The 282,500-nt window shown below is 34.3% G+C and overlaps 2 protein-coding genes across 4 annotated transcripts in view; both read left to right on the forward strand.

The window, feature by feature from the left end:
* Positions 1-97,241: 97,241 nt before the first annotated feature.
* LOC145284971 (retinochrome-like) lies at positions 97,242-204,079 on the forward strand. Of its 3 annotated transcripts, XM_080134075.1 has the most exons (7): positions 97,304-97,800; positions 160,867-160,955; positions 180,828-180,987; positions 189,782-189,909; positions 193,640-193,736; positions 194,605-194,824; positions 203,681-203,942. In XM_080134075.1, the coding sequence occupies exons 2-7, from the start codon at positions 160,871-160,873 to the stop codon at positions 203,894-203,896; spliced, it is 906 nt and encodes a 301-aa protein (XP_079990201.1). In that variant the 5' UTR covers positions 97,304-97,800; positions 160,867-160,870; the 3' UTR covers positions 203,897-203,942. The 3 variants fall into 3 exon arrangements, with proteins under 3 accessions (XP_079990200.1, XP_079990201.1, XP_079990199.1); XM_080134074.1 differs by lacking the exon at positions 160,867-160,955 and having other exon boundaries at positions 97,242-97,800; positions 203,681-204,079; XM_080134073.1 differs by lacking the exons at positions 160,867-160,955; positions 180,828-180,987; positions 189,782-189,909; ... (1 more) ...; positions 194,605-194,824; positions 203,681-203,942 and adding an exon at positions 105,947-108,712 and having other exon boundaries at positions 97,340-97,800.
* A 49,933-nt stretch (positions 204,080-254,012) lies between these two features.
* The window catches only part of LOC145284972 (retinochrome-like), a 53,534-nt gene continuing 25,046 nt past the window's right edge, over positions 254,013-282,500 (forward strand). The window contains exons 1-2 of the mRNA XM_080134076.1: positions 254,013-254,295; positions 282,403-282,500. The exon at positions 282,403-282,500 is cut by the window's right edge and continues 62 nt beyond it. Coding sequence (XP_079990202.1) covers positions 254,199-254,295; positions 282,403-282,500 — 195 coding nt within the window. The 5' untranslated portion in view covers positions 254,013-254,198. The remainder of the gene's footprint in view (positions 254,296-282,402) is intronic.

Raw genomic sequence — 282,500 nt, forward strand, 5'->3', positions numbered from 1 at the left:
TATTACTATTATTATTGTTATTGTTACAATTATTATTATTATTTCTGTTATAGCTATTATTATTATTGTATTAACTATTATTATTTGTTGCTATTATTATAATTGATGTTATCATTTATAATATTGCTATTAATATTTTAATATTTTAAAAAGAATTAATAATAATAAAAGTTATTATTTTTATTATTATTATCTATAATAATAATAATAATAATAATAATAATAATAATAATAATAATAATACCATTTACTCACTATAAGTAATCACACGAGGCATCATAAACAATTTTTCCTATTGTTTTGTTTGAATCTGAGTGACAATAAGTCTCCTCAGATTTCCAGTACTCTCCATCACTTTTGATAACCTTTGAAAAGTGAAATTGTGTTATCGCAACAGCCACTTACAATTGATTACGTGTTGGCAGTGATCATTTGTCATCACTGGAATTTGAGTAGCAATGACCTCCCTAATATCCTAGTCTTTTTCCTCTCATCCAGCGGAGGCCTACCTAGTGCTTTTTCTACTCAGTCTTTCCATCCTCCTTGACCCTTCTCGCTTATTTCGTGTAGTGCTTGTTTATTGTGATATACACACACAAAAAATGTGGCGGGAAGCAGTGGCAAAGTGGTTAATTACAATTGTTATTATTATTGGCCCACAAGGAACTTTCGCAGAGTTCATAAAAAATCTCTCCTTGAAAACAACTTGTGGTGTTCTCTAGAAGCTGATTGACAACAAGTCTCCCTAGTCTTCCAATGCTCTTCACATCTTCTGATGGTATTTGCAAATGAATTTGCATTATCACAGCAGTCGCCCACCATCGATTTCTCGCTAGTAGCGGCCGTTGATCTCCACTGGAATTTGAGTAACAATAAACCTCCGCAAGGCCCCAGTTCTCTTCGTACTTGTCCAGCGGAGGTCTGGTCAGTGCTTTCTCTTCGGTGATGTTTTATTATCATTAATATTATTATCATACTTTGGGGTAATTGCGGCAACTAGCTAAAAGTGCTTTTTGGCAACTAAGAATAGAAAGGACACTTTTTTATAGTTGACGCAATAACCCCAGATTTGGAGCAATTACACTAAAGTTCGGTATTATTATTATTATTATTATTATTATTATTATTATTATTATTATTACTATTATTACTATTATTATTATTATTATTATTATTATTATTATTATTATTATCTTTAACTACAAAATGGAATAATTTTAAAATCTTCATTCCATAAAATACATTTTTTATAATTGTTTATATAATTCATTTAAAAACATTAAGTCTATTTATTCTTACATACATAGTTAATATTATGCATCTAAAATTGAAAAAAAGTACCCTTTATAGTCTCTATTTATTATTTTGATTTTCTTCATCTTCCATAATCCTTTCAGCTCTCTGGCTGTCTCTGTGTATTTGCTCCGTTTCTCCTTTTCTTTGGTGTTCACCCCGTGGTCGGCTGGAACAGCAAAGTCGACGATTTGACAGGACTTTTGTTTCTTGTAAATTATTCATCCAGTCTTCTTACTGGAATGGGCTTATCAGTTTGTATGTCCATGTCCCATAAGATTTTGTGATTCTCCTTTTTAAGTAATGTTGCCGGCTTATGTTTGTACCACTTGTCTGTGCGTTGGAGATGCAGTTGTTTGCATAATTCCCAGTGTACTGCCCTTCCCACTTGGTCGTGTCTGTTCTAGTATTTCTTTTTGGGCCAGTTTGATGCATTCACTTACTATATGCTTTATCGTTTCGTCTCTTTGTCCACAGAAGCTACATTTGCTGTTTTCTGCGTTTTGTCGATTTCTGCTTTGATATGGTTGGTTCTTATCAAGTTATCTTGTGCTGCGGTTATCAGGGATTCAGTTTCTCAACTTATGTGTCTTTTTCACATCCATGTTCAAGTGTTTTCGTTATTTTCATCTTTTGTCATTCTTATGAATCTTCTATGTAGTTGTTTTTCTTCCCATGTTTCTTTTCTCGTCTTATTCTTTATCTTTATCTTTTCTGTTTTGTCGATTTTTCAGTGTCTCTCACTTTCTGTGTTTTGCGTCATGTATTTTTCTAATTCATTTTTTGTGTCATGCACACAATCTTCTATACAAACTAGTCCTCTGCTGCCCCCTTTCTTTTTCACGTAGATTCGATCAACATCGTCCTTTGGGTGTAGTGCATTGCGCATGATCATGAGTTTCCTGGTCATCTGATCAAGCTGTCTCATTTCTTCTTTGGTTCACCCTATTAACGGTCCTGAGTATCTTATTATTGATACTGCCATGTGTTTAAAGCTTTTATTAGGTTTCTGCTATGCAATTTTGTTTCTAGACGTTTTCTTGTTCTCCTGGGGTATTCTTTTCCGATACTCTCTTTCATTTCTGTGGTTTTTATGGTGTTTGCTTCCAGAACACCCAAGTATTTATAGGCGTCTCATAGCGTTTGGTTGGGTAGTTTCATACCTTCTGTTGTCTACAGTTGCCCATTTCTTATAACAAGTAGTGCGCACTTCTCCATACCAAACCCCATTGGGATATTCTGGCTGAACATCCTGATAGTGTTTATTAGTGTCTCTATTTCATTTTCGGTCCTTGCAAATATTTTCAAGTCGTCCATGTACAGTGGTTCATTTTTTCCTCTGTATTCGAGAACTTGTATCCAGTTTGGCACTTTTTTTGTTCAGTGGCATCATGGCTATAATGAACAGCAATGGTGGTAGTGGATCTCGTTGGAAGATGTCTCTTTGTATGTTAATTTCTGTTATGTGTTGTCCATCAGCTGTCGATTCCAATCTCCATGTTCTCGTTGCATTTTCTATTTCGCTGATGGTCCTGCTTGGTATTTTATACATTTTTAAGCATTCTATTATCCATTTTTGCAGGGTCCTGTAGTATGCCTTTTTGTAGTCGATTCATGCCATGGCGAAATTCTTTCTCCTTTTTACCTCCTTTAGGATCTTTCTGGCATCCTTTCTGTTCCTCTGGGAGAAGTGCACGGTTGTTTAGGAAGTGATAGACTCGTTCCCTCAGTTGTGCTGACAGTATTTTTTTTCTTCCTTTGAAGATTGTAACGCTGGGGCAGCCAAACCAGCTGCCAACATTGCCCTGCTTTTATTGAAACCAACCGAGAGCTCTTTTTAGTATCCTCGTTGTTCCCTTAAGGGAAATTGTCTGGATATCTTTTGCACTTGGTTCACCAGGAATATTAGTTAGGTAGGTACGCACGTGATAGGTCTATAGTTGCTGAGGGGGGGTCTTTCCTCTGTGTCCTTCTGTATCAGCGTCGTTCTTCCGTTTGTCATCCAATCTGGCACGTTTGTTTCATGCATACATCTTCTGTAAATTATTATTATTATTATTATTATTATTATTATTATTATTATTATTATTATTTATATATTAATATGCTTGTCCGTACGGTGTTACGTCATCATCATCGCAAACATTAATTAATGAAACGCGTCATCATCATCGCAAACCTTAATTAATGTGAATTATCTCCCTTTATTGTTCAATCTTTATCAGTAAAAAAATCATTAAACCCTTTTATTTCCCAAAAGTTCCCGAACAAAAAAAAATAACTGTTTATTTATGGTTCCGGATTATGTTAAAGACAATTATGCATAGAAGGTATCGTTCCACAGTTTAAATAGTATAGTATTTTACTTACATTTTTAACGATGTCTTCTGTTTATTATTGTAGTGTAATACGGAACGCTTATTTTATTTTATTCAGTAATAAATATATTTTTTACATTTAACCTTACGAGTTCGTTTTTTTTTTTGTTTTTTTTACTGTGCCACTTTATCTTTTTTTTATTATTTACTTTTGAGTGAGCCTTACATAACAAAAATGTTTAGAAATACATGTTACAAAAGTCAAGAATGACTTTATTAAATAAATCACCAAAGTCACCATTCGCAAATACACTGAGTAACACAGAGTCAAAACATATTTTACGTCTTGTTCTGTTTTGTTTTCGTTTTACGGCATATCAATCCCTTTTCGTGTTATTTAATGCCGAATCGAGTAATTTTGTAACATTTATACAGCTTCACGTTGTTTACATAGTTATTACTTATGTTTTGTTCGTTTTATTTTGCTTCTTTTACAGGAAGTCATCATCTTCTAATGCCCACCGACAGGGCATACATATTTAAATACTATAAAAAATGGACACAACAATTTTTTTTAAAATATGAAATAAAACAGTGTTTCATTACTTACGATTTAATTTATTTAAAGAAATATTTATTTCCTATTTAAAGATTTTCAGTATATTTTATTTAACTGAAGAATGTTTCCATTATTTTTATTACATTGTTAGGTGAAGTTTCAGAATGGTTAACCCCCCCTCCCCATATTAAGAATGGCTTTCAGCATGATTCTTACAATAGCGGTATCAAAGGGTTTTTTTTCTTATTTTAAAACAAATTATAAAAAAAAGATACAAGACCATTAAATTTTTTTTCATTAAATCGCTATTAAGGTGAAGGTTCAAAATAGTTAACCTTTCTCCCCATAACCGTTTTTTTATGCAGTAAAATACTTTGTTTCAATAATTATGGTTTAAATAAATATTTATTCCTTAGTTAAAGATTTACAGTATATTTTATTTAACTGAAGAAATATTTATTGTTCATACATATATTTTCCCCTTTTTTTTTTACATTGTTAGGTGAAGTTTCAGAATAGTTAACTCCCCTCCCCATATTAAGAATGGCTTTCAGCATGATTCTTACAATAGCGCTATCAAAGTTTATTGATTTTTCTTATTTAACAAAAATTATAAAAAAGATACAAGAACATTTTAAACATTTTTTTCGTTAAATCGTTATTTAGGTGAAGGTTTAGAATAGTCAAACCCTCTCCCCTTATTAAGAATGGCATTTTATTATTTCAGCATGATGCTTACATTTTTCTTAATATAAATAAAAGATACAAGAAAATGTTAAGCTTTTTTTTTTTAATTAAAATGTTAGATCACAGTTCCGAATAACTTACTTTATAGCCAATTAGCCAGCTTACTTAACTATATAACATTGACATAAATTTGATAGGTATAACCTACCTCACATCATTTTGATTCGTAAGATTTACAGAAATACTTCATTTTCTATGCATGTAATACACAAGAATCTGAATATTATAACAGATTACAATGTTTTTATGGAAAAAACTTTTGTACAGAAAATTCAAAGTGTGCTATTTATATTATCAGGAAGTTGTGATGCATTAATTGAAATCTATATCAATAATTCGACTTAAAAAATATTTGTGAATTGCCAAATCTCCATTGAATAAAATTCAAAATAAATAGAAAAGTCTATCGCATATGTAAAGGATGACGGTTGTTTATTTAACTTCATTAAAAGCCATCAAAGTCAACTAAGAGCTGCTCAATATTCTGGCTTAATGGATCATTTAGCAAGGAATGAAGATGGTTATTCTGGTGTACCAGTTATTCTACCATCTACATTTACAGGAAGTCCTAGGAATCTACAACAGCTTTATCAAGATGCAATGGCAGTTTTCTGTGACCTATTCATTCAGTAAACTTCGAGTTGGATACTTTTTTGATCCATGCATTTTCATATTAGCTTTAGAATATTACTTTTCTCACATTCTGAAGTTTCCAACCAGCAAAATTTCACCAAGTCCATAAAAATGTCATTTTCCGAATTGTTTTTTTTTTTCGGAGAGTAAGAACCATTCTCTTAAACTCCATTACATGAATAAATAAATTATAATCATTTTTAATATGTATTGTTTTGAATAATAAATGTTGTAAATTTTAATGTGCAAAATATAAACGTCGTTCATATATATATGAAAATCTATATATATATATATATATATATATATATATATATATATATATATATATAGAGAGAGAGAGAGAGAGAGAGAGAGGGAGAGAGAGAGAGACGAGCTAACGAACATTAGCCTAGAAATAAAAAAAATAAAAAGCATACAATAAGTATATGGAGGCTAACAACAAACGATTGCGATCCTAAGCGTTTTAAATCGTATCAAATTAATTAAAGTAGATTGATAGAGTAAATTCAATAACTACATGAAAAATTCAGCATAAAAGGAATATACGCATATTAATAACATAGATATAATGTAATACATATTACTTAAAAGATGTATATGTATTTTTATAATGAAATTTTAATATAAAAACATTGTGTATCGCTTTATTGTAGGCAACATTTTTTTTCAATTGCTATGAAACGCAGACAACTGAAATTTGTTTCACGGGAAGAGTATAATATACTGCCTGATTTCCCTGATATTTGTGGAATTTGAACAAATATTTAAAAGTTATGCTACTTTGTCTATTTCATGGTAATTTTTAGTGTGTATCACTTTATTGCAAGTGTCTAAAAATTATTTTTCCGGTAATAAAACAATATTCTAACTTCATATTTCTATTTATATAAAATAAAGAAGATATATAGTAACACTATTAACGAAAAACAAGAAGAACTTTACATAATTTTGTTTAAAGAAATATTTACTTATCTACGTAACTTCCGTGCTTCAAAAATCACTTTGAATGGCATTTTGTCAACTGATGATGTAAATCAGCGGATTTGAAAACGACGAAAATCACATTCTTCATAAACTGTCATATAATTTACTAGAGCTGCTCAATTGGGTTTATATATGGAAACAAGGTTGCCATGTCATCAAATTCTCTCCATGAATGCCTAATGACGTAAAACAGGATGTCGTAGCCTTGGCTGAGTGGGAATGCGCATTGTTGTGCATAAAACTCAATTTGCGGTGACGCGCGCATGGAAGGTCATCAAGCCATGGTGACAAATGCTAATTTATAAATTAAATATGAGACTGGCTTATTAGTTTTACACCTTCCGGCACTCGAAATGATCTTATTAGTTCATCGAAGATTATTCCAGCCCACAACACCTCCCTGTTAACGACGGAATTGATTAGGCGTAGGGAATCCAAAGGACTCCAAATTTTGGCCCAACCCTCTGATCCATCAAGGGTTGCTTTTTGGTATGATCGGTGAAAATGTTCTGGTTTTCCTGTATTTCGGAGTCCAAACCAAACGTGTTTCCTTATGAGTTTGATTTTAAACCGGTCTTGCTATGGGCGTAATGCTTCTTGCATTCAGTTTAAGACATTGCAGCGTGTTTTTTCTTGATAAGGAAATGATTCCAGCCTTGTCAAATAAAGCAGTACTGTTGCTACCCGGCTGTTTGACAAGTTGATGGCGAACTTTTCGAACATAACGAGGTGAAACTGCCTTTCTTGTGTTTTTGTCTTTTGGTATATAGTTAGGATTTTCAACGAATCGATACAATGTCCTTCGATCACTTCCAAGCTCCTTGGCTAGATTTGCGAGGTATTAACCTTATGCAACGTCTGCAACATGTTCCTTTTCAATAGCTGTCAATCGACCCTTTCTAGGCATTTTGGGAGGCCTGCAATAAAATGATACACACTTAAAATTACCAGAAAATAGAAAAATTAGCATATTTTTTCAAAATATTTGTTCAAATTCTAAAGAAATCAAGGAAATAGATTAACTTTCTTATGCTTTTCCAGTCTATAAAATTTCACTTCTCTGCATTTCATAGCAATTTCAAATCTGAAAACAATATTGATCTGCAATGAAGCGATACACAGTGTTTATAAATATATTGTAACTTAACATACAAAATATATAAATAACCAAGGGGTGATATATAATATAATGCCGTTATGAAACAATTGAAAAGATAAAAGGGGTTGTAACGAAATACATTGGCATGCTGACAGAGGAGGATTTCCAAGGGGCCTTCCAGAAGTTGTTGCATCCGAAGGAGATTATTTGGAAGGTGACTCGTGTTTTATGTGTGTACTATCAGTAGAAACTTATTAAAGGAACCTCATATTTGTGATAGAAATATTCTGTAAAGAAAAGCATTAAGAAGTAGAAAATGTATATTTTTTAAGATTTTATTGAAATTTTTGTTATCTTTTTATTTTCATTAGTTCTCCATTATTAGCAATACAATTTGCAATACAAATAGCAATACAACTTGTAATACTAAGTTGCAATTTACGGAAAGCATTTGCTGATTTGCAGTAGACATGAAATCATTATTTTCGAATTTAAAATCCTCAAATTTTGTTGCATACACAATTGTTTTTACGTGTCTCCATAAAAACATGATATTTTTATCCAGTTTCAACAGAAGTTTACCTTTTTCTTAGTTGAAATCATGGATCAAATTAACTCTGAAAAATATCGTCTCAAATTTTATGCTGAAGATTTATTAAAAACCTAGTAGTTAACTCACTAGGATTAGTGAATCTCTCGACAAAGGCTTCCTTTCTAGGCCTTCTTATGTAGATAAATTGCTCTTGGCATATTAAAGGCCTTCGATAAGGTATGGCATAATGCCCTACTTCACTGGATTTCCAGCTTCGGTATAACTGGAAATGTTTTCTCAATTATTAAATCATTTCTCTCTGATAAGCTCATAAGAATAGCGGTTGATGGGCCGAAAAAAAGCACGCGGTATTAATGTTGGAGTCCTTCTTAGACCCAACTCTCTTCCTGATCTACATCAAAAACACATACTCGAGTAACAGTTACATTAAATTTAGCTTAAATTTGCAGTTTGTGAAAAAAAATTACAAGTGAGGACTTTCTTTTTGCCGCCTATATATATATATATATATATATATATATATATATACATATATGTATATGTATGTATATGTATATATATATTTGTATATATATATACATATATGTATATGTATATATATTTGTATATATATGTGTGTGTATATATATATATATATATATATATATATATATATATATATATATATGTATGTTCATTCGCCCTTTGGCGAATGAACTCTTTTTCTGGGTCAACGGCCAACTAGCACAGTGTATATTTGTGTGTGTGTGTGTGTGTATGTGTATTGGGGTGGAGAGGGCTCCCGTGAGCCGTGGTGAAGGCAGCCTTTCTAAGAGAAGCAAATCTCTGATTTAAAAAACAAAGCGGGAGACCAGTACCCGCATTAAGCTGGTCTGCAGTTTAATTTGTTGCTGGCTATCTTGCTCTTGCTTGTTGCTGGATCTCAACATTGTGAACCGAGAGAAAGACTTAGCTGTCGTACAAAGCTAAGGCTCTGTAACATCATCTTTGTATAGATGCTCCCTCAGGCATTTGGGCTCATGGATTTTAAATGTCTGAGGGAGTGGCACTCGTCTGATAAGACGTTGCAATCATCATCATATATATATATATTAAGATAGTTGATAATTTATAATTAAAATCAAAAATTAAAAATTGGTTTCAGTTGCGAAGGAATTTTTTCCCATGTACTGAAAACTGAATCAGAAAGTTCCTTTATCGAATCATACTGGGTTCCATCCTTGAACACTTCTTTTGCCATCCATCCCCAAAGATTTTCAATGTGATTGAGGTCTGAGTAACATGCTGGATGATCTAACAATTCTATATTATTTGATGAAAAGTATTCTCGTGCTTGTCGAGAAGTGTGTATCGAGCGTTGTCTTGCTGGAAAATCCAACTTCTCCCACACAGACGTGGACCTTCAGTCCTGATAGAAGCATTTTCAAGCATTGAAATGTACTTCAATAGTGTTTGCCGGCCTTTCACTACTTGCAACTTTGGGGTCCCAGCTGACGAGAAAGCACCCCCAGATCATTAAAGACCCTCCTCCACTATGCCGAGTTGAAAAAGTCTCTTTGGGCAAATTTTTATCATGCCAATAGTGTTGAAATCCATCTGAACCATCTAGACTAAACTTTTTCTCATCGGAGAAAATTATATTTTCGCACTTCTCTTCATCCCAAGTCTGGTATTTGGCGGCATATTTAAGTCAGTTAGTTTTGTGCTGTTAAAGAAGACGTGATTTTTGCAGTCGCTTTAAATGATTGAAACCCTTCCTTTTCAGATGCCTTCTGATGGTTTTAGGACTCCATCCTTCTGCTGTTTGGCTTTTCAATCAACTTGAGCTCATACTGGAGTTTTTTTTTAACTTCTTCTGATACGACGATCCAGTCATGGGGTTATTTTTTTATCTTTTTTTTTTTTTTGTCGACCTGGACTCTTTTTGTGCCCATATTGATCTGGATTTTTTTTTAAATTGTGATGACCGTTTTGATACAATTCACTTCGTTTGCAATTGATCTATGGGAAAAGTCCACCTCTATTAAACTGAAAGATCCTTCCACTCTCAAACTCTGATAATGGTTTCCCTTTTGCCATTTATAATTTAGTAAGATGTTTTTTATTCACTAACAAGTTGCTTTTAGTAACATAGAAAGCTTTTCGTATTCGTTATTTCAAAACTAGCCGATTTTATTAAATTGGTCTTATCATTTTGACCAGGTGAAAATGCTTGTTGTTTAAAAAATAATTATTAGATCAGGGTTAAGGTTTCGAATGAAGCAGATTTCATTTTGTCCATCATATTTTCCCTTTTGGCAATGGTTTCAATATTATGCCTAAACGCTTACTTTCTTAAGTGGTCTTATGATTTTGACCAGGACTGTATATATATATATATATATATATATATATATATATATATATATATATATATATATATATATATATATATGTGTGTGTGTGTGTGTGTGTGTGTATTAATATACAAATATTTCCGGTAAAATATGCATCCATATTTACAGAATGTTTATAAAATTGTGGCAAGAAATAATAGAGTTATTTACCGAAAATGAAGATTTTTCATTTATATATAATTTAGCTACATATTTAAAAAGATCTTATTTCAGTAAACTCTTCTTTTACAGTTAAGCCTTAATGGTTGGACTGAACTGTTAACTTTTTATGGCTGGATTGAACTGTTAACTTTTTATAGCTAGATTGAACTGTTAACTTTTTATGGCTGGATTGAACTGTTAACTTTTTATGGATGGATTGAACTGTTAACTTTTTATGGCTGGATTGAACTGTTAACTTTTTATGGATGGATGGAACTGTTAACTTTTTATGGATGGATTGAACTGTTAACTTTTTATGGCTGGATTGAACTGTTAACTTTTTATAGCTGGATTGAACTGTTAACTTTTTATGGCTGGATTGAACTGTTAACTTTTTATGGATGGATTGAACTGTTAACTTTTTATGGCTGGATTGAACCGTTAACTGTTTATGGCTGGATTGAAGTGTTAACTCTTCATGGCTGAATTGAACTGTTAAGTTTTTATGGATTGATTTAACTATTAACTTTTTATGGATGGATTGAACTGTTAACTTTTTATGGCTGGATTGAACTGTTAACTGTTTATGGCTGGATTGAACTGTTAACTGTTTATGGCTGGATTGAACTGTTAACTTTTTATGGCTGGATTGAACTGTTAACTTTTTATGGCTGGATTGATTTATTCTTTGCATTGCTTACGTTCAGTATGCAACAATTTAGAATTAACAATAAATATTTTTATCATCTACATCATTATTCAGCTTATAAAGGTTAAATAAAGATAATGCTTTCCAAAATAAATAATGGATTACGCTCGATTGTCGGTATTGTAAAAAAAAATATTTAAAAAATGATTACGTTCCTATGAATGCAATATAATTTTTCTACTGTAACTAGATGTTTCATTTGTCTTGCCGTTCTTTACATGTGTTTCATCCAGATTTACTTAATTTTGTGTGGAGCTGGGAGGAATGTTATCACGTTAAAAAATGAACAGATTTTCTTCTTTATATTAAAAGAAAAAAAAATCTCTGAATTGGGGTGATCTCCCTTACATATATGATTTTTTTAAATTTATATCATTCGGTTAATTTATAAAGACAGAGGCCATGAACAAAATTAGTCTAAGCATGAAAACTAATTTTATATTGTTCTTGTCGTTAAATATAATATGTTATTATTTATATTATTTATAATAAATATTGTAAAGTGAGGAATAATTTCGAGTTAAAATTAGAGTATTCCTATTAGATAAAAAACGATATCAGTTTAACCTCAGTTGCAAGATACCTTAGCTTGTTTTTTTTTTTTACATAAAGTTCATACTTTTCAAACATGTTTTTCGCAATATTAGATTCTTAACACTAATTGGAGTTTTATTAGAAATGATTTTTCATTTAATAAAATACTAACATTTGATAATATACTAACATTAAAATAATATACTAACATTTAATAATGTACTACCATTTAGTAATATACTAACATGTAATAATATAAAAACATTTAATAATATACTAACATGCAATAATATACTAACATTTTATAATATACTAACATGTAATAATAAACTAACATTTAATAATATACTAACATTTAATAATATAATAACATTTAATAATATACTAACATTAATAATATACTAACATGTAATAATATAATAACATTTAATAATATAATAACATTTAATAATATACTAACATTTAATTATATACTAGCATTAAATAATATACAAACATTTAATAATAAACTAACATTTAATAATATACTAACATGTAATAATATAATAACATTTAATAATATACTAACATTAATAATATACTAAAATGTAATAATATAATAACATTTAATAATATAATAACATTAAATAATATACTAACATTTAATCATATACTAGCATTAAATAATATACTAACATTTAATAATATACTAACATGTAATAATATAATAACATTTAATAATATAATAACATTTAATTATATACTAGCATTAAATAATATACTAACATTTAATAATATACTAACATTTAATAATATACTAACATTTAATAATATACTAACATTTTATAATATACTAGCATTAAATAATATATTAACATTTAATAATATAATAACATTTAATAATATACTAGCATTAAATAATATACTAACATTTAATAATATACTAACATGTAATAATATAATAACATTTAATAATATAATAACATTTAATAATATAATAACATTTAATTATATACTAACATTTAATTATATACTAACATTTAATAATATACTAACATTTAATTATATACTAACATTTAATAATATGCTAACATGTAATCATATATTAACACTTAATAACATACGAACATTCAATAATATACTAACATTTTATAATATACTAGCATTAAATAATATATTAACATTAACACTAGACTAACCGAGTCTTGCTATTTATGTGTAATATTATCCACATATGTAAATGAGTGGGTGCAACCACAACACCCCCCTCCCAAGATTTGAAATCACACAGATTTCAAATCTTTTCTCTTGGGATTTAACATTAATGGTTCATTAAACTTTGTTTTTCTACCAGATCTTCGGGGCTCAGGTGTATATTGAGGCGGTTATAAATTAAAGGATTCGTATATGAGTTCCATGGTTTCCTCCTCTTTGTCTGCGGTTGTGTAATCACAATCTTGAATGTGGCGTTTTTTTTTATTTTGTTCAGGTGCCTTTTATGTATATTTTGTGGACCTTTAATCATGTATGTACAATCACCAATGCGTTAATCCACTACTCCACATTCCCAGTAAGAGGTGTTATTTCTGTAACACTTGAAATATACTCGATCTCGATTTCTTTCTTATAATGTGTGTAGTGTTTCGGACAATTGCCTGTCTTGGCAATAGTTTATCAAACGCCGATTTCACCTTTCTGGCAAACATTAAACCAGCTGGTGATATGTTTGACGGTATATTAGGGTGCGGTGTTGTCCTTTATATTTGCAAAAATTGTTGCAAAGCTTTTTCCGTTGGTATCCCAATGGATTTTTTCAACGCTCGTTTTAACGTGTCTACGAACCTTTCCGGGAGGCCGTTCGACCTTAGATGGTACGGAAGAGTAGTGATATGCTTTACTTGGAACGTGTCACAAAATTCCTTAAAGTCTATGGATGTGAATTGAGTTCCATTGTCACTGACCAGTGTGTCTGGTACACCAAATCGTTCAAATCACTCGTGTATGAATCCCATTGAGCTGTTCGTTGTTGGATTCCTGCAACGCATTACCTCAGGCCATTTTGTATAACTATCTACTACAATTAAGTAGTAATTTTCTCCTACTGAACCAGCGAAGTCCATGTGGATTCTCGACCATGGGTGGTCGGTTTTCGGCCAAGGTTTGTGTACTATAGGTGGGCATACTTTACATCTATTTATTGTTGTAGCTATGTCGAAGTCCATGTTACGCCAGTATATGTAGCTTCTCATTAGAGACTTCATCCGATTTATCCCCGGGTGTCCTGTGTGGAAGTCTCTCAAAATCCTCTTCTGCAACGTTTAGGTATGACTACTCTCTCGCTATATAATAACACATCGTTACATATGGAAAAAATTTCCTGGACCTTTTTGTCATTTATAATTTTTTCTTTTATATCATTTATATATTCATCTTTATCGGCTTCTCTTTTAATGTCCGACAATGTTACCGGTAGTTCTTTAATGATGTTTGCTACCATATTTTTCACTTCGACGTTTGTTCGAATTGCTGCAATCACTGATTCTTCCAAATTATGTTTCTGTGGTATCAGTCTTGAAAGTCCATCCGCATGGCAAATCTTTTTCGATGCTAGATGTTGTAGTTGGAAATCGTAATTCAGTAGGATCGTACCCCAGCGCAGCAATCTATTTGCGGTGTATACAGACAATCCTTTTTTTGATCCGTAGATTGTGACTAATGGTTTAATGTCGGTTTCAAGTATAAAATGTCTAGCATATAAATACCGATGGAACTTAGTCACTTCAAAAATTATACTCAACGCTTCTTTTTCAATCTGTGAATACGCATTCTCTGTTGGAAGCAGCGTTGTCAAAGCGTGAGCTATCGGCTTTTTAGATCCATTAGGCATTATATGTTGAATGCATGCTCCTATGCCGTAGGAACTAGCGTCACTAGCAACGACTATATTTAATTTTGTGTCATAGTGAGTTAGAAATAATTCAGATGTTAGTGCGCTCTTTATTTTGTCAAAAGCGGTTTGACATTCTTGAGTCCAGTTCCAAGGTGTGTCCTTTTTTTAGCAGCTCATTTAAGGGAGCTCGCAAATGATGCATCCCTTCAATAAAAGATTTTTAATAATTTGCGAGTTCTAAAAAAGTCTCTAAGGCGGTTACGTTATTAGGTGCTGGCATGTTTTTTATTGCCGCAAATCTTTCTGGGTTTGGACGTCGCCGATGTTTATTAATATATATCCAAGATACTTAATTTCTCTCATACAAAAGTCGCATTTATTTTCTTTTACTTTAAACCCAAATTCTTGTATTCGAGTGAATACTTGTTTTAAATGCTCCTTATGTTCTTCTAGGGATTTGCTCCTGATAACAATGTCGTCCAGGTATGCACATGCGCACTCAATACCACTTAACATGGTGTCCATCGCTTGCTGAAAGATGGCAGGCGCTACTTTGATGCCGAAGGGCAACCGGTTGTATTTGTACAATCCCTTATGTGTGTTGATGCATAGTATTTTTGAGCAATTCTCCTCGACCGGTATTTGTAAACACGCGTGCGTCGCTCAAGTCTATCTTGGAGAAGATATTACCACCATTTAACTTTGTGAATATTTCCTCTGGGCTTGGTAGAGGATAATGGTAATCTTGTAATATGGAGTTTAGACCTGTCGAGAAGTCTGCGCACACTCTGATTTCATCATTCTTTTTCTTTACATATACGGTGGGGCTGCCCAGTCGCTGTGTTCTATTTTTGATAGTATGCCTGTCTGTTCCAATCTGTCTAATTTTTTATCAATCTTTTCCAACCCAGCGAACGGAACGTTCCGCTTCTACTAAAAATCGGGCTGGTGTTTTATTTAAGTTCAAACGAGGCCTTAAATTTATTGCAACGACCTAATTTAGTCATGAATATTTCAGGGAATAATAATAATTGTTTAAAGTCCTCTTTTATATTTCCTGTTGTTGGAGTAGTACATCCTATTTTTTTACAGAATGTATTGATTGGCTTATCCCACAGTCCAAATTTCTCAATTAAATCTATTCCAAACAGATTTTCGCTATTTTTCAATACGAACATTTTTAATTTCTTCGTAATCCCTTTTAATTTTATCGGAAGGATAACTTCTCCTTCAAATTTTATCTCACCACCAGTTACCGTCCGAGCTGATTTACTTGTTTTCATCATGGTTGGTTTACCCAGATTTTTCCATGTATTCAAGTTTATTATAGAAATATCGGATCCTGAATCAAGATGAAATTTTATTGGCGTTTTAAATATTTCCTCTTTTATGTATTTTCCCGATTTTTGTCGAATTGTTCATTTGATTTTGTTTGCTGTACTCCCTATCTGATGAAATCTTTATATCTGCAACAATCGTTTTTGTGTCCGACTTTCTTGCAAATGTAGTATTTTTTCTTCTTATAAGGGCAATCTGATTCCCAATGTCTTTCTGCGCATCTCTTACAGTTATATCTAGGGAGAGACTTGTTATATTCTTTACTATAATTATAATTATTATATTTGGAATATCTCGTTCCGTTTTGGCTGCTTTTATTTGTATAGTTCTTGGTTGGTGTGTATGGTTTTCTAACCTTTCTTACATATGCCACTCCGGATTCTTCTATCTTTTTTTAATCCTTTTTTAGTGTAATGGCCCTTTCACAATCCTCTGCTAATTTCTGAAGTGTTAAATCTTGCTCAGATTCCAGCTTAGACAACACCCGTCTGCGTATTTCTGCATTTTCGTGGAAACAAACCCTTGTGCGAAGATTAGGCATTTGAAATCTTCTACTGTTAGTTCCGCTAGCTTAAAATTATCACAGTTTTTATTGACAACTGATGCGTATGTCAAATAATATTGGTTGTCCATCTTCCTTAGATTCATACACAAACGTCTCTTATGAAAAAGAGATACATTCGGATTAAATCATTCTTTTAGTAATTTTACAGCTTCCATGAAATCTAATTCCGTAGGTTTTTTAGGTAATATGTAATCTACGAATTTACTGTGTTCTGCTACACCCAACTTTCGTAGTAAGAGGCTCATTTTCTGGCTATTTGCCCAACTTTTGCAGTCCAGTTGAAAGACATCATCGTATCTTGTATAGTATGCTTCAAAATTCTTTTCTTCCTCCGGCACATAGTTAAATTTGTCCATACTATTAAAAATAGTTGTATAGGAGAAATTAACACTGTCGGCATTTTCTCGATTGTTCTTTAGTAGATCCAGTGTTTTAGAAAAACGTTCCTTTTGCCTTTCTTCATGTTCAAATTGTAATTTCTTCTGCCTTTCTTCTTGTTCAAATTGTAATTTCTTCTGCCTTTCTTCTTGTTCCAGTTGCCATTTCAATAATTTCTCATCTCTTCGTTCATCTCGCTCGGCTTGTGCCTGTTGTTGCGCTGCAAAAATTGCATTAACATTCTAGATAAATCTTCCACTTTTTTTTTTAGTGTATTCTAAAATATAAAATGACTTGTGTTACAACAAAAATTGTTCAGAGTTCCTGTTTTCAATAATAATAATATCGCTGCTCGAATAATTTTTTCTCACTTCGCTAGGGAGTCAAGCTCATCCAACCACAAAATAAAAAAAGGAGGCTTTTACTGAAACCACCAATACGATTGACTTTTCCGTTTTAGGCACTTCCTAATAAGTAACAGCAGAACTTAAGTACAACTCTTTCCACAAAATAAACATTTTTTCAACTCGAGTCACAATTGTAAAAAATAAAATGTATGGACTACATTTAATTCTTTCTTTTGTTCTTTTCCTCTTACGTGATGTTTTAGTGTCTTATATCCGTTATCTAGTGACAACTTCAGTTAAAACAAATCGTTCCTTGATTTTAGTTTAACTGTGGTGTTTTTTAATACCGAAGAGAAAAAAATTGGTTTACTAAAAAGTCTTTAGTTGATGTGTTGCTAATGGAGAGCAGTAATTAGGAAATCCACTGGTGAACTTCTTTTTTCCGTATGTTACTTTCTTGTACGTTTGCTCTTCGTAATTTAGTAATACAAATCTGTTTGTCGTTTTACAACAAAACAAAAATTCACTTTTACAGTTTGTTTGTTTTTTCTCAAGATGGATTACAAGAGAAACGGCGTAAATTGTCGCTTTTGCCACGTTCGAGTTCATTGTTTTTCTTTTTTTTTCTTTGAGACTGTATTAGCGGTTTTGGTTTGTCTCTTTTTTTCCAACTAGTATTTAAGTAAATAAAATACTATTAATCGAGGTTACTTTTTTTTTAACTTGAATGCAGGTTTTGTTCTTGGAACTTGTTCTTGGAACTTGTTTCTTTCTTTTAGTGTTGTACTTCGCGAGGAAAATATTTTACCGCTTTCCAAAGTTCACTGAATTACTAATTTTTTCCGCTTAAGTCGACTTCTCTTTAGCGTGAAATCCGTTTTTATGACTATTTCGTTCGTCAAAACTTGTATTCCTTACCAAGGTCAACCGTTGCGTTGTACTTTTTTTTTTAGTGAGTTTTTTCCATTTCTTCGTCAAACTGTTATGTCATCCTCGTCTCCTACTGTTATGTTTGACATTCATCTTCGTCGCCAACGGTTATGTTTGCAGGTTGAACCAAATAACTTATAAGGCAATACAAATGAAGAATCAACAAAACAAAGGTGACCAATAAGAAGTGTATTAGGAAAAGTATATTAACAGTATATTTACATAATGGTTGTCAATTAAGAGAGTCTTGGCTGGAAAACATATCTGCTCTCGGCTCGGACTTCCGTGGCTTCTGGTTAACACACCCTCAGACTAACCGGGTCTTGCTATTAATGTGTTATATTATCCACATATGTAAATGACTGGGTGCCATCACAACACTAACATTTAATAATATATTAACATTTATTAATATATTAACATTTAATAATATATTAACATTTAATAATATACTAACATTTAATAATATATTAACATTCTATAATATAATAATATTTAATAATATATTAACATTTAATAATATATTAACATTTAATAATATAAGAACATTTAATAATATAATAGCATTTAATAATATAATAAAATGTAATAATATACTAACATGTAATAATATACTACCATGTAATAATATATTAACATTTAATAATGTACTAAAATTTAATAATATACTAACATTTAATAATATACTAAGATTTATTAATATACTAAAATGTAATAATATATTAATATTTAATAATGTACTAAAATTTAATAATATACTAACATTTAATAATATACTAACATTTAATAATATACTAAAATGTAATAATATATTAACATTTAATAATGTAGTAGCATTTAATAATATACTAACATTTAATAATATACTAACATTTAATGATATACTAACATTTAATAATATACTAACATATAATAATATATTAACATTTAATAATATACTAACATTAAATAATATACTAACATTAAATAATATACTAACATTTAATAATATACTAACATGTAATAATATATTAATATTAAATAATATACTAACATGTAATAATTTATTAACATTTAATAATATGCTAACATTTAATAATATATTGCATTTAATAATATACTAACATTTAATACTATACTAACATGTAATAATATACTAACATTTAATAATATACTAACATGTAATTATATACTAACATTTAATAATATATTAATATGTAATAATATACTAACATTTAATAATATTCTAACATTTAATAATATACTAACATTTAATAATATATTAACATTTAATAATATATTAAAATTTAATAATATACTAACATTTTATAATATAATAAAATTTTATAATATACTAACATTTAATAATACACTAACATGTAATAATATATTAACATTTAATAATGTACTAACATTTCATAATATACTAACATTTAATAACATACTAACATTTAATAATACACTAACATGTAATAATATAGAAAAATTTAATAATATACTAGCATTTAATAATATACTTACATTTTATAATAAACCAACATTTAATGATATATTAAAATTTAATAATATACAAACATTTATTAATATAATTGCATTTATTAATATACTAACATTTAATAATATACTAACATGCATTAATATATTAACATTTAATAATATACTAACATTTAATAATATACTAACATTTCATAATATACTAACATATAATAATATATAAACATTTAATAATATACTAACATGTAATAATATATTAACATTTAATAATATACTAACATTTTATAATATACTAGTATTTAATAATATACTAACATTTAATAGTATACTAACATTTAATAATATTCTAACATTTAATAATATACTAAAATGTAATAATATACTAACATTTAATAATATACTAACACTTAATAATATACTAACATTTAATAATATAATAACATTTTATAATATACTAACATTTAATAATATAATAACATTTAATAATATATTAAGATGTAATAATATACTAACATTTAATAATACGTTAACATTTAATAACATACTGACATTTAATTATATACTAACATTTAATAATATACTAACATTTAATAACATACTAACGTGTAATAATATATTAACATGTAATTATATACTAACATTTAATAATATACTAACATGTAATAATATACTAACATTTAATTATATACTAATATTTAATAATATACTAACATGTTATAATATAGTAACATTTAATAATGTACTAACATTTTATAATATACTCATATGTAATGATATACTATCATGCAATAATATACTAACATTTAATAATATACTAACAACGAGACCCAACGTTATCCGGTGATTTAGTGAGGGTCAACAAATGACGCCTCGTCCTCTAACTTGATGGTCATCACAATCGGTGAAATGACCAAGGTTATAATCAAATCGATTGATTGCCTTCTCTAGTTAAGGAGCCTTCTTCCCTGTAGTGTACAGGCAGGGAGTTCCACATACCTTTCAGTAGTTACATTAGTCTTCAATGTATTGTAGTCTACATTGTATTGTAGACAATCTAGTGTCGATTTTATAAAATTATCTGTAAATGATTTTCTTCACTTAAAGTTTAAAATGCAAAAGTCAAATATCATAATTCAATTGTGCTCTTAACACAGACATTTATTTCGAACGCGCTAATGTCTTATAAAAGAACCAATTATTGATCTTATTAAATTATTATTTTTTAATCACTTGAATTAAAATTAAAGTTACAAAGCCCAAGTGTTATGGTTTCAGAAACGCCCTTGTCTTAGAAAAGAACTTAGAGTTAATTTCATAGGCTGCGTCTTTATACTTGTGCGGAGATAAAACTTCTCAAATACACTTGTGATGTTAGGCTGCATAAAAGTGTAAACTTTCGTCGGAATTGGACTTCTTCTTTAAAAAAAATGTGATTATGAATTTTCGATAATTATTAAACGCAATCCGACACAAAACACACGTAAAAACATTCCCAGATACACTAGAACTTTCGGTTGATATTTTTAAAAATCGGCCCACCCGTTTTTGAGTTCATAGTTCATTTATACACACATACACACACATATATATATATATAATATAAAGCTGAACGTCTGTGTGTGTAGGTGGGTGTGTGTGTGTGTGTGTGTGTGTGTGTGTGTGTGTGTGTGTGTGTGTGTGTGTGGTCACGAATAGGCTCCTATATTGTTGACTATTTAAAAAAAACTGATTACATATAAGGATAGAAGATGTATCTAGTATCAGGAATGGGTATGTTTGATCAGACAGAACGATAGTTCATAAAAACGAAGTTGTTCTGCTTGAAAAGGGCGCATTCTTATTATTATTCATATTTATATCGATTCTTTGCTTTAAAAAACTAAAGTAATTACGTGTTTACTTTTTTAATATCCCATTTTGCTGTTTCGGATTATTTTACTAAATTAAGTAAATATTCACTATTTTTCAAAACTGTTTTTGTTTCTTTCCTTTTTGATATTTCGTCGATATTATTTACTAAGAGTGTTTAGCAGAAAAGTCAACAAACGACTACCCGAAAAAATAAATGTACAAGAAATAAATGTTACCATAGTCAATAAAAGTTCAGTTCATGTTTTTTTTTTGTTTTGAAAAAGTTCAGCGAACCGAAATTAAAACGAAATTTGAGGCGATAACTACTTAAATGAATTTTTATATAAACTACACATGCCATAATCGAATAGTCCTCAAGCATAAAATAACAGAAAACATTAAAATGTGTTTATAAATATTCCTTACGTTGACGGAACTCTCTTGAATTGTTAACACAGAATGCTCAGGTGCGCCTCATTCAAATTTATTTCAAAGTCGCTGTCATTTTGATATTTTTAAAAACAGTTCGTGAATCAAAAAAAAAAAATTTACAAACTACTTACAAATACAAACCAATGAACTTTTCTACCATAAAAGTAACTTTTATTGACTATGGTAATATTTAGTTCTTGTAAATGTATATTATTATATATATAACATTTTCTCTTTGTAAGGAAACATCACTTTCTTGGTCACTCTTGGCTACGAATGGAAACAAAGTTGTTAAAAATTATATATTTTCGTGAAAATTATCTTTACTTTCATCATATTTTGCTTATGGTAAAATTTTTGAGTGCCAAAACCTATCTCTTTACAACCCCCTCCTTTTCATAACCTATTATACTTTCATCAATCACAGGCCATTTTCTGTAGGCTTTTTCTGAACCCAGTCAACGACGGGTACTTCTGCTAGTATATATATATATATATATATATATATATATATATATATATATATATATATATATATATATATATAGCTGGCTTGATAGATAGATAGATAGATAGATAGATAGATAGATAGATAGATAGATAGATAGATAGATAGATAAAGAAAACAACACTATGGAATTATTTTCAATTCCAAAATAGATTTTTTTCTCGTGTTCTTTCATGGCTCCGATCTTTAAAATTGCAACATTCGAAATATTTACTGCGCATGTTTTTATTTTGTTTCGGTTTTATTAATGACTATTGGACATATTCTTCCATGATGAATATATAAATGTATACAAGACACCCTGTTCTATAGCTGGCGAGTTAAAAAAATTTAAAGTAAATAATAATAATAATAATAATAATAATAATAATAATAATAATAATAATAATAACACCACCACCACCAACAACAACAACAACAACAGCAGCAACAACCACAACCACAACAATAACAACTCGTTTTTGCAATGTTTTTAATAGTTCTTTTTATTCTCTCAAATCAACACGGTACAGGCAAAAATGGGCGGGCAAAAATAGGGGGACCGTCGGGTTTTGAAATTTAATTTATCATAATTTGTTTTAGGTTTCCGACAACTTTTTGATTGTATTTGCAAGATTAGAGACTAAAATTAATTTCCGAAAGGAAAATATTATTTGTACACGTGAAAAAATAAAAGTTATGAAAAATGTTTTCACGGCAAGCTACCCAATTTAGCTAAATTTTGAACTTAAATAAATTCATTGTAAAAATGCTTTAAAAGATAAATATTAGTTTTCTGGGTCTATTTCAAAGATTTAGTAAAGTCCTAACATACTGAATTAAATAAAAAAAAACACCTTGTTTATGAAAAAAACAATTAGCTCTAAAAAAGCAAGTAATTTACCGTTCGCCAAAAACGCAACAAACTAAAAAAAAATGTAAACACGATTATAAGTAGACCAAACACGATTATAAAGAGACGAAACGCTATTTCAAAATGAATTCATTATAGTGAAAGGAGGGAGGAGTGCCATATTTCTTTTTTTCCCCACCAGACGTGCATTCATACATTCCTATTCTAAACGTTTTTATCAATTTTTATCATTTTTTCATTTAATTATTTTTTATGTTCCTGTTTTTAAATTATTTTTTTTTAAATTATTGTTCGATATTATATAAAAAATTATGTTACGCCAAAAGTTTCACATTCTTGCGAGCAAGGAAATTATTGAAATCTTGCATTTAAAAATTATGAGAAATATGTAATTTAAAAAAAGAAGTAGAAATATTTTGGCTATTATAATTTTTTTTGTGTGAAAATATTAAATAAACAATGCGTAATTCAATGGTAATATCGGTAGTTCGAGAAATTAATTTTCTTCGAGTTATATAGAATTCATTAATACGGACTTTAGGGTCGTTTTTTTGTAATGTTCCTGTAAAAATTATTTTTTTATTGTTACAAATTACGATATTTTATTTATATGAAAAAAAAGCAAAAATAAATCCTTGCGTGTTTTTATTTACTATCGAAAACTATAACTTTAGTAAATGTATTTTTGTTTAAACAAAAGAATACATTTCCACTCAGATGTAAATAAAAATAATTAGTTCATTCTATTCCGCGATCATTATTTGATAAATACTGAAAATTTCAATTAAATTGATTAATTTCCTGATTTTTGGTGAATTTTTAAGTATCGGCATTCATTTTGTTCTTACCTATTAATTTCGTAATGAATACAAAATCATCCATTGACATTTATTAAATTAAAATATAATTCAATGTTTAAAGTATCAAACTGTACAAATGAATTAATATTCCAAATATCGCTTTCTCACACCCAACGTTTTAACCATTTTTGCAATTGTCGTCCTTGTACTCAGGGGAGATAACTCAATTTTACTAATGGATTAGTTCAGTTTTGACAGGAGAATTTAGAACGCTAATTGCAGGGGAAACGTTATTTTTTTCGACTCCTTATTATTATTATTATTATTATTATTATTATTATTATTATTATTATTATTATTATTATTTCTCTTTCCCTGCTAGGAATGTTACACGAAAGTCGGAAAGTGGGATTGGGAAGTCAGCGCCCCCGAACATGGGCACTTTGACTTGCAAAAAGTGCCGGGGCAGCCCCGCCAATATTCCCCCATAAGCGCGCTTTAGCAATAAACTAACCCCTTTGTCAAAGAGAGAAGACAGCCTGGGTGGGTGGACCTCTATGTGTATCAGAATCTGGGGGAATTTTTGACACCCCTAACACGAAACTGCGAATAAAATATATACAACTCGTAATTTCTCTTTTAAAAGTGGGTTGTTTATTTTCTTTATGCATTATAATTCCAAACTAAATTATTAAAGTTGTATAAAACGTAATAGAAATATTATTTTTCTATTTTTTAAAAACAATAATGAAATTAATTGAATTTTATGAGCTAAGTATTTTAAAATTTTTAAACTTTAAAAATCTATCAAAATTTTTCTATTGATTCAATTTTTACGATATTTTCAGAGTCAATGTGAAATTTTATGCTATTTCCAATAAATCGAATAACGTTTTTTTTTTAAATTTACGCCCCCATTTTGAGATGTTTATTAAAAAGTAAATAATTAATTTACTCACCAAAGTTTTATATATCACAAATCGAAGATAAAAGATCAATAATAATATATTCAAATTTAAAACAAAAAAAGTAGTGTTTTTTAAAAAACACTAATAAACCTAGAACCCCATCCTTCAACGTAGACCCCTACTACCAGGTTTCCTTCTCCAACATCAGGGGTCTACGTTCCAACCTTCCAGAGGTTGAAACACAATTACAGGAGACGAAACTGGACATATTCTTTCGAAGTGAAACTGGCATAGGACCAACCACTTCCTTAGACGAATTCATAATTAAAGGATACTCTAATTTAACATCTAAATCTGACCCCCAAGATCGCCATGGGCATGGAATATGTGCTTACATCAAAGATGGCTTTCCATGTGATAGGGATATCTCCAGAGAAGACCCTAATTTACCTTATATGTGCTTCCGGGTTGCACTAGCTTACACCACTGCATTTATATTTGCCCTCTATCGCCCCCACAACAGTGGGATTACTATCTTTAATAGCATATCTGAGAAAATTGACCACATCATGTCTGCTCATCCTTCGGCTAACATTATCATTTGCGGTGACCATAATGTGGAATGGCTGACCCACTCAAATAAGATTGATGACGAGGGGAGGTTCTGTCATGATTTTGCCACTGCCTATGACCTTACTCAGATTGTTCACGAACCCACCCGTGTGCCCGATACTACCGGTCAATATGCAAGCCTTCTAGACCTTTTCCTCATAACTTCCCCTGAGCTATGTTCATGTTCCGTTCTATCTCCTCTGGGATCCTCCGACAATTCTGTTGTAGCAGTTAAGATAAAAATGAAATGTAATAAGTCTTCAGACGTACCTCTCCACCGTACTGTATATCGATACTCTATGGCTGACTGGGATAGCTTCTGTACATTCCACAGAAGATACGTTGCGAGCCTGTCTTTTTTTTATCGTTATTTCCATGGCAGGTGCTCGTCTGAGCTCCAATCTCTCGTCCCCCCTCGCCAATCTTTCACGAGAAACACCCGTCTGGCTGAAACTATTGTCAATAATTTTCATCACTCTTTATCTGTGCCTAAATCCAAACGTAGATTCCATGAGCAAAGCTTCTTTCTTAGAACTGCACGCCAGTGGAACTCTCTGCCACTTGCCTGTTTCCCACCTGACTACAACTTGGATGTCTTCAAGTCCAACATAAACAAACTCCTGACAAACCGCCCCCTTAAGTAAGACACTATATCAAATCTCCAATACTAATGATTACTACAATACTATCTCATTGATTATTGTCACGCAATAACCGTTATCCCTGAGTGGCCTTCGGGCCTTGATAAGTGGTGACCCCCATGTAAAAAAAAAACTTACCTGTAAAGTCCGAAGTTTAAAAACTTTTTTTAAACCACGTTTTTTTTTAATTATTTTATTTATTTATTATTATTATTATTATTATTATTATTATTATTATTATTATTATTATTATTATTATTATTATTATTATTATTATTATTTAATGAAGCCTTGGTCCTTGCTCCTTTAATTGAACAAAAATTAGGGGTTGAATTACATTTTTCGAATAATTATAAGTTTGGAAACACAGGGGGTCGAATTATTCAATATATTTCACGCATGCGTAAGGTTATTTTCTGACAAACCTACTGGACCTCCTAGAGCTGCAAAGACCAGCATTATACTGCAATCAGCAAGGAATAGGCAATGGTGTAATTTATATTGGTTTTTGAGATCGAGGATAAAAATCTTTGGCCTCCTTTTTTTATGCGAAGAAAACTCAACTTTGAACAAGAGTACAAAAAAAAAAAAGGTGAGGTGCGACTAATTAAACATACTATGATAATATTTATCGGGCACGTGGTGCGACAATATATTAAAGATTAAAGAAGAACAACGTTCAGCAAATTGAATTCATTCAACGATATTGTAGTATTTTCATAAAACAAAACATTCGTGTAACTGTCAGAAATATGATTTCTTTTTCAATTACATTAAATAAATGTAACAAAGTTTTAACGTTACAAAAATCATTAATAACAAAGAAAAGAAAAGCAACGCCAATTACAAACTAATAATATTTGTTTCACTTTCTTTGTTTAATGCAACACAGTTTGATGACATTAATAACCAAAACAATATAAGCATTATAACATTACAAAAAAGCAACAAAAAAGCTGCAATTACATTTTTAATAGAACAATTTAAGTTAATGAACAAAAAGCTGCAACGACGTTTTTTTTTTTTAATATTTTACATAATACATGTACTTTATTTTTATTAATGTTTTCGTAATCTTAAATGTTTTAGCGTCCCAAATTATCATATTAAAAAGTACTCTTTTAGTAAAGTAGAGTTATCTCCCTTGACGACAATTGCAAACGCATCAAATTTTGAGGTAAGTTCCTTAAAGTTGTCGCCCTTGGACTGTTGTTACCGATTTAGCTCCCTTTTAAGAAAATATTACTTTAAGTTAAAAGGACAATAATGCTAAAACTTTTTAACTGTGTTGTTGAAATAATTGTATATAAATATAAACATGTATTAGTACGGAGACTTGACGTTGCCTGGGATTAAATAGTGTTCAGCAAACGTTCTATCGTCCCATAGTTTTATTATTATTATTATCGAAGTCAGCGGAACCGCCCATTTTTTTTTTATTAAATCGATTTATTGCCTGCTCTAGCAAGTGTACCGACAGGAAGCCTCACATGCCTCCACACAGTGACTTAGTTCAGAATACATTGTAGTCTACATTGCACTGTAAAGAATCTACTGTTGATTTTATAGAATGTTCCGTAATTAATGGCTTCATTTAAAAATTAAGATGCAAAAGGAAAGTATCATAGTTCAGTTGTATGCTAAACAGAAACATTCATTTCAAAGGCGCCCCTGCCTTATAAAAGAATTAACTGTTGATTTTTATGAAATTATTTTATATAATAACTTTTTTATGAAATTATTTTATATAATAACTTGAATTAAAGTTAAACGTACAAAAGTCAAGTGTCATGTTTCAATTGTGCTCTAAAATGAAATATTCATTTCGAACGCGCACCTGTCTTATAAAAAACCTACAGTTAATTTTATAGACTTGTCCCTTCTGCTTGTGCGATGATTAACTTCTGAAATCCACTCGTGATGTTAGGTTGTATAACAGTGTTAACTTTTGTCAAATTCGGACTGCATTCTTTAATCAGATTTTTTAATCATAGATTTTCGATACTTACCGAAGGCATTCCGATACAAAACATACATAAGAACACTCTTATACATATCAAGTATCTTCGTGTAAAATTTCACAAAAATTAGCTCAACCGTTTCCGAATACATAGGAAATGAACTCACACATAACATACACACACAAACAAAATTCTTTATCTATCTATCTATATATATGTATGTATATATATATATACATATATATATATATATATATATATATATAGATAGATAGATAGATATAGATATAGATAGATAGATAGATAGATAGATAGATAGATAGATAGATAGATATAGTATCACTACTAATCTTTGACGGTGCAGATGACTGCTACACGATAAAGCATAAAGCAGACCGCAGGTCTTTACATCAGTTTTCCTTCTCCCAGATGTGTGTGTGCGTGCATGCGTGCGTGTATGTGTGTATATGTACGTGTGTGTGTTTATGCATGTGTGTGTGTATAATATTGCAAGTTAACCTTCATTAACTGAATGCCGCGTCAGTTAAATGGTCAGAAGCCACGTTTGCCTTTTTTCGTAGACACGGGTTCGAATCTTCTATGAGTCATATCCTTTTATTTTTGGTAATCTTTTTGTCTGTAGCGACGTTTATTAAAAGTCGTTTATTAATTGTATAATGATGATTGCAACGTCTTGTCAGACGAGTGCCACTCCCTCAGACATTTAAAATCCATGAGCCCAAATGCCTGAGGAAGTATCCATACAAAGATGATGTTACAGAATCTTAGCTTTGTACGACAGCTAAGTCTCTCTCTCGGTTCAAAATGTTGAGATCCAGCAACAAGCAAGAGCAAGATAGCCAGCAACAAATTAAACTGCAGACCAGCTTAATGCGGGTACTGGTCTCCCGCTTTATGTTTTTTTAAATCAGAAATTTGCTTCTCCTAGAAAGGTTGCCTTCACCACGGCTTACGGGAGCCCTCTCCACCCCAATACACATATACACACACACAAATATACACGGTGCTAGTTGGCAGTTGACCCAGAAAAAAAGTTCATTCGCCCTTTGGAAGGTCTTGTTTTTAATCCTCCAGGGAGACTAGCCGCCCTCCTCACCAAACAAGTCTGGTGGGGGAACCAGTTTATTCGCCGGTGACCCGACCATGAGGCAGGTAGTACTGGGTTACATGGTACCAGTAGCATATGACATGACCTGACACAAATTGTATAATAAGCACATACATATACACACATACATATACACACATACATATATGATGAGAATAATAGAAAAAGTATTCCGACAAGATAGATAGATAAAAAAAAAAGTATTCCGACAAGATAGATAGATAAAAAAAAAGTATTCCGACAAGATAGATAGATAAAAAAAAAGTATTCCGACAAGATAGATAGATAAAAAAAAAAGTATTCCGACAAGATAGATAGATAAAAAAAAAAGTATTCCGACAAGATAGATAGATAAAAAAAAAGTATTCCGACAAGATAGATAGATAAAAAAAAAAGTATTCCGACAAGATAGATAGATAAAAAAAAAGTATTCCGACAAGATAGATAGAGAAAAAAAAAGTATTCCGACAAGATAGATAGATAAAAAAAAGTATTCCGACAAGATAGATAGATAAAAAAAAAGTATTCCGACAAGATAGATAGATAAAAAAAAAGTATTCCGACAAGATAGATAGATAAAAAAAAAAAATATTCCGACAAGATAGATAGATAAAAAAAAAAGTATTCCGACAAGATAGATAGATAAAAAAAAGTATTCCGACAAGATAGATAGATAAAAAAAAAGTATTCCGACAAGATAGATAGATAAAAAAAAAAATATTCCGACAAGATAGATAGATAAAAAAAAAGTATTCCGACAAGATAGATAGATAAAAAAAAGTATTCCGACAAGATAGATAGATAAAAAAAAAAGTATTCCGACAAGATAGATAGATAAAAAAAAAGTATTCCGACAAGATAGATAGATAAAAAAAAAAGTATTCCGACAAGATAGATAGATAAAAAAAAAGTATTCCGACAAGATAGATAGATAAAAAAAAAAAGTATTCCGACAAGATAGATAGATAAAAAAAAAGTATTCCGACAAGATAGATAGATAAAAAAAAAGTATTCCGACAAGATAGATAGATAAAAAAAAAAGTATTCCGACAAGATAGATAGATAAAAAAAAAAGTATTCCGACAAGATAGATAGATAAAAAAAAAAGTATTCCGACAAGATAGATAGATAAAAAAAAAAGTATTCCGACAAGATAGATAGATAAAAAAAAAGTATTCCGACAAGATAGATAGATAAAAAAAAAGTATTCCGACAAGATAGATAGATAAAAAAAAAGTATTCCGACAAGATAGATAGATAAAAAAAAAAGTATTCCGACAAGATAGATAGATAAAAAAAAAGTATTCCGACAAGATAGATAGATAAAAAAAAAAGTATTCCGACAAGATAGATAGATAAAAAAAAGTATTCCGACAAGATAGATCGATAAAAAAAAAGTATTCCGACAAGATAGATAGATAAAAAAAAAGTATTCCGACAAGATAGATAGATAAAAAAAAAAGTATTCCGACAAGATAGATAGATAAAAAAAAAAGTATTCCGACAAGATAGATAGATAAAAAAAAAAGTATTCCGACAAGATAGATAGATAAAAAAAAAGTATTCCGACAAGATAGATAGATAAAAAAAAAAGTATTCCGACAAGATAGATAGATAAAAAAAAAAGTATTCCGACAAGATAGATAGATAAAAAAAAAGTATTCCGACAAGATAGATAGATAAAAAAAAAGTATTCCGACAAGATAGATAGATAAAAAAAAAGTATTCCGACAAGATAGATAGATAAAAAAAAAGTATTCCGACAAGATAGATAGATAAAAAAAAAAGTATTCCGACAAGATAGATAGAGAAAAAAAAAGTATTCCGACAAGATAGATAGATAAAAAAAAAAGTATTCCGACAAGATAGATAGATAAAAAAAAAGTATTCCGACAAGATAGATAGATAAAAAAAAGTATTCCGACAAGATAGATAGATAAAAAAAAAGTATTCCGACAAGATAGATAGATAAAAAAAAAGTATTCCGACAAGATAGATAGATAAAAAAAAAGTATTCCGACAAGATAGATAGATAAAAAAAAAGTATTCCGACAAGATAGATAGATAAAAAAAAAAAGTATTCCGACAAGATAGATAGATAAAAAAAAAGTATTCCGACAAGATAGATAGATAAAAAAAAAAAAGTATTCCGACAAGATAGATAGATAAAAAAAAAGTATTCCGACAAGATAGATAGATAGATAGATAAGAAAAGAACAAACCAAGTTATATGTTCATCACTGTTTTGTCTTTACTGCATGTGTATGTATATGTTTTGGAGACACCCACTAATTAACATAGGTGGATGAGTGAGATATATAAAGGTATCAATCACCAATACCGGGGGAGTTCTGCAACGACCACCAAATAGGCAAGACACCTATGCTGCCTCCAGTAAGACATGCAACACGCCACCTGCTGGAATATCTCCAACTGAAGTATATATGTATATAACTTTTCTTCCTAATATATTATTGTTATACCTTTGCTTTCCGTGTTCTTGTTAATTATTTGTGCAGACACAACAGTGGCGTCGAGAATTCGAAAAAAGACTTACGCAGGATAAAATCCACTACTAAACACAACAGTGGTGTACGAAAAATACTTACTCGAGAAAGATTGAAAAAAAAACGTACTCGAAAAAAAATCTACTGTTGAACACAACAGTAACATCGAGGACTTTGAAAAAGATTTACTCGGGAATTCACTGTTAGACATAGCAACAGTATTCGAAAAAATAATTTACACGGAAAGTTATCATTGTCGAAAAAAAGAAGAAAAACAAACGAAAGTAACTACAAAATTGTCGAATGAGATATTCGAACACTGGATACTTGAAAGCAAAATACCAATAACCATTTCAAATTAACTACGAAAGTCAAAGAAAAAAAAGGTGTTTTCGCAAGTACACCGTGAACTAATCTATGCAAATTGTCTTGAAGGAGAGAAGTGACATTTTTTTCAGCTGTACCAAGAAAGGGTTTAAAAAAAAAAAGAATTCTTGTACGTAATCCAAACTTAACGGATTAAGAGAAAAAAATAAAATACATTTTTTCTCCCTCAATAGAAAAAAGGAAAAGGAAAGACTCAACGCAAAAAATAATATATCGATAGAATTCGGTTGACACAAAAAAAAGAAGCGAACCTAAAAACGGTTGTTCGTAGTTATTGTAAAAAGTGAATTAGTAAAATAGACTGATTTTTCTAATCTTTGAAAAAAAAAAAACAAGATGGATGCATTTGCTAAAATAATGACACAGTTCATGCAGAATCAGCAGATCCTACAAAAAGAACAGCAAACGCTATACGCAGAAAGAGACGAAAGACAAAATGAACGACTCATAAAATGCCTAGAAAGGCAGGAAGAAACGTTCCCGCAGATGCAACTTGAACAGAAAGAACTATTAGAAAGATTAACAGCTAATTCCATGCAAGAAAGTAATACAAACTTCTCCAACACAACAATTGTTAACAGCATAGATGTGTTCACATACGTACCAGAAGAGGATAAAACTGTTGATGCATATTTCAAGAGGTATGAAGATATTTTCGAAACAGACTGCGAAAACTGGCGAAATGGAAAGAAAGTAAGTTTATTACTTCGAAAGTTTGGTACCAGTGAACATTGCAAATTTGTTGATTTCATATTGCCAAGGAGAACGAATCAGTTAGATTTCGCTGAGACCCTAAAGCTTCTTAAGGAGTTATTCGGGCCGAACATGTCTCTTTTCCACCAGAGATGGTCATGTATGAATCTTAAGAAAACTGATGAGCAGGACTACCTGACATACGCGTCAGTAGTAAACAAAAATGCGACAACTTCAAATTATCGAAACTCACGGTGGACGATTTCAAATGCTTAATCCTTGCACAAGGTCTAGTATCCACAAAAAATTCAAAGATCCGAAGACGCGTTCTCTCAAAATTAGAGACAGAACAAGGCCTAACATTGCAGAAATTAGCTTGCCAAAGGGCAGTATCACTAAAAAAATATTCCAGGGATATAGAAGAAGCATGAGTGGCGTACATTAGGAAGATTAAAAAAAAGTATCAGAAACTCAGGACAAAGAAATGTTGAGACTAGTCAAAATTCAAAAAAATATTCGAATTATAAATATTCAAATTATAATAACTACAGAAAACGAAATTACGATAATAGTCAATATAATAACTACAGAAAACGAAATTACGATAATAATCAAAAGAAATATAAAAAGACAGTATCAGGTAATATTTGCAGAAGATGTGATGAAAAACATTTGGAAAAGGATTGTCCTTACAAAAAATATCAGGTGCTACAATTGCGATATAGTTGACATAAGAGTGTTTGATGCAGAACAAAAAATAGAGTACACCAAATGAGAACAAACGACAAAGGGAAAAATAATTTACGAAAATATGTATCAGTAAATATTTTCGACAAACAAGTGAAATTTCAGCTTGACTTGGAGAGGTCATCCTGCCCATTAATTTAAATGCACGACGAACAAATTGAAAATCTTCGTAATTAAAGAAAGCGAGAACTTACTGGGAATTGACTGGATTGAAAAATTCAATCTTTGGGATAAACCAATGAACGCTTTTTGTAGAAAAATAACCAGTTGCACACCAACATCAGAAAATATTAAAAGCGATCTAAAAAAGAAATTCCCAGATATATTTACTACTGGACTGGGAAAATGTAATAAATTTAAGGCTTCGTTCTAGCTAAAAAGGGGTGCAACACCGGTGTTTAAGAAAAAACGGAACGTACGGTTCGCCGGTTTAGACAAAATAAATAGCGAGCTAGATAGACTCGAAAAAACAGGCATCTTATCGAAAATCGAAACTAGCGTCTGGGCAGCCCCTACGGTATCGTAAAAAAAGTCGGAACAAATTGGAGTCTGTGCAGACTTTTCTATGGGCCTTAACGATGAATTAAAAGACCACCACTACCCTTTACCAAGCCCTGAGTAGATATTTGCCAAATTAAATGGTGGCAAATTTTTTTCAAAAATAGATTTGTCCGACGCCTATTTACAAAGTCTGATGGAAGAAGAATGCTCAAAGATATTATGCATTAACATGCACAAAGGGATGTTCAAATACAACCGTCTACCCTTCGGGATCAAAGTTGCGCCGGCGATTTTCCAACAAGCAATGGATACAATGCTGAACGGAATAGATTGTGCTTGTGCATACCTGGATGATGTAATCATCAGGAGCACGTCCATAAGTGAACACCCAGAACATCTAAAAGAAGTATTCACAAGAATAAATGAATACGAATTTAAGGTGAAAGAAAACAAATGCGAATTTTATTTAGACGAAATCAAATATTTAGGGCAAATAATGAATAAAGATGGTCGATGCCCAGACCAGGAAAGATCGACAGCAATTAAAAACATCCGGCACCACATAACGTGACGACTCTACAGAGATTTTTAGGTCTCGCAAACTACTACCAAGTATTTATCAAGCGAATGCACGACCTAAGAGCTCCGCTTAACGAGTTAATAAAGAAAGAAACACCATGGATATGGACAAAAGAATGTCAAGACGCATTTGAGGAAATTAAATAGATGCTGACGTCCGATCTACTTTTAACCTATTATGACCCAAAATTAGAAATAAGTGTTGCGAGCGATGGGAGCTCGCATGGTGTAGGAGCATGTATACAGCATATCCTGCCAGATGGATCGAAGAAACCTATAGCTCACGCCTTACTACTTCCGGCAGAAAAGGCTTACTCTCAAATAGAAAAAGAGGAGTTAAGCATTATTTTCGCGCTGACAAAATTTCACCGTTACCTGTACGGAAGACACTTTATACTGGAAACAGATCACAAGCCCATAGTGGCAATCTTCGGCTCAGAAAAGGGCTTGCCAGTATATACGGCAAATCGCCTACTCCGTCTTGTTTAATTATGATTTCAAATAAAACATCTGGGTTCGAAAAAAATAGGTCATGCGGATGGCCTGTCAATGCTTATAACGAAAATGGAGGAAACCCTTGAAGAGCCAGTAATTGCAGCTATACGTTACAAGTGTAAATGTTGTGCGTTAGCTGCAAAGGCACCACCATAAACCTTGGAAAAAAAACTGACCATCTATGGTCACGCATTCATATAGACTTTGCTGGACCGACCGAAGGACAATACTACCTAATCGTAGTAGATAGTTTTTCCAGATGGCCTGAAGTAAAGCGTTTCAAGAACCAGACGACAAATAACACAATAAGTTTTCGGCATGAAATATTTGCACGTTTTGGTGTGCCAGACATTATAGTCACAGACAACGGAACACAATTTACATCAAGTGATTTCAAGGAATTTTGTGACACTTTTCAGGTAAAACATATAACTACACCACCGTTCCATCCTTGCTCAAATGGATTAGCGGAAAGGTTCGTAGACACGATAAAGCGTGCACTTAGAAAATCAATAGGAACTCCGACGGATAAAGCATTACAACAATTCCTGCAAATATATAGGATAACTAAAAACCCAAATACACCGTCGAAATTATCGCCAGCAGAATTAATATTTACTAGAGAATAAAATCACCATTTGATAAATTAATACCAATGCAAACAATCGTCCATCAAACTACGCACACATCACGTAAAAGGTTTAAACCTGGTGATCGTGTATATTTTAAATGTATGAAAAATAATATTTCATATTGAGAGTTTGGTATGGTAGATAAACGTATCGGCAACTTGGACTGCATAATAAAAGGTCCAAAAAGGAATCACAAAAGACATCTAGATCAATTGAGAAAACGTCATATAAAAGACAACGAACATGAAAAACCTGATGAAAAAGAAGATCCAATTGATATACTATACAAAGTGTTTGATATCGAACCACCACAAACCATGCCCGAGCCGTGAAGATCGGGAAGGAAAAGAAAGTTTATAGAACCAATTATAATGAACCCCAAGAGAAAAAAGATATTGAAATCTACAGGACTTCAAATCTTGGGAGGGGGTGTTATGGAGACGCCCACTAATTAACATAGGTGGGTGAGTGCGATATATACAGGTATCAATCACCAATACCGAGGGAGTTCTGCAACGACCGCCAAATAGGCAAGACGCCTACGTTGCCTCCAGTAAGACATGCAACACGCCACCTGCCGGAATATCTCCAACTGAAGTATATCTGAAGACATGTAAATGTGTATATAACTTCACTTCCTAATATATTATTGTTATACCTTTAATGTACATTAATCTAAGACAATGGCAGAATTGTTAGAAAATGACCTCCAGACTATAGTGGAATGGGGTTTTAAATGGATGGTAACATTTCATGCCAGTAAAACTAAGTTTCTCTCCTTTAACAATTACAAGACGCCTCTTCAACCCCCTATATCCATGACAAAAAGCACCCTACCTGAGAATTCTACCTTCAAATCCCTCGGCTTAACATTTGCGGGCAATATGAACTGGAACAAATACATAGAGGATATTGCAAAGGCTGCTGCAAAGAAGGCGAGTTCCCTCTATCGAGCTAGAAGACTACTCACGCTTAAGAATATCCTTTACCTTTAAAAGGCCATCATTCGCATACCATGCATGAACTATTCTTGCCACATCTGGGCTGGTGCATTTACCACTAGTCTATCTCTCTTAGATGAAGTTCAAAAAAGAATTGTCAATCTAATCGGTCCCACTTTATCAAGTAAGCTCTAGCCCCTGTCTCATCACCGTAATGTTGCATCACTGTGCCTGTTTTACAAATATTTCAATGGAATGTGTTCTGATGAACTTGTTTCACTTGTACGCCCTTGATATACATATCCCCGACAAACCTGTTTAGCAAATAGATCTCACTCCTTCACTGCTGTTTTCCCTAAATGCAAGAAAGCTTCTAGTAGTTTCTCCCTTCGAACAGCTAGACTTTGGATTTCCCTTCCTGATGCCGGCTTCCCTGGCTGTACTGATATGCAAAAGTTTAAATATAACATAAATAGATATCTTGTTTATCTTTTCTAGACATGGTCTCAAATAGTAGCCACTTACGTCCAAGTGGCGATATGCTTTGTAATGGGTGAACATGAGTAAAAAAACAACAAAAAAAATAATGTTATCCTTACATTAATTCCACCCCCATCCCAAGATATATTTTCATTTCAGAACGAGTAATGAAGTTCCTTTTACCTTGCATATTTCCGCTGATCCATCATGAATTATTTATTTTCTTCGGTTTTCCATTTCTTGAAGGTTTGCTCTACCGTCGCTATACTTCTTTTACTTTTGGATTATATTCCTATACCGATCTTAGTGCAAGGTTTATTTCTTTACTAATTTCTGTGGAAGTGTATCCTCTCTTTTTTTCTTTCTCGCATATCTCTGGATAATTGTATAGAGTTTGCCATTTTAATCTTTGAATTGCAGAATCTACATGAAAGAGTCAAATGATGAGAAACAATTATGTGCATCTCTGATTCGTCTAAGATAATATTCCAATACTATAAGAAATTTGAATATTTAAAGTCGTGTCAAGCAAACTCCAACCTCAGTCCCATTGCCGCAATAATACATTTTCGTTGCTTATGTTACAAAGTTTCTAGTGGCATGTGATCTAACGAACTCGCAGCAAATACCGACGTAAATACCCTCGACTAATCCATAAGTCCATTCCTACACTTACACTTTAGAGATTTCTAGATGCCGGAAGTAATGTAATATTTACTATTTATGAACATTAGACTTTGTAATTATGTAATGTGTACAGACATTTCGCTTCTACACCACACTACGTAGTATCCTTTTAGATATAGTCCTAAATAGTAGTCCATTATAATCAAGTGGAATTATGTTTGGTTGTAGTAAAAATAAACAAAAAGATCTGTTAGACCTTTACGACCTCCATTTTCTTATACTAAAAGCTCACCAAGTTAAAAATATTAGAAATGGCATTCCTCCTTCACCATTGGTTGCATGGCACAATATGTCTAATCCAAAAAAAATTCGTTCTACAAAAATTATGAATGAACAGTTAAACGAAATTTCACAAAACACCTGTCTTATATCACATATCGCATCGCCAACACGCAGATACATCGTCTCGTTCACGTATAATATTCCCAAACTCCTCATATATAAATAGGGACCATCACTATAAAAACAAGCATAGCTTAATAGTTACGTCTGTACTCTCTCACAGATATATATATATATATGTACATATATATATATATATATAAATTCCCGTTCACATACACCTTACAGGATAAAGCTAGAACCCAGAACTAGATAGAATCGAGCAATTGCATCGACAACGGACAACGCCAGACCCAAAGTGGGTTTCGATGTACTGCATCTCATCAGTGACGTGCTCCGACATAGGCGCGAACCCAGGTCGTCGCACTCATGAAGTGTGCAATACTGACGACCTAACGATATGGGCCATGGCGCAATCTATTGACTATGCCTCGATTTTTTTTAAATTCTTATATTTTCATCCAGTTCTACATTCTACGATGTAACAAGCAACGCGTCATATACAACTAAGATAGTTACTGCTGGTATGCAGGCGGTAGATATCACATCTACAAACATTAACTGAAATTAGCCGACTCCCCAGACACGATTACGGAACAACCTTATTTGTTGAGGGACATCACGTCCCTACGAAGGATGACCCGCTTTTTCTACATATATTAGACATTAAGAGGAGATTATAGATAGATATATAAATTCCCGTTCACATACACCTTACAGGATAAAGCTAGAACCCTGAACTAGATAGAATCGAGCAATTGCATCGACAACGGACAACGCCAGACCCAAAGTGGGTTTCGATGTACTGCATCTCATCAGTGACGTGCTAATAATGTTTGTAGATGTGATATCTACCGCCTGCATACCAGCAGTAACTATCTTAGTCGTATATGACACGTTGCTTGTCACATCGTAGAATGTAGAACTGGATGAAAATATAAGAATCGTTAGGTCGTCAGTATTGCACACTTCATGAGTGCGACGACCTCGGTTCGCGCCTATGTCGGAGCACGTCACTGATGAGATGCAGTACATCGAAACCCACTTTGGGTCTGGCGTTGTCCGTTGTCGATGCAATTGCTCGATTCTATCTAGTTCTGGGTTCTAGCTTTATCCTGTAAGGTGTATGTGAACGGGAATTTATATATCTATCTATAATCTCCTCTTGGTGTCTAATATATATATATATATATATATATATATATATATATATATATATATATATATATATGTGCAGGAAGTAGTCCCTTATGACAGTTACTCTACACAGTCTTTGTCGTTTTATCTCTGAAGGGAATCGTAAGACTAAATTGTTGACTTTATCACAAAAAAACGGCTGCAATATTACAAAACTGCCTGTCTCTAGATGATAATATATATATATATATATATATATATATATATATATACATATATATATATATACACACTTTTAACTTGTTTTTACATAAGCACAATGTGTTGCTGCACAGTCATGAACATGTTTCGGTCTTTTAGTATTACTAGAGACCTCTTCAGGCAATCACGCGTACATTGAAAGGAATCAGTAATGAATCTTAAAGCCATTCTGCAGTCGTTACAGATTCTTTTCAATGTAAGCGTGATTGTATGAAGAGGTCTCTAGTTATTAAATACTAGAAAGCCGAAACTTTATCATAATTGTGTAACAATATATTGATGCTTATGTAAAAACGAATTAAACTATACCCTGCTCTATTTGGTATTGAGCATTTTTGTATTTACCTCGTTACACTTAACTATTTACCTTGCCTCTGGAAAATAACATCCCCAAATTATATATACATATATATATATATATATATATATATATATATATGTGTGTGTGTGTGTGTGTGTGTGTGTGTGTGCTGACCTATCTTACATTTCTTTTAACTTAACTAGAGTCACCATAATACCAGATTGACTCTACGATAACCTATTCCACAAACGAAAGAACAATATATACTTGATGTGGAGAATTGGGGAAGAATGTTTATACGTACAAAGAAACGAATGCGATATTTACAATGAATAAGTGTGTTTGTTAGTATATGATCACCCACTAGACAATTGTAGCATATAAACAGTGCTATCAGTCGAGAAAGGATTTAGGTTCCCACGAAAACTAACTTTCTTTAAACTCCTCAAGTGTTGACCTACACGTTTGACAAAGCAGCAAATTTGTCCGCTCGGGAATGGGGATTATAGAACCCAAATTGGAGTAAAAAACGGAGGAAGCCAAAACTAAAAAGAGGGTCCGCATGACGTTATGCATACTATAGCTGAGTTAAACATTGGATAAAAACCTTGCTCTAGCCTACTCCAACCTAAACGATTCGAACCATTGTGAACGTTCGTTCACTACCTAAGTTACGTCAAAATACTACTCGAGATTAGCTCTATTTTGAATAAACACGAAACTTTAGCCCACTTTTCGTTGAAATTTGCCGAGAAGAGTTTCGGCATCTCCAGCTAAATACGTATTTTCAGGCGGTATTTGAAAATAAAGAAAACTTTGGGAGCTGTTAAGGTATCATCCCTGTAAACTCCATTTGTTGTGTCGACCAAAGCACACTTCTCATAACTACTAGTAATCAATGAAAAACGAATGTTTCTCTTTCTTCGTGGTTGGTGCCCAATTGTAACATGGTGAAGTCGGATCCAGAGAGTAAGAGAGGTTTTCTTTCACCCGTAAAATAACTTCAAGGACTATTCACACCCGCGATAAAAAGAGCATTTGTTTCGGGTAAACTAGTTTTCCCACCCTCAATCAAGCGCACATTTTTCAAAGCACGGATGATGTTCTTGATATGTTCCTTCTAGAATTTATCGTTTTCCTTACAAGATTCGGGCCAAGAAACTCAGCTTTATCATATCTCGACGAAACTCAGCGCTTGGCATGCACTGACCGCCTTCAGATGGATGCAGATAACAGATCTACCGGATAACTTTCTTTCCACGCCATAGAATGCAAAAAAAGCGCACGAATTAGAAATACTAGTGAAGTCCCGGAAGTAGACGCACTTACAAGCGGTAAAGTATAATGGGGAATGTGCGAATTACACACTTCGACTCGACATTTTCAAAGCAAGGTTTGTGTCTTCGACCGCTTCAAATTCTTCCGACTATTTTCAGCCTAACATAAGATCAGGTCCAAACAAACGTCAAGTATTTTCCAAGGCCAATCTGTCCCGTCAAACTGTCCCTGAATTGGTACTCCTTTCCAGACACTAATCGTGATTCATCGCAGTTGATGTTGGCCTTGTCACCTATACAAACCGGTTATTTCCATGTTGGTGACTAGTCTTGGCAATGTTCGCAACAAGCACTACGTCACTTCGTCGTTATAGGCTCAATATTAAATCGGTGTACACCTACCGGACAAAGTTATTCCACGAATTTCCTGATTACCGTTAAGTATGTGAGGAAAGGTGTCAATGCAAGTACATACAATATCGGCGAAAGGATCGGCCCTTATCGAAAACCTTGGATTGATGTAGATTGATCAGCGCACCTCTGATGTCCATATTTTTATGATCAAGCGTTCCATTGTTAATAGCAGCTGTTCTCGTTAGTCCCCCAACGTGATGTACTTCCAGTAACTAACCATCCTAGGTTTAACTATCGAAGTTTACTCGAATCCAAAGAAACTATATTATGAAAACTAAAACTCCTAGGTCAACTCCACTAATTAGGAACCTATTGATGTCATTTGAGAGTTTCACTGTATCTGAGCCGTGTCTACCTGTCCAAGTACATACTACGTCCTCGTGTTTTTCATTCTGAAGTTTATCAAGATCAAACTTGTCGATAAAATATCGAAATGATTAACATATCTGTTCTGGTTAGAAGCCCTTAAAGAGTTACCTCCGCGACTTAAATCGGGATAAAGGATCGCGTTCCAGTCTCCCGCTAAAATTATTCGACGGGACGAAATTATGAAGGGTTCAATACGCCGAAATAAGAAACACTATTTAATGAGGTTATTAGTCGCATAAACCGCAATAACTCGAAATGCCGCATCCTTTACGGATCTAGCACTTACAGGCTTCCTCTCTGGATCTGCAAATACTGGGACACACGAAACATTTAGAGTTTGCTTAACAAGTCGAGATACCCTCGTGGAGTGGGCATCAACGTGTGCTGAATAGAGCTGGAAGTCTCTAAGGAGCACGCCCTGATAATCACTTAGAATAAAGGGTGTTTCCTGCAAACAGCATATATTCACCCCAAGACGTTGAAAGTCACGTGCAACTCGAAGTTTACGAGATGCATCCCTCAAGCTACAGGCATTCAAGATTGCTAATCTCAAGACATTCAGCAACTTTGGTAACTTAGGGTTGAGTATCCTAAACGAACATTGACGGTGTCATGACTCCGAAAGCGGTTTTCATGGAACCATTGTTCATCTCATTGGTGACGGTTCTGTCCGAGAAGAGATCGCCGATGTCTAAAGGAAAGGTATTTTTAAGACTCTATATAATGACGGATGCAGTTTAATAGGGACCCTTCCAACACAAAATTATTTTTATTCGTCTAGATCAGCGTCGTTGAAAAATGCTGCTGGTGGGAAAATATTAAAAGCAGAATTCGCTTCCACTAACACTGTCCAAAGCCCGTGACCATCCTCCCTGTTTCTTACTACAGTTAAAAGCCTTTTGGGATCCTTGAAATTTTTATAGTGTGTTACATCATTTTTGTAGGGATTTGAAAGCAAGGGAATTCTTTTGAGTGTTCATTACCTCCTCCGAATCTGGGATAACCTTAAACATTTTACTTCCAGCCAAATAAAAAAATTTCTGTTTTTTTTTTTTTTTGAAACATTAAAAATATGTCATTTAAGAAACAACGATGGAATTTTCATTTAGAAAAATATTTCCTGTAGATTGCGTCTTTTTATACAAGTGGTTCTTAGAAATCGGCTGTTGGGATTGCTCATCGATTGCTGCAACATCGTGAACTCTCTCTTTAATCTAGGGTTCTAAGTTTAGTTGTGTAAGCTTTACTCTTGAGTCCCACAAGAAATAAATTACAAACGGATAAATCTGGCGACATAGGAAGCCAGGAAAAATTACCAAATCTTGAGATCACGCGATTACCGAACTCTTCTCGGAGAGACTTTAATAGTTTCCCTGCACTGGTTTTGCTTCATCCTGTTGTAACAAGTAATCCATGATTTCTAAATTAGTAATAAGTTTACTTGTCCAAGTGATTATCTCGCAGTTTTCCTATTTGCTCATCTTTAGCAATACGTACATTAAAAATTCTCATTTTCTCATTTTTTTGATTCGGCTTGCTTCGCATTTATGGATAAGTAAAGCAAATTAAATATAAAAAGTGAGCGTAGTAATTTCCTAGGCTGCGACAAATGTGGGCATGTCTATATAGTAATTTTACAAGACAAAAATACGATAAAAATAACTCGATGTGTAAAATTCAGATACGTTAATTAAAAAAAATAAAAACCCATTATACGAAGAATTAACATTTCCTCAAATTCTTATATCAGTTGACGATAACGAAATCCACGCTGACACAGACAATAATAATAATAATAACAACAACAATAACAATAATAACAATAATAATAATAATAATAATAATAATAATAATAACAATAATAATAATAATAATGAAGATAATAATAATAATAATAATAATAATAATGAAGATAATAATAATAATAATAATAATAATAATGAAGATAATAATAATAATAATAATAATAATGAAGATAATAATAACAATGATAATAATAACAATAATAATGATAAGATAATAATAAAAATAATAATAATAATGATAATAATGGTAATAATACTAATGATAATAATAATAATAATAATGAAGATAATAATAACAATGATAATAATAACAATAATAATGATAAGATAATAATAAAAATAATAATAATAATGATAATAATGGTAATAATACTAATGATAATAATAATGGTAATAATAATGATAATAATAATGATGATAATAATAATGATAATAATAACAATAATAATGATAATAATAATGATGATAATAATAATGATAATAATAATGATAATGATAATAATAATATTGCTAATAATAATAACAATAATAATGATAATAATAATAATAATGATGATAATAATTATGATAATGATAATAATACTACTAATAATAATAACAACAACAACAACAACAACAATAATAATAATAATAATAATAATAATGACAACGATTATACTGATGCTGATGTTAAGGTCAAAAATACGTCTAAACGGTACCCGAAAAGAACTAAAACACGACCCCATTTTTATTGGTTGAAAATTGCGAAAAGTATCAAGTCGACTTTGCTCTTTCATGGAAAATGTGCTAAAGATCGTTATTGAAACTATCAATTCAGAAAATTGCCATGGGTGGAAAGCGGATATGAAAAATGAAATAGACGCGTTAATAGAAAATCAACCAAAGGATAAAATTGTAATTTTTTTTCGATGAGGTTTTACCAATAGGACTACAGCGTAAGGCGTCGAACAATAAAAGGCAAGATTTGTTGCTAAAGGATATTTTTTTAAGTCATGGGATAGTATACTTCCTGCCGTTTTCGCTGACCACAAATTAAACGACAATTAGACATTTTATTGCAAACCGCATCACAATATAACCTTACATCCATCAAATGGACGTAAGGAATGCTTATTTAAATGCCCCGATAGACGGTGAAATTATATCACCAATCCAGATGGATTCAAAATGAAAAATAAAAATCGGATGTAATTGCTTAAAAAATCACCATATGGTTTAGAACAGAGTGAAAAAAAAATGGAGAAGATAGAAATAATTGCAAGAAAGAAGTAGCTAAGAGTAAATATACTGAAACCACCAGGAAATGCATTGAAGCGCAAAAATTAGGAACTCGTGCTTTCTGGAAAATCTACAATAATGTAGTAAATAATGGGCGATCGACAATATCCCCACTATCAAACAATGATGAGGTTGTTTGCACAGCAACTGAGAAAGCTAATATGCGTGCCTGTCAGTTTGCCTCAAACTCTACCTTGGACCCAGCAAGACATTCCCTCCCTGATTTTCCTCTGCGGACAGAAACCACGCTAGATGATCTAAAGATCATGCCCTCCCAAGTACATGATATTTATAAAAAACCTAGACACCTCAAAAGCATATGGACCTGACCTCCTCCTAGCTATGCTATTAAAAAATGCTCCGCTGAGATCGCTCCTGTTCTCTCAAAACTTGTTAACAAATGCCTTAACAAATCTTGCTTTCCTTGCTGCTGAAAAACTGCTTCTGTGGAATCAGTTTACAAAAACTCTAGCAAAAGAACTGACTCATTAAATTATCGCCCAATTAGCATCCTTCCACTTTTCCTTAATTAATCAAGCTCTAGTCCACCACCCACCTTACAGCTGCTAAACTTCTGTCAGACCACCAATATGGATTTAGGCAAGCTTGTTCTACTGCAGATATTCTGTAATCGCTGAACGTTCATACCAAGCACTTGATAAGGCAGAGGAGAGGAGGGCAGTAGCCGTAGATATATCTAAAGCTTCTGATAGGGTTTGGCACGATGGTCTTCTGATGAAAATAAAATACTATGGCATTAATGTACGAATACTTAGCATAATTAGGTTGTCCTCGATGGGCGTGAGTCCAAAAGATTTGATATAAATGCGGGTGTACCTCAGGGATCGATCCTTGGACCTTTATTATTTCTGACATTCATAAATGGCTTACCTGATAAAATTATTGGTATATTTGCCGACAACACCACACTCTATAGCAACACGTGGGGCAAACTAATGAGCACATATCTAAGGTAATGGCCGAAACCCAAGAGGAAGACCTTCAATCTGTAGTGGAATGGGGTAAAAAATAGATGGTAACGTTCAACGCTGCCGAGACAAAGTTCTTTTCCTTTAATAATTACAGGAAACCTTACCAGCCACCAATAGCTATGGCTAGAAATACTTAACTTGAGAGCACTTCGTTAAAGCTCCTTGGCTTAACCTTCACAGAAAACATAAGTTGGAATAGATACATTGAGATTATTGCTAAGGCCGCTGCAAAGAAGGTGGGCTCTCTCTATCATGCTGGAAAGTTACTTACGGCTGAAAGTATCCTGTACCTCTACAAAGCCACTATTCACCCATGTATGGAGAACTGCTATCACTTTTGGGTTGGTGCATCTGCTACTAGTCTCTCACTCCTGGACAAGGTCCAAAAGAGAGTCACCAACCTAATAGGTCCTGAACTGTCATCTTAACTGCAGTCTCTGTCCCACCGACGAAATGTAGCATCCCTCTGCCTGTTCTACAAGTATTTTAATGGTGGATTCTCTGACGAACTACAAGGACTTCTACCCCCTCGGCGAAAATACCCCCGACAAAACCGACAAGCAGCAAAGTCCCACCACTACACAGTTAAGATCCCTAGATGTAAGAAAGTCTTTTACTCTAATAGATTATTCTCTAGAACTGCAGGACTTTTGAATTCTCTTCCGGTTCCTGCTTCCCAAACTGTACTGACTTGCAGAAGTTCAAGTGTAATGTAGACAGACATCTTCCTGCTAAATTCCCTACATAGTCCCTCTGTAACTTGCAACATCAACGTGGCAACCTTCCTTGTTTAGGGTGAAAATGTAATAAAAAAAATTCCTAATAATTTGATTGAACAACCATTCAAACAATGCTCAATGCACCCTTGTTTGTAGACCCAAACTATAATAGATTACTGATTTCAATATAATGGTTTGATGATATTAAACTAGCATCAACTTGTGACATAATGTAAATAAATGGTAAGAAAGGGACTTAATAAAATTTCAAAATGGCCGATCTTAATCAGATACAATTTTTTCTGAGCTTAACCTTTACTCATGAAAAATGAATTATTAAGATGAATCAATCACGGTACATCGAAAAAATCCTTTTAAAGTTTGGAATGCAAACCTGCAAATAACGCGCTACACTGGTTGAAAATTATTTAAATAAAAATAAGGGCGCAGAATCTGAAATAATGTACGATGAACTATACCGAGAGATAATAGGAAGTTTATATATTTACAGTTTTATATATTTAACTAGCGGGGGTACCCGGCGTTGCCCGGGTGTTTGTAGGTGTGTGTGGTGTTAAAGAACCCGGGGGTAGGATCGAACCGGAAGCCCTGAGGCGGAGTTTGAAAATAAAATCGGCTAGCCAGAATGAGTTAGTGAAAACGAAATTGACAGATGCGCGATCGGAAGTCGACGACGACGACGACGACGACGACGACGACGACGTAGATTTGTTTGTTATAAACGAAGTAAAAAAGAAAACAACGTTAACACTTAAGCGGGGAAAAACACAAAGTAAACTAACGTAAGGCAAACGAACGATGAAAACAGCGAAACGAACACGTGAAAAATGGCTTCAATAAGCCTGTTTCGATATTAAAATTTTAAAAATCGGTGGATACCCGGGTGTTTTTGGGTGTCGCTAATTATAAGCGAAGTAAAAAAAAGCAGAAAAACTGGTTCAATATTTAAATTTAAAAAATAAAAAAAAAACATATCACACCACGATTCGAACCCAAAACGTTTAGATAATGAACAAAGGCCTTAAACAACTGAGCTAACGCGACTTACATGAAATGTGTTTGGTTTTTCAACTATTCAGGTACGACGTCATCTGACGCATGCGTAGAATCGGTCATTGTCACGAGAGGACCGTTTTTGTTGACCCCCTCCCTGTCGTAAATTGTCGATTTCGGGGTGGAAAAGTTAACGTTTTGGGCCAATTTTTCGATATTTTTCGAGCAAAGGATGGAGCTTCGATATGATACCGAGTTTGTGAATTTTTGTCCCGTCTGTCGAAAGTTTTTAGCTGACATCCAAACATACACACAAACATACATACATAAATACATACATTTTCGCTTTTATATATATAGATGACAGCTAAGAGGCTCAATATATGCCACACAGTAAATAAACTATCAGAAAAAATATTAAGACCGACAATTTTCGTTTTAAACAGGGTAAACAAGAATACCACGCATTTCGTTATCTAAAAAGAAAAGATGGAACAACCTTTAGTATATAGGAAATCTACACATCCCAAATCAAAACGCAGATTCCATGAACAAAGCTTCTTTCTTAGAACTGCACGCCTGTGGAACTCTGTTCTGTCTGCCTGCTTCCCACCGGACTACAACTTGGATGTCTTCAAGTCCAATGTTAACAAATTCCTAATGAACCGCCCCCTTTAGTAGACACTTCATCAAATCTCCACACTAACGTAGTGTACTTGCAATAACCCTTATCCCTGAGTGGCTTCCGGGCCTTGATAAGTGGTGATCACTGTGAAAAAATAAATAAAATAAGATTAAAGGGAGTGAATGATTCAGATTGGGGAAATTATGAAAAAGTATAACTGGATACTGTTTAAGACTGTTAGATGATAAGCATATTATTTCAATAACCAATACGTTTGTATGCATCAGTGTATATTTTCCTGTTATCAATATATTTTCCTTATATATATATATACATATATATATATATATATATATATATATATATATATATATATGCGTGTGTGTGTGCGTGTCTGTGTGCGTATTAAATATCACTTTATAAGAAATAAAATAGATAAGGAATCCATTATTGGCAATCACATTGAATCAGAGACAATATAGCATATATTAACAATACCAGCGACAAAAATAAAATTAAAAAGTTTTATTTCCAAACTCGTGCGCATTTGACTTTAAATAATTTTATTTCAAGAAGTTCTTAATAAGAACTCTAATTCACAATAACTGGAAGCAAAAAATAAGTAATTTTGTTGTGAGTATGAAGTTTTTAGCAACAAAAGCAGTTTTTGTCATGAAGAATGCCTGCATTAACAACGATGAAAACGTTGCCCATAACGACGTAATGAAAGCTCAACTACGACAAAAACTGCCGGCCGATTATAATCGACGACGCCACCTAAACGACTTGGTAAAATGAAATGCGCCTATCGTTTGCTCGAGTCTAACATTCTGTGAGCTGGTCGTCATGGTCAGGACTGTTCAACAAGCGTCTCCACGACACGGATGCACCAAGAAACACTCCCCGACAACGATTGGATCGCACTTAGTATTAATAATTAATAATTAATAATTAGTCAATTTTCATTTCTAAACATAACGACCTTTCAAACTTTGCTATTTGGGGTTGTGAAAGATGGATGGGTCGTTGCGGTTCGTAACCTTTCTTGAGTGAACCTAGTTTTATGTTAGATGTCCAAAATTTAAATCTTTTCTTGAAATATGTTTAGGACAATACAATTAAATGTTCAAAACTACTGTCACATATGACAATTAAAACGTGTTCGTCAGCAGAAAATGTTTTCAACATAGAAGTGAATATAAAATATGTCAAAATTTTAATATACAGTACAGTATATAATACACATGTATATAATCAAAAAACATTATAGCGAACATCGTAAGGCGAGGCGACTACTGTAACCAAAGGCCGAAAAAACATCGTATTCCACATCGTAACCCAAGAAAACCGTATCCTAGGACCACCATATCCCGAGTTCTACTGTATTTAAGAGATTATGGGCAAAATGTTTTAACTCTCGAATTTATATTACTTTATATTAAGGATCTGGAGCGTAAATGTGTTTGAATTTTTGTTTTTTGTGAATATATTTTCGACGATGAACATATTGATATTAAGATGAAAGGTTTTTGTTATGTTATTGATTTGTTGTTGTTCGATTCGGTTTTAATGAGCTATATTAAGCAGATTATTAAGCCAATCTCTGTGTGGATATGTCAAAAATTAATACCATCATTTAAGTACTCTGTCATAATTACCATGTTAATAAAAAGCAGTTGTAAATGTTGGCCAATAGCGACACGGCAAAAAAATAAAAACGAAGTGATATTAAAGGAGAATTATTTCCATACTAAAAACCATAGTCAGCATTAATTGAAAGTAGAAAGACAGTGAAAGACTAACTTTTTTGTTTTTTTGACGTACATATACAAATACTATTGGTGGTACGGAATTCACACATGTAAAGTATTAAATTTAGACAACTCTGCTTTCGTAATGATTTTAGAATAACAGTTTTTGACCGAAACTAATTTAATGGATATAACTTTAGATTTGAAAACGTTTACAATCGACACTATTTGGAATAAACAAATCATATATTTGTGATTTTTTTTTTATTAGGATTGGTTATTCGTATTCTGTAGATTAATCGGACTACTGCTATCATCTTTCGTGTTATATTCATAATGTTTCGGTCGATGTAACCTCCGACCTTCTTTAGGTGTATCTTGTCGAACTCGGGAATTTGGACGGGATTTCTAACGGAAGCCTTTTTTACTTCACATGGGTAGCATGATCTTGTTCCGTCAGCCATGACAGGACAGAGGCCCTAAATAATTCGCAGTTATATTTTTTCGATCACCAACACTAGAAATTGAACCTTCAGAAGAATATTACTTTTTACAATTGATTTTTACAAGTTCTCTAACCACTACGCAACAAGCTTTTGCGGACCAAAATACTGATTCGACAGAAAAATAAGTATCGATAATCGATAATCGAAGTGTTATCTTCCGGGGGAGAAGAGTTTTATGTATTGATATCAGACTCGTATTATTACGTACGTGCCTTTATATGTGCGCAACCGTAATCGTCTGTCTATGTGTGTCTGCATATACATGTGTATGTCTATAGATGTGATCGTGTCAAATCTAGCGTTTGCATATGCATTGCGATAAAGTCACCATACCTTTTTTTCTGTTTCTTGTTTTTTTATCTTAGTCTTTTCTATGACTTAAACTTTCCTGCATTCTTCTTTTTTCTCCGCCGCATCTTCGTATCTAATCGAGACGTCTGTCAAAAATCACAAACCAGACTGCACTTGCATGCGAGCAAAAATATATATTTCTTTCTTTTTCATTCATCTTTTACACACATTGAATGACACTCCAGTTGTCACCGCTGACCCATCTTACCGCGTTTTACATACGTCAACCTTAACCTCTTAAACGTTTTTGCACTAACCAACTTGCCAATCCAACTCACAATTTCCAACATGTCGGCGTAACCATGGATATATTATATATCAGAAGGAACGGGCGATTTTGACCAAAAACAACACTTTTCACAACCTAACATCAGAAGTGCATTTCAGAATTTTTAATTCTACATAAGCCAGAAGGCTGAACATATAAAATAAACAATAGATTCCTTAATACAAAAGCGGGGCGTTCAAAATAAATGTTTCTCTTTAAAGCACAATTGAACCATGATATTTGACTTTTGAATTTTGAATTTTTATTGCAATTATAAAAATAATTTTATAAAACCAACAATAAGTTCGAAACAGTGGAATGTAGACTACAGTGTAGTGTGGAGCAATTCACTGCGAGAGGCATGTGAGCTTCCTTTCGGCACACCACGATGGGTACCTGACTGTGGAAGGATATCAATCGATTTGATTTTTTTACTTGAGAATCACCACTTATCAAAGCCCGAAAGTCACTCGAGAATAAGAGTTAATGAATGTAAGGTGATAGAATGTAAGGTCATAATGTAAATTGAATTTGATTATTTATGGGGATGGCTCAAAATGAACTTGTTTACATTGAATTTGAAGGCTACAGTGTTGTATTCAACTGGGAAGTAGTCCAGCAGAACAGTGCTCCACAGGTAGGCAGTTCTGGAAAGGAACCTTTGTTCATAGAACCTGCATTTATTTTTACGCACAGATACAGAGTGGGTGAAATCATACACAGTTGTTGCATCTTACCATGTATGTTTTGGTGTGAACATTTTTTTACCATCCATCCCCAAAGATTTTCAATGGGATTGAGGTCTGGATAACATGCTAGATGATCTAACAATTCTATATTATTTGAAGAAAAGTATTCTCGTGCTTGTCCAGAAGTGTGTATCGCAGCGTTTTCTTGCTGGAAAAACCAACTTCTTCCACACAGACATGGACCTTCAGTCCTGATAGAAGCATTTTCAAGTATTGAAATGTACTTCAATGATGGTTGCCGGCCTTTCACTACTTGCAACTTTAGGGTTCCAGCTGACGAGAAAGTACCCCAGATCATTAAAGACACTCTTCCACTATGCCGAGTTGAAAAGTCTCTTTGGGCAAATTTTTATCATGTCAATAGTGTTGAAATCCATCTGGACCATCTAGACTAAACTTTTTCTCATCGGAGAAAATGACATTTTCCCACTTCTCTTTATCCCAAGTCTGGTATTTGGCAGCATATTTAAGTCGGTTTGTGTTGTGCTGTTCAAGAAGACGTGGTTTCTGCAGTCGCTTTAAATGATTGAAAACCTTCATTTTCAGATGCCTTCTGACGGTTTTAGGACTACATTCTGCTGCTGTTTGACTTTTTATTCGACTTGAGCTTGTTTGTAAAACTTTTTCTGATACGGCGATCCAGTGATGGGGTTATTTTTATTGTTTTTTTTTTTTGTTTTTTTTTGTCGACCTGAACTCTTTTTGTGCCCATATTGATCTGGATTTCTTTAAAAATTGTGATGACTGTTTTGCTACGATTCACTTCGTTTGCAATGGATCTATGGGAGAGTTCACCCATATTAAGTTCAAAGATCCTTCCTCTCTCAAACTCTGATAATGGTTTCCCTTTTGCCATTTATAATTTAGTAAGATGTTTTTGATCCACTAACAAATTGCTTTTAGTAACATAGAAAGCTTTTCGTATTCATTTTTTCAAATCTAGCCGATTTTATTAAAGTGGTCTTATCATTTTGACCAGGTGAAAATGTTGGTTTTTAAAAAATAATTATTAAGTTTCAAATGAAGCATAATATGCGTAAACGCTTACTTTCTGAAGTGGTCTTATGATTTTGAACTGCACGTTTAAATTGCAGTTCAACAGAATGTCAAAAAACACACAAAATAAAAAAAAAATCTTATATGTTTCAGATTATTTTTTATGCTGATTTCATAATGTTTCAGACGATATAACCTCTAACATTCTTCAGGTGAGTCTCGTTAAACTCTGAAATCTCTAAATAATTCTGAATAAGGGGTAACTTGCTCTCTTTCCGTAAACCATATCCTAGTAAAATAAACTAGTTTGTAATTGTGTTATTTGTATTGTTTGGACTAATGTAACGTTACATTGGGTTACACTTAAGTAATTCATTTTTTTTTAATCCGGGTTGGCATTTTTTTCTTTTGAATCAAAAGCATTTATTGGTGTTAAAAGTCTCTCACCATCGTCCACCTCGCTCGGTTTCAATTCCCTTCTCCGACCTCTCGCCAGCCGTAGCTAGCCGTTTTTTACGCTCGACTTTACGCGTCGATTTTCTTCGACCCGATTTTTCTTCTCCGGAAACGTGTTCCATGTTTCTCCTTTTTTTCTTGTCACGCATACTTCCTATGCATATTTGATTTTTTTAGCTACTTCTGCTGCTTCTGCCTATCTCTTAGCTGCAGTTGATATTTTCCCACGCGCTCATATAGTATGTTACGTTGGGGATTGAACCTTAAACCGATTATTACTCAGCACTTGTATTTGAATATAACTTTATCCACGGACAATTCTATTACGAATTTTAAGAGTTTTAGTGTTACGTGTGTAGAACTACTACTTACGTAATATATATACTCATGTGTATATGTGCGCGTGTGTATATTATTATTATTATTATTATTATTATTATTATTATTATTATTATTATTATTATTATTATTATATAATATAAACTAGCGGGACCCGGTTCTTAACGTTGCCCGAGTAGTTATGAAAGAATGTTAAATCTAGAAAATCTTAAATAATCATTTTGAATTGTTAATATGCATGTATGTGTTGTGCCCACTGGTAATATGGCACAAGGCCTGAACAGAGAAGTTAAGTTAAACTTTTGTCTCGAGTGATCTAGCGTTTTTTTTCACATGCCCCTATTCCGAATGCGTTGCAGCCGTAATTATACTGATATAAGTCATTGAGCAATAAAAGTAAGTTATTACCACAAAAATCATGTAACCATGCAATCTTAGTTTCATATTAGTTATAAGAAAAATTTGGCACTAATTAGCATTAATTTTTTAAGCCCAGCAAAGTAAAAAAACACAGGCGAATTTACAAAATAAAGAAACCGAAAAAAACTATAAATACAATAAATTAAGAATAAAATCTAATCTAAACTTACTGAATATATATATATTTTTTTTTTCAGGAAAACTTTGTATTGTTTATGTACTTTTATTAATAACGTAGTGCCCAGCGTAATATAAACACCGCCAGCGTCCTTATGCTTAAAAGAGTTTTTTGAAAAAAAATCCCAACCTCAAAAGCAGTTCTTAATAATTGATATGCAAGGGGTGTTAATTCCGCAAGCAGTTCCAAACGTGGGGATGTTGAATGTTCTTACACCACGCTTCGTACTGTCGGAAAATATTGGGATGTTTTATGAATATTTTAGGACCCATCGTAGTAGAAACACCCCAACCTCCCCATGTTATAAAGGGATTTCAGAGTAAACACCTGCGAAAGCCGATACATGTGGAGGTTGGCAGTGTTTCTTCCGGAAGAGGTTTTTAACATGTGGATGTATCCTATATAATATTTTGGTTGCAGAAATTCCTCCTCTAGATAAAAGCACCGTAGGTTTGCAACAACATATATCTATATAAAAGCCAAGTACGTCCAAGGATGGAATACTGTTGCCATATCTGGGCAGGAGCTGCAAAAAACAGCCTATCCTGCCTTGACAGAGTACAAAATAGACTTCATGGCTTAGTGGGGGATGCCCTTTTCTCTATCCTGCAACCTCTCTCCCACAGAAGAGACGTTGCGAGCCTATCCTTGTTTTATCGTTATTTTCATGGCAGGTGCTCATCTGAACTCCAATCTCTGGTCCCACCTAGCCAATCTTTCACGAAAAACACCCGTCTAGCTGAATCCACTGTGAAAAATTTCCCCCACTCTATATCTGTGCCTAAATCAAAACGCGGATTCCATGAACAAAGCTTCTTTCTTAGAACTGCACGCCTGTGGAACTCTGTTCCGTCTGCCTGCTTACAACCGGACTACAACTTGGATGTCTTCAAGTCCAATGTTAAGAAATTCCTAATGAACCGCCCCCTTAAGTAAACACTTCATCAAATCTCCACACTAACGTAATGTACTTGCAATAACCCTTATCCCTGAGTGGCTTCCGGGCCTTGATAAGTGGTGATCACTGTGTAAAAAAACATATGACACATAACAATTTATTATGTCCAGACTATTAGTCACTATCTTTTGTAACTTTAAAACGCCATTATAGACACCTTTAGTCGTTATATTAAATTCCTACGTTACATCCTAGGAGCAACATCATTACAATAGCAACCATATTTAAAGGAAGCCAATCCAATTTTCTGTCTAAATAACAAGTACTCTTATCGTCCCCAGTAATCACCGGGAGATATTCTGCACTTGGAACATATATAGAGTTTCACCCTTTCGTAACTGGGTTATAAACTCATTGACATAACATAATATTTCCTTTCCGTTACACAAAAGAATAACATCTCCCCAGAAAAATTCCGTTACTTCTTATTGGATTACCTCTGACCATTCCTATATTCCAGAATAACTGTATTATCATATTAATAGAACGTTAATATACCATTCAAACATGGCGTAGCAATGATACCTAATCGTGCCCTATGAGTAAATTGTTCGCTTGCTCGATTTGTACTTTTGTTTCGATAATCAATTATACTCCTTACAAACATAGTCACGCTTTTGTAGGTAATTCATTTATATATACTTTATTTATACCTACACGATCTACTATTATCTCGCTGTATATTTTCTTCTCAACTCTCTCTTTCTCTATATCTCTTTCTCGTTTCGAAGACAAAAAAAACGCCTGCTCACCTAACAATTGATGATTTTCGTAAGCAAATTTTCCAGTTTTCCTAAAACAACAAAAAAAAACTGGTGGGTCGAAAAAGAATAATAATGATAAAAATCTTGAAAAAAATAAAAACTGTACTTACATCTAACAATTCGCAGTTAAAAATAAAACATTGAACGTTTCTTGAAAAATAAAATTTTTTGATAAATAATTTTAAAAAACAAATATTGAAAAGAAATTAAGCATATACATTTATATTCAATCATTATACCGTCGGTTTTTGTTGTTTTTATTTAGTGTATTTCTATTTTTCCGGTGTTTTTTGTTTGTTTTGAAATTAGTCTGCGTCTGTTACTGTACTCGGCTTCATCCGATGATTACCGGTCGCATCCGATCCATGATTGACTGGATATCTCGAGAATCCGGGTCAAATTCTGCATGATTGCCTGTTTCGATATTTCTCATTTTTATCTATTTCTCTCCTACAGAGCCTGCCATCTCTCTCTCACACACTCTCTCTCCCTCACACACACACTTTCTCTCTCTCTCTCTCTCTCTCTCTCTCTCTCTCTCTCTCTCTCTCTTTCGCTCTCACTCTCGCTCACGTAACAATTTCCGATTTATGTAAACATATTTTTAGCTTTTTTTTTTCTTAAAAGAACAACAAAAAATCTTACCTGGAGCAAAAATAAAAATACTAAAAATCGTGAAAAAAAATAAAAACTGTATTTTCATCTGACAATTTATAGTTAAAAATAAAACTTTCATCTTTTCTTGAGAAAAAAAATTGTTAATAAATAATTTGCAAAAGTGGAAAAAGTTAAAAATAGAGGACACAAAAATGGAATTTACTTTTATACTATTAGTGGCAGCGTTGAAAAGAAAAGGAAAACAACAACGAAGACAGCTATGACTGCTACTACTGATTTCGATCACTCTAAACAATTTATATTCAGTGAGAATCCATAATCCCTAAAACTACTGTTTTAACTTTCCATTATTATTCTAATGGAATACATTTCGTAATTTTATTAATTCATACTGATTTACGCATTCCCTTAATTGCTTTTTGTTCAAACAGTATCTGCATTTTATCGCCTCATACCTTTTTGCTACTTTTTTTATGAGGAGGTGCAGGCTTCCACTGGGTAACACCGGATACCAGGCCCTGCTAGTAGAAAATAAATATATACAGCGTCCCCATTAGTAATAGATGAGGTAAATGTTACATAATTGTTTTATTCTCTTTTTTATACATGCATTTTATAGGAATCAAATTATTCTATTGTAAGCATTCGTTTCGCCGATATCTTTCAATTAGATTTTTTTCTAGAAAGACACTATGTACATACAAAAGGGACCGCTAGACGGTTGCTAATATCCTAAACGAAAGTGTTACTGCGAAAGGAACTGGATTCGAACTTGTCACACCCAGATCATGAATACATATCGTTAACCAAATAGTGATCGTCACTTCTGTATTCGCATCGTATTAGTGTATTTCACCTCTGTATATTCTTATGGAGAGTAGACTACGCATTGCGGATGTGTTATCGGCAACTCTCGTTACTCTCGCTTCTCCTTATATGTCCCTTAGTCCTTATTTCGAATGAGTGATTTTTCTGACAAAGGGTGAAGAGAAAATTGCTTTCCAGGACAACCGTACTTCGTGAACAGTAGTTTGAGATGTCGGAAATCTACTGTTTCTATGTCTATCCTTGTGGCCATGTCACTAGTAAGGGTGCTGGAGATAAACGTTTCATCTGGGCTGACGTTATCCGCCTGATAGTCAGGGACCCGAACCTTGGATTAACCACTAAGGAGGCTGTCATATCAGCAGATGCAAAGTACTGGGGCTGCCGTCTTGCCATCTGGTGAATGGATACTGGATCATGCAGTAGTTTCTGGTGGGGTGTCTCGATGCCATACTAGTGGGTAATTGTTACGGCTTTACCTTACCATGTGCTACAAAAATATTCCTATCTTTTTCTCTCCTGCTTTCCCTCTCTGTCCTGCTCTAACCAAGTCTCTCGACCTGGTCCGCAAACCCCAAAACCTCAACATGAAATATCTCCAGAAAAAAATCCCGAATAAACCTAGAACCCGATCCTCCAACATAGAACCCTACTATCGTGTCTCCTTCTCCAACATCAGGGGTGTACATTCCAACCTTCAAGAGGTTGAAACTCAATTACAGGAGACAAAACCGGACATATTCTTTCTAAGTGAAGCTGGAATAGGCCCGACCACTTCCCTTGACGAATTCATAATTAAAGGATACTCTAACTTAACATCCAAATCTGACTCCCAAAATCGCCATGAGCATGGAATACGTTCCTACATTAAAGATGGCTTCCAATGTGGTAGGGATATCTCCGGTGAAGACCCTATTTTACCTTATATGTACTTCCGGTTGCACTTGCTAACACCACTGCATTTATATTTGCCCTCTATTGCCCTAACAACTATCTTTAAAAGCATATCTGAGAAAATTGACCACATACTGTCTGCTCATCCTTCGGCTAACATTCACATTTGTGGTGACTTCAACGTCCATAACGTCCATAACGTGAAATAGCTGACGCACTCGAACAAGACACATGACGAGGGGAGGTTCTGTCATGATTTCGCCATTGCCTATGATTGTTCACGAACCCACAGGTGTGGCCGATACCCTGAGTAAGGTTCATGTTCCGTTCTGTCCCATCTGGGATCTTCCGACAACTCGGTTGTATCAGTTAAAATAAAAAAAAAGAAATGCGACACGTCTTCAGACGTACCTCTCCACCACCGTACGATATATTGATACTCTACGGCTGACTGGCATACCATCCAAAAAATTCCAACAAAGACCTAACAGCCAGCCATGGTTCTCCCCTAAATGTGCTGCTGCCATCGCGCACAGAAATCTATTTTTCCATACCTACCAACGTAATAGATGTACTGAGAATAAAGCTGCTTTCAGGACTGCCAGCATCCACTGTAAAAGCATAATAAAAAATGCAAGAGAGCTATATGCTCAGTCCGTTAAATCCAAAGTTGCTGAGCAGGGGCTTGGTTCCCACCAGTTTTGGCAAGTAGCAAACAGGATCCTGAACAGAAGTGTGCGTTCTATCCCAACCATCATCAATGAACCTGAGGTCATCTCGTCAGCATCAAACAAGGCCAAACTATTTGCCAAGACCTTTGCAGCTAATTCTACCCTACACGACGAAGGCTATCAGCGCCCCGTATTTCCTCCTATAACAGACAACACGCTATGCAACATACAAATATCTTTGCGTGAGGTCGCTAAGGTAATCAAGAACCTTGATTCGCGTAAAGTAACTGGCCCTGACGGAATTCCAATTATAGTGCTGAAAAAGCTTCAACTAAAAGTTGCCCCCATACTTACAAATCTGTTTAAGCGTTGCTTTAAAAAGAAGTGTTTCCCAACACCCTGGAAAACCTCATCAGTATGCCATGTATTTAAGAATTCAGATGATAAGTCCTCCTCCTCTCAGTACAGACTAATAAGTCTCCTGTGTGTCATGAGTAAGTTGCTGGAATGTATATTAAATAGAGACGTAGGCAACCACCTCAGCAGAAATAACCTTCTTAGTGACATGTAATATTGTTTCCGTTCTGCTAGATCTACAGCAGATGTGCTAAAAGTTATATCTCATAGGATTAGTGAATCTCTTGACAAAGACTTCCTCCCTAGGGCAATTTCTTGACATATCAAAAGTCTTCGATAAAATATGGCACAAGGGCCTACTTCACAATATTTTCAGCTACTGTATAACAAGAAATGTTTTCTCGATCATTAAACCATTTCTCTCTCATAGGCTCATAAGAGCATTGGTTAATGGGCAGAAATCAGAGATTTCTCAGTATAACTGCTGGAGTCCCTCAGGGGTCCATCCTGGGCCCAACTCTCTTCCTGATCTACATCAATGATCTCCCAAAACAAATACTTAAATCATTCGTTGACATCTATGCTGATGACACAACCATCTATGGCAACACATCAAAGGCTGCCAATGACAAAGTTCTCTCCGATTCTCTCTCTCCTCTGATCTTGGGCGCGTGGTACAGTGGGGGAAGATGTGGCTGGTTACCTTTAATGCATCCAAAACCAAACTCCTATCCTTACATCATCAACGCTCTAATCCCCATCTGGCATCAATTGTGATGGATGGCTCTCGACTAGGGGAAGCTCCATGCTTTGATAAGCTTCTGGGATTAACCTTTTCTCCTGACCTGAAATAGAACATGTACATCAAGTCTATTGCCAAAGTCGCTGATAAAATGGTGGGATCCTTCTACCGCTCCAGAAGATATCTCACTGCTGATGCAATTCTCTACTTATATAAAAGCTAAGTACGTCCAAGGATGGAGTACTGTTGTCACATCTGGGCAGGAGCTGCTTTAAACACTCTATCCTGTCTTGACAGAGTACAAAATAGGCTTTGTGGCTTAGTGGGGGATGCCCTTTTCTCTTCCCTGCAACCTCTCTCCCACAGGAGAGACGTTGCGAGCCTGTGTTTTCTTTATCATTTCTTCCATGGCAGGTGCTCGTCTGGGCTCCAACCCCTGGTCCCCACTCGCCGATCTTTCACGAAAAACATCCGTCTAACTAAAACCACTCTAAAAAATTTCCCCACTCTTTATCTGTGCCAAAACCAAAACGTAGATTCCATGAACAAAGTTTCTTTCTTAAAAGTGCACGCCTGTGGAACTCTGTTCCGTCTGCCTGTTTCCCACCTGACTTCAACTCGGATGTCTTCAAATCCAATATAAAGAAATTCCTAATGAACCGCCCCCTTATCAAATCTCAACATTAACCTAGTGTACACGCAATAATCCTTATCCCCAAGTGGCTACTGGCCCTTGATAATTGATGACCACCTTGTAAAAAACTGTTTTTGTATATTTATTTTTCTATATTTATTAACCTTTGAAGACTGTAGGTCATTCACCAATGCGTTCTATAAATGTGCCCGATTATCAAAATCAAATCGATTATAAATCCTATCATTGGATGTTATAAGCGTTAAATAGTTTGTAATTACGATTAATCTTAACGCGTAACTCATGTCAATAAGAACATAGTGGGTGGCAGGTTTGAAATTTCTACAGCAAATTCGCAGGTTATTTATTACTAGTTGTCTTATAATTCGATGCCACATGTTTTTGCAGGGTTTTTCAAGACGTTATTTATGAAATCAGGGGATTCTGTCCATGTTCGTTTTCTGCCACGTAGATTATGCGTTTAGAAAGTGACACATTGCAAACCTTTTATGGGAGGTAAGTAAATATATTCAACTCAGCACTCTAGAGAGGGTGCGTTCTTGCCTGAAAAAATACCTGGGTCGCCTCGTCGGTATTCTCCAGTAGAAGTGTCTTATTTTATTAGCAATAAACTAACCAATACATTAAAGGACGTAAAGTCACAAAGAAAATCTTAACTTGAAGTAGATTTCCATCACCATCACTTTCACCTACTCTGCTGTCTGTTCTCGGAAAATAGGCTCAATTCTCTTCAGTTCGTCAGTTGGTACCCCACATGAAAATTTATTATTCCTCTATGCAAATTATTGTCAACTATAAAAGTCTACAAATGTGAAGCGATGTTTTATTGTTTTTAATCTGGCAAATGATCACGTGCAACAAACGAAGCATCTCATGCGTTTTTGAGCTGGTAAGTTTATTTTAACACTCTCTATCGTTTCTATGACAAAACAAGTGACTGCGGTATCTTCCGTATTCTTTCTGTTATTCCCTCGTCTCGGACTGCAGCCTTAGATGTAGCAAGATCTGAATTGATGGCTGAATGGTGCAGCTCAATCAAAGCAGGCCAACATCTTCCTGACTCATAGACTTGCATCACAATCTGATTCTCTCCACTCAGCACACTCTGATAATGTGTTCCCGTTGTTGTCCATTACAGGCAATGAATTGAGAGGTGGCCATACGCCCCTACCAAGTGTCGAGGAGTGCTATTAACAATTACCGGCAATGGACTAAGCATGCCGATGCTGGTCTGAATTATGATGTGCATCGGTCTTGTAGATTTTTTTTATAATATGTGCATAGTATTTTATTGTTCGAATGAAGCATAACAGTGACCCTTTTCACTAAAATCTGGTATGAATGCAGTAAATTGGGGAGTCTTGATAAAGCGAGCTGGGTACAGTTTTAACAGTAGCTAACCTCTATAATTGAATGAACGGTTTCTGCTCATTTTTTGGTACTTATGACTTATTGAACCATGCTGAAATAATAACGGTATTGTTTTGAAAGCTATTCTTTACATTTGGGGAGGGGGTGTATTGTAACTATTCTGTACTTTAACCTAACAATTTAATAAAAAAGATATCGTAATACTTTAATTTAACTTAAAAATACTATTTAAAAATAGCGTGGTTTAATGAGAGCATAAGCACCCATTTTTCTTTATATTACTGATTTTTAGATCGATTCATAGTTTTTCCTTTTATTTATTTCTCATTTTTTATGTAATGTTGCAGTTTAAAAATATTTTTATATAATATTCCAGTTTATAAATATTTTTATATAATGTTGCAGTCTACACATATTTTTATGTAATGCTGCAGTTTATAAATATTTCTATGTAATGTTGCAGTTTAGAAATATTTTTATATAATGTTGCAGTTTACAAATATTTTATATAATGTTGCAGTTTACAAATATTCTTTATATAATGTTGCAGTTTACAAATATTATTATATAATGTTGCAGTTTACAAATATTTTTATATAATGTTGCAGTTTATAAATATTTTATATAATGTTGCAGTTTACAAATATTTTTATATAATGTTGCAGTTTACAAATATTTTTATATAATGTTGCAGTTTACAAATGTTATTATATTATGTTGCAGTTTACAAATACTTTTTACATAATGTTGAAGTTTACACATATTTTTATGTAATGTTGCAGTTTACAAATATTTTTATATAGTGTTGCAGTTTACAAATATTCTTTATATAATGTTGCAGTTTACAAATGTTATTATATTATGTTGCAGTTTACAAATATTTTTATATAATGTTGCAGTTGACAAATATTCTTTATATAATGTCGCGATTTACAAATATTTTTATGTAATGTTGCAGTTTACAAATATTTTTATGTAATGTTGCAGTTTACAAATATTTTTATGTAATGTTGCAGTTTACAAATATTTTTCATATAATGTTGCAGTTTACAAATATTTTTATATAATGTTGCAGTTTACAAATATTCTTTATATAATGTTGCGATTTACAAATATTTTTATGTAATGTTGCAGTTTACAAATATTTTTATGTAATGTTGCAGTTTACACATATTTTTATGTAATGTTGCAGTTTACAAATATTTTTCATATAATGTTGCAGTTTACAAATACTTTTTATATAATGTTGCAGTTTACAAATATTTTTATATAATGTTGCAGTTTACAAATATTTTTATATAATGTTGCAGTTTACAAATACTCTTTATATAATGTTGCAGTTTACAAATATTCTTTATATAATGTTGCAGTTTACAAATATTTTTATATAATGTTGCAGTTTACAAATATTTTTATATAATCTTGCATTTTACAAATATTCTTTATATATAGTGTCAGTTTACCAATATTTTTATGTAATGTTGCAGTTTACAAATATTTTATATAATGTTGCAGTTTACAAATATTTTGTATATAATGTTGCAGTTTATAAATATTTTTATATAATTTTGCAGTTTACAAATACTCTTTGTATAATGTTGCAGTTTACAAATATTTTTATATAATCTTGCATTTTACAAATATTTTTATATAATGATGCAGTTTACAAATATGTTTTTATAATGTTGCAGTTTATAAATATTTTTTATATAATGTTGCAGTTTATACAAATATTCTTTATATAATGTTGCAGTTTACAAATATTTTTATATAATGCTGCAGTTTACACATATTTTTATATAATGTTGCAGTTTACAAATATTTTTATGTAATGCTGCAGTTTATAAATATTTCTATGTAATGTTGCAGTTTACAAATATTTTTATATAATGTTGCAGTTTACAAATATTTTATATAATGTTGCAGTTTACAAATATTCTTTATATAATGTTGCAGTTTACAAATATTTTTATATAATGTTGCAGTTTACAAATATTTTTATATAATGTTGCAGTTTATAAATATTTTTATATAATGTTGCAGTTTACAAATATTTTTATATAATATTGCAGTTTACAAATATTTTTATATAATGTTGCTGTTTACAAATATTTTTATGTAATGTTGAAGTTTACAAATATTTTTATATAATGTTGCAGTTTACAAATATTTTCATTTAATGTTGCATTTTACAAATATTTTTGTTCTTTTTTTTACACAGTGATCACCACTTATCAAGGCCCGGAAGCCACTCAGGAATAAGGGTTATTGCAAGTAAATTCCGTTAGTGTGGAGATTTCATGAAGTGTTTAATTAAGGGGGCGGTTCATTAGGAATTTGTTAATATTGGACTTGAAGACATCCAAGTAGTCCGGAAGGAAGCAGGCAGACGGAACAGAGTTCCACAGGCGTGCAGTTCTAAGAAAGAAGCTTTGTTCATGAAACCCGCGTTTTGATTTAGGCACAGATATAGAGTGGGGGAAATTTTTCACAGTGGATTCAGCTAGACGGGTGTTTTTCGTGAAAGATTAGCGAGGGGGGACCAGATATGAGTTCAGACGAGCACCTGCCATGGAAATAACGATAAAACAAGGATAGGCTCGCAACGTCTCTTCTGTGGGAGAGAGGTTGCAGGGTAGAGAAAAGGGCATCCCCCACTAAGCCACGAAGTCTATTTTGTCAAGGCAGGATAGGCTGTTTTTTGCAGCTCCTGCCCAGATATGGCAACAGTAGTCCATCCTTGGACGTACTTGGCTTTTATATAGATAGAGAATAGCATCAGTAGTGAGATATCTTCTGGGGCGGTAGAAGGATCCCACCATCTTTCCAGCGGCCTTGGCAACAGACTTGATGTACCTGTTCCATTTCAGATCAGGAGTAAAGGTCAAATCCAGAAGCTTGTCAAAACACGGGGCCTCACCCAGACGAGAGCCATCCATCACAATTGATGCCAGATGGGGATCAGAACGTTGATGATGTAAAGATAGGAGTTTGGTTTTGGATGCATTAAAGGTAACCAGCCACATCTTCCCCCACTGAACCACGCGCTCGAGATCAGAGGAGAGAGAATCAGAGAGAACTTTGTCATTTACAGCCTTTGATGTGTTGCCGTAGATGATCGTGTCATCAGCATAGATGTCAACGAATGATTTAAGTATGTGTTTAGGGAGGTCATTGATGTAGATCAGGAAGAGAGTGTGGCCCAGGATTGACCCCTGAGGGACTCCAGCATTTATATTGCAGGCCTCCGATTTTTGTCCATCTACCACTACTCTTATGAGCCTATCGGAGAGAAATGATTTAATGATTGAGAAAACATTTCCCGTTATACCGTAGCTGGAAATCTTGTGAAGTAGACCCTTATGCCATACCTTGTCGAAGGCCTTTGATATGTCAAGAGCAATTGCCCTAGAAAGGAAGCCTTTGTCAAGAGATTCACTAATCCTGTGGGATATAACCGTCAGCACATCTGTGGTACATCTTGCAGAGCGGAAACCATATTGTGTGTCACTAAGAAGGTTATTTCTGCTGAGATGGTTGACTATTTCTCCATTTAATATGGATTCCAACAACTTACTCATAACACACAGAAGACTTATTGGTCTGTACTGAGAGGGAGATGACTTATCACCTGAATTCTTAAATACAGGGCAAACTGATGAGGTCTTTCAGGGAGTCGGAAAGCACTTCTCCTAAAGGCAGCGCTTAAGTAATTTCGTAAGTATGGGAGCAAGTTCTGGTTGAAGCTTTTTTAACACTATAATTGTTACAACAGGAATCAGACAGAATAAAATTAGTAAGTGTGATGCTATTGTTTGGGCGGGGCTCTGAAGACCGCCAGATCACCAATATAGATACTCATCTAATCAATGTGAGTAGCACCATGAAATTCAACCCCTAGGTCAAGTGAAGTAAAGCTGGTTACCTGACAACTGATTATCATAACACTAGCCAACATATTATTTGATGCCCAAAGTTTTGATGTTGACTAATTTGAGGATGCTGATTCCGAAATTCATATTCATTTTTTCTCATCAGGTCGAGTTGTTGAGATAATTGCTATTTTATAACGCTTTACCATAAAATTAGGTGTCCCGCCTATCTGTTTTAAACCCATAGTCTCCCTTTAAGTTACATTTACCTACAATGTTACTTTCTTCCTAATTTCCTCTTCCGGTTGGTCTTTACTTGTTTTTAGCAACCACTGTCGACATAACACGCCTCTTTATTCTGTATCCGTTCCCATCTGCGACATCAACAGAATGCTTTACTCGTTTCTTCTTGTTTGTTTACTTTGTCATGCAACGTAACATGATGTCGTGTTCCATTCAGTTTTTCGATTTTTTTACCCTAACATTCATTTTACTACCATTGTTTGTTGTTATTGCTTTTACTTTCTCATACCTGTAATTTTTCTCTTTCCGTTTTTACTTTTTCTGTTCAAAGACGTATACCTGTGAAGTATGTACTAGTCTTCAGAGTAGTTATTTTTTTAGAATACTTCATCTGACTGTGAAGCATAGGTGCGTGCGACGACAGTACATTAAGCGCGTTTCTATATACATTCTTGCTTCATATAATTTTAGCTTGTTAGTGTGGGAATGGTTAATTGATTATTTCATCACAAACTTTAAAGTAAATGTCAAATTTGCTGTACAATGAGGTAGGTAGTTGGTAAGAAGTGAACACTGAGTAGTAAATAAGCCTACCTATTGTGGCATCTTTTGTTGATTTCTGGATCAAAGTAAGACTTATTCTCTTAATGTAAGGAATTCATTTATAAGTCAGACAAGAAATAATTAAACTGCATTATTTTACTTTCGTTGCAATTGTTTCGAACAAAAATTAAGCAGGTCTACATCATCTTCCTAGGCGACGTTGTTTAAAAATATATGAATCTCTATATATAAAAGGTATGCTTTATAGGGAAAGAAAGTGTAGTGTGGGTTTTATAATCTAGGTGGTATGTAGAGTGGGCTTTATGAGGAAATAAGGTCCAGAGTAGGTTTATAAGGAAACAAGGCGTATATTGCGCTTTATAAGGAAATGAAGTGTAGAGTGGGTTTTAAAAGGAAAGGTGTGCAATAGGCCTTAGAAATAAAAAGGGTGTAAAGTGTGATTTATAAGAAAAAAATGTAAAGAACACATTATAAAGAATAAAACGTTTAAAGTGATTTTTATAAAATAAGAGGTGTAGAAAAGAAGAGTAAGTCTAACTGTATAATGACAAGGATGTGTAAAGTAGACTTTCTAAGACAACTGGTTGTAGAGTGGGTTTAATAAGAAAAGGGAGAGTAGAGTGGGCTTTATAACGAAAGAAAAAATAGAATGGCAATTATAAAAAAGAGGAGTTATAGGCTAGCTTTATTGTAGAAAAGATTGTAGAATGGACTTCAGGAGAAGACATGTGGACTGGGATTTCTAAAATAAGACAGTGGAGAGTGGGCTTCATGAGAAATAATGGTTTATAGCTGTCTTTATAATTTAAATGGGGTGTAGAGTGTATATGTAATGAACGTTTAGAGTGGGCTTTATAAAGAAAAGAAGGTATGAAGTTGGCTTAAGAAGAAATGAGGCGTATAATGGTCTTTAAAAAATAAGAACTTGTAGAGTATCTTTTTTAGGAAAGAAAGTGTAAAGTGGGCTTTTTACGGAAAAAGACTTAGAATGTGCTTTATAAATAAAGGAGGTGTAGAAAGAACTCCATAAGGATAGAAGGGTTGGCATTGGCTTTATCAGGAAAGAAGGTGTAGAGTAGGAGTTATTAGGAAAGAATGTGTCGATTGGGGTTTTATAAGAAAAGGAAGTGTATAGTGGGATTTATAAGAAACAAAGGAAAGACAGAAAAGGGGTGGCTTTTTCTCGAACAAAGGTGTAGAGTAGGCTGTATATAATCCGAAGGTTTAGAATTTGCTTTATTACAGAACATGTATAGTTGGCGTTATAAAAAATGAAAGTGAAGAGTTAGCTTTATAAAGAAAGGAGTTGTAGAGTATAAAAAGAAAAAAATGTGGAATTGCCATATAAGGATATTAGGTGAAGAGAGGGCTTCATTTGGAAAATAGGGGTAATATAAAGAAAGAAGGTAATGAGTGTGCTGTGTAAGGACATGAAGTGTACAGTAAACTTTATGGAGAAATGTTTAGTGTAAGCTGTATTAGAGAAGAAAGTGATTACTGGACTTTATAAATAATAAGATAGGTAATGTGGGTTTTATAAGGAAAGACAGTATATAGAGGGCTTCACAAGGAAAGTTTTAGAGTGGGATTTGTAAGTATTAAAGGTATATAGTATGCTTTATAATGAAACAATGTGTATAGTGGGCTTTATTAAGAAAAGAAGGTCTAGAGATGGCTGTAAATAAAAGTTTTAGACTGGACTTTATAAGGAAATAATGTGCATGAAAAGAAGGTGTGTAGTAAGCTTCATAAAACAGGGTAGAGTAAGCTATATGAAAAAAGGTGCAGACTCGGCTTTATAATGAAAAGGACGTGTAGAGTGAGCTTTTATAAAATGAGAAGGTTTAGAGTGGGATTTGTGAGGTAAGAACGTTTAGGGGTGGTTTTATTACGAACAAATTTAAAAGTTGTATTATAAGGACATCTTGATTGGGATTTATAAGAAAATAAAAGTGCGGAGTCGACTTCATATAGGAAAGGTAAAGTAGGCTTTATAAAGTAAAAGTGTACGTTGGGTTTTATAAGTACAGATGGTATAGAGTAGACTATATAAAAAGTATAAAGTTTGTTTTGTAAAGAAAGGTTTAGAGTGGGGTTTATACAGAAATGAACATATTGTTTGGGCTTTAAAATGAAAGGCAATGTAGAATGGGCATTGCAAGGAAGGAAGTCTATCAGTGGGCTATATAAATAAACAGGGTATAGAGTAGGTTGTATAAGGATAAGATAGGTAGAGTAGGCTTTATAAGAAATTAGGCGCATAGTGGGTTTTATAAAGCAATGAGGTGTAGAATGCATTGTTCAAAAATCAAGGTTACAATGTGTTTGATAAGAAAAGGAGTTTAAAGTAGCATTTATAAGGTAATGGAGTGTAGAGTAGGAATTATAAAGAAAGGACGTGTAGTGCTGGATTTATAAGAAAAGAAGTTGTACTATGGCTTCATAGAGAAAAAGGTTTAGATTGGCCTTTAAAGTAAAAAGGTGTTGAGTAGGCGTTATATGAAAAATGTGTAGAGTGGGCAGTATAAAGAAATGGAAATATACAGTGGCATTTACAAGGTCAAAAACTGTAGTGAACTATATTCCGAAAAGAGGAGCGGAGTGGGCTATATAACAAAAGAAAAGGTACCATGGGCTTTATAATTAAATGAAGGTATTGAGTGGGCTTATTAAGGAAAAAAGAGCAGGAGGTGTAGACTGTTTTGTTTAAAGAAAGGTCTAAGTAAGGTTTTATAATCGAGATAAGGTATAGTGTGCTTAGAAAGAAAGTATTGCAGACTCGGGTTCTTAATGAAAAGGTAGTGAAGAGTGGGCTTCATATATAAATCATGTAGAGAGTGGTCTTTATAAGGAAAGAAGGTGTAGAGTTGGCTTTATTAAAAACTAAGCGTGCGTTGGTTTTATCAGGAAAGAACGTGTACTGTCGGCTTTAACAAGAAAGAAGCTGTAGAATAGGCTTCATACAGAAAAAAAATGGGCTTCATACAGAAAAAAAAGGCGAAGCCTACTTTACAGCTCAGTTCCTTATAACTCAACATATCCCTTCCTTACAAAGCTAACTTTACAAATTCTTTCATTATAGAGCCAACTGTACATTTTCGTTCCTTATGAAGCCAACTCTACATCTTCTTTTCTTATAAAGCCAATTCTACACCGCCTTTCCTCATAAATCCTACTATAAACTTTCTTTTCTTATGAAACACATTTAACACCTGCTTTCCTAATAAAGCCTACTCTACACCTTTTTTCCTTATAAAGCCAAATCTACTCCTTCTTTATAATGTATATTATGCTTTACAAAGAAAAGACGGTGTATAATGTGGCTGTATCAGAAAAGAAAGTGTAGTGAAGGCTGTATAAGGAAACAAGATATAGATAAGCCTTATAAGAAAAAATAGTGCAGAGTGGGTTTTTTATAAGAAAAGAAAGTTTACAGTAGGCTTTATAAGGAAAGTACTTGTCGTGTGAGCTATATAAATAGTGTAAAGATCGCCTTATAAGCAAAGAAAGTTTAGAGTGCGGTTGAATCGGATTTTTAAGGAAAGATTGAGTAAAATGGGCTTTGTAAGGAAAAAAAAGTCGCAGGAAAGCTTTAAAATGAAGAAAAGTGTAAAGTGGGTTTTATAAGTACAGAAGTTTTTTAGTGTGCATTTATAATGGAAATGAGTAGGCTTTGTGAGAAAAGAAGGTACAGAAAAGGTTTCATAAAGAAATAAGGTATAGTGTACTAGAGAACGAAAGGTTTAAACTGGTTTGTTTAATGGGAAAAATATGTAGAGTAATCTTAGTAAAAGAGAACGTGTAGGGTTGGCTTTAGAGGGAGAGTAAGTGTAGGGTTGGCTTTAGAGGGAGAGTAAGTGTAGGGTTGGCTTTAGAGGGAGAGTAAGTGTAGGGTTGGCTTTAGAGGGAGAGTAAGTGTAGGGTTGGCTTTAGAGGGAGAGTAAGTGTAGGGTTGGCTTTAGAGGGAGAGTAAGTGTAGGGTTGGCTTTAGAGGGAGAGTAAGTGTAGGGTTGGCTTTAGAGGGAGAGTAAGTGTAGGGTTGGCTTTAGAGGGAGAGTAAGTGTAGGGTTGGCTTTAGAGGGAGAGTAAGTGTAGGGTTGGCTTTAGAGGGAGAGTAAGTGTAGGGTTGGCTTTAGAGGGAGAGTAAGTGTAGGGTTGGCTTTAGAGGGAGAGTAAGTGTAGGGTTGGCTTTAGAGGGAGAGTAAGTGTAGGGTTGGCTTTAGAGGGAGAGTAAGTGTAGGGTTGGCTTTAGAGGGAGAGTAAGTGTAGGGTTGGCTTTAGAGGGAGAGTAAGTGTAGGGTTGGCTTTAGAGGGAGAGTAAGTGTAGGGTTGGCTTTAGAGGGAGAGTAAGTGTAGGGTTGGCTTTAGAGGGAGAGTAAGTGTAGGGTTGGCTTTAGAGGGAGAGTAAGTGTAGGGTTGGCTTTAGAGGGAGAGTAAGTGTAGGGTTGGCTTTAGAGGGAGAGTAAGTGTAGGGTTGGCTTTAGAGGGAGAGTAAGTGTAGGGTTGGCTTTAGAGGGAGAGTAAGTGTAGGGTTGGCTTTAGAGGGAGAGTAAGTGTAGGGTTGGCTTTAGAGGGAGAGTAAGTGTAGGGTTGGCTTTAGAGGGAGAGTAAGTGTAGGGTTGGCTTTAGAGGGAGAGTAAGTGTAGGGTTGGCTTTAGAGGGAGAGTAAGTGTAGGGTTGGCTTTAGAGGGAGAGTAAGTGTAGGGTTGGCTTTAGAGGGAGAGTAAGTGTAGGGTTGGCTTTAGAGGGAGAGTAAGTGTAGGGTTGGCTTTAGAGGGAGAGTAAGTGTAGGGTTGGCTTTAGAGGGAGAGTAAGTGTAGGGTTAGCTTTAGAGGGAGAGTAAGTGTAGGGTTGGCTTTAGAGGGAGAGTAAGTGTAGGGTTGGCTTTAGAGGGAGAGTAAGTGTAGGGTTGGCTTTAGAGGGAGAGTAAGTGTAGGGTTGGCTTTAGAGGGAGAGTAAGTGTAGGGTTGGCTTTAGAGGGAGAGTAAGTGTAGGGTTGGCTTTAGAGGGAGAGTAAGTGTAGGGTTGGCTTTAGAGGGAGAGTAAGTGTAGGGTTGGCTTTAGAGGGAGAGTAAGTGTAGGGTTGGCTTTAGAGGGAGAGTAAGTGTAGGGTTGGCTTTAGAGGGAGAGTAAGTGTAGGGTTGGCTTTAGAGGGAGAGTAAGTGTAGGGTTGGCTTTAGAGGGAGAGTAAGTGTAGGGTTGGCTTTAGAGGGAGAGTAAGTGTAGGGTTGGCTTTAGAGGGAGAGTAAGTGTAGGGTTGGCTTTAGAGGGAGAGTAAGTGTAGGGTTGGCTTTAGAGGGAGAGTAAGTGTAGGGTTGGCTTTAGAGGGAGAGTAAGTGTAGGGTTGGCTTTAGAGGGAGAGTAAGTGTAGGGTTGGCTTTAGAGGGAGAGTAAGTGTAGGGTTGGCTTTAGAGGGAGAGTAAGTGTAGGGTTGGCTTTAGAGGGAGAGTAAGTGTAGGGTTGGCTTTAGAGGGAGAGTAAGTGTAGGGTTGGCTTTAGAGGGAGAGTAAGTGTAGGGTTGGCTTTAGAGGGAGAGTAAGTGTAGGGTTGGCTTTAGAGGGAGAGTAAGTGTAGGGTTGGCTTTAGAGGGAGAGTAAGTGTAGGGTTGGCTTTAGAGGGAGAGTAAGTGTAGGGTTGGCTTTAGAGGGAGAGTAAGTGTAGGGTTAGCTTTAGAGGGAGAGTAAGTGTAGGGTTGGCTTTAGAGGGAGAGTAAGTGTAGGGTTGGCTTTAGAGGGAGAGTAAGTGTAGGGTTGGCTTTAGAGGGAGAGTAAGTGTAGGGTTGGCTTTAGAGGGAGAGTAAGTGTAGAGTTGGCTTTACTATAAGATATATAGGTGTAGTTGGCTTCATATAAATTGATGGTGTATTGTAGGTATTAAAATAAAGAACGTATAGAGTGGGTATAACAAGGAAAGAACTGGCACGGTATGCTTTATAAGGAAAGGTGTTGACTGGGCTTTATAATAGAAAAGAAACTGTAGATTTGGTTTTATTACGAATGAAGGTTGGAGTTGGTTTCATAAAGAAAAGTGTAGAACAGGATTTATAAAAAATATATAATATACTCTAATTTAACAGCTAAATCTGACACCCAAGATCGCCATGGGCATGGAATATGTGCCTACATTAAGGATGGCTTCCCGTGTGGACGGGATATCTCTAGAGAAGATCCTAATTTACCCTATATGTGCTTCAGGGTTGCACTTGCTAACACCACTACATTTATATTTGCCCTCTATAGGCCCCACAACAGCGGAGTTACTATCTTTAAGAGCATATCTGAGAAAATAGACCACATACTGTCTTCACATCCCTCGGCTAACATCCACATCTGTGGTGACTTCAACGTCCATAACGTGGAATGGCTGACCCATTCAAATAAGACAGATGATGAGGGGAGGTTTTGTCATGATTTTGCCATTGCTTATGACCTCTCTCAGATTGTTCGTGAACCCACCCGTGTGCCCGATACACCCGGTCAATATGCAAGCCTCCTAGACCTTTTTCTCTCAACTTCCCCTGAGCTATGTTCATGTTCCGTTCATTCTCCTCTAGGATCCTCCGACCACTCCGTCGTATCAGTTAAGATAAAAAACGAAATGTAAGAAGCCCCCAGACGTACCCCTCCACCGTACTGTATACCGATACTCTATGGCTGACTTGGATAGCTTCCGTACATTCATATCTGATTTACCTCTGCACTCCATGTTTAAAAAGGAAGTGTCCTCTATAGTATCAGATCTGACCGAATGGTTAATTGTAGGAATAGACCAATTCATACCATCTAAAAAATTTCAACAAAAACCTAACAGCCAGCCATGGTTCTCCCCAGAATGTGCTGCTGCTATCGCGCACAGAAATCACTTTTTCCATAGCCACCAACGTAATAGATGCACTGAGACTAAAGCTGCTTTCAGGACTGCCAGCAACCACTGTAAAAGAGTAATAAAAAATGCAAGAGAGCTATATGCCCAGTCTGTTAAATCCAAGGTAGCTGATCAGCGGCTTGGTTCCCACCAGTTTTGGCAAATAACAAATAGGATCCTGAACAGAAGTGTGCGTTCTATCCCAACCATTATCAATGGACCAGAGGTCATCTCGTCAGCGTCAGACAAGGCCAAACTATTTGCAAAGAACTTTGCAGCTAATTCTACCCTATGCGACGAAGGCCATCAACTCCCCATATTTCCTCCTATAACACAGAACAAGCTAGGTAACATACAAATATCCGTGCATGAGGTCGCCAAGCTAATCAAGAACCTAGATACAAGTAAAGCAACTGGCCCTAATGGCATCCCAATTATAGTGTTAAAAAAGCTTCAACCAGAACTTGCTCCCATACTTACGAAACTGTTTAAGCGCTGCCTTAAGGAGAAGTGCTTTCCGACTCCCTGGAAGACCTCATCAGTTTTCCCTGTATTTAAGAATTCAGGTAATAAGTCATCTCCCTCTCAGTACAGAACAATAAGTCTCCTGTGTGTTATGAGTAAGTTGCTGGAATCCATATTAAATAGAGAAATAGTCAACCACCTCAGCAGGAATAACCTTCTTAGTGACACACAATATGGTTTCCGCTCTGCAAGATCTACCGCAGATGTGCTGACGGTTATATCCCACAGGATTAGTGAATCTCTTGACAAAGGCTTTCTTTCTAGGGCAATTGCTCTTGACATATCAAAGGCCTTCGACAAGGTATGGCACAAGGGTCATCTTCACAAGATTTCCAGCTACGGTATAACTGGAAATGTTTTCTCAATCATTAAATCATTTCTCTCCGATAGGCTCATAAGAGTAGTGGTAGATGGACAAAAATCGGAGGCCTGCAATATAAATGCTGGAGTCCCTCAGGGGTCAATCCTGGGCCCAACTCTCTTCCTGATCTACATCAATGACCTCCCTAAACACATACTTAAATCATTCGTTGACATCCATGCTGATGACACGATCATCTACGGCAACACATCAAAGGCTGTAAATGAAAAAGTTCTCTCTGATTCTCTCTCCTCTGATCTCGAGCGCGTGGTTCAGTGGGGGAAGATGTGGCTGGTTACCTTTAATGCATCCAAAACCAAACTCCTATCCTTACATCATCAACGCTCTGATCCCCATCTGGCATCAATTGTGATGGATGGCTCTCGTCTGGGTGAGGCCCCGTGTTTTGACAAGCTTCTGGGTTTGACTTTACTCCTGATCTGAAATGGAACACGTACATGAAGTCTGTTGCCAAGGTCGCTGGAAAGATGGTGGGATCCTTCTACCGCTCCAGAAGATATCTCACTACTGATGCTATTCTCTATCTATATAAAAGCCAAGTACGTCCAAGGATGGAATAGTGTTGCCATATCTGGGCAGGAGCTGCAAAAAACAGCCTACCCTGCCTTAACAGAGTACAAAATAGACCGTGGCCTAGTGGAGGATGCCCTTTTCTCTACCCTGCAACCTCTCTCCCACAGAAGAGACGTTGCGAGCCTATCCTTGTTTTATCGTTATTTCCATGGCAGGTGCTCGTCTGAACTCATATCTGGTCCCCCCTCGCCAATCTTTCACGAAAAACACCTGTCTAGCCGAATCCACTGTGAAAAATTTCCCCACTCTTTATCTGTGCCTAGATCAAAACGTGGATTCCATGAACAAAGCTTCTTTCTTAGAACTGCATGCCTGTGGAACTCTGTTCCATCTGCCTGCTTCCCACCTGACTACAACTTGGATGTGTGCAAGTGCAATGTTAACAAATTCCTAATGAACCGCCCCCTTAAGTAAACACTTCATGAAATCTCCACACTAACGTAATGTACTTGCAATAACCCTTATCCCTGAGTGGCTTCCGGGCCTTGATAAGTGGTGATCACTGTGTAAAAAAAAAAATATATAGCTGTAGAGTAGGCTTTATATAGAAAGTGTAGAGTTTGAGTTATGATGAAAGATGTTATTAAATGGGTAGTAATTGTCTGTATTTTTATTGAATGGGCTTTTTTAATTAAGAAGTGAGTAGGTTTGACTTCATTAGAACAGAGCGATGTAGAGTGCGTTTTTAACGGAAATAATGTGTAGAGCGGTGTTTTTAAGGAAGAAGATGTAAAGATTGCTTCGTATATAAAGAAGGTATAGAGTGAGCTTCGGCTTTGTAAAGAATGTGTAGAATGAGCTTTATTAGGAAAGCAGGTGTAGAGTAGTCTTTAAATAGCAAAGGAGCGTTTGCTTTTTAAGAAAAGATGTTGAATTTGCTTGATTAGGAATGAAAGTATTAAGTGGGCTTCAAAAGAAAGGAAGGTCCAGAGTTTGTTTTATAAGGAAAGGAAATGTAGAGTGGGCTTCATAAGGAAAGTCGGTTTAGCGTAGGCTTTTAAAGAAAAAAGCGTAGAGTGAGATTTATAAGGAAAGACGGTGTAGAGTTGACTTTATAAGGAAAGGGGGTGTACAGTTGGCTTGATAAGGAAAATAATTTGGAGTTGGCTAGTGTTGGTTATTAAAATAAAGGAGGTGTTGAGTGGGTTTTATAATTAAAGAAAGTTTTTATTGAACTTTATATTGAAAGGGTGTAGAGTAGACTTAATAAGAAAAGGTGTAGAGTGGGCTTTATAAGGAAAGAAGTTGTTGAGTAAGCTTTATAAGGAAAGAAGTTGTTGAGTAAGCTTTATAAGGAAAGAAGTTGTTGAGTAAGCTTTATAAGGAAAGAAGTTGTGCAGTGGGCTTCATAAGGAAATTAGGTGAAGAGTGGGATTTATAGGGAAAAGGTGGGGAGTGGCTTTTATAAGGAGAAAGGTATAGTGTGGGCCTTATGAGCAAAGGAGGAAATACGGCCATGAGATTCAAGACTTGGAACACGTACAATGGGGAGATCTCTTCGAGAAATAATAATCAACCAGTCTTAATGTACAAGAGGCAAATAACGATCTACATTTATATAATTGCTATACATAGTAGAATTTACATTCGTCTCACAAAGACAAAATAATGCAAGGATATATAAGAAAAATAAAAGACTAAACATCAAGTGAGATTGAGCTGATGTTATTAAAAAAAGGAGATTAAAATTTTGGAATTGTAGAAAGCATTAAAAATTAGAAAAATTAAATGAAGATACAGGTCGAATTACTACAGAACAAATACTGCTTGGAAGAAACCTCGGCACCAACATTTAACCCCATCGACTCCAAGCAGGCTAGCTAGAAATAAGTCCTGGCATAGTCCAATAGAGAGGAGAGAGTTTACTAGATTAGTTTAAAAAATGACTAGTTCTAACTGATCAAAAACCGGTGCTTTTATCAGGACAGTATCACCCTGACATTCAATCCCATCGATTCAAAATAGGCTAGCAAGAGAAAATTCCTTTAATAATCCAATAGAGAGGGGAGAGTTTATTAGATTAGTCGGCAAAAACGACTACCTCTAAACTGACCAGAAACCAGTATTTTTATCCACTATCACTCTACTAACGGCGAAATACGGCTTAGTTTCCAATAGGTAAAATAACAGTCTTGCATTTTAGTGGAATTAGTGGAATGAGAGACACAAAAGGATGTTATCAAGACAATATTCTTTTTTATAACGATTTAAATAACCTTACATAACTACGATTTGTTTTACTACCGGCCACTACTTGGACATAACGAGTTACTATTTGAGACCAGAAGTAGGGAAGATTTAAACAGATGTTGTTTTACGTTATATTTAAACTTCTGCATATAAGTACAACCAGGGGAACAGATAGCAGGAAGCGAATTCCAAAGTCTGATTTTTCGAAGAAGGAAACTATTAGAGTAGAAAAATTTCTTACATTTAGGTACCTTAAAAGTGAATGGGTGTAATTTTGTTTCTAAGCGGGTTTGTCGGGGATATGCATTTCAAGAGGGCACAAGAGCAACGATTTCATTGGAGCACAGTCCATTAAAACACTTGGTTATATTATTCTTCCCAAGAATCTAACCTAAGCAGGTAAGGTAAATTGGAATAAATACATAAAAATATTTTCCGTGTCTTCAGCAAAGAAATAGAGATAAAAAAAAACTCCCGAAAAACAACTCCACACTCCTGCCAATATCCTGTGTGTATATAAAGGCACCATTCACCTGTGCATGGAGTCGTGCTGCCACATTCCTACACAAAACACCTGTCTCTCTCTCTCTCTCTCTTTTCTTGACTGGGTACAAAAGAGCCTCTAAGCCAATGAGAGCGGCATTATAATTGCAAAACTGATACTACACTACCCACTTCGAATTTAGCGTTGGATGTTTGTTTGCGATGAAAACCTGGTTTCTTTTTTGTTGCAGACCATTTACTAGTTGGCCAGTTGTGTACAAATCTCCGGAGAGATAGGAGCCTTCTATCATGTTTAAAAGTGACACAATATTCAATGATCGAAATCGTAGATGTGCCGCTGTACAACTCATGCTCTCTACCGATGCAAGTTATGACATTAGCAGAACCCTCAAAATGAGAATCCGGACGGTTCATCGTTTGAGGGCGCAGCTCAATGCATCGGACGATCCACAGTTATGGTTTTTAATGTAGTTTTAAGTTTAAAGTGAGCGCCAAATCATGCCACCTCACATCTTCGAAGTCGGCTTGAAAGCCAACACCAAAGAGCACCTGGACGTACTGAAGTGTGTGATGATCCCTTGGGCAATCAGATGGCCGTTGGAAGACCATGGGTGTGTCAGCAGAAATTGGTGGTGACCGACAAGTCAAAAGAGACCCAGGCTAGGCTTCAAAAGGACTGCTACGATTTTGTGCCCTTCTCTCAGTAGCACCCCAACTCCCCCCGACTTGAACCCACTCGAATACTTCGTTTAGTCATACGTCGAGAACATCACCGACATCACCTCCCATAATACCAAAGATAGCCTAATCGCCGACATCCGCCGAGTATTCCCCGAGCTCTCGCCGGCGCTTGTGATAAAAGATATGCTCCCAGTTCCTGACCCGTATCGAGGCGGTGATTGAAAGTGAAAGCGACTACATAGAATAGATATTAGCTTTATTACGTAATAAAGTTACCTTAATTTGTTTTGCAATAAAAGATTTAAAATAATGCAATGTTGTTTTCGTTGGGGGTGACAACTTTATTGTTCCACCCTGTATTCGGTAATTGTATAGTTTCGACAGCCGGATATAAAATTTTCACTTATAATAGATTTGATGAATAGCAGAATATCTCGTTCCGCTAATTTTACCCTGATTTCTTTATCCGCCTATCAATCTACTGTTCGCCATAAAACTGTAAAATTTCATGCTTTAATATCCATCGATAAGCTCAGTTTCTTTTTATCTTGGATTATCTTAATCCCACGATTAAATAGGAATTCGATACGGGTTTTATAAAGGCAATACATTTTTTTATTTTTTTACATTCGTGATAATCTAATAGATTCTTCAGAATAAGGAAAAACGGTACATTTTTATTGTGTGTTTCTATATTTGTATTTTTTCTCTTTCTCCTTTTCTCTTTTTTTTCTTTTATCTTTACGATAGATCAGCTCTGTCGAAATAATCCACTGTTGCAAATAGGCATAGGATCTGCATCCTAATGCAAACGAGATCTTTGTAAGACGCATCAAAACAAGAAGCGAATCCTGATTTTATGACGGTATTTCTAATTGATATATAATCCAATTGTAATCCTGGGCGGTGTCCTTCATCACAAGGTGACTTTTTTTGCTGATGCAGCATAGAAACTATTTTGAAATATATGCAAAACTATATATATATACATATATATATATATATATATATATATATATATATATATATATACATACACATATATATATATATATATATATTGCAGCATTAAGATTTTATTATATAATTTAATGAATTGAATTTTGAAAAATTACTAATGCTGCCATATTTGAAGCTATAAATTTATTATATTTTTTACTAGAGTAGCCTGTCCTTTTCTTTTCCTGTTTTAACAACTAGGTTTTTACTTTCCGTGTTTAAGCTAAAGCATATTACTCTTCATGCTCGCATTTTTCTATTGCAATCCACGATATTTCCAGGCTTCTAGTAAATTCACTTGTTCTTGTTTAATTTCAGTCTTATTTTGTTGTTGCTCCCATAAACATAACATACACATATGTAATAACAATGTACGGCACTCGTCTGCTTTCAATAAAATTCCCAATCATCTTCCTTTCATGTTTAATATACGGCACTCGTCTGCTTTCAGTAAAATTCCCAATCATCTTCCTTTAAGGTTTAATTCTCTCTGTTTTACTTGTTATTTATCTATTCGAGAGAGCGGTGAAGTGGTAGCAACAGTAGTCGCTGAAGCGGCAAGATTGCTATGAAAACCAGTCCTAAAAACGTCGCTTAATAATTAATAATTGTTTGAAATTTGGTCGGATGATGAGTGAGCGGTGAAGCTTTAAAGCAGTTCTAAATGACTAAAACTGCCACTTAAGCATATTCATTCAAAGGCGGTAGTGTTTGAATGAATATGTACATTTACATTCAAAATAATTATATGCAAACATTAATATAAACACTAGTATAAATAGTAATATAAAAATATGGATATTTACATATTTAATCTTATGCTTCAAAATAAAGAATCACTATACAAAGGAAATTACAAGATGCTAATTAAAATTTATAAAATTTATTCTACAAATTAAAGGATACATTTTTTTTTACTTATTTCCTGGAGTTTCCAACTATGGGCTATTTGGATTTATTCACGCTATAGTACGGATTTTTAACCTGTTATTATCAATTAATTTCATAAATCAAAGTAAAACGTTTTTTTTTTCTTTGTTCGACGTATATATTTGCAAACATAAAAAATCATCGTGTCAATAATAATATATAGAACTACACGCACATATTATTAAATTAGTATAAATAGTTATAAATAAATATTACTTGCTTTTTTAACTATTAAGAATTATTTAAAGTTTGTTTAGACTGAATTGAAGGTACTGATGGATAAACATTAAAATGGTATGTTTAATAAACTATTATTATGAATTGATATAATAATGACTCTTTGATTTATTGATCCATAGAATTACATTAGTATTAAAATGGCGAAAAATTAATTAATTTTTAACTGAATTTTAATTACTTCATTTTTTCATCATAGTAAAAAGATCGTCCACAGCTCTATCCTCTATTATTTAACAATGTATGTTTTTTAATTTTTATAAAATGAAATGTAAATAAAGAATTTTAGTGTTTTTTGTAATAATAAATGTTTTTCTAGCTATTTATCTCTCACTTTCTTTATTGTATACTAGTGGGTGGTACCCGGCGTTGCCCTGGTTTTTAGAGGCGTGTGTGGTTAAGCGAAGTCATAACCCTGTTTAAATTTTATAAAAACAAACAATCTTGATACTAAAAAAATCGTGTAAATTTTTTTTTTTAAATGAACGTGATGCAATACTAACATTCCGGCGGTGCCGCGTGTTTGAAAAATCCCCAAAATGTTTGAAAGGAGCGGGGCTCGAATTCGAATCATTAAGCGAAAGCATAAAAAAGAAAAAAAAACGTAATAAATTAACTAAAAAGTGATTTAGGTCAAATATCAATTCCGCAGTGAAGTTTGTTTTGGTTTAGTTTCAGTAGTTACATCACACTCGAATTCTAAATGAATGTTTTGTAATTTAAGTGTAATGGAAGTGAATTCACGATATCGTTGCATTGTAATCTTTGTGTAAATGTTGAGTTGAAAGTATTAATAAGTAAATGTCATAGTTAGATTTCACAGTTAGAGTCGTTAAAACCGGAAGTAAAAATCGGTTAGTTTTGCAGATTGCGTCTTACACTAACGAAAAAAACAAAACAAAAAGGAAACAATAATAGTACTCGCGTTTTCGCATTATCTTTAATTTTTTTTTATTTCCATTTTATTATTGAAAAAACAGAAAACATAAATCAGGCGAAAAAGGGGGAATAGATTAAAAAAAAAAACGGCATAAGTAACCTTGTACGATTCCAAACCGGTGTGTTTCCTCGTACTGTTCCTTGTGAACGCATCCGCTGCGGTCTAAATGGGGAGAGGGGAAGGGATAAATCTAATAGAGAGAAAAGATGTTACAACTTCCATTGAATCTAACCGATTTTGGCAGTGGACTCTCACCGGAAAAATTAGGAATTTAACATTGTCGAGGAAATGTAGAATAGGCCTATAGCAAACCTCAGATAATGTACTACAGTCTGTACGCATTACATTTGCATGTAATGTCATGATTTTAATCCTATTAAGGTCAAAGTCTGAGGGGGAAAAGGAGTTCATTTTATTTATATAGAGAAGATATGCTGAAGACCCGTGCTAGGGATCGCAAATGAAAGAAACGACAAGTAGTGTAAAGTGTATAAAATATAATATGTATTTATCATAAAGAATACATGAGCCACTAAAGTGGTATGAGAGGAAGGTGTTGGTAGCATGCGGTTAAACATGGCTTTAATATCTTCATCTAGTCTCTGAAACAAATGATATTCATAGGACTGGTTGATTCCACATAGTTCTCAAATAGGGGTGATTTATACTCCACAACAATATGCATATTTACATCGAGGTATGTATTATATATGTCTGTATCTTTCTCTCCCTCTCTCTCTCCCTCTCTCTATCTCTCTCTCTCTGTATATATATACATATATATATACAAGTATATATATATATATATATTATAAACCTTGCACTCCCATGTACACACAAGCATTGAGTAATATATATATATATATATATATATATATATATATATATATATATATATTAAATACTATATCGTTGTCTACATATTCTGGTTTTGATTCAGTCATGAACTGGCTGATGTTGCTGCCACGTTGATATTTTACCCAAGTACTTTCAAAGTCGTGCAGATCAATCGTGAATAATAATTAACAAAGCTGATTTTAGGACATTTATAGAAGTGTTTTTTTTCTTTCATAACACACGTGTTCTTAAATATATTAACTATACCATGTCATTTTAAACGCATTTTATAGTTGTAATGGATTTGTATTTTTTTAAATATTTATATTTGACTTAAGTTAGAAATGTTAGTCATATCTGAAGTTTATTCTTGTTAATGTTATGTTAAAAATAGATTTGTTTTCGAAATTGGTTGAAGGAACAACATTTGTTAATAATGTGTTAACTAATGCCGCTGTTGTCAGAAAGATGCATGGTTGCTTTCTTCGATAAAGATATGGTAGTGAAACATATGTCTATTTTCCCCATTCACTTTCAATAACATAATTATCAAATGGACATTTAAACTCATATAAAGTTTTTTTTTTATGTAAAAGTCGTAGGGGGGGGGCTATGATAACATTTTTCATCATTTTCTACCCCAAAAGACATAATGCTACTTGAACATAATAGGCTGCTATTTGAAATCATCTCGAGCAGGGAACGGGGGGTGAGCAGTGAGATGTTTGTTTACATTCCATTTACATTTCTGAAAGTTAGTACAGCCAGTTAAACAGTAAACAGAATATAAAATTCAACAGTCCGAGGAAGAAACTATTTCAGTAGAAGAATTTCCGGCATAGAGACCGCAATATAAAAAGCGTGGGATTTTGCTGAATTTCGGGTTAGCCGTTGCTCAATGGCTGCTGCACAAGTTTTAATGAATCATTAGGAACAGTGAGAATTGCTATATTAATGCTGATTACGAGGATAAGTTATCAACTATCAGTTGTTTCATTGACACACTGTTCAGTAGGCATAGAAAAGAATATTTGTCGACAGGACATCTCTGTTGTGCTATCTCATCGCTTCTCAATCAACCTTTTTGGCGTTAGAATCTCCAACTTGGCGTTTGTATCTGAAGCGTGTACTGAATCTATACCGTCAGGGACATGGTTGATAAAGGTACAAATTCTAAGGAGAACGGTAGAGTAAATATAAATAACAAATGCTATTTTGTAACGCATATAAAAGCCTAGTCAACGACTTTCTACACTATATTTTCTATTTAAGGAGAAAGTATTGCAAATGTAAACTCAAAGTTCGTGCATATATCTGTCTAAGTCCTTTCGGCAGCGAAGAATGTATACTGTCATGTTAAAGTACGCAAAGGTTGGTTTCATTTACTGCTAGTATATTGTGGAAGATTACTAGAGGAGATGGTTCTAACTCATCAACGTTAGTTTTAAGCCCAGATATATTTGTGAATTGAAGCCTCAAGGGAAGAAGATTTTATTTTTTATTTTTCATGGTGTCCGGTTTTTTATTTTTTATGGTGTCTGTATTTTCTACTTCGATATCGTTTCACTGCTGTTTTTTTTACTTTAGAGTACAGTGGGTTGAGCAAAGCAGGTTAGTTTGATGCCAAATAATTACACAAAATAGACAATTAGCTGTGACTTCTCAAGATGCTTGTGGTCCTGTACGATATTGCACTACAACTACCCCGATATTATAAACTGGTGGGAGAGTGTCAGGTCTAACCACTACCAAGGAATTAGAGCTTCTGTGCTGTCAGTCGAAATCAGTAGCCAGATAAACTGTCAAACCTGTATTCTAATCCTGTCAGACAATAGCAACCCGGATTAAGTGCATCAACATACGTGGCAAGCGAGTGTCATATACTTGCTTTGTTTAAGAGAAATAAGAAAGCAATGGGAGAAATACGAAATTTTCTTGGTCTGAGTGCTTCAGATTACTCTCTGATTATACTCCTGTGGCTAGATAATATCTAAAAGAAACAGTGTGAACTCCGAGCTTAATCAACATAGAAAACCCTGAAATAATATCTATTTTCTCCTTAACTTCCAAAATAAATGATCCTTTCTTTTTTTCTGATTAAATATTGGCTTTTTAAGCTACATTTATTATCAAAAGAACATTCAATCGAAATCAGATACACACTAACTATAGAGTTGCTGAAAAGAAATTTTGAAAGATGATAAAAAAAACAATTAGCTTAATTTCATTAATTATATTTTAAAACGTTAATAAAAAATATAAAATTATAATTAATAAAAAAAATTAATTAAAGATTATAATTAATAAAAAAAATAGGAAGTTAGCTTTAATTAATTATATTTTTAAAATACAATCAATAAAAAGTAGTAAGTTGGTTTTTATTTAATATATTTATAAAATAGATTATCAAATATACATAATTAGTTTTTATCAATTATATTTTTAAAATATAATTAATAAAAATATAATTAGTTTGTTTTCATTAATTATATCTTTAAGATATAATTAATAATAAAAAGAAGTATGTTATTATTAATCATATTTTTAAATATAATTTATCAAAAATAGGTAGTTGTTTTTTTATGAATCATATTCTGAAGAAATAATTAATACAAAATAAAAGTTGTTTTTGTTAAATATATTTTTAAGTACAATAAATATAAAAGAGGAAGTTGATTTTTATAAATTATAAAATATAATTATAAAAAGTTAAAATATAATTTATAAAAATTAGAAGTTTTTTATTATACTTTTAAAATATAATTTATAAAAATATAAGATGTTTTTTATTAATTATTTTCTTAAATATAATAAATAGAAAAGAAGTTGTGTTTTATTTATTTTATTTTTATTATATAATTAATAAAAATCGATAGTTAATTTCTATGACACATACTCATGAAATATAATCATAGTTAATAACATAATATCCAGTTGTTTTATTAATGTTATTTTAACAGTATAATTAAAAAACGTTGGGCTTTATTTATTATATTTGAAAAATGTTTTTTTTTCATGATTATACTTTATAATATAATTAATGAAAATAGGACATTGTGTTTTATTAATTATATTTTATTATATTTTAAAAGTATAATTAATAACAAAATAACAAGTTCGTTATTACTAATTATATTTTTTATAAATATTTATCAAAAATTAGTACTTGGTTTTCATTAATTATATTTTTAAAATATAATAAATAAATAAAAAATTGGAACTTTGTTTTTATTAGTTATATTTTAAAAATAATAAATAAAATATTAGAAGTTTTAAATTATTATATCTTTTAAATATACTAACGATAAAAATAGGAATGTGTTTGTATTAATTGTTTTTAAACAATAATTAATAAAATAAGAACAAGTTGGTTTAAATTATTATATTTCATGATATATAATTAATAAAGATAGGAAGTTTGGTTTTATTAATTATAAAATAATAATTCATGAAAAAGTGGAAGTTATTTTTTGTAATTATATTTTAAAAATAATTAATAAAATCTAACTTCCGATTTGTTTGTATTAATTAAATTTAAAAAATATAATTAATAGAAAATATGGAAGTTAATTTTAATTAACTGTATTTTTAAATATAATTAATTAAAAATAAAAAACTGGTCTTATTAATCGTATTTCTCAAGTATAATTAATATAAAACGAGGTTGGTTTATATTAAATTTATTTTTAGAATATAATTAAAAAATAGAAAGTAGGATTTTATTAATTTTTAAAAAAATATAATTATCAAAAATAGGAAGTCATTTTTTATTCATTTTATTTTAAAAATACGATTACTAAAAACCACTTCCTAGTACAAAATATAACTTCTTTAAAAATAAATTGAAAAGGTCAAACATTATTAATGTACTCTACTATGCCAAAAGAACTTCAGTGCACCAACTCTTCAGTTTGTTTTTACTCTTCTTAATTCAATTTTCATCACATATTCTTAATGCCTCTACTCACTCTTAGCTGTCAAAAACATGTCTCACTTTCTTCAATTCATTCCTTTTGTAAGTTGTTTTCTATCACATATGCTAATTAAAGTCACATCTAGTTTACAAAAAAGTTCTTGCGGTTTCTTTACTTTTAAATTTAGATGAACATATCTCGGCTCAGCAAAAAAATACTGATCGAAATAAGCAGCATCAGAATGAACACATTTTTGCCAACATGTATTCATGCCAGTAACATTACAATCTTGCGTTCACGTGGCGATGAAGTCGCTGAAGACGTTTTTGATATCGCTTAGGTTTTTGAAGCATTTGCAATACATAAAGTTGTCGAGATGCTTGAAAAAGTGGTTGTTGGTAGGTGAGAAATCTGGGGAGTATGACCAATGATGGTGAGTCTCGTAGCCTGATTCGTCCAACTTCTGTAGTGGAAGGGAATTGGGTTTTTTACTGTGACTTATTCAGGGTGTTGTTGTCGAAGTTGCTTTTTTACATGGGGGTCACCACTTATCAAGGCCCGAAGGCCACTCAGGGATAAGTGTTATTGCGTGTACAGTAATCAATGAGATAGTATTGTAGTAATCATTAGTATTGGGGGTTTTGATAGAGTGTCTTACTTAAGGGGGGGGTTGTCAGGAGTTTGTTTATGTTGGACTTGAAAACGTCCAAGTTGTAGTCAGGTGGGAAACAGGCAAGCGGCAGAGAGTTCCACTGGCGTGCAGTTCTAAGAAAGAAGCTTTGCTCATGGAATGTACGTTTGGATTTAGGCATAGATAAAGAGTGATGAAAATTATTGACAATAGTTTCAGCCAGACGGGTGTTTCTCGTGAAAGATTGGCGAGGGGGGACGAGGGCATCGCCGTAATGATTTCGCGTACATTCAAAAAGCTGTAATGGATGAGGAATATCGCAGATCACCAAACAGTCAGCCTTTTTTGTGCAACTCTTGCTTCGGGACGTGTCGTAGATACTATAGATTTCACAACGGCTGGGTAGATTTTTATGAAATCTCACACAAGTGTACTTTATGTATCCTGCAGGTTTCTTAGATAGGTTTTGTATTGGAATGTTTTCAACAAATATCGATAATCGAAAGCATTTGATGAAAGCAGGAACAGGCGATTTTCACCTAAGTTAACACCTTATACAGCCTAAAAACTTAGGTGTATTTGGGAAGTTTATTACTACACAAGCAGAAGGGCGCAGCATATAAAATCAACAGTAAGGTCTTTGATATAACAGAGGCGCGTTCGAAATTAATGCTTCTGTTTAAAGCACAATTGAAACATGATATTTGACTTTTACATTTAAAACTTAAATTCAACTCATTATCAGTGGTTCACGACATTGATTATAAACCTGAGTGTATCACGGTTGAATCAACAGAACCCCTTTTCCTTGGGGACATTGCCAACCTTCGTCTGCTCCCTCCGTAAGTATCCGATATCCTTCTAGAAGCCTTATTAATAGAAAGATATTGGCAAAATGATGTTCGCTAGCTCAAAACCAAGTGTTTATTGCTTGTATACTAATCCAAGTATTTTAGTTTTTGTGTAGATTGGTAATCTTTGAAAATATTGTTGATATCCAATCTGCTATTAATGAGGTACGGCATGTTGCATTGCTGATTGGGATGAGAATAAATGCTTCGAAGACAAAAATACCGTCGGCATCGTTTTGACGAAGAAAACACCCGTTGTCTTCAATGGCGGTGTTCTGAAGAGGCTAAATGTTTCAAGGATCTTTGCTTCCACAATCACAACCACAAGTAAGAATGGAGCTGACATCAAAGTGGCATTTATTTTGTTTAGACTAAATTCCCAGACGCAGCACAAAAACCTGTAATACGACGGAACACCAAAATAAGTATCTGCTAATCGCTCATACAATGGATCTTCCCTTATGGCAGTCTTTACTAATGAGAATGGAATGCGTTAGGCAATTAGGAATTTTCGGTGAATCGACTTCCGTTTTCAATGGCAACCCTTTCTTTCAAACAACACAGTGCGTTTTGCTGCAAAATTAATTCTCCCTGATAAGGCGTCCAACGTCTACGTTGGCGATGCTTTTCCTCATCAAGCAGAAAAGTTTACTTATGAGGCAATTTCACCAATTCCCCTACAGTAAAAAACAAAAGAATGTTTTGGACACATACCTGACTGATGACAGTTAAAGCGGACCTGATATCCAATTTGAAACTCAGAATTTGCTGTTGGAACGATTGACTATCGATCACTCGTTTACTTCAAATCATCAGGCCTATTCGTCCTTCATGATGGACAACATCGTTCTAACCAATTCCTGATGAATGTTATTACAAGTGCAAGTAGTAAGTAGATAAACAAAACAATTTTAAAGAAATTACTAAAATATGTAGGAGAAATATAGTCGTTCTGAATAAAGGTAAAGTTACACAGCATTATCAAGGAAAGATCATTGATACGAAAACATCAATGTAGTGCAATTATAATTGATTGAAACGGGTAATAATTGAATATCTGAGGATACGTTCTGTTAGTCAAACTCAAAGGAAGGCCAGCGGTGGCGATATGTATTTTTTGTTGGTCAGATTCGACAGAAAAAAAATAGAAAGTACTAGGACATGGTGAGTTTTCACTTTATGCGATCCCTCAACCTCTGCTAGAATCGTTAAATGGCGAACAACAGCCATTGAGTTATGTAGCTTGTGGAACAATGACGGGCAGAGTGGATTAAGATTATAGATTTATTCAATATATTTACGGATCAAATAATGATAGGATTATAAAAAAAAAAGATTTGCGATAGAAACCCTTCGAAGAATGCAGATGTCGTTGCTCCAATCTTTGTATCAGATGAGAGACTTAATAGATTGATAAGGGAGCTAAACTGAGATAACAAAAACCAATAGTAAGCTTGTTAACATTTCAGTAGAACGATAACAGGTGGAAATAATCAAAAAATTTCTCAGATACTCTGATTATCGCAGAAGTTACATTCGACGAAGACTTGCGATGGATACGCAGACATTACACTGTTTTTTTACGCCTTCTACACTTTTACTTGGACCTCATGAAACGAAATGACGGTGTCGACGGAAGTGTACGAATGAGTTTATCAAAGAGAACGGATGTCAGCGGTTGTCTACTCTACGATGCTGAAAAGATCTTTGATGGGTTCCGATCATTGCGTATCGCGGTTCGACTTATAAAAACCGTTTCATAGTTTCTGTGCAGGTTATTGTGACTGTTGATGGCGTTCTTTACTGATAATAAACCCATCGGTAATTCTTTCAATATATAATTTTAAATATTTTTTTTTATTTTTAAAGTAAAAGAAAAAGCATTTACTCCAACATGCTTTCTGTCAGAGTAATATATATGCTTGTCTGTAACGAAAATATATTGCTTTTTATTAAAAAAAAAAAAATTTACATAGGCATCACAACTTATCAAGGCCAAGAGGCCATTCGAGGATACGGGTTAAAGAGTGTTCAGTAGAGATTGGACAATATACTAATCGTTAGTAATGGAAATTTGGTGAATTTGTTAACTTATATGGAACGGTTCATCAAAAACTTGTTTACGTTAGACTTGAAGACAACCATATTGTAGTCAGCTGGAAAGCAGGAAAACGGAAGACAATTCCATATGCGTGCAGTTCTAAGAAAGAAGCTTTGCTAATGGAATATGCGTTTAGGTTTTGGCACAGATAAAGAGTGGGAGAAATTAGTGATAGTGTTTTCTGCTAGAGGAGTGTTTCTTGTGAAAGTTTGGCAAGGGCGGACCATAGATTCGAGCTCAGCCGAGGACTTGCTATGAAAATAACGATTAAGCAAAGACAAACTCGCAACATCTCTTCTGTGAGAAAGAGGTTGCAGGGAAGAGAAAAGGACATCCCCTACGAGGCTACGAAGTCTATTTTGAACTCTATCGAGGCAGGATAAGTCATTTTTGCAGCTCTGTCCAAATGTGGCAACAGTACTCCATCCATGGACGTACCTAGTTCTTATATAGATAGAGAATTACATCAGCAGTGAGATATCTACTGGATCAATAGAAGGATCTCAACATTTTTCCATTGGACTTGGCAAGGATTTAAGATATGTGTTCCATTTAAGATCAGAAGTAAAGGTCAAGTCCAGAAGCTTGTCAAAACATGACGCCTCCCAAGACGAGTGCAATTTATTTTAATTGATGCCAGATGGGGATCAGAGCGTTGATAATGTAAAGATAAAAGCTTGGTTTTAAATGCATTAAAAGTAACAAGCCACCATTTCCCCATTGTACCACTTGCTCAAGAGCAGAGGAGAGAGAATCAGAGAGAACTTGGTCGTTTACAGTCTTAGATGTGCTACCATAGATAGTAGTGTCATCAGCATAAATGTCTACGAATGATGTAAGGATGTGATTTGGAAGATCATTAATGTTGATCAGGAAGAGAGTTGGGCCAAGAATGGCCTCCTGATTGACTCCAGAATTAATACTGAGAGCTTCTGATTTCTGCCCATCAACCACTACTCATATGATCCTATCAGTGAGAAATGATTTAATAATTGAGAAGGCATTGTAAAATCAGACATATTATTTCTAAGCGAAACTTACATTGGACAGACTATTTCCCTAGATGAGTTTGTAATTAAAGGATACTCTAATTTAATTTAATTTCCAAATTTGACCCCCAAGATCGCTATGGGCATGGAATATGTGCCTATATAACAGATGGCTTTCCATGTGGTAGGGACATCTCCGGAGAAGATCCTAACTTACCCTATATGTGCTTCCGGGTTGCACTTGCTCAAACTACTGCATTTATATTTGCTCTCTATCGACCCGACAACAGCGAAATTACTATCTGAGAAAATTGACCACGTCCATCTGCTAATCCTTCAGCTTATATTCATGTCTGTGGAGATTTCAATGCTCATAATGTGAAATGGTTAACTCACTCAAGACCGAGGATGAGGGGAGGATCTATCATAATTTCTCCATTGCTTATGACCTCACTCAGATTGTTCACGACCCCTGTGCCCGATACTGACGATCAGTATGCACAGATTGCCCTGTTGTATCAGTTTAGATAAAAATGAAATGTAATAAGTCCCCAGATGTACCTCTCCATCGTACAGTATATCGATACTCGATGGCTGACTGGGATAGCTTCCGTACATTTATATCAGATCTACATCTGCGTTCCATGTTTAAAAAGGATATGTCCTCAATAATATTAAACCTGACGGAATGGTTAATTGTAGGTATAGACCGTTTCATGGCCTCAAAACTATTCCAGCAATAACCTAACAGCCAGCCGTTGTTCTCTCCAGAATGTGCTGATGCTAATGCGCACAGAAATCACTTTTACCATCGCTTCCAACGTAATAGATGTATTGAGACCAAAGCCACTTTCAGGACTGCCAGCAACCACTGCAAGAAAAATAATAAGAACGCAAGAGAGTTGTATGCTCAGTCCGTCAAGTCCAAAATAGCTGAGCAGTGGCTTGGTTCCCACGAGTTTTGGCAAATAGCAAACAGAATCCTTAACAGAAGCGTGTTAGCAATTGTCTGCATTTTGAGATGGGGTGTTTTCATTGATTGTGATTGTCGGACTGACTTCTCATCTTGGTTGTTATTGTCACAACGTTTCGGCTGTTTTGCCCTCCGGCCTTCGTCAGGTGTTTTGTATCGAACTGGGGAACCGTTTGTTAGGAGTCTCGAACCCAACCCTTTATTATTATTATGGGGGTACCGTGTTCGGACTCCAGTTAGGCTCTGGGGCATAGTTGCTGATTCTCTGTTTTGAATGTTACTTTTTTCACTGCCTAGTGACATATGGCTGAGTGGTCCTAGACGTTGTATCAACGTTTACAGTTACCCAAAGGTGCTGAGTTCAATCCTGAACGAAGGCAGTGATAAAAGTAACATTCAAAACAAAGAATCAGCAACTATGTCCCAACGTCTAGCTGGAGTCCGAACACGGTACCCCCATAATAATAATAAGGGGTTGGGTTCGAGACTCCTAACAAACGGTTCCCCAGTTCGATACAAAACACCTGACGAAGGCCGGAAGGCAAAACGGCCGAAACGTTGTGACAATAACAACCAAGATGAGGAAGTCAGTCCGACAATCTCAATCAAGAAGCGTGTTATAATTCAGCTATCATAAATGGATCTGGGGTAATCTCGTCAGCATCAGACAAAGCCAAGCTCTTTGTCAAGAACTTTGCAGCTAATTCTCCCCTTTTCGACCAAGACTGCTAACCTAAAATATTTTCTTCTGTATCAGAAAACACGCTATGTGATATACAAATATCTGTACGTGATGTTGCCAAGCTAATCAAAAACCTTGATTCCAGTAAAGCAACCAGGTCTGACAGTATTCCAATCATAGTACTCAAAAGACTTCAACCAGAACCAGCGCCCATCCTTAAAAAAACTGTTTAAACGTTGTCTTGAGGAGAAGTACTTTCCATCACTCTGGAAAATCTTATCAGTATGCCCCGTATTTAAGAATTCAGATGATCGCTCATCTCCCTCTCAGTACATCCCAATAAGTCTCCTGTGCGTCATGAGTATGTTGCTGGAATCTGTGTTAAATAGACAAGTAATCAGCCCTCTCAGCAAAAATAACCTTCTTATTGACATGCAGTATAGTTTCCGTTTTGCTAGATCTGCAGCAGATTTGCTTACAGTTATATCTCATAGGATTAACGAATCTCTCAACGGAGGCAACCTTTCTAGGGCAATTGCTCTTGACATCAAAAGCCTTTGATAGGGTATGGCATTAAGGTTTACTTCACAAGATCTTCAGCTATGGTATAGCTGAAAATATCTTCTCAATTATTAAAGCATTTCTATCTGATAGTTTCATAAGAGCAGTGGTTGATGGGCAGAAATCAGAAGCTCTCAGTATTAATCGCTTAGAAATAATATGTCTGGTTTTACAAACACCCAGTTTTTTCGCGATTAAGTAATAAGTATACCGATACGTTTTCTTTCGACTGTTTCTGGACTGATTATATGTTGTTGGCATGAGTACAGTCGAAGCAAAAGCAATAAATATATTACGAATTTTTTAGATGATAATGTATACTATTTAGATTATTCGAACTATTATTATCATCTAGTTAAGATGGCTATAACCTAAGATTTTCTTTAGGTGGAATTCGGAAATGTACACGGAAAGCATTTTGGGTATTTCCAAGAATTGTTGGTGCGCAATTCCATGTGAGAGTGAAAGAATTTACAAATGTAGAGAAATAAAAGTAAAGAAAGTTGTAATACGCAGAATAATTGAACAGTCGATGATGGGTGACTAACTATAGATGTAAAATAAGAAGGCATCTACATTTCTGAGACTCAGAGAAGAACGGTAGAGAGCAAGACTACTTTAAGAAACTTTATATATGTTGGGTGACAATAATCTCCTACGTTGAACTAGTATAGAATTTTATACAATATGAAAATCATCAAAATTTACATATTGTATAACCAATTATACATGCATATGTATATATATTGTGCATTTCAACGTAGTTTAAGAAATAAACGATAACGTGGTCAACATCTTGAAATTTTGAACACATACTTTTGCCATTCATTTATATTTATGTGCACACACATATATATATATATATAGAGAGAGAGAGAGAAATAGAGAGAAAGAGAGAGAGAGAGAAAGAGAGAGAGAGAAATAAAAAATAAAAAGGAAAAAACCGAGTCATGTGTTCATCAACGTATCGTCTTTATTTCGAGACTTCCTCTGGATGAATAAGATTAAGAAAAACAATATATATATATATATATATATATATATATATATATATATATATATATATATAGAGAGAGAGAGAGAGAGAGAGAGAGAGAGATATTAGTGTCGGGTCGATCAATCGGAGTCGGAAGCGAGAATCCAAAAAATCGGAAATTTTAGGGGTATCGGAATCGGAAGAATGTGTGCCTATTTTCCGATGCCAAAAACGATTTTTTTAATTGGCTTTTTTATTTGATTTACTTTAAAGAGAATTATTCTCCCTCTGATAGTAAAACTAAAATCGATAGATCATCTCTCACAAGTGTATGCTTACATTTAAGAAAGTATCTGCACACTAAACATTTATTTTTACGGTAATCGTGAAAATAACAACTTTATAGTTAAATACGTAGAGATTTAGGAAGAATCAGAATCAGTAATTGTATCGGAATCGATGAAAATACTGGAATCGTCCCATCCCTAATACTTTTATAAGGTAGTCAGCACTAATCAAGGCCCGGAAGCCACTTAGGGATAAGGAGTATTGCATGTACAGTACGTTAGTGTTGAGATTTAATAAAGTGTCTACTTAAGGGAGCGGTTCATCATTTGTTTACGTTGGACTTGAAGACATCCAGGTTGTAATCAAGTGAGAAACAAGCAGACGGAACAGAGTTCCACAGGCGTATATATATATATATATATATATATATATATACACATAAAATTTTAGTCATTCAATGAATTAAAAAATTCATGACGTGAAATGTTTGAGTTTCAGATCAAAGATTTTTATTAATCTATGTAAGACAAAGAATACATTAGAAATATTTTGACTCCATAACCTATAGGATTTCGATGTCTACCATCTCTTCTGAGGAGAAAATATTAACAAATAGTTACAATGGTTTACACCTTATTTACTAAAGTCAGTGAGACATGGAAAATTACAATTAAAAATTGATTGTGTAATTAAAAGTAATAAAGTAATATCTTGTAAACCTTATTATCACAGGTTTCCATACCAGCTGATTGTTGGGTAATTTTATTCTGAAGTATATATACATATATACATATATGAATATGTAGATGGCTAGAGATATGTGTATAACGAGAAATAGAGTGAGAATAATGCGTACTAATAAGTAGCAGTCTCTATTGATAATTAGTAAGATTACATATTTTAAATAAGATTGGCTGCAAGTCTACTAGAATTCATACTAGAATTGTCCACAAGGATTCGTGGCATTACAAACAACGAGCTTAATAAGTTTTCTGAAAATTGAAGGTTCACTTTTTTAACTGAGACGATACTAAGAACAAAATTCATAATTAGCTATGAGTTTCACTTCATCATGACTAGCTGAAGGATAGCAGTACACTCCCTGTGGATTAAATAAAGGGTTCGGTTCGAAATGCTATGTACATTTCCGAGTTCGGCAGAAATATTCCTGAGTTCAAGATACACTTGAAGGTCGGAGGTTATATCGATCAAAACGCTGTAAGAATCATATCTAAGACGAGAGTTTTAGTAGGAATAATGGAAATAATAAAAAGACAATCATGCGTATAATCAACGTAAAGGAAGGCCGAAAATCTTCTCGACTGGGGAGTAGAAATAAGTGTATGTCAACTGAGTTTTTTTTTGTTTTGTTTTGTTATTCATGGAAATCCAACAATAAAACATCCAACAATAAAACATCCAACAATAAAATATCCAACAGTAAAACATCTAACAATAAAACATCTAACAATAAAACATCCAACAATAAAACATCCAACAATAAAAAATCCATCAATAAAATATCCAACAGTAAAACATCTAACAATAAAACATCTAACAATAAAACATCTTTCAATAAAACATCCATCAATAAAATATCCAACAGTAAAACATCTAACAATAAAACATCTAACAATAAAACATCCAACAATAAAACATCCAACAATAACACCAGAACTAAATAGAATAAAAAATATCTAAATCCGGATTAGATCTCAAAAATAGAATAAAATAGAGTCTCGGTATTTTTTCCGCTTCTTCTTGGCTACCTCTACGTTGTTACCATGACAACAACATTGATTACAACATCTTTAATACGTGTATATCTGAGACATCTCTACGAATTTATTTCGGGTAGTAACAGTGTACTAAAATAAGTAGTCATATACGAATACCGAGTACTATATGCAAAGTCCCGTCCTAATACAAGTAGATTTGGCTTATTCTTTGTGATCTGCGCAAACCAGACACTAGCTGGTGATTGTAGAGTCAAAATCCACTACTTGACCTGATTGTCGATGAAATTAATCGCCTGCAATGTTCGTTGACAATTAAGGAGATTTTTTTAATTCCTTCTTTTATATTTCCTCTTGCAGATTCCAATAAATCGGATTGACTTTCGGTTTTTACGTTTCCACGCAAGACGATATCGGTTTACAGACTTCCTAAGGGCGTGCGTCTATCCATTAATCTATCTAGTTATGCCTCCTCTCTCTCTCTCTCTCTCTCTCTCTCTCTATTTCTATCTTTCACACTCCCTCTTTCTCCCTCTCTTTACATAATGTTCAAGAGAAACAAACGCTCCATTCCGTCCATCTGTCTTTTATAGCACTGCTACTGCTCTCATATTTAGTTGCTGCTACTACACGCGCTTGCGCTTGACTGCGGCTGCTATCGGAAGGGAAGGCGAAGGTCTGTCGACTATCTGAGCATTCCCTTCCCACACACACACACATTTTGCCCTCTGAAAGTTTATATAAGACCCAAGTTTATATCTGATAACAAAACGTTGTTTCTATTCAAATATAGCATGAACAAATCCTAACTATGTTTAGTCTGAACTCCATAATCACATTGATTGTTATTGTTATGTAAATTCGCTTTCCGTTTTCGAGGAAATTTTCGCATTATTCTCTCTCAGTCATATCTATACACACATAAATATAAACACATATATCTTTGTAATTCATTTATTCGTCTACTTTATTATCTTTGCTAAAATATTGCTTCCCTTCCCCATACACACAAAGAGACAAACAATGAGCGATTCAAACGAAGTATTAGTTTCGTCAAATGATTGTCTTAATTCAACAGAAGAGCAACACAAATTCACAGCTTTGGAGCATTTCGTGACGGGAGTTGTTTACGCGCTGATTGGTAAGTAAACAAAAACAATGTCCAATTCCTGTTGTTTGAAAACGATTGTAAAATTGCAAACACGGGCGCGCGGACGCTATAATTTATTCTCGAAAATCTGAAACTTATTATTTAAATTCATAAAATAAAACCACGGTGCAACTTTACAATAACCCTCGCCATAAAAACAACTTTTTTTTATTTGATAAAATCATTCAACTAGATTTAAAAATTTTGTTTACATTAGGGGGCGGTGGAGGAGGAGCGGGTAGTGTTGTGGCTCCTCCACCTCCCCTTATGTAAACAGAATTTTTGTGAAATATTAAACGATTCTTCTGTCTGGTTAATGTCGGCACGTTACTTACGGAGAAACGGTTAATTAAACTACAGAAGCACCTGTTAAAAACTATAAAAGTTCTATAATTTAAGACCTCCACTCCCACCCTCACCCAAAAAAAGAACGAAAAACAAAAGTATATTTTTGTAAACTGACAGCATTCCTTACTTATGAGAAAAATGAACGAATCTCTTAATAAAAAAAAAATAATACAGCGCCGGTTTTCGGGGGCGCTGAAAACGAATATCATTAAATTTGTTTTCTGATTTGAAGAAATTACTAGATGATTAGAAAGTGGGTGCTCATTTTACGTTAAATTTATATAGGAAAGTGATCTTTTTTAAAAAGTAATTTCTTCCCATCAGGAAAAGTACTATCTTTCCCAAATTTAAATGCGATACCCGTTTTCAGCACCACCGCAAACCTTAAAAAGTCGTAATTTAAAAGTTTTTCAGGAAGTTGGAAAGAAACTTGACATTGACCAAAAATAGTTTTGGTACACAAAATATCTTACGGTTTTAGATTATTCGTTCATGTTGAAAACAAACAAGTAGTTCTGTTTTTTTTTGTTTTTTTTATCATTATTATTAATAATAATAATAATGATAATAATAATACTTTTAAAATGTGTTACAGAAAGTCTACTATGGTGGATTCTTTTTTTTTTTTTTTGCAACGGTATTAAGCATTGTTTTAAAGTTTAAATATCATTTAAATAATAATAATAAAAAAAAAATGCAGAGAAATACTCAAAGTTAATATTTCTCCGTAAATCCTCGCCAATATATTCACAATATTTTAAAAACAATAATGCGCATTTTACATCGAGGGGTTATTATTATCACTTAGCGACTGAATCGCGAGGTGATTAAAACGAATACCAAAAGGAAAATGGTTTTAATTGATACCTTTTTTCGTGTTTTTTTTTATTACATTTTCACCCCAAACAAGGCACATTGCCACTTTGGGCAGCAACTGCTGGGGCACAATGTTGGGATTTGGGCAGCAAGACGTCGGCTCACGTTACACTTGAACTTCTGCATGTCAGTACAGTTAGGGAAGCAGGAACCTGGAATGGAATTTCAGAGTCTAGCGGTTCTGGGGAAGAAACTACTGGGGTAGAAAGATCTTTTACATCTAGGGATCTCTACTGTGTGGGGTGGGATTTAGCTGCCTTTCGGGTTTATCGAGGGTGTCTACATCGTGGGGGCACAAGTGTCTGCAGTTCGTCAGAGCATTCACCATTAAAATACTTGTAGAACGTGCAGAGGGATGCAACGTTTCGTCGATGGGACAGAGACTGAAACTTAGATGCCAGTTCAGGGCCTATAAGATTGGCAAATCTCTGTTGAACCTTGTCTAGGAGCGAGAGCAGTAGATGCACCAACCCAAATGTGACAACAATGCTCCATACATGGTTTTCACAGAAACGTGTGAAATATTTTCCTATCAATAAAACGAGCTTTAAACATCAAGAATAACAGATCAATGTGAAAATGGTCGACCAGTACGAAAATATAAACTGCTATAAAAAAGGGGGTAAACATAGTATATATTTTATGATTATTCAATATTTCTTTATATTTAGATTTATATTGTCATTTGTATTGTTATTTGTATTGTTATTTGTATCTGCTGATAGCACTCCGAGCTTCTGTTCGAGTCTGACTCATTTGTGGACGAAGGTCTTTTTCCTGTGTCTCATTTATTTACGAATCCACACATCATTCCATATGTAAGAACACGCTTTATTTTCGCTCTACTTAATACTGTTTTGTATGTTTGTTTCTCTTTCCATTCTACCTAAAAGTCTTTTTTTATTACATTTTCACCCCAAACAAGGTATATTGCCACTTTAATATAGGGGGCTACTATAAGGGACATAATCTATAGGGGTACTATGAGGGGGGTTGGGCAGCAAGATGTCGGTTTACGTTACACTTGAACTTCTGCATGTCAGTGCAGTAGGAGAAGCAGGAATTAGGAAGGGAATTCCAAAGTCTAGCGGTTCTGTGGAAGAAACTACTGGAGTAGAAGGCTCTCTTACATTTAGGGACCTCTACTGTGAAGGGGTGGGATTTAGCTGCTTTCGGGTTTGTCGGGGTATTTACGTCGAGGGGGTACGAGTGCTTGCAGTTCGTCAGGGAATTCACCGTTAAAATACTTGTAGAACAAGTAGCGGGTCGATGCTACATTTCATCGATGTGGAAATTCTGATTTTTAATCGTTGATAATTTTTTTAAATAAAAATTTCGAATTGCAACAACTTGTCCAGATCTATAAATCTAATATTAAAGTATAAATTATTTCGAGCGTGTGTGTAATTATTTGACATTCTGAAACAAGAAGAATTCGTGAATGTGTTTGCATTTTCACAACTAAAGGAGCTTGCCCCCATATGAAAACCATAAATAACGATATGTATGATATACGTATTCGTGACAAAAGGAAAATATTCTTATTGTTCTAGCATTGACACTACTACTGCTACTACCGCTGCTGCTGCTGCCTCAGTCGAAGCAATTAGAGTCGTTGAAGGTATGCAACGTGAATGGAAGTGTTTACATTTCTTCATTGATGTCAAATGTGGGTGTTTTGGGACGAGAACGATGAAATGTCAAATCCTAATTCTATCACACAAGAAATTTAAAAAATTTAAAGCTTTGCATAAATTTAAGCAGAATCGTTCTTTCATTTCATATTGTTCAACGGCGGTGCGTTATTGGTTCAATGGATTCCTTAGCAGCTTATGTAATCTTTTATGCAAGATTGTAAACATTAACCGATCTAGTTTGGTTACGAACTCTCATAAAAAAACTAATGAATACACAAGTACATCTGCCGGTATCTAAAATAGAAACTTGTGTTCACTCAAGTGTATACATTGTTATTGTTATAAAATGCCTTTTATTTATGTGTGGGTGCAACTCATATAAATCAATTAGTAATCAAACGCGTAGCACAAAAAACAAAACAATGAAAAGTTTATTTTGATGGCAGGAAATTGGATACTATCCTGGTGAGAAAAATGAAGAGAAGAAATCTCTTTAGATCAACCACCAGTTATCTTCATCGAAGCTCGTCTATGGTGTAGTGTGCAGTGGGGACAGAAGAGAGAAGACGAGGAAGGTATTCGTTCGATGTTGGTCGGGTTCTCTCTGCTGGCCGACCGTGATTCCCAAAAGGGCTAAAGAAGATGTTGCGCCCTTTAAGTTGATTGGTAAGTGGTTGGCCGAATCGCTTAGCAGATACATTGAATCGTTTAGCAGATACATTGATTCTCGAGAAAAAAAATCGTAATTTAATTTGAAACTGCTATACCATCACCATATTAATTTTTTTTCTTTTATTGTTATTTAATCCCCAAACAAGGCACAGGACCACTTAGTCGTGAAGGGCTACTATTTGGAACCAGACTTGCAATGATACTGTTTAGGAAGTTGGGCAACGAGATTTCTGCTTACATTACACGTGAATTTCTGCATATCACTACCGTCAGGAAAGCAGGGGCCTGGGAGGGAATGGTGTAGAAAAATGTTCGAAGGTTTTCCGGCATCAAGAGATCTCTACTGTGTACGGGTGGGATTTTTTGCTGCTTGTCGGGTAGAAGGTATTGTCGTCGAGGGGGTACTAGTGCTCAAGTTCGTCAGAGCAATTGCTATTGAAATATTCGTAAAACAGGTAGAACGATGCCACGTTTCGGTGATGGGACAGAGATTCAGGTTTTACTTATTAGTTTAGGACCTATTAGGTTCGCGACTCTTTTTTAACCCTGTCTAGGAGCGGGATACTAGTGACAGATGTACCAGCTAATATGTGGCAACAATACTCCATACATGGGCGAATCGTGGCCTGGTAGAGATATAGGACATTTTCAGATGTGAGTAGCTTTTTAGCACGACAGAGAGAGAGAGAGAGGGAGAGAGGGAGAGAGAGAGAGAGAGAGAGCTACTGAGCTAACTTCTACCTTATCCAATGCTTGCTATATGAGTTCGAAGATTACCGAAATGATATCTGTAGTAGAACGAGCTTGTGTAAAACCGTACTGTCGGTCGGATAAAAGTTTATTGTCTGTAAATTGGCGGACTTTTGCTTATTTGATTAAATAACCCCAAAAGTGCTGATTGCAGTAATCAATTTTTTCCCTTTTTTCCACCTGGAACGCAACGTAATCGTATTATTACTATTACCTATTTTCGATTTCCCATTTCTCAATCCCACGATTGAGAAGGCGAGGTCGAAACCGACCAGCTGACTCGCCCTTTTAGTTTTCTTTTCTCTTCTTCATCCCGTTTTTCTTTATTTTAAACGCATTTTACTTTAAATCATGAATTATTGAAGTCTTCCTTTCATGATTGTCATATATAAATATATATATATACATATATATATATATATATATGTGTGTGTGTGGGGGGGCATGAGCTACAAAATAGACTTCGTAGCTTAGTGGGGGATGACCTTTTCTCTTCCATGCAACCTCTCTCCCACAGAAGAGACGTTGCGAGCCTGTCTTTGTTTTATCGTTATTTCCATGGCAAGTGCTCGTCTGGATTCCAAACTCTCGTCCCCCCGCCTCGCCAATCTTTCACGAGAAACACCCGTTTGGCTGACACTACTGTCAATAATTATACCCACTCTTTATCTGTGTCTAAATCCAAACGTAGATTCCATGAGCAGAGCTTCTTTCTCAGAAGTTTTGTTCGATATCTTATCCATTAAAACCACTTGACATAAATAAAGTATCTGACCGAAAAAATAATAGAGATAATATAATATGGATCCTGCTTTTTAACACTATCACATAATTAAATATTAAATATTCGTATATATTACGTTGATTACAATTGTGTTAGGTACAGGTGCTTTGGTATCTGTCAATCACTAGTGAGCAAGAGTTGTATTTTGAAATTTAATTGTTTATATAGTTAAATAGAATTGTAGAAGGCGGTGCAATGCAGAAGTAACGGAAAGACACAAGCTGAAGCAGGTTAGAAATTTATTAATACAACTTATAAATACATGTGTACATATTCATATTTCATATACGCAGTATATTTATATTTGCACAGTGGTTACCTGGGAAAGTCTGTCTGGTGGTATGTCCGTGTAATATAATATTTCGAGAAAGATCTCTTCGTCAGATATTTACTTGACTTTGACAAACGTGTTGTTGTAAGCAGTAACTATACCGCAGCAAATCTTTGCTCGGGACTTGTGGGTAGTATATGGTTAGGGTTTTTTTTCTCAATTCTTATTTTATATTTCTAAATTATTTATTTTATATTGTATTATATTTTATTTTATTTATTTATTTATTTTTTATAATAGTTTATCTTTGGTTCAAACGTGTTGTTGTAAACAATAAATAGTAACAGTATCGGGCTAAATAATTGTCCGGACATTGTTGGTGGCTTTTTAATTTAATGTGATTGAGTTTGTTTGTTTTTCTTTTCGTTCAATTCTTTTGAATCTGTTTATAATTTTGACATTTTAAGAAATTGTTTAACTGAGTAGCGCATAATTAAACCTTGCTAAAGGTTTCGGTCCTGGATATGACCTTGAACTATATCCAGTGGTGAGCCCCCAGCTTGCGGGCTTTGGGGAGTGTGGAGCCACCCTTTAATTGCCATTGCTCCCAGGTCCACTCTGACCCGGAGTGATAGTACCTGTTAGGGTCCCAACTATGGGTTAAATAGAAACGGACTTGAAAACAACAAATATATGCTATTAAAAAATGTTGTTCTTTATTCTTTGGATTCGGCATTAAATAATTTGAAAAAGGTTGATATGCCGTAAAACAAAAACAACCAACCAACTAAAGGTTTCAGAATTGAATAATGTGCTTTTCGACAGTTCTTTATTTATAGACCACTTCATAAAAACAAAGCAAAACAAAAATAGCTCAATCTATAAGGATTTCTCTTGCATTGAAATACAACAGCTCCAATGGGTGCACTGTTGCTTAACGTACTTAATTTCTGAACGTATGCACCACTTCATAAAAACAGTAAAATAATTTCAGTCTAGGATTTCTCCTTCATTGAAAAACACCAGAATTAATGGTTTTAGGATTGCTTAGCCTGATTTTTTAATAGTTCCTTTTATTAGCAGACATTCATATTTTAACTTATCAGCTACTTCATAAAATAAAAGTAAAATACTTACTTCTACAAGGACTTTTTATTCATTGAAAGACACCATAACCAAAGTGATTATAATATTTTTCACTAAGATTTTTATTTACTACAAGGGGGTCATGCATATTATTTTGTCCGTTATGCACAAGTTTTGTAAGACATTACTTAACCTGCTTTTTTAACATTTATTTTTTATGTAGCTTTTCTTCGTTACCCGAGCCACCTAACTTTGTTACTTTCTATCCCAGGTTATTATCAAACATTTCATACCAAAAAAACGAAATGCCTCAGTTTATAATTTTTCTTCTTCATTGCAAAACCCCCTAAACCAATAGTTTCAGGATTGATTATTATATGTCTTCGTAAACATGTTATTCTCTGATTTCGTTTATTTCGAGGAGGACATACACATACGTAAACCTTTTGAAAAAAGTAAACTAACGTTCTTTTTAATATTGTTGTTTATAGTTTCCTATTGCTTGAATTATTTTTGGTAAACGTTTTTATTTTTTTATTTTCCGAAAATCTTTTCCCTTGCATCTTGCTGAGAACACACACTTCAGACGTTAATTAATGTGATTTTCAGCATTGCTTCTTATTGGATAGAAGTGCAGTTACTATCTTACCGACCACTTAATTAAAAACAAAATTAGCTCAGTCTACGATAATACGCTACAAAATTATAGTTTGATTTGTTTTTGCATGGATGTGGTTCTTTCAACGAAATCTATTCTGGATTAAAGCCATACCGAGCATACTAAGAATATTTCGTTAATGTGTATGGACATTATTTTATCATAAATTATGTACACATGTGGCTATTCGTGGATATGTGTTAAGGAAATTGCCATTAAGCTTTCATCGCCCCTTCTCGCCTTCACAAAGAGAAACATGCGAAGTATGAACAGAAGATTATTAAGGAAGAATTCAGCCAAACAACTATTTGTTTACATTAGACTTCAAAATGACAATGTTGTATTCAGTTGGCACTCATATTCTTACATGTTTCCATAAATGAGATATTCTATGAAAGAAACCTTCTTCGTGGAAGTTTAGTTTTGTTTTGAGATATGAAGGTTCCTTGTTTTCATTGTAAGTAGACGAGTTTCTTGTGAAAGTTTTTATAAGGCTTACTTGATATTCGAGCTAAGCTTATTGCACAATGAATAAGTTCCCTTTTATGGGAGCTGGGGGGGGGGCTTATACATAAATTAAGCTTGTGTACAACTAGTTCTGTACTTGTGGGAATGTAAACATACACATATATCAATGAGCACACATTTTGAAAGGTTGACACTCTCGGTAAACAAAGATTGACAACTGTTTATGAATTCGGTGCACAGTGAAACGTTATTCATACTGGCATCTCAATTTGAAAAACAGAACATGTGTTTTAAAACGTATATTTCTCGCTCTCTTTCTTTTTTTCTTTCTTTCACTCCCTTTCTCTCTTTTCCAATGAAAAAAGCAAGAATTGAATTATAATTGTATTGTTTTAAAACAGTCAGGGCATTGGACTCCGAACGCAACGGACACATAGTAGTTTGGCTGCGACGCTATTAGTAGCACGCATCAGGTCTCAACAGGTCTTAACTAAATATGCTCCTCCAGTGTTAAATGTAAAATAATAATTATATTCTTATTTTTAAAAAATGCCTTAATGCTTATTCTATGCAACGTTCAATTTCAGCCCAACAGCTCCTGTTATCAACAATGATGATAAAACCCTGCCCGCAATGACGTCAAGACGAGCCCCATTCCAGCCAGTTTTAGCCGACGCCATAATGACCCGTTAGTTCTATTGTCTATGCGTCTATCGTTTAATCGTGTCTAACACCCGGGAAGCTATTTGCCGTTCTCAGGATATTTCTTAATCAAGTAACACTGGCTGGCCATATTCATGCTGTCAAACCAGGATTATTTCTCGTATAGGAATAAGTTCGACCCTGCGAGGTTAAAAAAGTCAACCACTAGACAAAAACTGCGGCCATTCACTTGACGAAGTCAATTAGAAAACACAACAAAATCAACCACAAGGTGAATCAAATTTCAAAGAAACACAGCAATCATAGAAACTCAACTCAAGTACACCCACATCAATTCAGCATCTACAGAGAGAAAAACACCAGAAAACACCTGAAAACTCCAGAATACACCAGAAAACACCTGGAAACTCCAGAAAACACCTGAAAACTTCAGAATACACCAGAAAACACCTGAAAACTGTAGAAAACTTCAGAAAACACCAGACAACTCCAGAAAAGCTAAAGTTGGTGATTATTTCCTCTGCTCTTTTTTGTCACTCTGCAAATTTCTTAGTTTTAAAATTGGTAAATATTATTTTGTCCATAGAACTTTTTGTTTTAAAGTCGGCGGCAAGAAAAATAATATACATTTAGACAAAATGGCTATCACTAAGCAAAGCCAATTTAACAGAGTCCTAACAGTTGGATCGAAGATCCCAATCTTTACTGGAAAACCGTCTGACAGTAGGCCATGGCTAGCAGCTCCCAAAAAGAAAGAGAGGTTTTACCAGCTAACAGACACAGAACTAATAAACCTGACATACGACTTTACGGAGGGTCTAGTATCGGAAATGATCGGAGAATTTCTCGATGATCATTCGAACTGCACCAGTAACGATCTGCTCGATCAAGAAGCAGCCCAGTATAGCAAGTTCACAAATGCTGCCAACGCTGCTCGGTCTCTAACAAAAATAAAACAAGATCGAGGAGAGGTACTCGTGGACTTCGAAAGTAGGATAAACAGACTTGCTAAGTTAGCCTATAGGGATACAGAGGTGAGGGAAGGTCCAGCTGTGCAAAGACACTTATCCAAGTTCTTCATAGATGCTTTACGTAACCCCTTTATCAAGGAAGATGTGGTCAGATCAAATCCGGCAACTTTGTTGGAGGCCTTGTCTGCTGCGAGACAAAGCGAAATGCTCTATGAACGACTCCGAAGTAGCCACATAGTGAATCAGGCTACCATACATCATAGCTTATTAAATTATAGCGTTAACGAAAATCAGGGACCAAGACTGGCCCCAACTAAATTTAGGTTACACAAAACCGAACCTGACAGCAGCCGTAATGCTGTAAGACATAAGTTTTGTGAGTTTGCTTCGGCAAGACTGCAGCGAGGGCATTTCAGCCATAATAGCCTAGAACGAGCTTGTCAATGGTCACCTGAAGAAGAATTAAATAATTTCTCTTCAGGAAAAAGGAAGGCCAGGTTACATTCTCAGGAAACTACTCACGACCGGCCTACTCAAGGGGCAAATACATGGATATGCAAATCCGCAAGGAAAGGAGTAACCGTTAGTATGATGAACACCAGAGTTCATGGATGTCCAATAGGCGATAGGATCAAGCCTGAGCAGACCCACCCAAAAAATAAATCGGGCAAGAAAACTCGGGATAATAAAGAGACTCGAAAAAATAAACTCTCCAACCAGAGCTCTGGAATGGAGTTCTTTGTTAAAATCAGGGGTAGATCAATAGAAGCACTGATCGACCCTGGATTGGAAGTCTCGCTCCTCAAAAAATCAGTTTTTGAGGAGTTAAAAACGAATAAAGATAAGCTAAGGGATTATATCCTTACAGTTACTCTCGCAAACGGGCAAACAGTGACACTAAAAAGCATGATGTATTTGCCCATTAAAATGAAGAAGATGAAAGCTTCGTCCAGGTTATTTATCACTCCAGACCTAGATCGGGGGTTGATATTGGGTGCGGATTGGTTACAAAGAAATCGTGCACAAATAACCTTTTACCCTAACCAACTAACAGTTAGAGGAGTGAACATCCCACTCGGTGATAATACCAGTAGTGGGGTCGAGGTGTCCTAATGCATCGCATCCACGTATGCTTTTAGAGTAGTTTCTAATAAACAAAAAAATAGAATCCACCCCGTCAGCCTCGGACCCCAGTCTAAAAATTAAAGCCTGTAAGAGAAGCAATTAAGGTATGCCTCAACTTGTCCACACAATACAGATTCTTGTGGACCGTAAGAGCCCCCCCCAAAAAAAAAAAACTGTTCCACGTTTCCTTTCCGACAAAGAAGGGATTTATAATGACCAATTTCTTCACACAAAAAGCCAAGCACTCTAAAACCCGTAGAGAATGCCTAGACAAACACCAACCTAAACGATTTTTTAATTTACCTCTCCCCCATACTATAGGTTGTAGCCGACTACAAACCAAAGAGTTTTTGAAAATTGCTAAGAGATTTGGAAAAAATACATAGGAGCAAAGAGAAATTGTCAACAACTGAAAATAATTGTTGAAAAACAAATAAAGTTTTACAAAATGTACATTGGGAAAAAATGACTATAAAAATATTAATCGTCGAAAACAATCAGGACAAGCGATGTTTATTTCTATAAAATAGAAGAAGAACAATGAAATATATATTTTTTAAAAGTCAATAAAATTAAATGGCACATACAACTTCATCCTGGCTTTCGTGGACAGTTCTTCTCTAGCAGAGTTACTCCTGTTTGGAATTTTGAATAAGTTTTCACACTGTTAATTCTCCTTCAGTTATTGCCTTTAAGTCTTGCCTCGCAACAGAATGGAAGAACCACCAGGACCTATTCTCCTACCAATTTTCCTACTGAATATATATATATATATATATATATATATATATATATATATATATATATATATATATATATATAGTCTTGGAAATTTTTAACCTTTAAAACTATACAAAGAATTATTTTTTATCATTAGTTAGAAAACTTTCTAGTCAGTAAGTCATTCAATAACCTGTAATCACTGCATCAACTTGCTCTCTCGAATTCACTATAGTACCAATAATAATTTATTTTTTAAGGGATCAATAGTTGTTTACCATGAAACACTGTTTCGGGAATTTAAAAACAATAAATTATATATATATATATATATATATATGTGTGTGCGTGTGTGTGTGTGTGTTTGTCTGTGTATGTGTGTGTGTGCGTGCGTGCATTTGTATGGGTGCGTGTGGGTGTATGTATTTTCATGAACATTTAACTCTTCTAAGGAAGATGGTCAAACCTTGACATATGGTCTCAATACCCTTGTCGGGTAATCAATAAGCTTTACTTAGTTAATTACTTAAGAAAATTACTTAAGATAATTATTTAAGATAATTAAAGCAAGGAAACGGTGAATGTTTTTCCAAAGAATCAATGAAATTTTATATAAAAACAAAATAATAGGAAGCATTAACGTTGTAAAAAGAGTGAATGATTATTAAAAAATATTCGAGAGAAAAAAACGTTTAATTATAAACATTGTGCCAGCAGGCCGACAGTGTTATGACGTTTGTTAATAAGAGCAAAGGTCACAAAATAGGAGGATTAAATATGGCAAAATGAGGGAGCTTTTGATGGGGAGCTGCGGGAGCTTATAAATTAATTAATCTTGTGCACAACTTGTCCTGTACTTGTGAGGAGACAAACATGCGCACATCTCAGATAGCACACATTTTTAAAGGTTACACTCAGCACATGAAGATTGACAGCTGTTTATGAATTGGGTTCACAGTGAAAGGTCAGTCATGATGTCATTTGTCGTGGAAAAACAAAAAATATTCATTCTTCCACCCATAACGGGGCAGTTGTCTACAAGGAGTGGTCGCTTTTTTGCAGTCGTTTTTTATCCACTCTTTTCGATTGACTAGCCTTAATGTTGACGTTCGTAACTTCCGGTTTTGCGATGAGCACAACAGCGAAGACGTCACGTTTTTTTTTCACATTCTTTTCCTCCTTCCCGGTACGGGTTCGAGCTTGCCTGCCTACTTCCTCTCGACACACACCTCCAAACACTCGGGAAAAGCCGGGCACCCAGGCTAGTATTTAAAAATATAGGCTACTATAAAATAATTCGGATCATTAAAGGAGAGCCAAAACATATATATTAATAAATAAACATACTGTGTGTGTGTGTGTATATATATATATATATATATATATATATATATATATATATATATATATATATATATATATATACACGTTGTAAGTTAATAAAAGATATTTATGATTACTTATTTGGCTCTATTGCAGTAAATACTGAGAATAAGCAGATAATTTTTATTTCTACTTATTGCAACCGATGTGGATGGATTAAGTAAAATATTTGTGCTTGTGTGTATATTTGGTTTTATGTACGAAACACTATAAGAAACACAATTATCGAATTGACGACGAGAACTGTCGTAGTCAAACCGTAAAATTATCGGAATGAGATTAGGATTATATATGGAACCACTTAAGCAAATAAGTCGTATCCAATAGCAATAAACGTATTTAACATAATTATACAGATTTTTTTTCTTTTTCTTTATTTTAAGCATCGTTTTGTCAATCCAGGTTGATAAATTTGATTTCTGAGTAATTCTAAACTTCTTTGAAAGTTATCGAGGATATTTTATGTTGAGAACAATAAATACAGTTAAATTCTACATCGAATAAATTGAGCCAAGTAATCTCATCTATGAATCAATTGATTTTCCAGTTTTGTTGAATATATTTTGTCAGATTTTCTGATCTTCGTGATTTTCATGAGCAGTAGTCTTGTTTATGAATCATATGTAGAATTCTATTGATATGCGGATAAAATTCAGATCTTTACGCATCTAAGTTTCACGCTAATATTATCAACTACTATAATCTATATGTTAGGGCTATATGCGATATCAATTGAATAGCAGTAAAGCTTGACTTGAGATCTGTCACTGCTGTCGCGTTTAAACATTTGTTCCCTTAACCGAATGCCTTTCTGGCCACGTTCTGCTGCTGAAAAATGCGTTTGGTTCGCCAGATTTTATGAGTGAAGAACCAGTCAAAGTGTTTATTCCTATTTATAAATGCTCGATCGCCATTACAATATATTTTATGATGTCCGTTCATCATTTGCAAAAATGAACGATGTTCTGCCAAACGGAGATTCCTCATTAGCCCAATTCGAGCTCTGAAGAGTCATTCATATGTGGGACACTTGTGAGATGATGGTCTAGCCGAGGTGTTGCCTGCTCTGTCTTTTCTAATGGTACGATTTCTTTTTTTGTTTTTTAATGCCTGCGTATTCGGTAATTGTAGTTTCTTTGTCGCTTGCGGTACACCAGAAACATCTGTCGTAGGGTAGGTGTTTTCACAAGTTGGAATACAAACACAATTGTTTGAGGGAGAGTTTTAAACTCTCTTTGAACCGTTCCTGCTGCCCTTCAAGTTTTTTTTTTAATAATCTCCACCAAAAAAGAGCTGTTTTTAGAGGTTTGAACTGGACACGCGGCATATATGGCCATCATTGCAAACGTAAGACTGCTGCAGAAGATTTGGTAATGTTCTTTTTTCATCCCAGTTAACATGTCGATGTAAAGCAGTAAAAAGAAACACTTAAGATTAACAGATTGCTTCTTTCAGAAAATGAAGCTACCAATAATGAACAATGTCTGATCATAATCTTATATTAACGATGTTGTTCCAAGATTTAAGGGTACTTATTGTTTAAAGATAGTTATACTTTTAATATATGGCCGCTTCTGATTCAAACCCTAATCAGTTCAATAATGATATTGTCGAAGTAGTTATAACAAGCTTGCACTGTTTTGTCGATTTTTATTATAGTACTCTTGAATAACATCAATCACATTTGGATAATCGATGACATTGTTTTTCGTTCCAAGTGAAACCATTAAATATCCAAACAGTTTTTTTATAGTCTGAAAAACAAAAATTGAAAGACAGAGACAAACGACTGCACTTAAAGGGATGGGGGAATCTTTAAAAGATCTCTCGGTTTAAATCTATGAAATACGAGATTAATATTTGACATTCAATCAGATGTGTCATTCCAAGCAAAAGCAAAATTATCAGAAAATTGAAAAAAGCAAATATAGATATGTTTTTTTTCTGACCTATTACGCGATAGGTGCATATTCGTTTTACGGTTATTGTAGATATCATTTTACTTACATAGTATGGTACACATTTATTTGGATAATTTAACTGAATATTTACAAAGGCAATAATCATAATTAGCACTAAGAAATCGTAAAATACAACATCATACATCTATAGCATTTATTAAAACGTTAAAACATGTAGAAATATATATTTTACTTGAAACGTAATAGAAAATCGGGAAATCTAAAATGTTTAAAACGTTTGATTAAATCTTTTAACGATAAAGAACACATATGTCAGATTATAGATATCATATCAAAGTAGGTTCATAATACTTAGTTAATAAGTCTAAACAGATCTGAAAAGAATCTTGGAAAATTACTTTTCTTTCAGCATGAACCATTCTTTTGCTGTTACACATATTTTGGAGGACAAAAATCGCAATTAGATATTTTCAATTTGTGCTGAGCCCTTCTTTCGCTTGGCTGAACATATCTTATCTGAAGCAAATCTGTTCTTCGCATGCAGGACTGAACATGCTGAAAGCCACTATTATATGTACCCGTATCATCTTAATTGTGTTTATACACACGTATACAATGTTATTACATTAGCGGTGTTATAGTTTTCGTCTCGTGCATTTCTGTTGACAACATTGCTAAGGCTGCGAGTAAGTTAAAAAAAACATTGTAACATTTTATGCTAAACAAAAGTTAGCACATAGTCGTTTTCCTAAACGATTAGCTTGATTATGTATGTTCTCACTAGTGAGCCATCAAGAAGCCAATCCAATCAAATAAAGACTTATATATGCAGGTGATTTTACACGTGCTCATCTGATAAAATGCTAATCATTTTGGATGAGTGGCCGTAATCCTCTAATCGTTGTTGGTTTAGCTACAAATAAAACTACATGAAAAAACAATGGAAACTTGCTGAGCATTCAAATGCTTTATTTAGTGAGAGAGTTTTCTCATGTGAAGAGGTTACCTAGGTAAAAATGTCTTCTTGTCTTATTTTTACTTGGAAACAGATAGGCACATATGGGCGCAATCTTGCGGTAACATTCGTGTAGATTAGCCTTATATTGTTGGCTGCATCTCTTCTGATATTGGATAAAAACTCTCTGCTCTCATCCCGAACACGTGACACATTCATGCCATTATATCGTTCGACACCTGCACTTCTAAGGTGATTTTTCTATGGAGCTGAACTATGCATCTCTCGTTAGGTACAGTTACATTTGCTGCCAGGTCATCATGACATGTACTAATATTATCCTTGCCAAAATTCATACAAGCTAACTAAATCTCTTCATACTGCATAGCTTCCCAGTAAATAAAATAACTGATGCAATTTGGATCAACTATTAGTAATTCTTGCTCATAAATACGTTGTTTAATTTAAAATGAAAATTAAATCATTTGAGTATTATGCATTTTTTCTCAACGTTGGTTTCAAAAATAGATGTTTTCGTCGTATTTCATATTCAGTATTGAATGCACGTGTTTTTATATGCCGCACCTCACGTTTCACACAAATTATGATTGACGTTTATTTTTATTAACAGATGTATTTGATTTAGCTAACGCACTCGTCTAGGTCACTAATAGATTAGAACTATAATCTTACAAGGTGTAACCGGTGCATATATTTTTATAGATTTAGGAAATAATATATTAACGTCGACCGCGAGTAATTAACACACCTGCCATTTGCAATACGCTTAAGGTAGACATGCCTGTAACTGATATGGATATTTATATCAATAGAATCCGGTATAAGTACTTATACAAGGCAACTTGAACTAAGTTGCTGCGATTTGAGAGCACGGATTAAATTACCTTAGTGTTTGGAAAATATCTCTTTTTACAATATAAAATCATCGCTCGTATAAGTCTGGAGGCCACTCAATGATAAGGGTCAATGAGTACATAATGTAAGCTTGTTAATTTACTTTAGAGGGCGGTTCTTCAAGAACCTGCTCTCGTTGGACTTGAAAGCGACACTGTCGTAGTCAGCCGGGAAGCAGCTCCGTGGTATTATGTTCCACAGACGAACAATTCAAAGAAAAATAAATCTGCCGGTGGAATTTTCGCTAAGGTTTAGTCACAGATGGAATATAAGGTAAATTCATAATAGTTTTTGTAGCGAGTTGGGTGTTGGCAACCAAAGACTTACAGGGGGTAATTATGAAGTGAAGCTCAATCTATCCTCTGTCATCAATTTTCTATCATAAAATTTTTTTTAAAACTGTGAAATGCAGCACAGTTTCTATTTATTTACTTAGAAGATCATAAAATCAATAGTACATTTTGAACATTTTAAATATCCTGGTGGCATGCTGAAACATTTTTATGCTCTGGATGGAAAATGGAACACGTGTTTTAGATGATTTTATAGAAGTCTTTTCCCTGTATTCAAAGTAGTTCATAATATATATATATATATATATAGCTCTAGTACTACATTATTAAACCATGCGACAACTTTGTGTAATAAAAATTATATTATATATATATGCACATATATGTCTGTATATATATGTATATATGTGTATATATATATATATATATATATATATATTGTATTGGTAGTAATTATTAAGTGTGTCTACCAAAAGAGTGCTCAATGTTTAGACAGAGCCAAAATAAGTTAATTTAGTATCCAACCGAATGGCTACATATAGGCATACATGTTTCGGCGAAAACCCGGCAAGGCATATATGTAGCCATTCGGTTGGATACTAAATTAACTTATTTTGGCTCTGTCTAAACATTGAGCACTCTTTTGGTAGACACACTTAATAATTACTACCAATACAATATCTACGCTCCTTTACAGTCGAGCACTCTACTTTGTGTCTCCGAAATAACAAACATGGAAAAGATCAACTTTGAAGTTTCACTTAAAAACATTCCAATACCAAAGAAAAAGGATTACATACTTAAACTTATATTGAAAATGGACGATATACTTAAAAGAATGAAGTGGAAAGCTTCTTTCCTCATTATGGATAAAAACAGAAATAACACAAAGGAAGGCTACGGCTTTAAAAGCTGGAAACCCCCACCAGTTATCCCTCAAATAGCTTTGTTCGAAAAGGATTTTTATACGTAATTTTTTTTTTTTTTTTTAGGGTTCCTATTCTACACAACTTACCTACTGAACGAGGAATTTACTAATAATATTGAAACTCATTACGCACTATAAATAAAATAAAATAATTAATAAATTAATATAATTGACATAATGGACGATCACATTTTAATGTATATACTTTCTCTTTAGATCCTGTCTCCCCCTTTACACTTAAATACGATGTAGTACTAGTTATAAATTGGAAATTTTTGAGTTGAAACAGCAAGAGATGTCTTTGGCCTGACGAAGCGATTCCCTTGCCGGGTTTTCGCCGAAACATGTATGCCTATATGTAGCCATTCGGTTGGATACTAAATTAACTTTATATATATATATATATATATATATATATATATATATATATATATATATATATATATGGAAGAGTTAAAAGTATAAGAATAAGATCGATGTTTTAAGAGGAGACTTATCAGAATAATGGAAATCTCAACAAATTGCTTTGGAGTTTATATAGAGTATCAATAAAAAACGAAAATGACAATATAAAAATATATACTTATATATGTAGATCTATTCCTTTATTCAATTAGAATGATGCATCACTTATGGGTGTAGGATAAATAAAACTCTTTATACCATTGTATTTCGAAGCCTAATGCTTCTCATCCGAAGATGAGACAAGATGCTACGTAGCATGATAGGGATGCGACGTCATAGTTACATTAGGAGCCAAATAAGTGAGAGATAAAATATTGAGATTATTAGAGGATGTGGAAAACTAAAGTGATCTCTGTGATATAGAAGGAGTATAGCTTTTATTATGTACCTATTTACTATGCCTCCCCACGGAACAGAGTTAGACACCAGGGTCGTTTTTTAACGTGGAGAAAAGGTACAAAAATAAAAATTGTCTCAGTCGTGAAGGATTTCTCCTCCACGGAAAGAGAACAAGAAATGGAAGTGCAGCATCTGAAGAACAGATACTACACTTTGACCTTGACCAAAAAGGCCAAGATGTAATAAAGGAGCATAGCATATCTGTTAAGGTGGCATTAATATATGTGTACCATATTATATAATAAATCTGCATAGCATATCTGTTAAGGTGGCATTAATATATGTGTACCATATTATATAATAAATGTGCATAGCATATCTGTTATGGTGGCATTAATATATGTGTACCATATTATATAATAAATGTGCATAGCATATCTGTTAAGGTGGCATTAATATATGTGTACCATATTATATAATAAATGTGCATAGCATATCTGTTATGGTGGCATTAATATATGTGTACCATATTATATAATAAATGTGCATAGCATATCTGTTATGGTGGCATTAATATATGTGTACCATTTTATATAATAAATGTGCATAGAATATCTGTTAAGGTGGCATTAATATATGTGTACCATATTATATAATAAATGTGCATAGCATATCTGTTAAGGTGGCATTAATATATGTGTACCATATTATATAATAAATGTGCATAGCATATCTGTTAAGGTGGCATTAATATATGTGTACCATATTATATAATAAATGTGCATAGCATATCTGTTAAGGTGGCATTAATATATGTGTACCATATTATATAATAAATGTGCATAGCATATCTGTTATGGTGGCATTAATATATGTGTACCATTTTATATAATAAATGTGCATAGCATATCTGTTATGGTGGCATTAATATATGTGTACCATATTATATAATAAATCTGCATAGCATATCTGTTAAGGTGGCATTAATATATGTGTACCATATTATATAATAAATGTGCATAGCATATCTGTTATGGTGGCATTAATATATGTGTACCATTTTATATAATAAATGTGCATAGCATATCTGTTAAGGTGGCATTAATATATGTGTACCATATTATATAATAAATGTGCATAGCATATCTGTTAAGGTGGCATTAATATATGTGTACCATATTATATAATAAATGTGCATAGCATATCTGTTAAGGTGGCATTAATATATGTGTACCATATTATATAATAAATGTGCATAGCATATCTGTTATGGTGGCATTAATATATGTGTACCATTTTATATAATAAATGTGCATAGCATATCTGTTAAGGTGGCATTAATATATGTGTACCATATTATATAATAAATGTGCATAGCATATCTGTTAAGGTGGCATTAATATATGTGTACCATATTATATAATAAATGTGCATAGCATATCTGTTATGGTGGCATTAATATATGTGTACCATATTATATAATAAATGTGCATAGCATATCTGTTATGGTGGCATTAATATATGTGTACCATATTATATAATAAATGTGCATAGCATATCTGTTAAGGTGGCATTAATATATGTGTACCATATTATATAATAAATGTGCATAGCATATCTGTTATGGTGGCATTAATATATGTGTACCATATTATATAATAAATGTGCATAGCATATCTGTTAAGGTGGCATTAATATATGTGTACCATATTATATAATAAATGTGCATAGCATATCTGTTATGGTGGCATTAATATATGTGTACCATTTTATATAATAAATGTGCTTAGCATATCTGTTATGGTGGCATTAATATATGTGTACCATATTATATAATAAATGTGCATAGCATATCTGTTATGGTGGCATTAATATATGTGTACCATATTATATAATAAATGTGCATAGCATATCTGTTATGGTGGCATTAATATATGTGTACCATTTTATATAATAAATGTGCTTAGCATATCTGTTATGGTGGCATTAATATATGTGTACCATATTATATAATAAATGTGCATAGCATATCTGTTAAGGTGGCATTAATATATGTGTACCATATTATATAATAAATGTGCATAGCATATCTGTTATGGTGGCATTAATATATGTGTACCATTTTATATAATAAATGTGCTTAGCATATCTGTTATGGTGGCATTAATATATGTGTACCATATTATATAATAAATGTGCATAGCATATCTGTTAAGGTGGCATTAATATATGTGTACCATATTATATAATAAATGTGCATAGCATATCTGTTATGGTGGCATTAATATATGTGTACCATATTATATAATAAATGTGCATAGCATATCTGTTAAGGTGGCATTAATATATGTGTACCATATTATAAAATAAATGTGCATAGCATATCCGTTAAGGTGGCATTAATATATGTGTACCATATTATATAATAAATGTGCATAGCATATCTGTTATGGTGGCATTAATATATGTGTACCATATTATATAATAAATGTGCATAGCATATCTGTTAAGGTGGCATTAATATATGTGTACCATATTATATAATAAATGTGCATAGCATATCTGTTAAGGTGGCATTAATATATGTGTACCATATTATATAATAAATGTGCATAGCATATCTGTTAAGGTGGCATTAATATATGTGTACCATATTATATAATAAATGTGCATAACATATCTGTTAAGGTGGCATTAATATATGTGTACCATATTATATAATAAATGTGCATAGCATATCTGTTATGGTGGCATTAATATATGTGTACCATTTTATATAATAAATGTGCATAGCATATCTGTTATGGTGGCATTAATATATGTGTACCATATTATATAATAAATGTGCATAGCATATCTGTTAAAGTGGCATTAATATATGTGTACCATATTATATAATAAATGTGCATAGCATATCTGTTAAGGTGGCATTAATATATGTGTACCATTTTATATAATAAATGTGCATAGCATATCTGTTATGGTGGCATTAATATATGTGTACCATATTATATAATAAATGTGCATAGCATATCTGTTAAGGTGGCATTAATATATGTGTACCATATTATATAATAAATGTGCATAGCATATCTGTTATGGTGGCATTAATATATGTGTACCATATTATATAATAAATGTGCATAGCATATCTGTTAAGGTGGCATTAATATATGTGTACCATATTATATAATAAATGTGCATAGCATATCTGTTAAGGTGGCATTAATATATGTGTACCATATTATATAATAAATGTGCATAGCATATCTGTTAAGGTGGCATTAATATATGTGTACCATATTATATAATAAATGTGCATAGCATATCTGTTAAGGTGGCATTAATATATGTGTACCATATTATATAATAAATGTGCATAGCATATCTGTTATGGTGGCATTAATATATGTGTACCATATTATATAATAAATGTGCATAGAATATCTGTTAAGGTGGCATTAACATATGTGTACCATATTATATAATAAATGTGCATAGCATATCTGTTAAGGTGGCATTAATATATGTGTACCATATTATATAATAAATGTGCATAGCATATCTGTTATGGTGGCATTAATATATGTGTACCATATTATATAATAAATGTGCATAGCATATCTGTTAAGGTGGCATTAATATATGTGTACCATATTATATAATAAATGTGCATAGCATATCTGTTATGGTGGCATTAATATATGTGTACCATATAATATAATAAATGTGCATAGCATATCTGTTAAGGTGGCATTAATATATGTGTACCATTTTATATAATAAATGTGCATAGCATATCTGTTAAGGTGGCATTAATATATGTGTACCATATTATATAATAAATGTGCATAGCATATCTGTTATGGTGGCATTAATATATGTGTACCATATGCGTGATATAATTCTCGTGGAGAGTATAGGGTAAGTGAATCACTTTTGTTTTTTTTATATTTCCAGAGAAAAATCCTTACAGATAATCGTCTGTGTGTATTAAAATGGTCAAATGGGAGGATATCAATCAGTCATATATCTAAAAAGAATTCAAAAATTGAAACATTCGAAAAATTAATGAATTGATGTCTGGTACACATGATTAAAATTTCATTAATTTTGATCATGATCTCGATTTTCACGAATGTTTGTTTTCCAACATTGTATAAAACTATATTAAACTAACCAACAATCACGAGGTTGTCTGCTCAGCAACCGAAAAGGCTAACATGCTTGCCAGTCGGTTTGCCTCCAACTCCACACTGGACCCTTCCAACCACCCCCTACCTGACTTTCCTATGCGGACAGACGCCACGCTAGACGATCTGAAAATCACCCCTGCTCAGGTGCATGCTATCATAAAAAAACTTGACACTTCAAAAGCATGTGGACCCGATCTATTCCCAGCTGTGCTATTAAAAAAGTGCTCAGCTGAAGTAGCTCCAGTTCTCTCCAAACTCTACAACAAATGCCTTAATGAATCCTGCTTTCCGGGCTGTTGGAAAACTGCTTTTGTTGTACCAGTATTCAACAATTCTGGCGAAAGAACTGACCCATTAAATTATCGCCCCATTAGCCTACTCCCACTTTTTGCCAAAATATTTGAGACCTTAATTAACCATGCTCTAGTCCATCACCTTACAGATGCTAAACTTCTGACTGACAAACAATATGAATTTAGACAAGCAGACATCCTAACTGTAATCTCTGAACGCATATACCATTCACTGGACAAAGCGGGGCAGAGCAGAGCGGTAGCTCTAGATATATCTAAGGCTTTTGACAGTGTATGGCATGAGGGTCTCCTCAGGAAAATTAAATCATACGGTATCACTGGTAGAATACTTAACATAATTAAATCCTTCTAAGATAAGAGAAAAATCCAGGTTGTCCTCGACGGTCGTACATCAATAATTGCAAGAAACCCTCTCTACCACCTATAGCAATGGCCAACGACTCTTTATCTGAGAGTACGTCTTTCAAACTACTTGGCCTAACGTTCACAGGAAACATGAGTTGGAACAATTACATTAAAGACATTGTCAGGGCCGCTGCAAGAAAGGTAGGCTCTCTCCACCGTGCTAGAAAGCTACTAACACCTAAAAGTATACTGTACCTCTATAAGACCACCATCCGCCCATGTATGGAGTATTGCTGTAATTTTTGGGCTGGTGCATCTGCTACTCGTCTCTCGCTCATTGACAAGCTTCAAAAGAGAGTAGCAAACCTGATAGGCCCTGAACTGGCATCTAAGCTTCAGCCTCTGTCCCATCGACGAAATGTTGCATCCCTCTGCCTGTTCTACAAGTATTTTAATGGTGAATGCTCTGACGAACTGCAATCACTTGTGCCCCACGACGTGAGCACCCTCGACACACCCGACAGGCTGCTAAATCCCACCCCCACACTGTAGAGATCCCTAGATGTAAAAGATATTTCTACTCCAATAGTTTCTTCCCCAGAACCGCTAGACTTTGGAATTTTTATTCCAGGTCCCTGCTTCCCCAACACTACTGACTACATAGTACCCCAGTAGTTGTTTCCCCTGATAGTAGCCCCCTACACCAAAGTGGCAATTTGCCTTGTTTGGGGTGAAAATATAAAAAAATAAAAAATAAATAAAAATAGGCCAAACTACACAGAGCAGCTATGTTCGTAAATGCAAAATAATTACTTAATTCTCTGGTTTATTTCAGGTAAATAGTTATGGGCACATAAGATTTGATACAAATAATGTTTTATATATAAATATATTCTATTCTAAGAAACATTTAGAATGACATTTGAATTGAAAGATAAAGTTAAAAAAATGGCATGTTGTCGTTTTTAGAAATCATTTATTTAAGTGATTGAAAAGGTTGAGTTTTCTGGTTATGCAACTCCAATAGTGTATGTTAAAAAATAACAACTTGAGAGTATGTGCTGATTTTCAGCTGGTTTAAATGATTAGATAAAAATCCTACCCCAAAAGATGTATTTTCTAAATTAAATGGAAGAAAAATATTCACAAATATTGATCTACCAGAGTCGTATTTGCAAGTCGATATTGTCGAACATTGCATGAAATATTTAAGGATCAATATGCGCAAAGGATTATAGAAATTAAAAAAGACTTTTGGTTTGAAGGAAACGCCGGATATGTTCCAACAAGTAAAGAATAGCATATTCGCCATGTTGAATTTTTCTCTGACATATTTGGAAAATATTTGCATCAAAAGGTAAAAATATGTAGCAACAGAAGCAACATATTTCATGTTCAGAAAAATACGAGAATTTTGTTTCGGTAAAGAAATATATTGTTTTTGAAAAAACAGAATATCTCGGAAAAATAATTTTAAAAAATAATAGAGAATGACGAAAACTCAACACAAACCGATGTGAAGCGATAAGAAAGTATACCAAGTCCAGACAATAAAATAAAATTACACGCATTTCTTGGATTAATAATCTATTACAAGCTATACATTTCCGAAATTATACGACTTGAGGTCGCCATTAAATAAATTATAAAAATAAAAATATTGCTGGTCAAAGGAAAAGCAAGATTTATTTGATATCATATCTAGCATTAACTAAAAACGAAGAAATAATTGTCGAAGTAAACACAACTGAAAACAAATTCGACGCAATTCTTTTGCATAAGTGACAGATCAACAACCGATTGCATTAATTTCATCAGTGAAAAATTATAGACACATTTAAAAGGAAAGTTTAGTAATAATTTTCACTGTTGAGACATGGCATTAGTATATTTATGGTACATCGTATATGTTTTAAATAAACCATAAAACTCCCTGTCAATGTTAATGTAAAAAAAAATTATCGACTTATATCACAAACAGATTATAAAAATGAAGTATCATCTCATGAATTATAATAACACATTGATACGCGGTTACGCATATTAATCTAAAGGTGACCGTGATATTAAGAATGCTGTTAAATGTTGCAAAGATTGTGAATAAGCAGCCAAATCATCACCATTAAAAACACAACCTTTGCATGAAACTGATATTCTATGTACACGACTTTACATGCATTATGCAGGTCCATTGGAAGGGTATTACTGTCTCGTAAAAGTAGATGGTTGCTCGAAGTGGCCAGAAATTCATAAGCAGAAGCAACATACAATGGAAAACGCAATAACAGTGTTAGAGGAAGTAGTCAAGAGATTCGATGTATGCAAAACCATAGACACTGTGCACTGAAGAAGCGTTTGAAAAATATGAGGCATTGGAAATTGAACACTTGACTACTCAAACTTATAAGCCAAGATCGAGTGATAAAAGGTTCGTTGATATCTTTAACGAAGCTTTGAGCAAAAAGCAAAAACTCAAAAACTGTATACTGATGAGAAATTGTTCAGAAATTTATTATTATTTTTATGATACCATGTACTAGCGATATAGTCTGAAAATTATAACTGGCATAGATGATTTTTGTGCGTGAAATGCGATCATTTTTTTTTTATTACATTTTCACCCCAAACAAGGCAAATTGCCACTTTGGTGTAGGGGCTACTATCAAGGACAACAACTACTAGTGTACTATGTAGGGATTTGGGCAGCAAGGTGTCGGTTCACATTACACTTGAACTTCTGCACGTCAGTACTGTTGGGGAAGTAGGGACCTGGAATCGAATTCCAGAGTCTAGCGGTTCTGGGGAAGAAACTATGAGAGTAAAAAGATCTTTTACATCTAGGGATCTCTACAGTGTGGGGGTGGGATTTAGCAGCCTGTCGGGTTTGTCGAGGGTGCTCACGTCGTGGGGGCACAAGTAATTGAAGTTCGTCAGAGCATTCACCACTAAAATACTTGTAGAAAAGGCAGATGGATGCAACATTTCGTCGATGGGACAGAGGCTGAAGCTAAGATGCCAGTTCAGGGCCTCTCAGGTTTGCGACTCTCTTTTGAACCTTGTCAAGGAGCGACGACTAGTAGCAGATGCACCAGCCCAGATGTGGCAGCAATACTCCATACATGGGCGAATGGTGGCCTTATAGAGGTACAGGATACTTTCGGGTGTTAGTAGTTTTCTAGCACGGTAGAGAGAGCCCACCTTTCTTGCAGCGCCCCTGGCAATGCCTTCAATGTAATTGTTCCAACTCATGTTTTCTGTGAACGTTAGGCCAAGGAGTTTGAAAGATTGACTCTCAGATAAAGAGTCGTTGGCCATTGCTATAGGTGGTAGAGAGGGTTTCTTGTAATTATTGAATGAAACTAGTTTAGTCTTGGCAGCATTGAACGCGACCAACCACTTTTGTCCCCATTCCACTACAGATTGGAGGTCTTCCTCTAATGTTTCTGCCATTTCTTTAGAAATGTGTTCATTCGTCTTCCTGTCGTGCCTGCCATAGAGTGTAGTGTCATCAGCATATATACCCATCTCAGAGGCAATGTTGTCGGGGAGGTCATTTATGAATATCAGGAACAATAGAGGTCCAAGGATAGAACCCTGGGGCACCCCCGCATTTATATCATATTGTTTAGATGTACGACCGTCGAGGACAACCTGGATTTTTCTCTTACCTAAGAAGGATTTAATTATGTTAAGTATTCTACCAGTGATACCGTATGATCTGATTTTACTGAGGAGACCCTCATGCCATACCCTGTCAAAAGCCTTAGATATATCCAGAGCTACCGCTCTGCCCTCCCCCGCTTTGTCCAGTGAATGGTATATACGTTCAGAGATCACAGTTAGGATGTCTGCTGTGGAACGGGCTTGTCTAAATCCATATTGTTTGTCAGTCAGTAGTTTAGCATCTGTAAGGTGATGGACTAGAGCATGGTTAATTATGATCTCAAATATTTTTGCAAAAAGTGGGAGGAGGCTAATGGGGCGATAATTTGATTGGTCTGTCCTTTCGCCAGAATTCTTGAATACTGGTACAACAGAAGCAGTTTTCCAACAGCCCGGAAAGCAAGCTTCATTAAGGCATTTGTTGTAGAGTTTGGAGAGAACTGGAGCTACTTCGGCTGAGCACTTTTTTAATAGCACAGCTGGGATAAGATCGGGTCCACATGATTTTGAGGTGTCAAGGTTTTTTATGATAGCATGCACCTGAGCAGGGGTGGTTTTCAGTACGTCTAGTGTGGCGTCTGTCCGCATAGGAAAGTCAGGTAGGGGGTGGTTGGAAGGGTCCAGTGTGGAGTTTGAGGCAAACCGACTGGCAAGCATGTTAGCCTTGTCGGTTGCTGAGGAGACAACCTCGTGATTGTTGGTTAGTGGGGGAATTGTTGATTGCCCATTATTTACTACACTGTTGTAGATTTTCCAGAAGTCTCGAGTTCCTAGTTTTTGTGCTTCGATGCGCTTTTTAGTGGTTTCCGTAAATTCTCTCTTAGCTGTCGCTATTTCTTTCTTAACGTTATTTCTAGCTTCTATATACTTCAGTCTGTTTGAACTGGACTTATGTCGGTTAAACCTACGGTATGCATGCTGCTTTTGAGCAATGGCAGTTGCACAAGTCGACGTAAACCATTGGGGAGAGTGGGGCTTACTATAAAATTTCCGCATGGGAACATGCGCTTCGATTGCAGTTTTGAACCAGTCAGTGGTCTCGTTTGCACATTGTTCAGCAGGGAGAGAGAAAATATTTTTCCATGGAGCATCTCTAATTAGTTCCCTGATGGATTCCCAGTCAGCCTTATTATAATATCTCGTTGTTTTGAGCACTGGCTCTTCAGTTTTGGGTCTAGAGTTTAGGGCGATTTCAACCATTATCACTGCATGATCAGCGTTCCCGAGTGGGCTGTGGGCCTTCGTTATGCAGTCATCGGGAACTGTGGTCAAAAACAGATCTAGAAGTGATGCGTGTTGTTCTTCCTGGTCAGGGAAACGGGTTGGAAATGTAACAATTTGTGATAGGGAGTGAGATATAGCGAAGCTATGGGTTGTGCTGCCCGCTGCATCTGTGTGAGTAGAGAATCCAAGCCAGTTTTTGTGGTGGACATTAAAGTCACCAAACACATATATTTGTGCGCTAGTGTCGAGGGACAGTGCCGTGTCCATGCTGTCAGATACTTTGTTTATTATGGAGCAGTCCTGAGTCGAGGGAGAGCGGTAGAGAAAATAATAGTAGCTTATATTGTGTTGCATGTTTAGTCTAAAGCACATAAAGGCTTGATCATCTGTTTCTAGGTTTGTTTCTCTAGTCAAGGGAAGGGTATTACGAATGTAAACTCCAAGTCCGTGCATATGTCTGTCAGAGTCCTTACGGCAGAGTGGGAGATATCCAGGCATGTTGAAGTGGTTAGAGGGAATGGAGGAGTGTAGGTTAGTCTCACTTAGTGCTAAGATATCCGGGGTATTTGTTAAGAGAAATGCTTCAACATCAGCTAAGTTAGTTCTAAGCCCACGGATATTTGTGAATGAGAGCCTCAAGGGAGGAGGCAAGTTGAATTTGTTTGTCCCTAATCCTGGTTTAATAGGTTTAATTTTAATAGGTTGTTGCCAAAAAAAACTTTTTCGAGAAGAACAGAAGAAAAATTTTAACGTAACAATGTTAGTGATAAAGTTTCCTATCAAAACTATCACCCTGGGAAATATTTTGGAAATGGTGGTATAGATACACAATGACCGGGGAAATGATTTATTTGAGAAAAGAATACAATTGTATGTCTATGGCAAAAAATGAATTAAGAGCCCGATATGTTGAAATAGTCGAAATAACCAAAATCCCGATTAGAGTGTTGGACGACGCATTTAAAATACAACATCACCAAGATACTAAAATACTGATAATAGTAACATAAAAACATAAAATTGATCAAAAAATGCAAAAGTGATAATAATAATAAGAGAAATACGGGTAATAAAAAAGAAACAGAACTACACGTTTTTACCCGCTACCACTTATTAAAAATATAACTCAACACAAAGAACTACGGGGTGTGAGCTTACTACAGAAAGAAGACAATTTACGTATATACGTCACTACACTCGACTCCCACAGTGTTTATTGTGTGGACCCTAGTCACTTCCACCTGTTCATATTTTTATTCATTATGTATTCCAGTCTTTGTTACACAGAACTACCAACTACTGTGTGTTCTCGTGTTTTTACGACACATCAAGAGGTCAACGGAATTTTAAAAGTAGGGTAGACAGAAAGAGAGAACGATATTCTAAGTAAACATAAGATGTTTTTGTTTTGAAGATTTTTTGCGAAATTATAGCAAATCACTTCCGACTATGATGCAAAATTACATATATGGTCCAGATTTTATTCCAATGGCAATAAATCAGCCCCATTATTATAAATCTGATAAGACATCCACCTTGGGAGATTCTCCAAAGTCCGAGGTCTCGGACTATCAGGCGGATAATGTCAACCTATCTGAAGTCTCTACAACTATCACCCTTATTAGTGGCATGGAAAAAGACTACAAAGGAATTGTTTAAGTCATCTACAAACGTTGCTTACACAAAATTCCCGAAAAAAGATGCAGTTGACTTAATGAAATTATGTTGCGTTTTAGTTTGGAGGGTATCTTGTTTCTCTTTTAAGAAAAAGGTGTTTTCAATGCTTCTTCTTTATTCTCTTTTCACAGAGGATCCGTACTTCATTTACATACTTTATATATCTCACTTAAACCACCGTATGATTCCAATTATAGATTAACTTAATGATTAACTAATAGATTAGCGTCTAAATAATCCATTCACAGTTCAATACAAGCTTATACAAATCCTCTTTTGCAATCCAAAATAACCCCCGCATACGTCATAATATTACTAGTCAACCAGAAAAAGTTTATCCAACAAGTCCGGAATTCCAAAGATCTATGATGCAATCTCCTAGACGCTGCCCCCTTTTCTTATTAAGAATATTTCTCAGTTGGTGAGGATATCACGTTGAGGAGTTTAGTCAGATAAAACATACAGGAGTTTACTAACTAGATTTTTGTATCGGATACTCAGTCGAATTTGAAACTTGACAAAAAGAAAACATAGTAGCAATAAAAACCAAAATTATCTGTTCAGCGAGTCGACAATTTATTTTGTAACATTTAGACTTACGGCATTGTAATGAAAACAGGGCAATAGATTCCGTCTCGTAACCTTTTATTTAATTAAGAATCTTACTGCTCGTCTGGTTTATAAGCGGAAATGTAAAGCGTTTATAGCTTGGATTATCAAAGAGGGAGAATCCATATTTACAACATTCTCCCCCACCACATTTCTCACTGACAGGGAAGAAAGTCCTTTATATGTCCAGGTTCTCTACAGGCTCGCAGTGGCCGCTTCGGCAGTCCATGATTCGGGATTGGAGTACTCAAACAGGAAGGTTCTTCAGTGCGAGCATGTCTGTGGGCTCTAAAATACCTCGCTCCGAAATGTTTCTATCTTAGCGGAGCAGGCTATTCCGCGTCCGAGTCAGTCTCTGGATGAACACGTTTTTTTTCGGTTCTAGTCCTTCATCTCTCAGGGATTCAGGTGTCGGCCCATCCAAAGTCTCTAATGAAGCTCCAACGGAGACAGTGTCAGTAGACGACTTGTCAGAAGCAATTTCATTGTCATGATCTTTCGGGGAGGCTTCAGTGTCAGGGGAAGATGGTCTGTCTTCAGGGGATGTCCACGGTCCTGATAAGTCTCCGGCAGGTGCTAGATCTCTGAGAGACACATTAGATTCTCTACCATATGCATGTCATACTAGAGTGTACTGGAGCTGTGCCCCTATGAGCTCTACCACCAAGGGATTGTTCTTGGTTTAACATGCATGTCGTCTCAGAAACACTGTACCGGGTCGAGAGGGCCCAGATAGAAGGTAAGCTCCCATCTACGTCCGCCGTTGAAAAGGTAAAAGCCTATCGTGTGGAGTGACATTTTTGGCGGTCCACAATAGGGATTGGCAGTACACAATAGGGAAAATCTCCAAGAAGGAGATTTTCCCTATTATCAATCGAGCATCTGTTATTTGATGCAGTCAATTGAACGGTCTTCCAAATAATGCCGTTATATATTTCGCATTGGCAGTTACCCTTAGGGTTGTGGAGAGTTGTCCGGCAACACATCAAATGCTGTAAATGACAAAGTTCTCTCTGATTCACTCTCCTCTGATCTCGAGCGCGTGGTTCAGTGAGGAAAGATGTGGCTGGTTACCTTTAATGCATCCAAAACCAAACTCCTATCCTTACATCATCAACGCTCTGATCCCCATCTGGCATCAATTGTGATGGATGGCTCTCGTCTGGGTGAGGCCCCGTGTTTTGACAAGCTTCTGGGTTTGACCTTTACTCCTGATTTGAAATGGAACACGTACATCAAGTCTGTTGCCAAGGTCGCTGGAAAGATGGTGGGATCCTTCTACCGCTCCAGAAGATATCTCATTACTGATGCAATTCTCTATCTATATAAAAGCCAAGGACGTCCAAGGATGGAATACTGTTGCCATATCTGGGCAGGAGCTGCTAAAAACAGCCTATCCTGCCTTGACAGAGTACAAAATAGACTTCGTGACTTAGTGGGGGATGCCCTTTTCTCTACCCTGCAACCTCTCTCTCACAGAAGAGACGTTGCGAGCCTGTCCTTGTTTTATCGTTATTTCCATGGCAGATGCTCGTCTGAACTCCAATCTCTGGTCCCCCCTCGCCAATCTTTCACGAAAAACACCCGTCTAGCTGAATCCACTGTGAAAAATTTCCCCCACTCTATATCTGTGCCTAAATCAAAACGCGGATTCCATGAACAAAGCTTCTTTCTTAGAACTGCACGCCTGTGGAACTCTGTTCCGTCTGCCTGCTTCCCTCCGGACTACAACTTGGTTGTCTTCAAGTCCAATGTTAACAAATTCCTAATGAACCACCCCCTTAAATAAACATTTCAGCAAATCTCCTCACTAACGTAATGTACTTGCAATAACCCTTATCCCTGAGTGGCTTCCGGGCCTTGATAAGTGGTGATCACTGTGTAAAAAAAAAAAATAAAAAAATAACTACTCATTGTTCCTGTAGAAATTATCAAAGCTTCTCTGACATGAAAGAATCCTATCGGTCCGAATGTATATAGACAGGAACTCCAAAGACAGTGAATAATGAACGGAGGCACTGTATAATTGCTATAACTGATATGTCTGAGCAAGGGAAGCCCAAACCAAAAAGAAAACCGTGATTATTCGTCGACAACAGTTAATATATATCAGTTCTTTGTTTTGCTTAGTAGCGGTCCTTTAAAATCAACATTGTGTTGCTTTTATTAAAACGCCAGTTATGGGTTTTTTTTTTAAAGCGAGGCTTTATTTTAGCACATGTTTGGCATGAATTTGTAATTCGTTTTACCTCCTCTACCGAGAAAGGCAAGTTTCTATATCGCACGTCATGAACGATTCGAGTAATGTCCGGATGAAAGATTGTTATGTAGCGTTCGGAATTCGTCCCCACTTGATGCCGTACAGCATACTTCTGACAGTGTATCAGCTGTTAAGTTCTCCTTGTCGTGTTGGTAGCTGACGTCAAAGGAGAAACAAGATGGTTCAATTCTTCACCTCACTATTGTCTCATGCTTTATTTTGCTTGTAGCCTAAAAGTTGAACATAAAAGCAACTGATTTGGACCAGAAACAAGTTTAAAGTCGCGTCCGATTAGGCAGTGTCGCCATTTTTTAATACCTCGACTACTGTGTAGGCTTCTTTTTCAATTGCCGGGTGTCGTCGTTCAGCCGTGCAAGTGTCCACGAAAAAACGGCTTCAGGACGATCTTCTTGTCTCAAAGAAGCAGCAACAGCACAATCTGACGCATCCGTTTCAACAACCAGAGGAATATTTTTGTTTATTGTTGCAATTGCTGATTTCGCAATATCCTTTTTTAGTCCCTCGAATGCTTCACCGGCTTGAGGTGACAGATTAAACGTCTCTATTTTTGTTAATGCAGGTATCTTTCCTGAGAACGATTTTTTTTTATAGAGTGATCACCACTTATCAAGGCCCGGAAGCCACTCAGGGATAAGGGTTATTGCAAGTACATTACGTTAGTGTGGAGATTTGATGAAGTGTTTTCTTAAGGGGGCGGTTCATTAGGAATTTGTTAATATTGGACTTGAAGACATCCAAGTTGTAGTCCGGTGGGAAGCAGGCAGACGGAACAGAGTTCCACAGGCGTGCAGTTCTAAGAAAGAAGCTTTGTTCATGGAATCCGCGTTTTGATTTAGGCACAGATAAAGACTGGGGGAAACTTTTGACAGTGGATTCAGCTAGACGGGTGTTTTTCGTGAAAGATTGGCGAGGGGGGACCAGAGATTGGAGTTAAGACGAGCACCTGCCATGGAAATAACGAAAAAACAAGGACAGGCTCGCAGCGTCTCTTCTGTGGGAGAGAGGTTGCAGGGTAGAGAAAAGGGCATCCCCCACTAAGTCACGAAGTCTATTTTGTACTCTGTCAAGGCAGGATAGGCTAATTTTTAGCAGCTCCTGCCCAGATATGGCAACAGTATTCCATCCTTGGACGTACTTGGCTTTTATATAGATAGAGCATTGCATCAGTAGTGAGATATCTTCTGGAGCAGTAGAAGGATCCAACCATCTTTCCAGCGACCTTGGCAACAGACTTGATGTACGTGTTCCATTTCAGATCAGGAGTAAAGGTCAAACCCAGAAGCTTGTCAAAACACGGGGCCTCACCCAGACGAGAGCCATCCATCACAATTGATGCCAGCTGGGGATCAGAGCGTTGATGATGTAAAGATAGGAGTTTGGTTTTGGATGCATTAAAGGTAACTAGCCACATCTTCCCCCACTGAACCACGCGCTCGAGATCAGAGGAGAGAGAATCAGAGAGAACTTTGTCATTTACAGCCTTTGATGTGTTGCCGTAGATGGTTGTGCCATCAGCATAGATGTCAACGAATGATTTAAGTATGTGTTTAGGAAGTAATTGATGTAGATCAGGAAGAGAGTTAGGCCCAGGATTGACCCCTGAGGGACTCCAGCATTTATATTGCAGGCCTCCGATTTTTGTCAATCTACCACTACTCTTATGAGCCTATCGGAGAGAAATGATTTAATGATTGAGAAAACATTTCCAGTTATACCGTAGCTGGAAATCTTGTGAAGTAGACCCTTATGCCATACCTTGTCGAAGGCCTTTGATATGTCAAGAGCAATTGCCCTAGAAAGGAAGCCTTTGTCAAGGGATTCATTAATCCTGTGGGATATAACCGTCAGCACATCTGCGGTAGATCTTGCAGAACGGAAACCATATTGTGTGTCACTAAGAAGGTTATTCCTGCTGAGGTGGTTGACTATTTCTCTATTTAATATGGATTCCAGCAACTTACTCATAACACACAGGAGACTTATAGGTCTGTACTGAGAGGGAGATGACTCATCACTTCTTAAATACAGGGCAAACTGATGAGGTCTTCCAGGGAGTCGGAAAGCACTTCTTCCTTAAGGCAGCGCTTGAATAGTTTCGTAGGTATGGGAGCAAGTTCTGGTTGAAGCTTTTTTAACACTATAATTGGGATGCCATCAGGACCAGTTGCTTTACTGGAATTTAGGTTCTTGATTAGCTTGGCGACCTCATGCACGGATGTTACCTAGCTTGTTGTGTATTATAGGAGGAAATATGGGGAGTTGATGGCCTTCGTCGCATAGTGTAGAATTAGCTACAAAGTTTTTTGCAAATAGTTTGGCATTGTCTGACGCTGACGAGATAACGTCTGGTCCATTGATAATGGTTGGTATAGAATGCACACTTCTGTTCAGGATCCTATTTGTTATTTGCCAAAACTGGTGGGATCCAAGCCGCTGATCAGCTACCTTGGATTTAACAGACTGGGCATATAGCTCTCTTGCATTTTTATTACTCTTTTACAGTGGTTGCTGGCAGACCTGAAAGCAGCTTTAGTCTCAGTGCATCTATTAAGTTGGTAGCTATGGAAAAAGTGATTTCTGTGCGCGATAGCAGCAGCACATTCTGGGGAGAACCATGGCTGGCTGTTAGGTTTTTGTTGTAATTTTTAGATAGTATGAATTGGTCTATGCCTACAATTAACAATTCGGTCAGGTCTGATACTATAGAGGACACTTCCTTTTTAAACATGGAGTGCAGAGGTAAATCAGATATAAATGTACGGAAGCTATCCCAGTCAGCTATAGAGTATCGGTATACAGTACGGTGGAGGGGTACGTCAGGGGGCTTCTTACATTTCGTTTTTATCTTAACTGATACGACGGAGTGGTCGGAGTATCCTAGAGGAGAATGAACGGAACATGAACATAGCTCAGGGGAAGTTGAGAGAAAAAGGTCTAAGAGGCTTGCATATTGACCGGGTGTATCGGGCACACGGGTGGGTTCGCGAACAATCTGAGTGAGGTCATAAGCAATGGCAAAATCATGACAAAACCTCCCCTCATCATCTGTCTTATTTGAATGGGTCAGCCATTCCACGTTATGGACGTTGAAGTCACCACAGATGTGGATGTTAGCCGAGGGATGTGAAGACAGTATGTGGTCTATTTTCTCAGATATGCTCTTAAAGACAGTAACTCCGCTGTTGTGGGACCGATAGAGGGCAAATATAAATGCAGTGGTGTTAGTAAGTGCAACCCTGAAGCACATATAAGGTAAATTAGGATCTTCTCTAGAGATATCCATGCCACACGGGAAGCCATCCTTAATGTAGGCACATATTCCATGCCCATGGCGATCTTGGGTGTCAGATTTAGCTGTTAAATTAGAGTATCCGTTAATTATAAACTCATCTAGGGAAGTGGTCGGCCATATTCCAGTTTCACTTACAAATAATATGTCCGGTTTCGTCTCCTGTAATTGGGTTTTAACCTCTGGAAGGTTGGAACGTTGACCCCTGATGTTGGAGAAGGAGACCTGGTAGTAGTGGTCTACGTTGGAAGATGAGGGTCTAGGTTTAATCGAGTTTTTATTCTGGAGATATTTCATGTTGAGGTTTTGGGATTTGTGGAATAGGTCGGCATACTTGGTTAGAGTAGTACAGAGAGGGAAAGTAAGAGAGAAAAAGACAGGAATTTTTTTTTTGTAGCACACGAAAATGTAAAGCCGTAACAATTACCCACTAGTATGGCATCGAGAGGCCCCTACCAGAGACTACTGCATGGTCCAGATCCACTCACCAAATGGCAATACAGTAGTCCCAGTACTTTGCGCCTGCTGATAGGACAGCCTCCTTAGTGGTTAATCCAAGGTTCGGGTCCCTGACTATCAGGCGGATAACGTCAGCCCAGACAAAACGTTTACCTCCAGCACCCTTACTAGTGACATGGCAACAAGGACAGACAGAGAGAGAAAAATTTCCGACATCTCAGACTACTGGTCACCAAGTACTACCGACCTTTAAGCAGCTTTTTCTTCACCCTTTGTCAGAAAAATCACTCATTGAATGAGGACTGAATGACAAAATAGGAGAAGCGAGAGTTACTGGAGCTGCCGATAACACATCCACTGTATTATCTACTCTCCATTAAAAAAAAAACGGGGGGGAGGAGGGGAATGGGGACAAGTTACTTATTTATATCTAAGTAGTAAGTCCGGTGCTAAGTTAACAATTCAGGACACTTTTGATAAGAATCTCTCCTCCAATAATTAATGGGTGGAAGTTTGTCGTTATCTATCGAGTTTGAATCATTAGAGTTTCATCTTATAATTAATTAAAATCCAATAATTAACTATTATCAATTCGTAAAGTCGGCTTAATATTAATTTACATTCGAGTTAAGATAATTATTCAAGGTTTTACTTTAGGAGGTTCGTTTTCATGAGTAACTGTTTCTTTACACTGTATTATATTTCGAATGTACTTGAACATAAGGCTAACTATATTAGATGGTTTGATTTGCCAGCAAGAAGCAAGCATTTTCAATACAGGCAAGCTTGCAGTAATAGTATATATTAAGTATACTACTTAAATAAAGTCCTAAGTTTATCTACTCTATTAGAGAATAATTTCCGGCATTTTTTCTTTTATCGTTAGTTGCCGGCATTTTGTTTGTTTTTATTGTTTAACTTTGTAGCATGAGGGGGGGACAGATAAGACAGGAGAATACAGACAAGAAGACAGGAGAATACAGACAACATAAATAAAACACGAAAAACTAGTTTAAAAACAAGGTAACATAAAAAAACATTTAGGATTAGTTTAAAAAACAAAAAATACTTAACGTTTTTGCGCTAGAGATTCCGTCCGCCGTCTTTTTGTCAACTGGTAGCTGACATATGTCTTTCTAGAGCGAAAGAAGATTTCCATTTCCGGATAACTTAGTCGAGTGCCTATCTATTTATAGAATAAAAGTCGTTACGTTCGGATGTGTAAAATATTTAATTTAGATTTTTTTTTTATTGTTAAAAAAGTTCTAACTTTTTTTTTTTATATAAAGTCCTAAGTTTATCTACTCTATTAGAGAATAATTTCCGGCATTTTTTCTTTTATCGCAATCCATTCGGAGTAGTGAGAAAACATGCAATCCATTCGGAGAAGTGAGAAAACATATCCATAGCACGTCAAAGAGAAAGCCGATTTTTAGGAACAGGCATCTGGAGTAAAGGTTTCAATCGATCTGCTTATGGTATACCTTAGTAGGTTTATTTTTTTCCAGTCAAAACGAGCATGAACCGTCTGAGATTTTCGTCGTGGTTTTTATTTTTATTATTTATTATGGCCACCTACTGTGACGTCACTGTACACACAAATGTGGCTTCCAGTTTCTTATCCGTTATTATTTGGTCGGCTGTCCTTTGAAAGCTGGCTACCCCATTCGTAACGCCAAAAGGATTTTTGCGAAGTTGATATAGTCGACCGTTCTCCTCGAAAGATGTGTGTATCTTGTCTTTAGGTCTAATGGCGATCTGACAGTACGCGAGTTTCAAATTCAGTGTGCCTATCATTTCATCTATCCTGAGCAGTGGAAAGGCGTCCAAAAGAGTAAATCGATTTATGGCTTGGGAGTAATCTATAACCATTATTTTTTATGGTTTTCAGAATTGTTATAACTACCTGAACCCTCCAGAGTGATTTGCTAGGCTTGATTATACCCTTCACAAATAATCAATGATTGTTTTAATTCTTATAAGAAAAACATTTGCTTCTCACTGCAATCGTTTTGCACTTTTCAATTAGGTTTTCGAAAAGTGACGAGCACTGGATTTTTGCTGTCGCCAATCCACAACTTTGGGCATTGAACTGCCAAACGGAATTTCAATCTGTGAGTGTTGCTGCAAAAAATCGCAACAAAATTTTTTTACGGTTAATTTAGTGGTTTTATAGGAGACGTCATTAAATAGTAAGGCCACTAAACTATAATCACTCACTTGCGTGGACAATGACGCGTTTGCCATTGTTACCCTGCTGCGGGAGGGGATAAAATAAAATGTATTATCTTTTTTACTAAGGTTTCTCTGAAAACCTTTACGAGCTCCCCGTATCGAGCAGAGCATTCATAGAACTCCCGTTAATTTTCACTTTTACAATAATTTTTGAAAGGCAGTTAGGAGAGGCGGCTAAAGTTGCAGAAGTATTTTGACGAGTAGATTTGTATACTGTGAAAAAATTCATGAAATACAAAAAGAAAAATGCCTAGCGTTTGGAAAAAATATATGCAAAGTATTTTAAAAAGAATCACTTCAAAGAAGTATGTAAAAAATGTGAAAAGTTTAGAGGATGAAAATAAAAATGACAGTGAAGTTACTATAATACCCAGAAATTTGGGTGAAAATGGGAAAACCGTTTTTAAAAAAAGCAACGTACGATTACGTCTGTTTAATTGCTCAATTATAGCAATCATGGGTTACTTTAAAGGTTCAATAGAACTAAAGAAAAAATATGAAATAGTACACATTATAGTTACAAATTTCCGAAAAACACACTCACTATTGGGGAATGATGTATTAAAAATAAATTCATCGAAGTTGATTAATGAGGTGGAAATGGAAATAACAGGAAAATTAAAAAAATTATGAAGATAGTCTGAAGTTAAAATAAAATGCTCTCTCCTCCTATTACAAAACGAGAAAGTACCAGGCATTTATTACCGTTAGTAGTAGCTAAGTTGCGAAAGTTAATAAAGGAAGACTTATTAGAACCTGCCCCTTCAGGAGGAAGTAAATGGGCATCACCTATTGTGGTATTTAAAAGAGACGGTGACTTGAGGATTTGTGGAGAGTATAAAACAGAGGTGAACTATAAAGTTTGCGCCGACTCGTAACCTATTCTGCATGTGGAAGTAGCTTTACATAAACTTGACGGAATGAAAGTATTTTCGAAGATAGCCTTAAAATCAGCTGACCACCAAATTCCCATAGATGAAAATTTTAAAGAAGTGACGACCATAAACACACCTATAGGTCTGTAAAAGTGGAAAAGGATGCCGTGTGGCATAAAAACAACAAGTGCAATTTTTCAAGGAGCTACTGAAAAAGTAAAAGAAACTTTTGAAAATACCATCTGCTATCAAGACGATATATGTATTGGTGATTTAAATGAAGATGATTTACAGAATAAAAACTGAAAATATACTGAACAGGCTAAGAAGCGCTGTCATGACAGTAAATACAAAAAAGTGTTCAACCAAAAGTAATGAAATATCATTTTGGGGTTACTCAATATCAAAGGAAGGGATCTCATCAGATGAACTGCTAATATAGAAAATTCTAAAAGTGGCTACACCCAAAAACAAAAAAAGAGTTGGAATCCTTCTTCGGTTTGGAAAATTTTTATAGAAAATATGTACCAAAATATAATGAGTTGACAGAACTATTTGCAAAGTTAAGGAAAAAAAATGCGTTCATTTGGTTAGAACAACAACAGAAAGCCTTTCAAAACTTAAAACAGACTCTGGCGAAAAAGCCAACAGTACAAATTTTTGACTCTAAGAAGGACATAACTCTAACAACTGACGCTATTGAGCATTCAGTATCCGGTATTTTGTCACAAGATGTTCACCTCATGATCAAAGAGATTAACAACGACTGAACACAATTATTCAATAAAGAAAGAGAGGCACTAGCCATAGTGTGGACAACGGATAGAGCAAGACAGTTCTTAATGGGAAAATATTCTTGTTGAAAAGTGATCACAGACCACTGGAATTTATTTTCAACGTCCAGAATATTACGTTGGGCGATCAGACTGATGGCGTTCGACTTTGAGATTGATTATGTTAAAGGGAATTCGATACCACACGTTGATGCTTTATCTAGATTGAAGTTTTATAGAGAGGATAATGACAAAAACGACGAGCAAATTGAAGACACATTCCTGCATCTTGTAGAACACAATGTAATATATGTAAATAAAATGGCTACTGAAACTACAAATGACCCAGTGTTAAACAGAATAGTGTTGAGGATAAAAGAGAATCGCTGCGGAAATTGATCAATGGCTGAAAGATCATTCAAACTGACTGTAGAAGACGAAGTAATATGTAATGGAGACTTGGTAGTTCCCCCAGAAACACAGAGGAGACAGGTTATAAAAAATGTACATGATGATGTACATTATGGAGTGGCAGCTACGCAAAGAAGATTAAAATTGGAAGCATGGTGGCCCAGGTACCCAAGAGACGTAGGATACTACATAAAATGATACAAAAAATGCACAGAACTCAGAAATTTTAAGCAAAAGAAAATACGGGTGGCCCTGAGAATCAGAACCGTGGAACAAAGTACTCATGGAGTATGCCTATGTCAGTGGGATAGGACTATTATTAATATTAGTAGAAGCATATTCAGGTTGGTCTGAAGTGGTGAGAGTACCTGATAAAAAAGTACCATCGTAAAACAAATATTAAGAGTAATATTTTCGAGAAATAGGACACAGAGAACATTTGTGACGGATAATGCGCCAGAATTTGCGGATGCTGATTTGCATGGTTGGCTATGAAAAATAGGATGCAGACCTTACAAGTCCCCTCCCTACCACCCTCAAAGTAACGGGATAGCGAAAAGGATGGTCCAGACGGTAAAGAAGGGCATAAAAACATGCTTTCAACAGAAGGAAAATCGATGCTTTCCTACTAAGATTATTACTATGTTATAGAACAATTCCGCATGCAGGCAGGCCAGAAAGCCTATATGCCTTAATGGGCAGACAATTAGGGTCCCCTTTGACTATGTCATATGCCACAACTCAAAAGATGTTGTAAAAAAGAAATAGGAATACAGAAGCCGGGACAGTAGAATTTTTTATGCAGAAAGGATATAATACTGCAATATTAAATAAAGAAAATGGGAACTATGTTCTAGCTCATGCTGACCAAATAAGATCCCAAGGAGAACAATTGGATGTGGAAATTCCTTCAGAGCTGCCCATTATTGACGTAGCAGAAGAGTTACTGCAGAATGAGACTGCGGAGGAAGAAGTAGAGAGAGACGAGACAGAAGAAGAAAAAGTAGAATGGGATAGAAGAGGAAGATCAGAATATGCAGGAGGAACACTGCGATTATAGAAAAATACGTGATAGATCCTGGTCTCCAGGGGAAAGAGAGAGATAAAGGAAGTTGTTCAGGAGGGCAGGAGAAGTACAAGAAGTACTCGCGGCATAAAGCCCCTCCGTTATAGGGAGATGTAGTGATATGCAAATTAAGTATAAGTTACATATGAGCAGATTGCTCATATTTATAAACTGACACCAACTAGAACAGGCTGGTTGTTGAACACTTGCTTAACGTTATACACGGCGTATCAGGAATCTTTAATTCAATTAAGAATCTTACTACTTGTCTACTTTACAAGAGGAAATGTAAAGCTTTTAAAGCTAAAGGAGATAATCCATATTCACAAACGCATATTGTTTGACGATAGAATATTCAAAACGGTGTTCATAAAGCAAATCTATTACGTTGTAAAGGTTTTTTGACACACGTTGTTTTTTATTCTGTTTGGTTTTTACAAAGGAATCACTTCTTATTAAGGCCCAAATCCACTCGAGGACAAGGGTTAAAGAGTCTACAGTGGTCAAAAGGACAATATCATAGTAATCGTTAGAAGTGTAAATTTGGTAAATTGGATTACTTAAGGAGAACGGCTCATCAAGAACTTGTTTATATTGGACTTGAAGACGGCCATATTGTAGTCAGTTGGAAAGTAGGTAAACGGAAGAGAGTTCCACAGGTGTGCCGTTCTTAAGAAGAAGCTTTGTTCATGGAATCTACGTTTAGGTTTAGGAACAGATAAAGAGTGGGGGAAATTATTGATAGTGTTTAGAGCTGTCTAGCTCTAAACACTATCAATAATTTCTCCCACTGTACGATGGAGAGGTACGTGAGAGGACTTATTACATTTCATTTTTTATTTTAACTGATACAACAGAGTGGTAGGAAGATCCCAGTGGAGACAGGACAGAAAATGAACATAGCCCAGGGCAAGTTGTGAAGAAAAGATTTAGGAGACTTGCATACTGACCGTCAGTATTGGGCACAGAGGTGGGTTAGACAACAACTTGAGCAAGGTCATTAGCAATGGAAAAACCGTGACAGAACCTCCCCTCATCGTCTGCATTGTTTGAGTGGATTAACCATTCCACATTGTGAACATGTTTAAATAAATACGGATCCTCCTGGGAGAGAATTATACTACGTATTATACTTCCAGTTACGAGTACATAAATTTGATCAACAGAAACTGTTTAGCTCTTTTTAATAATATATTTCATTACATCTTAAACAAATCGCGATATACTTATTCTGCATAAAAATAGTAGAGCTGTTTAAGAACTTGTACAATCTAACAGTTTGCTTCATCGGCAATCGTGCATTTTCCTAATAACTTATTTGAGACTGAAAAAACATTGCGAGTGAATCAGCTAATTCACTATCCAAAGATGACTTTTATCAGGCGACTCCGTGTCTCTTCTGTCGTTTCTCGCATTTATATTTTATTGGAATCGGATTAAATTTATATCCCTATATATTTTTGTGTGTATTGATATTCATATTAAAACCCCCTAAAAATATGACCTCTATATAACTTTGTTATATAGAGGTCATGGACTTGTATTCATCTGCAAAAAATTATCAGATGATCGCTTTTAAAATATAGAATCTAATAATAAACGTATGATTTATGTTTAAAAATTACTTTGCAAAACCATTCATCTTATTAAGAAGGTATTGTTCAAATAAATAAGATATTTTAGAAATATATCTTTAGTTGGTTTGCTGCTATATTAAAACAAATACCTCTTTGTATTTTAAGTATTTTTACTTTTTTACGATGATTACCGTTCTCATCTTAGATGTATTCTCATAACGATTTGTAACTCCTGGTCTGCTCAATGTGTGTCTTGTCGAACTCGGGAATTTATACGAAATCTATATGAAATTATGAACTGAAGTTTTATTTAATCTAACGAGATAGATTGTTCTCTTTCAGTAAGTCATGTTCTGGTAGAATTTTTATGGATTTTTATTTTATTTTTCGGTAGTATCAGTTATAATAAGAATTGGATGTAAATCCTTAGCAAACTGTTACTTAGATCTACTAATTTAACAACATATCCGTTGTGCGATGTACACAGCTGAAGAAGGTCGGAGGTTCTATCAGTCGAATTATTCTTAATATTCAAGATTAGATAGAAGTCAAAATCGTGCAAAAACTAAACACTTTATTTAGTTCTGTTTCTTCTTTTGGCTACTTTTTTATGTGGGATTAATGTTTTAATAAAAGATTATAACTGTATTAAAATTATCTATTATAGTTTTGACATTAAACACACTTCTATAAAATTAAATTTGCTAAAATAAAATTGTTTAATACCTACTATAAATGATTGGGTGCAAAAAGCTTTAAGATGTCTTAATTTTTTTAGCAATTTCAATGCGGATTTTCTACGAATTTTACACACTATGCTGCGACAGTGTCAGTTTTTTTTTGGGGGGGGGTATATGTTGCATGTCAGATTCAAGACTTCCCAAAACAGCTTATTTGCGCTGAATTGTCTGAAAGAAAAATCAATCAGAGGAGATCAGTAGAAACGGTTCAAGGACAGACTGAAGGTCTCCCTCAGATATTTCGCTTTGGATTCATTGGGTTTTCACGAGAAAAAATAGCCCAAGACAGGTGGTCCGGGCCTAATGCAAGAAACAAGTAGGCTATAGTTGCTGAAGATGTATAAACTGAAGAACGCGAGAGGAAACCTACGATTAGAAACGATAAAGTGGCCAGGGCCTCTGCTGCAGAATCACCCAATAAATGTTTCATGTGCAGGAGATATTTCAGAACTCGAATCTGACTAGCCATATCCGGAACCACAGAACAATTATATGAACATGGTCATCTTCGCAAGCAGTGGACGAACATCACTACGGATTTTAATGCAATTTTCCACAATGTAAACATTTCCAATTACTAAGAAAAAATAAAAATGGCTGTACATGTACAAGCAAACATTAATTGTTGTTGATGTAATTTCATAATTATGTTAAAAATAAGATGCTAAAAACGTCACTTTTGGTATTTTAGTTTATACAAACTATGACACGCGGGAAGTAACTACAGAATTTCCATATAAAACTGTACACATATTTGTTTATTGCAAAATGTAATTGACCTAGATAAATTTACGATAGTGTGGACAAAACGATATCATATTTTCTCGAAGATTAAATCCAAAATTAAAAAATACACATGATTTTTTTACGTAAAATAAAAGTTAAATTTTAAATCGATGAACATTTTATTTATTTCTGATCTAAACAAAATGGCCATTTGTTTCTAAAATGACATACAAATTCTAAATGTAAAAAACAAAATAACTATTCAATTTAAAAAGATCTCACTTGATACAATTCTAGCAGTTGAATATCGATGTCTTCACCATCTAAAAACCATCAACGTCTTTACTCTAAGATTTTATTAAAATAATCTATATAATAATTTTATAAACACATAATTAAAAATAATTTTAGAAAATGTTCATCGAAAATTTCCTACAAGTATCTTTTTGAAAAGAGGGTTTCACTTCGAAATATAAAAAAAATGGCAGAATATCCACTTTATTCCATGTAATACGTTTGTAAATATTTAATCGATAATTATTGAATTTTTTCAATATTAATGTTTTTTCCAATATTGTAACGCGTGTTTTTTTATCAGTCAAAGTTTATTATCGCATTTTCTCCAATTTCAATAATATTTTTATCTTCATTTGTACGTATCTCACATTGCATTAATTTATATGCTGCTCGATTTGTTAATACAAAACGATGGAAATTCTATCAGAACTTTTCTGAAGTTTGAATAAAAAGTAATTAATTATTATATAATTTTATTTTTTCTTGATACAAAATCATCATTCAACATAAGAATTTCTTCAGGTAATTCCCCCAAATGTATGTATATATATATATATATATATATATATATATATATATATATGTATATATATATATATATATATATTCAGAATGGGAGAAAACATATATTAATTTCCACAGCCAGACAACGCCGCAGCTTACAAGAGCCATGACAGCCAGCAAACGAAAACTCGAGTTTCGCACTCATTTGGACTCATCAGTTGAACACATCCGAACTCGAGATTCGAAAGCCGAGCCTCTTACATGCGAAGCGAGAATTCTACCAATACTCACAGGAATTGTCCTAGGTAATATAAGATTCCTACTTGTGATATGTCGGCTAGGTTATAGCTTGTTCCAATGACAACATCCCTTATTCGGTACGAGGTAGGTTCATTCCACTGTCGGATTTCGCCGCGGTTTGCTTCATCTGTGTCAGTTGATATGCTTTCTTGTGTGTGTGGCGTGTTTTTTAAGTTGGTAGAGTGCTTGCCTCTCATGCAAGATTCTCGTTTCGAATCCCGTATTTGGATGTTTAACTTATGAGCCTAAATGAGGGCGAAACTCCGGCCTTGAACTTTGGTTTGTTTGCTGTCATGGTTCCTGTGAATTGCTATGTTGTTATGCTATGGAAACAATTCATATATATATATATATATATATATATATATATATATATATATATATATATATATATATATATATATATATATACTCAAAGGGGATAATGTTAAGAAATTGCATCACCTAAAACTGATTCAGATTGACAAAAAAATTAAACACTGGGAAAATTAAATATAGATAACGATACAGCAAGCACATGTGTTCTAAAATGTATAATGATCAGTTAAGTAATGTTCGAGTTAACATAATTCTAATAGAGACGGGCAAATAGAATTTTCTTATCTTTCTTGACTGGTTTATCAGATCCGAGGATCAATGAGAAGGTTATTCTTTGCGGTATGCGCTCCTGTGACTGTGTTGTCTGATTCTCGGTGTACACTCTGCGACAATCAGGGCATGGTGATCCCTCACAATAAGGGCCTTGGGAAGATGATGGGTTCGTCCTTCAACGTTTGGTCTCGAAAGCCGCAGTGCCTTTCTTTTTTACACTGCCCTCGAACTGTCCTGTTTTGGTCCCGGATTTTCTGGTCTTTCCCTGGGATGTCAACTACGCGCAACTCTCGCCTCAGCTGATCCTTGTATGGGGCATGTCCGTCCTGTTTGCCATAGCAGTATTCGCCATAAAAGATGACTTTTGCCAGTCTCATGTCATCTTTTCGAAACCGGTGTCTCCCCCAGCGAAGCTTCATTGTCACACTTCATTGTTTTCACAACATGTTCCATTGTCTATGGAACAACGGTTTGAAATTCACAGTATCACTAATCAGTTAGTCCTCATATGGACGTTATTTCCGCTTGTCGAATATAGTCGGGTCATATCTACTCAGGTATTTTTCTCATCCGCATTCTTTTCTGTCCATCTTCCCATTAGTTATAATTAGTAAATAATTGTAAGGGATGAAGAAATGTTTGTTTAGAGCATATTGCATTTTTCCGAATTAATAAGATTTCTTCTATAAATAAACAAGTATTCCTCATTACTTTTTCAATATTCCATTTCAACGCCGTATGCTGCGTCTTCTTCATGCTCTACCATATTACTAAACCATCGTTTATTTCAATTATTAACAGGTCAATAACCGTTTAACTACACGATTAGCCGCTAACTAATTAAGTTACCGTTCAATACAAGATTATACTAATCATCTTTACATCCAAGATTAAACCCGCTTACGTGATGATATTAATAATCAACTAATAAATAAAATACCAAATCCGGAATTCCACAAATCTGTGATGCAATTTCTTAAAGGCTTTGCCATTTAAAAAAAAACTAATTATCAGTTAGTGGAGTAACCAACTTGTAAAGTTTAGTCATACTATATTAAAAGAGTGTTGCTGAAAAATCCGAAATTGAAAAAGAAAACGAAACAAACAATAAAAACAAAAACTTAATATGAAGAGACTCGGTAGAATATTTAGCAACTATTAATATTAAATTATTTTATTATATATATATATATATATATATATATTTATATATATATATATATATATATATATATATATATATATATATATATATATATATATATATATATATATATAGAGTCTTGGGTTAAGAATATTCAGATCCGATAGATCTATAGACTTTTGATGATTCAGGATAAAATTGCTGCTGGAAATATTATATAGTGGTTTTTAAAATTGTCATATATATATATATATATATATATATATATATATATATATATATATATATATGTGTGTGTGTGTGTGTGTGTGTGTGTGTGTGTGTGCATATTTTTTTTTATTACATTTTCACCCCAAACAAGGCACATTGCCACTTTGGTGTAGGGGGCTACTATCAGGGGAAACATCTACTGGGGTACTATGTAGGGATTTGGGCAGCGCGATGTTGGTTTACGTTGCACTTGAACTTATGCATGTCAGTACAATTGGGGAAGCAGTGACCTGGAATGGAATTCCAAAGTCTAGCAATTCTGGGGAAGAAACTACTGGAGTAGAAAGATCTTTTACATCTAGGGATCTCTACAGTGTGGGGGTGGGATTTTGCAGCTTGTCGGGACTGTCGAGAGTGCTCACGTCGTGGAGGCACAAGTGCTTGCAGTTCTTCAGAGCATTCACCATTATAATACTTATAGAACAGGCAGAGGGACGCAACGTTTCGACGATGGGACAGAGGCTGAAGCTTAGATGCCAGTTTAGGGCCTATCAGATTTGCGACTCTCTTTGGAACCCTGCCAAGGAGCGAGAGACTAATAGCCGATGCACCGGCCCAAATATGACAGCAATACTCCATACATGGGCGAATAGTGGCCTTATAGAGGTACAGGATACTTTCGGGTGTTAGTAGTTTTCTAGCACGATAGAGAGAGCCCACCTTCCGCGCAGCGGTCCTGGCAATGCCCTCGATGTAATTGTTCCAACTCATGTTTCCTGTGAACGTTAGGCCAAGGAGCTTGAGAGACGTACTCTCAGATAAAGAGTCGTTGGCCATTGCTATCGGTGGTAGAGAAGGTTTCTTGTAATTATTGAATGAAACCAGTTTTGTCTTGGCGGCATTGAACCTTACCATCCATTTTTGTCCCCATTCCACTACTGATTGGAGGTCATCTTCTAGTGTTTCTGCCATTACTTTAGATATATGTTCATTTGTTTTCCTGTCGTGCCTGCTATAGAGTGTGGTGTCATCAGCATATATACCCATCTCAGAGGCAATTTTGTCGGGGAGGTCATTTATGAATATCAGGAACAGCAGAGGTCCAAGGATAGATCCCTGGGGCACTCCCGCATTTATATCATATTGTTAAGATGTACGACCGTCGAGGACAACCTGGATTTTTCTCTTATGTAAGAAGGATTTAATTATGTTAAGTATTCTACCAGTGATACCGTAAGATCTAATCTTCCTGAGGAGACCCTCATGCCATACCCTGCCAAAAGCCTTAGATATATCTAGAGCTACTGCTCTGCCCTCTCCCGCTTTGTCCAGTGAATGGTATATGCGTTCAGAGATTACAATGAGGATGTCTGCCGTGGAACGGGCTTGTCTAAATCCATATTGTTGGTCGGTCAGAAGTTTAGCCTCTGTAAGGTGCTGGACTAAAGCATGGTTAATTAAGGTCTCAAATATTTTGGCAAAAAGTGGGAGGAGGCTAATAGGGCGATAATTTAATGGGTAAGTTCTTTCGCCAGAATTCTTGAATACTGGTACCACAGAAGCAGTTTTCCAACAGCCCGGAAAGCCAGATTCATTAAGGCATTTGTTGTAGAGTTTGGAGAGAACTGGAGCTACTTCGGCTGAACACTTTTTTAATAGCACAGCTGGGATGAGGTCGGGTCCACATGCTTTGGAAGTGTCAAGGTTTTTATGATAGCATGCACCTGAGCAGGGGTGATTATCAGATCGTCTAGCGTGGCGTCTGTCCGCATAGGAAATTGAGGTAGGGGGTTGTTTAGAGGGTCCAGTGTGGAGTTTGAGGCAAACCGACTGGCAAGCATGTTAGCCTTCTCGGTTGCTGAGCAAAGAACCTCAGAACATATGTTAAGATTCTTAGCAAAGAACCCAGAACATATGTAAAGATTCTTTGTTCCTTAGAAGCGTTGGTTGAATTTGAATGAAATAAAACAAGTATTATGTACGTTTGAAGCCAAAACAACGCATTATTACAAAATAAACATTTAAAAATTTATATTAAATTTCAAACGGAAATAATGTAATAATGCCTTGTTTTGCACTCAAACGTATATACTACGTGTATATATATATATATATATATATATATATATATATATATATATATATATATATATATATATATATATATATATACAGTGCCACGCAAAAGTATTGGGTACATTACATATTTCTTCATAACTCTAATTAGGGTTCAAGATTTTACCTTAAATCTGGTCAATATATTCCTATTACTATTAACTAATATTTGGGGTAGTAATAACAAAATCAAAGTTAAGAAAGTTTATATAAAAGGAAAATATAAATCAACTAACGCAAAAGTATTGGATACATTGATTTAATATTTGGTTGCATAGCCTTTATTACGTTCAACAGTTTCCAATCGCTTTCTATACTTGAACACATGTTTTTTGCAAAGATATGTAGGTATTTTGCGCCATTTTTCTTTGCAGAACTATTGAATACTTTGTGTATTTCATCTCGTGACCATCGATCTTCAATATTCTCCGCAAATTTTCAATTGGGTTGAGGTTTGGAGACTGACTGGGCCAAATAAAAACGTCAATTCCATTATTTCTAAGCCATTCTTTAGTTAGTTTGGCAGTATGCTGGAGATCATTGTCATGCTTAAATACGAAATTGCTATTATGTTCCAACAACTCAGCAGATTTCTGGAGGTTTTTCTCCAAAATCTCCCTGTACATTCGTCCATTCATTCTACTATTTATGATTTCTAGTTCATCAGTACCTTTGGATGTAAAACATTCCCATACTATAATCAAACCACCGCCAAACTTTACTGTAGGAATGGTATTCTTTTTGTTATAGGCGGTGCCATTTTTTACGCCATACATGTGTTGCTGTGTTTCTTCCAAAGATTTAGATTTTCGTTTCGTCTGACCAGATTACCTTGTTTCAAAATTCTTGTGGTTGTTCCCCATATGTTTTGACATAATTCAAACGTGATCTGACATGTTTAATCTTCAATAATGGAACTTTTCTTGGGGACCGTGATACAAAACCTGCACAATTTAGAACTCTACTGATTGTATCCTTGCTCACATTAATCCCAGCTTCTCTGAGATCGGTTTGAATTTCAAAACGAATAAGAAAAGTTTTTTTTGTACCTTTCTGCTCACCCACCTTGATTTTTTTCGTTTGATTTCCTTGGCCGACCACATCTTGGAAGATTTTCAACAGCTTCACCAGGGTTTTTAAACTTCCTAATTACGTTTCCAACTGTACTAAGTGGGAGATTAAATCCCCTTAATATTATTCGATACCCTCTCCTTCTTTGTGCTTATCAATGATTTTTTGACGAATGTCTATTGACAACTCTTTAGTTTTAGGCATTTTTATGAATGAACTGATTTATTTTGAAAGAGTGAGCCCGAACTGGAAGAATTTTAAAAAATTATTTTAATATAAAGCTCTCAGATTGGTCAGTGATAACTCGTTTGCATTATTGCAACACGCTTAGCAAAATGTCATTTAAATTTATTTCAGAAAAATAATTTTTAAAGTGTATCCAATACTTTTGCGTTTGTTAATTCCTATTTTCCCTTAAACTTTCTAAACTTTCATTTTATAATTACTACTCCAAATATAATTTAGAATAGTAATAGGAATATACTGACCAAATTTTAGGTAAAATCTTGAACCCTAATAAAAGTTATGAAGAAAAATGTAATGTATTCAATACTTTTGCGTAGCACTGTATATATAGCATAGTAAATACATATATACATTCATACCTGTGATTGTCTCGAAGCGCTGTGTTGGTTATTTTATCTAAAGTTCGTTTGTGGGGTATATACATTCAACATATTTTATTAATGTTCGTAACTTTTGCAGCCTACTAATCTAAAAACACTAACATGTTTAGTTTTTTATTTTTTATTTTTTCTCTTTTTCCTTATCACAGGTTTGACTTTAATTCTGAATATTTGTCTTGTTTTCTTCTCTTTCTCCTAAATCTTTTTGCCAAAAATACGATTATTAACCAATACTTTTTCTTATATTTAAAACGAGAAAAAAAGTCTTCCATGAAATGGAACATTTCCCAAATTATATTTGCATATTATCTGAACTCAAAAACACGCGGCTTATTTTTTCTTCTCCGAAAGTATGCATTACTTCTAGCTAAATTTAATACGTAAGCCTAAAGGTATTACTTCTTAACCAGCTTTTTAAACGAGTTAAAAATAACCAGACTTTTTCAATTTGATCAAAGTTCCATTATAGCATATTTATTATGGGGTGGAGCTGGAACGGTTTAACATCCCAGCTCGACCTAGATAAAGACAACAAGTATCCATGCACAAATATGGGAGGGGAGACTATCTTCAAGTACTAGCCTAAGCCGGGAATGGGGCAACGGACTTATACTAAGTAGTTATTAATAAGTCCTTCTCACCTTTTTTTATTTATTTTATTTTATTTTATTTTCTCAATGGAGAGTAGATAATGCCAGCCATGGTTCTCCCTTGAATGTGCTGCTGCCATCGCGCACAGAAATCACTTTTTCAATAGCTACCAACGTAATAGATGTACTGAGACTAAAGCTGCTTACAGGACTGCCAGCAACCACTGTAAAAGAGTAATAAAACATGCAAGAGAGCTATATGCTCAGTCTTTTAAATCCAAAGTAGCTAAGCAGCGTCTTGGTTCCCACCAATTCTGGCAAATAGCAAACAGGATCTTGAACAGAAGCGTGCATTCTATCCCAACCATCATCAATGGACCTGAGGTCATTTTGTCAGCATCAGACAAGGCCAAACTATTTGCCAATGCTAATTCTACCCCATGCGACAATGACCATCAACTGCCTGTATTTCCTCTTATAACAGCCAACAAGCTATGCAACATACAAATATCTGTGCGTGAGGTCGCCAAGCTAATCAAGAACCTTGATTCCAGTAAAGCAACTGGCCCTGACGGCATTCCAGTTATAGTGCTGAAAAAGCTCCAACCAGAATTTGCCCCCATACTTACAAAATTGTTTAATCGTTGCTTTAAGGAGAAGTGCTTTCCAACACCCTGGAAAACCTCATCAGTATGTCCTGTATTTAAGAATTCAGGCGAAAAGTTATCTCCCTCTCAGTACTAACCAATAAGACTCCTGTGTGTCATGAGTAAGTTGCTGGAATCCGTATTAAATAAAGAAGTAGTCAACCACCTCAACAGAAACAACCTTCTTAGTGACATGCAATATGGTTTCCGCTCTGCAAGATCTACAGCAGATGTGCTAACAGTTATATCACATAGGATTACTGAATCCCAAAGGTTTCCTTTCCAGGGCAATTGCTCTTGATATGCAAAGGCCTTCGATAAGATATGGCATAAGTGCATACTTCACAAGATTTCTAGCTGGAAATGTTTCTCAATTATTAAATCATTTCCCTCCGATAGGCTCATAAGAGTAGTGGTTAATGGGCAGAAATCAGAGGCCATCAGAATCAATGCTGGAGTTCCTCAAAGGTCAATAATGGGCCCAACTCTCTTCCTGATCTGCATCAATTATCTCCCTAAACACATACTTAAATCATTCGTTGACATCTATGCTGATGACACGACCATCTATGACAACACGTCAAAGGCCGTAAATGACAAAGTTCTCTCTTATTCTCCTCATATCTTGAGCACGTGGTACAATGGGGGAAGAGGTGGCTGGTCACTTTTAATGCATCCAAAACCAAGCTTCTATCTTTACATCATCAACGCTCTGATCCCCATCTGGCATCAATTGAAATGGATGGCTCTCGTCTTGGGGAGTCTCCATGTTTTGACAAGCTTCTGGGTTTGACTGTTACTTCTGATCTGAAATGGAACACGTACATCAAATCTGTTGCCGGGGACGCTGGGAAAATGGTGGGAACCTTCTACCGCTCCAGAAGATATCTCACTACTGATGCAATTCTCTATCTGCATAAAGGCCAAGTACGTCCAAGTATGGAGTACTGTTGCCACATCTGGGCAGGAGCTGCTAAAAACAGCCTATCCTGCCTTGACAGAGTATAAAATAGACTCCGTAGTTTAGTGGGGGATGCCCTTTTTTCTTCCCTGCAACTTCTCTCCCACTGTCTGTCTTTGTTTTATCGTTATTTCCATGACAGGTGCTTGTCTGAGCTCCAATCCCTCGTCCCCCCCCTCACCAGCTATTCACGAGAAACACCCGTCTGGCTGAAACTACTGTCAAAAGTTTCCCCCACTCTTTATCTGTGCCTAAATCCAAGCGTAGATTCCATAGGCAAAGCTTCTTTCTTAGAACTGCACGCCAGTGGAACTCTGTTCCGCTTGCCTGTTTCCTACCTGACTACAACTTGGACGTCTTCAAGTCCAACATGGACAAACTCCTGACAAACGGCCCCCTTAAGTAAGACACTCTATCAAAACCCCCAATACTAATGATTACTACAATACTATCTCATTGATTACTGTACACGCAATAACCCTTATCCCTGAGTGGCCTTCGGGCCTTGATAAGTGGTGACCCCCATGTAAAAAAAATAACGGGACAATAACTCACAATTTATATACGAACACCTTTGTATGTATCAATATCAGATAAAGAGACACATACCTTCTTGAATCGTCGAAACTCGTCAACAAATAGTTCTTTTAAGACACCTTTAAGACACCTTTTTCTTGGACGAAACTATTTCATGTATAACTTTTATTTTCAAGGTTTCGACTTCCTCTTATTATCGGAACGCACGCCCGGTTTTGCTTTTGTCATTACATTTTCTTTAATTTCTCAACCAAAAGCTTTTCGACTGGTAAAGCCAACGTTGTAAGTAGAGGGACCAAAACTCTCTTTATAACTGACAGACTACCCAACTGCCTAGTTTGTCCCGTGAATATATATATATAAAATCCTATCTTTGTTAGTCCGATTCTCTGGCTTAAAATCCAGGTCAGTCATTATTCTAAAGGTCCTACCATTGTTTTGAAAAGTAAATTCAGAAATTTCTTATCAATTATTTATGAATTAAAATTCCTTCATCTTAGAGTATAAATATCAAATTGTCATTCTATTCATTGTTTTTGTATTGAAGCATTTTTCTCAATACATTCATTTTTGTTATTCAAATGTTTTCTATAAAATAAACATTGACAATCGCAACCAATGTCGCTTCAATTAGTTAATAAGTTACGAGATAAGAATCACTACCAGAACAGTAGCAGAAACTCGCCATGAAGCAAGGAGACAGCGGAATATTGTGTTTTGAAAGAAACAGCTTAACTTGAAGGCGTGTATAAAATTATGTTTTTAAGTATACTATAAGCTTTCTACGCAAATATTACGCAATATCATAAACCATGTAGAATATACGCATGAATATACTTACGCATAATCTATATATGTATAAAAGTGAAATTGTCTGTGTGTGTATCAATTTCTCTACCAAATTACACTGTCAATTTTCAGTCTACGGACTCGAGATTTGGCATAAGGGGTATTGAGATTTGGGGAAATCTTTTTAATCACTTTTCGGCCAGAAATTTTACTGTCAATGATTTTACCTCTAAAAACTCTATCAAACTCCTCCTCCAATTTTGGATCTAAACACTCGACATTTTAGATGTAGGTTCTTTGGTATCAAACTTTTTAATTTGATTTGAGCCCAAAACAATAAGTGCTAAGGTGTTCAAATTGGGGTCAAAATTTAAAACCTTTGACCTCTCAGTCAATTTTGTGTCTAAACATTTGAAATTTTACATAAAGTGTACTCAGACATAAGACCGGTAATTTGGCTGCAAATGGGTCAAAGTTCAAAAGAGTTTACGTTTGTTATCTCCAGTAAACGATTCAGCTAATTCTTGGCCTAAACATTTGAAATTTTCGATAAAAGGTAATCAATCATGCAGCAAACTTTTTAATCAGTGTTTGAGCTAAAATTTGTCTGCTTAGAGGTCAAAGTTTAAAGAGTTGACCTTTGCAGATTTAACCAATCTTCTCTGCCAATTTGGAAATTTCAGATGTAGATTACCTGGATATGCGTCAAACTTTTCAAGTAGTAAGTTTGCTAGTAGTTAATGGAAGATGATCATCTTATAAGAAATCCAAAAAGGAAAACTAGTAAGGAATTAATTAAAATGAATCGTTTAAAGAAGTGTTCAAGGATGGAACCCAGTATTTTGCAGATAAATTCAATTCAACGACCTATATATAACAAAAGTATGTTTTTTCAAATAAATAGAAAAAAAGTTTTTAGTATGAATATCAATACACACACAAAAACAAATTTATTGATTGATATGCATATATATTCAACATTTTGAAAATTTAATTAAAAAATAGAGATATAAATATAATTATAAATATTTATAAGTTAATCCTATCCGAATAAAAATGCTCAATAGTCCAAGTAAATCACTAATACATGAAAAGAGTTTACAACATTTATTGTTAGCACGCATGGAATACAGTATAATTATTTCCTGATCAAAATCATAAGACCACTTAAGAAAGTAAGCGTTTATAATTATTTCCTTTTTGCATGGAGTTTCAAATATTGGCGTTTTTCTTAGATGAAAAACGGTTAGCAAAATAAATTTTATCTAGACCATATTATCACAGAGATTGAAAGCTTAAAGTTTGAAGGAAATCCTATTTGAAAGATTACATCTATTTATCTATCTATCTATCTATCTATCTAATATATATATATATATATATATATATATATATATATATATATACAGTCTTGGGCAAAATCATAAGACCACTTAAGAAAGTAAGCATTTACGCATATTATCGAATTTTTAATCAAACAAATGTTTGAAACCATTGCCAAAAGGGACAATATGATGGACAAAATGAAATCTGCTTCATTCGAAACCTTAACCCTGATCTAATAATTATTTTTTAAAAAACAAACATTTTCACCTGGTCAAAATGATAAGACCAATTTAATAAAATCGGCTAGTTTTGAAATAACGAATACGAAAAGCTTTCTATGTTACTAAAAGCAACTTGTTAGTGGATAAAAAAAACATCTTACTAAATTATAAATGGCAAAAGGGAAACCATTATCAGAGTTTGAGAGAGGAAGGATCTTTGAGCTTAATAGGGGTGAACTCTCCCATAGATCCATTTCAAACGAAGTGAATCGTAGCAAAACGGTTATCAAAATTTTTTTAAGAAATCCAGATCAATATGGGCACAAAAAGAGTCCAGGTCGACCAAAAAAACTAACTCCATCACTGGATCACCGTATCAGAAGAAAAAAATCCAGTATTAGCTCAAGTTGATTGAAAAGCCAAACAGCAGCAGAATGTAGTCCTAAAACCATCAGAAGGCATCTGAAAATGAAGGTTTTCAATCATTTAAAGCGACTGCAGAAACCACGTCTTCTTGAACAGCACAAAACTAACCGACTTAAATATGCTGCCAAATACCAGACTTGGGATGAAGAGAAGTGGGAAAATGTAATTTTCTCCCATGAGAAAAAGTTTAATCTAGATGGTCCATATGGATTTCAACACTATTTGCATGATAAAAATTCGCCCAAAGAGACTTTTTCAATTCGGCATAGTTGAGGAGGGTCTTTAATGATCTGGAGTGCTTTCTCGTCAGCTGGGACCCTAAAGTTGCAAGTAGTGAAAGGCTGGCAAACATCATTGAAGTACATTTCAATGCTTGAAAATGCTTCTATCAGGACTGAAGGTCCATATCTGTATGGAAGAAATTCGATTTTTCCAGCAAGACAACGCTGCGATACACACTTCTCGACAAGCACGAGAATACTTTTCTTCAAATAATATAGAATTGTTAGATCATCCAGCATGTTCTGCGGAACTCAATCCCATTGAAAATCTTTGGGGATGGATGACAAAAGAAGTGTTCAAGGATGGAACCCAGTATGATTAGATAAAGGAACTTTCTGATTCAGGTTTCAGTACATGGGATAAAATTCCTTCGCAACTGATAAAAAACTTAGTCGCAAGTATGCCGAAGAGAATTCTTGAAGTAATTCGTAATAATGGAGGCTATACTAAATACTGAGACCCTTTTTAGTAATTTATAATTGCCTTTTGTTAGATAAATTATCAGTGGTCTTATCATTTCGACCAGATGAAAATGTTTGTTTTTTAAAAAATAATTATTAGATCAGGGTTAAGGTTTCGAATGAAGCAGATTTCATTTTTTCTATCATATTGTCCCTTTTGGCAATGGTTTCAACCATTTGTTTGATTAAAAATTCGATATTATGTGCAAACACTTACTTTCTGAAGTGATCTTATAATTTTGACCAGGACTGTATATATATATATATATATATATATATATATATATATATATATATATATATATATATATATATATATATATATATATAATATATATATATATATATATGATTTATTTATTATAAATATTTTAAATTTGAAAAAAAACAAGTTCAACTTTTATTATATACTAGCCGAAGTGGGTGACGCTTGGCTTTTCAGGTCGCAAAATACGCTTAAATATAATATTTTAATTTGTCCAGAATCGAAACCCAAACTGTAGCATTCATAGCTGGTGACGTTACCACTTTACCAACGTGACTCACATATGAATTGATTAAAAATATAGTAAGATGAATGTACAAAATGTATAACGATATTTTGGCGCTTTTTGACCCATTAAAAACTATTTACACTGAGCAAGGAGCCATTAAAGAACAATCCATAAAAAGGTTCAACTATTAGATGCTCCTAGTGCCACTCTGCAAATTTTAGTTTCGGCGGAGTTAGAGTTGAAAAATATGAAGACAGACAGGCATACTGCTTTCATAAATTAGACTATATGTTATTTAAAACTAGGCTGAACATGAATTGAAAAATTAATTTGATTAATTGTATATCTTGTTTGTAAGAATTAGTCGATACGTAACCTATATAGAATAAAATATACATTTAAAACGAATAAAAATAGAAAAAATCGAACGAGGAATTTCCCATAAATATTTCCGTATATTAATCTATATAGCCAGCAGGCATGTCGTCTGATTTTGCTAATTAGCTTTCACAGTATTACCTCGCGTACATACATACGTGCATATATATATATATATATATATATATATATATATATATATATATATATATATATATATATATACATACATATATAATTTTTACTTCAATAAATCTAAAAGTCCAGCTTAAATTCCCGTTGTGTTGTCACTACAAATCTGCTTAAATATATGTGTCTAAACTTATACATCATAATCACTGCATTAATTTCCTTAAAATAACTCTGATTTTATCTGAAAATGTAATCAAAATTCCAAATATATATAATACGTTGACAAAATTAATCCATCTAGAAAATCCATCACAAATCCATGCACTTATTTTGTTGTGTTCGTATTTATTTGCAAATGAAAACACATGCAATAATAATCCCCGCATTACATCCATCACGTATATCCATGCATAGTTTACGGCTTCAAAATGAAAATTTCATTAGAAAAGTCATACTGAAACTTGAATGGGAATCGTTTTGTGCTTTATTTAATAAAAACTGGAGTAATTTCATATGCCAATTAATGTGGCTCCATTATGCAAAGATTAAGTCCAAATTTCAAATATGGCGTATTTCAACCGAAGATACATTTTTCAAAAATAACATCCAATTTTTCGTTTCTTTCAAAAATATCGAGATTGATTCAGACAGAAATAAAATTCGAATAGATTGTTGCATTTTTCCCCAAAATATGAAAATAAATTTATATACCACTATCAGCCGGCCACTGAGGTGTGACCGACAGACGTGTTATAGTAAATGTCTTAAAGCGGTCTCATGAAGATATGAAGATGGGCCAGTCATTATGGTCTGTGTAGCAAGAAGAAAATCATACCTGAGATGTTGGATCTGGGTGTGGCTCCTTTCTTTTCTCAAGATGATCTCTTCACCCTGGTGGCATTCTGGTGGGAATCTTCATCTCTTTGTCCTCACGGCCGCCTTTTGACTTAAGACATTTATGAAGGCATTCATGGCAGACACAAGAAAAAACGATACGCGACACAATTGTAATATACGTAAGGTATAACTGACTATTTTATTTTACAAAATATATATTACAATACACATTACAATTAATTTTTACAATTAAAACTGGATAATAGGCTTTTCGAAACTGACTAACCTACCCTAACTAGTGTTGAGGGAGGGCGTGCCCCCCTCATTTACGGAGAGACGGAATATGCGTTCTCACATCATGATGGTCGTGCAGGAAAGAGACAGAAAGATAGCAAGGGAATTATAGGAAGGGATTTCTTTGTATCTCTACGCTCATGGACAATTTACCACCCGTCCATGCTGCAGAGTGTGTTAGAAACAGTGGCACAAGGAAATAGTGCCACATCCCTCCCTATGCAATCCGAAATTTATGAGTATTCATAAATTTCAGAAGTCCCTAATTTTCCGTGAATGGTGCGTCAACCGGCCACTTTTTTTAGAAACGATGGGCTTGCAGTTCTAAGAAAGAAGCTTTGTTCATGGAATCTACGTTTTGATTTAGGCACATTATACAGAAATCAGTTAGTTACAACTTTCCAGAAATTTTTATAAAAATCCAAGGCATAAATTTCTTTTGATGGGCACAAAAGTGTCAATTTTAGCCATTTTAACCCGAAAGGCACCCCTAGGGGGCGCTGCAGCTTTCACGGAAAATCCGTTTTGTTAGTTTTTTACGCATATTATGTTTAATGTTTGTGCAAAATTTCAACAAATTGCAAACCGTAGTTAATGAGAAAAGTGCGGACAGACGAACGGACAAAGTAGGGATTTACAGATCCACCCTGTTGTTGTCGGGGGGGGGGCAATAAAATAAGTAAATAAGATATGAGGCCAAACACAACCCTTTTTTTTTGCTTTTATATATTTTTACTTTAATTTTTTCCTTCGCTTTTAATAAGAATGGGCCACTAGATATCTGTAATCTGTAATAACAGACTATTTATCATTAAATACGCTAGAAAAATTACATCAGAAACTTCTTAAAAAGAAACATTTTAAATACATTAAAGAAGAAGGAAAAAGCATATATTTCTATATAACTAGAAGGGAAAAAGAATTAAATAATGGAAATAGGATTGCGTACTAGCTTCCCTTACTCTTCAAACATACATTTGTGTCACAGGACGAATATATAATTACAAAAATTACAAATTGCTCATAATCTAATGTCGGGGATTAAAATGCACGTAGGATGTATCTTCAATAATTTCGTCAAGAGCACTTTTACTGATAGTACACATCTTAAACTCTAGTCGCTTCATTCATCATCGCAGATTCTCTTGGTTCCGTGAATTACTTAAAAACTGATGTTGGATCCATGCAAGATGGTCTATAAGCAGTCTGAAGCATTCCATTTGTTTCCGCAGCATTTTTTTCATTTTCACCCCAAACAAGTCACAGTGCACTTTTATGTACGGGTCTACTATCGGGGACATCATTTGCAGGGATTTTATGTAGGAAGTTGGGCAGCAAGATGTCTTTTCATATTACACTTAAACTTCTGCATGTCAGTTCAGTTGGGAAAGCAGGAACCTGAATGGGAGTTCACTTTTTTCAAATTTTGAACAGAATTTTATTGCATATCATCTTCTAAAGTGCTCTTACGTCTAGATTGCATTTTTTAAAACTTACCAATCAGATTTTAGTGGGGCTTATTCTAATTCCTGTGGCAGATGTTTATTTGAACCTAAAAGTTTGGTCAGTGGGTTCATACGATGTATAGTAATAACATTCTGAATTTTCAAGAATCTACACCAATTTTAAATGCATGTACAAAAAAGTCTGGGAACTTATTGAATGAACCTCTTATACAATTTAAAGACTCTAAAACATCAGTTACTAAAATAAAACTACTTTATGCTTAACTTATTTTTATTACGGACTATTATTCTCATCTTTATTAGTTGTTTTTCATCTTTATTTGTTGTTGTTTTTTCACGACGACTTGATCACCCTTTGGGGCCCGTGGCGCAAGATAGAGAGTTGAATCTCTACGGTTCCAGATGGACATTTTCTGAAGATAGCGGTTTCAATCCTACCCAAAGCGTGCCAGAGGTTTACTTTGCCAAAACGTGGTGAGACGACAACAACTACGGATAGCAGTAATTGCTGAGAATGCAGTTAGGAGATTCGAAGTTCCTATCCGTCGCGGTTACCACCTCACGAAGGCCAGAGGAATAGTTGGCCGAAAAGTCGTGAAAAACAACAACCAATAAAGATAAAAAACAACAACTAATAAAGATGAGACTAATAGTCCGAAATAAAAATAAATTAATATATATAATGCTCATCTCAAAAATGAATTCCAATTAAGGAATAATATATATACTTTATACTTATCGTAAAACTTATAAAACATTCCAATTAATATTTTTGTTCGTCTAAAGCTGAATAATCTAAAGTCCGAATTGCATATTCAAGACAAATGTCACAAATATTCGGAATTATCACAACGTCCGATTAATTACATTCAAGATTTTGGTTTGCAAATAAAAAAAGTTTCTCATTATTTATGTTTTTACAAATGCTTTGAAATCACTTTATTTTCTAAAATACGTATGAATTTAAATTATAGATTCCAGTTTGTTTTATTCTATATAGAATATAAACTCTAAGTCGGGTTGGATTAATTGAAATTCTTGGAGCAGCATTATGGTTTCCATAGATAGTGATCTATTAGTTAAAAGTACAAAGAGCATCAAAACACGACTTGCTCATCCGACGATTAATAAATCGATATATAATTTTAGGGTTTTGAAAACAAAATCTCGTCATTCCATCTCGGAATTTCCACCAGAAATTTCCCCAAATACGTATCCGCACCCTCTTCCACCACACACAAACACACAAAATCCCAAATACACATAATCTAACACACACACACATACAATCCCTCCCATACGTAAAATCCCACACACACAATTGCTCGATCTGTGCACAAAGATTTTATGAAATGCTAGCGGCAAGTATATGCTGATCCAACTACTAATCTTTGATCCGTCGAATTATGAGGTCATCTCCAAAGGGATTAACCTCAAAACAGTTGATCGAATATGTTGCTGATTAAGTAAGCCAATCAGATTCGGACGTTATAGAGCGAAATCAATTTTAAGCACGTGTTCATTACCTGTGATGATTAGTATATATATTCGCTAATTTTGGATCGAGTTAACAAATTTGTAGCCGAGTAAATCACGCTCTGTTCCTCGCTCGTCATCGCAAGTGTTGTTTTCATTTTTTACTGATATCGAATTCCGGATATTTGAAAAGCATAATGTTTGGAAATCCGGTAATGGCAGGTCTACACCAGTATACGATGTGGGAACATTATTTCACTGGCAGCATTTACTTGGTGATTGGTAAGTAATTCTTTTTTTATTATTTATTGTTTAAAATAGATTTCGCAATCCAGTGGGCGATGCCTTTTTCTCTTCTCTGAAGCCTCTTTCTCACAGAAGAAACATTGCGAGACTGTCTCTGCTCTATCTCTATTCTTATGGTAAATGTTCGATTGAACCCCAATCTAAGGTCCTTCCCCCCTCGCCAATACTTCACAAAAATATCACTCGTCTAGCCAAAATCATCATCAATAAATTCCCCCACTCCCTACCGTTGCCAAAACCTAAACATGGATTCCATAAACAAAGCTTCTTCCCCAGAACTGCTCGACCGCATAACTCCGTCCCGTTGGTCTGCTTTCCAGCTGATTACAATATCATTATCTTCATATCCGGGTGTTTTTGAACATAACAAATGCTTCTCTTCTAGGGCGCTGATTTTCAATACTAAATTCCGACCCTTGTGTTACATTTCTCACAGTGGGTGAGAAATAATTACAAAATTTGTTTCATAAAATAAATTCAAACACAGGACAGAAAGTGAGAATAGAAAGATAAAGAGATGGAGACAAGTGAGAAACGGTCGATTATTGTTTTATTTAAATGGTAATTCTAGCATCCTTTATCTGTATTATTCATAATTTTGAATTTTGCATGATTTTGAATTTTGCATGATTTTGAATTTTGCATGATTTTGAATTTTGCATGATTTTGAATTTTGCATGATTTTGAATTTTGAATGATTTTGAATTTTGAATGATTTTGAATTTTGCATGATTTTGAATTTTGCATGATTTTGAATTTTGCATGATTTTGAATTTTGCATAATTTTGAATTTTGCATGATTTTGAATTTTGCATAATTTTGAATTTTGCATGATTTTGAATTTTGCATGATTTTGAATTTTGCATGATTTTGAATTTTGCATGATTTTGAATTTTGCATGATTTTGAATTTTGCATAATTTTGAATTTTGCATGATTTTGAATTTTGAATGATTTTGAATTTTGAATGATTTTGAATTTTGAATGATTTTGAATTTTGCATGATTTTGAATTTTGCATGATTTTGAATTTTGCATAATTTTGAATTTTGCATGATTTTGAATTTTGCATAATTTTGAATTTTGCATGATTTTGAATTTTGCATGATTTTGAATTTTGCATGATTTTGAATTTTGCATGATTTTGAATTTTGCATGATTTTGAATTTTGAATGATTTTGAATTTTGAATGATTTTGAATTTTGCATAATTTTGAATTTTGCATGATTTTGAATTTTGCATGATTTTGAATTTTGCATGATTTTGAATTTTGCATGATTTTGAATTTTGAATGATTTTGAATTTTGAATGATTTTGAATTTTGCATGATTTTGAATTTTGCATGATTTTGAATGTTGCATAATTTTGAATTTTGCATGATTTTGAATTTTGCATGATTTTGAATTTTGAATGATTTTGAATTTTGAATGATTTTGAATTTTGCATGATTTTGAATTTTGCATGATTTTGAATTTTGCATAATTTTGAATTTTGCATGATTTTGAATTTTGCATAATTTTGAATTTTGCATGATTTTGAATTTTGCATGATTTTGAATTTTGAATGATTTTGAATTTTGAATGATTTTGAATTTTGCATAATTTTGAATTTTGCATGATTTTGAATTTTGCATAATTTTGAATTTTGCATGATTTTGAATTTTGAATGATTTTGAATTTTGAATGATTTTGAATTTTGAATGATTTTGAATTTTGCATGATTTTGAATTTTGCATGATTTTGAATTTTGCCTGATTTTGAATTTTGCATGATTTTGAATTTTGCATAATTTTGAATTTTGCATGATTTTGAATTTTGAATGATTTTGAATTTTGAATGATTTTGAATTTTGAATGATTTTGAATTTTGCATGATTTTGAATTTTGCATGATTTTGAATTTTGCATAATTTTGAATTTTGCATGATTTTGAATTTTGCATAATTTTGAATTTTGCATGATTTTGAATTTTGAATGATTTTGAATTTTGCATGATTTTGAATTTTGCATGATTTTGAATTTTGCATGATTTTGAATTTTGCATAATTTTGAATTTTGCATGATTTTGAATTTTGAATGATTTTGAATTTTGCATGATTTTGAATTTTGCATGATTGTGAATTTTGCATGATTTTGAATTTTGCATAATTTTGAATTTTGCATGATTTTGAATTTTGCATAATTTTGAATTTTGAATGATTTTGAATTTTGCATAATTTTGAATTTTGCATGATTTTGAATTTTGCATAATTTTGAATTTTTCATGATTTTGAATTTTGAATGATTTTGAATTTTGCATGATTTTGAATTTTGCATGATTTTGAATTTTGCATGATTTTGAATTTTGCATAATTTTGAATTTTGCATAATTTTGAATTTTTACATGATTTTGAATTTTGAATGATTTTGAATTTTGCATGATTTTGAATTTTGCATAATTTTGAATTTTGCATAATTTTGAATTTTGCATGATTTTGAATTTTGCATGATTTTGAATTTTGCATGATTTTGAATTTTGCATAATTTTGAATTTTGCATGATTTTGAATTTTGCATGATTTTGAATTTTGCATGATTTTGAATTTTGCATAATTTTGAATTTTGCATGATTTTGAATTTTGCATAATTTTGAATTTTGCATGATTTTGAATTTTGCATAATTTAGAATTTTGCATGATTTTGAATTTTGCATAATTTTGAATTTTGCATGATTTTGAATTTTGCATAATTTTGAATTTTGCATGATTTTGAATTTTGCATAATTTTGAATTTTGCATGATTTTGAATTTTGCATAATTTTGAATTGTGCATGATTTTGAATTTTGCATGATTTTGAATTTTGCATGATTTTGAATTTTGCATAATTTTGAATTTTGCATAATTTTGAATTTTGCATAATTTTGAATTTTGCATAATTTTGAATTTTATCATGATTTTGAATTTTGCATAATTTTGAATTTTGCATGATTGCAAACTAGCATACTAGAACATCTCTGATATTATCAAGACTATATACGTATTTTAGACTTGTGCTTTGCATTGATTTGTGGTGATGATAGAATTTATATAATTCGCATGCTTTCTTTTCGTAAAGAAACTAATCTACGTATGATTTCTAAATAGTTCATCATATTAAAAACTGGAAAGATAATAAAAACGATAAAACAGAAGACAGCATGTAGCTAGTGGAACCCATGGTACAATGAATAATAGATTTCCTTTAAAATGTCTTTTTTTCAGCAATGTCTAATATGCTATAAAGTCCATTCACATAAACTTAGATTTATTTAAGAAGAAAGCTGCAAAATATCTTAATGCTGAATGGCAATGAAATATGGGATATGACATTAGTCACGTGACAAAATTCAGCTTTAACATTCGCTTAAGCACATCTGAATGAATTGTTGCTTAATATAAATGTTTAAACACCCGGAAATTTTAATTATAAATAATTCCATTTGTCTCATGAAATGTATTTTAATTTAATGTTTTCAATATTATTTTCAATGTTGGTTATTTGCTAAAGTCTCAAGATTTGTTATACATTTGAACATTGTGGATAAAAATGTTTCTCTTGTAAAAATAAGTGTATATTTTACAAGTGCGTTGGAATATAGAACTATGGTTTGATGACATCTACTTCTACGTGATAGTATCGCCTTTCTCATTTCATCAGAATACGTGCGCACATTTCCATTTCATCCAAAACAGTAATAAAGATAGTAGAAAGCTATAAGAATACGTTTAAAGTATCCAGGCATTAACTCCTCCTATTGAAAAGGTGGTGTAGTACCTGTTCTGTTGCCTTGAGACTATATTACCGGCCTTTTTCTTTTGATGATAAAGCAAGCTCAGCGTATATTCATTCGACATGATACAATTGTTTTATGCATTATCTCACACATTTAGAGACAGTGTAGTGTGTGTTTTGCTATTCTCAGGCCAGCGAAAACATGCGCCCGAAGAATGTATATATTTACAAATTTATAAATATAGATGTACATATGTATATGTATATATATATATATATATATATATATATATATATATATAGAGAGAGAGAGAGAGAGAGAGAAATATAGATAGATAGATAGATAGATAGATAGATAGATAGATAGATATTGCTAGTTAGCATGCCAAACTGGAATATGTATTTAATCTACGTTCATAATATTCTCTTCGTATTTTATTAGGTACGTTTTACACGTGTTTCTTTAAATAGGGGAATTCCACCAAACAACTCAATCAAGACAAATAAAAACATTTTTCTTAGAATTAAAAACGATTCGGTGATTAAAAAATCTTCATAAAAGGTAATGGAGCTATTTTAAGATCGCAAAATCATGAGTATAATAATCCAATTACTTATGGTAATATATATATATATATATATATATATATATATATGTATATATATATATATATATGATGGCATAAGAATTTAAAAAATCTATATTCTTAAATATAAAAATATAATATGTTCACTAATATTCATTACTATTAACTTTTGAAATATGGTGTTCTCAAGTTTAGTTTCAAGATTGAACATAAAATTGTCCGAAATGTGTATGCAAGCATTTGAATGGTCAGAACGTATTTGATTCAAGAATGACATATTTGTTCTTCTTTAATAATAGTCTATGTTGCTTGGAAAATTAAAGCTATCAAGATAAATTACGCAATATTTAGGAGAACGTTACTAAAAAAACATATATTTGAACACTGAACACATAATTATATTGTTTTAATCTGATACATTTACACAATTACATATACATGGGGGTATCATGTGTGTGTGTGTGTGTTTGTGTGTGTGCATGTATATATACATATATAACTACAATATTATATCATCATCATCATCATCATCATCATTATCATCATGCAGTCCATCAGTCTTGACGATGACTAGTTGGGGCCTCAGTGCTTTATCCCTCAGAGTTGGCGTAATCTCACTCCATTACCACAGGACTTCCACCTTGGCTCCAAACTTGCTTGTGCAGTTTAGGTGCAGTATCTGTTGTGCATCAGATAGACACCCTCTGAACTTTCAATGCTCATGTCCAGTGACGACTGGCAGCAGAGCTTCTGGCCGAAAATAATCTCAGTGAGGTAAACAGTCGCCCTATCGTATCCGCTACTACGCATTTTCTTTTTAGATGAGGTTCCATAGCCTTTTAAGGAAAACTGCAAGGCAGCAGTAGGATTTGAAGTCAGAGTTCCCATCTCTTAGCCTTTTGCTGTGATAAGACCTACAAGGCAGTGGTGTTTGATTTTGGGGTTGTCTCCCCTAATCTTCGCCCAACCAAGGGCACCCACAAGACAATGGGGTAGGGGTTGATAGTGTGCCAGGGCATGTCCACAGATATGTGAGCCATAACACACTACTTCTGAGGTCCTACGTTACTCCGAGATCTAACCTGGAGCCGCAAAGCACCCAGTTACCGTGTGTGGCCAACGTGAAGGCACTGTAGGGTCTTGATTATGGAGAGGCTATGTACTGACAGGGAAGACTTATGTATAGCTGCTCCCTTTTAACCACGAGGTTAGCCAGCGGTGTTAGCTGAAAGCGAGAAGGCATGCAAGCATGGACTTAACACTAACTTATAACTACCACACTAGACGCATCACATCATCCCTGCCGGATTAAGAATCAAAACACGCACACACAATAATATAACACACATATATATATATATATATATATATATATACATATATATATATATATATATATATATACGAGGTGCATTCTTCATACCGTTGCAACAACTTCTGAACATTGGAGCAAATCTTCTGCATCCTCAGTTCCTTGTGATATTTAACGATGCACTTATTTGTCTCTATAGATACATGACAGTTCTTATTCATGAAATTCTTTATTTGACCAATCAACACTGGTATTATGACTTTCTTACTCTTTCCACATCTCTCATAATCCCTCATAGACTCTGCTATGTTGAATCTCTTTTGTCACTTAAAAACTATGGCTCGATTCATGCAAGATGGTTCAAAAGCAGTCCGAAGCATTTCAAACGTTTCTGTGGCATGTTTCCCAAATTTAAAACAGAATGTTATTGCATTTGTTCTTCTAAAGTGTTCTCACGTCCAGATTGCATTTTAGAAATTCACCAGCTGTGACAATCATGCTTTAGTAAGGTGTATTCCAATTCCTGCTGTACCTGTTTATTTGAAACCGAGATCATATGAATTAGTCACTCATGGCATAGGATGTATAACAATAACATACTTCATTTTTAAGAGTCTACAACAATTGTAAATGTCTGTAGAAAAATACCTGTGAACTTATTGAATGCACCTCACACACACACATACACATACACACACACACACACACACACACATATATATATATATATATATATATATATATATATATATATATATATATATATATATATATATTCCAGTGTGTTGTATTCAATTTTTCATCAAATATTCATACAAAGAATAAAAACAATTTGACTTTTTTGAAGGACTTCAATTTATTTTTTATCTCATTTGCGTAATATTATATGAAACTAAATTAATGCACACAAATTAATAACGATCGGTAAATTAATATGAATCTACATATTCTTAACTTCATGAAAATACAAACCAGTGCTTCCATTTTTGCAAGAACTGGAATCGCTCCAAGATCCAGACAGGCCCGATGTAATGTGTTGAATGAGATGGCAAGAAGCATTAAAACTATCCCAAGGCCTCCATTGAGAAAACAGCATAGGGAAAGGCTTGGGCACAGAATTACATGAAAATGGGTGTCCAACGTGTTCTATTTACAGATGAGACCGTGCTACTCTTGACGGACACATGGATAAGCCAAAGTTTGGAACTCAATCGGAACTCCAACCCCTGGCCGAGTTCATCGCCAACAAAGAGGTGCAGTCATCATGTTTTGGGCGGTAATCATTAGGAATAAGTTAGTTGGACCATTCCGAGTTCCAGAGGCTGTAAAGCTTACCTACAATGCGTATACGGCCATTTTGGATAAATTTGTCACAGTGTCGAGATGACCTACCATTGTCACGTCGCTTTCAGATAATTTTATACGTGGCAATTCACCATCCCCTTTTGCTAAGGCGACTGAATCCTTCCTTAAATCTTTGGGCTTCTTTGGAGAAACTCTCATGACCTGACCACCGTGTTCTCCAAACTTAAACCCTATTGAATATCTCTGGTCAATATTAAAAAGAGTAGTTTATAAGATAGGAGAACAATTTACTTCAAAGGATGCCTTGTGGAGAACATAGTTGATATTGCTAGAGCCATAACTCCTTTTTGAAATAAAAAAATTGACTTATCCGTGGAACAAAACGTTGTTTTAAGTTTGTTTTTTAATGGTAGATATGTCGATAAATAATTCATTTATTTGAGGCTTACCACCTAGGGTGTTCTTTTTCTCATTATTCTTGAAAAGAAAAATATAATTCAAAATAAAGTTCGCATGATAAGACATTGTATTTTTGCCCTAAAACAACGTTTTAAGAAACCTGAAATAAAGTGAAAGACAGTGAAAATTCCACGATAAAGAATAAAAATAACGATAAAGAATAAAAATAACGATAAAGAATAAAAATAACGATAAAGAATAAAAGTTCACTTCGTGAATATCACATAAATTTGAATGAAATTTGGGGAAATAATTTACGTTGAAGCAGTCGTTGGATTATATAATTTTCATTTTGTTGTGACGAAAACGATATTGCTTGGAAATAGTCCATTGAATACTTTCATACTTCAGTGGTTATTAATTTATGCTGACTCGATTCTTAATATCAGCACTAACACAGCTCTGTTTAAGAAAGAGAACAAGACAAATTTGTTAAATAAATCCCTTGCAAGGAAGAGACAAGAATTAATATACAAAGGGTAGGATAAATTTCTTGTGTCTAAGGAAATGGTCGAAGTCATTAAACTCATCTGGACATTGTATTCAGTCTACAATCAAATCAAGTAACACTCACTGCTCCCACGGTGAATCCTTAAATACTTGTCTTTATGTCTCCGTCATCAGACCACTGTTAGTGATTCATTATACCTGAAGGAGGAGCCCATCTAAAAATCGTTCAGGAATATAACGGAACTTCCATTGTGGACTGGTTGGAAAGTGTAAAACTTATTTGCAACCCCCCTCGAGAGTTGAAAGGTTCGAGCAAGTAACCCATTTGCAACTAGTTAGAAGGGTGTTTGCCGGTTACAACTAACTGTCGGATGCAGATAAGATTAATATGACACGAATAACAAATGCGCTGCGCAGGTCCTTTAATCCCTACCTGATGTACAAGCAGTTTTCTAAACGCACCTTACGTTTAATGAATAAGTATATGAGTTTTACGTCGCATTGACGAAACTCTCCAACTAGTTTGATGAAGTTTACTGACACTGAAGTATGCTATTATTGCCTGATTGCCTCCCCATACCCACGATTTGTGGCGTATATCTGCAGACATTTACCACATCTAGACGGAAATCATGCTCATGCAAGCAAGGACCTTGGTGAACACTAAAGTTCTACCACCATTGACCATCAGTCACAGAAAAAGTGCATCTACCTATGCCCACAGATAAGAGGCTGCATTGTTTTAATAGCACCAGGCCCAATTATCTGGCTATCTACTGCCAGATTGAACGATCAAGGCAGCGCTGAAGCGAACATCTGATTTCTCAGATACCAGAGGAAAGATTACGTCGCGTGAAAATGTCAGGAATACAGAGAGGGGTGCGGAATGTGAGCACCACTCTCGCTCCGAGTAAAATAAAAGCCAGTCTACCAGTGATGCGTGACAGATGGACGCCAGACAGAGGTTCTGATCGTTGATTAAAAGAGCGTGATGAGCAGAAAAGCGACCAATGTCTGTCTATATCTGGATGGAAACATTTCCATAGAGATGGAGATGCTTACCCTGTATGGAGATGTATTGGGGTTCGATCTCTTGCACAGATAAAAGATATTCTGTGTTTCTTGTTTCTTGTTTTTTGTTTTTTTGTTGTTGATTTTTGGTGATAAATGAGCACTGTGAGGTCAATTTTCTGAACAAAGCTTCCAGTGTCAGCGCTGCTGTGGCAGTAGAGAAAAAATCCAAATTTTAGGTCGTATTCGACCCGACTAACAAAAGTTGGACTGCAATCTTGAGGTGGTTAGGCAAGCGACCAACAACGCAGCTGATCTACACTCGGTCGAAAGAATTAACATTGCGAATTGCAAACTTAGAGTCAGAACAGTTGACTGATACCATACCTGAATAAACAACGAGGCCCCGTAAAGCGAGGAATCTCGCGATGGTGATTGCTCAGCATAACAAAGGAAAATATTTCGGATTAGCGTGAACTGAACGACCATATGGAAGCATACACATCGCTAATGTGTGCTCACAGAGTTTTAGAGACTGGCGTGGTAAGAAGTTTGATGTGTTGGACCTGAGAAAAGTCAACCTTAAAGTGCATGTGTACCGTTCTTTATAGTCGTTCAACACCACGGTGGTGAAGAGGCAAAGATAATGCCTGGCTAAGATAGATTGGACCACGTAGCCTCATCTATTATACAGGCGATCGTGATCGTGGATATGTCTATCCAAGCATATAACTGTTCGACAGGTGACGTTGGCGTACATAGACGATATATATATATATATATATATATATATATATATATATATATATATATATATATATATATATATCAATAACAAACATAGAAACTGAAGCAGCATTTACTTCGTTTTGGGTTAGAAAGCTAGGATCCGGAGCCGCTTGGACTGGAAGTATGGAAGCAGTTTGTTTGTTTTTGGAAGTGTTGACGTATGATTCAGGATGTCCCAAAGGTTGTAACATGTCGTGCCATTTTCTCTCTATGTGAAAAGAGACAGAACGTCTAACAAATGTATTGATAGTTTCGAGCAGTTACGGGAATTATATATCAAAGTGCTAACGCCTTGACCTGAGATTAAGATTACCACACAGAGAATGTACCATTCCGACAAATAGACTGAAAAACAATTAGTCATGGTAAAGCCAATCCTCGATGTGAGGGTTGCTGTCATGTGACGAATGCCAGACAAATGATCATACCCGACGGTTTATTAGACAAAAAATGTGGATAAGAGGTAAACTAAGCAGAAAAAGGCTGGAGATAGATATAACCCACTATAAGAGCAAATATTTCATGACGGTCATCGATACATTCCAGAAGGTTTTACAATTTGGGGGATGTTGTCAGGACAAGACTCTGGACACATCATTCAACATCTCAAATCAATATTGTTTGAGCACAGCCTATCGCAGGACCTACTTTCTGAGAACGGCACTATGTTAGTTAGTAAGGAATTCAGGGTGTTTTTTCGTCAGTTGGAGATTATGTCTGCGGTTTCGGTGTGTCTACGTGTTCTATGTGTCAGTAGAAAACAGAATCGTAAAACGATGCCTCTACAGTATTAAATGGATTGCAGCTAAGAAGAGGAAGCAGTGTCTTGGTGCAATATTTAGCCCAAGAATAGTACATCATCAGTGACTGCATCTGTTAATGAGATCTATGGCTATGAGGTTAGAAGGAATATCAACACAGTGTCGACGTCACTAGCCTCCACACAAAATTAGCTCTGTATGAGATAATTCGACTCGTTATCGATGAACGTCTGTTTTGAGAAGGAAGATTAACAGAAGTGATCAAGCCGCAAGCTGTTGTTCCATGCAATATGAAGAACATCCGACCCATGACAAACGCAATTCCGTCTAGCGGAGCAAATGACGAAACTTAATATGACACTGAGTAATCACACTGCGGAGATTATTAAGGTGACCTTGTAAGTGCTGTTATTCGAAATCAAAGGAAAATGTAAACAATGAGTCTAGGATGATGTCACTGAGCATTATTTAAATTACTATATATAAGTGTAACTATTATTAATGATGTAAATATATATAAAATTTACAGATATGTGTGTTTTCCATCCTATAGTATAATTTATATATACGTGTGTGTGTGCGCGCGCATGTGTGTGTGTGTGTGTGTGTGTGTGTAGCGATAACCACACTAGGAACGAAATGATGGAGTGTCTAAGGTAGATGGTAAACAGCATAAATTCGGAAAAGTTAAAAAAAGGAGAAAAGTTGGATAACTAAAGTGATTAAAGATGTGTAATACGAAATTGTGATTATCATATAATTGATATAATTGGTATGTAATAGGATTGAGTGGTTTGCCATAGTAACTTAGGGTTTATGATTTCAATGCACGTGTCATATGTAGAGATATACATTTAACATCGAAGCGATTGGATATAATGGTAGAAGCTTTTAGGAGGTATGATTATAGAAGAGGGTTTTCTTAAAATTTTTTTAAGGAGGTATGATTATAGAGGAGGGTTTTCTTTAAGAACGGAAGTTGTCAGTAGATGTCAGAAGGATCAAAACAAATTGTAAATTATAATAAAATGAATAAATGTAAAATAATAAAACAAGGATAAAAATTTCACAAATTTCAAAAAATGGCACAAATGAAATGAATAAAAAAATTAAAAAATTATAAAATAAAAGCATAATGACAGAATTAAAAGTATAGATAGAAAGGATGACATGAAAGGAATATAACTAGTAAGATATTTAAGGATAAAACAAAGTAAAAATATTGTGCAAAAAGATACCTATAGTAAAAACCAAGACAATTTGTAAAAACAGGAGAGAAAAATTTAAAAGGCCTAGGTAAGGGTTGGGGTGCTATAGAGATAGACGTGGGGATGTATACAATAAAATAAAGTTGAGAGATTGAGAGAAGGCCATGTACATGGACAGAAGAAATGAGATAGACAAAGAAAAGGAAAAAAATTGCAATAAAGAACGATTTATGTAACATACGAATAGGATTATACGCAGTCTTCATAAGGTCCATATAAACGCAAAAGTAGACATGAAAATACCTAACGTTATTAAGGTAATATTTATCACTGACGATTCGTAGTAAATGGAGCGAGGTTCAAATTTTATAATCCAATTCACTTTAGATATAGATATCCATATGTTTCTATAGATATGAGGGGATTCAGGGTAGTAGCTGACAACGGGTGATGGAATATACAATTTCTTATATATTGTGGTGCAGAAAATGTAATCACCACAAGAGATGGTTAGAATTGCATCAAGGGGTCCAAGTATGTTAAAATTTGGCCACATTTCCAAAGACGTCAAGAGTGTTAACGAGACTAACATGCGAGGGTAGATGTAAAAAGTCTAGATGCCGGGTTTTGCTTCGGCAGCTTCAAAGCAATATTTTTAGATTGAATAATCCCTAAGTATACACTATATATATATATATATATATATATATATATATATATATATATATATATATATATATATATATATATATATAAGAGCCAATAGTTAATAAAACATGTTAAAATACACTTTGAAAAAGAGTTAAAAACATTTAATTTGTAAAGGAAACACTAAATAAGTGGATAGTTTATATATATATATATATATACATATATATTTATATATATATATATATATACATATATATATACATACATATATATATAAATATATATATACATATATATACATACATGTATATATATATATATATATATAGTAATTTATAAAATATATATGGCGATTAAGCTACACTGAATATTCTGCGTTTCATCCAACTATATGATTCGTCAGGCTTATGCGCGAATTTTGAGCTGTTTCTTGTTTTTATATATGTTGAGGATTTCTAGTTGGCCAATCAGCTTTCTAGTATCCACCGCGCCCCTTCCTATCAGCCAATGGGCATGCATTTTATCAAACAAAAGATCTGTTTCAGAACTAGGTTAGTGGTTTTAGGTAGTTATATATATATATATATGTGTGTATATATATATATACACATATTCATATATATATATATATATACATATATATATGAAAAAAAGGATGCAATGATAAATTCGACGGTATGAGTTAAAATGCAAAAACCTACTCTCTCTCTCTCTCTCTCATCTGCTCTTTCTCTCTCTAGATGCTATGTAGATACATGAAATAATATATAATATTATCATTATTATTATCATTATTATTATTATTATTATTATTATTATTAATAATAATAATAATAATAATAATAATAATAATAATAATAATAATCCATGTAAGGACATAAAATGTCGTACAGGGCTATAATAGCGTATTTATCCATTTTCATACTTGTATAAACAGTGTTCAATACGTGAGTAGAAGTAAAAAGAATGTTAAGAAAATATACTTGGCAATTCAGCTACAACGAATCTATCTATCTATCTATCTCTCTCTCTTTCTCTCTCTCTCTCTCTCTCTCTCTATATATATATATATATATATATATATATATATACATATTTCCCAAAAGCCTCTGGCCTTGATGATGGCTAATATGATTTCAATTGATTTGAAATAACAGCAACGAGAGACTTGATTCCAAACTTATTAGATTAATCTCAATGCCTTATTTATTTCACCAAATCTATTGAAAAGCATTGAGCATAATTTTAAAAGATTCCGCTTGCTGTTATTTCAGATCATTTGAAATCATCTCAGCAAGTTTTAGTTTCCTCACCCCATCAAAGACAGAGGTTGGGGGGGGGATATGGGATATCAAATGCAAAACTTGTATAATAAAGTGACACATTCAATGTGCGATATAAAGGGTAAATTTTACACTTATTCTTGCATGAATCAAGTTAAAGGGTGTTCTAAGAAACATTAGTTTGTAAAAAAAAACTTAATGATTGCTTGCTAATTTCTAAAAAGTTTAAAAGGTGCCAAAAATAGGCTCTGCATGATGGATGCTCCCCTTAATATGAAACCTTAAACACAAATGTCACATAACGCACTGCACAATTCAGGTCATTATTTAAACAAGCCTTCATTTGTTAAATTTTGACCAATCGTTGCTAAGATTTAGAACTTATAATACTTTTCGATTGTTAAATTTTTATGATAATTGGTATAAAAGAATATATTTTTTCAAACCCATAAAATATGCCCAAACTTGCCTACATTTGTATATGTAGTGTCCTGGCAGAACAGTTTCAGTTTTGCTGCTTTAGGATTAATTTTGCTTAGGATTTTTTTTTGTTTTTTGTCTTTTTTTTTTTCTTTGTGTTGTACCTTGTGGCCTTAATATGGCCTATTGGTTTACATGCTAGGTTTGTATTGGATATAATCAGGAAAAAGATGATTTGCAAAACCAGATAATAAAAAGACAAAATATAACATTTATTTTCTTTGTATTTGTTATCTCACTTTTTGTTTCTCTTTCGTTCTCAAGTTAAAAGTTTTATTCTTTTCTTTATTAATAGATAAAGATGAGAATAAAGAATAATAAATACGATGAGACTAAGAGCATGAGAGAATCCAACAATATTCACTGTGAGGTGTTAAATGTGGAATTTATTGTAACAGCAGCTAAAATAATTAAATTGCAGGATTAAGTATTATTATAAATTGAGGAATGCATATTATGTTTGTATAGATGATGAGTATTGATTGGAGATGCTGCCTTACAGTATTGTTACTCATGTTTGAATTAGTATAGGATATTTTGTAGTAATATGACGAGAAGTACCTATTGGGGCACATATTTAACGGGGCTCATGTAATACAGACATAACGATGAGGGAAAAAGACATTTATATTACATTTCTTTTGACACATATTAAAGGAGAGAGAGAGAGAGAGAGAGAGAGATACTTCACTTATGATGATGAAGGTGGGGACACATAATACTTGGAAGGGTTGACAAAATGTTCGTTATAATTAATGATAAAAACGATTACCTTTCGTTCCTGATGAAGGATGACACAAGACAACAGTTACAACAAAATGATGACTTCTTTATTCATCTGATCCGCCAGTCGATGACGTCAGGAATTACAAATTAGGATCTACATAGTGTAAATGTTTTCTCTTCGCTTCCAAGGGATCAACTGACCAACTGACTGGCTCTCTTCTGACTGAGTAGCTGACTAAAATCCGAACCCATAGTATCCTATTTGGAGAAATGTCCTTTGCCTATGACGTGAGAAGCGTGTTTTCAAATGTGACTAATTTCACTTGGCTTTTCCTATATTTGTCCAACATACTCTTGACAAAAAAAAAAGAATCCTCAATTCTAATCTAACCCATTTTTAAACAATATAATTTAATTTGCATTGTTCATTTTTTTTTTACTGGCATATTTAATATTCTGATTTCTAAAAGAATTAACAATCGACTTCATTTCTAATATTCCATTTCTTAACTTTGCCTACAGGGTTCGATTCTAGGCTTATCCTAGTCTCATTTTCACTTATCTAATATTCTTCTTATTTACATGGAAAGGGGACAGCCCTTTTCCATGTAACACTCAGTCTTAGAATCAGCAGTTTATTCCTTAACGCACTTGATTTATGATATGTTCGTTTTCCTCGATATCATCGTTGAGATTGTCGGTCAAGTAGTGGCCGTGGTCAAATTGTAAGCAGGACTCAGTTATGGAGAAGAAACTTATAAGTCAAAATAATCAAAGAAACAAGTTTTTATTCTCTAATTTTAAAAAGAAACATTTAATCTTAATATGCAACTTGTCTTTTTATTAGGATGATCATATAAATAACCAATGCAATTAATGAGCGGCAACAAGCACAAATATTCAGTTTTATACGAGATGCCGTCAATAAATTTACAGATTTGTTTGTACAGGCATTTAAAGTTGCCTCTTGGAAATTCAGTATGTTACTTTTATACATCTTATGAGATGACTGGCCAAGTTTTATGATCTCGGGTTAAAAGGAACAGCTATACCAGGAATTGGAATACGCTCTTTTATTGTCTGATTGCCACCGCTGGTGAATTTCAAAACTGCAATCTGGACGTGAAGACACTGTAGAAGAACTATATGCAATAAAAGTTTTTAAAACTTAAAAACATGCAACAGAAACGTATGGAATGCTTTCGGGCTGCTTTTGGGCAATCTTGCATGAATCGAGCATCAGTTTTTGAATTGCATAACAGATTCAAAGAATGCAAGGAATTTGTGTGGGGTATAGGAGGAGTAAAAAATGTCAGAACACTAAAGTTGATTGGCCAAGTAAAGAATTTCATGCATAAGGACGGTCGTGTGTCTATGGAGACTATAAGTTCACAGGTTGATGTCAGTGTGGGAACTGTGAACATTCGCGAGGAACTGAAGATACGGAAGATTTGTGCGTAGTTTGTCCCAAGTGTTCTCAGAGAAGATCAGAAAAGAAGACTTTGGCATAATCAAGATGAGCATCAGCATCCTTATAGTCGAAACCTTTCTAACTACTTTTGGTTATTTCCTAAGAAAACCTTAAATGCTGCCGTTATGCGACATTTCAGAGGATTAAAAGTCTGTGACGAAGGCCATTGATACGCTCACACAAGAGACCTTCCATGGGGTATTTCAGAAGTTATGGAAACGGCACAAGTGCATTGCAGCCGGAGGAGATTATGTCGAAGTGGACTAAAGTTTCATGTGTGTACTATCAATAAAAATACCTATACGACAAAATGCCACCTTGTATTTTGACGTCTACTTTAAATGGGTTCTAAATGCTTACCTGCCTCTAAAGAAACTTGTAGTAAAGAAGAGGTCTTCCTACGAGATCGAGCGAAAGTTAAGCTATTTTACATATAAATCGACTCACACAAATCGCAAAGTGTATAAAACTGGTTGACGTCTAAAAGGCAAACAACACATGCTATCTGAGTAATTACCGCGACGAACAGACCTCGCTAAAGTGGTGACCCTTTCTTCGACGGACACATAATTCGTGTACAAAAAAAAACACAATTCGACCTAACATCGGTTTAAACATACTACTTGAATTACAAAAGAGCAACTGGCTCAAGCATTTTTTTCTTCGGACAAACAGATTATTCGTTGTTGTAAGTCTTAACTTAAATTACATTGAATATTTTGCTTTAGTTTTGATAACATTTTTTCTTTCAATTAAAGATTATTACAAAGTATTACTACAGACGAACAGAAGAATGTTTGTCCTCTTGCTCTAGGCTTTTGAAACTTTATTTTAAAATTCAAATGAAGTTTTAAGTCTGAAAATTTCCTTTCAGTTTTATACAATCACACGCACACTAAAAAAAAGAAGATTTTTTCTTTTAGTATTATTTATTAATTGTGTCATTTTATATTTTGAAAAGAAAACAAAAAAAAACGTTTTTGTGTGCAAATTTCTCTTGGGCAGCTAGTAGATAATTATTTTTGTTCATTTGGTCCGTTCGTTGTTTGTTTGTTTGTTTTGTTTTTTTTAACTGAAAAAAGATAGAAAATAAATGAGTTTATATCTCTACCGCCATTCGCAGGAGATGCGAAATTATGGTTTGCACAAGTAGACGCCTTTTTTTTTTAAATTCACGATGTTCCCACCCCACCCCCCACATAATCAGCTACGTATTTGGTACTGTGGCATGCCGGCACCATTAGCTAAAATAGTTCGGGATATAATAACTAATCCACCTCAAGGAACTACTCAACGACTGGACGTTATGGAAGAAATCGCCAGTTTAAAACGAGTTAGCTGCGGCATGCACATTGGAAAACTCGACGACTGGACGTTCGTTGATTCAACCAACGCAGAAGGAACCCGATCAACACGAACGATACACACCGACATGGGTACAAACTCGCCTGTACTTCAGACTAGCTTGCAAGCCTTTGTGTAACTGACTTTAATCTTATCGCCTTGCAGACGTACTTGAAGGTGAAAATCAACTTGCACTCACTCAGCAGTTTCAACCTCCTCGCTTAGACTCTGTAAACGCTCTAGCAGACAAAGAACACAATTGTAAAGATCCACTTGAACTCGCTCATCGCTTTCAACCTACGTATGACGAACTGTGCAGAACTGTTGTATGACACTAACCTGGCTTTAACTAGTACAATGTTCACACCTGAAAATTAATCTAACACAGACATCTCGTCGTACGTCTCACGGCTTCGGACATATTTTTCGAGACTACCTCCCTGTGTCCTCATCCACAAATGATTTCAGCAATGCCCCGAGAGATATGCATAAATGGACTCATGTATTCATTCGAAATGACGCATTATGTGGACCTTTGAGCCCTCCCTACCTCGAGCCATTCAAAGTTTTGGCAAGAAAAAAACAATATTTCAAGCTGAATATAAATGGTCGCACCAAGATGATGTCTGTGGACAGATTAAAGAAAGCCCATATTGAGTGCGAAACCATCGTGTTGGATGCGCCTGACACAGACATTTTCATCTCTTTACAGTCAGCGATAAAAACAACTGAACAAGCAACTCAACCATACAAAATGGGAGGAGGTAGGACAGTTTACTGGCCAAAGAAACTCGCAAGAGATTACTGTACCTAAATTCTATGATCACATTCTGCTACAGATGCATCAGTGTCGAACGGTGGTGATATTCCCACTACTGTTCTTGATGGGGAGCCTTGTAGCAGAGAAGAGATCTCCCTGTGATATCGAGCGAGAGTTCAGCTGATTCAGATATAAATTGACTCACACAAAGAGCAAAGAGTATAAAACCGGTTGACGTTTAAAAGGCAAACAGCACATGTTATCTGAGTATTCAGCGCGACGAACGGATCTCGCTAAAAACTGTTTCGTTACGAGAAAACGATGACGAAAATGCGCGCAGTGCAGAGACTCTAATCTCTTAAAAAATTATATTTTACTCAAGTTGGCATTTTGCATGTGTATTAGTGAGATATTAATATATAACAAACAGAAGGCTTTAAAATATATTCGATTAATTTAAATAACAGATGACATAGATAATAGCATGAAAATAAATGTGAATTTACGGAAAGTATGGGGTGAGTGCTTAATTCTTTTGCAATGAAACATGGAACAAAACCAATAAGAAAAAGTCTAACGAGACACAAGGCAGATTTCAATACACGGCTTGTATAAAAAAAAGTTTGATGAGACGCTTTCCTTCAACTCCTTCCAACAACCTGCTTTTGTCGTGTCCGGCATGCCTTATTAGCAGATGTGTCATGTGACCATGCGAGAACTGTTCAAGATCAAGGGTTTTAACGGATCACGGATACCATCTTGGATCTTCTTGATTTTTCTTTCTCAGCCCACAGTACAGAAGGGCGTTTCGATGTGAGTGGTGATTATTTATTTTTTGTTTGTACAGCCACACAAAGAACAAACGCGTAACCACTTGCTTCTTTGATGAACAGCACAAAAAAGCAAACACAGTTGATCTTAAAGTGCATTTACATAGATTGATAATCCCTGGGTGTAAGGCTGCTGTTTTTTGTTTGTTTTTGTTTTATTTTGTTTGTTTGTTTTTTTCGAGTTGATAATGTCCACATCTGTAAGTCAGGCGATTGGTTATAGCGTTCATGTTTTGAGTTTGGAGATAAATGTGTTCATTTAGTATTTATACTGACAAGGTTATTAAACAAATACAGAGTGTTAGCATGAGGCATGAAATATACGATATATCATAAAATATAATATCATGGAGATGGGATTATAGATGTAGATAAAAGTCAGCGCTTTATTATTGAAACGACCTTCGTATTTCCTACCAAGATTTGAGAATGCCACATATTTCAAACAAGATCACCCTTCATGTGAGACTCACTTCTTGAACTTCCATTCCTTCCGTTCAAACATTTCCGATCAGACAATGATTTGCTTTACGGTTGTTGGGTGTTTTTAAGAACATTCAGGTTTTTCTTTAAACATCCGATATACGGGACTGCTTTGTCTGACAAAAAACACTTTTACATTTAAGAGACTGACCCTTTAGTTTCCTTTTGTTATTTTGTTTTCTTCTTATTTCAGGTTGTTTTGTTTTCGCCGCGTGTGGAATCTGCATCGTCTACATCAGCCGACAAAGTACGAAACCTAAGAAAAAATATGCCATCCTCATCCACGTTCTCATCACGTGCATGGCCGTCAATGGCGGGTTTGCTGCTCATGCCTCTTCAAGTATTGCAGGGAGGTTAGTCTATTTTAATGTACTCTTTCTTCAATACGTTAGCAGATTATAAAATATGTCAATCGCAAGTAAGCTATGCAGAGGCGTCCATGTTTCATACTCGCGGAGAATAATCAGGTTTAGTGCACTTAGTATGAGGATGATAAGCACAGGTTTCTATGTAACGTTTTTGCAAAAGGTTTTATTTTGATACTATATATTTACACACACACACTTATATATATATATATATATATATATATATATATATATAAATATATGTATATATATATATATATAAATATAATCATCCACAGACAAACTGTTTCGCTATATCACAACTCTTCAGTGTGGCTAGGGAAGCGACTGCTTCAGGATCGAATCGGAACCTACCCGCCCAAACGACAGTCGTCGATTATAATCCTACGCTGTAATAAGTGTACATAAAATTACGATAAAAAAATTATCAAACTCGGAAAGCTGCACTTGTTTAGACGAAGAACGTTGAATTTATTCGTTAGAAGCAGTTATTTCACTTACCAGTATGCTCACTTGCAAAACATTAAACATAGGATAGTCATCTTTGTTTCGTTGTCTTAGATCTTCAGTGAGCATAAGTAAGCATCTACCTCAGGCTGTTATCTGGCGGCCTATTATGATGACAGAAACATCGAAACATGTACTGCAAATGTGCAGTCAAATAATGTGTAACAATAAGGATCTTAATACTTACCATATATATAATTAAAACGGAACGAACCCTAGGCGGGTTTAATCAACTTCCTCCAGAGTAGGAAGTTCCATGGCAGAATGAAATTCACAAGCGATCCTTAGGCGCGTATATATCCCCATTAGGGGAGATAATGACGTAAGGTTTTTTAACTATTGCAAGAAGGTGCCGATGTCGCCCTACATATAGCGCTTAAGATTGCCAAATTGCTCACCAATTTTGTAGTGACCAGGCTCAATGTTCCTTAACTTCTTTGATCTAATGAGAACCGGTTTTATTATGCTGTATAAATTTTATATATATATATGTGTGTGTGTGTGTGTGTGTGTGTGTGTGTGTGTGTGTGTGTGTGTGTGTGTGTGTGTGTGTGTGTGTGTGTGTGTGTGTGCGTGTGCGTGTGCGTGTGTGTGTGCGTGTGTGTGTGTGTGTGCGTGTGTGTGGGTGTGTGTGTGTGTGCGTGTGTGTGTGTGTGTGTGCGTGTGTGTGCGTGTGTGTGTGTGTGTGTGTTGAGCAAAAAAAGAAAAAACAAACAAAAGTTGTATTAGGCAGGCAGGTTCGAAGAAGTGACGCGAAGGCGGAAAAGAAAGGTGGAAAAAGTGACGCGTTAACTGCTGCGTCCATCACCAAACCGGAAGTGACGTCGGTTTAAATTAATGCGAGACAATCGAAAAGAGGCGATGACTTTCAAAAATATCGGCGAAAAAAGCAAGCCCACCCTGAAGAAAAGTGGCCAGTTAGATATTTTTCGTCCGAAGGATCGAACTTCAAACTGATACAAATCCCGTGGAAATCCGTTGCCGCTGTCGATAGTTTTTGCGAGACATACAAACATACATTTACACGTAGAAACAGCTGTACATATATACACAAGTTTACATAAGCCAATGTAGGGAGAGAGAGAGAGAGAGAGAGAGAGAGAGAGGAAGAGGAGAATGGAGGGACGGGAAAAGAAGTATAGGTGTGCGAGAAATACATACATATATACGTACATATACGGTAATATGAAGAAAATTAACACTTAAAGAAAATGTGTTTTGAAAACATACACACATACATGCACACACATACACATATATCCACATATACATATATATACATACACATACATACGCATATATATACATATATTGACGTGTGTATACATATATATATACATTACATGTATATATATATATATATATATATATATATATATATATATATATATATATATATATATATATATATATATATATATGATGCTGCGTTGGGTGGAAGCATATTTAGTGAATTATTATTTAAAAGTTTTTAATATTATTTTTCTTCTTTTATCAAAAGATACTGTTACTTGCGTTATCATTTTTTTCTCATTGATTTTCTTGTATATTTGTGTCTGACTTGTGTGATTTCATACCTACGTTGTCTGTTATAAGTTACTATATAAACTACTCAACAGCAGCACTTTTTTCCCATTAAACACAGGATAATGCAACGGATCTGCACTTTCACAAACCCAGTATGTTGCGTATTTGTGAAACTGTTGAATAACGACCGGCTTCGTTGGTGGATTATGAAGCTGGAACACGTTTTTTCTGCCATGCGTTTTGAAAGAGACATTGAGCAGAAGCGGATAGCATTGTTGTACTCCAGCAACAAATCTAAGCTGACATTGGCCAAAGGTCGTTGGGATTAAGTCCAAAAGTATACTGACTGGGTTTCGATATGTTTTCAAAAGGCACATCTTCACTAAGAGCACAATGACCTTTAATAAACGTGATGCTTTACTTTACAGATAAACATATGTGTAGATTTTTCTTAGTTTCTATGGTGCAGTTTGGTATTTCTTTCATCTTCTAATTATTACATTTATATAAAGTTATATGTGTATTTATGATGAAATTTGTACCATACAAACCTTTTTTATCCTCATATTATAAGTGATATGATTTGAATCGACGTATGGTTTGAATCGACGCATGGTTTGAATCGACGTGTGTAGTGCGTTTCAAGATTGGTAAGACGCTCAATGTTACCATCGAAATTTTTTATGAAATCTTGGCCATTGAAGTAATTTGGGTTAAATAAACTATATACAGTAAATTTTGCTATTATGTATTAATTATATCAATGGTAATTATCCTCGTAAACGAAAAAACATATCCAACGGCACAGAATAGGTACATTTCGTACATTGCGTGATCCTCTCAAAAATATCATCTAAGGAACTATTAATAACATTCACAGTAGTTTGCTGCAATCCAGCAATTAATGAATACAAATAAACTTCAACTAATGGCTGACTTGTCTACTAAGTTTCAGTCATGAATATCTAACATTCCCTGTTTCATCATCGTGTAATATTAAACACACCTAGATATGACGTCCAAAATTCCCCCAAAATTCTCAATTAAAATCAGCGCATTATGATCCGGTGATTATTAAACCAATTCAAAATCACACCTCATATTGATGAGACAACCAGTAAATTATACCAGCATGTCATTGTCAATGAATAGCGATAAAAAAAACTGTGTAACATTGCTGGCTGGTGGCTTTGTCAAGTGAACGTTATGTGTATCAAATATTGTTAGATTGAATAATGTCTTTTGAATTTAATTTATAGTCCCATGCATCACATTTTTGTGAGTCACTCTGTATAAGTTAGAATATAAAAGGGTGACATATATTTTATCTGCATGAATATTTGATTACAAGGTCACATTAAAGTATTATTAACCAATAATTTAATCTAGCATAAAGTGTTTTGGCCTCCGTGTATTATCTATAGGATATGTTAGCATGAACGATTAAGAGAAAATAACGATTGATTTTCTCTTAATCGTGATGATATTTAATTTCTATGTCAAATGACTTAACCAGATAAATTCATCTACGTCGACAGTTATTTATGACTGTACCAAGATGCAGGAAATTTAAATGTAATATGAACAGACATCTCGCTGTTTACATCCTTACATAGAAGCCTGTAGACATGGTCCCAAATAATAGCTCGTTTGCGTTTAGGTGAAAATATATGTTTTCGGGGGTGAATGAAGAGTGACAAAATAGAGGTTTTTTGTCCTATTGTGTTTGTGCTGTTTAGATTTGTATTTTATATCGTCCCAGTGTTTCATTTCTTGCTAATAAATTTCTTAACTTTTCACGTTTGCTGTTAAGTCTTCTTCCCTTTTTTTATCAAGAATATTGCACAACATTCTTTTCTGTTCTCAGTTGCTCAATCTTTCAGTTCCACAATTAATTAAATAAGGATTCAAAATATATGATGAAATTATTCAAGTGTTTGAAATTGAATTAATCTTCATCTAGTTAATCGAAAACAAATTTAATCTGATTTTTTGACAGTGTTTGTGTGGATTAACTCAATGACCTTTTATTATTTCATTGGATTAGCTATTTTAATACTCAGCTCACAAGAATTTTAATGCGAATACACAATTTTAGATACTCGTGCATATTTGAAAAATAGTTTGCTGTATATTTCAATAATAAAGTTTTTCCTTTTTTTTTCTAATATATATATATATATATATATATATATATATATATATATATATATATTTATTTTTTTACTATAATAATTAAATACCTACAGACACTAGTGTTTCATCCTTTCGGGATTCTTCAGTGCAGGGTGTCACAATTACTACCAGTCGAACGATTCGAACCCCGCGACACGAGACATCTCTGGCTCGATTAGCGGAGACCGTATCCATTCGGCTACCATTAATCGTGTGAAATAGCGTTGAATTTTAAACATTTTAAATTTAAATGTTCATTACGTCAGACAGACAGTGATCAAGTCGTTATACGACGATCTACGCATAAGAGCTAAATTGACCGACTTTTATTCAACAGAAAGTGCTCAACTATAAGAAACGTATTTCTTAAAGGGGCTGTCATAATTATTTTTTTACTATAATAATTAAATACCTACAGACACTAGTGTTTCATCCTTTCGGGATTCTTCAGTGCAGGGTGTCACAATTACTACCAGTCGAACGATTCGAACCCCGCGACACGAGACATCTCTGGCTCGATTAGCGGAGACCGTATCCATTCGGCTACCATTAATCGTGTGAAATAGCGTTGAATTTTAAACATTTTAAATTTAAATGTTCATTACGTCAGACAGACAGTGATCAAGTCGTTATACGACGATCTACGCATAAGAGCTAAATTGACCGACTTTTATTCAACAGAAAGTGCTCAACTATAAGAAACGTATTTCTTAAAGGGGCTGTCATAATTATTTTTTTACTATAATAATTAAATACCTACACTAGACACTAGTGTTTCATCCTTTCGGGATTCTTCAGTGCAGGGTGTCACAATTACTACCAGTCGAACGATTCGAACCCCGCGACACGAGACATCTCTGGCTCGATTAGCGGAGACCGTATCCATTCGGCTACCATTAATCGTGTGAAATAGCGTTGAATTTTAAACATTTTATATATATATATAATTAAAAGATACGGAGTTTTTGCTTGTTTTATTTTTACTTTGTATAATCCCTGAATTTATTTTTATATTTTGTCCACGCATTTACTAAATCGCCCCAACACCCGACCATGATAAGATATATAAATTTTGACGTATATAATACTAAAAGTACTGTTAAAATAAACGAAATTTTAAAGACCCAAATGAAATAATCTGTCGCATGATGACGGGAATGTTCCGGTCAGAACCGTTCGATATACAAAATCAAACATATGGATAGAATTCATAAATCTGTAATAAAATTCTTTTAAGAAAATGTCGCAGATTGGAAACAGTAAAAAAGAAAATAAGCAAACATAAAATTCCATGTTTTTATATATATATATATATATATATATATATGAATATATATATGTGTGTGTGTGTGTGTGTGTGTGTGTATTAAGGTTATTAGAACAACAGTCTAAAGAGCAGAGTATATGTTAATGTATTAGTAAATTAATTAATACAATGAAAATAAAATAAAATAAAACATTGTAATGTAGATATATAATAAGCTATATAGGCGTATACATACTAGAGCTATTATTATATCGAGTAAGATCATTGATAATTTATAATTAAAATAAAAAATCGGTTTCACAAGGAAGAACAATTTGGATTTTGTTTGTTCTTCCTTGTGAAACCGATTTTTCATTTTTAATTTTTATTATAAATTAATGAAACAGCTGTGATGGAACAAATCCAGGAAATAAACGAAGGTTATAAAAAAGAAAACGAGAGTCTTTGAATTTTCAACAAAACTTTGCACTATATATATATATATATATATATATATATATATATATATATATATATATATATATATTTCTTTTTTATAACCTTCGTTTATTTCCTGGATTTTTTTCCATTATAGCTGTTTCATTGACGAGTGGGCAATTTTACGATTTATGTTTCCATAAAAATATCCTGTCCCAACCAACTTCTTCAGATGTTCATCCATTAGATTTTTACAACAAATGGTATATTTTTAACATGCTGGACATCGTATTACGTAAAAGGATTTCCAAAGCCATGCTTCCTCACTTCCTCCATCTTTTGGTGTTATGTAAAGATAGTTTTAACCCGTACTTTCCTATTTTTATTTTTTATTTATTATTTATTTTTGTTCTAATTTTCCTTCTATTTTCCTATTTGTTTTTTCCAATTATCATATAATTTTATATAATTTTATTCTTATATTTATGCGTGTTTATTTTAATATTGTTTTTTTTTTGCTTGGTGTTTGAATTCGTATTATATTACCCGATGCAGGGGAGGTCACTCTCGTGTTATCATTTTTTTACATCTAGAATTACCTCCCTTGCCTTTTTCCCTAATCCGCTCTAGTGCGTGAAATTAAATATCTGTTTCTGTGCAAACACCCGTAGTTTACATCTAATCGTTTGTTTAATAATTTTTCTTTTGGTATTAGTATATGGTAAGATTCTAATATATATGTATATATTAGGAAATTAACATAACCCCTTCTATATATCCCTTTTGTCAAATAATAAATTCTTAATTCGAATATATGTGTCTATATGTTGTTTTTTCAGAATTTAAAATTTAACAAGCAAACTTATATATATATATATATATATATTAATACAACTATATATATGCTCTTTATTACATAAACCAGTTACTCCCTGGCCCTGTCGGTGGGGCATTAGAATACGCCGACTGCCTTCTGCAGAGGGTAAAAGTCCCTCAATGGGGGTCCTGGATATGACCTTAAACTATATCCGATGGTGAGGCCCCAGCTTGCGGGCTCTGGGGAGTGTGGAGCCACCCTTTAATTGCCATTGCTCCCAGGTCCACTCTGATCCGGAGTGGTAGTACCTGTTAGGGTCCCAACTATGGGTTAAATAGAAACTGACTTGCAAAAAACAAATATATTCTATTAAAAAAATTTTCTTAAAAATCACCGGATTCGGCATTAAATAACATTAAAAAGGTTGATATGCCGTAAAACAAAAACAACCAACCAACCAGTTACTCCCGTCTGTCTTAAAAACTTTTTCCTAGGGCCACAACAGTATACATCATTATAAATGGCAAAGACTTATTTTTTTTATTTATCGTCGTTTTAGTCTATTCTCTCTTAGTAGCAAAAAGTGTTAATTATTTAAACGTAAATGTAAATTGTTTTAAATAGTAACTTTTACCTGAACAATTTTATCTCGAGCATTGAATTAAAACTTGAAGTACTTTCATGGACTTGGTTTATTGTCAACGTATAAAGTTGAACATTTCATATTTTTTTAAATTTTTATAATTGTAAAATAAACGATTTTTATCTCAGAATGTATTTAGTCTATTCCCTTAATTTTTATATAAGAGAAAATGACTAGAAATTCCGTTCTAAATCAAAGTATTGTAGATTTTCAACAACAGATGTTACATACAAATTCCATGTCAAGGCTAATAGCTACTCTTATGTAGCTTTCGAACAGCATTTAGGGCACATTTAGTCGTGATATCAAAATACTAAATTGCATCCTACGCGCACCGCTATCCTAATCGCAACATCTATAGAAGAATGAGTCCCTATTTTTCTCTCTAAATATATAGTGCTACCGCTGCTAGCAGTTGTCACTGGAACGAATTTTACACGTTCCACGGTGTCTGTGATTTCGCTGACCGTAACTGGCTAATACATACATAGACCTATCATAATCTTTCATAAATAATAAAGGCTCCCTCGCAAAATTTTCATTCATTCTGATTGGCTGAGCTCTGAAAATTCTCATGTTTCGGAATCCTATTCTTTCCTTTATAAACAAACAGTTACTAAAATTAAATTATGGCGTCACTAAGAGACATATTATTTCTCATGGCGTCAAGTTCATGCAGTGCTTAGATTATTACAGTTGTGTGTGTGTTTGCGTACTATACAAATCACTATTACTTCCTTTGTAGCTAACGGCTTTCTGTTCCCTATTATTCTGTGTGTACAATAGGTTACTCTTCACCTCTCTCTCCCTCTCTCTCTCTCCCTTTCTCTCTTTCTGTCACTACGCATATTTCCCTTCGCTATTGGTTCTTGTGTTCGTGTGTTCTGTTGAAATGTACTTGTAAAATATACACATTAAAGTGCTTGTAAAATATGCACAAAGCTGCAACGTGGCTGCGCTGAAGTAGTTTGAGCTTCGCCGATAGTGAGAAATCTATTAGATTTGAGATTGTTTATTGAACCTTGTCTGAGAAAAATACACTTGTGTTAAATATACCAGCTCAAATATAGAAAAATGAAAATTTCATGCATGGGCGACTGATGGTCTTGTGAAGATGTAGGATAATCGCTAATATGAGTCATTTTCTAGGAGGCTACCGAAAGCTTCTTTACAACAATGGTGATAATGCTCTCAATATTTTTTCCAATTTATGTCAATCGAGGAGTTTGAGGGATAGGCTCTCAGCTAGTTATTTATCATATTGCATTTCATCTGTAACGAGATCTGTCCGTCAATTAGTCTGTCACGTTCGGATATACCGGAAATTACCGATGATTCACGATAAAAAAACACTCCAAATAGTATTCATTTTGCCACATTTTTTTCATATTTCAAAATCCGTTAACTAAATTTCTTTTTATTGCAGATGGCTATATGGCGGATTTGGTTGTCAAATGATGGGTTTCTTGGGATTCTTTGGCGGAATGTCTCACATTTGGTTACTTTTTGCTTTTGGAGTCGAACGTTACATCGCTGTGTGTCACCGTGACTTCTGTGAGTATGCGAAACATTCATTAAAACTTTACGTCAACATTGTTTGGTGTTGTCATGTGGGGATAAATGAAGAAATGGTTCTTAGTCTCTCTTTTAATTTTTTGCTTTTTTAAAAATTTGTTAAATTCTCTTTCTCATGTTGGATGTATTTTTGTCGTTTATTTTTGTTTGTTAGAATATGTCACGGTAATTTGGAAATACGCATTGATTGGTTTGGATTATTCGGATTATTCAGACATTTCGCGTTGTTTCTATCGACCTAACAAGCTAACTTCTGCAGATGCATTACTTAAAAATTGCAAAGCTTTAAAAAAGAAATATAGTGAACAGTTTTATCAAACCCGGATACTTTTATGGAATTTTGAACTGAAGTCTTTATTTATTTAACTAGTAGAAATATTCAAGAAAAGGAGTTTCGTCCGAATAATGAAAATAATAATTTAGTAATCATATTCTCAAACAATTGTCAAATCTAGTTTGGGTGTAAAATTTATGGCGAATTAGCACATTTAAGATTTATTTAAACACTAAAATTTAAATGGCAAATTGAAGACAAGTTGCTATTTTAAAATTCGCTCAATAGTGCAGCGCTCAAATGCTAAACAGATTCTGTCGATTTGCATTAAGCTCATCCATTACGTATTGCAAAGCAAACCGATCGCAAATGGTAAGAAATATAAATGGTAAGAAATATAAATGCCCTCGTTCTAATATATACTTGTTCTTTCCCATATCGAAGGTAATACAACACTGTTTCCTCAATTCAAAATATGTTTTAGCTCATCATAACCTAGACTATATTATGCACAAATAATACAATTATACAGTTATAAAATGTAGAAAAAGTATATGTTGGATGTTTGCTATTATGTGATACTATCGACGTTCCCCAAGTATCAGAAAGTAAGGAAAACGAAACAAAATAAAAGGCCAAATAAGTTTATCAGCAGAACTAATGCAAGTAAGTTGTTCACCAGGGAACAAAGATAAGGCTGTATAGGTTCGTTAATCAATGTGTGGAAGTGATTTCTTACAAATGACAAAAAAAAGAAGGTCGATATTTTTACAGTTACTTTATGATCAGTTTTAGTAGTGGGGATTAGATTTTCTGACAATTAGGGACAATTTACGGACAGTATTAAGTTTGCGATGGTTGATGGCAGTTTCAAATTGAGGAGTTGACATCGTTGAAAGAAGGTAATTGTTGGAGCAGATTGAGAGAGCTTTAAAATATTGAGATGCGCTGACTAACCTGATGACTACTGTTTTGATAGATATACCTCTAGAGATATGGATTTTAGCGTGTAGAGGATCGATCGTGTCACGCATACACACACACACACAAACACAGAGTCAAACTGATATTTACAGAATGAGTCGGAGTTTTATTTTTTGTTTGTGTGTGTTTAATTTTATTTTATTATACTTTTGCATTCGTGTTTCCCTAGACAGCAACCATATTGTGAGACACCGACACGGCCAAAAGATGAAAGGAAGAAGATCCCGGAAATCGCGTTGAGGTTGGCGTTTGATTTTGAGCGGGCGAGATCGTAATATTAGATTTATAATATTAAAAAAAATGACATTATCAATGCTACGATTTAAAATGCAGCTTACATAAATTTGCAAGTATTTATAATTTTATACATTATCTATAAAAATGATTTCGGATATGTTTGTTTTGTTACCGTAAATACAAGAGAAATTGCTAAAATTTCTAATTTCATCAAAATATTAATCTCTTTATTAATTAATTTCTACGTTATGATTTTCCTTGCGATCCGGCAGATTAATTGTTCTCCCACCATAATAACATTATAATTAACAATAGACTAATTCCAATGTTCAGTAAGCGAAATGCAATAAATTTTTTGTAAAACTCCAACATTTTTCTACTTTGAGATTTTATATTTAGAACTTTTATTTTATTTTATATGACCTTTGACCTTTGTTGTGACCTTATTTTAGGTGATGCTTTATTTATCTTATGTGACCTATGTAATATCCGATTTCACCTTTTATAAGATTAGCCATATTTAGACTAATCTTAATGTTTAGACTAATCTTTATCATTAAAATAATAAAATCCTGCATTAAATAATGAAGAAAAATCCATCTCAAACAGTATGTAAATCCATAGCAATCTATCTTGCTTGATATTTGACAAAATTCCTATATATATATATATATATATATATATATATATATATATATATATATATATATATATATATATAACTACTTCATTTACTCACATAAAATTAATATACGAGAGTATAGATTTATGCGTAAACTTTAAGTATTTACTTCAAAAGTGCTCAATACGTAGGTAGAGCTAGTTAGTAATTTATAAAATATATATGACGATTAAGCTACACTCAATATTCGGCGTTTCATCAACTCTAGAATTCGTCAGGCTTATGCGCCCCCACTCTAGGATTCGTCAGGCTTAGGCCTAAGCCTGACGAATCCTAGAGTGGATGAAACGCCGAATATTCAGTGTAGTTTAATCGCCATATATATTTTATAAATTACTATATATATATATATATATATATATATATATATATATATATATATATATATATATATATATACATATATATATGTTTATATATATAGGATTTATAGGATTTATATATATATGTATGAATATATATAGATATACATACATATATACAGATATATATACATATATATACATATATATAGGATTTATATATATATATGTAAATATATATAGATATACATACATATATAGATATATATATACACGTATATATATATATATATATATATATATATATATATATATATATATATATATATATATATATATATATATATATATGGTGGCTTTCTTCAGACTTGACGCACTATGGTTAACCACTGTAATAGTGCCTGAAATTTTTGTGGTAAGAATTGCGAAATCTCCAACCGCACCTCTCCTGAGTCTACATTGTTAAATAACAGTGACAAGTGGAGGTTCCTGACTACTGGAAACAATGCCGAGATAAACGAAAAGCACATACAGCGCATAGAATCCCCAAATGTTACCCATCTGGAGCTAGCCAGGCTCAATGTTGCTTAACTTCTGCGATCTGACGATTATACCGAATATATATATATGTGTGTGTGTGTGCGTGTATGTGTCTAAAGGGGCGTTGCATTTGTGGGTGTGTGCATGTGTTTTCCTGTGTGTGCATAGGTGTAATATGCGTCAATGATGCATATATACTATTTACAGAAAAGAGAAGATTATTCTAACTTATGTTCTTGATTATAATTCTATCAATAATCATTAATAAATACACAAAACAGGTGGACTTTGTCACATTCTTTATATAAAATGTGCTTATATTCGGTCCAAACTGTAGCCGTTACGATGCGGTATTTCTGAATAGATGTGTTTTATTTATTCATTCTAAGGGAGCAGTTGGGGAAAATTTACATAGGTAGTATTTTCACATAAATTTACATAGGTAGTATTTTCACATAAATTTACATAGGTAGTATTTTCACATAAATTTACATAGGTAGTAGGACTGAGCTTATTCTTTCTATTACTAAAATATAAAAAATCGATCAGTTTATATATATATATATATATATATATATATATATATATATATATATATATATATATATAAATATTTGAAGCTATATTTATTCATTGCAAGGTCAAAATATCTTTTAATGTTAAGTTTTTAATATTTCTTTATGTTTTCAGATAACCAGATGCCTTCTCTTTATTACACAATTGTAATCGGATTAATGTACCTGTTTGGAACCTTCTGGGCAACTATGCCTTTACTCGGATGGGGAACGTAAGTATATATATATATATATATATATATATATATATATATATATATATATATAATGTATAAATTTATGTTTATATATTTCTTTGTATTCACCCCTAAAATAATTAAATGATATTGATAAATTTTTGAAAAAAATAATACGTAGCAGGGTTAATAATGCGGGTTGTATATAGTTTAATTTGAATTTAGACAAATGAGTCAAAGAGTGGATAGAATCCTCCATGAAATTCAGATACTTCCAAGTTTGGGAATTTTTTTAAGAATCGGTATTAAATATCAATCAATAAATATTCCCCAAAATTTTAATTTCTTTCGAATATTTTAAATGAACTTAGGGACATAATACAGGCACACCTTGTCATTTCTGCATTAAATGTAACTCATTGTTATTAGGCATCAGTTAAATAGGATTAACTGAATTTACATTTCACTTTAAAATCCATTAAGTTCAACCACGAACTTTAGACCTACGAAATAATGTAATGTATTTTGATTAAGATTAGAATAATGACTCCAAATTTATGAGGATGGCAACACTTACCGGCAAAAGCTGCAAAACCCTAACAGCGTCATATCTTTGTATCGAGCTATACATGTGACTGGAGACTTGTAAATTTGATTTTCATTAGAAACTTCCTCATTTCGAGGAAGTCTGTTAAACTCGTTTAGGGTTCATGTCGTTGCTTCTTTAAAAAAATATTTTAGTTAATAATAAAACAGAATGTTGTATTTCATTTTACCTATTTAACAGCCGGGGAAGCCGGATACTACATTCTAGTAAAAAATAAGAGCAATAAGCAGTAATTCAAATATCTGTCGAAGTATTTTCATTTAATTCATTTTTGTTGTCATCTGTTCATTTCAACAGTTATGGTCTGGAAGTTCACGGAACATCATGCACCATAAACTACATGGTTTCTGATGAGAGCTACCAATCATTTGTCATTTCCTTGGCTTTATTTTCGTTCGTGTTTCCCATGTTTTCTGGTTGGTATGCCGTCACTAAAGCTTGGTCCGGGCTCAGTTCCATCCCAGACGCTGAGAAAGAAAAAGACAAAGATATTCTGTCCGAGGAACAATTAACTGCCGTAAGTCTTTTGAATATCTTTCATATTTTAAAAAATATTTTCCCTTTATTTTTTCTTTTGCTACATCACTCGATGTGATCAATAAAAACGCCTTATATTGTATAATTGCATGTGCCTTGTGCTGATTTTGATTCCTATAATCGATGAAGTTATTTGATTTTTAGTCGAAATTCATGTTTGGATCATTTTTCATCATCTTTCATCATCTCATTAATATTTAGAGTAAAAACATTTATTTTAACTAATCATGCATTGTCTCTATTGTCAGAATCATTTTTTTTTTTATTACATTTTCACCCCAAACAAGGCAAATTGCCACTTTGGTGTAGGGGGCTACTGTCAGGGGCAACAACTACTGGGGTATTATGAAGGGATTTGGGCAGCAAGGTGTCGGTTCACGTTACACTTGAACTTCTGCACGTCAGTACTGTTGGGGAAGCAGGGACCTGGAATGTAATTCCAGGGTCTAGCGGTTCTGGGGAAGAAACTATTGGAGTAAAAAGATCTTTTACATCTAGGGATCTCTACAGTGTGGGGTGGGATTTAGCAGCCTGTCGGGTTTGTCGAGGGTGCTCACGTCGTGGGGGCACAAGTGATTGCAGTTCGTCAGAGCATTCACCACTAAAATACTTGTAGAAAAGGCAGAGGGATGCAACACTTCGTCGATGGGACAGAGGCTGAAGCTTAGATGCCAGTTCAGGGCCTATCAGGTTTGTGACTCTCTTTTGAACCTTGTCAAGGAGCGAGAGACTAGTAGCAGATGCACCAGCCCAGATGTGGCAGCAATACTCCATACATGGGCGAATGGTGGCCTTATAGAGGTACAGGATACTTTTAGGTGTTAGTAGTTTTCTAGCACGGTAGAGAGAGCCCACCTTTCTTGCAGCGGCCCTGGCAATGCCTTCAATGTAATTGTTCCAACTCATGTTTCCTGTGAACGTTAGGCCAAGGAGTTTGAAAGATGGACTCTCAGATAGAGTCGTTGGCCATTGCTATGGGTGGTAGAGAGGGTTTCCTGTAATTATTGAATGAAACTAGTTTAGTCTTGGCAGCATTGAACGCGACCAACCACTTTTTCCCCATTCCACTACAGATTGGAGGTCTTCCTCTAGTGTTTCTGCCATTTCTTTAGAAATGTGTTCATTCGTCTTCCTGTCGTGCCTGCCATAGAGTGTAGTGTCATCAGCATATATACCCATCTCAGAGGCAATGTTGTCGGGGAGGTCATTTATGAATATCAGGAACAATAGAGGTCCAAGGATAGAACCCTGGGGCACCCCCGCATTTATATCATATTGTTTAGATGTACGACCGTCGAGGACAACCTGGATTTTTCTCTCATCTAAGAAGGATTTAATTATGTTAAGTATTCTACCAGTGATACCGTATGATCTGATTTTACTGAGGAGACCCTCATGCCATACCCTGTCAAAAGCCTTAGATATATCTAGAGCTACCGCTCTGCCCTCCCCCGCTTTGTTCAGTGAATGGTATATACGTTCAGAGATCACAGTTAGGATGTCTGCTGTGGAACGGGCTTGTTTAAATCCATATTGTTTGTCAGTCAGTAGTTTAGCATCTGTAAGATGATGGACTAAAGCATGGTTAATTATGGTCTCAAATATTTTGGCAAAAAGTGGGAGGAGGCTAATGGGGCGATAATTTGATGGGTCTGTCCTTTCGCCAGAATTCTTGAATACTGGTACAACAGAAGCAGTTTTCCAACAGCCCGGAAAGCAAGCTTCATTAAGGCATTTGTTGTAGAGTTTGGAGAGAACTGGAGCTACTTCGGCTGAGCACTTTTTTAATAGCACAGCTGGGATAAGATCGGGTCCACATGCTTTTGAGGTGTCAAGGTTTTTTATGATAGCATGTACCTGAGCATAGAGAAATAAGGACGGAAATAAAGAGTAAATAGAGAACATTTTAAAGGCTTACAAATGGTTTTGAGAAACTTCAGATGATAGAGACTATCCGACTTACTGACAATCAGAAATAAGTTTACACTAAAATTGCAGCCACAGAAATTAGATATGTTCAGCGATAGAACATCTGTATGTATTATTCGGGGTATTTAATCGTAAATAATTCAAATTAATAATCATTTATCTTTTTATCTTTCTCGCGTTTCCTCTCTCTTTATATATATATATATATATATATATATATATATATATATATATATATAGATATATATGTGTATGTATATATATATATATATACATACACATATATACCTATATATATATATATATATATGGGCAACAAGGGCTGCATCATCGGCAAAGAGAAGGTCTCGAATCATATGCTCGAAAGCCTTTGTGTGGGCTTGCAGCCTTCTGAGGTTGAACAAGCTGCCGTCAAGGCGATATCAGATATAGATCGCATTGTCGTTGTCGTCAAGGTCTTCGGTTGCATGTTTAAGCATCATGCTAAAGAAGATGCTGAACAGAGTCGGTGCTAAGACGCATCCCTGTTTCACGCCGTTGTTGATGAGGAAAGGTTCTGATAGGTTGTTGTTCACTCTAATTTGGCCGCTCTGATTCTCATGCAGCTGAATAATCATGTGGAGGAGTTTTGGGGGGCAGCCGAGGCGCTCTATAATCAGCCAAAGCCCTTCTCTGCTCACTGTATCGAATGCCTTGTTGCCCATACCGAAAGAGCCCTGCATCATCTCACATCCTGCTTCTCAAAGGCTGCCCAGCTCTTTGGACTCGAGGTCAGCATGAAAAAGACAGAGGTCCTTCAATAGCCCGCTCCTCGGGAAGAGTACAACCCTCCCCACATCACCATAGGTGAAACCGAGCTAAAGACAGTACACCAGTTCACCTACCTGGGATGCACTATCACCTCAGATGCAAAGCTCGACAAGGAAATCGATAACCGACTAGCCAAGGCGAACAATGCTTTTGACAGACTATACAACAGAGTCTGGCGGAATAAACACCTGAGGAAGGACACAAAAATCTATGTCTACAGAGCCGTAGTACTGCCAACCCTTCTTTACGGCTCTGAGACATGGGTAACCTACTGCCATCACATACGACTCCTCGAGCGTTTCCATCAGCGCATTCTCCGCACCATCCTCAACGTACTCTGGTATGACTACGTCACCAACGTTGAGGTCATCCAGCGGGCGAGGACCACCAGCATCGAGGCTATGCTGCTAAAGTCACAACTGCGCTAGGCGGGGCACGTCTCCAGAATGGAGGATCACTGACTGCCTAAGATAACTCTTTACGGCGAACTATCCACCGGCCCCCGTGATAGAGGAGCTCCGAAGAAACGTTACAAGCACTCTCTGAAGAAGTCACTTGAAACCTTTCACATTGACCAACGCCAGTGGTCTACTCTTGCTGCAGACTGTGTCACCTGGCGACGCACAGTCCACCAGGTCGTCACCTCCTTTGAATTCTCTTGCATAGAGATCCAGCGCGAAAGGCGCTACAAGAGGAAGATTCGGGAAGTCTCAGCAACCGCACCTGATGGAACTTTTGAATGCAGCCGCTGTGGCCGAGCCTGCTTGTCTCGCATTGGGTTCATCAGCCACAAACGTGCCTACAGTTGACGTGGACAACCACCTTCAAAGAATCTTCTTTCGCGAAGTAAAGCCATTGATATTGATATATATATATATATATATATATATATATATATATATATGTATGTATGTATATATATGTGTGTATGTATGTATGTATGTATATATATATGTATATATATGCATATGTATGTATATATATATATATATTGTATATATATATATATATATATATATATATATATATATCGTATTGTATTGTTGATTTTTTCTTTTCGTATTTAAGTTCTACCTTACATGTTAAGCTTTTTTTTTATTCCGCTGAATTTCTATTTAAAGAAAACTATAATTCTTTTTGATTCCTCGTATATACATATATATAGAAAGAAGAAAGTCACCATATATATATATATATATATATATATATATATATATATATATATATATATATATATATATATATTAAGTTTATTTATACAAACATTAATGGTTACATTTGTGCACATATTTCTGTAATCACCCGTGCTAAGGGAGATTACGTCTTCAGGCCATGAATTATCTTTGAAAACGAAAAAAGAGTTTTCGGAGATAATTCATGGTCTCAAGACGTAATCTCCCTTAGCAAGGGTGATTACAGAAACACGTATGCACATATGTAGCAATTAATGTTTGTATAAATAAACTTAATATACCCGCTCTGTTTAATCATTGAGCACTTTTTCGTAGGCACATGTTGTTTCATTGCATGTATATCTAGGAAACTAAACTCTACCGCTATAATATATATATATATTAAGTCTGGCACAAAGGGCTTTTTTACATGGTAGTCACCAATTTTCAAGGCCCCGAAGCCACTCGGGGATAAGGGTTATTGCGTGTACAGTAATCAATGGGACAATATCGTAGTAATCCTTAGCAATGGAGGCCTCATAAAATGTCTTACTTGAGGGGACGGTTTATTAGAATTTGTTTATGTTGGACTTGAAGACATCCAAGTCGTAGTCAGGTGGGAAACAGGTAAACGGAACAGAGTTCCACATGCGTCTCTTATAAGAAAGAAGCTTTGTTCATGGAATCTATGTTTTGATTTATGCACAGATAAAAAGTGGAGAAAATTATTAACAGTGTTTCAGCTTGACGGATGTTTTTCGTGAAAGCTTGGCGAAGGAGGACCTGAGATTGGAGCGCAGACGAGTACTACCATGGAAATAACGATAAAACAAAGACAGGCTCGCAACTGTGGGAGAGAGGTTACAGGGAAGAAAAAAAGGCCACCTCCACTAAGCTACGAAGTCTATTTTGTATTCTGTCAAGGCAGGATAGGCTGTTTTTTGCAGTTCTTGTCCAGATGTGGCAGCAGTACTCCCTCCTTTGACGTACTTGCCTTTTATATAGGTAGAGAATTTCATAAGCAGTGATATGTCTTCTGGATCAATAGAAGTATCTTACTATTTTTCCAGCGACATTGGCAGCAGACTTGATGTACGTGTTCCATTTCAGGTCAGGAGTAAAGGTCAATCTCAGAATTTATCAAAACATGGAGCCTCCCCTAGACGATAGCCATCCATTTCAATTGATGCCAGATGGGGATCAGAGCGTTGATGATGTAAGGATAGAACCTTGGGCTGCTAATGAAAATTAATTTACACGGGGTAACGTGACGAATATTGAATATAATTAAATCCTACTTAGACAAATATACCCATCCAGGTTGTCATTGATGGACGTTCATCCAAGCAGCATAACACAAATGCGGGAGTGCTTCAGGGGTCGCTCTTTGGACCACTGTTATTGGTGATATTCATTAACGACCTCCTCGATATAATTGTCTGAGATGGATATATTTCCTGATGATACAACGCTCTATAACATGCTTGAGGGATGTACACAAATCTAAGGCAATGGATGAATCCTTAGAAAATAACCTCCAGACCGTAGTAGAATGGGGACGTAAATAGATGGTAACATTTAATGCTAGTAAGACTAGGCTGCTCTCCTTTAACAATTACAAGAAGCCTCTACAATCGGTGAAATCCATAGCAGATAACTCCCAACCTGAGAATTTACCTTGAAATTCGGCTTAACATTCAGAGGAGGTACGAACTGGAACAAATACATTGAAGATTGCGATAGCTGCTGCAAGGAAGGTGGGCTCTCTCTATCGTTCTAGAAAACTACTCACACCTGAGAGTATCATGTGCCTCTACAAGGCTACCATTCGCCCATGCTTGGAGTATTGTTGCCACATTTGGACTAGTGCATCTACCACTAGTCTGCCCCTCTTGGATAGGGTCAAAAACGAATCTCCAATCTAATAGGTCTCATTTTGTCAACAAAACTCAAATCCATGTCCCATCACCGCAATGTTGCATCCCTGTGTCTGTTTCACAAGTATTTTAATGGAATGTGTTCTGATGAACTCATTGCACCTGTGCCCCCTCGATGTACATATCCCCGACAACCCCGCTTAGTAGCAAAATCCCACTCCTTCACTGTTGAAGTCCTTAAATGCCAGAAAGTTTTCTACTCTATTAGCTTTTCCTTAGAACAGCAAGACTTTGGAATTCACTTCCTGCTACCTGTTTTTCTGACTGTACTGATATGTAGAAGTTCAAACGTAACGGAAACCAACATCTTATTAATTTTGCCTAGGCATGGTCTCAATTAGTGTCCCCTTACGTCCAAGTGGCGATATGTTTTGTTTGGGATGAATGTGAATAAAACAAAATTAACTATAAAATGTGTAAGCATTTAATATTTTACACACGTTATTTTAATATTGTTATTTCTTTTATTTACCATTTCATTTTTGACAACGTGCGCAATTATTAATTAACGAACACACATTTAAGTGGTACTGAATTATATTTTTAAAAAAAACATAGCCTGCGTGCCCGGCGTTGCCCGGATGTTTGGAGGTGTGTGTTGAGCAAAAAAAAGTGGTAGTAGGCAGGTAGGCTCGAACCCGTACCGCCAAGGAGGAAAAGAACGTGAAAAAAAACGCGACGTCTTTGCTGTTGCGTCAATCGCTAAACCGGAAGTGACGAAGGTTAAAATTAAAACTAGTCTATAGAAAAGAGTGTATGACTTTCGATATGTCAGCGAAATAAAAGGTACTCCTCTTTGTAGAAAAGTTCCCAGTTTAGGATGAAGGAATCAATATTTTTGGCCAATTCTTCGATATTTGTCGTCCAAAGCGTCAGGTTTCAAAAATATATCGACCCCGTGAAAACCCGTCGCCTTTGTCGAAAGTTTAAGGCAGACATACAAACATACAAACATACATACATACATACATACAGGTGAGACTTATATCATAGATAAACGTACTATAAACAATTCATACTATCATTAAAATTATGATAATAAATGAATATCCAAATGCAAGTTCTTGAGATAGTTAAATTTTAAATACTTCTTGTTAACATAGTTTTAATCAATGGCATATTCGTTACTGTTTTAAGATGTTTCTGTTAGTATGTTTTTTTTTTTGTATTATGCGCTTTTGTTACTGCGATAACTCCGAACTTTCACGAGCGTTTCCGGACAGATACGTTTCGGTAGCATGTGTCTAAGTTTAAAACACGACTTGATTGCATATTGTTTTTCCAACGTGTCCTCACGTGCAGATTGCATTTGGAAATTCACTGATTGTTACAATCAGGTTGTAGTAGAGTGTATTCTAATTCCGGCTGTTACTGTTCATTTGAACCTGAAATCCTAAAATTTGGTCAGTCATCCCATAAGATATATAACAATAACATACCGAATTGTCAAGAGTCTACGACAATGTTAAATGACTATAAAAAACACTGTCGACATTTATTAAAGGCACATACGTGTAAATACATGCAGTCGTTTATATTATATGCCTTCCTTTTATTCGCTTTTTCTCGTCGTCGTCACATAGTTGCCATGTTATCTAGTCGTTTTCATCTGTCTGTTTATCTAAACGAATAACAAACTCATGCATAAAAAACACTTAGAGACTTTGTTGAATTCTTCAATGATTTATTGGAGAAAATTTACTTATGACGCGGGGGGGGGGGGTTAATGACTAATGACTTCCTTATTTGACTTTCTATCAAACAAAACTGCCCATGCACAGACAGATATCGACAACATCTATTATAAACTATTTCTACATTATTTGCGTGTCCATTCGCTTAACTTAAAACATAAAGATTAAAATAAAATACGTATAAAACACGTTTATAAGCCAAATCACAACGTAATATTAATAAAATAAATAAAATTTATTTGTTCAAAATTAATATTTCGGAAATAGACCTCATCCTCAGAATTTTATACATTTTTTTTTCTATTTTTTCTCGTCATGATGTTAAATTAAAGAAACAAATAGTAAAGAATCTGCGGTGTTCTATTAAAATGCCAGAAGAATACGTTTGGCGTACGTGATATCAAAGCCAGAGTTGTAGTTTGTTTTTTGTTTTTTTGTTTTTTTTTGTGATCCAACTTTGACTTTCGGAAATATTGAACAAACCCTTAGTTTTCGCTTGCTTGAAAATATGATCCATGTAATATCGTCATTTTATTTTTACTGTTTTGTCTGTGAAGTTTGACCGATTGTATGTTGCTTCTTCATATAACCTGTCTCTGGTACAATTCAGTTTGCAGCTAGGTTGACATGTACTAATTTGAACCTCATCAAAATTCACATTAGCTAAATTTATTGCTGGCGTAGAGTATCTATTATGCAACAAACTAGAGACATGTCATTTCCTTTCCCGTCAAATCCTGTGTTTTGTTCATACATTTGTCCTCTTTTGTGCAAACAAAAAAATAAATAAACACCGTATATGTTTTTTTTATACACAAGTTGTCAACATTCTTCGAGAAGCATCGATATAATATATCACTCGCTTTGTTTAAACGGGGTTCATGTCATATCTCTATCTTTCCATATTGATTTGTCTATGGAGTTTGATGCATTGACTCTCCGGTTTTTTACGTCACCCGTCTCTGGATACCATTCCGTTTGCAGCTATGACATGTACATGACATGTACTAATGTGACCCTCAGCTTAGTTAACCGATACTTACTAGCATAGTATACCTCCTATGTAATAAAAGCACCCGACTAGAAAAATCGTCATGTCATTTCCTCTCCCGTCAAATCCTGTTTTTCGCTCCAAACTTCGACATTCATACAATAGACTCCTTTGTTGCAAATAAAAAATCAATAAACTCCGTATGTTTTTACACACAAGTTGTAAACTTCATTCGCACAGCCGTGATATAATATATCACTTGCTTTGTTTTATATCTCTAATTATTTCTGTTTCTTCTTTCAGCTTGCTGGAGTTTTCATTCTTCTTTCCATGGTGTCCTGGTCAGGTTTTGGTTACATAGCCATGTACAGCGCAGTTACCCATGCAGGAGCAAATCTTAGTCACCTGGCGGGTCATATGGCTCCCCTGATGAGCAAATGTGGGTGCGCCCTTTTCCCAGTCCTCATCTTCCTGACTTCTGTCCGTACTCTCCCAAAAAGCGACACCAAGAAACCTTAAACATTTACCGTGATATTTTAATTTAACACAACAAAACAAAAAGAAACGAAAGAAACGTTGTTAAATTCAATCAAGTGTTCCCACGAAATTGGAAAACTTTTTTATTCTCCGGCCAGTAAAAATAAATAATTAAACAGTAAAACTAAATAATTAAACTGTAAAATATATATTATCTACATTCCATACATATTTGTTTCTCTTTTTGAAAGTAGTTTTAGATGAGCTGTCGGACAGATTTGTCATGTTTTGCTTTTTGTGATGATTAAGTGTTTCTTCATCATTGTAAGGGCATAAGAAGTGTTGTAAAATCTGAGTTGGTGAAACACCAATCCAAATTTTTTGCTGTAATGTCCAATACAGTGGCGGCTCCTTGCGTGACCTTCATTTTTATTGAGTAAAAATTCAAAAATAATTTACACTTTACAATTGTACATTTTTTTATTTCTTTTTAATGTTGCTTTTTTACGTTGATTTTAAAATAAGAGATAATAATGAATCACCTCAACAAATATTAACATGCCTCTTACTCTCTTATTTATTCACTTTATTATGTTATTATTTTCTGGCACTGTTTGTAACACAGTCCTTTCGCGCTTCTGGTCACCCCTGGCATATGCTTTTTATTCCACAGCAACAACGGAGGAGCCGCCACTAGCGAATGGTTGGAATTCTGTTTGATATAACAAAATTTGCTTTCGACTTATGAGAAAAAAAATCACTTTTGCAAACAACGCTATCTTACAATTTTCGCACTGAGAAGCCGCCATTTATGACTATCTAAGAATCGCAGAATAAAAAAGAACACGAGCTGAACAAGGTTAAATTATCACTCACATGGAAGGATCCTGAAAAGGTCAAAGCAGGATATCCAACCCCCAAAATTGTTCCTACATTTTCCCTATAAAACAATCACATTGTCAATTCTCATTGCATCACAGATTTTAGATTTATGAGAGGAAAACGTGAAAAATTTTGTGTAGCTTAATTGCCATATGTTTCCATAAATTAAAGTGTGATTATTGTCACTTGATGTACGACAAAAATGTAGACAATCAAAAAGACTTACATAATTTTATACTTTGAATAAAACTCGTTCGTTTATAAACAGCTACGGATTTTTACACATTCTTTTATAGCAGATATTTACAAGACTTTATTGTCTGTTTGGTAAAAACACATGAGAAGATATAAGACGGGAACATTGTAATTAGTTTTTGATTTATATTCGATTTGTGATTCTTGTGCCTTAAAAATGTTTATCCTACTTTGTTACATATATTTTAGACTTTAATTTAGTAATTAAATTGACGGGAAATGATAATCACTAAAGGGATTGACATTTTGTCTAGTTTTGCTTTTTGTGATGATTAAACTATATAATAATAATGATGATGGTAATAATAATAATAATAATAATAATAATAATAATAATAATAATAATAATAATAATAACAGTAATAAACAGAAGAAATAGAAAACAAAAAAAAAGAAACACAAAAGAAGAAAGTGAATCTGGTAATTTGATATCGTATGTCCTTCCACGTCTGCCAATTTTGAAGAAAGGAACATTTCTACGGAAAGTAGAAACACAAAGATTTATAGATGCCATAAAGACCATGCAACTGTGTGCCCCACTCCCAGTAGACCTACCACTGAATCCGTCCATGATTCACACCTGCCTCCAGATATGCCCTCCCCCAGCTAGGGATTTAAAGATCGACCATTTTGGGAGAGCGAACGAATTCTGATTTGAAGGCATTTCTTTCACATTTTTGAGATTTTTTTGATTTTACTCAAATTTCTTTCAAATGTAAAATTTGGAACTTTTCAAAACAAAAGAAAGAAAAAATACATCACTTGTTTCTTCTCAGTTTTTTTTTTTTTTTACTAACATGACAGCAGAATTTTGACAAGAGAAATATATTTTGATTTTAAAATAAATGTGTTGTTTGTTTATTTATTTTTTTTAACATACACGCGCGCACGGGCGCGCACACACGCACACATGCATATTAGCCCAATGAATTTATATGAGAGGAAAACGTGAAAAATTTTGTGTAGCTTAATTGCCATATGTTTCCATAAATTACCACCTATATATATACTCACGTATTGAGCATTGTTAAATAATGAAAATCAAAACATAAAATAGTATTAGTTCGCTATCAGCCGTGGCGTAATGGATAATGTACTTGATAAAATTCAGTTGTATAGTTACACTCGTCTGGGGGTTGAAGGTTCAATTCTCAGCGTGGGCGATACTCAAAATACAATTTCCATGCATAGAACTTCTGCCCAGTCAGAGCTGACGAAACCAGATCATGCTACACCCGTTCGAAATTCCGTGCAAATTCCCGAGTTTGAAAATAATTATATATATATATATATATATATATATATGGCACTTGTGTGTGTGAGTTCCTTTCCTATGGACTCTGGAACGGCTCAGATGATTTTTTTGAAATTTTACACAAATTTACTTTATATGTCTGGGGGTGTTTTTATGTAGGTTTCGCATCGGAATGATACACATTTGTTAATAATCGAACAATTTCCTTTTTTTATTTGGATTTTTCTATATTATCGATTTTCGATTTTCATCGGATAACAAATATCGAAAATTGATCATCGACAAGATCTAAATTTGATTTGACTTTCTTATAAAGCATTACATCAAAAATGCATTTAAGAAGTTTTATAATCGCACATTGAAAAGAATTGGCATTAAAATCCACAGTAAGTTCTTTAATAAGACAGAGACGCCTTCGAAATAAATGTTTTTGTTGTGATCATAATTGAAACAATAAGAAAACGATTGAACCATGATACTTAACTTTTCCATTTCTGACATTGATTTAAGCTATTACATAAAATAATTTTTAAAAATCAACAATAGGTTTCTCCAGTGCAATATAGACTAAAGTCTCATTGGAGGAGGCATGGGGTGCTTCCGCACGGTATACCGCAGTGCAGCAGGCAATTAATCGATTTGATTGAAAAATGGGATTTGCACCTATTTCAATGATGATAAAAGTATGATATGAAAATTCGTAAGCAATCAACCACCTTCGGGCAACGTTGGGCCTTCCTGCTTGTATATATATATATATATATATATATATATATATATATATATATATATATATATATATATATATATATATATATATATATATATGCACCAGAATACGCGTAACCCGTTTATATATGTTATAGCTAGCTATGGAATAGTGAGTATATTAATTATGCCAAAAATATGCGCGTTTGTGCGTACAACATTAGCCCCCACATTTATCATAATAAATTACATTTCTTAATATCCGGAAAACTGCTCATTTACGGAAAACTATCAGTGTGGTATTTGTTTTCAACATACCTGAAAACTGTTAATAGTCGTCATTTAAAAGGTGAAAACCAAGTAAAAATTTACCAACATTTCTATTTTTATATTTGCTTTAAAAAATAAAGCCACATTATATACAGTGTTAATCATCCGTACCTTAAAAATGTGAGTGACGTCACTTCCGCCGAATGATTTTGTAAAGAAAAAAAAATGTGACTTTTAGCGAAAACCATTATAGCACGAATCACTTATCTTAAGTCGATGGCAATAAATTTTTGGCCGTCTTTATGGGCTAAAAAGTCTATTGTTTTCATAATCTTCACAGTTATAATAAACATTTGCAAATAATTTTAACGTTTTTATGCTTCACATTACGAATTTTAATGCAATGAAAAAAGACGCCAAATTATTTGTAAACAAATTTGTTTTGTTTTTGTTTGAAAATGATTCCAACTTGCAATGAAAAATACAAATAAAATTCGTAAAATGCCGATGTAAAAAAAAAACAAAAGGAATTTACAGTTTTATTTTTATTTGCCTATTTTAAACACGAGAAATTGTCGAATAAAAATAAAGCTTTTATGGATTATAGTTTATGTACGAATGCGCAGAATTTTTTAAACCGGAAGCTGTAAACCGGATGGCCAGTTTCAACGCTAAAGCAGGGCGATTTGCATTTTATAATATAACATTATCTATATATATTAGGACATTAAAGAAGTATTTCAATGTTTTAAATAGAAACCTGTTAAGATGACAAACAGCTCAATATGCGAAGAAGATCTTAAAGATAAGAATAAAAAATATCACACAACATTATATACCGGTGCATATAAGTGTATTCATCAATAAGAAAGATACATTTATGGATATAGTGGTTATAAAAGCTCTATGGATCTAGGTTTTTCGAAGCTTAATGCTTCTAATAAAAAGAGAAAAGAAAGTGCTAGATAACAAATTAGGAATACGACGTCTAAAAATAAACACGTTAACACATGAAATATTAGGATATCTGGCATAGATTAGAGGGTGAGAGGGATTATTGAGATCATAGCAAGACTATAATAAGCATTATTAGGTTTTTAACAAATTCGAAATTAGAGAAATAGGATTAGGGAGTTTGCCATTATACGATCGGGAATTAAGGTAGATTGAGGAGTTAATATGATGGGATAGAACTGCACGCCTGTGGAACTCTGTTCTGCTTGCCTGTTTCCCTCCCGACTTCAACCTGGATGTCTTCAAGTCCAACACAAACAAATTCCTGATGAACCGCCCCCATTAAGTAATGACACCTTACCAATTCTCCAATACTATTGCTACACTATCCCTTTGATTACTGTACACACAATAACCCTTATCCCTGAGTGGCCATTGGGCCTTGATAAGTGGTGAACTCAATGTAAAAAAAAATATATGCATTTAAAGTAAAGGATAAAATAACATCAATAACAATAACAATATAAACAACCGCAACCTCAATAATAATAATAATAATAATAATAATAATAATAATAATAATAATAATAATAATAGCCACTTCCTTAGCAAAGGCCCTATAAACAAAAACACCTAAATTGCTTACATGTGTGGAGCCTCTGCTAGAAAAAGGGGATGTACATCCATTGTGTCTGCTTAGAAAGGAAGATAGGCAAGGCTTACTTAGTGTTGAAGAAGTTGGAAATATAGAAGAAAATCTAACTAAATATATTTCTGAAAGCCATGACATTCTATGAAGTGAGAAGGGAAAAGATAAGACCTGGGATGAAGTAAAGTCAGAGATTACAAGAAGGGGGGGGGAAATATTTGGAAAAAAAAACTACACAATGTATTCTTAAATAATACTGAATTTAGAGATAACGACAGCTGGAATTGGTTGGTCAGAGATCTTAAAAGATCTACTGAGAGCGCATTAATGGCAGCCCAGGAACAAGCCACTCGCACTAGGTCCAGCAAACACTACATCGACAAAACTGCAGAATCGCCGATGTGCAGAATGTGTAATGAAAGGGAAGAAACATTAGCGCATTTTGCATCAGAATGCTCTATGCTAGTTCAACACCAGTATAATAATTGGAGACACGACAAAGTCGCTCAGGTCCTACACTCGAATACATGCAAACTCTACGGATTAGACCACTATGAGAAGTGGTATGAGCATAAACCAGAAGTGGTTAAAAAAAAACGACAATGCCAAACTTCTTTGGGATATGCGCATACAGACTGATAAAGTCCCTGAACACTCAAAACCTGACCTAATTTTACTAAATAAAAAAAAGAACTTGCTCAATATAAACGTAGCTTACCCTTTCGATACCAACGTGCAAGAAAAATAACAAAAAAAAATAAATACCAAGATCTGAAATGGTTATTAGACTCTAGAAATGTAAAGAAGTCAAGGTGATTCCCATCATACTTGGAACGCTTTGGACCGTAACAAAAAGCCACCATAAATTGCTTAATCAGATTGAAAAGACAATTTCTTTTCCAATTTTGCAAATGGCTTGCCTATTAGGAGCGGCGATAGAGTTAATCAGCTAGAATGTCTAAAGTCGAATTTACTTGATGTTCAATGAAAAAACATCCAAGGATTGAGACTACTATGGTATAATAATAATAATAATAATAATAATAATAATAACAACAACAACAACAACAACAACAATAATAATAATAATAATAACTAGAGGGCCCTGTGAAAATTTCACGGCAGGACAGCATCTTTCAAATTTAATATATTGCTTCTGGGCAGTCAGTGGATGTTCTGCGATATTATTGTAGCCGTTTTGTTTAAACTGTAACGTATTTATCTAAGTATTCTGGTTAATGTAGTCTAAGAATGTATCCGGTTATTACAGTTTATGTTCAATATCCTTATATGAGTCTGTGACATATTTCCATTATATCGACGCCCAGTGCGAACGTAAACCCCAGGATATCATTATACCATCTTTAGACATAACAGATACTACCCTTGGATCCTAGCTAGAAGACCAAGAAGGTATATTTCAGTTTCACGTACAGCCCAAACGTGACATCATTTTTTTTATTTAATTTTGATTTTTCCATTATGTCTTCAATAATCGGGGATTCTATTTATCAAAAACTGATAAGGGATAACATACTACGAACATTTAATTAACGTATCTGCATCCTAATAATTTAATGTTCGTACTATGTTATTAGATACTATCCTCCTTTTTAATAAATAGGATCTCCTGATTAAACAATTTATCATTTTGAAACCGTTACACACATACGTACATTAAAGTTACTATGGTATTAATATATTGATATCAATAATAACAAAAATAATAAAAACAAACTATAGACTAGTAAAAGAATGTTATTTCAGAAGCTACCCCAATGACAAAGGATATTAGCAACGGATGAGAGAACTGTGGGGAATGTTTAATGACTACAATACAACGAAACAAGGGATTGCGGATCAAGCAAAACTTATTCTCAAAAGAGGTTGACTTCAGATCTTGAACTAATGGAAACACTACGAGAGATAAACGATGAAACTCCACACGCAGAAACTTTACATGATGACGGCATGCAAAAAACTTTTCTCTTCCCTGCAATCTCTTTCCTACAAAAAGACGTCGTGAACCTGTGTCTCCTCTATCGCGATTTCCATGGCAAGCACACGACTGAACTCCAATCTATGGTCCCCCTTTCAAAACTTTTACAAAAACACTTGGCTACAACCACTATATATGATTTCCCCTACTCTCTGTCTGTGCCTAAATCTAAAGGCAGATCTCTTGAACAAAGCGTCTTTCGAAGAACTGCCAGCCTTTGGAACATTGTTCCGCTGGGCTGCTTTCCGATTGAATACAACATGGGTGCCTTCAAATCCAATGGAAACAAGTTCTTGTTTAGTCGTCTCCATGAATGATCGACTTCTTCCCAATTGACATCATTTACGATTACTACACTATCACTTTACTTACAATCATTAACCTTTATCCTCGAATGGCTTTCAGGCTTTGATAAGGGGTGAGTCCCAAGTCCAAAAAACAACTCAAACACAATAAAGATGGAGACAGAAACCAATGAAACAACGGATCTAAACGAGAATGAAGCATCTGAAGTAAAAGACATCATACAACTTATGAATGAAAACAAAAACTAAGGAAGCAAGAATGGAAGAAAATAAAAGCAGAAACAGAGAAGGTAAACAAGCTCCTCCCATACATCAACACAAAGACCATTACATGTTAAAAAAATAATTAATGTAGTAAAAAAATATGAGGCTTAAAGTAGAAAAAAGACGAGGAAGGAAAATGAATCAACAAAACCTGTATGGGAAGTCAAGTTGGAAACCCAAATGAACAAACTCAAAAAAAAAAAAAACGTCAAAGCAATAAACATGAAAGCGATAGAAAAGGATGTAAAAGTAGAAATCTGATTAGCAGAGAGAGAGAAACTGAACAAGAAGCGGTGAGGAATGAAGCAAGGAATAGCAGCAAAAGAAGGGAGATTAAGACGATACAGATACAAATCGGAACTATGCAAGCAATCAGGAAAATTTGAAAACAACGAACGCCAATTCTATCAAAATGTAAACGGGGGAAGACAAAACCAGACAAACCGGACTCAACAGAAACAACAAAGCTCTCTCTCTCTCTCTCTCTCTCTCTCTCTCTCTCTCTCTCTCTCTCTCTCTCTCTCTCTGATTCTCTCTCCTCTGATCTCGAACGAGTGGTTCAGTGGGGGAAACCGTGGCTGGATACCCTTAATGCATCTAAAACCAAACTCCTATCTTTACATCATCAACGCTCTGATCCCCATCTGGCATCAATTGTAATGGATGGCTCTCGTCTTGGAGAGGCTCCATGTTTTGACAAGCTTCTGGGCTTGACGTTCACTCCTGATCTGAAATTGAACACGTACATCAAGTCTGTTGCCAAGATCGCTGGAAAGATGGTTGGATCCTTCTACCGCCCCAGAAGGTATCTCACTACTGATGCAATTCTCTGTCTATATAAAAGCCAAGTCCGTCCAAGGATGGAATACTGCTGCCATATCTGGGCAGGAGCTGCTAAAAATAGCCTATCCTGCCTTGACAGAGTACAAAATAGACTTCATGGCCTAGTGGGGGATTCCCTTTTCTCTTCCCTGCAACCTCTCTCCCACAGAAGAGACGTTGCAAGCCTATCTTTGTTTTATCGTTATTTCCATGGCAGGTGCTCATCTGAACTCCAATCTCTGGTCCCCCTTCGCCAATATTTTACACAAAACACCCGTCTAGCTGAATCCACTGTAAAAACTTTCCCCACTCTTTATCTATGCTTAAATCAAAACGTAGATTCCATAGAACGGCACGCCTATGGAACTCTGTTCCGTCTGCCTGCTTCCCTCCTGACTACAACTTCAAGTCCAACGTAAACAAATTCCTGATGAACCGCTCCCTTTAGTAGACACTTTAAATATCCACACTAACGTACTGTACTTACAATAACCCTTATCCCTGAGTGGCTTCACCACTATTATACATCATAGCCATGATGCCTCTTAATAATATAGATAAGATAATACCAAGCTGGATAAAAGTGACTAATACAGATGAAAGAATTAACAATCTAATGCACAGAGATGACCTGAAACTGTTCGCAAAAAATATGATGGAACAGGAGACGCTATTTAAAACAATCAGATTCTTCAGCCAATATATCTGAATGGAATTTTGGATGGACAAGTGCGTACAGTACAATATCAGATATTTGACGCTAACACCAGAGTCCGAGTCGGAGAATGCACATGTAAGCATGGCTGAGAATATTATGCCGAGGATAGAGAGCGCCAATACACAATCTTGTTTCACTCCATTGCTTATCGGGAAGTCAGACGATACCTTAACTTTTTTTTTTACATGGGAGTCACCACTTATCAAGGCCCGAAGACCACTCAGGGATAAGGGTTATTGCTTGTACAGTAATCAATGAGATAGTATTGTAGTAATCATTAGTATTGGGGGTTTTGATAGAGGGTCTTACTTAAGGGGGCGATTTGTCAGGAGTTTGTTTATGTTGGACTTGAAGACGTCCAAGTTGTAGTCAGGTGGGAAACAGGCAAGTGGCAGAGAGTTCCACTGGCGTGCAGTTCTAAGAAAGAAGTTTGTTCATGGAATCTACGTTTGGATTTAGGCACAGATAAAGAGTGGGGAAAATTATTGACAGTAGTTTCAGCCAGACGGGTGTTTCTCGTGAAAGATTGGCGATGGGGACGAGGGATTGGAGTTCAGACGAGCACCTGCCATGGAAATAACGATAAAACAAAGACAGGCTCGCAACGTCTCTTGTGTGGGAGAGAGGTTGCAGGGAAGAGAAAAGGACATCTCCCACTAAGCCACGAAGTCTATTTTGTACTCTGTCAAGGAAGGATAGGCTGTTTTTAGCAGCTCCTGCCCAGATGTGGCAGCAGTACTCCATCATTGGACGTACTTGGCTTTTATAAAGATAGAGAATCGCCTCAGTAGTGAGATATCTTCTGGAGCGGTAGAAGGATCCCACCATTTTCCCAGCGTCCCTGGCAAAACAGATTTGATGTACATGTTCCATTTTAGATCAGGAGTAAAGGTCAAACCCAGAAGCTTGTCAAAACATGGAGCCTCTCCAAGACGAGAGCCATCCATTTCAATTGATGCCAGATGGGGATCAGAGCGTTGATGATGTAAAGATAGAAGCTTGGTTTTGGATGCATTAAAAATGACCAGCCACCTCTTCCCCCATTGTACCACGTGCTCAAGATCAGAGGAGAGAGAATTAGAGAGAACTTTGTCATTTATGGCCTTTGATGTGTTGCCGTAGATGGTCGTGTCATCAGCATAGATGTCAACGAATGATTTAAGTATGTGTTTAGGGAGATCATTGATGTAGATCAGGAAGAGAGTTGGGCCCAGTATGGACCCCTGAGGGACTCCAGCATTAATACTATGGGCCTCTGATTTCTGCCCATCAACCACTACTCTTATGAACCTATCGGAGAGAAATGACTTAATGATTGAGAAAACATTTCCAGTAATACCGTAGTTGGAAATCTTGTGAAGTAGGCCCATATGCCATACCTTATCGAAAGCCTTTGATATGTCAAGAGCAATTGCCCTGGAAAGGGAACCTTTGTCAAGAGATTCACTAATCATGTGTGATATAATCGTTAGAACATCTGCTGTAGATCTTGCAGAGCGGAAACAATATTGCGTGTCACTAAGAAAGTTGTTTCTGTTGAGGTGGTTGACTACTTCTTTATTTAATATGGATTCCAGTAACTTACTCATGACAGACAGGAGACTTATTGGTCTGTACTGAGAGGGAGATGACTTTTCAACTAAATTCTTAAATACAGGGGATACTGATGAGGTTTTCCAGGGTGTTGGAAAGCACTTCTCCTTGATGCAACGCTTAAACTGTTTTGTAAGTATGGGGGCAAGTTCTGGTTGGAGCTTTTTCAGCAATATAACTGGAATGCCATCAGGGACAGTTGTTAATTTTTATCTTAACTGCTACAACAGAGTGGTCAGAGGATTCCAGAGGAGATAGAACGGAACATGAACACAGCTCAGAGGAAGTTGTGAGGAAAAGGTCTAGAAGGCTTGCATATTGACTGGGTGTACCGGGCACACGGGTAGGTTCGTGAACAATCTGAGTGAGGTCATAGGCAATGGCAAAATCATTACAAAACCTCCCATCGTCATCGGTTTTATTTGAGTGGGTCAGCCATTCCACATTAGACATTGAAGTCACCGCAAATGTTAATGTTAGCTGAAGGATGAGCAGACAGGATGAGGTCAATTTTCTCAGATATGCTCTTAAAGATAGTAACTCCACTGTTGTGGGGGCGATAAAGGGCAAAGATAAATGCAGTGGTGTAAGCTAGTGCAACCCGAAAGCACATATAAGGTAAATTAGGATATTCTCTGGAGATATCCTTACCACATGGAAAGCCATCTTTGATGTAGGTACATATTCCATGCACATGGCGATCTTGGGGTCAGATTTCGATATTAAGTTGAAGTAATCTTTAATTATGAATTCGTCTAGAGAAGTGGTTGGCCCTATGCCAGTTTCACTTAGAAAGAATATGTCCGGTTTAGTCTCCTGTAAATTTGTTTCAACCTCTGGAAGGTTGGGACGTAGACCCCTGATGTTGGAGAAGGAGACCTGGTAGTAGGGGTCTACGTTGGTGGATGGGGTTCTAGGTTACCTTTATCAAGCACACAGGCCATTATGTCATCGTCAACTTGGCGTACAATAAGCACAAAACGTATCGGATAACTGAACATGAATATGATTTTCCAGAGGTAATTTCCGCTTACTGTATCGAATGTATCGATCAAATTGCCAAATGTAATAATAAAATTCTTGTAATGCTGCTAGATTTTTTCTTGAAGGTATCTCGCTGCTAAAATTAGAATAACCACATTAACCCTCAGGTAAGTGGCCATGCTTCGGCTGCGTTATGAGGCGGTTGACTAGGTGGTTAACTAATATTTTAAAGCGGTACAAAGAAGGGAGATACCCCCGTGGTTGTCACAACACTGTTGTCTTTTCGTATTTATAAATAGACAGCAGAGGCATTATTGAATTCCTGTGGTAGTATGCCTTCACACTCAACAGAGCTTAAACAGATCAAGTAGATTTCCTTTAATATTAAGTGTAACTGCCTTGTATACTTCTGCTGGAAGACCATCAGGCCCTGGAAGTTTTCTACAAGATCTTTTAAATTATTTTTTCTACTTCGGAATCTGAGAAAGGATTAAGGTCCATATTTATCTCTACCTGAGAGACGGGATATAGTCTCATCATTGATGGACGACGGCCTGTTGAGAACAGAGTTTTATAAGTATCTTTCAGAGAGTAATAAAAACGTTTCGAGTCATGTATATAGGCAACTTCTTTATTTCTGCAGTCTGTCCCTTCATCCAGATACGGAGTTTGGTCTGTATAGTACAGCGGATGTTGGTAAAGGAAGCTTTATTTGTGACTGAATTGGTGTCATGTTGGTTGATGGCGTACAGTTTTCTCTTTTACTGCTAAAGGGGATACATCTCCTCCTCGCTCTCATCAAACCAGCCATATTATTTCTTGGTACATTGCCCGAAGTGCTGTAACATTCACCGTTTCCTTGAAATGGTTCCAGTTATTTTCTGTGTCTGAAATATTGAGCTGGAATTGAAAGTCCGCAATCTAGTTTTCCAGTTCAAAGGCAGTGTTGTTAATCTCAAGTTATCTGACATTAAAGCGTTTAACTACTTTCCCTATGCAAGTCGGTAGTCAGTCCAGCTTTCAGTGCCACACATCACCTTAGTGATCCGCCATTACGTCTGTCAGCATTTCTGGTGATGATATAACGACTGCGCTAGATGAACGGGTAGCCTTCTTTATCTTCACTCAGTAAACCTTCCTCTGCGAGTTGCGTCAGTGATAAAAATGCTGTCGATGACATTGCAAAATAGTTCTCTAGCTAACAAAGCAGTTCGTATTTCTGGTTGGTTTGACGTTTTACAATCAAGGCAAGTTTCCATATTCAACCTGCCCAAAGAGAGCAAAGTCTTCTTTAAATATTTTTACTAATATTTCTACCGGTTTATGGGATTCCTTCTAGCCGCGATTAACTGGCCTGTGTACTATGAAGCAGGTGATGTTTAGAGTAATTTTTTCCGCCCCGTCATCAGACTACGAGAATAAGCAGTGTATTCCTGAAAAGGACTGCTTACAATCATACAAGGGTAAATAGAAGCAATAAAAATAGAATAACAAACTACTGCATTTTTATTTACTCTCTATCGCCCCCACAACAGCGGAGTTACTATCTTTCAAAGCATATCTGAGAAAATTGACCAAGTCCTATCTGCTTATCCTTCAGCTAACATTCACGTATGTGGAGACTTCAATGTTCACAACGTCGAATGGTTGACCCACTCAAACAAGACCGATGATGAGGGGAGGTTCTGTCATGATTTCTCCATTGCCTATGACCTCACTCAGATTGTTCAGGAACCCACCCGTGTGCTCGATAATGACGGCCAGTATGCGAGCCTACTAGACCTTTTTCTCACAACTTGCCCTGAACTATGTTCAGTTTCTGTTCTGTCGCCTCTTGGATCTTCCGACCACTCTTTTGTATCAATTAAGATAAAAATGAAATGTAATAAGTCCCCAGACGTACCTCTCCATCGTACAGTATATCGATACACTAAGGCTGACAGGGATAGCTTCCGTACATTTATAACTGATCTACCTCTGAATTCCATATTTAAAAAGGATGTGTCCTCTATAGTATTAGACCTGACGGAATGGTTAATTGTAGGTATTGATCGTTTCATACCCTCGAAAAAGTTTCAGCAAAAACCTAACAGCCAGCCATGGTTCTCTCCAGAATGTGCTGCTGCCATTGCGCACAGAAATCACTTTTTCCACTGTTTCCAACGTAATAGATGTATGGAAACTAAAGCCGCTTTCAGGACTGCCAGCAAATATTGTAAGAAAGTAATAAAGAGCGTAAGATGGTTGTATGCTCAATCTGTTCAGTCCAAAGTAGCTGAGCAGCGGCTTGGTTCCCATCAGTTTTGGCAAATAGCAAACAGAATTCTGAACAGAAGTGTGCGCTCCATTCAAACTATCATCAATGGACCTGAGGTAATCTCGTCAGCATCAGACAAAGCCAAACTCTTTGTCAAGAACTTTGCAGCTAATTCTACCTTTTGCGATCAAGGCCGCCAACCCCCAATATTTCCTCCTGTATCTGAAAACACACTATGTGATATACGTATATCAGTACGTGATGTTGCCAAGCTAATCAAAAACCTTGATTCCAGTAAAGCAACTGGCCCTAACGGTATTCCAATTATTGTACTCAAAAAACTTCAACCTGAACTAGTGCCCATACTTACAAAACTATTTAAACGTTGTCTTAAGGAGAATAGTTTCCCATCTCCCTGGAAAATTTCATCTGTATGCCCTGTATTTAAGAATTCAGGTGATCGCTCATCCCCCTCTCAGTACAGGCCAATAAGTCTCCTGTGCGTCATGAGTAAGTTGCTGGAATCTGTGTTAAATACAGAAGTAATCAACCATCTCAACAAAAATAACCTTCTTAGTGACACTCAATATGGTTTCCGTTCTGCTAGATCTACAGCAGATATGGTTACAGTTATATCTCATAGGATTAGCAAATCTCTCGACGGAGGCAACCTTTCTAGAGCAATTGCTCTTGACATATCTAAGGCCTTTGATAGGGTATGGCATAAAGGTTTACTTCATAAGATCTCTAGCTATGGTATAGCTGGAAATATCTTCTCAATTATTAAATCATTTCTTTCTGATAGGTTCATAAGAGTAGTAGTTGAGGGGCAAAAATCAGAAGCCCACAGTATTAATGCCGGTGTCCCTCAGAGGTCCATCCTGGGCCCAACTCTTTTCCTGATCTACATTAATGATCTTCCAAATCACATCCTTACATCATTTGTAGACATTTATGCTGACGACACTACCATTTATGGTAGCACATCTAAGACAGTAAACGACCAAGTTCTCTCCAATTCTCTCTCCTCTGATCTTGAGCATGTAGTACAATGGGGAAAGGAGTGGCTGGTTACTTTTAATGCATCTAAAACCAAGCTTCTCTCTTTACATCATCAACATTCTGATCCACATCTGGCATCAATTGAAATGAATGGCTCTCGTCTTCAGGAGGCCTCAAGTTTTGACAAGTTTCTGGGCTTGACCATTACTCCTGATCTTAAATGGAACACGTACATCAAATCTGTTGCCAAGGCCACTGGAAAAATGGTGGGATCTTTCTATCGATCCAGTAGATATCTCACTGCTGATGCAATTCTCTATTTATATAAGAGCCAGGTACATCCAAGGATGGAATACTGTTGCCACATCTGGGCAGGAGCTGCTAGAAAGGACTTGTCCTGCCTTGATAGAGTTCAAAATAGACTTCGTAGCCTCGTAGGAGATGTCCTTTTCTCTTCCTTGCAACCTCTATCTCACAGAAGAGATGTTGCGAGTTTGTCTCTGATGTATCGTTATTTTCATGGAAAGTGTTCGACTGAGCTTCAATCTATGGTCCCCCCTCGCCAAACTTTCACAAGAAACACTCGTCTAGCTGTAAACACTATCAATAATTCCCCCCACTCTTTATCTGTGCCTAAACCTTAACGTAGATTCCATGAACAAAGCTTTTTTATTAGAACTGCACGCCTGTGGAATTGTCTTCCGTTTTCCTGCTTTCCGGCTGACTACAATATGGTTGTCTTCAAGTCGAACATAAATAAGTTCTTGATGAGCCGTTCCATATAAGTTATCAAATTTAACAAATTTTCATTACTAATGATTATTATATTGTCCAATTTCTACTGTACACTCTTTAACCCTTATCCTTGAGTGGCCTCTTGGCCTTGATAATGAGTTGATACCTATGAAAAAAAAAAGAAAGGAAAAAGTCCAATGTGAACAAGTTCTAATTGAATCGTCCCCCTAAGTAATCCAAGTTACAAAATTCCCACTGTTTACTATGCTAAAATCACAATGACTAATGTATACCTATTAACCCTTATCCTCGAGTGGCCTCTGGGCCTTGATAAGTGGTGACACCCTTGTAAAAAAAAAAAAAAAAAAAAAAAAACATGGCAACAACAAAAATAACACTAAAAGCAAAAAATATAATTCATAGAAAATATAATGACGCAAATTGTAATTGAAATAAAAACAACGTGCAAAAGGTTTTAACTATAACAGGTAGGCATTTTGTCCTTATAAAATAAATGCCACCCAAAAGCATTGTTTACCAGACACACTATTTGGCAAAAAATAAAACGGATACCAAAAGTATATTACGGGGGAATAACTTTCCTGGATTTTAAAACAGACATTACGACTACAGAAGTATATGCAAAAGCAAAAAGCACCGATTAAAAACAACATTAGCGAACCAGTTTTGCAAGTTAAAGGAAACCGATCACCGATGGTCGAGTGGGAAATAGTACAACATTTCAGCACCTGTAAAAACTTAGATAACACATATAGACTATGCTTGAATGAGAAATTAGCCATCCGAAACTAAAAAAAAAAAAAACACGAAATTAATTTAAAATTTTCTTGCATTAAAATTCCGAGCACTACTACCTCGAACATTTATTATCGACTGACTATTACAGTATTTTTGCCATAACAATAGCGTAACATAAATATATTCATGGGACTTGCTCCGTAGAATATTTTTTATATATGTATTTTCCGACCATTAAAATAATTGCAGAACAAATCATTCAATTCTTAATGAGTTTCTTTTGTACATTCTATTTAATTGGTGAGTCGAAACACAAATGGACTTGTTATCAAACGGAAAAGACATGGTATTATATGATGATTAGTTTTTACTTATGAATGGGGACATAAATGGATGGTCACATTCAATGCTGCCAAGACTCGTTTCCTTCAATAATTACAAGAAACCTTCTCTACCACCAATAGCAATGGCCAATGACTCTTTATCTGAAAGTATATCCTTTAAACTCCTCGGCCTAACGCTCTCAGGAAACCTGAGTTGGAACAATTACATTGAGAGTATTGCCAGGACCGCTGCGAAGAAGGTAGGTTCTCTCTACCGTGCTAGAAAGATATTAACGCCCGAAAGTATCCTATACCTCTATAAGGCCACCAGTCGCCCATGTATGGAGTATTGTTGTCATATTTGGGCTGGTGCATCTGCCACTAGTCTCTCGCTCCTAGACAAGGTTCAAAAGAGAGTCGCCAATCTGATAGGTCCTGAACTGTCTTCTAAACTTCAGCCCCTGTCCCATCGACGAAATGTTGCATCCTTCTGTCTTTTTTACAAGTACTTTAACGGTGAATGCTCTGACGAACTGCAAGCACTTGTGCCCCCTTTATGTAAATACCCCTCAAACCCGACAAGCAGCCCCCTTCACAGTAGAGATCCCTAGATGCAAGAGAGCCTTCTACTCCAGTAATTTCTTCCCCAGGACATCTAGACTTTGCAATTTCCTGCTGGGTCCCTGTCTCCTCAACTGTACTGACATGCAGAAGTTCAAATGCAACGTGAACCGACATCTTGCTGTCCAACTCCCTACACAGTACCTCTGATGCCTATGTTCCTGATAGTAACCCCCTACACCAAAGTGGTAATGTTCCTTGTTTGGGGTGAAAATGTAAAAAAAAATTTTTTAATCTGTATTGTTTGGCTATATCAAATCGAATACAGCAATTATATCAATGACTGCTGAAAACTTGACATCTAAAATCATTATATTTTTTATGTATGCACATATATATATATATGTGGTAAGAAATGGAAACATATCTATATGGTCATTAAGCAACACAGATTTTTAAGGTTCATCCCAGCATGGACTTGTCAGGACAAAAATGCATTTTAACACACTTTCTTAACACATACGGGCGAACGTGCACGCGCACATGTGCTCGTACGCACGCACACACACACACACACACACACATATATATATATATATATATATATATATATATATATATATATATATATATATATATATGACTACTTCATTTAATCACATAAATTAATATACAAAGATATCATTTTATGCGCAAATTTTCAGTATTTACTTCAACAGTGATCAATATATTGGTAGACCTAGGTAGTAAGTTATAGAAATATATATGGTTATTAAACTACACAGAATATTCCGCGTTATTATATATATATATATATATATATATATATATATATATATATATGATGATTGTAACGTCTTGTCAGATGAGTGTCACTCCCTAAGACACTTAATGTCTATGAGCCCAAAAAGGACTTCTTTTTTTTTTAGTGCTACTGGTGAATTCACACACTCAAGCAGGCATGATACTGAAGACGGTCATTGAGATCAGTTATTACATGCTTCCAGCATTTGAAGCCTCCATGCGTCACAACTTTTCCATCGCCACGGGACCATTTTTATAGACAAATGCCTGAGGGAGTATCTATACACAGATGATGTTACAGAGTCTCAGCTGTGTACGACAGCTAAGTCTCTCTCTCGGTTCAAAATGTTGAGATCCAGCAACAAGCAAGAGCAAGATAGCCAGCAACAAGTTAAACTGCAGACCAGCTTAATGCGGGTACTGGTCTTCTGCTTTATGGTTTTTTAAATCAGAGATGTACTTCTCCTAGAAAGGTTGCCTTCACCACGGATTATCGGAGCCCTCTCCACCCCAACACACACATGCATACACACAAATATACACGGTGCTAGTTGGCCATTGACTCCGAAAAAGGGTTCATTCGCCTTTTGGAATGTCTTGCTTTTAATTCTTCAGGGAGACTAACCACCCTCCTCACCAAACAAGTCTGGTGGGGGAACCAGTTTAGTCGCCGGTGACCCGACCATGAGGCAGGTAGTACTGGGTTACATGGTACCAGTAGCATATGACATTACCTGACTATATATATATATATATATATATATATATACACTAAAAATAGATACATAAAATATTATGAATCCTTATAAAATTTTACATGCATATATGAAATCATAATGCTTATATATATATATATATATATATATATATATATATATCACTTTTGTGTTTTTGTTGTTGTTGTTGTTGTTGCACACAATAATTTTCCAAAAGAACAGACTTGCCCTTTATAAGAACTAATTCAGAAATCTTGACCCAAAAGAGTGAGAATCGATAAAAAAGAAAGTATGCATGCTCCCTCGTGAGTGCACAGTGAAAAGGACATAAAAAAATTACAAAGTTCAGCATTAGCCTCCCTCCTCTATCAAGCTCCAAACGTCCCCCGTGGATGTCTAATCCTGATTAAAATTAACAAATCGTGTAGTTCTAGGCTTAACATATGTAAATTTGAGTTCTGCACCATACAACAAAAGAAATGAATAAGTCTATCATTTGCCCCCCCCATTTAGTCCCAAAAGCCTCCAAAGCCTTAACATATTTAAATTTCGGTTCAGCACCATTCAAGTATAGACAAAGAAAATTAGATAGAAAACAGTAGTTACAACTTTTCAGTCAATTTTATAAAAACCCAAGGCATCAATTTTTTTAATAAGCACAAAAGTATCAATTTGAGCAATTTTAAGCCAAAAGAAACCCCTAAAGGGACAACCAGAGTATTCCCGAAAAATCCGTTCTGTAACTTTTTTACTCATATCATGTTTAATGTTTGTGCAAAATTTCAAACATTTCAAGGCATAGTTATTGAGAAAGGTGCGGACAGACAAACGGATGAACAGACGAATTGACAAACGGGCTGGAATTAATTTACAGGGCGACCCTCCTTTTCTCGGGAGACCAATATATATATATATATGCACACACACACACACACATATATATATATATATATATATATATATATATATATATATATATATATATAATGGGGTTGTCACCAACAATGTGTATTTTTTAATATTATTTTATTATTCCGTGTCTTGGTTTTTCATTGAGAATTATGTTTAGATCATTGTAATAATGTTTTTAGATCATTGAAATCGTTTTTAAAGCGTTTCGGACGTTCTGTGAAGCGTCCTCTTCAGAAATTATTTAAAATGCTTAGAATATATTCAAAATGTGTTGGAGATGTAAAAATAGCCTTTTCGTAGTTCATTTTAAATGTTTCCAAGAGGTGGAAACGTGTGTCTACTATTCATTGGAATGTTTAATTTTTATTACTGTTTTATTGGGCTGTGGTCACTCCTGTCTTGTGTTTCTCTCTCTCACTCTCTCTTTCTGCTTGTGTTTTTTCTTTTCCTTGAGGATTAGGATGTGTTTGTGTGTGTTCTTTTATTGGTTTGAAGAATGTGTGTACTGTTTTATAGTATTATGAAGTTATTTGCTTCCCTAGGAAGGTAACTGTGATCCAAGGTCGTTACTAATGTGCATGTGTGAGAGGTGGGGGGAGAACCAGCTCTTCTGAAATAAGGGTAGGGGTGTTTTCATTTAATTTGGATATTTTTTTTTTGGATTCTTAGATTTTAGTATTTTGATTTTTCGTTTCAGTCTTAGACGGTTCGGGCATTCCTTATATTATGTTTGTTTAGATAGAGGGGTGTATTTAAAAATATGTATAGGGGATTTTTTAATGTTTCTATTTATTTGTCTCCTCATGTGGGTATGGCCAGACCCAGGATCGGTTCCTAGTGTAGGGAAGATCTCGTTCTCCAGGGGGGAGGGGCCAATTGGAGGGGTATAGATATGGGAAGGGGTATGATCGAAGGGATGATAGTTGTCTCAGTCATGAGAGAGTTCTCATCCACATACTAAAGAGGGAGCGAGGTGTTTTAACAGATATTACACTATGGTTCTAGGTGTCTCCCAGTATTGTTGGTTTCGAGGTTAAGTAGGGTTGGTATAGTTCAGTGTGTTGTATTAGAGATAGGGGTGTTATGTCTGTGTGTGGTTGTATGCACGCGTGTGTGTGTGTTTTAATGTGTCGGTTCTGATTTATGTGTGGGTATGTATATGTATATGGATGTGCATGCGAGTGTGCCTTGCATTTCATGTTTTTGTGTGTTGATATTAGGCTCTGTCTAGTTCAGGAGTGAATCTTGTTATGAAGTTTTTTTTTTCCTGTGTAAGTAAATAAAAATAATTGTCTGTTTGGAAGATTGGCATTATTTTGAAGCTGTTTCCACTGCATGTGTGTATGTGTTTTGAAACATAGAGGTGTCTGTTATCTGCAATTTTGATGTTGGTCACTCTATTGCTGAAATTTTTGGTGGTGCATATGTAGGATTTGCTGCATGCTGTGCATCTTAGTGCATATACTACATTTCTGGAGGTGCAATTTAGATCCTTTTTTTTATTTTGAATGTTTGTGTTGGGTTTTTGAATGTGTATGTGTTTCCTTCTATTATTATGTCACATACTCCACATCGCGGTTTATTGCATTTTGCATGAGCTTTGAGGAAGTTAGGATGTGTTTTAAGTTTTTGGGTTGGCATTTGTTTTTATTATTTTTGTTGTTTTAAGTATGTTGTTTACTTTGTCGTTCTGATTGAGGAGGATAATGTTTTTTCTTACCTGTGTAAATAGTTCTGGGTTGTTTGTGTTGTGTGTGGAGACGTATGCTAAAATTTGTTCTTTGTTGTGTATATATATATATATATATACATATGTGTGTATATATATGTATATATGTGTATATATATGTATATATGTGTATGTATATGTATATATATGTATGTATATATATGTGTGTATATATGTATATATTTAAAAGAGTGTAGACATCAGCAATTGTGTGTTTTTCAGCCTTTTATCATATTTTTATTTTGAAGTATTTTTATTTTATTTATTATTATTTTTTCAGCCTTTTATAATATTTTTATTTTAAAATATTTTTATAACGCGTTTCAAGCTTTGTTTCGCTATCTTCAGATATTTTCGTAAAAAGGTTTTTTTTAAATGAGTATTTGAAATGTTATTTTTACCTCTGCTGATACTAAATGTGTTTTTCAGAGTGATGAGGTTTTAGACATTCTGTCTCTAACAGTAAGTGTTGGTAGTGTCCAGTCAAAGTTGAGTTCAAATAGTGGCTTTTGGTTCAATTGGTGAAGGATTTTATGTTTTTATTATTACTTTTTTCCCGATGTATAGTACACACTCACACACAATTACACACACATACATATACATACATGTGCATATACATATACACACTTATATGCACAACGCGCCCCCTTGGCATAATGGTAACAGTGTACGATAATGGACAGGTAGATCGGGTTTCAATTCTCGGTCGAGTAAAACAAAACTTATATGCACGCACGCAGACATACATACATATACACACGCATATACACAGAAATATATGTAGGAGCAGACATATGTACGCACCCACCTACACACTCACACAGTACTCACTACACACATCCACTCACTTATATTGGTTAAATTTTTTTTTGTCTTTCCCTATCAAAACACGCATGCATACATGTACTTAATCATTCAAACATAAGTACACGCACACACACACATAAGTAAGATGGAGAATAGGCAGGAGATGATATTTACACACACACACGCACACATAATCACACATATACATACACATGCACATACACATATATATACATACTTGTATGTACATACACGCTCGCATACATCCGCATACGTATGCAGGCACACACACATACATACACACATGCATGTATATGAAGACATATGCAGGGGCTCACACATACACATACATCCATATACACATATGCACAAATGCATTTACCCACCCATATATATGCATACATATATATATGATGATTGCAACGTCTTGTCAGACGAGTTCCACTCCCTCAGACATTTAAAATCCATGAGCCCAAATGTCTGAGGGAGTATCTATACAAAGATGATGTTACAGAGTCTTAGCTTTGTACGACAGCTAAGTCTCTCTCTCGGTTCAAAATGTTGAGATCCAGCAACAAGCAAGAGCAAGATAGCCGACAACAAATTAAACTGCAGACCAGCTTAATGCGGGTACTGGTCTCCCGCTTTATGTTTTTTTTTAATCAGAGATGTGCTTCTCCTAGAAAGGTTGCCTTCACCACGGCTTACGGGAGCCCTCTCCGCCCCAATACACACATAGACACACACAAATATACACGGTGCTAGTTGGCCGTTGACACAGAAAAAGAGTTCATTCGCCCTTTGGAAGGTCTTGTTTTTAATCCTCCAGGGAGACTAGCCGCCCTCCTCACCAAACAAGTCTGGTGGGGGAACCAGTTTAGTCGCCGGTGACCCGACCATGAGGCAGGTAGTACTGGGTTACATGGTACCAGTAGCATATGACATGACCTGACACCATATACATATATACACACATATATATACAGGTGCGTATATATCCATCCACCCATACATATATGGACACACGCATCCACAATCACACACGCACATACACATTCATACACCCATACCTTACATATATATTGGTTGAAGTTTTCTTTCTTGACTAATCCAAGCACATATGTATACATGTATTTAGTCACCCAAATATAAGTGCACGTACACACACAAACACGATGGAGGATAGATAACAGATGATATATACACACATACACGCATACATACTCACACACACGCGCGCACACACATATACACATGTATATATACACACATATGTGTGTACATACACATACACATACACACGTATGATTTCTAATTGCTTGTTTAGTATGTATTATACTGGATATGGATGTGCGCGCCCGTGAAAGTGCGCGCGTGCTTTATTGTGCTTGTTTTGTTTCGTGTGTGGGAGTGCACATCTACCTAAGTATGCATGCGTGTAACTGTATTCTGTGTTTTGGCTACCTATGTGTTTAATTATTGATATATATATATATATATATATATATATATATATATATATATATATATATATATATATATATATATATATATATATATTCCAAAGAAAACAGTTTCCAAAGAAACAGATTTGCCCGTTATAAGAAATAATTCATCAAAGTTGTATTAAGAAAATACTCAATATTAATCGGAGGACTTTAACGGTTGAGACTGTAGTTCTTGGACGATCAAATAGTACTAGTATAGAAATGAAAATCATTCAAAATCAGATGCGCTTGACTGGACAGGGGTAAAAGACCACAACATAAACGAAAAAAGAAAGCTTTAAGGATTCTCTGCAAAACAACTTGAAAATACTTGTGATGGAGGTACATAACTATATCGATCACTGTGGAGAAAAACCATTACAGAAAGTTGTTAGATTTTTAAGGGCAGCGTGTACATCGTGCTATTTTAAAACGTGTTTTGAAAAAAAGCAGGACAAAATATAGTGTCAGAAAAATTACGATAGGAACTGAAATGTGGCAGATACCTTTATGTCAAAAGCTGGTTTTATAAATAATCTAAAATCACACAATCAAAGACATGACGATAGTCTTATGGGGAGGCTTATACAACACATCCAGCAATGCTAAGTTGTCATATGTGTTGGTCTGACACGATAATCGAGGATTTACAATGTTATCATGCGTTCAAATTAACAAGAAAAAAGTTTTTATGTCACATATGTGTACTTTCATGCAGGATTAAAGCTGGATTAAAGAGTCGTCTACGTGCACACAGTCGCACAACACTTAACTCAGGAAATGACAAATCCTATATATATATATATATATATATATATATATATATATAGAGAGAGAGAGAGAGAGAGGGAGAGAGAAAGAAAATTACTTTAATTCTAATAGTTTTTTAAGAATTCAAAATACACAAATAATTAGGAATTATTTTTTTAACATACAAGCATGCGTGCCCGGCGTTTTCCGGGTGTTTGGAGGTGTGTGTTAAGCAAAAAAAAAAAAAATGGTAGTAGGAAGGCAGGCTCGAACCCGTATCACGAAGGAGGAAAAGAACGGGGAAAAACCTGATGTCTTCGCTGTTACGACCACCGTCAAACCGAAAGTGACTTAGGTTTAAATTAAGGCTAGACAATCGAAAAGAGGGATGACTTTCGAAAATATCGGCGAAAAAAAGCGACCCCCTGTAGAAAAGTGTCCAGTTGAAGGTGAAGATATTAATATTTTTAGTCAATTTGTCGTAGGAAAGGTCTAACTTCAAAACGACACTGATATTCGTAAAATCCGTCCTCTGTCGAAAGTTTTAGGCAGACATGAAAACATACATACATTCATTTATATATTGGTAACTAAAATTTTAAAAGCTTGCCCTATCTCTGAATACAGTTTATGTAAAATTTCAAATGTTTAGACTAGAAATTGTCTGAGTAATTTGGTAGAGCCCACAGAGGTCAATTTTTTAAAACTTTAACCCCTATTATGACCCCTTAACATTTATTTATTTGGGCTAAAATCAAGTAAATAAGTTAGATCCATGTCCAAGGAACCTCTATCTAAAATTTCAATTGTTTATACTCAAAATTAGCGGAGGAGTTTGATAGAGTTCTAAAAGGTCAAATCGTTGAACTTTGACCCCTTAACATTAAAATATCTGGCCGAAAATGGATTACAAAGATTTCCCCAAATCTCAATACCATGTATATAAAATTTTGAGTCTGTAGACTGAAAATTGACAGAGTTATTGCGTAGGGAAATGTACACAGACAGACAGACAGGCAGACAGACTTTCACTTTTATAGATATATAGATATACAGTACAGTATCTGTTGAGTTTACTGGAGTTTCATCACTTTGATCATTTAGATTCTGGAGTAAAAACAACTCATAGTGGGGATCTGTTTAGTAAGCCAATACCTCGAGAATAAAAGGAGAAAACACAAATCAATAGTTGAATAAAACAAAACATTTTATGGTCGCAACGATTCTTCGCATGCAAATTCGGATGTATTTTTTTTTACATGGGAATCACCACTTATCAAGGCCCGAAGGCCACTCGGGGATAAGAGTTATTGCATGTACAGTAATCAATGGGATAATATCGTAGTAATCGTTAGTAATGGAGATTTGTTGGACTTGAAGACATCCAAGTTGAAGTCAGATGGGAAACAGGCAAACGGAACAGAGTTCCACAAGCGTGCACTTCTAAGAAAGAAGCTTTGTTTATGAAATCTACGTTTTGATTTAGACACAGATAAAGAGTGGGGAAAATTATTGACACTGGTTTCAGCTAGACGAGTGTTTTTCGCGAAAGATTGGCGAGGGGGGACTACAGATTGGAGCTCAGACGAGCACCTGCCATAGAAATAACGATAAAACAAAGACAAGCTCGCAACGTCTCTTCTTTGGGAGAGAGGTTGCAGGGAAAAGAAAAGGGAATTCCCCACTAAGCTACGAACTCTATTTTGTACTCTGTCAAGGCAGGATCAGCTATTTTTAGCAGTTCTGCTCAGATGTGGCAGCAGTACTACATCCTTGGACGTACTTGGCTTTTATATAGATAGAGAATTGCATCAGCAGTGAGATATCTAGTAGAGAGGTAGAATGATCCCACCATTTTTCCAGCGATCTTAACAACAGATTTGATGTACGTGTTAAGGTCAATACCAGAAGCTTGTCAAACCATGCAGCCTTCCCAAGACGAAAGCCATCCATTTCAATTGATGCCAGATGGGGATAAGAGCGTTGATGATGTAAAGATAGAAGCTTGGTTTTAGATGCATTAAAAGTAACCAGCTACCTCTTCCCCCATTGTACCATGCGCTCAAGATCAGAGGAGAGAGAATTAGAGAGAACTTTGTCATTGACGACCTTTGATGTGTTGCCATAGATTGTAGTGTCATTAGCATAAATGTCAACGCTGTTGTTCGACGTGTCTGACTGATAAGCCTACATGAGAATTAAAGTCTTGGACTTCCGGTTTGTTGCCTGTCATGTCTCGTCTGAACTTCTACGTTGTTTGACTGTGGATATATATATATATATATATATATATATATATATATATATATATATATATATATATATATATATATATATATATTATTGGAAGTTTTTAACCTTTAAAACTATACAAAAAAAATTATCAATTGTTAGAAAACCATTTAGTCAGTAAGTTATTCAATCACCTGCAATCACTGCACAAACTTGCTCTCTCGAATTCACTATAGTACCAGTAATAATTTATGTTTTTTAAGAGATCATCAGTTGTTTACCATGAAACACTGTTTCGGAGATTTAAAAACAAAACAGTACATTACATCATGGCTCCCTAGCAGTGTTAATCTTAATCTTAGGAAAAAAACATGTTACAAATATTAGATCTAGTTTCCTATTCTTAATTACTTCATCTAACCTATTCATGTTATAAAAATGAATTTCTTACCTATGAGATTTATCTATTTCCAAATTCAAAATGGATATATTTTTTATTTACCAGTCTTGTATTTATAAGATTAGGATTAATCCATTTAATTACTTACCACCCCCACTATGATGAATATTTTTTATATTTACATTCTTATTTATTGAAAATTAAATATATATAAAGGTTAAAAATATTTATACATATATACATTTTTTTTAATTTTGTAAATGCATTTTATACATTACAAATAAGTTTTGGATTTCCTTTACTAATATATTCTGGTTAATTTTAAACCATTCAAAAGCATCAGGATAACGAACAAATGCTTTATTTTACTGCTTAAATATTTTAGTTTTATCCCACCTTGTTTTATCATCCTTATTACTAAACTAGAAACTGGGGGTATAAAATTTACTAATTTTAAAGTAACGCGAGCTATTCTCAAAAACTCTGATATAATGGTTCCATAAAACATAAAAACAGGACAGGTACTATCTTTATGCGGCATACACACTATTTGAAAGGGGAAACAGTTTCTTTTATCAAATATTTTATAAAGAAAAATCCCATCCTCAATTTTTATATCTAAATCCAGAAATGTATCCTGTTGTCCTCTATGTTCACAATTTAATTCTAACTCCTTTGGATATATAAGATGTTTATTTTTTTCGAATTCATTCTTATCGATTATACATATAAGGTCATCTATAAATCTCCTACACCCATGAAAATGATATGTTCTAGATATATCATTTTTTATTTGTGATGACACACACACATATATATGTGTGTGTGTGTGGGTGTGTGTGTGTGTGTGTGTGTGTGTGTGTGTGTCTGTGTGTGTGTAGAGATTTAGAAGGCTGTCACAATGCGAGGAATGAAATATAGTCGTTGTTGGTAAGAGAAGACGAGAACAAGTGGCGATTTACAAGTCAATAAGTACATACATATATCTTTATATATACATATATTTATTCAGTTGTATTGGTAAAATGTCTTACTTGTTATGTCTGAAACAATATCCATTATTAATTTCGGAAAAGTTCCCTTTTCAAATGGTGTGTGTAACAGATCGATTCAAAGCATACTAGATGATGGAGCGGAAGTTGGGTAGCTATGTGGGGCCTCGGAGCAAATGTGAGTAGGAGATTTATGTATGGTCTGATTAGGTAATTAACATGTTTATAATTTTTATTTATATCTATTTATTTATTTATCTTTTTTGGTTTATAACTTGTTGCATTAGCGTGAGCTTTTTTAATTTTGTATGTTCTCTATTTTGTTGTCTTTATCATTATTACTATTATTTATTTTTTTCCTGCTGATATGTGGGGTGCCTATGTTTATCTAAGTCACGTAAATCGCTAGTGGGCTGTGTCCGGTCAGCTATTGAAGGATAGAGTAGGAGTGGGATGTGAGAGAGGAGGGGAGGTGGGGTGCGGGGTGGTCCGCTCCCAGTCAGCAGTTAGATGTTAGACAACATATACTTCACCTACCAACGCCAAACATACAGACAAATTACAGGACTGCCCATGGGTCCAGCCTCTCAGGAATACTGGCCATCTCATACATGGACAGACTCGAACGCCGAGCCCTCAACACGTGCAACTCGGTCACATTCCTCTCGAGATATGTCGATGATGTCCTGATCCTCACATCACGCACCGATGCTGAGAACATCTACGCTATTTTCCCCGATTCCGACCCACACATAGAATTCACTATCGAACACCTCAGTGATGACGGATCCCTATCACTTCTAGATTTCAACCTAAAAATATCAGATGAAGGGACCGTTATTACTAAATTCTACCGAAAAGCAGCCAGCTGAATTATATTTTCACACTACAAGTCGGCCCTCCCTACTAAGGCCATCATCGGATATGCTAGGAATGAGATCACCCGCATCCAAAACAAATGCAGCAAGCCAAAGGACAAGACAGAATGCACAAAACGGTTCCACCAGATCCTAGAGAAAAACGGATACCCCAGCACTGTCATTAAACACCTTTAAAGCACGAGAAAACGTGTAAGAAGCTTCCCCACCAATACTTGCTTCCTTAAAATGCCCCATCTCAGCGACAAGATCACAACGGCTAGCCGCAGGGCTATCAGAAGAGAGGTTCTCAATATGCAACTAGCCCACTCTGGGCCATCCCTTAGACAGAAGCTCTCTAAACGCAGGCACAACGAGGACCCACAACCATGCACATTAGCAAATTGCCCAGTATACCCCGCAACAATCTGCCACCGGACACACGTAGTATACAGACGGCTCTGCCTGCGGAAAATTCTACGTGGGCAGCACCACGAGACCCCTACACATAAGAGTCAAGGAACACACACAAGCATCATCATTCCGAAAACATCTAAACACCTGCAGAAGCACTAATACATCTATTAAAGTCGATATTTTAACCACAGAAAGCAATATCGGGAATCTTCGCATAAAAGAATCATTACTAATATCCAAATTACGGCCAGAACTCAACAACAGACTGGAGCTCGGATCTTCATTCATTAGATAACTCTACATACGACTCCCACCTAAGACTTACTATTACAACCATGACCCATTAGAACAGATACACCACTGCACATCGCTCACAGCCCAACTCAAATCCAGATAGGACATTACTACAAGCGCCTCCCATATAAATTATATATATAAAAAATAAATAAATAAATAATAATATAATAAAAGAAATTTAATAAATAAAAAACAGCAACTTAAATAAAATAAAATTAAATAAAAAACAATTTTTTTTTTAAATATAGCTAAGTGAAGTAACACAAACCAATTAAAAATAAAGTAAAAAAAAGAAAATGTCCCATCTACTATCACTTATAATCTCATGGAAATAAATAAATTAACAACTCCCAATGAATGTCATCCCAATGCCCTCTTCCCCACCTATCTTCCTACTCCTGGCAACACTAAACTTAACACCCAGCTGCCGACTGGGAGCGCACCACCCCGCACCCCACCTCCCCTCCTCTCTCACATCCCACCTCTACTCTATCCTTCAATAGCTGACCGGAACATCCCACTAGCGACTTACGTGACAAACATAGACCCCCACATATCAGCAGAAAAAATAAATAAATAATAGTAATAATGATAACGACAACAAAATAGAGGACATACAAAATTAGAAAAGCTCACGGTAAAGCAACAAGTTATAAACAAAAAAAAGACAAATAAATACATAGAAATAAATAAAAAATTATACACATGTTAATTACCTAATCAGACCATACATAAATCCCCTACTCACATTTGCTCCGAGGCCCCACATAGCTACCCAACTTCCGCTCCATCATCTAGTATGCTTTGAATCGATCTGTTACGCCCACCATTTGAAAAGGGAACTTTTTCGAAATTAATAATGGATATTGTCGCAGACATAACAAGTAAAACATTTTACCATTACAACTGAATAAATATATGTATATATAAAATATATGTATGTACTTATATTGATTTGTAAATCGCCACTTGTTCTCGTCTTCTCTTACCAACAACGACTATATTTCATTCCTCGCATTGTGACAGCCTTCTGAATATCTACTACATACCTATCCAACACAATGCTTCAAGCAAACTACATATCAATCATATATATATATATATATATATATATATATATATATATATATATATATATATATATATATATATAGTAAGGTATAAAATGTATTTGGCGATTAAGCTACACTGAATATTCCGCGTTTCATCCACTCTAGGATTCTTCAGGCTTATGCGCGAATTCTGTGGTTGTTTGTCGTTTTTATATGCTAATCTTCCATTGAAATTTTAGTTAGCCAATCAGCTTTCTAGTATCCACCGCGTCCTTCCTATCAGCCAATGAGAATGCATTTATCGGACAAATGCCTATTTGACCTCTGGTTGACCTGTTCCTTTGTGTGTGCTCTATTTAGCCTGGATATTTAGCTTCTTGGTCTGTTTTAAATCTAGTTTAGTGTTTTTTTTTATATAATGATAGTTTATGTATAAATATATATATATATATATGTGTACACACATATATATGCACATATATATACACACACATATATATACATATATGTGTGATCGTTTAAGTATATTCATGTTTATTTAATTTATTTATTTGTTTATTTCCTATTGCTTTTGTTAGTTTTAAAACTATTTTGTATAGCTATCCTAGAGTAAATTTTATCTTGTGAACACAGTTATTTGCTATTTCTCTTCTACTGTTTAATAGATGTTGGGGTTCTTTAAAGTACAGGATAGCAAATTTGTCATTCAGGCATAATCTACATGGGTCGTCTAGGTCCCTACATGTGGTAGCTTGTCTTATTATTTTCCATTCGACTACCGGTGAATGTCCGCTTTCGTTGAGTTCCCAGTATTTATTTGCTAGTGTTATTTTCATACGGTGTTTTTTATTGTTGAATGTACTTTTGTGGTCGTAGTATCGAGTTTTGAAATCTAAGGAAGTCATACCTACGTAATATTTCTTGTTATTCGGGTTTTCTTTCGCAAATATTGTGGCCTTGTAAACTATGCTTTTGTTTAGACATTTATATTGAAGTGGGCAAAGTGTGCGGTGTCTACAGTTGCATTTATCTTGTTTGTTATTAGTATTTTTATTTATAGTATGATTGTTCTTGTCAGGGGTTGTACTATTATTAATATTATTATTATTATTATTATTATTATTATTATTATTATTATTATTATTATTTCTGCTAGTGTTAGTTTTATTTTTGTCATATTGTCTACTTTTTGTTGTTTATTTTATTGTTGTTTACATTGTTTTTATTTAATATTTTGTTATTATGTGCTTTAATTATCATCTCTAAATTTTCGCAACAACTGTATGATAACTTTAAGGTATTTTTATTGAAAATTTTGTGTAAGGGGTTGGTTGCGGGAAAGGTTTTTTTCAATAAGATCTAGAAATTTCTAGCCAAGTTTTGTTTTTAACATTTGATTGTATGGGGTCGTATACCAAATTATAGTTCTTTTTCTACTATTTTTAATTTTATTATAGTTATTGGTGTTTTTTGCTTATATTTGATATCGATAGTTTTGTATCCACTATTTTTTAGGGCTGTTTCATAGATATTGGTTGGCCTGTTAAATGCATTTTCATCGCTTGAGTTATTACTGAGCCTACTTACGATCGAGTTAGGAATCTGTTTTATAATTGATGGTGGGTGATTAGACTTAGGGTTTACGTATATTGGAGTAGCGTTATCTTTTAAGCATGGTTCATATGTGTTTTTATCTAAGTTTAACGTGACGTCCAGGAAGTTTGTTATTTTATGTTAGCTGATACGTCTGCTTTTAGGCCTAATTTTTTCATTTACATGTGTATGATTTTCTTAAAGTTATCTCCCTTGACTTTGTTGGAGTTTTTTTATTATAGCTAGTCCGTCATCTCTACATAGGCCGATATCCGTAGTATCAAATATGCTTGTGAGGGTATATAGAATGAATAATCCCACAAGATCTGATGCCTCTGCAGAGTCGCTAGCACCCATCGCCAAATCAAACGAATTTTTCATTTTAGTTTTTATGCATTGGTTATTGTTATTTATTAGAACTAATTTTCTACATTTTTTAATGATGTTGATTTCTTCCGAGGATATATCAGTGTATGCCTCGGCAAATTCTAGGGCAATGTTAAAAAGTTCTTCGGATATCGAGGGATAAAAGTCTATGATGTCAAACTGTATAAACGTACATTTATCTTTGTTTTCTATATTTTTAAACCAGGTGATTGATTGCTCTAACTACGTATTGAGCACTTTTGAAGTAAATACTTAAAGTTTACGCGTAAGTCTATACTTTCGTATATTAATTTTATGTGAGTAAATTAAGTATTTATATATATATATATATATATATATATATATATATATATATATATAAATAAATGTTTAGAGGTACAGAATTTATATATGGTTTTAAATAAAATGGTGGGCGGAAGTTTCTCGAGAGCTCTTTCGGCTATCATCTCTTCAGGAGCAAATCGATAGCAATCTAAATAATATTGTGACGAAAATAAAGAGTTCTATAGGGGAACTTATTTAATGTGCCAACGTACGGGGGCATTAATTAAATTTATTTACGTTTAAAAAAACGATTAAAAATGTTGGCACAACGAGGGAGAAAAAAAAAAGCGGGAGAAAAATTCAAAGTTCCCCAAAGAGAAACAATGCGTTTGATGTTTCTTTTTGCCGGCACAAAGAAGGTTGACGCACCGCGATAGAGACGGCCTCCAAAATCTTTAAATGGTTTTTGGAGTCCGCTCTATGTAGCACCTCGAACCAATCTATTTTATATCTATCGGCACAGCACGGGTCGTCAACCAAATGCTGGCCAATAGCAGAGTCCAAGGCTGCAGAAGGAGGGAGACCTCCAAACATCATCCTCCCTTGTCTGATCTTCGATGGAACATGCTGGTTTATACGAGTCAAAAGGTGCAAGGATGTTCGCCCAACATAACCAGCATCGCACTGGCATTTAAACTGATATACAATATTACTATTTTGGATGTAAGGCAAACTATCCTTGCGGAAAGACGGAAAAGCAGGTCTCGTAGTATATACCACACGCAAGGTCACCGAATTGAAGCAATCGTAAATACTTCTTCGAATCTGTTTTGAAATTATATTACTCCCCTCCCCTATCCACGGTAATTTCAAATAAACCGGGCATTTCAAGGGTCCAAACTTTTTAGGGGATTTAAAATCCGCAACCTTTTTGAAAATACAATCATCAATAAGGTCAACAGGATAACCATTATTGATGAATATATCCCTGATCTTATCGAGTTCGACATCCAATCTGTCAGGCGAACAAATCATGAGGGCTCTATGTACCAAAGTATCAATTAAGCCGACCTTACGTGATTTAGGTACAAAAGACAACCAGTTCACATATAGGCCAGTAAATGTCGGCTTTCTATAAATTGTAGTGAGAAAGCCCCCCCTTGAGCATTCGACAAGAACATCCAAGAAAGGAAGCGAATTGTCCTTCTCACTTTCCATAGTGAACTTGAGAGCCCCATGTAAAGAATTCAACCTATTAAAAAATGTCGACGCATCACTTTGCGAAGGAAAAATAGCAAAAGTGTCGTCAACATATCTGAAATATGCAGTGGGTTTAGATGTAGAATTAAACATAACGGATTCATAATACCCGACGAAAATATCCGCTAAAGTTGGGGCCAACGGACTCCCCATTGAAACCCCGTCAACCTGACAGTACATAATATCACAAAAACTAAATTCCACGGATTTCGTACACATTAAAATGAGTTCAATAAGAATCTCTTTAGAAAACCGTGGAGCAGTCAGGCGACCATCATATAAAGCGTCGGCACATATGCGTATAGTCTCATCCAACGGTATGTTGGTGAAAAGACTAGAGACATCAAATGAACACATGAAAGACGTCTCTGCATTAGAATCCAACCCACGTACACAATCAACGAACCGAAAGGTGTTTTGCAAGGATGTCTATGACAGGATCAGGCCCTCTGGGTCACAACGTCCCAGAATGTATGGTCTCCCTAAAATCCACAAGCAAAGTGTTCAACTGAGACCCATTTTATCAGTGGTTGGTTCAGCACAACATTCTTTGGCTCAGTGGCTTGTAGAAATTCTGCAACCTGTGCGTGAGCTATACACCACGCATTGTATCCCAGATTCCTTTCGGTTCGTTGATTGTGTACGTGGGTTGGATTCTAATGCAGAGACGTCTTTCATGTGTGCATTTGATGTCTCTAGTCTTTTCACCAACATACCGTTGGATGAGACTATACGCATATGTGCCGACGCTTTATATGATGGTCGCCTGACTGCTCCACGGTTTTCTAAAGAGATTCTTATTGAACTCATTTTAATGTGTACGAAATCCGTGGAATTTAGTTTTTGTGATATTATGTACTGTCAGGTTGACGGGGTTTCAATGGGGAGTCCGTTGGCCCCAACTTTAGCGGATATTTTCGTCGGGTATTATGAATCCGTTATGTTTAATTCTACATCTAAACCCACTGCATATTTCAGATATGTTGACGACACTTTTGCTATTTTTCCTTCGCAAAGTGATGCGTCGACATTTTTTAATAGGTTGAATTCTTTACATGGGGCTCTCAAGTTCACTATGGAAAGTGAGAAGGACAATTCGCTTCCTTTCTTGGATGTTCTTGTCGAATGCTCAAGGGGGGGCTTTCTCACTACAATTTATAGAAAGCCGACATTTACTGGCCTATATGTGAACTGGTTGTCTTTTGTACCTAAATCACGTAAGGTCGGCTTAATTGATACTTTGGTACATAGAGCCCTCATGATTTGTTCGCCTGACAGATTGGATGTCGAACTCGATAAGATCAGGGAAATATTCATCAATAATGGTTATCCTGTTGACCTTATTGATGATTGTATTTTCAAAAAGGTTGCGGATTTTAAATCCCCTAAAAAGTTTGGACCCTTGAAATGCCCGGTTTATTTGAAATTACCGTGGATAGGGGAGGGGAGTAATATAATTTCAAAACAGATTCGAAGAAGTATTTACGATTGCTTCAATTCGGTGACCTTGCGTGTGGTATATACTACGAGACCTGCTTTTCCGTCTTTCCGCAAGGATAGTTTGCCTTACATCCAAAATAGTAATATTGTATATCAGTTTAAATGCCAGTGCGATGCTGGTTATGTTGGGCGAACATCCTTGCACCTTTTGACTCGTATAAACCAGCATGTTCCATCGAAGATCAGACAAGGGAGGATGATGTTTGGAGGTCTCCCTCCTTCTGCAGCCTTGGACTCTGCTATTGGCCAGCATTTGGTTGACGACCCGTGCTGTGCCGATAGATATAAAATAGATTGGTTCGAGGTGCTACATAGAGCGGACTCCAAAAACCATTTAAAGATTTTGGAGGCCGTCTCTATCGCGGTGCGTCAACCTTCTTTGTGCCGGCAAAAAGAAACATCAAACGCATTGTTTCTCTTTGGGGAACTTTGAATTTTTCTCCCGCTTTTTTTTTTTTTTTTTTCTCCCTCGTTGTGCCAACATTTTTAATCGTTTTTTTAAACGTAAATAAATTTAATTAATGCCCCCGTACGTTGGCACATTAAATAAGTTCCCCTATAGAACTCTTTATTTTCGTCACAATATTATTTAGATTGCTATCGATTTGCTCCTGAAGAGATGATAGCCGAAAGAGCTCTCGAGAAACTTCCGCCTACCATTTTATTTAAAACCATATATATATATATATATATATATATATATATATATATATATATATATATATATATATATATATATATACTCGAGTCTATGTAAATACAGATTTGCCCAAAATGGTTCAGGATCCAATCCCATTGGAATCCATATAGTTTGGAGTAATATTTTATTTCCTATTTGAAAATAACCTTCTTTAATAAGATGACTTATAAGTATTTTTAAATACCTTTAGAAACACTACTTTTCTTATTTTTATTTTTACACCAGAAAGCTTTAGAGTTTGAAAAGTCTATATATTTACCTTTTCCACCTTCAAAAGCTAAATCTACAGTATCATTTAATTCTTTTATAAGTTTTTCGTGCGGAATTTTTGTATATAGCGTACTAAAATCATAAGTCGCTATAGATTTTGCTTTTCGTCTGGAATTTATCTTATCTAATTTTTCTTTCACTGGTTGGGAATTATTTACTACCCAAAATAGATTAATATTATTATATAATTATCTTTTCTGGTGGAAATTATTTATTTGATTTATAATTAATTTAAATATTTTAGATATACCTTTACTTAAAGGTTTAGTCATGCACATCTTTGAACCTAAAATAAACCTTGCACTAACTGGACTTTTGTGCATTTTAGGTATCCAATACATACATGGAAGTTTTTGGGGGGGTTTTTTCGTCTAACTTTAATCCTACTTTTTTACTAATAATACTATTATTCAGAATAATGCTATCTAAATTAATATTACTTACTTTATAGGTATACTTCTTTCAATAAACGTTGTATATAATATTTTTTACATATAAAAGCTATATTGTTTGCCGCTTTATCAATAGGGACTTTAACAAACTTATCTTGAAGTATTTTAATTTCCTTCAGTATTTCTGATTTTTTTAGAAAGGGATTAGTTTATCTAGGGTGTTTAAATTTTCTTATACGTTTGACCTTTTCATTTAGTCAGTCAAATATATTATTTTTCCATGCATCAAACGTAGATTGTGCTAATTTATATTTATTTACCATAGACATAATAAAACCTTCTAGTGGTTTAGTTACTTCTTTAACGCATTTTGTGTATTTAGGCTCTCTATAATTCGGACCTTTACTAAGGAGTTTTCTTAATTTAGAATTATTTACTATCTTCTCCTGTAATTGCATGTTTTATCCCATTATTACAGAAAGGAAAGGAATTACATTCACATTCTGGAATATTTATAATAGTATCATTTATATTTATATGTTCTACCGGTTTTTTTATAATTGAAAATCTTATTACGTATTTTTGGCCTTAGTTTATATGTAACTATTGGTTTTTGATCTTTTGTCTGTAGCTCATTAGGAAGTAATTGTATATTTTTTGTTAATTTAATATTTTTGGTACATTTATATCATTAAAACCTTTATTTTCATACAAAACTACACAAACATTTTTAGGTACCTTTTTTTATACCTTCCACAGGTGTCTTATATAATTTAGTGTCGATTATATCCAGAATATAATCGTACCATTGAAGGAAATAATCTTTCCTATATATCATATCCGGTTGTAATAATATTTTCGATGCTATTTCTTTCAAAACCTTCTTTTTTGTTTGGTTAAGCAGTTTTCTAATATAATTGAAAGACTCATAAATTTGATTAATCATAATATCTTTAATTTTACTAAAAAGTCCTCGCAGGAAATAACTGATTCTCTATTATTTCTATTAACATAAGTTCTATCTCTAATACCGTAGTGAGGCAAAGCTGAATATAATCGACCTATATTTTCGGAATCTTGTATACTATTTTTTTAACTTTAATATTCAAACCATATGGGAAAATTACTCGCATTTTTTTTTTAATTATTTCGTCTTCCTAATCCTGACGCAACTTTAGGATATCGTTATCTACAATTCCTAAACTATTATATCCATTACTTTTAAATTTTTCAATTATTTATACAGAAAAAGACGACTGGCTACAGGTTTCTTTAAAATGTTTAACAACAGGAAAACATCCCTTAGTACTAGTTCTATGCAAATCCATGCGTTTATTTAGAGGCATTACAGTTTCACCTACGTATTGTAAATTACAATTCTTACAAGATAACAGGAAAACTAACTTTTGGGACCTACATGACAAATCTTCTTTAGAATGATTTATAACTGAGTAATTTTTTGGAGTTACATTTGATTTATATTCTTTGGATGCTTTAAGAATATTACAAGTTTTACATAAGGAAGCTCCACAAACAGCAACATTAAAATTAGTTTCGGACGAACAAGTCCCATTTGCCACTTCGGAAGGAGGAGTTCCTAATTATATATTACTCATATATATATATATATATATATATGTGTGTGTGTGTGTGTGTGTGTGTGTGTGTGTGTGTGTGTGTGTGTGTGTGTGTGTGATATATATATATGTGTGTGTGTGTTTGTGTGTGTGTGTGCATATATATATATATACACACACACACACTAATATTTCGTTATTTTCTGGACGCGAGAATTAAGTTTACGGGTTTCAGTTGGTAATTGGTGCAGTCTAGCATCAATAGTTACTTTATATATACAGTCTACTTATCCACGGATGAGCCTTAACAAATAGATACAAAGGAAGTATAAAAATGAGCACACATAAAAAAGTCTGAACCCCTGTATGAAAGACGTTAATATATGTAAATATTTTATCGACCTTAACTTTTCTTTTGGAATGAAAATTTGTTGACTGAACGAACCAAAGGATAATACACTACGACATGACCAGATTTATAAGTATTATTTCTTTTAAAGACAGCAGTTTCCTATGCCATTTGATAAAGCGATTGTGTTTTTTATGAAAAATCTTCTTAGGTTCCAATTTGGAGGAAATATTTTGGGAAAGACAGTTTTTGAGGTGATTTTTGTAGAAAAAATGTTTTTGTAATACTTAAACGTGTGTGAGAGAGAGAGAGAGCGATATGAACATATATTATAAACAATAAGAAGATACCGATTTCAAATGGCCAACTTTACAAAAACGATGCTTATATATGTCTGAAATGAAGGTTTACGACAAGAAATAAAACAGATTATATATTCATATTTTAAGTTATTTTGCAGAAGCAAGGGATTGATTGAGATATCGAGGAAGCATGCATCGATAATGAAAGGGTCGTTAATTATCTACGGGTCTGAAAAGTTATAATCCAAAGCTCCCGATGCAATTATAAAACATTGTATTAAAAGTTCGTACTAAGAGTCAGTGTTTATTTGTTTTAAATGTAGAAAGTATCGTGAGAATTGTTAGGAGTAAATTCATTTATACATTTGTTTTCGATCAACGTAAATCAGCAGACGACAGTGAAATAATTCAAGCAGTGTGTGTGTGTGTGTGTGTGTGTTTTTTTTTTTTTTGTACGGGTGCCAATGATTGTTTAATCTTTTGTATCAACTTTTTATTGAACGAAAAATCTGACCTCATATGGTATTGTGGTGGATCTGAAAAGATCATTTCGATGAATTCAGAAAATACTTTGATTAGTTCAAAATGTTATTTGGTTTTTATTTTTTAAAATTGTCTTAGAGAATTTTGATTAGAGGCACTGAAAGGTAAACTTCACTGCTACGCAAGTCTCCACCCAGAAAACGGACTCGTATTAGTTGTTTTGCATTTTTTTGTTGTTTTCTTTCAAGATACTTTTTTCTGTTTGATTCAAATTATTTTTCTGATTTTAATGCCGAAAATGAACGTTTTATGAAGTTTGAAATTCAAGTTATGCACAACTATTTTATTTTTATTCATTCTTCATCAAAGACTATTTTTTCATAAAGAGCAGAGAAATGCTTTAAACATTGAGATGAAAATTATAATTATCTATCTGTATATATATATATACATATATATCAACAAATATATATAAATATGTAGTAAGTTATAAAATATACATGCCGATTAAGCTACACTGAATATTCCGCGTTTCATCCACTCTAGGACTCTTCAGGCTTATGCGTATAAGCCTGAAGAATCCTAGAGTGGATGAAACGCGGAATATTCAGTGTAGCTTAATCGCTATGTATATTTTATAAATTACTAACTAGCTCTACCTACATATTGAGCACTTTTGAAGTAAATACTTAAAGTTTACGCATAAATTTATACTTTCGTATATTAATTTTATGTGAGTAAATTAAATATATATATATATATATATATATATATATATATATATATATATATATATACCCGACACAATCACGTTGACACACAGGACATCGCCAGATCACCAAAGTTAAGAAGTTAAGCAACGTTGAGCCAGTACAAGATGGGTAATCATTTGGAAAGGCTAGGTGCTGTCTGTACCGCGCCGAGTCATAGAAATTTACAGGTTGATATCTGGGGGGCGCATTAATTCACTGGGAAAGATGCACCCTCAGTATTCGTTAAGATGTGCGTCTAGGAGAATGAAACTTTGATGTAAAAACCTGCGGTCTACTGTATACCCTGTCTTGTGGCAGTTATCTGCACCGACAAAGGTTAACAGTAATACCAAAAAATAGTGGTTGGTTCTACACAAAGCCTTCACCACTATAAACAAATCATCTGTGTGGATTTCCGAACAACTTAGCACGGGATACTCAAACGTGGAAATTGACGGAAAAGTATATATTTATTTGTGTGTGTATGTATGTTCACATATATATATGTGTGTGTGTGTGTGTGTGTGTGTGTGTGTGCGTGTGTGTGTATGTGTGTGTGTGCGTGTGAGTGTGTGTGTGTGTGTAATATAATATGACGACAGGAGGTTTTGTTTAAGTACTTGAATTAGGTTAAAGTAGTTTTTGAACAGTCTATAAACAAGTGTTTGGTAAACTTTGGCTCTCAATAGACAATATTGTTCTGTCAATTTATATTTTATATATGAATCTTCATGAAAGTTTTTCCGTAAATGTCATCACAATCTAGACTGCAGAAAAACTGGCTTTATTTCGAAGTTTGTCTTCCCCCAGTACCTTAGGTTAGCTTTAGAGTATAGTCCAGCCTACTAGTAGAAAATAAGGTATATATATATATATATATATATATATATATATATATATATATATATATATATATATTATGTGTGTGTTCATAAAAACATATTCATTTAGTGTTATGTATTTTAGAATATTCTTTTCGCTTTTTCATGGCAAATTTCACTTTGGTAATCATTATCATAAAAATCATCATCATCATCATCATCATCATCATCCTCATCATCATCATCATCATCATCATCATCATCATCATCATTACCATCAAGTAAAACAACAGTAAATTTAGTTTAAACATAAACGTATCTATTTAATTATTAAAAGTAAAAACGCTGTTATTCATCGCGTCTAATACAGAGTTGCTTTTCTAATTATACCAAAGTAATATATGTTGTTTTTTATTATGCCAAAGTAAAATATGTTGTTTTTTATTATACCAAAGTAATATATGTTGTTTTTTAATTTTACCAAAGTAATATATGTTCTTTTTTAATCATACTAAAATAATATATGTTGTTTTTTTTTATTATACCAAAGTAATATTTGTTGTTTTTGTAATTATACCAATGTAATATATGTTGTTTTTTTTAAATTACACCAAAGTAAAATATGTTGTTTTCTTTTATTATACCAAAGTAATATAGGTTGTTTTTTAATTATACCAAAGCAATATATGTTTTTAATCATACCAATGTAATATATGTTGTTTTTTTTAATTATACCAAAGTAATATATGTTGGTTTTTTTATGAGACCAAAGTTATATATGTTGTTTGTTTATCATACCAAAGTAATATATGTCGTATTTTTAATTATACCAAAGTAATATATGTTGTTTTTTATGATACCAAAGTTATATATGTTGTTTGTTTATCATACCAAAGTAATATATGTCGTTTTTTTAAATTATACCAAAGTAATATATATTGTGTTTTCATTATACCAAAGTATTATATGTTGTTGTTTTTTATTAATACCAAATGATTATATGTTGTTTTTTAATAATACCAAAGTAATATATGTTGTTTTATTTAATTAACACCAAATAATTATATGTTGTTTGCTATTTTTAATTATTCCAAAGCGATATATGTTTGTCACTTATGCCAAACTAATATATGCTATTTCAATTTATACCAATGTAAAAAAAGGTTTTAATTATACCAAATGTTGTTTTTAAATTGATATCAAAGTAATAGGTGTTGTATTTTAATCATACCAAAGCAATATATGTTGTTTTTAATTACAGCAAAGTAATATATGTTGTTTTATTTTATTTATACCAAATGATTATATGTGTCTGTTTTTTAATTGTATCTACGTAATAAATGTTATTTCATTATAAAATTGTACCAAGGTAATATGTTTTTTACTTATACCAAACTAATATATGTTTTTTTTAATTTATATCAATGTAAGAAAATGTTTTTAATTATGCCAAAGTTATATATGCTGTTTTTTTAATTTGTATCAAAGTAATATGTGGTGTTTTTTTAATAATACCAAAGTAATATATTTTGTTTTTATACAAAAGTAATATATGTTTTTTTTTTAAGTATACTGAAGTAATATATGTTGTAGTTTTTAATTTACACCAAAGTTATATATATTTTTTAATTTATACCAAAGGAACACATATTGTTTTTCTCATAATACTAAAGTAATATATGTTTTTTTTTACTTATACCAAACTAATATAGACAGTTTTTTTTAAATCATACTTAACTAATCAATTTTGTTTTTTTATAATCATACTAAAGTAATATATGATTTTTTAATTATACCAAAGTAATATATGTTGATTTTGAATTTTTACCAAAGTAGTATATGTTATTTTAATATTTCCCAAAGTATTATATGATGTTTTTTAATTATCCCAAAGTTATATATGTTGTTGTTTTTTATTATCCCAAAGTAATATATGTTGTTATTTTTTTTAATTATACGAAAGTAATATATGGTTTTTAATCATACTAAAGTAATATTTTTTAATTATACCAAACTAATATATGTTTATTAATTTATACCAAAGTAATAAATGTTGTTTCTTTTATTAAACTGAAGTATTATATGATCTTTTTTTTAATTATACTAAAGTAATATATGTCGTTTTTGAATTATACCAAAGTAATATACATTGTTTAAATGTACAAATGTACCCTGCGTAAACTTTACCGGAGTTTTGATTTGAATTTTAAAACAATATAACTAGAAATAATCATTTCGGATGTGTGGAGATAACAGAGGTCTAGTGGTTAACGGCACGAACTGATGACCTTCGTGTTCCAAGCTCGAATACAGTTACTCCCAAAATATCACTTTAATTTAAAATATTGGCAACCTTCTCTTTCTACCTCTCATAAGTACCTGATGTATTTCTAGAAAGAATTTTCACTAATAAAATATTGGGGAAACTAGTGCCAACAATAAAATCTTCATTCAATATTATGCTGATTTGGAATGTAAAAAAATAAATCGCTTTTATTATACCATTGATAACAGAATTCTATCAACACATCTATTGTGTATATATGTAATAGAATAATTAGACCACAAATGAAGCATACGTAATATTTGAGGTCCTTAGAAACTGTCTATATTAAATGATATGAATATAGTCTGATATATTTAAAAAAAAGATTTTTCGCTTTTAATCTGTTAGATAGTTGCTTATGGACAACATGTCTATTACTGGTTGGGTTCATCCTGTTGGCATTTAAAAATTCGTCATAGAAGAGCACTATCCTTATTCAAAATGTCGGTCAGAGAATGACTAGCAGTGTCAGAAATTTCGTGAAAACTATTGAATAATTCCACCCGCTATCTTTCGAAGCTTATAACTCCTCGAAAAATGTAATTCAAGCCCTAATTTTTTTCAATTAAAGGAGCAAGGACCAAGGTTTCATAAAAAAATAAACAAACAACGTGTTTTTTTTAAAAAAAGGTTTAAAACTTCGGACTTTACAGGTAAATTTCTAAAAAACACAACGTTTTTTTTGTTTTAAATTTGAATATATTATCTATTGATCTTTTATCTTCAATTTGTGATATATAAAACTTTGGTACATGAATTAATTATTTACTTTTTAATAGACATTTGAAAATGGGGTGGCATGAATTAAAAAAAACGTTTGTCTAAAATATTATATTCGGTTTATTGGAAAGAGCATAAAATTTCACATTGACCCTGAAAATATCGTAAAAATAGAACCAATAGAAAAATTTTGATAGATTTTTAAATTTTAAAAATTGAAAAATACTGAACTCGTAACATTCAATTAATTTCATTGCTGTTTTTTTTAAGTAAAAAAAAATATTTCTATTACTTTTAAAACAACGTTAATAGTTTATTTTGGAAGTATAATCCATAAAGAAAATAAACAACCCACCTTTAAAAGAGAAATTAGGAGTTTTTTATATTTTATTTGCAGTTTCGTGTTAGAGATGTAAAATTTTCCTACAAAAATTCTGATACACCTAGAGAATTACTTAACCAAATCTTAAATGCAGTATTTTTTAATTATAATAAATTTGATTTTAATAAAAAATATAGTTTCGTGTTTAAAATGTAATTGAGTCGTTGACTTAACTTTATCGAATGTAGGACATCGATATCAATGATGAACTTTGTACATTTGAAAATATAACGGCTTGTCGTGAAAATGCATAATTAGTTGTTCTTCACGCATTCACATATCACGTGTCTTTTAGCATAAGTATGTACGTTTGAAATAGAATGTTTGCTGATGTGTACCGTCGTGCAATGAGGCCATAAATGGATGCTAATATTTAATGCTGCTAAAACTAAGCCTCGTTTTTTTAACAACCAGAAAACTTTCTCAGCCAACGATTATCATGATAACACTCTACTCCAGTGCTCATTCCTCAAACTCATTTGCTAAACATTCAAAGGTAAAGGAATTTGAACAAATATATCCATGACTTTTTCAAGGATTTTGCAAAGAAGGTGGGCTCCCTCTACCGTGCTAGAAAATTATTTACGCTAGAGAGTATCCTATATCTTTACAAAGCAACAATTCAACCGTGGGCTGCGTATTGTTGCCTCATTTAAAAGTTACGTCTACGATTAGTATTTCCCTCTTACACAAGGTCCAAAACGGAATCTCCAATCTAATAAGTCCCGCGTTATCGGCCAAGCTCCAATATCTGTCATATCGCCGCAATATTGCATCCTATACAAGTACATACACAGAATCAACTCTGATGAAATCGTGGAACTTGTACCCCCTTGACGTAAATACTTTCGACAAAACCGACAAGCAGCAAAATCACACGCCTTCAGTTTTGAGGTCTTTAAATACCGAAAAGTCATCTACTCTTATAGTATCTGCCTTCGAATTACTAAATTTTGAAATTCTCTCCGTTTACTACTTCCCTTGCTGGACTGAGAGGCAGAAGTTTTAAATGTAATTTCAACAAACATTTCGCTGCTCGAATCACCGCAGTCTCCTGTTGGGCGTTATCTAAAATAGTAACCGTTTGAGATCAAAATTAGCAAAATACATAATAATAGTAATAATTATAACTAGTGGAACCTGTGGAAATTCCACAAAATTAGCAAAATACATAATAATAGTAATAATTATAACTAGTGGAACCTGTGGAAATTCCACAAGGGACTCATTCACATGTAATATATTGATATTGCCATTCTGTAGATGTTTAGCGTAAATGGAAATTCTCTAGTATTATTGTAGCTCTTTTGTTAAAACTGCAAAATTATATATCTAAGCTAGCAGAAACTCCTGGCGTAGCCCGGTCGTAAAGTACGTTTAAGTATGATATTTTAATTCTTGCAGATTTCGTATATATTATTATAGAGTTAATCTTCTGTTGATTTTTTTAATATATTATAAAGTTGCGATTTTAGAAATAAAAACATACATACCAGTGACTTAAGTGCATTAGATTGAATCGAAACCGAAACCATATATATATATATATATATATATATATATATATATAAGTTTAGTTTCTTCTGCGATAATCGAAACAGAAACCAAAACTTATGAAGAATTCTTGGTACAATTATTTATTACAAGAAATGGAAATCCATAACAATTACACGACTGTCACCTGGATGTAAGTGTGACACACAAAATAAATAACACACACGCTATCTTATTAATGTATAGATGATGATGATGATGATGATTATGATATTATTATTATTATTATTATTATTATTATTATTATTATTATAGTATTAATAAAGAAGAAGAAAAAGTGGAAGAAGAAGAACAAAAACTCCTCGCAACTAAACTATATAGTAGAAACCTAATTAAAGTAATAAACACGTGGGCAGTGTAACTACTGAGATACTCTGGGCTGTTTATAAGTTAGACCAAAGAAGAACTGAGGAATCTCAATTAGAAGACTAGGAAACTCATGACAATGCACATTGCATTACACATTAAAGAATGATACTGACCGACACTATGTGAAAAGGAAAGACGAAGGAAGAGAGTTTGTTTGTAAAGAAGGCTGACAAAAAAGGAATGACATAATGCAGAACACCGAAAGAATAATTACTGCAGTAAGAGGCTCTAAAAAAATCAAACAAGATAGAAAAAAGGGTCGATGAATAAAACAAGGAAAGAAAAATCGGAAGAGAAACAACTACATGTACGATTTATAAGAATAACAAAAGATGAGACTAACGAAAACATTTAGACATGGCTACAAAAGGGAACCCCAAACAGGAAAACTGAATCTCTAATAACAGCTGCAGTCTGCACAAGTAACGTGAATAGAACAAGACAAAAGAAAACAGCAAATGCAGACACTGCCGACAAAGAGGCGAAACAATAGTTCAAAATAGACTTCGTAGCCTCGTAGGAGATGTCCTTTTCTCCTCCTTACAACCTCTATCTCACAGAAGAGATGTTGCGAGTTTGTCTCTGATGTATCGTTATTTTAATGGAAAGTGTTCAACTGAGCTTCAATCTATGGTCCCCCCTCGCCAAACTTTCACAATAAACACTCGTCTAGCTGTAAACACTATCAATAATTTCCCCCACTCTTTATCTGTGCCTAAACCTAAACATAGATTCCATGAACAAAGCTTCTTTCTTAGAACTGCACGCCTGTGGAATTGTCTTCCGTTTTCCTGCTTTCCGGCTGACTACAATATGGTTATGTTCAAGTCTAATGTAAATAAGTTCTTGATGAGCCGTTCCATATAAGTTATTAAATTTACCAAATTTTCATTACTAATGATTACTATATTGACCAACTTCTACTGTACACTCTTTAACCCTTATCCTTGAGTGGCCTCTTAGCCTTGATAATGTGGTGATGCCTTTGTAAAAAAAAAAAAAAAAAAAAAAAAAGTGAATGCAGCAAACTAGCCTAAAAGAATATAAAAATAGACACGATCAAGTGGGCAACACAGTACACTGGCAATTATGCATCTTGAATATCCAGACAAATAGTACAAGCTCAAACCGGCGGCAGTACTAGAAGAAGAGAGGCACAAGGCCTTATGAGACATGGATATCTTACCCATCCAAGCTAAAGAAAAAAAAACGGATATCATAATAGTTAACAAGAATGAAAAGTCCTTCCAGATTGTCAATTTTACCGTTCCAGTAGACCACACAATAAGGATAAAAAAGACGGTGAAGCAGAGTAAATACACGAAACTGGCCACAATGCTCAAAGGAATCTGGAAAATGAATAAAGTAAAGATAACACTATTAATAGTAGGAGCGCTGTGAACAATACAGAAAAAATTTTGAAAAAAGAATGGGAGAACGATGGCTGAAAAGATACAACGGATTTCAGTAATGAAAGTGCAGAAATATTAAAGAAACCCCTTGAATGTGGAGACTAACACAAATGAACTACAGATACACATTGGACATACAGAAACGGCTTCAGAGGTAAAACACAAAAGAGCCTAACATTGAATCATAAAAACTGAAGCCGTATAATTGTAAGGAACAATCCCTTGCACCCCTGTCTTCTGCCGTCACTTTTTTGTGCATATCATCATAAACTGGCGCTACACCCAATAAGTTAAGAGGGTCAAGGAGGATGGAAAGACCGAGGAGAGAAAGTACATTCCAGACCTCCGCTGGATATGTACAAAGAGGACTGGGACCTTGAGGAAGCTTATTGCCACTCGAATTCCAGTGAAGACCAGTGCTCGCTGTCAACGAGATGAGAAATCAATGGTAAGCGACCGTTGCGATAACGCAAATTCTTTTGCAAAGGTTCTCGACAGAGGTTGAGAGTATTGAAAATCTGGGGAGACGTGTTGTTACTTAGACTCCAGAGAATACCACAAATTGTTTTCAAATAGCAACCTTTGATGATGGTCTATGTGACTTCCCATAGTGAGTAAAAAGATAAATAAATAAATAAAATAATAATAATAATAATAATAATAATAATAATAATAATAATAGGAACAATTCCGAAAACTTTGAAAAAAGAATGGGAGGAATTGGAATCATGGGGACGACTGAAAAGATACAATGAATAACAATAATGAAAACGGCTGAAATATTAAGGAAAACCCTTGACTGCGGGAGCTAATACACATGAGCCACACGCGCGGACCAGACGAACTGCTGCAGAGACAAAGCATAAAGAAGCGTCACAATGAACAAAGAACATAGAAGATACATATCTATAAGTTCTCTATTCCTCTCCTATCCCTTCTACTATCCCCTCCTATTACCCAATCACAGCCCCCCCCCCACAAAAGAATGATGCCAAATAGCCGAGAAGGGTCAAGTATGATGGAGAGAACACTAACCAGACCTCCGCTGGTGCGAAGAGAACTGGGACCTTGGGAAGGCTTATTGTCACTCATATTTCAGTGGAGATCAATAGCCGCTGCTAGCGAGAGATCGATGGCCGGCGGCTATTGCGATAATGCAACTTCATTTGCAAATGTTATCAGAAGAGGTGAAGAGCACTGGAAAACTGGGGAGACTTGTTGTCACTCAGCTTCCAGAGAACACCGCAGGCAATTTTCAGGGAGAGATTGTTTATGACCTGTATGAAAGCTCCTTGCAATTACGGCAACAATTGTCTTGCTTTAATTTTTTGTTTTTAGTGTTTTTTAATTTAGTCTTCATGTCAGGTTTTTTCAGTTGTTTTGTAACAATGATGAAGATGCCGATACGAAGTTGGGTCAGGTTCTGAATATGTACCAATGTTCGTTAATCTGTCATGCTTAAGTTTAAAATACCATTTTCGTTATCTGCCACATTTAAGGTTAAAATAGCATTGCCGTTGGTCTGTCACGCTGAAGTATAAAATAGCATTGCCGTTGTTTTGTCAAACTTCATACCACTAAAGTAGCGCTTGTTTTAGAAATGACCTTGTCGTTGAAGTCACTTTGATATGCAATGGTTGAAATAGCTTACCAGATAATCTTTCATATCCAGTTTTGAAATAGCCTTAATATCCGTCTATCTGTCACACTTAAGCTTAAATTGCCGTATTTATCGAATGGGCACATCTTAAGAATTTCTTTTCTTGTGAGTTTTCGCCTTCGGCTGTCTATCTGAAGTGTTCTACGTTAATAGGTCGCAATGCTTGTCACGCCAATTTTTAAATATCATTTTATTTAAAGTTCATTTGAAGATGCTTCGTTATGACACTAATCGCACGATTAACGCACAATGGCCTACTTTATAAAAATCCACCAATGAAACCACGTGACCTAATAATTAAAATCACGCTTATTCACGCCGAAGCACATGTTTCTAAACGCCGATTATTTACATTTCATAACGGACTCTCGCACTGGCATTGTTGTTGTTGTAGTTGATATTGTTAGCAGAAGACTACGGACTTTTCGAAACCGAATTTGTTAATCAAATATTTTCTCCGTATTTCCCTTTTTTAATCGCAAATTAATTTACTTGCGTTAAAAGATCAAAAAGAAAAAAATATGGTTTTCGGTCGCCATCCTACAGCCATTGGTGGGAGAACCCATCTCTTTACAATGTGGGAACATGGTTTCACTGGAGTCATCTACATGTTAATAGGTAAGTCCTTAGAAATGTTGAATCGTGTGTTCAAGTAGCAGTTGTAATATTAGTAATAATAATACTGCGAGAAACAGTAAATCTATGAAGTAATGTACATTTTTTTTTCATTTTTTTTTTTTTTTTTTTCGTCAATTTTTCCAACTTTTCAATTTTATCAAAAGCAAACTCCCTCTACGGTGTTTTATTACGTTTGCCGTATTCCCCTTCTCTCTCTCTCTCTCTCTCTCTCTGTTTCCCGCTTGCTTTCTCCCACCTTCTTTCTCCGCACGCACGCGCACACACATATATATATTTATTTATATATATGTACATATAGATATAAATATATATATATATAAATATATAAATATATATATATATATATATATATATATATATATATTTATATATATTTATATATATATATATATGTACACACACACACACATATGTGTGTGTGTGTGTGTGTGTGTGTTTTTATTTTTCTTCCTTTGAAGATTGTAATGCCGGGTATGGGGGCAGCAAAACCAGCTGCCAACATTGCCCCGCTTTTTTATTGAAACCAACCGAGAGCTCTTTTTAGTATCCTCGCTGTTCCCTTAAGTGTAGGCACCGCCAAAACTGGGGGGGGGGGCAGGTCAGTACTTTTTGACGGGCCGTCTTTTTAAAAATCTACCAAAAATCAGATAAGTATCCGATTAATACGAAATTTTCAGCGATTATTAGGAGAAGAATGAACTTTATAACAGTGTACTTATTTTTCATAAACGATATTTATATATATATTTTTTTGCTTACAACCCCCCTTGTTTTGAAGTGGGAACAAATATGCTTAAAATAATCATCTGAAACTGAACAAAACATATTGTGTTGTTGTAAGGGACAGAATTATAGATTAAAAAAAAAAATTGTTTGCATACCTTATTTTGACGTCTGAATATCAGAACTTCGATTGTGTTTAATTATCCCGCTTTTGAGTTTTGAAGTGTGAAATTCGGTGAATATGTTGAGTAAAATAATTAATTTAAGTTAAGCAAAACAAAAAAAATTTTTTTTTAATATTTATACGAAAAAAGCCATTTTAAAATTTTTGATAAATAAATTAACAATTTTTTTAGCGAGCCGAATAATGCATGACCATTATTAAACAGGACATGCTTTGAATAATCGATACAAAAAAAAAATTCGATAAATGTTGTGCCCTTTGTGTTAAAAATAGCATCATTTTTTTCGATCCCGTTTGAAAACGTTTGCCGCCTTTCTACTACGGTAGACCAAACGCGCTGAAATAATTTTTTTTATTCTGCTTTAAATTGCCCCCCCCCCCATTTTGGGGAGCCTGACCCCCACACACATACAAATTAAAAACCAAACTCATACAAATGGTCACCCATCTGGTACTGGCCAGCCTCAGCTTAATAATACATTGAAATTTTCGTCACTGAAAAATAAGTTTTTTTGGCCTGTTTGGTCTTCCATAGTTTTCTTCTTATAAAAAGCAAACGTAAACAGAGTCGATCTCGACTCTGCATCGATGCGAAATATCTGGTTACCTATATGAATAAGTGGAATTATTTGAAATTCAGGTACTTATATTATAATATTTTTGCATATTCTCTTAGAAAATCATCCTAAATCTTAGTTAGACAATAAATAAATAAATGAATTATTTCAAAAACCTTTTTTTTTTAAATATTTAAGTACGTTTTTTGTGCAAGACAAAAAATGCCAATTGTTAACTTTTTGGGAAAATTTAACATTTAAAATTGAATTAAAAATAGTAGAAAAAGTTTTACATTATTCTGTTTTCTATATGATAAAATTCAGGGTTTTATCTTTCTGGAAAAAAAAAGTTACTCAGAAATAATGGATTTTAATAAATGTAATTTAGTTTTAAAAAACAACAACAACTTGATTTTGCGGCCATTTTTGGCGGTGCCTACTTAAGTGCAATTGTCTGAATCTCTTTTGCACTTGGTTCACCAGGAATATTAGTTAGGTAGGACTTCAGGTTCTTCTTGTGTGTGTGTGTGTGTGTGTGTGTGTGTGTGTGTGTGTGTGTGTGTTTAAAGGTTATGAGGGTTTTTTGGAGCATAAAAAATGATTTTACTTTTTGTATTTAATATTTTTATTGTTATTTTTTATATTTCAAGCGGACCTCTGCTCTTGGTCACAAAAGTATCGAATGTAAAAAAAACAAAAACAAAAACAAACCGTTGAATGAACTGGAGATTTGTAGCGTGAACAGCGTTCATTCCTAGCAATCATGTTCGAAAAAGTTCACGTGAATTATTTTAGCCGTTTGTGGAAGAAGATTGTGTTTTTTTTAACGGTAAAAATAATGTAAACGGTAAAGAATAATGTAAAATATTGTAATAATGTAATGAATAATAATAATAATAATAATAATAATAATAATAATAATAATAATAATAATAATATAATAATAATATAATAATAATATAATAATAATAATAATATAATAATAATAATAATAATAATAATAATAATAACTAGCAGGCAGGACCCGTGGAAATTCCACGGTAGTTAAAATCTTTTAAAACACATCAGTAAGAAATTCCTTATAAAAATTAACGTATGGAAGCAAGTAGAACAAACAAAGAACTTTAGTTTAAAACTTTTATTGAAGGTCAATGCGATCGTAACTGATGCTGTTGATATTGTCAGGAAGTGCTGGTGATGATTGAGGCGGTGACAGGGACGTCGATCAGCTGCTTGGAGTGAGAATAGTGGTCAGTCAGCAGGTTCTTGGGAGTCAGATTGTGAATTTAAAAAACTGTGTGACATTGCTGACATCGATTTTGTGCAAGTTCTGAGTTATTTAATATTTCAGGACATTTTGGATTACATGTGTAAGTAATGAATAGGTCACAGAAAACTGCCATTGCATCTTGATAAAGCTGTTGTAGATTCCTAGGACTTTCTGTAAGTGTAGTTGGTAGAATAACTGGTACACCAGGATAACCATCTTCATTCATTGCTAAATGATCCATTAAGCCATAATATTGAGCAGCTCTTAGTTGACTTTGATGGCTTTTAATGAAGTTAAATAAGCAACTGTCAACTTTTACATATGCGATAGACTTTTCTATTTATTTTGAATTTTATTCAATGAAGATTTGGAAATTCACAAATATTTTTTAAGTCGAATTATTGATATAGATTTCAATTAATGCATCACAACTTCCTGATAATATAAATAGAACACTTTGAATTTTCTGTACAAAAGTTTTTTCCATAAAAACATTGTAATCTGTTATAATATTCAGATTCTTGTGTATTACATGCATAGAAAATGAAGTGTTTCTGTAAATCTTACGAACTACAGTTAACTTTTGATTTTTCGATAATCAAAATGATGTGAGGTAGGTTATACCTATCAAATTTATTGTCAATGTTATATAGTTAAGTAAGCTGGGTAATTGGCTATAAAGTAAGTTATTCCGAACTTTGATCTAACATTTTAATTAAAAAAAAATAGCTTAACATTTTCTTGTATCTTTTTTTTATATATATTAAGAAAAATGTAAGCATCATGCTGAAATAATAAAATGCCATTCTTAATAAGGGGAGAGGGTTTGACTATTCTAAACCTCCACCTAAATAACAATTTATCGAAAAAAATGTTTAAAATGTTATTGTATCTTTTTTATAATTTTTGTTAAATAAGAAATATCAATAAACTTTGATAGCACTATTGTAAGAATCATGCTGAAAACCATTCTTAATATGAGGAGGGGGGGTTAACTATTCTGAAACTTCACCTAACAATGTAAAAAAAAAAAAGGGAAAAATATATGTATGAACAATAAATATTTCTTCAGTTAAATAAAATGTACTGTAAATCTTTAAATAAGGAATAAATATTTATTTAAACCATAATTATTGAAACAAAGTATTTTACTGCATAAAAACCGGTTATGGAGAGAAGGGTTAACTATTTTGAACCTTCACCTAAATAGCGATTTAATGAAAAAAAATTTAATGGTCTTGTATCTTTTTTTTATAATTTGTTTTAAAATAAGAAAAAAAAAACGGTAAATATCCAGATACGCTACTACAGAACACCGACCACTCTAATTTGTTTTTTTTTTTTATAGGTAATTGAGGTCGCTGACAACGAATCTGATAGTCAAACTTGGGGCAAATTTACCGTTTGCATGGTATTTACCCCTGAACCCACGACCTACTTTCCACCATTTTGCAGCTTCCGTTTATGCTACGCGCGTGCACGTTGTAGCATAAATGACGGCTTCACCAAGCAAACTATGTTGGGGTAGCGGATTTTTTTTTCCAGGACATAGAATTTTCTAATTTTCAAAAATACATTATAGCACTTTTTGGGTGGAAAAATTAAAATTAGCTGAAAAAGAAATAAAACAAGGAAAGGAAAGCACTCCAAATTGGAGTAGGGGGGGGTAATTTATCTGTTTTTTTTTGTTTTTTTTTACCTGTAACGCGCGCCCCAACATCACATCCGCCCCCCCCCCCGCTCGCGCCCCCAATGTACACAGTAAAATCTTCGGAAAATGTTAAATGGTGTTCTAATTGGTAAATGTCGGTGCGTTACTTACGGAAAAACGTTTAACTAAACTGCAAAAGCACCTATTAAGCCACATAAGTTCTATAATTGAATCCCCCCCCGCAAAAAAAGAATGAAAAACATAAAGATGTTTGGTGCTTATGTTTTTGTAAACCACATTAAAAACTACGCGAGACAAAAAAAAAAAAAGTCCCCCAATTTGTTGTACTTTTCTTTAACTGTAAGTCATTAAAAAAATGTCAGTCCGTAATTTTTTGATTGGTACGGAATGGTACGCCATGTGAGAAGGCAGTTTGCTAGGTGAAGCAAGCCGTCGTTCATGCTGCAGCGCACGCGCGTAGCGTAAACGGAAGCTGCAAAATGGTGGAAAGTTATTCGTGGGTTCGGGGGTTAATACCATGCAAACGGTAAATTTGCCCCAAGTTTGACTATCAGATTCGTTGTCAGCGACCTCAATTACCTATTAAAAACAAATTAGAGTGGTCGGTGTTCTGTAGTAGCGTATCTGGATATTTACCAAAAAAAACTTTGATACCGCTATTGTAAGAATTATGCTGAAAGCCATTCTTAATATGGGGAGGGGGGTTAACTATTCTGAAACTTCACCTAACAATGTAATAAAAATAATGGAAAAATTCTTCAGTTAAATAAAATATACTGAAAATCTTTAAATAGGAAATAAATATTTCTTTAAATAAATTAATAACTATGTAAACAACGTGGCTCAGCTTCAGCTTCACTGAAGCTGTATAAATGTTACAAAATTACTCAATTCGGCATTAAATAACACGAAAAAGGATTGATATGCCGTAAAACAAAAAAGAACAAGACGTAAAATATGTTTTGACTCTGTGTATTTGCGAAATGTGACTTTTTTTATTTAATAAAGTCATTATTGACTTTTGTAACATTTATTTCTAAACATATTTTTTGTTGTGTAAATAAAAAGTAAATAAAAAACATAAAGTGGCACAGTAAAAAAAAAACGTACTCGCAGCGTTAAATGTAAAAAAATATATTTATTACTGAATAAAATAGAATAAGCCTTTCTACGATAATAAACAGAAGACATCGTTAAAAATGTAAGTGAAATACTATACGATACCATCTATGCATAAATTATTGCATAATTGCCTTTAAAATAATCCGGAACCATGAAAAAAAATAATAATAACTGTCTATTTAGACAGTAATTATTATTATTTTTTTTTTTCGGGAACTTTTGGGAAATAAAAGGGGTTACTGATTTTTAACTGATAAAGATTGAACAATAAAGGGAGATAATTCACATTAATTAATGTTTGCGATGATGGTGACGCGTTTCATTAATTAATGTTTGCGATGATGATGACGTGACACCGTACGTACAAGTAAATTAATATATAGATAATAATAATAATATAATTAATATTAGTTAATAATCAAATGACAATACAAATAGTCTCGGTCCTGAAAACAAATTGTCTCAGTCCCGAAGGAATTCTCATACACAGAACGAGGATAATATCAGAGCAGGTACTTAAACGTATGTGATTTTGGCTCGAAAGTCACTCTGTGTGTATTGATAATAATGACAATATTTATAAATATTATTATTATTATTATTATTATTATTATTATTATTATTATTATTATTATTATTATTATTATTAATAATAATAATAATATTGATAATAATAATGATAATAATAAATAATATTTATATTTAAACCATAGACCAATTGTAGATTTTACATAAAAACATGCGCATAATAGTACAGATATATATATATATATATATATATATATATATATATATATATATATATATATATATATATATATATATATATATATATATGCATGCACAATTAACATATTGTATTGATAATAAAGACAATATTTATAAAGAGACTATTATTATTATTATTATTATTATTATTATTATTATTATTATTATTATTATAAATATTATTATTATCATCATCATCATCATTATTACTACTATTATTTTCGTTATACCTAACCTTCTATCTGCACCATTTTCCTATATATACACCATTTTCATATATATATATATATATATATATATATATATATATATATATATATATATATATATATATATATGTATGTATGTATGTATGTGTATATATATATATATATGTTTACATCTCTGTTTACATCGTTAACTTCATATCCCTACTTATTCACTCACTTTATTTTATACATGTCTTTAAATAGTAATTGATATTTGTGTTTGACTATATAAGTATGTGCATATGCGCCTATATATATATATATGTATGTGTTTATATGGGGATGTGTATGCATATATCTGTATATATATGGTTTTATATTGTTTATATATGTGTATATATATGTGTATGTGCATTCCTGTCCATGTAATGCATAATTATGTTGATGTGCACATCTTTGTGCTGCCTTACATGCTCTTCTAGTTTGTTTTATGCTTATATATATTTGTATATGTATGTATATGTATATATGTGTATTTATGTGTATGTGTATTTGTATATTATGTATGTATATGTGCATATGTATATATATATATATATATGTGTGTATGTGCTTATGTGTATATATGGTATGTGTGTACATGTGCGCATATGGGTATGTGTGCATGCATGTATGTATACATATGGGTGCACGTATGCATGCCTGGACCTGTACATGTTATTTTACGAATATACATTTGTATCGATATATATGCGTGTATGTGTGTACATGCGTGCGTATCTGCTTATGCATATTATTATTTATATATGCATTATGTGTATGGAGGTGCATATATTATATACATATGGTCGTTGAATATGACTGTGTATTGGTATGTATGCGTATATATGGGTGTTAATTGTGCATGCATATGTATATATATATATATATATATATATATATATATATATATATATATATATATATATCTGTACTATTATGCGCATGTTTTTATGTAAAATCTACAATTGGTCTATGGTTTAAATATAAATATTATTATTTATACTATTATTATTATCATTATTAATCTTATTATTATTATTATTATTATTATTATTATTATTAATAAGAATAATAATAATAATAATAACATTAATAATAATAATAATAATAATAATAATAATATTTATAAATATTGTCATTATTATCAATACACACAGAGTGACTTTCGAGCCAAAACCACATACATTTAAGTACCTGCTCTGATATTATCCTCGTTCTGTGTATGAGAATTCCTTCGGGACTGAGGCAATTTTCCTTCAAGGCCGAGACTATTTTTATTCTCATTTAATTATAAACTAATATTAATTTTATTGATTTTATTATTATTATTATTATTATTATTATTATTATTATTATTATTATTATTATTATTATTATTATTATTATCATTATTATTCATAACTAATAATTACATTATTTTTACCGTTTAACAATTTCATTTTTATTCCATTATACATAGTGAAATCAATTGCGTCTCATTTCTGCCGTTTGAATTAAACGCTTTTACGTTGCAACATTTAAAAAAATATTAAAAAACACAATCTTCTTCCACAAACGGCTAAAATAATTCACGTGAACTTTTTCGAACATGATTGCTAGGAATGAACGCTGTCCACGCTACAAATCACCAGTTCTTTCAACGGTTTTCTTTTTCTTTTTCATTTCGATACTTTTTGTAACGAAGAGCGGAGGTCCGCTTGAAATATAAAAAATAACAATAAAAATATTAAATACAAAAAGTAACATCGTTTTTCATGCTTCCAAAATCCCTCCTAACCTTTATATATATATATATATATATATATATATATATATATATATATATATATATATATATATATATATATATATATATATATATATATATATATATATTTCGGCAGCAAGTCATTGCTCCAGCACGTCTCATTGAACATTGTAGTCTTTGTTGTTGTTGTTTTCTTTTTCTTTTAGTCTTGGCGTATTTATTTTTTTTTTATTGGTTATAAAGTTGGGTGCAGGAAGGTTATGGGCGAATTATTTTTATTTTTTATTTCGATTTTCTAATTTTATAGTATATTTATTTAGTTGGTACTCCTGCAGTATTTTACCCACCGATTTCACGATCTTAGCCGAGCCCGAGCGTTGATCGACATCCGTCGGAAAACGCCGGAACATAGCGAGCGGTACGATACTCTATCAGCCAATCAGGGCGCTTCAAACGAACGCGCAGCAGACGAATAATTTTCATTGAAATTACACACATAGCGTTTCATTTCAGTTATTTTATTGTTCAAAGTAAAAATACACAGCCTTTCATTTCAGCTATTTAATTTAGCGATAAAAAAAAAGGAAGAACCATAGTCTCCATTTCGTGGATCCAATTACGAAGGCGACCACAAATCACGTCGAGAGGATGTGGAAAGAAGCCAAACAGAGAAACAAGCGAGAATGCGGTACCAACCGGGAGCTGTTGGAAACATATTTATACGAATTTATGTGGAGACAAAAATTTGGACACAACCCTTTTGTCTCCATAATAAATCAAATCGCGGAAGGCTACCCGGTTGGGAAGGAGCTTCTTTCCACATCCTCTGAAAACCCTTTGCTCCCTACTTTGCCTCTACAGTCAGTAGAAAATCTTCCAGTCGGCACTAAAGATAAACAGTAATTGTTGCCCCCCCCCTACAAACATTACTGGAAAAAAAAAAAAAAAACATTGTTGTTACTGTTTAATAACGTTTTGTTAAAAACAAACAAAAAAAAAACATTGAAATGTTTATTACTGTTGCTTACCCCTCCCCCCCCCAAAAAAAAGCTATCGGAAAACAAAATGAACCAAAAAAAAAAAAAATATATTCAACAAAATAAATTTATTTTACTTTAAAAAAACTTACGGTAAGTGTTTGTGATTTATTTTATCCAAATTTTTTGTATTAATTTTATCCATTTTGTTGTGTGAACTGCACGCCTGTGGAATTGTCTTCCGTTTTCCTGCTTTCCGGCTGACTACAATATGGTTGTGTTCAAGTCTAAAGTAAATAAGTTCTTGATGAGCCGTTCCATATAAGTTATCAAATTTACCAAATTTTCATTACTAATGATTACTATATTGACCAATTTCTACTGTACACTCTTTAACCCTTATCCTTGAGTGGCCTCTGGGCCTTGATAATGTGGTGATGCCTATGTAAAAAAAAAAAAAAATATATCTTTTCCTTGTAATGTTGTTGCTATTCACATACTTTTAGCGTTCTTGCACCGTAGCTCCGAATTTTCGGCTTTCGTCGGCGTTAACGCCGAAAGCGTTCGTCAACGCTCGGCTAAGATCGTGAAATCGGTGGGTAAAATACTGCAGGAGTACCATTTAGTTTCTTGTTAGTTATTAAATAGTGTTAGTATATTTGTCCCGGAGTTTAATGAGATCTGGTTAAAAAAGGGTTGTATTTTTTATAAGTGTGGCTTCTAGTAATTTTAGTCGTTGTGTGCAGTTGTTAACGTATCGAATTTTAGCATAGTTAGTTAAGATATTTCTAATGTCGGACAACTGTAGGTTTTTGTCATGGGATGTTAGGTGTTGTTTTATGGTAGTATTGTTAGCTCAATGGTACGTTAGTCGTCAGGAAAATGATCCAATTGTTGTATAAACAGAAACACAGCTCCCATAAAAGGACTCTTTACCATTGTGTCACATTTGAATGTAATTTGAATGTAATTTGAATGTCAAATCTAATTGAAATTACAAATATCTGCATCTCTATTCTTGTACACTCTGTTGCAATCAAGCATTCTTTCTTGTACCCCTCTGCATGGTTTACAAGTATTTTAATGGTCGAACTACACGTACTTGTACCCCCTCGACGTAAATACGTCCGATAAATTCGACATGCACCAAAGTCCCACCCATACACAGTAGAGAACCTTCTACTCTAATAGTTTCTTCCCCAGAACTGCTAGACTTTGGAATTTCCTTCCGAGTTCCTGCTTCCCCAAATGTACTTACATGCAGAAGTTCAAGTGTAATGTGAAAAAACATCTTGCTGCTCAACTCCCTACATGGTATACTTGCAACTTATGTCCCTGATAGTAAACCCCTACATCAAAGTGGCGTTGTGCCTTGTTTGGGGTGAAAATGTAATAAAAATCTAAAATATTTATACAAGTATGTGGAGTCTTCCTTTATACTCATAACGTTATATTTTGTCTTTTGTCTGTTTGGATGCTTAACTGTGTCCATTTTATCCTAGCTCAGTAAAGAAATAATATTTCTAAAATCAGACAACATTTACTTTCGTTTTTAATGAACAATGCTCTCCTTTTGAGAGGGAGGCTTGCTTTTTTTCTACATTAAAAATCAACTTGAAAGACAGATATAAACAGAGGCTGTAGAGAGTCTAACATAGGTGACCAGATATTTGTCACATTTGTTTTGAATTTGGTACTGATGTTTTTTTTTTTTATAACAGACATGCGTCTCTCTCTCTCTCTCTCTCTCTCTCTCTCTCTCTCTCTCTCTCTCTCTCTCTCTCTCTCTCTTGCTCATGTTTATACACAGGGATCTGTGGACAAATTTGTCTTTGGTTGACCATTGATAAAGAAGTATTTTTGTTTACTAGAAAAATAACAAAATCACCAGCCAAATAGCAAAGTTATTAGCCAAACACATGGAACAACTAAATGAGAATAATCTTGTCTAATGTGACGCTCATCAATTTTACAAAATTCAAGCATGGGTTTTACACTTTTGTGCTACAGAAAAATGTAGACTAGCTGCTAATTAAATAACGTTCATAATAATTCACGATTATAATTTTAATTAATCGTAATATATGAATGTGTATGATTGTGTTGTGCGTGTTCTCTACAGAGGAAAAGATTACAGAATGCAAATATTGTCTACACACAACAAAAAACAGCTGTGGAGACAAAAACCTTTTTAATGTTAAACATATATACTATTTTAATGAAATTTAAAGCCGATTGATAATTTTGCATTGGGAAAACGGTGAAAGATATACCGAAACTCTTAGTACTCTCTTATAAAAGCTATAAGCAGTAAACCGTCGAAAAATATCGAATATGTTCATGTTTTCATGTAAATCATATGTATACGATTTTCTGGTCAGACAATAAAAGTTGTGCCAAATCTCTACATGCCCGAACTTTGTCGAATCATTACGTGCTATTTTTAGGGGGTTTTCGGAGACAGAACACCATCTACCTTCACATACGTATATCCACTTTAAATGAAACTATAATTATAAGCCTTACGAATCAAAATTCTTGTATATATAAAATATTAACTTGTTTTCTTTACCGTCAATTCGTACTTGAGTCAAATGAATCATTTTAATACGTACATAATTGATAACGCTATTAATCACTATTGCTGTTGTCTGCATTTAATCAGTAGATTTATGACGAATCTGATGCGCTGAATCCAACAATCACATTTCAATCATGTGTTTTTACGATTTTGTTCACATGTACGCATGTGGAGCAATTAAAAAGAATTTGTTGGGGGTAAAATGCTATGTTGAATACTTGTTTGGATTGGAAATGATAAATTTAATTACAAGAAATAGTCAAGTCCGATAGTTCTGGGTGAATATATTTAAGAGATTTTAGTTTGAAGTCATAAAACTTTGAAATCCTCCAAAAAAAATGATGCTCAGCATTAACGAAGAATGACTGGCCTGTACAGGAGAAAATTGATGCCTAGCAACGAAAGGAACGCCATCAACAACACTCCGGTGAACAGAGACTTCCTAGCACTACATATCAAACTAGGCTTAATCAAGCAGTTTGCAAAGGCTCTGGACAAGGACGATGACTGTTTCACTTACTTGCATTTCCAAAATTGATCATGGAGAAGTTGAAAACTGGCATCTTTGATGTTCTTCGGGTCCGGCAGCTCCAGAGTTGGAAAACTTAATGAACGAAATGGAACTGGAAGCGTGAAAGATATTCCTTCTGGTAGTGAAGAACTTTCTTGGTTACGATAAGGCCAAAAACTTGTAAACAACATAGTAATTTCTTTCAGAAAGCTGGGTTGCAACATGAGCGTCAAGATGTACTACTTATATTCACATATGGATCGGTTTCCTGCGAATCTGGGTCCAATGAGTAACAAGCAGGGGAAGAGATTCGATTAGAATCTGAAAGTGATGGAGACCAAGTATCAGAGTCGCTAGGACGCAGTTATGATGCTTACTACTGTTTGAATTTGAAGATAGACCCTCTTACCGCTAAGTATCCCCGCAGTTCAAAGAAATTGAATTTCAAGCTCTGAAGTTTGGACAATGGTGAAGCATTATTTCCATGGCAAGTGCTCGTCTGAGCTCAAATCTTTGGTCTCCCCTCGCCAATATTTCACGAAAAACACCCGTCTAGCTGAAACCAGTCAATAATTTCCCCCACTCTATATCTGTGCCTAAATCAAAACGAAGATTCCATGAACAAAGCTTCTTTCTTAGAACTGCACGCCTGTGGAACTCTCTTCCGTTTGCCTGTTTCTCACCTAACTACATCTTGGATGTCTTCAAGTCCAACATAAACAAATTACTGATAAATCACCCCCTTAATAAGACACTTTATCAAATCTCCATTACTAACGATTACTACGATATTATCCCATTGATTACTGTACACGCAATAACCCTTATCCCCGAGTGGCTTCCAGGCCTTGATAAGTGGTGACTACCATGTAAAAAAAAAGGCAACATACAATTTACGTGTAGTTATCTTATCGATGCCCACCATTCAGTTTACATTAATCAATGTTTCGATCAGGTAATCAATATATGTTGCAAATGATTTTTCTCTCTTAAAAACATATTTAGGATGATATGCGTTGACAGAAATCAGCTGATAATCCCATACGAATCTAATCGTCAACAGCTCTAATTTTTATTTTTCAAATCAACTTCGCACAAAAACCTGATCTGATGGAGAGAAACGGTGCCATTTCCTGATCCGGCAGTGCAAAAGCTTCTTAAATCAGTTGTGGAAATCACGACAACGTTCAAAAAGTGAAAGACTGTTGCCCATTATAATGTTTATCGATTCATTTATCTACTTTTTACGCCTGCTTATGTTTGAATCCATGTTTTGATGAGAACTAACAGTTAATAAAACATGTTAAAAACACTTTGGAAAGAGTTAAAAACATATTTAATCTGAAAAGGAAACACTTGATAAGTGGATAGTCCTTAATCCGCACAGTTTCGAAGAAATACTTTCCTTCTCATCAGAGGGTAGAAATTAGCAAAATTCGGGATCGGATTTTGCATACAAAAGTATTTGATGAAATTGCAAGTAAATCAAAGATCTTACTTGATAACAAAAAGTGAAGCAGAGGGAATATGGTGAAGAAAAGGGTGATTACACGTGAATGGATGGTCTGTTTATGAAACCACATGTGATTTATTAGATCTTACTATATTTCTAAGATCTCGTATTTAGGTTCAAAATGAAAGCAAGATGGTATTCACAAACTCTAGAAGATGCTACTCATAAAATTCTAATAACTAGCAGGGCGTATGCACAGGCGTTGCCAGGTGGAAAGCACAAAACTGGAACAAATTCGGTGAACGAATTCAACCGCTTCTACAACAAATGAAACTATAATTATGTAGTTCATTATCGTAGACTGAGCTAATATGGTCCGGTTCTGTTTTCTGAAGTGGCAGTTGAGGTCCTCATTAATAGAAAACTATACCAAAAAGCATGTTAATTAACTTTTAAGGGAATGTGCTTCCTATAATGGAAAAATTAAATATTTACGAAGGAACATTTATGATAAAGTTTGCATATGTGCATGTCCGTTAATAAAAAAAAAATTAATGAATAAAGAATGTTTACGAAGACATAGTTCACTAAAGCATGCCACCATTAGTTCTGGTGTCTTTGCGATGAAGAAGAAACCATTTAAACTGAGATAAATTTGTTTTGATTTGATGATGTTTTGGATAATGACCTAGAATGAATAGCCACACAGCTTGTTTTTTTTTTTTGGTTTATTTTTTTTACACGGTGGTCACCACTTATCAAGGCCCGGAAGCCACTCAGGGATAAGGGTTATTGCAAATACAGTACGTTAGTGTGGAGATTTGATGAAGTATTTACTTAAGGGGGCGGTTCATTAGGAATTTGTTAACGTTGGACTTGAAGACATCCAAGTTGTAGTCCAGTGGGAAGCAGGCAGACGGAACAGAGTTCCACAGGCGTGCAGTTCTAAGAAAGAAGCTTTGTTCATGGAATCCACGTTTTGATTTAGACACAGATAAAGAGTGGGGGAAATTTTGACAGTGGATTCAGCTAGACGGGTGTTTTTCGTGAAAGATTGGTGAAGGGGGACCAAAGATTGGAGCTCAGACGAGCACCTGCCATGGAAATAACGATAAAACAAGGAAAGGCTCGCAACGTCTCTTCTGTGGGAGAGGGGTTGCAGGGTAGAGAAAAGGGCATCCCCCACTAAGCCACGAAGTCTATTTTGTACTCTGTCAAGGCAGGATAGGTTGTTTTTAGCAGCTCCTGCCCAGATATGGCAGCAGTATTCCATCCTTGGACGTACTTGGCTTTTATATAGATAGAGAATTGCATCAGTAGTGAGATATCTTCTGGGGCAGTAGAAGGATCCCACCATCTTTCCAGCGACCTTGGCAACAGACTTGATGTACGTGTTCCATTTCAGATCAGGAGTAAAGGACAAACCCAGAAGCTTGTCAAAACACGGGGCTTCTCCCAGACGAGAGCCATCCATTTCAATTGATGCCAGATTGGGATCAGAGCGTTGATGATGTAAAGATAGGAGTTTGGTTTTGGATGCATTAAAGGTAACCAGCCAGAACTTCCCCCACTGAACCACGCGCTCGAGATCAGAGGAGAGAAAATCAGAGAGAACGTTGTCATTTACAGTCTTTGATGTGTTGCGGTAGATGGTCGTTTCATCAGCATAGATGTAAACGAATGATTTAAGTATGTGTTTAGGGAGGTCATTGGTGTAGATCAGGAAAAGAGTTGGGCCCAGGATTGACCCTTGAGGGACTCCAGCATTAATAGTGCAGGCCTCTGATTTTTGTCCATCGACCACTACTCTTATGAGCCTATCGGAGAGATAGGTGTTTTAGAAGAGGAAGAGTGATTATCGTGCTGCCACCTGCAAAGATAGCGTGTGAATTGTATTCACTTTCCAAGGAATTCATATATTTTTTGCCTTATTTTGTTTTATTTTATCTTATTTTGATTTACTGTGTTGTTCTCTCAGTTTGTTTATTTGTTCATCATTTCTTTACTATGTAATACTCTTATAAATGATATAATTTGTTTAGATAATAAATTATATAATTTCTTTAAATAATACTATAAGATGTACTCGGCGTTGCCCGGTATGAAACGTAACCTTAAATTCCTTTAAAAAATGAGGTATGTGCATGCGAGTAATATGTTTTTCTAACCAGTTTACTTCTTGTATAGAAAAAAATACTCGAGCAGAGATCAAAACCAAAAGACACTGAGTCAAGTACGATAACCATTAGACCAGTTTGGTACGATCTTCAAAAAGTATTTTAAAATACGCATTTGACAAACAGATGAAAATCCGATGACACCTACATACCAGGAAATGAATGGTAAGTGACTGTTGCCATAACGGTAATTCTTTTGCAAAGGTTACCAGAAGAGATGGCGAGTACTGGAAATCTGGGGAGACTTGTTGTCACTCAGACTTCAACGAACACCAAAAGTTGTTCTCAAAGAGCAATCTTTGGTGATGGCTTGAGTGAATACTCCTAGTGAGTAAATAACAATTTTTATCCATGTAAAATTTAAGAAGAGTTTCCAATGGGTAGAAATTCTATACAAATCTTAGAAATGAAAAAGAGTTTCCAATGGGTAGAAATTCTATACAAATCTTAGAAATGAAAAAGAGTTTTCAATGGGTAGAAATTCTATACAACTTTTAGAAATGAAGAAGAGTTTTTGGTGGGTAGTCGTTCTGTATAAGTCTTAAACTTTAAATCTTTTGCAGACAGAGATCTTTCTCATGTGAGCACGAAAATCTTACGCACAGGAATGTTTAAAGATTCAATATTTCTATGGGGCAATTATCGGTTCTGATTATTTGCGGACTGTTATCCTCATATTTGCTGTTGTTTCACTACTTTTCGCCTAACTCATCATCATGTGATTAACCACGACGGAATAGGGCTACTGAGTTGGATTTCTACGGTTCTAGTTGAGCATGGTCTGAAGATGTTTGAATAACCTTTATTTGAAATTTCAAATGTTTAGACCCAAAATTGGTTTAATAGTTTGCTAGATACCGCAAAGGTCAATTTCTTTTTAACTTTGAAGTCTTGGCAGCTAAATTTTCGGCCATAAACCGATTAAAAAGCTTGCCCTATGTCTGAATACACTTATTCTTATTTTTATGTAAAAATTCAAATGTTTAGACAAACGATTGGCTGAGTAATTTCGTAAAGACCGCAAAGGTAACGTTTTTCCTAACTTTGGCCCCAATTTTGACCCCTTAACATTTATTGTTTTGGGGCTCAAATCAAATTAAAAAGTTTGATCCCTGTCAAAGTAACCAACATCTAAAATTTGAAGTGTTTAGATCCAAAATAAACGGAGCAGTGTATATATATATATATATATATATATATATATATATATATATATATATATATATATATATATATAGTGCAAAACAATATTCCAATATAAATCGATGATTACTGCATAACTGTTTGCTCGTTGTGTCCACTTAATTAGTATTTGTAGAACTTAATTCTCTTATTTGCTTTGCTAATTACTGATGGCTTTATACCATCATACGAAGTTTATGATGAATTTTTAACTGGATTCGAATTCCCTGATTGACTAATTATTTGCAACACTTATGCGAACGAATGTTTTTTTTTATTTTTACATGGGGTTCAGCACTTATCAAGGCCCGGGGGCCACTCAGGGAGTAGGGTTATTGCGTGTACAGTAATCAATGAGATAGTATTGTAGTAATCATTAGTATTGGAGATTTGATAAAGTGTCTTACTTAAGAGGGCGGTTTGTCAGGAATTTGTTTATGTTGGATTTGAAGACATGCAAGTTGTAGTCCGGTGGGAAACTGGCGAACGGAAGAGAGTTCCACAATCGTGCACTTCTGAGAAAGAAGCTCTGTTCATGGAATCTACGTTTGGATTTAGGCACAGATAAAGAGTGGGGAAAATTATTGATAGTAGTTTCAGCCAGACGAGTGTTTTTCGTGAAAGATTGGCGATCGGGGACCAGAGATTGGAGCTCAGACGAGCATCTGCCATGGAAATAACGATAAAACAAAGAAAGGCTCGCAACGTCTCTTCTGTGGGAGAGAGGTTGCAGGGAAGAGAAAAGGGCATCCCCACCTAACCACGAAGTCTATTTTGTACTCTGTCAAGGCAGGATAGGCTGTTTTTAGCAGCTCCTGCCCAGATGTGGCAGCAGTACTCCATCCTTGGACGTACTTGGCTTTTATACAGATAGAGAATCGCATCAGTAGTGAGATATCTTCTGGAGCGGTAGAAGGATCCCACCATTTTCCCAGCGTCCCTGGCAACATATTTGATGTACGTGTTCCATTTCAGATCAGGAGTAAATGTCAAACCCAGAAGCTTGTCAAAACATGGAGCCTCCCCAAGACGAGAGCCATCTATTTCAATTGATGCCAGATGGGGATCAGAGCGTTGATGATGCAAAGATAGAAGCTTGGTTTGAAACGCATATGTCAAATTGTTATTCTTTATTTAAATACATCCTAAAATATATATATATATATATATATATATATATATATATATATATATATATATATATATATAGAGAGAGAGAGAGAGAGAGAGAGAGAGAGAGAGAGAGAAAGAGAGAGAGAAAGAGAGGGAGAGAGAGAGATTCTAAAACAAAAATTCATCTAGTCTACTTAATCTCGAGCTTTGGATTTTTATCTGATGTCCAATCGCTTAAAGAAGGCCCACCATCCTCTTTACAGACAGTGTGGATTATCCATAATAAGGAGATCTTATTTGTTTTGCAAGTACTGTGATTTAATCAGGGTTTACTCGTGGGGAGAAGTATCATCGTAGCAGGTTGTATTGACAAACCGCTGTACAAAGAGACCTTATACACTCGAGGTCTAATATGAATGTAATCTCTCTGCTGTAGGCACCTAAGTTCTCTACAGTTGGCATTCAAGCTATCTCTCCCTCGCTCTCTCTCTCTCTCTCTCTCTCTCTCTCTCTCTCTCTATCTTTATATATATATATATATATATATATATATATATATATATATATATATATATATATATATACGCGTGCATGTGTGTAAAACATATATCAAACAAAAGTTGAAATTAAGTCCATTCAAATATGAGATGCCGAAGGTTGCTTATAATACATGATTAAATACTATGTAACTGTATATGCTTAGCACTTAGATCGAAATTACGTTTTCCTATCAGTTACGCACGTTGGCAGAGGAAAACAGATTCGACTCTGATGTCCTCATTACTCCCTTTCACTTTATTGATTTGAGTTTCTCGTTAATCCTTCTGATGTGGTTTTATTTTACCCCCAAACCTTTTTTTATTTATATAACATTTTTGTTCTATTTTTACTTTTATCCCAAGTCCAACGGATTAAATATTGTCGGATTAAAGATAATGTGAATAAAACACTTTGCGTGACTAAAACGATTTAATTGATTTGGGATTAAATTCTCTTGCAGATCGAAAATCTCTTACCTTCTCTCAGCATGTATATCTGCTCTTAACTTGCAAGGACAATACATTCAACTGGGATTTACTATGCTATATATACAGTGCCACGCAAAAGTATTGGATAGATTACATTTTTTCTTTATAAATTTAATAAGGGTTCAGGATTTTACTTAAACTTGTGTCAGTATATTCCTATTACTATTTTAACTAATATTTGGGGTAGTAATTGCAAAATTAAAGTTTAGGAAGCTTATATTAAAAGAAAAATATAAATTAACTAACGCAAAAGTTCTGGATACATTGATTAAATATTTGGTTGCATAGCCTTTATTGCGTTCAACAGCTTCCAATCGCTTTCTATAGTTGCACACATGTTTTTTGCAAAGATATGCAGGTATTTTGTGCCATTCTTCTTTGAAGAACTGTTTTAGTTGTTGAATATTTTGTGGATTCCTCTTGTGAACATTGATCTTCAATATTTTCCACAAATTTTCAATTGGATTGACGTTTGGAGACTGACTGGGCCAAATAAGAATGTTAATTCCGTTATTTCAAAGTCATTTTTTGGTTAGTTTGGCAGTATACTTGGGATCATTGTCCTGCTGAAACACGAAATTGCTATTATGTCCCAACAAATCAGCAGATTTCTGGACCTTTTCTCCAAAATCTCCCTGTACATACGTCCATTCATTCTACCATTGATGATTTCACCAGTACCTTTGGATGAGAAACACCCCCATACTATAATCGATCCACCGTCAAACTTAACCATAGGAATGGTATTCTTTTTGTTATAGGCGATGCCATTTTTACGCCATACATGTGTTGCTGTGTTTCTTCCAAAGATTTCGATTTTCGTTTCGTCTGACCAGATTACCTTGTTCTAAAATTCTTGAGGTTATTCCCCATATGTTTTGACATAATTCAAACGTGATCAGACATGTTTAAGCTTCAATAATGGAACTTTTCCTGGGGATCGTGATACAAAACCTGCACGATTTAGAACTCTACTGATCGTATCTTTTCTCACATTAATCCCAGCTTCTCTGAGGTCGGCTTGAATTTCACCACGAGTAAGAAAAGGGTTGTTTGTACCTTTCTGCTTACCTACCTTGATTTTTTTCGTTTAATTTCCTTGGCCAAGCTCATCTTGGAAGATTTGCAACAGCTTCACCAGGGTTTTTAAACTTTCTAATAACGTTTCCAACTGTACTAAGTGGTACATTAAGTTCCCTTGATATTATTCGATACCCTTTTCCTTCTGTGTGCTTATCAATGATTTTTTGACGAATGTCTATTGACAACTTTTTAGTTTTAGGCATTTTTATGAATGAACTGATTGACTTTGCAGGAGTGAGCCCGAACTGAAAGAATTTATAACATTATTTTAATATAAAGCTCTCTGATTGGTCAGTGATAACTCGTTTGCATTATTGCAACACGCTAAGCAAAAGTCATTTAAATTTATTTCAAAAAAATTTTTTTTTTAAATGTATCCAATACTTTTGTGTTTGTTAATTCATATTTTCCCTTAAATATAAACTTTCTAAACTTTGATTTTGTAATTACTACTCCAAATATAATTTAGAATAGTAATAGGAATATACTGACCAAATTTTACGTTATATCTTGAACCCTAATTAAAGTTATGAAGAAAAATGTAATGTATCCAATACTTTTGCATGGCACTGTATATATATATATATATATATATATATATATATATATATATATATATATATATATATATATATATATATATATTAAACGAATATATATTATATTATATTAAACGAATTAAAATTGAATTGTGAACATAGAGGACAACAGGCTACATTTCTAGATTTAGATATAAAAATTGAGGATGGGATTTTTCTTTATAAAATATTTGATAAAAGAAACGCTTTCCTCTTTAAAATAGTACGTATGCCCCATAAAGATAGCACCTGCCCTGTTTTTATGTTTTATGGAACCATTATGTCAGAGTTTTTGAGAATAGCTCGCGTTACTTTAAAACTAACAGACTTTATACCACCAGTTTCTAGTTTAGTAATAAGGATGATAAAACAAGGTGGGGATAAAAATAAAATATTAAAACAGTTAAATAAAGTATTTGTTCGTTATCCTGATGCTTTTGAATCGTTTAAGATAAACCAGACTATATTAATAAAGGAAATCTAAAACTATATTAGCAATGTATAAAATGTATTTATAATTACATATAATAAATTTATAATATAAAAAAAAGAAAAAAAAATGTATATATGTCAAAATATTTTTAACCTTTATATATCTAATTTTAAATAAGAATGTAAATATACTAAATACTAATCATAGTGGGGGTGATAAGTAGTTAAATGGATTCATCCTAATCTTATAAATACAAGACTGATAAATTAAAAAATTAAAAAATGCATCCATTTTAAATGTGAAAATTGATCAATCGCACAGGTAAGAAATTCATTTTTATAGTATGAAAAGGTTAGTAATTGCAATTAAGAATAGAAAACTGGATCAAATGTTTGAAATATGTCTTCTTCCTAAGATTAAGGGTGGTGGTGTTTGATCAACACTGCTGGGGAGCCATGATGTAATATACTGTTTTGTTTTTAAATCCCCGAAACAGTGTTTCATAGTAAACAACTGATGATCCCTTGAAAAATAAATTATTGGTATTATAGTAAATTCGAGAGCGAGTTGATGCAGTGATTGCAGGTGATTAAATGACTTACTGACTAGATGGTTTTCTAACGAATGATAAAAAATATTTTTGTATAGTTTTAAAGGTTAAAAACTTCCAAGACTATATATATATATATATATATATATATATATATATATATATATATATATATAATTTTAATTGAGTACACGCGTGTTTTTATATATCACTTTTTAGTCATAACATTCTACGAAATTTCTATTTAGTAAATTATTTAGTTTCTTTTGTACCAAACTGGTCATCTTATAACAAAGGAATTAATCACCGGTCACGTTATAACCTTAGTTCTTACCCCTTTTCCCCCTCCCATTTGTTTTGTTCATTGACTAGCCACTTAACAGGATTGCCGTTTGATTGTAGAAACACTCACGAATCTTTCTCGAAGATTATATCGAGTATAAGGAACTAAATTTGGTAATCATTGTTATGTCACTACGTGTAAACAGAAGATAACAGTTTTAAATAAGCAGAACCTTTTCACAAATAGATAATATAAGTTAAGTATTTTAAATAAAATAATTTCATCCATTTTAAAAGCAAAACTTTTTCACAAATAAACAATAAACAGAATGTTTTAATGGATGAAATAATTTTTAGTTCCAGCATGACCACTATCTTCGTAACTGACAAAGTTGTCCAAAATGGTGTTTTTATAAGATTTAAGGGTAAATATCTGAAGAGTATGTGACTAAATATGAAGCAATAACATAATTTTGCAGACTTGTTAGTCGCTATATGAAACAATATTGTAATGGATACCTTTTAAAAAGTAATAAATAACCAACTGAGAAACTGGAACTTGAAGAATTATTATACTACACTATATATGCTCTGGAACTGAATAAAAAGCATGAGCTTGGACATTTTCGAAATTTACACATGGTTCAGTGGGGGAAAATGTGGCTGGTTACCTTTAATGCATCCAAAACCAAACTCCTATCCTTACATCATCAACGCTCTGATCCCCAGCTGGCATCAATTGTGATGGATGGCTCTCGTCTGGGTGAGGTCCCGTGTTTTGACAAGCTTCTGGGTTTGACCTTTACTCCTGATCTGAAATGGAACACGTACATCAAGTCTGTTGCCAAGGTCGCTGGAAAGATGGTGGGATCCTTCTACCGCTCCAGAAGATATCTCACTACTGATGCAATTCTCTATCTATATAAAAGCCAAGTACGTCCAAGGATGGAATACTGCTGCCATATCTGGGCAGGAGCTGCTAAAAACAGCCTATCCTGCCTTGACAGAGTACAAAATAGACTTCGTGGCTTAGTGGGGGATGCCCTTTTCTCTACCCTGCAACCTCTCTCCCACAGAAGAGACGTTGCGAGCCTGTCCTTGTTTTATCGTCATTTCCATGGCAGATGCTCGTCTGAACTCCAGTCTCTGGTCCCCCCTCGCCAATCTTTCACGAAAAACACCCGTCTAGCTGAATCCACTGTGAAAAATTTCCCCCACTCTATATCTGTGCCTAAATCAAAACGCGGATTCCATGAACAAAGCTTCTTTCTTAGAACTGCACGCCTGTGGAACTCTGTTCCGTCTGCCTGCTTCCCTCCGGACTACAACTTGGATGTCTTCAAGTCCAATGTTAACAAATTCCTAATGAACCGCCCCCTTAAGTAAACACTTCAGCAAATCTCCACACTAACGTAATGTACTTGCAATAACCCTTATTCTTGAGTGGCTTCCGGGCCTTGATAAGTGGTGATCACTGTGTAAAAAAAAATAAATAAAATAAATTTATTAATGAGAATAATTTTTTGATCTATTACGTTTTGTATATACAAACTGAGTACGTTTCAAGCAAATGATTAAACTATATATATATATATACATATATATATATGTATATATATGTATATATATATATACATATATATATGTATATATATGTATATATATATATATATATAAATATATATATATATAATATTAAATTATTTTTATTTATATACAAAAATATTGTTTTTATAAATAAAAATAATATATTAGGCTCTTTTTTAACCTCGTTTTAATCCATGGCTTTTATCTCCTGAATACCTTTAACCTGGTATATATATATATATATATATATATATATATATATATATATATATATATATATATATATATATATATACAAAGAGAGAGAGAGAGACGAAGGGAGAGAGAGAGAGAGAGAGAGACCTTTACAAACAAGATATAAATTTAAATGCCACTAATTTTAAATATTTACATTTTTGTTGTAGATGTGATGAAAACCAAAATTGTTATACATGAAACAAATAATCATTTCTAGAAGAAGCAGGACTAAGACCTTGAATGCCATGATAGTATGTTTTGACCGTCTAGAGGAGCGATATTGCTCCCAACTGGGGAGATTAAGATCCCCTAAAACCCTGAGCAAGGCCGGGTAATTATGCTGAGATTGTCTGTTAATGTAAATTTAGTTTTGGTCCCAGATTAGCAGGTTATGGACGACCTGTTGAGATGCTCACACGCAAAAAAGAGTTGGGTATTCCCCGTTTGACGTATTGGATTCTGGTTGGTCGGGCAGATAGATCGACCAACCCTGTTACCTTAATATTTAAGCAAATACCCAGGCCGATTTTAGCGGATTGAAGCAAAATCTCGAGAAAAACACACGCTCCAAGAACGCCACAAACCCCCCTCTATCCATCCTGATGGCCATCGTAAACAATGAAGAATAAGATTTTGGATAATCTTGATGTTTTCAGTGTTATCAAACTGAACGATGTACATATGCAAAACTTGTAATTTTTGTGGAATTAATTGTTTCGTAGTTAGAATTCCCGAAGAATTCTGGCGTGCATGCAGAGCTAATTGATTTTCAGCAGAATCGACACGAAACCTGAGACACTGAGAATGTATGTGAAGAACTCTCGGATGAAGATAGACGATCGACGGCCAGACCAGTTCAGCGGGGTCAGTAGCAGTGAAGGATAGCTTGCGAAGTGATTAGCTGCAGCAGAAGCCGACAAAGCGCATATGAAAATTAGGAAGTGGCGGAAGAAAAATGAAAAAGGGAGAAAAATGCACCACGTAGTCGAGAGAAACAAATTTGACGCCAAAGAAAATGGTCGTGTAAAATTCGAAGGCGAGAAATTGCTGGCTATGCAAGGTCGGAGAAGAAAAGTGTAACCAGAGCGAGATGGACAATATCGAAAGACATTTAAGTGTTGTCGAGACGGGAGATGAACAGTAATAAATACTTTTGTTAAAAAAGGAAAAAAATGCCGATGCGAATTTATTTTTGTTTGTTCCTTTTCGACGATGTCGGACAAACTGTAACGAACACGGTTCGAGCGTAACGGCAACGTAACATACCCAATTATTTCATAAACTGTTGTTTTAGAAAGATATCGGATACTTACAAGATGAACACGTAAAGGTTGTCAACATCCAAAGTGAAAGTGATTCTGTGAAACGAACTGGATTAAAACTTAACACAACAAAGTCGTAAATCCATGCCGTTAAGCACTTAGTCACCTTAACTTATCAAGTCTAAAATAACTCTTAAATTATATGGAACTGAAAATTATTCAATCTCAAATCTGGTAACGTAGTGATGAGAGAGAAAATAAAGAATTTTATTTACTTTTGTTAAAAGATCATTTTCATAAATCCTCACGATTTGTTTCCTAGTCTAATTCTCATCTCTTAGCAATTGCATCTATGACATTCTTCATCATAGGGCAACTGCGTTTTGATTAATCTAATCTATTCATTCCGCCGGAAAGCTTTCTGTTCTACCATGTCCTTTAAAGATTCTAACCCTAACCCTGCACTGATGATTCTCGAAAGGATGAAACACTAGTGTCTGTAGTTATTTATTAATTATTATAGTAAATAATTATATATATATATATATATATATATATATATATATATATATATATATATATATGCGTACAGTATATTAGTTGATAAAAACGATATCAAATACATAACATCTAAAGAACTATGTTATATTACATTTGTATATAATCAATGAATGTAAATATATTATAATACTAAGGATGCGTTCATTATTTTATGTAATTGAAATGTTTTCTCAATCATTAAATCATTTCTCTCTGATAGGCTCATAAGAGTAGTGGTAGATGGACAAAAATCGGAGGCCTGCAATATAAATGCTGGAGTCCCTCAGGGGTCAATCCTGGGCCCAACTCTCTTCCTGATCTACATCAATGACCTCCCTAAACACATAGTTAAATCATTCGTTGACATCTATGCTGATGACACGACCATCTACGGCAACACATCAAAGGCTGTAAATGACGAAGTTCTCTCGGATTCTCTCTCCTCTGATCTCGAGCGCGTGGTTCAGTGGGGGAAGATGTGGCTAGTTACCTTTAATGCATCCAAAACCAAACTCCTATCCTTACATCATCAACGCTCTGATCCTCAGCTGGCATCAATTGTGATGGATGGCTCTCGTCTGGGTGAGGCCCCGTGTTTTGACAAGCTTCTGGGTTTGACCTTTACTCCTGATCTGAAATGGAACACGTACATCAAGTCTGTGGCCAAGGTCGCAGGAAAGATGGTGGGATCCTTCTACCGCTCCAGAAGATATCTCACTACTGATGCAATTCTCTATCTATATAAAAGCCAAGTACGGCCAAGGATGGAATACTGTTGCCATATCTGGGCAGGAGCTGCCAAAAACAGCCTATCATGCCTTGACAGAGTACAAAATAGACTTCGTGGTTTAGTGGGGGATGCCCTTTTCTCTACCCTGCAACCCCTCTCCCACAGAAGAGACGTTGCGAGCCTATCCTTGTTTTATCGTCTGAACTCCAATCCCTGGTCCCCCCTCGCCAATCTTTCACGAAAAACACCCGTCTAGCTGAATCCACTGTGAAAAATTTCCCCCACTCTATATCTGTGCCTAAATCAAAACGCGGATTTCATGAGCAAAGCTTCTTTCTTAGAACTGCACGCCTGTGGAACTCTGTTCCGTCTGCCTGCTTCCCTCCGGACTACAACTTGGATGTCTTCAAGTCTAATGTTAACAAATTCCTAATGAACCGCCCCCCTAATTAAACACTTCATAAAATCTCCTCACTAACGTGATGTACTTACAATAACCCTTATCCCTGAGTGGCTTCCGGGCCTTGATAAGTGGTGATGACTGTGTAAAAAAAAAAAAAAAAAAAAATTTAAGCAATGAAAATGATACTCAATCAACTTAACTGGATCGAGGATACAAAAAAATGATGCGGGCAAAATAAATGATTAAATTGTCATTTGCCGAATTTGAAAACGTGTTGGACTAAGGTAAAAAAAAAAAACAAGGATGAAACGATAATATATGGATTATATATATATGAAATGTCTTTGAAAATTTGTTGTACTTTGCGGCTTGATGAAAGACCAACTATAAAATGTGTTGATACGAGATAGACGGATCTCTCCAATGCGTCAGCTTCAAAATTCAGAGAAAATCCCTTGGGTGTTTACTAGTCGGCGATTCAAAAGAAGGAAGAGAAATTATTTTGCTTGAGAATGAGTTCAGCACACACAGTGTCCCGGATGAATGCAGACGACGCACGATGGTCCGTAGCGGCTTAGATAGTTATGGACAGACAGTCCTGAAACTAATGACAAACACCGTAAACCTGTGGTCTGGAGGTAGGTTCGACGTCATCTTTGATGGTGCTTAACCACGACTTCAGCTGAACTCCCAGGTGTCTTTGCTAATCTTGAAGTGGTTCTGGAACTATTGCTTAGTGGATAAACTTCCCTGTGTTGCGTCGCGCAGCGTGACCGAGCCAAAGATGTATCCTCTTAAAAAGTGATTCATTAAATGGGATGATCATGCACCGCGTCAACATTTGCATATTGAAGACGGAAATTTTTAGTGTCTTCTTTCTGCTAAGACGGCATATAAAAGAGGACGCCAACATTAAGTGTCCATAAGCTGGTCTCAGAAAATTGTCGTAAGCAATCAAATGTCAGTATTTCGAATTAAAGAAATATTATTCATCGTCATAAAGAACAAGCGTGGATAATCATGTTAGAAGAAAAACTTAACTTTGTATAGAATCTAATAATTCTTTTATTTAATTATTAAAAATTCATTTTTTATTTATTTTTCAGGCTGTATTGTTTATATCACCTGTGGTATAACAGCCGTATGTTTAGCAAGGCAGAATACGCAACCAAGAAGAAAATATACCACGTTGATCTATTTCCTT

Source organism: Euprymna scolopes, chromosome 9 (genome assembly GCF_053919585.1).
Source record: "Euprymna scolopes isolate OS-2025 chromosome 9, ASM5391958v1, whole genome shotgun sequence".
Lineage (NCBI taxonomy): Eukaryota > Metazoa > Mollusca > Cephalopoda > Sepiida > Sepiolidae > Euprymna > Euprymna scolopes.

Bases quoted from the DNA above. Each gene is read 5' to 3' on its own strand.
- LOC145284971 (XM_080134073.1), top strand. From the start codon at position 106,661: ATGGCTATCACTAAGCAAAGCCAATTTAACAGAGTCCTAACAGTTGGA.